Raw genomic sequence first — 257,122 nt, forward strand, 5'->3', positions numbered from 1 at the left:
AAGCCAACGTTACCACCTTCTGCAGCATGAAGATGATGCCTATTTTTAGCATTGCTTCCACTGGAGAAGCCCAAGAATCACCACCTGCCTCCTCCTGGCGCTCTGTCAAACGCCTTTCTCCCAGCAACCGAGTGGGAGGAAGAGACGGAATTAACCCACACACCTGCCTCCCGCGCAGCGAGGTTCCCAAGAACAAGGGAAACCACTCTCAAAGCCTTCAGCCAGGCTGAGGCCAGCGGCAGCTGCCAGCACTCCCTCGGTTTTAGCCTCCCGGCCCTCCGGCTGGCGGGCAGGGGCCGCTCCTCTCCTCACCTCACCTCACCTCACCGCCCCTCGCCTCACTTCACCTCAGCACCAACGGCCGCAGCCCACGCGCGGGAAGGCACCGGCGCGGCCTCGCGCCCCAGCCCGCCGGGCGCGGGCGCGCGCGCGCCCCGCCCCTCTCCCGCCCCTGCTCCTTTCGCCCCTTGCCGGGGAGCCCGGCGCCGCGCGCATGCGCGGTCCCGCAGCCCTCTACGCGCGCTGCCGGCTCGGTTCGCGCAGCGCCCGGCTGAGGAGGAGGCGACGCCGCCGGCACCTCGCCTCACCCTGCCGCCGGGACGGAGCTTACTCTGTAACTGCTTTCGCCTGCCTGCGGAGAGGCCGCACCACCAACCCGACCGAGAAATTGGCTCGCCTCCTGTTCCCCCGTGGGCGGGAGAGGGGGCCGGGGCCCTCCCCGCCCCCGGAGGGCTGAGGGGAGCTCTGTCCGCCCCACCGCGGAGGTGCTGAGGGAAAGCAGAGCCCCCTTCTTCCCCCCTCCCCGTGCCTCTTTTTCCACTGCAGGGAGAGACCTTCCTTCTCCTAACCCCTTCCCTGGCGGGGAGAGGAGGGGAGAGGGATCCCCCTGCCCTCACCCCTGTCAGGCTGGGCTCCCCTGCCCTTTGCTCCCCATCAAGCGGAGGGTGAGTCAGACGTCTCGCAGCCTGCAAGCAGGTGGGGACAGAAGCTGGCTCCTACCTCGAACGGAAAGGGTGGTCATTTTCCCTCCCTCTCCCGCTTTCTTTCTCCCCATAGGTGGTGGGGCTGGACCAGGGTGAACTCCTCCTTCGAGTCCTTCGGCCTGTGAAAGTCTCGCCATGGCTGTCGGTGGGGTCGGGACCTCGCTCCTGCTGATGGCCGGCATCATGGTAACGGTGGGGCTGTGCAGGAGATTAACCCGCCGCCGGCTGCGCTCCCACCAGCGCCTTTGCACTTTCCTTTTGGAGATGTTTAGCACCTTCCAGATTTGCGCCTGCACTAACGAGCTCTCCCTGCTCGGCAACGTGGAGCCGAAGCCGCATACTGCCCTCACTCTCACCTATGGTTTCACCGTCCTGCACGGCTTGACTCTGACTGGCAGCACATGCAATCCCTGTGGCACCTTGCAGGCAATGTGGGGCAGTGGGATATCGGTCAAGATGAGTGGACTCAAGATCACCGCTCAGTTTGTGGCCGCAGTGCTTGCCAGAGTGTTCATGCACTTTATCTGGAGCCTGGAGATGGCAGAGCCACATTTTGGAGCACTCTCACAGGGCTGCAGCAACCCCATGCAGACTACAGAGGTGCAGGCGTTCTGCATAGAACTGCTCTTTTCTGTCGTTTTCCAGCTGACCATCCTGCGAGTGGAAAGTGTTAATCCCAAATACAGAGTCCATTTGATTGCTCTTCTCATCACCATGCTCGTGTATGCAGGTTAGTCTTTTTTTTTCTCTGTTCCTGCAATAAAGTTGTAACGGAAGGGTTTTTTGACTTTCTTAAAAGTGCTGGGATGCAAAATTACTTTTCTTAGGTTACAAAAAATGCATCAAGGAAAGACTTTGGTCCTACATATGCAGAGTTCATTTGGAGTTTATGTAAAGTTTGCCTGGTTAGATTCCAGGCAGGTGTGGGGTTAAGAATGAAATGAGTTACAAATTTAAAATGATGTCAAATCTACAAGTAAATAGCGTTAAGAGTTTCACAGAGCACTGTTAAAATATCTCAGTGAAGGATCATTTCATAATCCACCTTTATATAGCGTGAGAGATTTCATACAATGTGCTCTGATTTCTAAGTGGCATTGCGAAAGAGCACCACTGTCTGCATCAGGAAAAAAATGCTGATTGTGCAATGGCAGGGTACAGACCGGTAATATGGAAGTTCTGCATTTAAATAATGCATAATTCATATCAGTGCAGTTTACTTAACTACATTAAATCCTTCAATCAGAAGCAGGAATGGTTATTTGTAGAATGCATGCAGAAATGATAAAATAATACCTCATGAAACCAAATGTAAAAAAAGAAAAAAAATAAGGTGCCTGTTGTATCATGGCACTTAGAAGAGTCTCCTGTCTCTGTAATGCCCTGTGTATCCGTGTCCTTGCCCCTGCCTGATTGTCACCTCCTGCTTCCCAGAGCTGGGATGCTGTCACCTGCACAGCCTCCCTGCACCAGCGGGGAGGAAGAGGTGAGGGGAGTCAGTCTGAACTTCTTTCTACTGACTGTTGATGCTCCCTGTTGTCCCCAGGGACGGTGCCAGAGTTATGTCACTTGTCACTTGAGGGCTGCCCTGCAGGGAGCAGGTTGTACTGGGAAGGAGGTTCTGTAGTTTGGGGTACAGGGAGGTGACAGAGAGATGGTTACGGAGCTCCTTGCTTGTGCTACAGCCCCCACCACAGAGGAAGTCATCCAGGAAATGATCAAATCCATTTATGAGAGAGGGAGATCATTCTTTTATCTGCAGGCATCTGGAATGTCATTGATTTCTTGTCCAAAAGGTTTAATTGTATTATGCTAACATAGCAGAATATAGTAGAATAAAATACAGTCTAATTTTCAGATGTATTAATGAAAAAAGCCTGACTCATTATGTTTAGCTGAAATTAGCTAATACCTGAAAGATTAAAAGAAGTCCGTGGAGAATTCTGAGAATTAACTTAGCAATTTGAACTACTTTCTAAAATTAATTTTTGAAGGCAGAGGCAAGGTGTCAATGCATTTTAGCACATTAAATATATTTCTGAATTGCTCAGTAAAAGTGTAGCCAAAGGTTATCCTACCTCTTCTACAAGCATAGAAAGCTGGATTCCTAATTCTTAACATTCCTTTCCTGCTTAGCAAGTAATCGTATGAAATAATACGTGTCACATTGCCTTTCTATTCGCTAGTTCATACAAAGAATTCATGCCCAGTGTCGTTGGCCAGGCTGGCCTGATATCTTTTTCTAGCAGGAGAAGGCTGTGTACCAAGTCCCCTTCCTTGTCAGAACCTTGGGTGTGTTACAACTATCCAGTGCAATCAATCTGCATGTACTTCTACGAAACACCAAATCTACTGCGCCCAGGCCTCTTTCCCATGCACAGTTTGTATTGTGTGCAGAACACCCTGTGCTACCTGGACATTTTTCTTTTCATTTCTTTTAATCTAGAATCAAGTCTACTGTAAAAACATATATGCATTCTGGGGAGCAGATCCTGAACCTAGTTTTATCCCCTACTTAGTGGAAAATCTAATTCTTTCTTGTTCAGTCTGCTCCAAGCTTCCTAAGGTTTGCACTCTTTGCTGTACACTCAGTTTCAAAAGGAAAGGTGAAAAGTGCTGTCCTCCCCCTGCAGTAGTCTTGAGCCCGGTGTTTACTGTGCACTCCTAAGATGTGGATTGAAGGTTCTTGAGGTAGAGGAAGGTGTAAAACCCAAGATTCCTATCACTGAGCTATTATACAACAAGTGTGGGAGCAGGCTGCTGCTATTAATTTCTTTCTGTGATGAAATCACAAGCTTGCACTGTAACAGACCTCTTTTTCAGTGGAAGGTTAGGTAGGTACATGTAGGACACCTTAGAGGTTCTCAAACCTTTCTTGCTGCCTCTTTCCCTCTGCCCAAATCTACACACAGACATTCCCCAGGATATCCTCCATTCTCCTGCCCCCTCCATTTTGAGGGCTGCTGATCAGGAGTCCCTTCCCACAGGCACTCAGCACATCCTCCTGACAGCACGCTAAGTAGCTGAGGCAATAGCGAAGGGCTGTAGGTGGCCACGACCTGTGTCTGGTGCATGTATACGACCCACAGTATATCCTGTGGGTCTCGTGGCATAGCCCTAGCCATGTCTATGCCACCTCCAGTTTGAGAAACGGTGCTTCGTACACGCAGCAGGAAGAGTGACTTCCAAATTAGGTGTTACGGGTAGTGGCCTCCAGCAGGCCATGTTCTTGTCTACAGGCTTTGAAGACAGGCAGATGCTTAACTGAGCTGGGCTGGATCATTCTCAGGAAATCTTCTGCACCTCTTCGTTAACTGTTTATAAGGAACTTGAGCGCTTCTTTAAGAGGAATGGATTTTTCTTGCTTACCCAGCACCAAAGGGCTAGGCAACCAGTGCAAATTTAGGCAAAGCAATGCTAATTTAGGCAAACTGGCAATATTCTTCCTTTTTCCTACAAAAATATCAAATAGTTTAGAATATTGTATGAATAATGATTTTTCAAACTTTAATTTGACAGATGCAGTGTTCTAGCTAGGAACTTAGAAATGTGCATTAAATTTACAAAATAAAATTCATGCTAATGATTTCTTTTTACACTTTGATTTTAAAAACCAAATCAATTGTGCCTTCAGGACCCATGTTTATTACAGTTATGAATGAATCAGAAATGTTAGAAAATACATCTCGTACATAGTATATCATATTTAATTCCATGAATTATGTTCTACTACGAGTTTGAAAGCTGTATCCTGTAAGAGGAATGATTGCTGTCTAAAAAGGGACGGTGAGAAGGAATATCTCTTATTCCAATTTGCTTTGGGTAAAATTTTGAAGGATAGCCATATTCCTATGGCTTACACCTGTCTATATGTATTGATACACATACAGGGCTCAAAAACATTAAATTGTATTTACACAGTTGACTAAGTGAAGTTGTTGGAAAAAATAAATGTTGATAGGTTACTGTTGTGTGTACCCCATAAAAGGTACACCATGCAATTTACTCTAACAAATAACATCAGATTATACAGTATTTTCAAAATTACAAGATGTTCCTTTAGGTTTTTTTCTACTTTTTCATAGTTAAAAACATTTTGATTTTTTTTTTACATTTAGTCTTACACAGACCAGATTTTTATAGTAGTACATACTGTACACAAAAGCTCCAATACTGCACTCACTCTGTTTCTCCTACTAAATAGGAGGAAAAAGAGAACATTATGTCTTTGCATATTAAGGGAATGATTCAGAAGCTAAGAATGTAGACCATATACATGTTGGGAAAGAATATTTTGGGATATTTCCTTTGGGAAAATATTTAATTAGGGGAAGAAAAAAATACACCTTTTGAGGGCTTTTGCATTTACAGGCTATATTACAATGAAGTCAGAATTGTATGAAATTGGTTAGATGAGCCTAACATATCAAGGCAGAAATGACATACCTATTTTTAATTCCGAGTTTCTTCCTACTTTTGGTTTTGCCTTTAGTAATTTCAAAAGTTAAAATTACTTTCTCACACATTGTGTGGAGCACACATTACTTCACCTTTTTAAGTTTTTATGTGTACAACATCAAAGATGTTACACTTCTTTTGCCATAAAATCATTTATCTTTTCTAGTACACAGACTGAGATGTTTAATAAATATTTTTAAATAAGATTATACTAGTGGCCCTGGTCTATGGTTGATATTCCAGTAGTTATTAGTAATGAATATTGAAGAAATACAGCAGTTAGAACTCTGTCTAATGTTTAATGTTCAGAAACAGCAACTGCATTCTGAGAGTGAAATTCTACTCTTAAATGTATGTTTGTGGATATAAAAGCAGAAGCAGTGAATTCGTAAACAAATTAAAGCAAAGTAAATTATTGTAGATGGCCTTCCTGGCAACAGTGGAAGCTGTTAATGTGTCAATGTGCAGAATAACAGACTGCACAGTAAATCTGAGTTGCTGTTGAGAACAAGTGTAAAACCAGAGTAAACTGAGTAGGTCAACAAAGATTAAAACCTTCCTGAACTGTAATAACGGTAAAAGAAATAATAAGGAGAACATAGAAAGAGAAATACAGAAGAAGAGAATGACAAAGACCTTACTAAAACTTTTGGGAAATGATTGCATGCTCATAACAAATGAGTATTACAGCAGCATGGTATTTGTACAAAGGATAAGTTCAAAGCTCATGCTGGCTTATCTCAGAAAATCAAAAATAAGCTTTAAGAAACTAAATAGACACAATTACATAATATTTTATGGCAATAGATTAATAGATAAAACAGATGTGGGGCAGTTAGTAACTAATAGTACAGAAATACAGATCATTTTACTGAGTAATGCTTTTTCTGCGGGATTGCAATGAGAGGAACAACATATGTCAGAATTAAAAACACTTACCTCCAGGTTCATCTGCAGTGCAATTACAGTTTAGTCCCCACAATGTAATGTGTTTGGATCTAGTTATTTAGAGAATGTTTAGGCAACTTCATTTACATCTGAAGTCAGAGGCAAGGAAAGATGCTTGGCTTCTTTGAGCTTCCTTTTTCAAGAAAGTGGAGTGGGGTTTGCTTTTATTTTCTTCAAATAACATATAGAATAATTGCGAATGCTTTTCCCCAAGTTATTATCATATGATAATCTTAGTGTTTTATAAATTGATATGATAATATTAGTGTTCTAATAAGAAAGCGTAGAGGTCAGTTTAGCAAGAACAGTGCTTGAAGTTTTTTCGATTATCTTGCATATGTGTTACATGCGACACAGGAATGTAATGAAAGCTCAGTGTTTGTTTACTAATATTTGTGTAGTTTCTCTCTCTTCTAAAAGCATGATACAGACTATTAGTAAAACAGCTTATAGTTTTATCAATAGAAACATTCAACATTAGCCAAACGCATCTCTTCAAAGAATACTTGCTAGAAAGAGATAAAGGAAGTTGTACCCTACACTTCAGATATTTTAAAGCATTTTAGAAAACAGTTAAACTGTTAACCATATCCTCGGGTAAATAACTTCAGAAGAGTTTATCTGTTCAAATGGTTTCTGCTAATTCATTTTATTGCAGGGTGTGTAGTAGTGTTTCTTGTAATATTGTGTATGTGCATTTCAATATGAATTTAAAATAAATATTAAGAAAGATGGTTTGATTTTACATTGTTTACATTTTATTGCAGGTGGAAATCTCACAGGAGCAATATTTAATCCAGCATTGGCTTTTTCATTACATGCAAATTGTTTCTATGACAAATTTTTGAGTTACTCACTAGTATATTGGATAGCACCATCCTTAGGTAAGTTCTTAATACTTTATGTATTTGAGAAAGTGTTATTTAGTACATGGTTCAAAAAATGGCTATTCTTTATTTGATAGCCTGCTCATTTTCTGTTTTAAATAAAATCCAGAAAATAGTCAATTATAACTTGCGTGTAGAAGTCATTCAGAATCATGGGTTTGTGTTGCAAATGTAAGCTACATATTTTAAACTTGTTTAATGCTCTATGTAGAGCACCTGTAACACTCTGTTTTGTGAATCAAGCATCTAATACTGAGTTTTAAACAACAGTTTTATTCGCAAAATAATATCTACTGTTTTGATGAGGAAACAACCATATTAGGTTATATAATTGTTTAGTTTAGATGTCATGTTCAAAGTCTAAGTACTTTTGGGATACTTTAAGCAAGATAATGTACCTATCAAAAAATCACAACAGCACAATTCTAAATGGAAGAAGGTTAGTGTTAGGGTTAACTAGTTAGTTATAAGCCAAAAGCTGTTTATTCTGGAGTGTGATCCTTTTGAAGCTGCCTGTTGTTTGGGACTTTATGCCTTGGTATTAAAATCCAGCCTGTTGGAGGAATGCTGCATATTCTCACACTGACCAAAGGCCCACTTGTAGATTCTAGCAGAATACTAAAAAGGAGAAGAGGCTACCTGAAAGTAAATATTAGCCTGATTAAGTTCAGAAAGAGAAACATATTGGTTAGCATGCAGTTTCTGTCTTGCTTTGTGACAGTATGCAAGAACATGGGGATGATTAATTAAAAAAACCAAAACTCACAGGTATTAGGACAAGTGCTTAAAATATACTTTCTAAATTATTACTATTATAATATCAAATCTTTTTTTATCTCCATAGCGTCTAAACTTTGCAGTTCCCATTCTATGTTTTTGCCCCAATCACTGTTGGAAAAAATCTGTTCTTAGTTTAAGAATAGGGAATATTAGTAACTAGATTTTTTCTACCTTAAAATACGGTTTTAATTTGGAAGCTATTGATTTTTAACTTCTAGCTGTGTGCAGATGAAAATGTTCCACGTAATACTTCATGCTGCTGATTGTTTACAGTTAGTCTCTACAAATCTTGAGCTTTCTGCTTAGAGGGTATATAAAGAAGCAGTCAACTAATCCCGAGTTCTTTCATGTCTGTTAATCCTATTAGAAGGTACAACAGTGGTATTGGAAAGAAGGTGGGCTGTGAAACACACTGAGGAAACATCTCAAAGGGCTCCAGTTATAACAAATGACTTCTTTTTCTTTGAGTCCATGTCCGTGCATGTTCTACTTACAGTGACTCTCAGTCAGTCAAAAATGGAGACAGAATTTTTAGTCAAACTAAAATTCACTTGAATATAATTTTGTTAAATTAGACACCCAAACAGGATGACTGAACAATAGAATAAGCTTGATAAAACCCCATGCACTGCTCCAGTTAGTAGCTAATGAAATGTCTTCAGCAAAGCTGGGTCCTAGCAGAACATACGATATTCCTTAGATTTCACGTTTAGCTTTATGGTGTATTAACTGATTTCAGCCTGATAGCCATTTTGAGATTGTCTGCGTTGTAAGTACTTGGGCTTTCATCTTTTGACAAGTGATCTAAAGAAACAGGAGGCAGAACACATTTCAGAAGAAACACCGTGTTCTACTTATTTAGCAAGATGCATCCTGCAGAGCTGCTTTGCAGAAAGCCTTCAGGTGATTTCATCTTGAGTAAGAAAATCAACAGATGTTAACACAAATGGAACCATGACTTGAGGAATTTCGAATGCGGTTAGGGAGTTGTCCTGGTTTCAGCTGGGATAGAGTTAATTTTCTTCTTAGTAGCTGGTACAGTGCTGTGTTTTGGATTTAGTGTGAGAATAACCTTGATAACATGCTGATGTGTTAGTTGTTGCTAAGTAGCGCTTATCCTAAGTTAAGGACTTTTCAGTTTCCCATGCTCTGCCAGCAAGCAGGTGTGCAAGAAGCTGGGAGGGAGCATGGCCAGGACAGCTGACCCGAACTAGCCAAAGGGCTATTCCATACCATGGAACGTCATGCCCAGTATATAAACTGGGGGGAGTTGGCCGGGAGGGGCGGATCACTGCTGGGGCATCGATCAGCGGGTGGTGAGCAATTGCATTGTGCATCACTGTTTTTTTTCCTTGAGGTTTTTTTTTTTTTTGTCCCCTATTCCTTTTTTTTGTTATATTCCTTTTCATTACAATTATTATTATTACACTTCATTATTATTATTGTTAGTATTATATTTTACTTTAGTTATTAAACCGTTCTTATCTCAACCCACTAGTTTTACCTTTTTTCCCTGATTCTCCTCCCCATTCCACTGGGAGTGGGGGGAGTGAGGGAGCGGCTGTGTGGTGCTTATATCTCAACTATTAGAAATAAGCATCCCTCTGCTGAAGAGAGAGGAGATAGAAGGTACACACCATGGGGTACCCTGTGGTCTTACCTGCATGAACACGGAGAGGATATGTTGAAGTGGGATGAAAACCTAGCTCAGTCCTAGATGCATGGGTACGTGAATTGCAAGGAAAAACAATCACAAATGAGGGTTCTTCCAGGAAAATTGCTGCTCCAGTCTCCGTGAGCTGTGTGCCAGACAGAGTGGAATGGCTGATCTTACTCCTGATCCTATGCGAAGGAATTCTAATCCATTTTTACAAAAAGTGAGCGGAGAATCCTATGACCAGGACTAGAGGGGCCCTGCCTCCAGCCAGGCGGAGAGAGACAACCGGATTTACTGGACTGTGTGGATCCGATGGCCTGGCACATCAGACCCACAGGAGTATAAGGCTCTAGTAGACACCGGTGCACGGTGTACCCTAATGCCATCAGGCTATAAAGGGGTAGAACCCATCTGTATTTCTGGGGTGACAGGGGGATCCCAACAGCTAACTGCATTGGAGGCTGAAATAAGCCTAACTGGGAATGAGTGGCAAAAACACCCCATTGTGACTGGCCCAGAGGCTCCATGCATCCTTGGCATAGATTATCTCAGGAGAGGGTATTTCGAGGACCCAAAGGGGTACCAGTGGGCCTTTGGTATAGCTGCCTTGGGGACGGAGGAAATTGAACAGTTGTCCACCTTGCCCGGTCTCTGTGAGGACCCTTCGGTTGCGGGGTTGCTGAGGGCTGAAGAACAACAGGTGCCAATCGCTACCACAACGGTGCACCAGCGGCAATATTGCGCCAACCGAGACTCCCTTATTCCCATCCATACCCTGATTCGTTGACTGGAGAGCCAAGGAGTGATCAGCAGGACTCGCTCACCTTTAAACAGCCCCACATTGGGTGCTAAAAAAGACTGTTGTGGTTTAACCCCAGCCAGCAACTAAGCACCACACAGCTGCTCCCTCAACCCTCCCGCTCCCAGTGGGATGGGGAGGACAATTGGGAAAAAAGGTAACAAAAAAACGGCCAACTCCCCCAGTTTATATACTGGGCATGACGTTCTGTGGTATGGAATAGCCCTTTGGCTAGTTCGGGTCAGCTGTCCTGGCCATGCTCCCTCCCAGCTTCTTGTACCCCTGCTTGCTGGCAGAGCATGGGAAACTGAAAAATCCTTACGTGCTACTTAGCAACAACTAACACATCAGCATGTTATCAAGGTTATTCTCACACTAAATCCAAAACACAGCACTGTACCAGCTACTAAGAAGAAAAATAACTCTATCCTAGCCAAAACCAGGACAGGAGTAATGTTACATTTCTGTGAAAATTCATAAACGGCAGTTTATCGTTAGTTAACATACAGAAAATACATACAGAATGTATTGAATGCTGTCTCTTAATTTATGAGGGAAAGGAACTCCAGACCAAGCAGTTGTAAAGATGTGAATACTTGGGACACATCACTTTTTGTGCAGTGTCACTACTGTAGCCAAACATTTTGTTACAGATCTCAGGTCTGTGGATCACCTGAAGGGCTGAGTAATCTATTGGTAATATAAATATCTCATTACAAAGCAAGGGAGCTTCATGGATACATACAGACCTTATCTTATAAACCAAGAGTTGTAAACAAATGTAACGTGTCTGAGGTGGAAGTATAGAGGAGATGATAGATTTGAAAACTGAACTGATGAATACAGGAGTGCACATCTACAAATCTAACATGAAATGAATTTTTTCTGACACTTTTTTAAAATAAGAAAATAACAGGAATAGAATTTTTTCTTCCAAAATTGGACCAAATGATGAGGCATCTAGGAAAATGACCTGTTATGATGATAATAAAATTCTTGTGAAAAGAACCTCTAAGCAGAATCATAAAAGTAGATGATAAGGGAAGGGATATTTTAAATTCAGTTGTAAAAATTACTTTCAGAATCTGTGTGTCAGCAGAAATACTGTTTCAGACTTCCTAGAAACTGGCAGAGTCATAGTGATATGCTAATTTGATAACTCACTTTTCCCAGCATCAGCATCTTAGATGGTTGAATTACTTTGTTGTTATTTTGGGGAATTCTTTTAGGAAGTCTGTTTGTTAGGTTTTTTTGTGATTTGCTGTAATAACTACCATATGCAGAACCATGGACTAGCATACCATGAAACTTCAAACTGCCTGTGTGAAGTGCAATATGATCTCATTTATGGGCACAGCAAATACCCATGAGGACAAGGAGACTGAGACCATTCAGTATATAACGGATACCCTGATCTAGCCATAAGCAAGTTCTTAACTGTCAACTTTAAAACAATTTGCTTAGAAAGGAGACTTAGAACAAGAGGAAAATTGATTATCACTTTAACAAGAGGAGGAGGAAGTGGAAGTTTTCTTTTAGGATAAACAAATCTACTGGTGGTTTATGGTTTTTCATGAATATAATCTTGGAACTGTAGTTAAGAACTCATTTTTCAAAATGGCTTCACTGATGTTTTGGTGAAGGTGATTCTCCAGTAGCATTAAACCAGCTAATTCCTGTAGTAAATATAGATGTCAGCAAGTGTTTATGACTTAGCATAGGCAGGCCTAAATTCTGCACTGTGAACACAGAAGCAGTAAGTAGCAGTGGAACAAAGATAGTTTCTGTTTTACTGCCAGAGGAATTCATGTTAGTTGTCCAGGCATGATTATACCATTAGTAATGATGGGGCCCGAGCTAATGCTTCTTTTTCAGTATCAGGGAGATGGCAGCTATGAATGGAAGAGTTGGTGACAAGATACTGGACATGAGGGCAATAAAATGGGATGTTCTTTCCTGGACAGGTGCCAGCTTAGCATCCTGCTGGATTTCTAACACTACAAAAACAGAATCAATGCCCACTTCTTTAGATCAGTTTTACCAGAAAGACTAGTACTGTTCCATAGAAGAAAATGGTTTTTTACCATCAGGACAGAAAATAAGTGCCACAAAAGCTGCTTAGCAGTAGACGTAAATGGAGGAGGTAAGCAAGGGAGAAGACTACAGGTGAAACTTTCACCTGTCTGCTCAGAGGAGAGGGTATTCAGAGGTTTCTATCGAGTTCAGTACACTTAAGCATGGAGCTTGGCAAAGAAACAAGAATTGCGAGTCCATGTGCAGTAAAGTGATCGGCATCTTGGGGACTTGGTAGCAAAGGAGGGTTTCAACAAACAACTAGCAGAAGTCTCCTGCTCCCAGACCCTGGTCCTCCTAGGGGTTTTCAGCTATGCAGACATCATCTGACAGAACAAAACTCCCATGCAGTGAGTGAATGCAATCCAGGAAGTTCCTAGAAAACTGTCACTAATCAATCAAGTCTAATTCAAATACTAAAGGGCCAGCGAGTGGTAATCTTGTACTTGACCTGCTTACAGAGAAGAACGAGCGGTGAATGCGGCCACTTGGGTTGTAGTCCTCACGAGAGTTCAGGGTCCAGAGGAAGACTGGGAAGGTAAATAGCAGGGCTGTTTGGACTTTGGACTTCAGGAGAACAAAATTCTACTTATTTAGGGAATTGCTAGGTCAGTAGTAATTCCCTCAGAAGTTGCCACAAACGGGACAAGTATCCCATGGAAAGGTGATTTTTCAAAAAAGCTTACTGAGAGCTCAGTAACACATTTTCACGTGCAGGAACAATCTGCTGTGTAGTTAGACTGGGAATTTTGACACAAAGCCTTTCCCTGCTGCCTAGACAAGAAGCTTCCCTATGAACAAAAGGAGAGCATGTAAGAAGTCGAAACAGGGACAGGCAGCAAAGGAGATGTATAAAAGCTTGGCACAGGCACTTGGGAACAAAATCAGGAAGGTCAAAGCTCAGCTGGAACTAAGACTCAGCTGGAATTAAGACTAGGGACATACAGAGTTACAAATATCATAATCACAAAAAAAGTCCAGAGAAAATGCAGGTCCGTTGGTGGATGGGTGAAACAACCTAGTGATGGATGACATGGAAAAGGCTGAGGTACTCCATGTCTTTTTTTTTCCCCTCATTCTTCCCAAGCAACATCTGCTCCCAAACCTCTGTGTAAAACAGTAAGGTTCTAGAAGGGAGGCAGTAAATAGTGAGGGAGCAACAGGGTAGGAACAACATAGAGAAGAAGCTTGATGAATGCAAATCCATTGGCTCTACCGGGATTCACCTAAAAATGCAGGTAGAGTTGGCCGATGTTACTGTTGTCCATCATTTATGAGAAGTTACAGCAGTTGGAGGAGGTTCCTGACAATTGGAAATGTGCTAATACTATGCCTGCTTTGGAGGAGGAGGAGGAGGAAGAGAAGCCAGGGAACTATAAGCTAGTTGGTCTCACCTCAGTCACTGAGAAGATGGTGGAGTTATCTAGTCTTGGAATCCATTTCCAACCATGTAAAAACCACAAAGGTAATCAGGAACAGTCAGCACAGATTTAGCCAGGGCAATCCATGCTTGACCAGCTTGATTGCCTTCCATGACAAAGTGAATATCTGTGGGAATGAGAGGGGAGCAGTGTATGTAGTATACCTCCACTTCAGTAAGGCTTTTGACACCATCTCCCACAGCATTCTTGGTTCAAAGTCAAAGAAGTAGGGGTCACACAAAAAGACTGTTAGATGGAATAAAAATTGGCCAAACCATTGACCTCAAAATGTAATAATCAATGGGTTGACATCTGGTTGATGGCCAATAACATGCCGAGTATCCTGGTGTCAGTACTGGAGTTGATATTTCTCAGTGTGTTCAACAGTGACCTGAACGTGAGCTTGTTACGACAGTTTGTTCTCTCTGCAAGTAAGACAAACCACAGGATTCAGAGAATTGGGGCCAGCAGACTATGGGGCATTATTCTCTCCCTCTACTCAATGCTTGTGAGCTGGCGTCTGGAACATGTCTGGTCTGGAGTCCCCCAGTTCAAGAGCAATGTGGAGAAAGTAGAGGGTCCAGTGGAGGACTACCAAGATGGTAAAGGGCCTGGAGTACCTGATCTGTGAGAGGAGGTTGAGGGAACAGGACTTGTTTTGGCTGACAAAGATGAGGTGAAAGGGTGTTTTAAGAGCAGTCAACCGTTATTTGAAGAGTAGTTAAAAGGATGAGGGAGATCAACTGTTCTCATTGGCAGACAATGTAACAGCGAGGCCACAACTTGTGGCGTGGGAGGTTCAGATTAGACTCCAGGAAAACCTTCGGGAGAAAGGTGCAGCAACATTGAAACAAGTTATCGGGAGAAGTGCTACAGTCTCCATCCGTGGAGGTTTTCAGGACTCAGCTAGACAAAGCCGCCCTGACCTATCTAGCATAGGCAATAGTCCTGCACTGAGTGGGAGACTGGACTAGAGAGAATCCCTTCCAATAAGCATTTTTGTGATCTAGGAAGCTTCATAAAATACAAGCTATGGGTGAGGAATGCTGTCAACCAGAATCCTCTTCATTTCTGAAGCAGAATATACCATTTTTTTCCAGGAGAAAAAAAAAAGGTCTTAATAAACTGTGTTTAGGTGCCCTTCTGTGGACTCAATGATCCTTATAGGTCCCTTCCAACTTGAGATATTCTATGATTCTACAGTTCTCCTGAAGAACCTACAATCTCTAACTTTACCATTTTTCAGCTTCAGAATAAACCCTAAACTAGAATGATCTTCAAGAAACCCCACTATCCTATACCCGCTTGCAGCACCTAAAACCGATGGGGTTATCAAAACAGACACTGCTAGCAAACTCAGCCTTATCCTGTCGGCTGAGGAATGGGGGTTTAGCTGCTGGTTCAATCATTTATACGTCCAGCTACAAAGGAAGGAGGCCTGATACAGCAACAGGAAGGTGCACATGTTGGATTCACCTGGTCAAACTGCTCTGCCTTTGGCTTGGCTTATAGGGATCAGAATTAAAACATTAAATATACAAAGAAAAACAAGATTATTAACTCATAAGGATCACTTGCATGGTCTGTTGAAGCTCTCTTTGTGAAAAAGATTGTGTTTGCAAAAAGTACTGACTGCCTCTAGCCCTTTTGGCAGAAAATTCCATTTTTCTCCAATCCTTGCTGTATTGCATGTTAGACACTCAAATACTTGAACATAATGTTTATTTTCAATGCCAGTACTGTGTCCTTCTCAAATACATTTAAATAAAGGTCCTTTCTGTAATTTCTCTTTTCAGGTACAGTGCTTGTGGCTTTTATATGGGATGAAATCCTTCCTCGGATATCCTGAGACATCAAATTCTGAAATCTAGCAGTACTACGTTAAAAAAAATACTTTCAACACCTGCAGACGTGAAGCTTTCAGAAAACTGTTGACATCAACTTCCACACCACCCTTCAGTTGTATTTTCAGATTTCATGTTTGAAATATTTGACTTACAACTTTGTATTCAAATACTTATTTTGTAATAGCATATTGGGATTTTGAGAATATCTGCCAACATTGTCAGTTAAGCCATATGAATGTGAAGGACTGTTAAAACATTGAAACTTTGTCACTTTAGCCATAAGTGCCATTTGCTGACCTTTATTACAACAGCATGCAAAACTAATTTTAGAGAAATACCCACTCCTTTCAAGGTTTGATTTTATTGGATTTCTTCCCATAGAAGGCACCTGCAAAAAAGGAGCTGAAGATTTCATTCTTACATTGACCTCATCATATTCCTACTTGCAATATACGTACCTCTGAGAGGAAGAAAGGCTACACTACTCCCTAGAAGAGTCTCCACAGCTCTATTCTAGAGGTACCCTACACCAAAATTAAAAGTCTTTAGGATCAGCATTGTTTTAATAATACCCGAGTGCAGGTAAGTAACCCCTTGCTTCCTTTCCAGAAGGCTCTGCCCCATCCTGTCCCACTATAGTCTGTTGAATGTTTATCTTGATTGGAAAGAGCAGTAATAAGGTACCATAAAATTCTGTAGACACACACATAAAAGGGCATTTTAGGCAAAAAACCCCCCTACTTTATCTGAGATTACTGCTGCCTCTTCACACAGTAAAATAGACAGAGTATATAGGGATGAATCATGTGGAACTTGATTTGTCCTTGATTTTATGTAACTCTTATCAGGTATTTTTCTTGAAATAAATGAATTTGCAATATAGGAGAATAAATAAAAGAGCTAAACCCACAGGAAAGCTACATACGCAAAGTGGCACAAACATGCCCATTATAGCCTCAGCTGAGAACACCACCATCGATAGGTACCATCCTCTGAAGTTCCGTTTCTAGCATGAGGTTTCTTCTTCTGGATGCATCTTAATTTTTATATATGCCAAAATATATTTTTCAAATTTAAGACTAAATTCAGTTTTCCACTTTATAGTTACTAGGTTTGAAAGGAGAAATGGTTAACAAGTCCTACAAAGATCTCAGTAGTAGGCCTCTCGACTCATTACCCAAGTCACCTTGCAGACCATATTCTAAGAGAAAGGGAGGGAATCAGACAGGTTTTTTTTTCCCACAGTAAAATTATGAACCAAGTCTTAAACAGCTACTGTTGTCAGCTATCTTTTTTGCAACAGTTCGGGAAGTAAATATTTTCATGTAATTTCTTATTGTTGCAATAAAATCTTTCCTCGTTTTAATTTTCCAAGGTACCTTTAAGATAATATTGCAAAATGAAATCAACTGTTTGAACATGCTTTTCATAGAAAAGAGTCTTATCCATGACCCTGTATTCAGTCATTAAAATAAAAAAGTAGCCTGCTAATGCACTGAAGAGAACTAGAACTGCTGGGTTATCATTCAGCAGCAGTTTGATACTAGTGTGAGTAGGCCTACTAAAGGAAACTTATCTTTGGTATAACTCTTCATGGCAAGGACTACACACCACCACACTGTGAGCCTGATAAAATGCGATCCTTTAGCTGATTTTACATTCATCCGCTTATTTATAACTCAGCCACAGAAACACGATGCATAAGACCTCTGAAAAACATACTTTTATACCATGTACTGCTTCTAAAATGGATGTTTTAGAACCTGTTACTTTCTTGCTTTACTGCTTTTTATCACTTTTACCTATTCTTAAAAAGATCCATCCCTTATATTTTTTTTCCTCCCTGGGACTTTGCCTTTACTGGTGTACTCAAGCCCAGTTTTTAGCCTCATTTCTTACGGAAATGAGCCTTACATGATGAACTGATTTGCATGTCTCCTTTGAGCCCATGGGGCCCACAGGGTAAAGGTCTGAAAAATAAACCTCAAAGAGCATAAAAACAGGCGGCCAGGGAAAAGAGAAAGCAGAGATACAAACCTACAGGCAGCCAGGAGTTGTTAGATTAGAGGCCTTACTTCCACGTCATTTTTGACAGCCTGCAAAAGCAAAGTCCATAAAGCAAAGAGGTCTGATCTGACTTCTGTACGTCTACATTGTTTATTTTGGCATAACATACAGTTTAAAAAAAATTGGAACAAATCCAGGTGATTAACAAGTAGTTGCTTTAGCTGTAGCCACTAGAAGTAGAATTAAAAAAAAAAAACAACCCACTAAGAAGTAGACATGCCTTAAATTGACTAAATTAAGGCAAAACAAAAGGAAAAAAACAAAAAGTAGAAAGAATGAAAAATATAACTTAGGAACTGACGAATTTAACTATTTTTGGTAGTGCAGACAAAAATTAGTATTTTACATTCAAAGTTATGAATGCTTATGAAGTATAAGTGTTCCCAGAACACTTACACATAGCTTAAATACAAAGTTTTATTGAAAATAAAACTTGTCAATCCACACAAGACACTTGTCAATGCTACCTTCAGGGCTCATCCAGGTTTGTTTCCGCCTGACCGAAATTAATCTTACTCCATTGATTTGAATGGAAGCATCATAAAATGTCTGCTCCTGGAGCTCTGCATCAATACAACATACATTCTCCTTTCTAGAGCTTCCTACTGCTCGGACATAGTGTGAGAGTATGGAGAGGACCTGCGTGTAGTCCAGCTGCCCTGTAGGTTAACTGTGCCCACCTGCCACGATATGTAACAGGCAGTCTGCAGTTTAATATGAGAAACAATAGAAAGACCACACTCCAAAAACTACGATATACACCAGAAAAAAAAAAAAAAAAAAAATCCAGAAGCTGTTTTAACCATGAACAGGGATTTAGAATTGTATGAGCTTTCTTTCCTAAACTACCGTGTTGGTGGAGTTTTAGTACTCCTTAGCTGTCCCGAAATCTCACCACATGAAGATTCTCCAAATCCCAGTGCAAAAATTAAAGCATCACTCTGTACCCTTCTTTGTTACTCTGTATCCTAACAAAAACATGCATGCATTTACATAAATATATATACATATGTGTATACAAAGGGGCTAGGAAAGACATTCTTGTAGAATGTCTTGTTGCATAACATGCTCAATACTTCATTTATTCAGCAACGTCAATAGTTCACAAGACCATTAAATCATCACTGATTTGACTGGCATTCCTAACGAATATTCAACAAAGAGTGGTTATAATTTTCACATACCTTGAAACCAAACCATATCCCAACATGCTAAGCAGGGCAGGACCACTCAATACGATTCCAAGAGTGTAAGGCTGGTAAAGAAAACTGTTCATATACCAACACAATAATATTGAAAAAAATTCACTAGTCAACTTCAAATCAAATGAAAACGGAAAAAGTTTAGTATCAGACTTTCATTTGTTTACTGGGGGGGAAAAAACCCTTGAATTTGCTGACATTGCCCCACAGCAAAACACCACGCAGAGAGCTGAAACAGTAAAAGCTCCAGTAGGACTAAGCTCTTAGCAATCTAAAGTCAGGTTCCTAAATGTGGGATGTGTCACAGACTAATTCTGTCTTACAGGTGCACTCTGCAAATATTCTGCCCTTTTATTTGCACATCCAGGTAAACGATGAAAATGGCTTCACTGGACTTTTTTGTTGTAGAAGAGAGCGCTAAAACTCAAGGGACGTCAGCTCAGAGTTGTCAGCCGCTTGCTGAAGTAAAGGACTGAGAACTGCAACACGGAGTTGGTTGTGAGATACAAAAATCTTAGTTTATTTAACAATCTTGTTAACATTTAATACAAAGACACAAAACAGTTCTCTTTTTCAGGACTTTACAGACATTACTCCATCTCCTCTACCACCCAAACTCTGCTCTCAGAGAAATGAAAAAGATAGCACTGAACTGATAAAGCCAGTTACTTGAGGGGCATTAAATTTAGCTTTGCTTTTAATCCTTGGCCGACCCTATTTCCTTTTAGTTGAACTTTGTAACATTTCTGTTTCCATTCTACTCCACCGACTCAATGAACAGGTACAAAAATATGGAAAATTCTAGGACAATCTAAAATTCTGTTCTACTTACAGTTTTATTTCTGAAGTCCTAGAATTCCTACAAAGGCTTCTTTGAAATGACCCCTGATTAGCCCCATTCAAGTGTTAGATGCAAGAGGTTTTATTGTTTTTTGTTGGTTTTGTTTTTTTTAAATAACCCCATAGTGGTCACAAATGTCAAACCCTGTTTTAAACATCTATAAAAGCATTTATAGACCTAGATGTCTAAGCTCAGGTCATTAAAAGAAAGGTTAACTCCCGATAGTCACTGCAATGCCTTCAGTTTTACAGCTTATTCTGGAAGTGCCACAAGAGGAATCTGAAAGATACAAGACACCAAGTTTACATAATTGGCATTAAAAGAAAAGCTTACTAATCTTTACAAAGTAGTAGCTATCTGTTGCTTGCAGTCACAGAGGACAGCACTTTACTGCAAGCCCGCTAATTTTCAGAAGGGCTGAGCATCTTTGCCTTTGGCAGCAGCTCTAAACTCAGGTCAGCTAAGGACAGCACACGCTTACAATCCGCAGTTGTACGCCTGTGTCCTGGCAGACCCCGCTGCACCGCCGCACACAGACACACCAGCTGCTTCGGAACAATTACTGCAACCTCGTGATGCGACAGACAAAACACCGCTTATTACACGACCAGTGGAAATGTCCCACATCAACTGTCAGCAAGTCTTCCAGGAGCTTCAGCGGGCAACTGTCGCATCTCATTTGGGTAACGAGCAGTAACATGCAACATGAGCGTCCCACAAGGGCATCGCTTTAGAGGCAGGGCAGCGCGTTGCTCTCTAAAGGATCGCCAACAAGATGTTCTTGTGGATCGTTTTTGCAGTTCAGAAAGTTAAAAGGGCCGAGCTGCTCCACAGAGTACCGAGAAGATCACGGCGTGCTCCCTCTCTGCCCCTACTTTCAGAGTGTAGAACCAAGCCACCCTTGTGCTCAAACTTGTTAGCAGCGTGATGAGCACAGACCGGCAAGAGCTGTTCTTGTCACTTTGCACCTTCAGTTGGTTATTGCTGCCGTACATCCTAGGTTTTTAAACTAACTTAAATTACATCACCGCAGTCAGGCTGGTGGTTACTTTATAAAGGCCCATCACACCCACAGCTCCCAAATGGCTACCTGGAGCGATGTCACTGCAACGCTTGATGCTGCGCGTGCAGATCACTTGATCTGCCCTGACAGGGATCAGCTCCTCAGCTCTGATCAGCGCAAGCAGAAGGACAGAAGGACTCCCTATCCAGTCAGCTCTCGCAGCATTAATCTCCCACAGCCACCTGCCGCACCGTGGAAGGCACGGAGTAAGCAGCAGGAAGAATTCCACTGACCAAAACTACTTCTTACAGGGTGTATTTTGCGCTTTGCTAGAAGATCAGTCACCACCACTTCCAGCAGCACTTTCAGGCTCCTTAGAGATCTGCTACCAGCCACAAAATCCCCTTAATCCTGCTGAAGTTTAAGCCAGGACAATAAGCATTCAAATTTGAATTTTCAACAGCATGATTTTTATTTTTTTTATTTTTTTTTAATAAACCATGGACCGGAATCATCATGGAGATCGAGTCATCAGAGCCAAGCTTTCCATTCACTAACTAAGAGGCACTTCATTTACAGCTGAAGAGTTTTCCCTAGTTTTAAAATGTGTCCTTTATCAAATAAGGTAACTGTCCAGTGGCGGGGCAACCAGTATCTTGACTTTTTTTGGAAGAACTCCTCTCCGTACTACAAAGTCTCTCCCAGGGTAGGAAAAGCAACTGAAGAGAAGTTTGAGCTCTTACACCAAATGATAAATACTAATTCAGCACCAGCGGCAGTGGTTGAGATCAGAAATCTCAGAAAAACAGAATTTCAGAAATTCAGAAACAAAGAAAAATAAGCAGCAGAGGAGGAAAGCAGATGCGCATCACCCCTCCGCAACAGCCTTTCTCGGGGACTGCAGCCTCTTTCTCAGTGACACTGTCATCCCTAACCAACTACTTCTGCCCCATTTCCATCTACTTTTTTCAGCATGTCATCTTCTTCTTTGTGGCCCCTTCCTCCCCTACCCCTTTCCTTTTTTTTCCCCCCGAGCTTTTGGCTGTCTGTCCCACAACTGTTTTCTCCGGCATTTCAAGTGGGATACTTCTGTGCTCACTTTAAGGCAAAAGCTGGCAGTCTCACTTCCAAGAGAGGCAGAACTGGGACAACGCACCACTGCTTGAGCAGCACGTGCAATCTGTGCACTAGCGAGCACTGCTGAAGCAGGGGTGGAATCACAACCACACCGTGCCTGTGCGTCTCCACAAACACAGTCCCAGAATCAGCTGCTCTTCCTCTCCCACCCAGCGCCAGCGAGGAAACGCTGGCAGATCTCGTAATGCCACTAAAGGGAGAAAAGCAGTACAGGTGATGATAGGCAAGAGGGCACACTGGCAAAACCACCTAAGCAGGGTGTTGTCGCTAAGTTGTGCACTTCTGACAACAATCCCATCCAGATTGCTCGGTAACTTTACCAGGAACTGTTCCTGCTCCGCTTACAGTGAAGGAAGAGATGGACTTGCAGCGCTGTGAAGTGTTCTGTCCCCTTGAAAGACCTGGGAAATCCTGCACAGTAAGGGCGAAACAATGGACACTAAGGGCGAAACAACGGACACTAAGGGCAGTAACTTCCCAGCAATGGCTCCAGCGATCATATATCAGCATCTAAGAGCCTTTGAGATCGGACAATTTCTAAATCTACTAAAGGGCTGACCTGTCTTCCAGACAGGCGCGTCCACACAGGTTACCCACGCAGCGTGACGATTTACGCCGACAGGCAATTTTGGACAGATCGTTGAACATCTTTCCATACTTGTGATAACTACAGCTACCTTTTCCTTCTCTAAATCACCATCATCCTGATATCACAAGATACTTCCTGTAGGAGATCTGGGATCATTTGCATTACACAAATTACAGAGATGGAAGGCCGTGCAGGACTGAAAAGCATAGGTGTTGGAAGACAGAACAACTTACAGCAGCATACGTCCTCCTCAGTGATCGACTTCTGCGTCTTCAAACTGCCCCGCAACTACTGGTGCTATGTCCACCTCCATCCCATCTGAAAAAACCAGCAAACACTAGGTAACGCTGCAGGCTCGCCAGCCCATGATGCTATCACATGGCAGAGAGCGAGGGCCCTCTGTTGACAAGAGACGGCCAGAACAGAAAACTCTTTTGCTGAACTTCTGAAAGCGGCCTAAGGAGACTGATGTGCTCACAAGTTTGTGGTTTTTGTTCCAGCTCTATCAGTCGGTCACTTAAAGACATCACTGCTTCCTACAACTTCATCTCACCCTATCTTATTGAAAGACTTAAATACCGGATTTAAACTATTTCATTTTTAAAATGAAGTTTCAGTGTAACAAATGGCATGATTCCTTTTAATAGCTTTAATTACGCTCTAACAGAAAGAGGCTGGATCCTGTTCTGAAACTACTCTCAGCCATCAAGTTGAAAAAAGGAACAACTGCTCGGTGCTACAATGTCAAAAAATAACAGAATTGTGAAACTGAGCAGCCCTGGGGATAGTAATAATTGTAGCACACCAAGAAGCAGTACCTTAGCAAATAAGATTAGGAAAGCAAATAAAACTGATGAAGATGGCTTTGAGACACGTGACATGCTTGCTGTTCAATTTATTTTAATTTTCAAAATTTGGGGATTCAGAAACCTGACAAAATTTTCAAATGAAGGGCACTGCTAACACACCAGTGTATCACCTAAGGTTATCTTTACATTATATAAATTTATTCAAAGTTGTGGAACAAAGAGAACCTATGAACGACTGACAAAACAAATAGATTAAAAAATCATCCATGTGGATGAGAACAGATTAGTTATTATTCTGTTGACTATTCTAGGCGAGCTGATAGCTAGAAATCCACAACAGCTGCATCATTTTTATCCTTCAAAAACATCAGGCCATACTAAAACACTGCGATTTATATCAAAAAAAGAAGCAATACTACTAAACTACTTCCCTGTTCTTCTCCCAGGTAATATATTGCTCCAGTGAAAACAGCATGCAGAAAAAGCAAACTCTGAGAGACTGGTTTTTTTCCCCAACAAAATGAAATGTTACTCCTTAAATACATGTTTGAATGATCAGTAGCATTAAGAGACAGCATCCTTCAGAAAAGCAGGTGTTTTGTTTTTTTTTTTTAAATCTGTTCCAGTGTATTTCAATAATTCTGAATTCACACTGAACTCTGTAAAGAGAATTATTAACTTTCAATTTAGGGTATTTAAAAAAAAACCAACAAAACTATTACCTGTTTAGAGTGGAAATTGCTTCCTAATCCCAGTGACTGACAAGTTTAATTTTTTTTTAATCCTAAATCAACTTCACCCTACCACTATTCCAGGAAATCATACCAGTAAGAATCAAGAATTCTTAACACAGTGGTCCTCATTCTTTAACACAGCAGCCCTCAATCCACAGCAGGCAACATGCTGCCGTAGGGCCACAGACATTTTTATAACCTGTAGTTGTGAACAAAGATGATACCGCTGTTGACGCACACAGCGCAGTAAGGCATCACCTACAGCATGATACTTGCTCAGTCCTGGTGTTTGTGGATTAGCCAGGCTGGAGAAGCACTGCTTTCATATATTCTTTAGTAAAACAGAAGCATTTCTTACCTTCAAACTCCCTTATCGAGTCTTCTGTTCTCACTCCAGCCATGTTGTACTGACTGCTGACAGACTGGGCTAACATGCCTTCTAACCTCTCCAGAGTGGCCTGACCTTCTGCAGTTAAATGCGACAATCCTTCTTCGTAAGTGTAAAAGGTCGGGATGTCACCTTGTTCTAGCTCTGCAAAAACAAGTTTACGTTTATCAGACCTACGTTTAGGAGCCTGCATCAAGCAGGGGTGGAAGAATAGGACAACAGCTAGGCAAGTTATGCTCAGATTAACTGACTGAGATTAAAAGGCTGCTTCCATCGGTTACAGAACATACATAGTGATGTGAATTGACCACACCACAGCATGGGCACTGAACTTGTGCTAGGACATCCACTGGGAACGGGAAAGGCTGATATTTGTGTCTTGGGGCTTTTGAGAATGAGAACAATGTTTTTGCTGAATTCCAGTGATTTGTGACAGCTAAACTACAGATTTTCTGCAGATTTCTGAGTTTTTATACTGCACCTGTGGCAAAAAGAATGTTTTGGCAAGATGAGTAATAAACAAGGAACTTCTAAACAGACCAAACCATTCTTATGACAGATACCAGGTATCCAAGTGCTGGCAGGTATTTCAAAAGAAACAACTGTTACAAACCGTGGGCCTCAACATCGTACTCCTCCCCTTCATAATCGTTGTCTGAATCTTCATCGTCTGGGTCTGGATGCAGAGCCTGGCATTCACACATCGCTGAAAACATGGCTTCCACTGTAGGAACACAAACGAACACAAACCTCCCTCGTTTCTCCACCAATACCCCACAACAACAGGCAAGAAATCCTGGACTGAGTCATCAGAGAGACTGAGAATATTCCTTTACCAGAACCACCACGGAATTCGTATTTGAAAACATCATCCAAGCAGCCAGCAGCCATGCAAGAAACAAATCAGGTTTCCTAGATCCAGCCTCGTGCTTTACCCTCATAACAGCACTTTTCCATTATTTCATTGATGATAAAGGCTTATCTCTGGACAATTCAGTCTGTGGTTACCCACTACAGGATTCCTTGCAGCATCTAATACATAAGATTCTTAAAACTTGGATCCAACTGTAAGCTCTGTGCCTGACGGGATACGACTGCTTTCCAGCAGTAGTGTCTGAACATTAGCATGTTCCTAAAGAAACTGTCGCTGACTCAAATATCACTGAATTTGTGATTAAAAAGATGATTCCCATACAAGTTCTCTGCAAATGTATATAGATAAGATTATCTGTATCATGTATTTATACTTAAAAGTCTCTATCTTAAGGCATTGGAATTTTCCTTGAGAAGCAGCTGCTTGAAATATTCTGGCTTCAAGCAAGATAAAACAATTTGCTTTGTTCTTTTCAGCACACAGAAATCAAGTAATTAGAGAAGGACACTAAAGGATCACGTCATTTACATCTCTATACCCCAGTGTCTTCCACATATAACCAGGACTTTAAGCTAAAACATGATTTCCCTCTTCACTTACAGGCTGATTTGTCGCTAGGTACAAATCTGAATTCCGCAATTGGTTCAACATCGTCATCACTGTCTTCCTCCTCCTCCCCTTCAGCCATGGGAGCTTCTTTTGTCTCCTCTTCTTTAGGAAATTGAAAGATTTAAGAGAAACATGTTTATTTTGTCCAAAAAAGTCACGTTTGTTTCAAGAACACACACGTAATCAAATCAGAAACCTGGACACAACCTGAGAGAGGCACAAACCAACCCATTCCCATCCGCATTACGGATACTTGAGGCCCTCTCACAGCACCTTGACAACACTTGCGAGGCACATGAAAACTTCTCTATTTATAATTTTAGGACTTTAGATTTCTGTAATGTTCACATGATGTATCCGTGTACGTCAGGAAAACTGCCCAATTCTTATTAAAAACAGTTGTGGTCAAAAACCCCACAATTCACAATTATTATAATTTACTTGCACAATGCTATATATGTATTTTTTGTATGAAATATGAATTTTGTGGATCCTTAACACTACTGTCATGAAATCAACTCACTTCCAGCATGGCCTCTCACAGAGGACTGTGACATTTACAGAAGATCTCCACTCAATTTCCGACATTCCTAGCCAGCCAGCAAGATGTCAGATGTAGAAAGCGCACCCAGAGCCAATGACAACTGCGGGCAAAACCGTGCTTCCTGACTTCTGTGCACTACATACATTAATAAGTAAACAACAATGTGACATTTTACTTTCCATAAATATAAAACCCACAAAGATGGTGGCTACAGTTCATCGCTTTGGGGCTGGGGACACTGCACTGACAGCCTCAAAAGTACATAATTATTTTCTACAGAAAAAGAGGAAGACAGCTAAGGCTGTTCCACTGAGAGTGGCTTTTATCACATACAAAACTGGCATCGCCAAGAATATTAAGAAGCCAAGAAGCTGCCAGCCAGCTGCCCCAAAAAATGAAGTGTCCAAGGAAGTTACTCAATCCTTTTCCAACTGACACCCGCAGGCACAGCTTGCTACTGCTGAGTCCAGCTCTTTGTTTTCAATGAAGTCAACCTCTGACTGCCTTTTTCTAAAAAAGGGGCGAGGATAAGGCACATACACACAGAGAGCACAACAAAAACTTTCAGAGGAAGAACAAAATGTACCCTGCCCAACTAAGAATGAAGACTCCTGCGGCCAAAGAAGTGGAGAGGTTTGCGTTTAACACTATTCAGCAGTTAAAATTGCAGGCCAGGGATAGACTTGAAAACTAAACAAATCTACTTGCTGTAGAAGATTTACTGTAGCCAGAGTTCATATATTAAAAAAAAAAACAACCCACCCACACAAAAAAACCCACAAAAAACAGTCTATTAAGGATTTATAGGTAAGAACTATCACAGGATATCCATATTTTCAAACAACATTATCAGAATGAATTAAAAGCTGGAAACAGTATCTTTCTTCAGACTAGGCTCAGTTTACTTCAAAATAAACACAGTTAAAGGAAAATGAGGAAGAACCACCAAGAGGTGTATGTACGTGTCCTCTTATTATTTGTAGTGATAGACTGTCAGAGAACGTTAGTAACATGAGAGAAGGAAATAAGGAAGAGTATTAATAGCTTAAAAACACCTCTACCTCCTCAGAGTCTTGTCAATACTTTCAGAATATCAACTATTTAAAGAAAAATTAAATGCCAGATTTTAACCTTTAACTGCAACAACTAGTAGGCATGAAGGGGAAAGGAGACCTGCTCAAGACTTAACATTTGTTACTCTTCGATTGAGACGGCAGTTTATGACACACTTAAAATATTAAAAGCTCTGCCAGAAGAAAAAAATTGATACATCAAACCCATAGAAAATCTGCATACAAACAATGAAACAGAAAGCTTGTTTTCTCTAGGTCAAAGCAAGAACGGTCAAACGTTGGTTTTGTGGGAAATGTACAAAGATCCATTAAGCCTGGTAACATGAGCTATTGTCTTTTTTTTTTTTTTTTAAGCAAGCTGTAGGAGAAAATGAATGAAAGCTTGCAGGCTAATGTGAAACAGCAGGAATTCATAAAGCCTGGAGAGGGTAGCAACGCTAACATAAATTCAATAAAGCAAAAAAGGTACCTAAGCTGGAATCACAGGCAGACTGCAGAGGAACTAAATTGTTTAAAATGAGTATAAGAGAGCAGAGAACTGATTTTCAGCGGCTCCAGCTGTACATAGTCACATGCTGAGGGCAGAACAGTACAGAAGTGACTCTAAACAAGGGCAAAGCTATACTTCTAAAATAACCATCCTTCAGGGAAATGAAAATGAAAATACAAGCTATCACTTGAATGAAGCATATAATTTTTAAAAACAAAATTTACTCTTTTTGAAGAAGAAATCATGACGCTCAGGACTGCGTGGGAACACTAAGCAACAGTCCGGGCATACCTTCGAATTTGGCATTCACCATGACGTACAAGTGCTCCCACGGGTAGGCGTTCAGGTCCCTGGAGACGGCATGTAAACTTATGGTGGGATAATCCAAGGAGAAGCCAACTCCGGAGTTTTCCAGCCAAGACAGACGACTAACAAGGAGGGGGGCAGAAAAAACCAAGAGACAAGTTAGAAACGAACAGAGGAATCTAAGGTACCCGACTCACGCCTGCAGAAAAGCAAACCAGCCCCAAAAAAGTGAGTAACTCTGGGAAAGGCGCTTACCCCACTCTCAGGTAATACACGGTCCTGGACCTGCCCTAACAGCACCTTACAACGGCATTAACTGATAGCTGAGGTAAAAGAAACCTTTTCTTAAAGAACGTGAAGCTGAGCACCCTAAACACATTTCAGCTTTATCACATTTGCACTAAACCCTGAATTTCCCTCCCTACCTCTTAATTTTCTCCTCCCTGTAGATATCTATCATCCCAAAGATAACTACAGAGGTTCCAGAGTGTGATTTATAACTCAAACTATTAAATGTTCTGTGGTTTTTCAAGATAAAGAGAACACTGAAAGGAAAGTCACTATTGTAATTTCTGGAAGATTATAGATCTGATATGGGTATAACCTGTATGTAGAAAAACAACCAGGCCTGTGATCAGCAAAGCTAACAAAGCCAGGTTACAGGTTTCTTTCCCCCCTCACAACTTCTGTGCTGTAACCTCTGCTTCCCGCCATTTTCGCTCTCATCCCTAACCACAGCAAGAAACAGCACAGGTTGTCGCCACTGGGCTGCTACTTCCTTCATATCAGAAAGATCAATGTCTTTCTACCAGCAAAGAAATCAAACTCAACCTAGTTTGGGGTGTCTGTGATCAATGAGGTCACACAGTGAACAGAAATAGAGAGGGGCAGAAAGCGAGACCTCCGCCACGTACAAAACTCAGCATTCAGAAGTTTTTGTGGAGGGACAAAACCAATGAAAAGGTCACAGAAGACTCCTCGCCTCGGGAAATCAGGCTGAGAGCAAGAGCTAGTGAAGTGGGAGCGAGGAATTTCTTTCCTAGCCTCGATCGGCCAGTTCTCAATGTCTAGAGCTGTTGATGTAGAGTCAGTACACGGATCCAAAGCCGCATTGTCCTCCCGGGTGCCCGGTTCTCCCACAGCACAGCACTCCTGCAAACGCCGGCGTTTTCTATTCATTACTAGCAAGCGACTCTGCTAAAAGCTCTGCGACGCGCTCGAAACATGTTGGGAGGAAGCTGGCAGACTTGTATGCGCCTCACACACAGATCTATTGAAAGCAAGTTACAAGGCAACTCAACATTATACGTGTCGAGAGCAGATACTGCGCAAACAGAAGCCCTTGTATCTGCAACCAAACAACTAAACAAAACAGTAACTGAAATTCCAGAGATTCCTCTCCAAGAGGAACGCAACATCACGAACAAGTTCAGGTAGGGCAAAAGCCCCTCAAATAATATTACCCATTTTATAAACACTTCGTAGTCTAAAGGCTTTAAAAGAAAATTCACTCCTCAGTGCACGTTTTGGATGTTGTTTTTGTTCTGACAATGCTCTTCTGCTGCAAAAATATATTATATTTAGAGTACTTTTCTATGGTTAAAGAAAATTACGTTTGCCTTAATCAACAAGCTGTCTTCTTGAACCGTACAATGCAGGGAGGATTTAAAGGAAACTATAAAGAGCTCAGATAACATCTTTTGAGAATAACCATACTGCTTTCTGCCTAGTAAGAACGTACAGCGTCCACGTGATTAGTGCGCCATGACAGACTTCACAGAACCACAGCAGTTAATAACAGCAGGAAACCAACAGCCCCGTCCGCTCCCCTGTCAACGGAAAAGAGGTGCCATGTTTTTAATGCACCGGCCGGCCGGGCTCCCCTGCTGTGCTGTTCCCTCTTGCGTTGTTTAAAACGCCATTTAGAGCAGGAATAGCAGGAACTCCCCTCAGGGTTTGCCCCTCACAGCCCTTTTTGAGGGCCTCCCCCACGCGACGGCCCCCCCTTATCTGAGTCCCCTACATCCACCTTCGGTCAGGTCCCCTCAGGGGAGACCCCCACAGTCACCTCAGGGGAGAGAGCCCCTCAGGGGAGGCCCCACACTCCCCCAGAGGAGAGCCCCCCGCCCCGGGACAGAGGCCCCCACACACGGGGCCCTCCCAGCTTGGTCTCCACCAGCCCCCAGGGAAGCCCCCCCACAAGTCGGCCCTCTCAAAATAACCCACACAGTCCCCTTAGGGAGGGCCCTCACAAGGCAGCCCCTCACACGACGGTCCCCCAGCCCCCTGAGGGCAGCCCCCGCACCGCGAGGCCTACGGGGGCCCCGAGAACCGTAACCCCACACACGCTCCGGTTCCGCCCCCCTCACCTCTCGGCGATGTAAAGCGTGCCGGCACCCAGGGTGCGCCCCGCCAGCACCGCCTCCGTGTCAGGCTGCTGGTGGCGAACGCCCTCGGCCGGCGGCGGGAACCGCTTGAGGAAACTCATGGCGCCGCCGCCGCCTCCCTCCTCCACCATCTCCTCCTCCTCCTCCTCCTCCTCCTCCGCGGCCGCCGGAAGCGGAACCGCCCCGACGGCCACCGGAAGCGGAACGCCTCACCCCTACTGGGCCTCTCTAGGCACGTCTCGATGGTGCGGGCGGGTGGCGCGTGCCCGCGCCGTCGCCGCCGCCATATTGGAGCCGTTCCCGCCCTGGGGGCGATCGTCGTCCGCCCCGGCCGGGCCTGAGGCGCGGGAGCGGCAACGGGTCCCGCGGCACCAGAGGGCACCACCGAAGGCTGTCGTTCTCCCTGAAGTAGTTTCCCCCTCATCATCGACCCGCAGGGGAGGGGATGGTGTTTCACCCCAAACCGTCCACGTTCCTGAGGGTGAGTTGTGGTGTATTTCTAGAGCAATGCGGTCTGTGTTCCAGGAGCATCTGTCTGGCAGTTTTTGAGTAAAATTTTCATTATCTGGAAAAGAGAAGCAAAGAGGAGCACTGAGGTGATCACTGACAGTATGGCCTGATGGCAGCTGATGAGTAACGTACATATTTTGGCCTGTAAATCTCTGTTGGACAGGTGACAAAGGGAAAAACAAACACAGCAGCTTTTCGGTGACCATTGTCAGATGCTGGAAACGGAATTTTGGGTGGATGGCCAGTACCCAGTGCCTGATAGATACACATGGAGAAGAAAAAGACAATCACAAGTACCTGAATTGCTTAAAGGATATCCACTTGGTTTCCCTCAGCAGTGATGAACTTGGGATCAGGAGCCCCGTGCTACTACAGTATGTACCTCATGAGCTGCCATCAGGGAGCTGGGGGTAGTCTTGGGACAGCGGATTGCAGCGACGGGAAGGCTGCCGTCCCCTCACGAGCACTGACCCTGCTTCTTCCCCTGGGTTTACACCATCTCTGCAGCAAGTTTCTCTTCTGACACGTGCTACTGCAGTGAGAAACAGGGATGACACCAGAACAGGGTGAGTAAATAAATGGTGGCATTCAGTCTGCACCAGTGAAGTACATCTCTGTCAGGGGATGCTCCTGGTAACTCCATCAGCGAGGCAGCATCACTGCAAACATCTCTTCTCCCTGACTTTTCAGGTTGGCAAATGCTCCTGCCATAGCAACATACTCACCAGGAGCCCATTCAGAGGTTGCCTTGTTGTCATGGTTTTTAATCTTCCCTTTCATCAGTTTGATTTTACTTTTAAGGAGTCATTTACGCACCTGTGTGCAAACCCAGGTTCTCACAAACACAAACCCATTATTAACAGAATTAGGTCTCCCATCTTTCCCTTCTCCGGACTTTCCTAGTTACAGTCTTGGATGGCTAAGCGCCAAAGCAGCACATTCTGGAAAAAGAAAAAGTGTGAAGAAACCAGGGGAACAAGAACATAACATGGTTCTTTTAGGCTGAGCTTTCTAAAATGTTTTGGAAAGCTCCTCAGCTATGCCTACCCATTTTGGATTCTAATTATGCAAATTATTATTCATACAAATAACCACCTTGACTGAAATCAAAGCAACTACTACAATGAAGTGGTATTTAAACACTGCTGGAATAGCTTGAAAAAACCGACAGGCAATAGGAGATGAGGAAAAGGAAGTTTCTCGACCATCTTCAAGTTTGCCACGGCAAGACACGTGCTCATCTGGAAACAAAAATTTACGATTCATCCATGAATACAGATCAGACTGCAGCAGCTGGTGGGAAGAGATGCAAATATATGGAAACACCCGTTCACCACACTTAGTGGTTAGAAATCAGTATTCCTGCTCATGTCCTAACATGGCTGTCCATATCAGCCATGGAGAGCCCTCACCACCTCTGTAGTTAACTGGAAATCACACAACTCCTTTAGGTTGTTTTAAATTAAAATTTCTGAGCGATTTAAGTTGAATTAAGCCACTGCAGTGGAGCAACACAGAGTTCATTTCTCCTCCTGCACACAAATGCGAATCTTTCTTGTGTCACATACCACTCTTCCAAAAGAAGACAGGAAAAAAGATGGTTTAAGCCCAGGCTGGGAAGTTGGTTTTGAGGCCGAGGCATTAGGGAGGAGGAAAAATCCACATCTTCCTCACTGACAAGATCCAGATACTTCATACCCCAGTACTGAGTGTTGCATCTAACAGAAGTTTAGAGTGGGTAGGCAGACATTTCCTGTAAGTTTATGAACGAAACAGAATGGCAGTATTTGAAAGCTCTTTTCCTCAGCTGCAAGAGCTTTAAAAAGTGAGTTAGGATCCACTCCCACACCCGATGCCTGAACGCTGGATGTCCAAGAGTGATTTTGTCAGCCAGGGCTGTGTTTAGAGGCAATGGAGAGCAGCAGGTACCTCACAGGGTTAAGAGTCATCTTAGGACAGGAGGTAGGACTCGCCACCCAAGGGAGCTTGTTTCTCTCCACTGACTACACAGCACTGCCTCCTGTAAGGTGGCCAGTTCAGACTTAAAACACCCAGAATCCGTCAAAAATGCAAATGTAAAATTTTGGCATTGCATTTGGAGCAAGAGGATGGATTTCACAGCAATTTCTCATCACTACAGGGACACGCAGTAGCTTGACTGTAACCACAGACACATTTAAAGAAAAAAGATTGACAAGCTTCAGTGATTCACACGGAGAGAAGCCACCCTTTTCTTCGATTCGGTTCTCTCTCCCTGACTTTTTCCTGTTAAAGTCCTAAAACATCATCGATGTCCACTGCCGTAGCCACGTGTCAGAACATCTACATCTTCAGTGCTTCTCTGCAGGCTTCATCCAGTGGTTTTACACGTCTCAGCCTAAATAAATGAACCTAGCTCCTCTCTCATTAGCACCACGTGGAAACCTCACGGATGTGTGCTGGAACAGCCTAGCTGGGTATGGTGCTGGCTGCAAGTATGACCCTTGCAAACAAATACTGGTAACAACCAGGCAGATTTTCTTCCTAGCTGTAAGAATTCACCACTACTTCAGCAATTATACAACTCCAACAGCAGACGAAATGGATGTTGTAGCATAAGGCAAGCACTGAACCCTGTTCAAGCTACTGTTTTTTTGTCAAGTGACTGCAACATCACTATGAAATTACATCTAAAAATTATGTAGAAGATGGAACACATGCAGAAAATCATCACGACTGCAAAAATAAATCCATCAGGTCTTCCCCACTGTCAGCCAGAGCTGGTGAAAGAAAGAAAAACTCTTGTCAATTGAGCTGCCATAACAAAATCAACATAAAACACGAGTTCTCCGTTCCTGTGGCAGGCAGCGTCACCATCAAGGGCTGGAACGATACGCAGCAGCCATTACTCTGCTTATTTTAAAAGTAAAAAAGAAATCCCTCCTGTATGTATACATGTGATGACCATTAAAAAGCACTTGTTTCTTCAATACACATTATACTTTGTACATCAAGTTATTTCAATTTTTTTATTATGACAATTTACATGTCATACTTATATGAAAGAAATGACAGTAGATATTATAACAAAAACATTATGAAAGAAAAGTTACACAATTAGGCCTAGAAGCTATAAAATGGCTTCAGGCCCAGCTTATACACAAAGAGTTCTGACCAGACTGTAGTGAGAGACAACGCTGAACAATTCATTAACAAAAATATTGGCACCAGCCTTAACATTTTTTTTTTTTTACTTCATTTACAAGGAATACAGTATTTAAACAGTTGTGTACTGCAAATCTAAAAACATTAGCTGTTAATAAACTGCAGTTAACCCTTTGAGCACTGAGGCCACCATGACTTCCATTTAAAAAAGTTTTAATGCATCATGTTTTACATGCACGTGATATTACTGGTGGGGGGGGAAAGACAGTGAAAGCACCACCCAATTTATGTGCAACAAGAATAACACTTCCAGTTTTTTCAACGTATCTCCCCCCCCTCCCACACACACGGTGTGTGTCCCCTCAGTCCTTTCCCTTTGATATTGTAGCAAGTCATGATTGAAGAGAGACTGAAAAACCAAGGTTCAGGACTCAAGAAACGCAAGGGTTAAACTCTACATAAAGAGCTCAGCTTGTGGAACTTTACCATGTTAACTCTTTAGAGAAAGAAAACAAAAATGAGGCCAACTGTGAATGAGACCATTTTTAAGGAACTCAAGGTTTCTTCGCAAACATATAAACAGCACACAGGAGTAAGACGAAACTGTATTTCATGTAAGTATATCTTAAATTTTAAGAGACCTATCTGGCAGGTTTGATCTAATTCTCACATAATATTGGAGGATAACCATTCTGCTAGCAAGTAACCTGTTCCGTGTTACTTGGGACATTGAATATACCCGATGTTTGTCTAACGTACAGGATCTGTGCCTATGTGAGAATCGTCGTGCATACCGAGAACGGTGATGTTACGCTTTTGAATCGGTCACATACCATCTCCTGGCTGCTGCAGGAGGGCTGTGAAACACAGGTAGGAACTAGCAACCACATTGGCATTAACAACAGATCATTTTAATGCGAGTTAGGGGGAGGAGTACCATTTTAATGAATATAGTATAGGAATAAGATACTGTACAAGATTTTAGAGTCCATATAACGAGTATGAAATGGAAAACTAAACAAGGCATATAGCTTTATGACTTGATTTCCTTTTCTACCACTAACTTGAGTAGCAGATTAGTATCTATTAAGGACTTTTAACTGCTCTAACTAACAAATGGTGCACTGGTAACTAGGCCTATCATATGTTTTAGTAGAAGGACTTTATCCCCGTGGAATCATTTAAGTCAAGTTCTGACAGACTAATCTAAGTTTAGTTGTGTGGGACACAGTAAGAGGAACAAACAACAAAGCAAACTGTGCGGACTCCGACCAACGTCCCCAGAGGCAAACATTGTCATAATACTCTATGGACTGATCCTAATTTTCTCCACATCCACATTGCGCTGATGGAACATTACCGATTCCCTCAAGGAAGGAGACCTCAAGTAGATTTTCCTGTTACTTTGAAGGTCAGGATGAGAAAAGGAGGATAATCGGGATGATTCTCCTAAATGGAGACCTTCCATTGGAAATACAGTCTTTAAAGGGCGAGTGAGAAGTAGTTTTCAGGCCTGTCCAAGACCTGTCTTGCAAATGGCATGGGTTTGCATACACATTTTTCCGTTCCACTTCCCTCCATCCATTCCCCATCTCCTGCTGTTACTTGAATGAGCATTCAAACAGCAGGAGAAAGCGACTCTGTCTGCACCTGGGGAACCAGTGAGACTGACTATACACAAAGTGCTGCAAAGTGCACAAAGTAAACCAACTGAACGAACAGAGCGACTCTATTGTTCAGTTCTCGTTAGTAACCTTTGGGGTTATACGTAGCAATAGTAGATATATTCGCAGACACGCATGCCTTCATTAAGCACGTGTCCCCTCTAACTGCTATACTGTCCCCTCTCCTGCTCCTCAGCTCAGGTGTGGGGTGCCAGCATTTACAAAATGATAGTCAAAAACCCAAGTTGTAGGACTTCCTTTTAATTGCAGTTAAATCTGGAGCCTTTACACCACATATTCAATTATAAAAACTTCTTATCTACTTTAGAGTGTTCTATTCTTTCCCCCAGAAGCTGTACACAATCTTTTTTTTTAAGTGTCATACTAAGCAATATACATCTTTTGCAATATACAAAATAAGTTAAATTACTCTGAAGCGCTGGGACAATCAATTCCCAAGCACATGTTTTTGCTGTTTGGAACTAGCTCAGTTAGTTATACCTAATCTAAAATAAGAGCTTGAAAGTGAAGCACGTTTTCAGAAGTGACTAGTAAACTTCGATACCCCAACTGCTGGGTGTCCAGCTTCAGAAATAAGTTTCAATTGATAAATATTTCTGAAGCCAGAGCTCTCTGCTAGGTCTCAGACTGGGTACTCAACTGTAAAGCACCAAAAACTAGTTATATAGAATTTTTCTTACACCAGTATATACTGGAAAAAAAATAAGGATCATTTCTGTTGGATTTTTTATTTTTTGCCTTCCAATGTTTTAAGTGAGATATAGTCCCTACCCCAGCTGTTAGGGAACGGGAGGAAAAAAAGACTACCAGGAAATGTGGGCTTGATCCTGCAAATCCTTACTTCAGACAACATCCTAAATGCTTCTATAGAAGTTTTAAACACTTAAGGAATTGCAGAATTGTGCTCCTTCACGTGAATTGCTGGAGTTTCCCCCACCATATTCAACACAAATTTTTTCAGAAAGTTACTGTTTTGGTTGAAGATATTTGATCTTTTTTATATATATATTTAAGGATTTTATATACCCAGTGAATCGGAAGCATACGTCAAATGTAAATACATATCTAGGGTGCGCCCTGCACATTATATCCATATTACAAGCCTGTGAATAGTAGTCACTGCACATGTACCAAAACCAATTTTCAAGGCCTATATATTGCCATTTTGAACTAGATGATACAAATCTCTTCATCAGACCAGTTCTGGGGGCTAGCATTATTGCCATAATTTATTTAAATTACTGTGTACAAAATGAATTAAAAAAGCAGGTGCCATAAAAATTCCTCATTTACTTTTCATAAGAGAAGTTTGTGAAAATATGTAATTTGAAACAATTATTTGAAAGTTTAGACCAGGCCTTCCTATTGAAGAGCATTGAAAACCAAGTTATAAGCACCTGAAAACAGAGGTATAAAATGGACACCCTGACAATGAACTATTAAAATTATTAAACAGTTGCAGCATCTGGATACCAATGTAGTTCAAATGGTAGATGCGAAGACAAATCAACAAGTGTACCACTACCATACAATTTTTCTTTTGTGAACATACAGTTTTTTTCCCCTTGAGGTTCTTTGAGTAAGGTCTCTCGCCAAGAGTTCAGACACAGCAATTAGAAAACAGAAGTGAACAGAAGACAAGTCCAACCAAGTCATTAGCTCCCGCTACATGAAGAGTAACTGAGACACTTTAATGCAAAGAAATCTTGAAGGTGACATACTTCATAAATAAGCAATTTAGTAAAAAGCATCTCTGTTTCTCTCAAGTGCTGTTAGGACAGAGCAATCTTTTCATTAAAAAAAAGATCAGGAAGATGCAGTAATTTTATAATGTAATTCAACATGTACGAAGTCAAACTATCAAAGAGTTGATTGTTCAGCACTGATCTTCCTACAAGATTTCAACACTAAGGGTTTTTGTGGTAGTTTGGTGATGTCATTTTCCATTTTTAAATCAAGGATATGCTCAGGTTAAGACTCAATAACTAGAAGACAGCAACTGCGGTGAAATCGAGCTCTTAATTCTACCACCCTTCTGGTTAGATTAACGCACCACATTCATTAATTACAGAGCAGATCTACTGTGCACTTTGTATCGCTGATAGTCACACGAGCTGCATGCAAGAACACAAATAGCCATCATTTATCTTAGTGACACAAAAAAAGTCCATTCCTCCACTCGATTTATAGGTTCTTCCCCTCACCAATGCTACTTAAACTGCACATAGAAATCAATTCACTTTCTTCCCAATCAGTTATACTCTGAAGAGTCTGCAGTTAAAAAAGACAAAGCTTTTAGTGACAAGCTGTGTGGCATAAACAAGAGTTTGTTGAATAAATGCTTTGTATGTTCAGCCAATAGCTGCTTGGTTCTTGTACTTTTAAATCCGTTATGTTAAAAAAATCCCTGGCCAGTTTTCACTCTGTTTCTCATATGGTTTGAGCTTTCTGTTAGTCCAAAGCCACACCTGAAGATCGCTATTCAAAGACATTTAACTTCTGATCTCACGATGAGTACAGAAGAGCTCAAGACTGTAAGGACACCAGGAGGACATTTCCACTCTGGAATCACATATACATACGGTAACAGCATGAACCCTGTGCGGCAGTCAGCTGGCCTCATGTCAGAAAATGTCATCTTTCCAAATAGGAGACTGTACATTTTCCACCAAGCAGGAAGCCTTAGAAATGAGAGAAATATGAGTTTGAAAATGTTAAGACTTTCTAGGGCATTTTTTGCAGTTTTTACTTGCAGAACATTCCCACTGGTCTAAGGGGGACCTGCGGATGAAGCTGTCTCAGGTACCAAAGGTGACTTCTTAGAAGACAGAAAAGTTGTTTTTGAAAAGTGACCTACAGAAAGTCAAACTTGGTAACAACTTGTCATTCCGCATTTTTAAAACGCGACACTCCTGATGTAAGCTTCAATGCTCCAATTCTGCTTCCTGGTCTCTCCTGCTTTTACATCACTCCCTAACTCAGTACTCGGGTTTTTTTCCTGGTTGGTATATTCGGTATTGCAACTCTTTTGTATTTTCCTACATTCACAATTACTTGCCCGCTAAGTATTTAACATTTGGGGTTGACTCTACAAGCAAGAATGTTTGCTACAGCACTGATCAGATACTAAAAGGCTCCATCAGGCAGCAAAAAAGATTATGGCACTGCCAAAACAAATGAGAAACCATCGGTTGCACAGTGCTGCTGCACGTGAATCGGACAGTTTGCACTGCAAGTATTAAAAATGCTCAGCAATTATTAACATTGAAAAGTGGAAGCCATATGTTCTTGCTTGTTTTAAAACACAAGTATATTAGAAATGTAGAAGCACTACATTTATGCATCACCTAAGCAAAGAAAAACACTGGAGTAGCTTAAAATGCTACGTATGCTTTTAAGAACATTCTAAACTTCTGTGGCTTTTCACTACCCTGTTTTAATATCTGCTTATGAAAACTGTTAATAGTTAACATCAGTAAGGTGGAAAAATATTTAATCTTTAATGGAATTAAGTTCTCATTTAGAAAGAGAGATTTCTCATTGTTTTAAATCACAAGCTTGCTTAGCACAGCAGAAAATGAGTGAGTTCCATCTTTTTGCATCTCTGCTGATTCTAGTTTTATAGCAGGATATGTGCACTGCTAGAACCCAAATGAGTAAGAGTCATGGAGTGGTTCTGATAGAACTCGTGGAGAAAGAGGTGGGGAAACAAAACCAAGACTTTCAAGGCCAGAAGGTAGGTAATTTTTGGATCTAGGTTTTCTAGAGAGGTATTTAGTAAAGGCCTAATGCCAGTTTTATTACAAGAAAACAGAAGTGCTTAATGACTGACTAGTAAATACAATATAATGGAAGGGAATCAGGTGGGGCAGGAAAGGAGAACTCACTCCTCGGTGGCAGCAGCAGTTTTGGTGCATCCATTGCCGGCAATGGACATAAACACCAGTCAAAAATCCAAATCTCGGAGCAAAAGGATTAATAGATGTGACCTTTTTGGATTTCAATGTTTGGCAGATCTGTTTGAGCTGTCTGTGTGCTACAACATGTACAAATGCTACAGCCTGCATCTTAATTCAGAGTAAAGAGAAAACTGAATGCTACCCAAAACAAATTTCAGCTCTGCTCTTTATGTGCCCCATGTTGTTGGTTTTTTTTTCTTTTGTTGTCTTTTTTTTTTTTCCCCCTTGAATAAAGCACATATCACTTCATGCCTACTCAAAAGTTGATGAGATGTCTTGGAGTCAAGCGTTTTCTCTCAGAAATACTGCCTTCTTGAAATCAGTTGGTCACATGACAATTATTAAAATGTATTTTAAGAAAATTCTAATGGCCAAAGGCCAACACTACATTCAAAACCTGCTAATACATCCAGGCAGATAAGTAAAATCAAAACAAAAACACACACAAACCCCAAACAGAAAACCTCCAAAAGGAAAACTGTTCCATTTGTTTACTTCAATTTGAAGTAGATATTAAGGACATGAATGGACCAGTCACGGTTTATTTGAAAATCCCTCAATCCTCTGATGCACTGTCATTCTGTGGTCAATGCCGTTTGTACAAACATATTTCATTCAGAGTACTCCAACAGATGGTGACACTCGAGTGGCCGGGCAGCTACCGCAGGGTTCTTTTGTCTGTAAAAGTTTGCTGCACGTCAAGATGCCATCCAACTTACAGACTCACTTCACATCGATACGTCCTCCCACTAGACACTGTGCATCGAAGACCATCTGATGAACTATGCATGAGATAGCTTTATAAATTCATGGCTAGCGTGTTTCGACTGTCAAAAACTTCATTACAGTACACTTTACTGTACAAACACTTTAAAGGATGTTTATTAGGAAAGTCTGCAAGTCATAATGGATAGTAGAGTTCTTGTTTATGGTACCTTCTTGGCCTCTAATAATTCTGTTTGCCTCCAGTATTAAAATCAAACTGCTTCCATGAAGGTGATTACTAAAATGAGCTATGGTATGTTAACCTACAACTCACAAAATGCGACAGTACAGACATTAATTTTTTTTTTAACTGTCTGTTAAGTTGTAATCTAAGTTGTGAACATTTAAATATAATATATATCTCATATGAAAAAGCTAAAGCACAAGTGCTTCTGCACCCCCACCCCCCCACCCCTTGAGCCAAACCCACCCCAGTTCCGGTTTGGGCCCTGACCGATTTGGAATGCTTTCTTAGGCCACCCATTTCCACAAATTTGTATGCACTCAGGAAATATAAAGTCAAAAATATACAAATCTCTTGTTGTTATAAGGTTTTTGTGAGTGAAATTACCCAGGACCATGGACTTGGAAGGAGAAGGGGGGGTAAGAGAGGGAATTTACAGCAATTCATCTTCAAAGTTCAAAACTGGTCACTTCACAGAAAGACTGCAGGACTGGTGAAATTCTTGCTTCTAAAAAGTGATACTGTAGTGGAGAATTTTCTAGGAAAAATAAAACAGCTTTTAATAACTGGCCCGCTGGTATGAGCTACCGTGGAATAAATTAGCACAAAAATGGAAGTCTTATAACTGTTCACTGTTACAGACGTAATCAACAAGGTCAGTCACTCTCAAAAGTTCATCTTCATCTTCCTCCGGCCCTACTGCTTCCTGCCCGCTCCCCGTCCCGTTGGGCGCCAGGCTGGCGCTGGCTGTGCTGTCCTTGGGGGCCTGGGTCTTCTCGCTTGGCTTGCCAATCAAGTTCTCAATGGTTTTACCGGGGCTCTGTCCGTTGGTGGAAGGCAAGTCCACCAGGCTGTAGTCCAAAGGGCTCTCTACTTTCCCTACGTTATCAAAGTCATCTTCGTCATCGCTTTCTATCCGGTAGCAGTGCTTCTTGGTGTTGTCTTGAGGAGCTTGTGGTGCTGGCAGCTTATTTGCAGGAGCGGGGTTTTCTGCGTCATCATTAGCATTTTCGCAGTTATCTTCGTCGTCTGTTTCGATTCGATTCAGCCGTTTGCGGACAGGCCTCCCTTCGTCTTCCTCATCCTCTCCTTCTTCCTCAGAGTAGTCGTCTGTACTTCGCCGACGTTTTCGAATCAATCGCTTTGACTCCTTTGTGGATTCATCATCTTCAGAGTTCTTGGATGTGTAGCTCTCTGGAATAAGCAGCAGACTTAAAGCCATTAGCAAATCTGAGTGCAACCGAAACAATTACACTTCTTTATTTTTCATCTTTCACATTCATTAAAAAGCCATCTCTCTCTCACCACACACATTTCCGTCTCCTTCCCCAGGTCCCCAACCATGTCAAAAGGCTTGCATTCTTTTTACTTTTTAAATAAACTGCTCAAGTAGCAAACACCAACAATTTGTTGATATTCTGTGTCCAATCTGAGGAGTACCAGAGGCTTTGGAGGCAGGCGTGTTCCCCCTTAAAAGTGATAACTGCATGCCGGGAATAACGCAGAACTGTATCCCTGATCTCACAGCACCTGCTTTACACCCTTCCAGAAACTGAGAGCCCAAATAATGGCTGCACTATCATAAAAAGATACATATACACATACACACACAACTGTACTATACCCCCGCCACCCCCAAATTATATACAACTTCTTCCAAAGCATATGAACACTGCCTAACCGTCACCTGAAGTGTGCTGCCCTTTAATGGGAGGCCTTTTTTTTGGCCAACTGGAATACTGCCTACACACTGACAGCCTTTACACTGACCTTTGATGGCTTAGGTGAGAAAAGACAGAGACTGAAATATCAAATGGCAAACACCATTTGCTGTCTCCTTGTGATTTCCATTAGAAACACGTGTGAATTGTCATTTTAAAGGGTGTTATTTAATGTAGGTTCAAATTGATAGAGACACTGTCAGAGTTCCTGTATTTTCAACATAATTACATTTCCAGTAACACTATTACATATTTCATAACACACTGTGGGAACTGTAGGAGAGTACTGGAATGGTACTAAATGGTGCTGATTTTAATATGCAAAAAGCCAGTACCAAAAATACCTGAGGAAATGGGATTTCATGGAGAAAAGACATCATCAATCAGGCACTGTTTAAAGTCACAAGTGCAGGCAGCAAAAAACTCAGCCACCGTATAGCAGATTCTTAGCAGAGAGCCTATACATCATGCTTCTGAGAACAGACTATTGAAGTTTAAGATCAAGTTTTCAAGCTACCATACAGTTGCATTACATACTTGTTTCCCTTCATTTAAGACGATCCTCTGACACTCTGTAAACTCAGGCCAGCACTTCCAAAACTTACCTACAAATCAGAGGCGCTCGGCCTGTCAAGCACGGCTGATTTTCTGAGGAAGCCTGGCATCCATTGCAACCCGTACCGCTCAGTGTCTCTGAAAGGCGAACCTAAGGTCTCGTAAGCTGGGCGCCCAGAATGCAAAGCACCCGAAGTCAGTGGTTGCCTTTGTAAAAGCTAATTTTACATCAAAATGCACGCCAGTCACTCATGGTGTGACTGACATTACTGAGAGCAGGCTTCCTCTGTACTTATCACAGCTCCTTCAAACAGGAGACTGAATGAGTCTTAACCACCAGCACAAATACAATCAGGAAACCAGAAGTAATACCCTTTCTCTTACAAAAGAGAATCCTTAAAGACTCGTGGGATGAAGCTTTGTGACCTCTTAACAGAAAAGTGGTGAAACAGTTACATTAGTGCCAGTTTTGGAATCCCAGCACTCCGTGCCAGACACAGTAAATTCAGACCTGAAAGGCAGGATTAGGGACGATGACTTTGAGAAGTGACTGTAACAGTGCATCATAAAGTACCAGTGGACTGTTTCAGAAGGAAACAGCTTCTGAGAAACATCAAGGAACTCTAGAAAGAAGATTCTCCAAAATCTCTGAATTATATACAGTTTTCTCTTCGTGCTAATGCTGACATATACCAGCTCCTGCAAACGGTGGACTGTTTATTTTACCTTCACTATCTGAAGTGGACAGCCTGCGTTTATGAACTCTTCTTAACTCCTTCCCATATCGGACACTTTTCTGTGAGCCATCACTTTCTGAATCTTCCTTATAATTAACTTGTCTCTTCTGATTCCGTCTTGATCTTCTCCTCCTAGTTTCCAGGTAATCGTCATCACTGTAATCTGTGTAATCACCACTCTCTGTACAGAAGAAAACAGTGACGTGTGTTATTCCATTAAAGCAAAACTGCACAATTTAGATAAGCTTTAGACCAGCACCAATAAAATCATGCCTTCTTCCAGCACAGGAGAATCTCAACCATCATGCCTCGTTACCCTGACATGTTCCAGGCTCATGCATCAGTCCCCCCATTCACTGCCAGCGTAGAATTGCTTGATTTTAAAATCTTCTCACAAACCCTTTTCCTGTCTCCCTCAAACTCCTCCAGAAGAAGGTTTCCCTCCATTGTTTTTGTTCCCTCGTCTCTACTGGTGCCAAAGATGCCTGCTCTACGATTCCTGACAGTTGAAACAACCTTACTGAATTGGAGTTGATGATGCACATTTCCACTGACACTGGAAAGTCCTTTCTGTTTTTAAAATTTAAATCAATTGTACTCTACTCGAACACTTTTAAGAATGGGTCGATGAAAAAACACTGACAAGATGAAACTCCAGGTAAGATCCGAGTTATAGAATTTAAATTAACAACAAACAGTCTCACCTGATCGTAAGTTCGCTTAAAACAGAAACTGTACAGAAGAAACTTACCATCATTCACAGTTCTTCCTGCGCCAGGCTACTGCAGCTAGTGTCTTTAAGAATTAAATTTATTTACATCAGCTGAAAATAGCCTTGAATCAACTTTAGCTGCTTTTTCACTGAGCTGTGCCAGAACAATTATCCCAAGATACATTTCTATACATGTCACATACTGTTCCTAAGTTAGCGATTAACATGAGTCACAGATCAAAGTGGCTTGCAGTAAAGATCCTCTTTACTTCCTAAAATATTAGAGAAAGAATCAGAGCAAGTCAACACGAACAACCACCTTCAGAAAGAAACTCCATCTCTGGAGACTGAAAGCAATGCCACTCGCAGGGTGCCTTATTTCCTTAGCTCAAAATAGGCTTAAAGCAGGATCCTGAGGAACAATAATGGGGGTAAAAGAGAGTTAAGACTATACTCTTAAGATGCATGTGGAATGATACTGGAATCAGCTGATTTTATCACAGATGTGTGTCCACCAGGAAACAAATAGTTGCTCCTGTGCATTATACAATAGATGAGCAATCTCTTTAGACTTCTGCCAGTATCCTCACTGATAACAGCTTCCGGTTAGTGCAGTGATGCATTCAGGACAGGGAGACAGCAACTATTTGAAGTGCATATAGCTATCTTCATCTGTCCATGCATGAACCCTCCTTTTGGAAACCAGTACTTCAAAGCAACTTACTTCAACGTGTTCATCATCTATATTCTAGAGAGACAGATAAAACACTGGAAAGGTAACACACACTGCAATAAGTTAACGCTCCAGTGTACGTAGTACCTTAAATTCACAATAAAAACAAGTAAAAACAAGTGCTTATATATCTGGCACTTTCTAGGACTGGGTCTCAAATGAAGCAGAAACAAGGAGGACAGTCTTCAGAGAGAGATGCTAATCATGAAAAGGTTTAAGTATTGCATAGGTCCTATTCTCACACTTCAAACTGTGCAAACGAACTGGTTGAAGGACAAGTAGAATAAAGTGAATTATTAGGTTCTCCTGTGATGCAAGAGTCTTCAGTTACTAAAGATCAAAAAGCATAATCATAGAAGAGAGAGATTCAAGGTGTTATCGTTTGCTTTCAAGTCTGCCAGAGAACACAGAATGCCGTACAACTGAAGGGATTTTTTCTTCCATACAAAGTGAGGGAAAATGTTTCTTTCAGAAGCTTTTTCAAAGGTATTCGGAAGGTCTTCAAGTAGCTATAAACAAGTACATTTTTGCCTCCATCCTTTCTCTTCCCTGCAATCATGTGCTAAACAGGAAGGTACGGGATAGCTGAAACTATCCACAAAGGTCACCTTTTGAATCATAGCACAAGCATTCATTTAAATACGTAATTACTTAAAATGCCAAGAACCTAGTACTCAGTACCAGTTTCCTGCAGAATATTCTCAGCAGAACAAGTAGCAAACTGCTTTACAGCAAAGATGACATCTGACTTGACTAAAGCAAGCAAACAAGTTAGTGTCAGTCGTGACAGGAAACTGAGACTTCCACTCTTCCTCTCTCCAGTACAGAATATTTAATAGATCTAAGACTTCTTATACTCACCAGATTCTCTGCTTGAATTGTCCTCAGAATCTTCATCTTCATCATCTTCAGAATATTTTTTCTTGACTGTTTTCCTTCGTAACCGCCTGCTTTGCCTCATGGGCCTGGAGAGGTGTCGCCTGGATATGCGGGCACAGAACTCTGAATCACTGTCTTCGTTTGAGGGTGGGTCATCTTCACTTTCATCCAGATTTTCTTCTGATATAACAAACTCATCCTGAGATCTGTTCAAAGAGAGACCACAGACAACAGAGATAGATATCGGAAACAAAGGATCAAAACAGTACTTGCATTTTACAATCAAGTGATATATGCAAAATAGGTCTTGTCTTACACAAAAAAATGCACAAATCTTACAGTAATAATGCGGAGCAAAGATCCAGAGAGAGCAAGCTGCCATCACTGACATTAGGTTTCAGTTGTATACTTGGGATATAGCTTTACAGTGCATTACACAGCAGATTAGAAGAGCAGGTGAATATAAACACTCCATCAAACTGAGACTGCAGGTGACATTTACATAGGACGGATTCTAGAGTGCTCATATAGTACACTGCAATGTGACATCTGCACAGCAGTAACTATGGATGAGCATCACCTGTGGAGGGAAAACACACACCCACCATGTTCTAGCAGAGACGACCTCCCCTTCAGGAACCAAGCACTGTCCTACGCAATTTCTGAGAATTAGAATATCGTGTCTTAACACAAAACTATTGCTCTCATGCAAAACATGCATCTCAAACTTATCGGCTTGTAACAGTCCCGTCATATCAAAAGTGAGCCAATGTTTTTTTAAAAACCGTTGAGCACTGAAGGTACACAGTCACTTGCATTTGGCCGCCAGCCGAATGTGAATTCCAGTATAACATCCAGAAGGCATTCAGCGGAGTTGAAAATGCATGAGCACACTTTAACAGATCAATGCACTATTAATTCTGTGAGATTTCCGCAAGCTACATTAATTGATTGGAAATTTCCAGCACATTTAGCTCAACTATTCAGGGTGCCACTGAAATGTCCTCAGCATGGTCACAGGTGAAAAAGCTCAAAATTTGCATCTATGCTGTGTAGATGATCCGTACACTTAGTAAATTGACTCAGTGACTGGTGTAAAGCTTTAAATGTTGATGGTAAAGAGCCTAGACCTCATGCTCCATTATGTTTCTTCATTGAGGCATAAAGGACGTCTAAAATTATCATTAAATTTTTTAACGTTAGGAATTCCCCAGACCAAATGATGAGAAATTCCAAAGAAAGAGAGTTTCAGTTAGCCAGAGCAATAGTCATTTAGTGTTTAAAGCTTCACATGACATGTATTTGTTTTCTACAGTATAAACCACTTTTTTGGCTGTTTTCAAACTCTGTCTCCTAGAGAGCAGGAGATAATATGCAAACCTGCGCGTCAAGTTCTGTAGGCTCTAAATGGGGACATTTTACTCTTCCAATTTCTAAATGACACTCAGGCCCAATAAAAATCCCACAAAATAGGACATGTTTTCAAAAGGAAACAACCAGCTTCATTTTAGCTACATCTTTGTTAAGGATTTCTGCTAGATAGTCACATCAGTCAGAGAACTGAGCCCGTCTGGCTCCTTCACTAACATAACCGTGTATAGAACGCCACAGTGTGCCCTCAAACATACCAGTAACATTTCCAGAACATGTTTTACTTAAAATACAGATTGGATGATTTCAGTGCATGGATCCGGAGTGCAGTTTTTCTAGACGTTCCCCTAGGCCAGGAGGACTTTTGCTGGCACTGTGCAGTGCTGTTCCAGCACTGGGCACATGCTCCTAACAGTCGTTTCAGGGGCACTACAGAGTCACAGAAGCCTGTAGCGGTCTGTGACTCGTGGTGGAAGTTAAATTGCAGACCTACCCATCACTGATCTTGAATTCATCCTCACTCTCTTCTTCATCCAGATTACTGTCGCTATCCAAGTCATTTAGTCGCCGTCGTTTCTTGCGTCGTGCTGCAGAAGCCCTTTGTGGTCGCTTGTTTTCTTTCCTTTCTTCCTCTAGGATCGTGGAAATGTCTTTTCCACGGTGACCTGTGATATTAGACATGTCTTTGCCTCTGCCAATGCCTGAATTCAGTGATAGAAAGGGGAAAAAAGAGCAAGTTTATTTTTTGTTTAACTTCATACATATCTTTCTTCCATGCCTCTAGCTTCAGTTTATTTTCTGTAAAGCAGAATATTTTTTTGTCATGCAAGACTCTGTCTGCAGTCTTGTTCCTGACACACACCGCCCCAGCTGTGGTCACTTGGAAATACCAAGGTCCACGCAGAAGACAGCGGCTAAGCGTCAGCTTTCTGATACTCAACCCCAACCCACATTATTACCAATGTTAGTGCCTTTTGAGTAGGGCAGATATCAGACAATACATTTTCTTCATAATGCTGAATATACGTCTTGGAAGATGAAGTGTTTTAGTTGCTGTTTGGCCAGGGAGTGGAGTTTCTGAAAAGCTGGTTTTACTGTTGAGACTTAGTTACGTTTATTATATGGGTCTTGTGTTACACACCCACAGACACCCAATTTTCAGATTGTCTGTATACATCCACCGAGCTTCTGAAAACTGGTGTCTTTATGGAGATGCCACAAGCCAAACAACTGAGGGCTAACGTTTCATGGCGGTTTTCTCCAGGCAAGTTAAGGTGATGCAGAAGCACAAATCCACCTACACCTCTTACATACTGTTGAAGATCTCTCTTTTGGTCCCCTATGTTGCCTTAACAGGCAACAAAGAACGTAATTTCACTTTATTCGTGTTCAACTGAGAAGTGCTTACAGATCTGGATTAATATTTTTAAGACGACTTTGTAGACCCAGTCTTTAGGGCGCCCAACTGCGGACCAATTTATAAGCCAAATTTTTACAAGGGACAAATGTCGATAGCACTAGCTGCCACTCCAATCTCAAATCCGAAACTTAGCAAATTAAGAGTTTTCTTGTCATGCTTATTCATTGCATTCATATATCAAAACATATACAGGCTGAATTTAACTATCAAGACGAAATACTTTTTGGCATCTTTTGGCAGCCTGGGATGGCCGTTCCCAAGGGAAATTATTTAGTTTGATTCCAAAAATACAGCAGTAAAAACTGTAAACTACAAAGTTTAAGGGAGAGGATTATATTTGTTGCTTCTCATTAAAATAAATTTGGTCTCAATCTTCTTATCACCCTTGCAGTGAAAAACAAATAACATCAGAAACATACCTCCTCCATCAGCCTCCTTGATATCATCTTCAATTGCCTCATCAATTGCCTCATCAAATTCATCAAACCTAAAAGTAACAGCTTTCATTTACCACTTTGAAGCGAACCCTAATGAAATTATATTATGAGAACATACCTCAAAATCTAAAACTGCTGTAAGAAATCACACTACACAGACAATGGGCTGGATATATAATAAAATAACAAAGATAATGGGCCAGATTAATGATAAAATAGCCATTTTTTAAAAGGTGTGTTTCTTTCTACTTGCTAGCAGATTATTTATCATTGCCTGGCTGTCCTACTATTGATTTATGTGAACAGAAAACCACTTTCATTTTACATGACATACCACTGAATTTAACTATATATAATTTGAAAGTTCTTTAAGGTGGTATCAGTGGCGTTTTTCACATGAAGTATTAGTCATTTTTTCCACACCTTTTATTAGATGACATACGCACTACCAATCTGCAAAACAGACTTTCTGAAAAGCATCTATTAAAGTCAAAGTAAAATTATTCATCTTGTCTAAATTTTCCTTGAAAACTTATTTCACGTAGCTTCTTTCTCCTTTTAAAGCTCACGGTAATTATACTTTACGGATCTGCAACATCCTAAGCTGAAGAGATAAAACATACTGTACACAGTTCTTTGTAATTATATACAAATAAGCTATAATGTAATGTTACATAACTAAATAGGACAAACAAAAGCAAAATATTTGAGTACGTTTGTCCTGCAGCAGTTTTCATAAAACTGCATAAATCTCTGCACACCGAGTAACTCATTTAAAGGGAACAGCAAATGGAGGAAAAAGGATCCAGTCCTTTTACACAGATGACTTCAGTTTGTTTCTTCAGTTACAAATTCAAATCCCGTAAAAAAGGATTGTTACTTGTATAACCAAATAGACGCCCTGAGATATAACATGCGAAAGTACAAATTTTATTAACTATACAGGAAAGACATCTTATTTAGATGCAAGTTTTTCTTCTCATTTTTAAACAATTAATTTTTTTTGGTGTTTTTGAGATACAAACAACTAACAGTTGGACAATACTGTCATTAAAGATTCGGTTTCTCAGTCATGAAAGAAAGATTACAGTTATATTTATCTTGGTCCTCCATAGTAACTTCCAGCAGAACAAGAAAAGAATAGATCTGATATTACTCTGTATTCCAGTAGTAAGCATAAAACACTTTCTCTTTAAAAATAAGGTGATGCATTTCTGGTTCTCTTTATATTCCCTAAGAACAACTGCATGTCATGTTCAAGGTAGCTTTACACAGCAAGGAAGTAACTCTGAAATTATTCCATCAATAGGATTAGTTCCACATTACTCAAACACTATTATCCCTCCACACCGCTAAAAAAAAAAAACACAACGCTTTAAAATGTGAGAAATCACTTAACGCTTTCAAATCACTGCTAACAAATAACCTGAGCTCAAACACGAGCTGACAGCTGCTTGTCCATCAGGTGTAATGGAACATAATTTCTGCTGCTGCTGCTTTATTCATAATGCAGATTTTTGCTAACCTGCTCACGAGAGGACTCAACAGATGACTCGGGTGATACAAAGGAATTACGTATCTTTAGGGAACCAGAATGCTACACAACACAGATTTGTCTGTAAGCGGAATAAGACGTTTAGCATTTGTTTTCCCCCGCCGAAGGAAAGCATACACAATTCTCAGTGACACTAGCGGGACTTCACTGCGGACATATAAATTTGAAGTGACACACTGACACGTGTAATATTTTCACCAGCTCAAAGTTACGTGTATGATGTAGTCTGTAAGAAAGACTCCATCATTTTGTATCAGAAGATTGATTTTTCCAGAACAACATTATATGAAACATTATTTCCAATAAAAATTATTGTCTTTGCACAACATGTATCCTGCTGAAGTCGTGCCAGATACCCTACAGGCAAGGTTTTTTTTTCTCCTGGTCAGATGCTGCCTGACCTGTCATGAACATAATAGCAAATCTATATAATCTTGCCTGTGGCATAATGTTCCTTACAGAAACACTTAATTTCCCAAAGCAGCAATGGCATTTTCATTAGCGTGGCTTCTGCTGTTAATTTAAAAAGTTACCGAAAATCAACAGCTAAGCAAGGTCAGACTGAGTTTTCTGAACAAGCTGGAAAACTCAGCGTATACAAACGCCATGCCTCTCCTCAACAGCAAAACCAGATTGACTATGGGTTTAATCATGGTTATTGCTGGAAGGTTTTGAAAGTTGTAATGTTCTAATTTTTCATGATAAAGGTCTACATAGAGCAAGTACAGGAAAGGTAATACTTTTTTTTTTTTTCTTTTTTCTTTCTACTCCTGATGCAGCTGGGACAAAAAACCACAAGCTCTCAGGCAACCACATTCTTCTCTAATCCCAAAAGGCAGCCTACTTGCCTGGTGGACTGAAGAGGTTACGGAGCATCTCAAGGTATTATTTAGAAAATAGTGTATAAAACACCTTGGTAATACACTGAGAACAAAAGATAATATTAAGGATCATGATGAATTTTGGAAACTTTAGTGACCTGTTCTACTTTCAGAATACAGAGAGTCTAAATATCTTGGAATTTTAATTTACTAATTACATTTTTATCACAATTTCTCTAAAGAGTTACGGACCATTCTTAGACGTACTGTCTCATAATTGCATTTTAAGTTTCATGCCCCTTTCACGTAAAGAAGCTGGGGGGGGGGGGGGGGGGCGGGGGGGCAGAGAGAGGAATTTAAGGCCTTTAGACACAAGCATAAGTCTCCGTTTCAACAGAAAGGAGAGGTATGATTCACCTGTTTTAACTTACTCCAGAAACTGGAGTAACACCAAAACCTTCTCCAGTATTCCTGAACAAAGTACCATACACATTTTATTTTTTTATGCATCATCCCTTCACTATACCACCTCATATGGTTTTACAAATATCAAGCATAACCAGTATTCAGAGGAAAGAACAAAGACACTTTAGTTGGGCCTCTCTTTTTAAATGTAAAAGTATGCATGAGAAGTGGTGGGTTGCTTGAGCAAGAAAACGACAGTATGACTTTTCTTTGTTTTACAAGCTATTTAAACAAGCTGCTGACCTGTAGCTTATGCACTTTCGGGTTCTGGTAGACCTCCTTTCAAGCAGCTTTGATTTTGGCTTTTTGGAATCTTTCTTCTTTTCTTCCTGACCTTCAGGTATTTCTGGCTCCTGTTCACATAAGACAGAAGTGTCAAAAAGCTTGATCTCCCCCTTTCCTCCACACTCATTATGACTAAACTCATACGATACAGATATTCATATGATCTAGAAAGCTCATATACCCAACACAACACATTTTGGCTTCTAATGTAATGACTTGTTACAGCAGAGTTCGCATGAACACTTGCACATATTGCCCTTACTGGCTACATAATTTCACAAATACAGAGTTTAAGGGTTCAGGCTGTTGTATCATTGTGTTTATACTACAACACTGAGACCACACCTCAGGTGATACTCCCAGGACTAGTAAATGCAGCCCCTGAACAAACTGTTGCTAGCATCTCTACATACTGAGCACAGGGACACCTTTACATGGTGCGGTTTCAATAATGTTCCACACAGGTTAATTTTATGATATTGTTTCCAAGTTATTAATTTAAAAAAGTCATCTGCCCCCAGGCTGAATTTTTCAAATATTTGCTCCCAGCCAGAGACTCTTTTGCAAGTTTTTAAAATCTGTTATCATTTTTCTGTTGTCCAGAGACAGGAGGAGAAAGTTGGCTTTATTACAGTCAGTTAGAGTGGAAAGTCTATGTTTAAAACAAACAAAAGTTTCATTTTAAACTCTCATGTAAGGAGCAGACTGTATAATTTCGGACGAAGGCATTTGGCTAAGACTTCAAGAGAATCACTTTAAAATGTATTTAAGAAGTGAGAAGAGGCTGTTCTCCACATGAATAAAAACATTTTTCCTCTTCTGTAAAGGGACACCATATAAAAGCATCTGTTAATAAAACACTAAATGTTTATAATTTTTAACCACATGTGACTTCAATATACATTTGTCGGAGGCAAATGTTATGCTTCTGATAGATACTACATATTCCCTCTGAATCATAAGCCAGAAACATTTGTTTCCATCAGTTCCAAAGGAAAGCTATGACAATTAGCTCAGACCTAGATAACTATACAACAGACACCAGAGTTAAATAAACTGAATCCCACCTTTATAAACTACAGAATGGTAGAGCACTCTACTCAAAACCCAACTGTAATGGCAGGGAGGTGATTCTGTGATCCTTCAGACAGAGGACTCTGTGTGGCCCCAGTTGGCTCTAATAAACACGATAAAGCTCCCTTGGTTTCTCTGCTAAATTCAGTCTAAAACAAAGGGTCTAGAATTATTTCTGACCTGCATATAGATTGATTTTTTCTTTCCAAGATGCTGTTAGCACTTCTAACACACCACTGAGAAACTTCTTCCCTGAGAAGTTTGGAAAAGAAAACAATAATACAACATAGACACAGTAACTTACCTGAGGTGGAATGATGTTCTCAATACTGATACCCACATACACCAATCGCTCTTTTCTTTAGGAGAGAAAAAATGAAAATAAGCTTACAGAAAGACTGCAGATATCTAAAACAATGCTGTAATTAGCACCGTTTGAAGCTCTTACTATCACTAGGCAGAAGCATCCCAAGAGGATGTTCCAACTGAAAACCGTTATTTTAGTTGGAATTCTGTGCTAAATCTCATATGATTACATTTTCCTGCATGCATAATGTAAGAGATTTCCAAAGAGTTCTGACAAACAGCAGTACTTGAAGATTGCGGGCACCAAAGAAATGATTGAATTGGGGTGTAAAAAGCAGTTAAAAAACAACTGAAAATAATAATGTTGTGATCAAGATTACACTGTCAGATCCATAACTACCACCAACCTTGGAGGCGCTGAAAGATAAAACAGGAATTCAAAATCATACTGAACTGGAAAAATTACGTAAAGACAGGATGCAAGCCAAAATGGACAAGTGCCAGATTTTAGACCCGGGCAGGAACAATCAACTCTAGAAGCACCAGGGAACAAATAACTGCCTACATAGCAATTCTTTGCCAGAGGAGAACAGCCTGAACAAAGATCAACAGAGTCAAGCTGCTGCGGAAACAACTATGACCACCGATGGATGTGCGAACAGGAGAGCAGCCTACAGGACAACGGAAGGAAGCCTGCCACGGTAGTCAGCCCTGTTCACACCTAGCTGGAGTACTTGGTGCCATCTGGGCACCACACATACTTCAAGAAAGATGTGATCCAGCTGAAGAGTTCAGAGCTAGCCAGTAGGCGTTACTGGAGGGCAGCAGACAGGCCCTGTTGAGAAAGGCTGAAAAAATAGGGTAGATTGGCCTAGAGAACACTAGACCAAAGATGGGAGAGAGAATAGTACTCAAATACAGGAAAGACTCTTGTAAGGAGAAGTAGGCTGTCCTCCTTGTCCACAGTACGTTACAGGATTAAATCAAAGTAAAATTCAGTTTAGACTTAGCTTGCCTCAACACTAGCATCCTGTATCATCTGAATTGCCCTGGGCACAAGTCTGGCTCCTGGCCTCTACTTGTGGCTCCTGAAGGACACAAGTCTCCCATAGGTCTTGTCGTTATCTGTCAGCCCCAACTAGAGATGTCCTGGATATCCTAGCACCTCGCAAACAGCACTGGGTGCTGATCTTCAGGGTACTGAGTTGAGCTTTCAAAAAAGCAGTCTTTCAGGAAGAACAGCCAGGTACTAAAACAGACAGAGGTGGGCAACCAAACTACCATCACCATAGGTCCCTACTAGCCTTTTTCTAGGAAAACAAGGGGTAATTTAAACAAATGAAGGTATCAAAGAAAGTTGCTGGCATTTATTGGGCTCTGCAAGGACTCTAAAAGCAAGCCACATCTCTACAGATTTTAAAATTATTGTTAAATAACAGTATTTTAGACCATACACTCTGAAGGACAATCCTGCAAGGGGGCAAGGTATGAACTAGACGTTTGCCAGCAGACCTCCAACTTCCAGGATCCAGTGGAACATCATTACGGTTGAAATGACATCATGCAAGAACCAATGCTAACCTCTTCCAGGCTTCTGAGCTCAAGAGTCTCAATCAACCAGAATCAGACTTCTGAAGTGACAGTGAGTGGTTGTAGGAGCACCTATCACATTACACTTGAGTCACAACAGGATGCATCATGTACACAAGTCATCTAGACCTGTACACAAACACCTGAGATACGTATTAATTTTAGATACGTTTACTTCATATGTGCATTATTTTTTGCAAATAGAGGCATCTATGTGTAAAAATTTTGTTTCCAATACTTTCATTAATTTCTAAAGAATCTAAGTAAATTTTAAAAGTCTTCTGACTAGCCTGCTGCACTATACATTTTTATCCAAATAACCTCCTGGAGAACTCTTTACTGAAAGGATCTAGCATAATATTCTTTTCTTAAATAACATGAACAAGCACGGTTCCTAAAGCAATACTGACAAAGAGTAAAAATGGATTTTAGGTTGTTTTACAGCCAAAAAGACCATGAACTTCAACAACTCAGTATCATTATGTCTAAATTGAAATTTCTGGCTGTGTATAAAAGTAATTGGTTTTGTCTCCTAATGTCAGTTCTCCAAATTGATAGATGAAAAGAACTCTTCATCCATCTGAGCACCAGGAGATTGGCTGGATGAGGAAGAATTTTGTCATACACTGTGCAAAATCACTATGCTCTTAAATATGAATTAAAATAGCATCTTAAGGCAAGGAATACAACTGCTAAAATGAGAAAGGAACTAGAAATGTAAACATTTTAGTATTCAGCAAGTGTCTTTGATAGTTTCCTCCACTTCTCACTTCTTGTAATGCAAAACATGACAAGACAAGAGAGATGAGAAAAATTCAGCTGTTTTTAAATTCAGCTGTTTAAAGATCTCTGAGGCTTCCGAGATCTGCTTTTCTTCTCCCTGGCTTGAGTACACACTGCTTAAGAAATGAGCAAATGAAACAAGCCAATCCTGCTGAAGTAAAGGTCTTAAAATGAAATGCAAAATGAAGTAGCAAATGCATTCCTTATTAGTATGTAGTGCACAGAAGCTCAACACTTTCACCAACAGTTTAAACATTTGAACCAACAGGTCTCTGACGGTAGGTGCAGATAAGCACTGACTGGTTATAAACTCTTCTCAGACAAATCCAGAAGACACTTTCTCTCATGTGAGCAGCTGCAAAAGTTGCTACAGGGAAGTCATGAAAGTGTGCATGAAAGGAAGTACTCCACCTGATTTGGCCTGGGAGAAGTAGCCAAATAGTCCCTAGAGGGATTTTCTATCAAGGAGTCTAAGAGTCTCTAACGTGAACTAAAAGGGCCATCCATAAAAGCTTTAATGTCCACTCCCTCTAGCTGGTGGTCGGACATGATTACAGAAGTTAGTGTGTAAGTGAGAAACCTGAAATTCAGCCAGGTTGTTGCAGTAGCACCTTGAATTCATGAACAGAAACAAACAAACAAAAAGGTGTGACACTGATCTATGTATTTGTAAGTCAACATGAAACCTGAAGTTTTCATTTAAAAAAAAGATAAAAATCTGTGACATAACACTTTGGGGATGCATAAGAATATAGCTGAGCAGCTGAATCAATTTCAGTCAGATACCTGAAAGCTAGAGAATAACTGCAAGAGCACGACAGTACCACTAGTTCAAAAAGCACAATAGTAACACTGGTTCAAAGAATCTATTAAGTGTGGGTGCCCACGATGAGACAGTTGGGTTTCTTCTCTTTGCCAAAAAGACAGACAACATGTACTGTGATTTTACAGAAACATTAAAATATTTCTGTGCCCCGAACAACCAACCTGCTATAACTTTTACACCAAGCTGTAATAAGGACTATAATTTCTTCTAGCATTATAATTCTTCAGCCAGCCTTTTTACCTTACAATTTGCTAAAATATACTGCCATTAAGTTGAAAGACTTCAATATTCAACTATTGTATCATGAAATCTTTTATAACCCAAGCTCATTTCTCTTTTTAAGAGACTTTAAAAAAACCCTAAAAAATAATTAAAAAAAAAAAATCAATCTTATGATATACAATATAAAACATTAGGTTCGCTTGGTATGAGGATCAGATTGCAAAACGGTTGTTAAACATCTGTTTCAGACACTGAAAACTGCTATAACATCAACTGTATGCTCTCCTGTAACTGTTAAAAGATCGTATTTTTATGCAACACTAGTGATTTCAAGAAAGCAAGACAGACTGGAAAAAGCTTGCATTCCATGGAACGTTTGCCAGCAGAATATTTACCAAAGTAGGTCCAAAATATTGTTCACTAGTAATGAGTCTTCCCACCATAAAGCAGACACAGTTCCTTTGTGTCCCATACTCCTGCACAGATGGAGGCTGTGTGTAAGCTGAGCTCACTCATAAAAATAGCCAATAGTTTCGTTCCCAAAGCTACAAATTCACTAGAATTGGCAAGCCATGGATAATTTTACCACTGTGTGATCTAGATCCACTCTGAGCAGAAGTAGCGCTGTTAGGAACAGTCGGTACCTGATCTGTCAGTATCATTGTTGCTGCTGCAACAGCAATAACAAACAGGAGATTTGAAAGAAGCTGAAAACAGACACGGATTGTGCTCCGCTCTTCCCAGCATCGAATCACTACATCCCATATGATATTACAGTACCTGCTACAAATATAAGCCTACTGAATTACTTTCTTTAAAAGGGTCTCACCTTCTGGTGAAATTTGGCTTTCAAGATACAATTCATACAAAGTTTTGTTTAATAATGCATACAGATGTTATTAAATTTTGCGAAGTACTCAATATATGTCCTAAAAGGTATAAATTATGCAGACTGTGTTCCATGTCCCTCATTTTCAGGTCTGAAAACTGTAGATGGGATGTTCCAAATATTAAGGATGTTGCTCATAAATGCAGTAAATTGGTTTGCATTTAGCCTTCGGTAATGGCCGGGGTGGACACAAAATTTCATTCAAAGTTGTAATTTAGCTGACCCACTGCACTATAGCAATTGCACTAATCTTGTAAATTCGGCAAAGTTTAACAGAATCTAAAGCAACAAGACTCAAAAATCACATTAATCTGGATGACCTTTGTAACAAAGTCAGGACTTAACCTTGCTTATAGCAGGAACTCTACACACGGCTGACAGTATTACTAAAACATGCAGCTGAACCAGTGCTGAAAACCATTTAACTACTGGTATAGGAAAGCCAAATTTGTGTTCAGGCACCTTAACCAAAGTTTAATACAAATGTATTTGCTTATCTTTTCCAATTATTGGACTTTTTCTCCCTTCTTGCAAGCTCTCCCAGCACTGCGCCACCAACAATCAATGGGAAGTCAAAACTGGTCTTACCAATTCCCAGCCTCATCACTACTTTCCTCCCCAGTCCCGTTATTTTAATGCTTGTTCAGTTATTACTACCCCTCTGCATAGCAGCTTGCTGTGAACGCAACCAAACAGTAGTACCTGCGTTCTGCACGCTCCTTCTTTTTTAAGACAACATCCAGATCTTGTAATTGTTCTTCTAATTTCTCACAGAGTAATTTCTAAGGGAATGAAACACAATATTAGTTTCTTTCATAACCAACTATTTTCACGTTGAACTAATGTTCAGACACTTCATTCACTATTTCTATATTTGTCTGGAAGAAGGGCGAGTGCCTTGCTACACTGGAGGCTCCTCTTTGATGAGCAAGGCTTTACAACAAAGACCGTCTTCCTAAAACACATGTGCTTCACCGTGAACTGCTTTAGAGATGTATCCTCCCAGTAATTGGCATTTACTGCAGGAAGCAATGTGCCTACAGCAAGTATTAAAGATGTTTAGAATAAATATACTTCTAAATTAGTACCACATTTTTGTTGGTATTTACAACTTTGCCTCAGAGAAACCTGAGGATTTCACAGACATACGTAATATACATACACAAAGCTGAGTGCGTACACACAGTGATACCCGTTTGTCACTTATCTTAATCTATGGAGAACACACATGTCTGTGGACACCGCAGTAAAAAGTAGAGAGACACTTCAGGATCATTTTCTTATCAAATGTTCCATATCTTAGAACACCACTTAATACTTGAGCCATATGTAAAATGACTTTTTATGGACAAATTATGCCTTATTCCATGTTAATGCCCTCATCATACTACTTCCAAGGATGATCTTCACGCTTTTACAAATCTGTCATTTTTCATATTAAAAATTACTAAACAGCAACAGAGCAAGGAGATGCTCTAACTATAAGCTGCAATCCCAAATTGTGTAAAGAAAACATCCTTACATATTCAGGATCGTCACCACTTAAAAATACTCCTCAGAAGACAACTAAAAATCAGTGCTCAATACAGCCATATCATGTCATGTCCAGCGGGGCTAGCTTTTTGCAGGGCAACAGCCCTTTTGGCAAAGAATTTTTCTAAAAGCAAGGAAGAGGTTTGGGATCAGGTAGATTATTCTGAAAATGTGCATAAATGGTTCCCCATGAATTTAACAAGAACAGCACCACACACTCTCTGGCTTATCCTCCCAAGTACCATCCCTGCAAATTTTGCTATTTTAGATGCACATGAAAAAACTGGACACAGGCACTGATTTTTTTTTTTGCCAGAAGCAGCTTCTAACCTTCAAAAAAGCGTTCATACTTGTCTATTACTTGACAAGGACAACTCTGGCTTTCCCAGCAGAGGCAAACTATACCGTGAGACTCATTAGAAATAGCAGCTTTCTCTAACCAGCTTCTGAGCAAATGTCTCTGAAGAAGGAACAGCACTTCAGAAACAGCTGCCTGCTTTGGCCACTGATCCATCCCTCGCTGCCTACTGCTTCCCCCTCCAGGATGACAACATGATGTTTCTTTTGGGAAAAATTAAGATTTTTAATACTGTGTTAGTCTTCAGGTAATTTAACCAAAGATGGGAGAAGACCAGTGTGGTTGGAGATTCCCATCTACACGTCAGCAACACACAGTCATTCATCACGAGCAGAAAAAAGAAAGGGAAAGGAAAACCACCTCACAAAACTCAGTGTTACTAATGGACAAGAGGGAAGATCAGCATCCCTACCATTCATCGCAGTCCGTTTTTTAACAGAAAAAAGATAAAAGAAAGAACTTGTTAAACTCCCAGCAAATCTCCACAACCACAAGCAAAGCTGAAAAAGAGAACAGTGAAGTCAAATAGGAACCATACATGCTGGCAAGGTGGGCAGAACCACTCTCCGTCAGGGATTATCATCAAAGGAGGGCGAAGGCAGGCTGTGTGGTATCCACTGTCACAAGAGTCACACAACAAAATCTGTGGAAACAAAATGAATCATGAGTATCTTTTGTCATTCACAACATGTAACAAGCTCCAGAACTATTTCCCCAGCCAACACAGAAGCGCTTTATAAATACTTTGGACTGTGCCAAAACCAAAAAAATCCTGTATCACTTATCACTAGATGTTTCTGGGGCCAGGGGTGGTTTTTATGGGGAAGTTCATGTATCACAGTTTTCCATTTCAACACCAGATTTCCTCTTATTATGTGTTCTCAGGCACTTAGTACTACTGGACTACATCGATTGTGTGCCCATAGTGTGGAATCTGGTAATGCTTTCCAGATCCCAGACTAAGTGGAAAGCTCCATCTGGACAAGATGTGGTGTGAACTGTTTTCCCTGTGCACTCACGTCCACACAAAGGAAACCTGGCCATTTCCTCAATCAGGATGATTTTTATGTCCGGGACAGCAGAGAAGACAAAGACTCTTAGGGGTATACAGAACTAGGCAACTGTTAGAGTTCATACTTAGCTGGGTAAAACTTGAGATATCCCTTTCCATTACAACTGAGGAACAAAGCTGGCATAAGCTGTGAGAGTATCTACTGGAATATTTATCTCTAACATCCTAAAGGTCGAACTTTGTCTCAACTATGCTAGGATATCTGTCACACACCTGAGAGTATGCTTATTTTGTGGATTCACAGTAGGACTGCCATTATGAGTTCCCAGATAAACAGAGGAATTCATGATGATATCTACCACTGATGAACGAGAACCCTAAACGTTAGAAATAGCAAAAGCCCACCATGCTCTTTCTGTATGGGGTTTTGCTGTACCCAGTCCTCGGGGTGATGCGCAGCTCTATCCAATGAGGATGACTATGTAGCTGTGACCATGTCACGAGACACAGGAAAGCATACATTGCACTGCTGGTTTGTTTTTTTTTTTAAATGTTGTCTCCTCTGTATTCATTGAGATTGCAGGCACAACCTCAAAGCCTTGCCCAGATTAATTCTCAGTGGGCTAAGTTGTGTTATACCTCATAAAAGACGACATTTCAGAGGTGGTTATCAGAAGAAATAACTTCCTTCCCTCCTTATTAAAGGTAAGCTCATCTACTGTCATGAGTTTACCACCTAAATCCTAGACAGTGTTCTCCTGCGTACAGCCACCCCAAAGGACGATGTGCCTTCAGACACCACCAAAGCCAATCCACCAAATCTGACACAACAGCCAACAGAAGCCTTCCCCAAAAGCCTACCAGCTCAGGGTGATTGGGAAGGCCACACTTCTTGCACGGCTCATCGTCATCAGCAGGTGCAGCTTCTTCTTCCTCCTCTTCTTCCTCTTCCTCCTCATCATCAGAGTTTTTTTCACTCTCTGAGTCCTCACTTTCTTCATTACTTGAGTATTTCCACCTGCCACGTGTTCGTGTACCCGTCCACCGAACTTTGCTTCTCTATGAGACATACCATTTCAAAGAGAAAACACAAAGCTCACAGAGTTTCTTCCCAGATCTTAAAAACTATTTGTCTCTACAGTGAAGTGATTCATTTCACTCAGAACAGCTGCAGTAAATTTACAACAGAGCATTTCAATGAATAGATTGTCTTTCAAAGAGCCTTAAAATGCAACAGGATAATAAAGGGAGAAAAATTTGTACCTACCTGCAGAAAGAAATTTTCAGATAAGATATAAAAGTAGGAAGACAAATTTGTCACTCAGCCCCTTTTTTCTATTTTGACAAGGTGAACTTGCTTGTGAACATGGTAAATTCTACATTTAAACTTTCTGACTTTTTGATGATAGCTTTCCTCAATCCAAAGAGGATCCTTCCCCCTCTCCCCCCCGCCCCGTACAGTTTATGTCTTTTATTTCACTTTAGGAAACACGTTTGCACTCTAACAAGTATATTAACTTAAGTATTTCTGGTGCTTTCCTCTAAGATGGGCATACTTTTCTGAAATAAAATCACTGCACCTTTTAAGTGCATAACTTACATCTAGGTCTTCTTTCACATTTATACTTTTCCATTATTTTTCTTAAGTGAAAAGTGATTCAGTTGATGCTTCTTTTTTGCTAATCAAAGGGGCATCTACCCCTTTCTGTCATATTTACCATCATATTTTGAATGACAAACAGATTTCGATTACAATTCTGAGTATTATTTTTTAATTAGGTAAGACTATTTTCTGCAACTAGGATATTTTATATTTAAAGTAACATACCAAACAGAAGAAACTTTTAGTCCCATTAGCTGACTTGTTTCTCATAGACATCGTTCTCTCACAACTCTTCCTGCCCACCCCCACCGCAGACATTGGAAAAGGAAAATAACTTTTCTAGTTTTTTCAACTCAAAACATTTTTTTGATTTTGACTAAACTACTCATTGACCTGAACAAGCTGAATAAACTAAAATGTACAAAATATTCTATTTCTCCCGCAGAATGGACTCGTACCAAAGCAGTATTTGTCATATTGGTAAACTTTGTTTCACATTCTTAACATTCATTTCTACCTCTCTACACATTTTACTGTTCACTAAACTTTAGTAGCAAATGTACTTTAAATCCATGATAGTATTAGTTTAAGTTTATGCTTCATCATATGTTATCATCATTTCAAAATCTATTTTTTAAAGACCCTTCTTTAAAAGAAAACAAATATAAAATAGCCTATTAAAGATTTGGGTATTTTTCATCTTGATGAAATGACAGAAGCTTATTAGTTTCAAACTTCTTCCTCGACCATATATATTTTAAAATCTCTCTGGAAAAGTAAGCATCTTTAGATCTTTCAAAAAAAGAGATCAAGTTAAAACGCCTACAGCAACAGTACTTCAAAATTAAAACTACTTGTAGGACTTACAATCACTATTACTTTCATTTATTTTCTTTTTTAATGAAAATCTTTAAATGAAAAATTCATTTTTCATTTCTTTATGTATATGACAGAATTTTTCAGTATAGAAGTTATCATTCACCGAAAAATCAACTGTTCATTTTATGAAGGTTATTCAACGTAGCAGTATGTGAAAGAAACTTGCTAAATAAGTGAATGTCTCGGTAAAACTACAAAATCGGTAAGAAAATGTGTAGCAGTGGAAGAATTAACAGGATTTCAAGTTGATATAAAGAGTGCACTTAAAAATACAGACTCTTTATTCCTTGTTTCTCTTTTGTACTCCATATCCAGAAAAAATGGAAGATAAATTACTAAAAGGTGTTTGTAATTACACAGACTTAGAAGCACACTATACATACGTATGTTTAACTTTTTGTGTCATATTTACCTGACATACTTTTAAGATCTATGCTGCATAAGCAAAAGTTTATCACGAAAAAAAGATACCTCCACCCAAAGTAAAATGTATACCCATATAGGAGAAAAGCTAAATTACATCATGAACTCACCACAACAATAACTTTAGCTTCACCTAGAAACAGAAGTCATAATATTTTTATTCTTCACCATTTGTTGGTTCCTTTTTGGCTTACGATCATCCTGACCAACCAGACACCAACAAGTATCCTTCTAGTAAATCCACAGGAGCTAGAAGTCTCCATTCAGCCACTCAGCCAGACTGACTCAGGTCTGATCATTTCAGTTTTTAGAAGAATTCACTCCGCTTGACTTGGTCTACTTAGTTTAGGTTAAGTGACAGATTTTATAAACTGGTAAGTCAACAGATATTAGCACTCTCTTAGGGGGTGTTTTTAAATTGGTTGAGTCCACTAACTGGATTGCAAAGCTAGTTTCTTGCAAAAGCTGACCAAAGGAACACAATCCTCAATATTCCTATGTAAGTGTATATTCTCCTTATAGATAAGACTGCGGGTATTCTTTATTCCCGGGTAATAAAACTGTATTACCTTGTTAACCTTAGAATTTGACTCCTTCTCTTGTTTTTTTGCATCTTCTTTTCGTTCTGGTTTTTGTGCTGCTGCAGGTTTCTCCTCTTCCTCTTCAGGTCGTTTTTTGTCAGGTTTCTGATCCCGAGTCTCCACAACTTTCGGCGTAGGCTTGGATATTCTTGGAGATCGCCTTAATGTGCGGCCAATGCTGACCTCTTCTGGCGGTGTTTCTGTCTTTCTCTTCCGACTGGAGATCCTGATTGTTAATTTAATCCCTTCTTTTTGTCTTTCAGAAGTTATTTCTTTATTATCTGTTGCACAGCTTTCTTCTTCAGAAACTAGCTTATATTTAAATTTGCTTTTAGGTACTGGAGATTCCTTTTTACTCTCTGAGGAGTCCTCTAGATTAGAAGCATGGGCATCACCTAATCTATCTGGCTCCGTCTTGGCAGCTTCTGGCTCTTCCTCTTGTTTTTCAGGGCTGGATCTTTCTTCTACATTGCTCTCCTCAGGTAGAGCCGTTTTACTATCAGAGCCCTCCTTTTCCAAAACAGGTTTCTCTAAAGTAACGGGAGAAGCAGATGCAGGGGGCATCTCAGCAGCTTTTGGAGAATCAGGTTTCTCCTCAGACTCACCTTTACTTTTCAAAGTCTCTTCGTCAGACAGTGCAAGCTTGGGCAGTTCTGCAGGAGCAGAAGCATTTGTGGACTTCTCTAGCTTCTCTAAACATTCTTTGGGTGGCGGTAGTCTGTCCTTTTTGATTTTCATGGCTAGTTTCTCTTCAGTTGTTTTGGCATTGTCTTCAGAGTTTGAAGACTCTTCCACTACCATTTCAGTAGTTGTGCTGTCAAGGGACTCTTTTTCCACAGGACTAGATTCCTCCTTTAAAGGCACTTTCTGATTAGAAACCTCAGAGACCACAGCCCCTATTTCTTTCACCACAGTTACTGCGTTTTTCTCAACCTCGCACGCTTTTATAATTTTACTAACAGAGTCTGATACCTTTAGGGACTCTGATACCTTTTCCCCACTTTTTCCATTTCTCTCTTTTAATGAGCTGCTGTCTTCCTTTGTGCTAGCAGAGTGTTCTGACTTATTATTTTGTATGACACTTGGGGTTATTTTTTCACAGCTAACCTCTCCATTTACTAGCACTTTCCCATCAGGACATAAAGCAGTAATCGTAGGTACTCTCTTAAAAGCTTCTTCTTCTGTTTTCCCTTCTTCCTTCAAGACATCCTTTGTTGGAGTGACACATTTACATAGGGGCCCCTTTATCGGACTGTCGTAGTCATCCGTCAGCTTGATCTCTCGCTTTTTAAGTGGTATTTTTGCCTGCTGGTCATTTTTAAGTTTCTCGCTTTCTTCCACAGATTTGTCCACAATTTCTTGGGGAGTTTTGACATTAACACAAAATTCTAACCTCTCTGGCTCATTAACTGCTATTTTGTCCGTACAAGTTTTTACTTCTTTTAAGTCTTTTGGTTCAATTTTGTTTTCCTTCACCTCTATTTTAACAGGCTTGACATTTTCTTTAAAGGAGTCACTCTCTTCTTTGACAGTTTGCTTTTCTTCATTGTATTCTGAAGGTTTCTCTAATTTTACTATTACTGGCAATTTTATAATTTCTTTTTCTTCCCCTTTGTCAATTTTCAGCGTATTTTCGTCTTCTTTGACCACAGGAAGAGGAAGGCTTTCCAATTCCATTGACTGTTCCTCCACCTCCTCTTTTTCTTCTTTGATTTTTAATTCATTTTCTGTTGACAGAGAAAAACAACTATGAAACAACCAGGGGACCTATAGGATTACAAAGAGCATCCATCAAAATAAAGGCATATCTAAAAAACCCAACAACCCAAAGTCCCCCGCAAATGAATCTTCTCTCATGGAATTATTAGGAGTCTGACTTATCTAATACTGTCATTAAATGAGTGGGTTGCCGATTTCTAGCTATAGAATCACAGTTCAGTTTAATTATATACCAAGATAAATGTAAATTTCAGAAGCTAGCAGCAGAATTCTAGATTCATCCTTCTTTATCCAGACATCTCAGCCCCTTCTTTAGTAGTACCACAGTACTTCCAGAGGATACATAAAACCTAAGTAGTGAGCGCAAAAAGCATCAACTTGATGTCTCACTTGAGTTTCTGAATTATTTCACAAACCAGAACATGGTGTAAGATTCCATGGTCTTCAAGTGAAATTCCCCATAGAAATCAGTCCCCTGTTTGTACACGTTTTTATTTCAAGACATACTTAACTATTGTATTTCAATAGTGCAGAGAAAACAGAAGACATTCAACATTATAGCTTATGGCAAAATTCATTTAGATTCTCTGGGCAATGACTACATCTCCTATGTACTATCAAAACACAAATAACAGACAATATTCTACATTCACTTCCTCTGCTGTGTCTAAAACAAGCACAGTGAGTAGTAGCATATCCCAGAAAAACCTGCAGAGCTTCAAGTACAGTTCCAGCATTCAGAAGAAACCATACATTTACTGTAACTATGTGCTTAAGCCTATTATTTATCATTACCACAGCCTCTTAATGTCTTTTTTTTTTTTTTTTGTACCATACTTTTTGAGTCAGCTAGGGATAGAACTAATTAGAAAAAGCAAATATAATAGCACTACATATACCATAACAGCATCTTCTACCATCTGGAAGATGTTACTGCAAGGGTGCTGTAACTCCAAACAAAAAGATGATTTTTTTTCTTCTACCTCACCCCTCTCCCTCCACGCTAGTGTAATTTTTTTCCAAGATGAGAGCTTCCCAAAGAGGTTAGAAATATATAGGGGAAAGTACATGACAGCTAACTTAGTTACATTAAAGAAAACAAGCATTTTAGAAAAGGGAGGAGTGGTGAGGAAGAATTCATACGTTTTATAATACTTTCAGGTACAAAGCATGTATCCAAATAAGCCTCAGCAATTAGCACAGCAGTGAAAGATGCATCTCTAAGGCACCAGAATCGCTAACATTTTGAAGGCTCAAGGCTGTTTTTTCACCCCTTCATAGAAGTGGTCCCCACTCTGAGCCCCTGTAACATAAAAGCTGCCTCTTTAAAGACATTTGTCTCTAACAGTGAGAATGAGATATTTTTTCTGTGTCCGAATTCTTCTGCCCTCCCTTCACTTCTTTCTGTCTAAACTTCGTTCAGCCATTTCTTCCCTTCACCTACTGCCTTCTCCCAAAAAAAGCAAGGATCACCAGAATCCCAAAACTTCTCTATACTGAAAATCAACAGTTGTTCTATAGTTTAACTTCCTGAACTGCTTGTAAAGCACTTTGTATATACAAAATGACTCAGTCGATGCACAAGTTGTCTTAACGCTATTCGAGTCAATCTGGCTAGTAAAAAAAAAAAAAAGTAAGCATTGGTTCAGTTTACCTCATTTTTGTATGAACTAATTTAATGCTATTTGGGAAGTGGCCAAAGCAAACAGGCATCAGGTCTTCCAATATGTTTCCACTGTACCTTAGAAGGGCTTTGAGTGTAGTCCTTGGACTAATAGGAAGAATTACTTAAGCTTCTCAACTGAAAGGCTCTAAGTAGTGCTCTGTGAATACACTGACTGCACTTAAATCACTGCACATGTAAATAATTTCATTATTCATTACATACATGGGACTAGTGCCGAGGAGTGATTTTGCATCAATACACAGCGTAACGCAAGCACTGACCCAGGTGAACATGCCATAGGATCTGGGGAATTATCTACAGTGGGGACATTCATTGAAGTATTTTCAAATGGCTCCTCCTGAATTCAGTGTAAAGTAAAATCATATCTGAAGTAGAGATCTCGATTAGATGATTTAAGCTGGCTCGACCAATTTTTAGTGAGACAAAGGCATAGATCAGTACTTGGAATTAATTACGCAGTGTCGGTAACCACGCAGGTTATGTTGTCACTTATGTGCACAGTTAGATATTGGAAATGCCTTAGACCGAAAGACAATTCTGTTGGTGTGTCACAATTTACTGCAGTTTCTACAGTAGTCTTTTAATGCTTCCACAACTACTCAAATTTTATCTACGTTTCATTTATTTCTTCTGTTCTACACTGTTTGTTGCAAAGAATGAGAATAAAATAGCAAGTCTTTCTCTTTGATACTCGAACCAAGACAGGCCTTGGCTAATTCCATATATCCAATTAACTTAAACAGATTTGAAGAAACACATACTAACACACTGGAATCCTTAAATCTTGTTTCTGATTGTGAAAATATTTTCCTGTATTTTAACAAAATGGTAGTACCAGGTAGTAACTGGGGTAAAATTACTTGGGATAACAAGCTTTTAGCTTTTCATAACCTGAGAAAAGATCAGATTCTTATAACGTAAAATACTTCAGGCTAACTGATACTTAGTGAAACCAATGCACAAACCAACAAGTCAGGCAAGTTATTAAAAACGTGCAATGACATGATAATAAGGAAGGAAAAAAGTAACAAAACCGTACAGTGGAGGCAGCTAAGGACCACTTCACTTCTAAGATATTTTAGCATTTTAAATTGTTTTAACTTCAGCTCATGTCTTCTTGAAAAATCATGTCGATTGTGAAACATTTGAGGAAATAACCTATATTTTTTGATTCAAACTCAAGAGCAAAAGTAAACAACACACCCCATACTGTATTGATTTCAATCATGGCATTGCACAAACAGATTTTTTGCTTTTTAAAATTTTAATGTTGCTAGAACAGGAAAAGTTTGGCAACAGTTCAATGCCCCACAAAAACATACAAAGATGAGCATTTACAATATTATACAAAATGTACAGCAAAAATAAAATTACTTAGAAAACAAATCTATACATAGCTCTCTTCTTATAAATAAACTCTTGAGCCTAAATATGTACTAAAATACTCCAAAAATATTTATCATTTCAAAGTATTCAATATTTCCTTGATTTACTTTGAACAGAAACATCTTTTGTGTTTGTTTGGGTTTTTTTAAAAGTCCTAATCTAACACGGTAACTTTTCATGAAGTTGAAAATTCTAACATTGCCACAGCACAACATGTAAAATTTGAGAAAAGAAGGCAGAAAACCTTGTGTAGATGCTTCTTCACCCTTTTTGGTGTCTTCATCTTCTATGCTTGGGCTTTCACGTGATGAATTCTCCTGCTGAGAATTGTTGTTTTTCAAGAGGGCAGGATCAATTTGCGCTTTCAAGAGCTCAAGGGTCTCGGCAAGCTCATTGCGGTTTCTAGATGACAGAAGAAAAAATATACTGTCTGATAAGCCACTCACTCACCCCAAAGGGATTCATAAAAAATAAACAAACACCATCTGCTTAAATGAACACTGCCCTGAAAACCTTACATACAAGCATAGCAAAATGCCTGTCCCAGCAGAGCGGCTGCAACTTTGCCGTCAGAAACCTTCCAATTTATCCACACCAAGATAAAATCACTTTTTTGGAAGGACCTTATCTATCTCGACTCAAGTCCGGTTGGGTCTGGATCCAAGCTGCAACTATGACTCTTTTATTCATTATCCTCTTACCAGTCCTCACTGATTTTTCTTTGCAATTTCTTTTTTCTCTCAGCAGAGAGGAAGTTGTAGTTTCTGCTCATGCACCAAAGGAGCAACCACATCATTCAAGTGAAATTTTCAAAAGCAATTAAGTAATTTAGATACTTTTTTGCAAGTACCCATCCTAAGCACATGTAGCAAACAATACAAAGTTATCCAGAAAACTCCAGCTACTCGAGTTATGATAGTGAGAAAATGTTCGTGCATCTCTATGCATGTGAATCTCAGTGCGCTGTAACTCCTTATTTAAACTGGACATCTAACTATAAAAAAATGGTACCTTAATGTATAATGAATTTGAGCGATGATTAAACAGAGTCATTGTTTTCATAATAGGCTAGAATAATAAGGCTCTCGCATTTCTTTTTTCAAAGTCAACGTTCAGCAATTTGTTTTGACCAGGTTTACAGAAAAAAAGGAAGCCTAGAAGTGCAACAAGCCTGAGATGTGGAATCTCACGGGTTTAAAACCGTTTCAGATTTTACAATGCATTACTGTGTTTTTCTGCTGTGAGTGTCAGAACTTTCCCAGCAGAACCCTGATTTCTTCCGCTTTTGGCATTGATCTCTGGGGTCTATAATGCATGAAGAGAGATAAACATCACTCAGCTCTTGATTGGTTTGTTTAGATACATTTACTTTATTCGCCCACAACAGCTGTCTAAATTTCACTGGTAGTAACGCTTATCATTTTATGGCCCGTTGATAGCAGTTTAAACAGTTTTGTATGACTCCCTTGGTTACTAAAGCTATGGATATGTAAATAAGCTGCAGATATAAAAAATAAAATTTAAAAACAGAAAAAAAAAATCATTTGACTTTTTTTTAATCTCTTTTTACATCTCTCTGTACTTTTTAAGTCAGAGTTGATTCTGGTGAGTCCAGTTGAAAATCCACTTGGAACTAAACAAATTAAAAAAAGGACGTTTACATGGAGATAAACTAAAAATGGATAACTAGTAGATATGAAACAAATTTCAAGCTAATTCTTTTTCCAGTAAGAAAGATCCCATATGCTTTGCATAGAGTAGGAAAGTGAAAAACAAAATATGTAACAAAAATCACAAAACCCCATAAATCTGAAGGTAAAATATCATCAAAATATTAACAGACCAATCTGCAGCAACTGAGACCCAGAGGCACCGAGTCACGTACAGATGTCAGTCTGCATCAACGTCACACACCTCCTCTTTACTGATCTATGAGCTGAATTCTACTCCAGAAGATTTTCTGTGCCTATTTGTATTGTCAACAGTTTTGTAGTTCCATGAAGTTAAAATTGCAATGTAATTCCCCCAAGAACAAAAGTGTCCACTTGTAGTGTTCTTAATAGAGCAGAAGTTAAAGAAGCAACAGTCCTCCTCCATTTCCTAAGGCATTTAGCTGGCCAGTGAGCAATATGGAGGCATCGTCCTCAAGCAAGCCTTCTCTTGGTACCCTTTCCATATATCCATTGTAGCTTGGGTAAGCAGAAAACAAATTACACGTTGGCTATTACCAACAAATCAGTGGGTTATTTCTGTCCGTGGTTTTTCACTAAAGCATACATGTGAAGGCAGAAAATCCCAATGTCACGAATCCTACTCTGTGAGAAACGGAGATGTATTGAAATACATTTCTGAGCCCCAGTCACAAATAGCTAAAACCCCCTACAAAATAAGAAAAAAGGGACAAAAAAAAAAAAAGGAATACCTAACAATGCACTTCCACGTGGATCCATCCTGGTCATCCTGTTCTTCTATGTACATCCTGACATTATGCTCTTGATCCAGCTGATACCAATACATCAGACCATCCTTGTCGCGACCAATGGGCTGAAGACGCATGGCATCGGCATCCTCCTCATTGATTATATTCTTGAACTTTAGATTGTCATCAAACTGACATTCACAGAGATACTGAAAAGATGAGATAGTAGAAAGGCTGTTAAATATCAAAATATAAACAGAAATAAGAAAATCAGCTCATTTCCTTTTGGTGCAATTCAGAACTTCTTTTTAGGCCTCTCTCTACTGGATCTGTGAGTTAGCTATAGCTATCAGTTTTTTTTCCAGACCGTGTTGTTTTTAAATGAGACACAAGTTTTTGTTTTTGATTTTTTTTTCCTGGCCAGCGTAGAAAGTTTATTTTTAATTTTTTTTTTTTTTTTTTTTTACATAGTACAAATGATCTCATTCTACAATAAAACACATACATAACTTGGAACCAACCCTGACAGTTTTCTCAAGACTTGAAAAGATAAAGTCCCATCTTTGCCTTTGGAATTCAGCAAGCTAATAAACATTTTAAAAAGCATACTGCACAGGCAAATAGCTACTGACAAAACAGTAAGTACAAAACAATTTTCATACAAAGTTTCATCAAAAGTGTGAAAAATATGCTAACAAAACATTACATTCAGTTTGAGCCCACCCCACTACAATGAATATTGTGTCTATTACAAGATCAGCTCTACATTTAATATATCTACTTATGGTTCAATCAAGCTAAATTTGCAAGATGTTTAAGTGAGTGAGAAAGCCAGATCTCCAAGATATTTAAGCGAGCGAAGAAAAAGTCATTTAGAAGCTTAGTTGATGAATGTGTACCTTCAGAATCCCCAGTTTGCATTCAACACTCATTTCTAGGTATCCTTTTTTTTCCATCTCCCAAGCCCAAGTGCTGTTGAATTCTTGGCATATCTGTCACAAACAAAATAATAAGATTGCTAGGGTCAGTGGATAAAAGCAACTTCAACTTTTATATTAATAGTACCTTACTGCAGTAACAATTATACGTGAACTCTTGAGGACAGCAGGTCAGAAAGCCTCACACAAAAATGAACAACTGAAACTGGGTTAGGTTGGCAAGCACTGGCAAGTCTCCATGGAAGAGTAGATCATCGAGGCCCTGATCACCACCAACTTCTCTAAACCTCTTAAATTAGGCAGCACAACTCTGAACTGGGAAGGTATTCTTGTCTTTGCTGTGCAAAATCTCCCATTTTTCTATTTCTGACTTGTCTATTTAGAACATAAATTCTCTCGAGTAGATGTGATTTCTTACTACGTGTCCTTACAGCACTTCGCACATAAGCTGCCAAGCTCTCTTGGGGCCCCCTAAGTCCTGCAACTGTACTGCAGATAACAAATGCAACCGATATTCGCTCCACGCTGTGGAATTATTATTCTTTAGAAAACATCTTGGGCTTCAAGCTGCTTGATAAATATTTTAAAATATTGTAAGTATAGCCAATTTCAATTTACTTAAAGCAAATAAATTCAATGACACCACTATGGGGAAAAAAAAACGAACATGAAAAAAAGTGGCAGTAGAGGATAAATAGATTGAATCAGCGGGACCTCCAATAATAACGGTGGAGAAGGAATTCCCTCTCCTCCTAAACAACTCAGACATGCTTAAGACAACTCTCATGAACAGAGAAGAGCTGCTTATCGAGGACACACGGTGGGATCTCCAGTCGGCGAGGCTATTCTAGTGGAAATAACCCATTAGAAGGAGGCGAAAGCTAATCACAGCTACTTCTCCAGTCGGGATTATTTTGAAGTGCCAGTGTTGAATCACGACTGTCCAAATTAGCACACGAGGTACTGCTGCCCATCAATCTGCAAGGAAGCAAAGCCCTGCTGAATGGACTCAATCAAAACAGTGTACTCTCCCAATCACCGAATTATTATTAAACACAAGATACAGTCACTAAGCTACTTAGAAACCTGTAAATCACATCTGAAAGCGGCTTTCTCTGGAAACAGCAGCAAAAATAACCCTAAATTTCACCCACCAGATGTACGGATCAGCTGATTCATGTTGTAAAACTCCACGTGGGCTACAACCAAGAAAGGGGCCGCTACCCCTCCTCTGTCCCCACGGCCGTGCTACCTACCCTCTGCTATCCCTAGTACTGACACCAGTTCTTAAGTGACCCAAGGGTAAGCCTGCAATTAGATCGGCTCAGCCACACCATAAATCATACTCTGACTTTAAACTATGACCTACAGAGAACAGTGAAGAGAGTGCTCTCTGGTCACAATGAATCCTGCTGGAGAGCAGTTCTTCCTGCTCCGAGGTTAAGGAACTTTACACGGATACTTCTCTGATGCAATGCCAAAGCTCACAGCGAGCGACAATCACTGCTCGCTCGCAAAACAAGGCTACTCTGCTTTCTCTCTTTCAACCGTGTAACGTGAAGAATGCTGGGAAACTGTATATCAAAACTCTTGCTAAGGGCATGTGCCAGTCGCTGTTCATTACTTACTCATTGAGTGTGAAAGCAATAATGAGAAGTTTCAGGTGCTGCGGAAGTGTACGATTGTCAAAGCAAAAGCTCAGAGACATCAGAGCTGATGAAGCATCTGTTCAAACCGAAATGACTACATTTTGACAATTAAAAACCAGATGATTGTGCTTTCTCCTGACAAGTACTGTCACAACCCTGAACTACAGATCTCATTGATTCAGGCTCCGCTGAAATGTTAGTCTCTGCCTTCATAGAGGGGACGTTTCACACCGATCAAAAACCTGCTGCTTGCGGGAGCAGCTGGCTTCTGCATGCTAAAGAGGGGTCAGCACCTTCCCACCCTGCAAAAGAGATGCTGAAACGTGTATCTCTCAAATATTTCCAAAGCAGCTACGATGGCATCCAACACTTACTATTACCATGCTCCAAATGTTCACTTTAAACAACGAAAACAGGAAGGTGAAAGACACAGCAGAGGAGTCTGCTTGGGTGGGACTACAGACACCTGAATTCTAACAATCAGAAAAGACAGTGTGTTCAGAACGTGCCGATTTCGGGGTTGAAGGTTCCAGACGGACCAGTCCAGAGAAATCTTATCTGTATAATAGCAGAAAATATGTTTGACAATAGTCAAGTAAAGCATTTTGCCAGGAGACAGTGCAATCTGAATTAACTCAACTACGCGTTTCTCAAAAAACGGCTAAGCTGGACAGTTCCTCTTAGTTGTTAAAACGTTTAGGACAAGCCATTTCTTTACCTTGGTCATACATGACCACATACGTTCCTTGTGCAGAGGAGAAAAGTCAGATTCCTGGAGCCCTATAGCCATTTTCTTCCAAAAAAGACTAGTGTGTACGCTGGTGAGCCAACTTGGGTGGTTCACCATCAGAAGAGGGAAGGGAAAGAGCTCTCAACTGCCACGCTCACTCCCTATCCCAAAAGACATTCATCTGTCAAAATATCAGCCACAGCTTGGAGACAATTTTTTATGATGCTCTTTATAAGCACAGCAGTCGAATAAAGCATATTTTATAAACAGTCGGTATATAAACAAAACAATAATATGTACAGGCATAAATATTAAGAGCATGTAAGTTTGAATGTCCTCCACTTAAAGTTTCCTCCTAAATAAGAAAACGGTCACATCTAGAATGTATCAAACCCTGTTTTATCAAAGCAACACAGTAGTTTCTAACAAAGGAAAAACAGGTCAACATTGCCTCTTAGAGTACGTCAATAATACGTCGAACAATACTGCAGGCATCTAGGAAGAATGCTCTCAATGGTTCCACACCTTTTCAGTTTTTCCTGGCTTTTGTGGCATTTCCCAATACTCTTCGTTGTTTTTCTAAATTAATTATACCCCTTTGAAATGGGGACAGTATTAGCATACCTCTCTAATTAGTTATATTCAAATTCCTTTGTTCTTCAAGGTTCCTTTGAACCACTGGCTAGAATAAGCTTCAAGTTAGCTCTGGAGACTGTTAAATGAAGTAGAATTTATTACCGCTTACTTGGTCTTAGCAGGGGCGTGTGGGAGGGTTTCCTTACCACTTTCCCATCCTTTCAATGCCTGCTGAAGGAAGATTTTCCAAACTACTCCCTCATAAACTTGTTTTATCCCTCTGCTTTCTGCTTACCACACAAGTGGTAAGCGGCTTCAGTGGGGTACATGAGTTAACTAGTCAGAGTTGGGTTTTCTCAGCTTGCTGCAATGGCTTTTCAGTATATTAAAGAATTTAACGCAATTCAGTAACCACAGTACTCGGTAATATACAAAGTACACAAAAGTTACATAAATTATTACATTATTATTTTAAAGCATCATCATAAATATTTTACAACTGGTGAAGAGGTTAGATTTAACCTAAGGCCCTTCAGCAGGTTATTTCCTGACATACTCCCAGTCCTAAAAACATCATCCTCTTAAGACTACACAAACCTCAAGAGAAATCTCTGTCTCTGTAAAGCTTATAGATGGCACTTAAGGGGGCAAACTGCAACTGGATTTGCCAAGTGCCATTACTTGTATCATTGCTATTACCATAATGCTGTATTTCTAAGTAAGATGCGATCATGGCTGTACGGACAATACCAAGACTACATTTTTGTGGATTAAAAGACACATGGAACAAATCCAGAGGGGAAATGGTAACCTAATAGTTTTGAATATCTGTATATTCTTATTTTCTGAAGCAGTGTAAATTCTTTAAACTGAAAACTATTTGCATGTAAGGTGCCAACAATGGCATAGCCACAATTAAAATACCAATACAGAATTATGTAAAACAATGGGATGCTATATTTTTACTGATGCATAACTACATTTTCATCTTAGCTGTGCCATTCTGAGCATGCAAATATAAATCACTACAATGCTTTCATTTATTATTAATACATGCTACAAGAACTCTGTACGGTTAGTCCCTGTATGAATACCAACCAAACACAGTAATTAAATCATATCCAGACAATTGATATACAAATGAATTGTTACTGTGTAAATCTCTCTGCTCAATTTAGCCCATTTGCAGGCTACTAAATCTCCTTCTTTGTTTAGGGTCTTAATGCTCAAAGAAGTATTTTACTACCAAGTATGAAGGTGTACGCCCTTTTACGTGCAGAAGATTCTATTTTCAGAGATTTTTTTACACAAGCCTAGGCAGACTGAAAGTTAAGCTGGGATCTTATGCAACTAAAGTCTGGGCACGCACATCGATGTTGGCCACAACACAGCCCAAGGCTCACTATAATTCATACCAGGGATTGCTGACACAACAGCTCATCATAACCGTATTCCAGCATTGCAGAATAATACAACACGCATATTGTACCTTGATCAAATATTTTTCCCATCTGTCTGCTGTGACAGACTTCCCAATCTTTCTCATCAGTTTCAAGTGAAGCTCCACCAATTCTTTTGGAACTGCAGTATTGAGAGAGAGAGAGAAAGAGAGAGAGAAAACAAAAAGTTATGAAGTCTGGTGCAAATATACTTCAATGCTAAACACTGATAACACTGAAACACTGTGACAAATTGAGAAATTTTAATAAAACATAGTAACTTAACGTCTGCTGAAGAGCAGCCCCGCAACTGAGAGATGGAGGAAGGTTAATTTAATCACATGGGTCTTTTTGTTTAGATTTACATTTACGATGGTCATTGCCCTTCCTGTGCCCTTCCTTAAACTCAAGGAAACGGACCTCAGTGATAAACACGTAAAAATTTCGGCAGCATTAAAACAACAACTGGACAGGAACTACGCCAGTCAAACACCTACAAAAATACTACGGCGAGCAGCACACCTGCAGCTGCCTCCAGAAACCCCAAAGCCATCCTGGAATATCGCTGAATCCAAACTATTTTTGGCTGGGTGTGTGGTATGGGAGAAATGTTCCAGAAACTTTGTCCTCACAGATGCAGCTTTGCTATATACTTACTCTCTTTTGTACTGGAGGGACAGAGAGGGACTCGAGATCTGGGGCTTGAGGGATGGAGGCCAGAACTGCTGCTGAGTACAGCTGCACCAGTGCCATCACAGAATCAAAGTTTTCCAACCAAATTTTACTTATCTCTTGGTGTACACTCCTCAGATACAACTTCAATATCTTGTCTTAGCTCACATCTGTGATTTATAAATCCGTCTGGCACCACCAAGTGGCAAATTTGCAGAACATCACTTTTATAAGCTAGTAGTATAACTTTTTAAAAATACGTAACTGATAATAATTAATGCCACTATACATGCCCAGTGACCTGAGCTTTCTCATTTGGAATTTGTTGAGAAAAACTTAAATAAATGAACCTTTCAAGTATTTTTGTTTCTCTACTATTTGCGTACAATTTTATTTTCTGAAAGCATTTTCATTACGCACACACACTTTAAAAGTTTAAAACCCAAGAACTTTTATGATCACAATTTATGACTATGGTTTTTCTGCATTACTTGACACAGGATAAACAGCTGGGACACCAAATGTGTTTGTTCTAAACTAGACGTTACTGAGATGCTATTTCTTTTACTGATCTATACAACATTTGAGTATGTGTGAATCTTTTCAATATTTAACGTGAATTCACCTAACTGATATTTGTCTTTCAATCAAATGCCTCTATTTCCAAGTGAACATAGTGAGTTGGTAAAATATCAGTTTGATGAAAATGCTTGTGTCATTTCAGAAGTAAATCATCGCTGCTCATTTGCAGCCAGAAATTTAATACACAAACTCCTTCAATAAATACATAAAGTACCAGCCTGGTACCCAAAAAGAGACCTCCTTTCAACGTGGATAATTCATAAGCAACTCTAAACTAGCTCTGACTTTTTCACTTTTATTCCATTTATATTATTTCCATTACCATTACATATTGAAGAAACCTAGCACATCTCCTCCTTGGTTTTCCTGAAAATGGATGCATTTCATAATTTTAAACTACCACACATTTTAAAAGGAACAAGATCAAAGGTCTTAACCCTGATAGGTGCCGAGCACTTGGCGCTAACAAAATTAAGCAAAGCCCTTTATACACATGAGCAATTCCATCAAAGTCAACTCATACAATTAAACCTCAGCTTGTGTTTGTGTGACATGGAACTGAGCCAGAGTATTCAAAATCTTGCTGGATCAAAGCTTTTTGTTCTGCATCTTTTTTTGTTTGTTTGTTTTTAATCAGATCTCTTTTTAATGGGTACATACTGATTGGAAGCCTAGTTTAAAGAAGCACGGGTGATTTGTTTTGAATAATCAAATCCCCAGTCACCACAAAAATCTTTGCTGGAGTGTCAGTCTTAGAAGACATGAAGAATGCTAAAAATTCCAAAATGGGAAAGTAATTTTGCACACCCTTGGTCAGCACTTGCTCTGATTTTTGTTAGTACCTATAGAAACCTCACTTCTTTTCTCAGATTCCAGCATTTCAGCTCTTGCATTACTAGGATCTTGATGATGTATCGATGTGGTTATTTTCACAAACTTCACAAAACATTTCAAATCCATTCTCTGTTTATTTATTACCCTTTTGAGATGTTTTTCAGGTATCATAACAATATTAATGACCGGATCTCTAGGCTGGCTTTTCGCCAATTCCCTAGTAAGCGCTTAGAGGAATCGCACACTATCCTCCTTGTTCTAAGGAACGAGGTGGGAGTTTCGGAGAAGAAAACTGATGTCCAGTTTGCAGGCAGAAACTAGGGAGTGTGTGCAGTACAGCCTGACCAGCCGGGGTGCCTGAACTACAGCAGAAGCCTATGGGACTGAGAAACAAACTCTGTATTGAAACCAAAGTAACTGTAAATAATATATGGATCACATGCAGCAATGTACACCTGACTTGCCCAGAAATACCAGCTCAGGGAGGGGTAGTAGGAAGGCTGAAGAGTGGCAGAAAATCCATCCCTTCCCAGACCACTTATTTGGCAAGAAGTGCACTAGTAAACAAGGCTAACATTTCAGTCGTCTCAGAAATGCATTGAACCTGCATAAAGTTAACTTACTTTTGTTCAGAATATAGACAGAATTCTTGACAAGAGTTCATTGAAGTGGGACATCAATAAGGATCATTTTTACAACGCTCTTCTAATCCTACTTGTAACATACCAAAGATAACAAACATGAGATGTAATTACTTTTGGGTTGTGATGTTGTTTGTTTTTTTTAAATAACAACAGTAGACTATCATCTCTTTTGTAAAATATCATCTCCATTCAAGTGGGACCGGCATCACTCATTTCAGGAACTCTTATAATAACCTAATAACGTTTTGCATTTTTTAAAATTTCACATAAGGGAAGGAACAATACATAGCATCTTTCTTGCCTAATAGCCATTCTGTGTAAGGTTTTGGCCAAAAAAGTGTGATGGAACATATAAAAAAAACCCTAAATCTGAATGACATTCTCAGACTTTTATGAAACTTTGATCTCTCTGGAAAGTAATACAGTAGCTCTCTAAAACCTTCATAGAATACACTTAAGTGGTGGAGAAAACACCAGGACTCTGTGCACAGGGCTAATAAAAATTGTACAGCACTATTTTAAAAGAAAAACTGGTTCAAAGAATCAAATATAATTAAACCACGGTGCCATCTGCTAGATATTCAAAAATACAGACTTTTCATAGGAAGAAGCCATGAGTCAGAGAGAATGAGTCACTGTATATACAATTATAGGGCTTCTGGTGGAGTTTAGCCAATTTGTTAAGTCCTGCACTTTCCTGGAGGGCAGGTTCTTGTCTGGGCCTCATACAATATCCTTTGAACACTATTCTATCTACTCCAGCATTTCAGGGAATGTCCCATACATCAGTCACACATTTCTAATAAATTTGTGAAAGACAGGAAGTTGAAATGGAAGAGAAAAAGTACGAACACGTGGAAACCCCATCATCGGGTTAGAAAAGCTGTAACTTTCAAACACCTGCATAACTGTGGATTAAAGACCTGGCTGTGGGTACCCATTAACACCTTCCCACATAACCATAACCCCATTTCACCTCTACTTATTTTCCCTGCCAAAATGAATACACTCACAGCTGAGCACTCACCTAAACAAAACTGAAGTAAAGGAGGAAAACAAAAAGTGTAGATGACAGACAAAGTCCTGGGTCTGGAGGGAGGACAGGGGGAACTTGTTATTTGGAAAATGATTACAAATAAAAAAGCTTTGTATGAGATCTGGAGTGCTGGACACAGAGGGAAAGATCAGAACCACGATGTATGCAGAGTCCCTGGTACTGATATGGACTGCAAAGCCTACGCCTCCTTTCCTCCTCCAGGGATAAGAGAAAAGCGTACTGAACCCCTCGTGCTGTGGGGACTTAGGGAGAAGGGAACAAGAAGTAACGTTTTGGGATGCAAAGGCTGCTGGCAGTTTTCATGCTTCACGAACACAAACAGGTCTTCCCAGTTACACTAGTAAAACCTTTTTCCATGATAACTTGTTTTGGCAAGTGGAAGAAAAGAAGTGACTCATAAGATAGACAGGGCAAATATTTCCATTAACAGTTTGCTCTTTTTCATCTTTCTCCCTTGACCAGAATTACCTCTGCACGCTATGACTTCGCTGTCAAATAAAACCACACTAAGCAGGTGGACAGCCGAGATCGACAGCATCGTTAATAATCTCCCACCTCCTCTTCTTTTCTACTAAGGGAAGCTAGCTCACAGTAACCTGTACAAAACCGATGTGCATTAGCTACTGGCACCCTGCGCAAAGAGTTTCACGGCAAGCAAATACAAGATAGCTTCCACCATGTTCAGCTCCCTCTGCTGTCAGTGCTGGAGGGAGATGAACTAGAAGCACATGCAAAGGCAAGAGCATCCACTCAGGCGCTTGATGAAGAGTTGCGAACTACACGGCAAATTTACCACTTAGCCCACCACACACTAACCATGCACTTAATTCCCTTTACAGACAAGCCCTTATGCATAAATTTGCCTAAAACCAGTCGGCTGCATCCCTTACGAAAGGTGCAAGAGTACCCAATAGACAAGTGACCACATTTCTAACATCTTTAATATTCTCCTCCATTTTTGTGTGCAAGTCTGAAGTCCCATGAGCGGTCTGAGGCAGCAAACACTTTGTCTTCTAGACTAGTTTCAACCAAAGGTTAAGTTCCTCATCTGGTTCATTAAATAGCTAGAGAAACACTTGGGAAAAGAAAGGGGATAGGATCTCCTTCAGCAGCAGCGCTAGTTTATGATAACATAAATATTCTTCTCTAGGAACTAACTTGTTTCTTATCTCAACTCTTCGCATAAGGAAAATGGGAAATCCCTATAGTTAGGATGTGTTATTAAGAAGTTTACAGACCATAAAGAAAAATGATGGCCTTAGTACAAACTTGGCATGATAAATAAATGGAAGGACAAAACCTTCAGTATGAACCAAGCAAGAAGTTACAGTGAACCTCTGACAAATAACTGTGATAATAAGGAGCCCCATATTCATGCAGCAAGCTTGGCATAAAAAAAAAAAAATTTGAAGCATTTGACCTCTGTAGTGTTTCCCAACATGAAAAAGCAGTAGTTCCTGTTCCAAAGGACAATCTAAAGATCTTATTTTCTAGCTGAGTCACTTGATGAGCATTATCATCCTACCAAGTTGTGTGCCCATGAAAAAAAAAAAAAAGGCAGCAGGAAAGAGGAAAAAATGTAACCGCTCTGCCTCCCGAGTGAATGAAAAGAGCAATTGAACGTTCTGTAATTAAACCGAAGATCAAAACAGAAAGAACAACTCACCAAGTAGCAGTTTTATATCCTGTTCCTAGAAAGATTTTGGCAGGCATTAAAAACAAACAAACCACGCTCACATTTAAATGACATTGTTATCCTACGAAAGTACTTTGAAATCTGGATGCTCAGCAGCTAGATCATTTTCATACAAATATCCAAGTACCTTTATATCTCTTATCTGTACAAATACCTATTACAAGACTCTCCGCTCGCCTGGACTACTCCGAGCACGTGTCACTAACCTTATTCAGCAAAGTTAAGATTTTCATCTTGCTGATAAACCCCCTCCCACCCATCCCCATGCAAGGATCCCAGCACACCGCCTCTCTCACTGTTGCTTGCGAATGAATTGTGACCAACGTGGACAGAGCTTTGAACTGGGACCAAAAAGCCTTTTCCACCTCCAGTTCTTTTAGGAAGTTGTGTCACCAACCTAACAGACCTGGCTATCAGAGTTGCATACTGACTTCACTGCATTAATCCTCGCTGCAACCGGCATGTGACCTTAAAATTCAGCTCTAATTTTAGCTACAAGATGATTTTCAAATATTCAGGATTTATCACCTGTCAAAATTGTTATTGAGGACCCTTCCCTCCCATTCTGTTTATTCTACCCTCTTCCACTGCCCACAAATCAATCTGATTATGCTTGTGCTCTCTAATGCCCACACTACCATCAGTCACCTTCTCGCTATACCCGAAACTGAGATTTAAAAAAAAAAAAAAAAAGTAATCATATGTATTGTTATCTGCATAACTCTTGAAGCTGGAGTTAAAGACTATACCGATCTAAACAAAATTCCTACGCAGAAGTTCAGCTGTTTTTCAGCAGCCCTTTCGCAGTTATAAGATGCTTTAATTTTTCACCTAAATTACAAGTCCTCTCTGTTTCATTCTCTGGCTATTAAGTTCCTAGCAATGTTGGGGTTTTTTAAGCTAATATATTAAGCAACAGCAGAAAGGTTAACAAAAGCAAGACTGATGTTAGAATAAAGCATAAAATTTAGGAAGAAAAGCATGCTGTACTGTGCACGAAAGAGAAATGGAGGTAGAAAAAGAAAAAAGGAAAATTACTTCGAAAACAATACAGGAAAAAAATAGCACATGATCTATTTCAGAAACTGGAAATAGCCCAGGAAAGGAGAGACAGCAAATAAAAGCCCAGTTTACTGCCTCAAAAAATGTACTGAATAAAAAATGGGCTCAAGTCCACAAACTCTGGACACATTAACAGCGAGTGAGAAAAATCAGGCTGTGGCGGCAATGTGAAAACAAGCAGACTGCACTGAAAAACAGGTACTGAAAACGTTTGAAATCGTAATAGATTGCCATTGTTCACGGTTAAATCACTTGCAGTGACCACATGGTGCATTTCAACTATTTAAAATCAAGAGCACTTGACTTGCTGATCCTTAATTCATGCATATGCAAGCACTTGACTCTCTGAAACTGCTGGGAGCACAGCCTATAAAAGCAAAAGACACGGCAGCACAAGTATCTTTCATTCTGGCTAGTAAAAATCAGGAAATAAGATCTTCTAAAATGACTCTGGGATTCTCTTGCCTGCTGAGGCATCTCAGTCTCCAATATAACCACGACTTTTTGACTACGAGCAGAAAATCCTCCTCATTTCCTTCCTTAGCACTGAACTGTGTCATTATAATTCTCAAATAAAGAGTAGGTACGACAAAGGTGAAAAGTAATCAGGAAGATTACACTTTAGTAGTGGACTCTGGAGTGCTTCACAGCTCCTCAGTGCAAATATGCACCCCCATGGCTTCCCAATACACTGGGTAAGTCCACTTCAGAGAGATTTTAGTAGCTTGGTTTTTTTCATTGGAAGAAGACCCAGGCAGGGAAGAGCTGCAGTGGATGGCATCAGCATGCCCAGTTCAGGCACTGGGAGCCAGCCTTTGGAGCATGTTGCAGAATACACTTACCCACACCACAGAGATGTAAGAAGATGTAAGGTGCCCTGTGCCTGTCTTGTTAGGCACCAAGGTGTCTCACAGAAAGCACAAGCAGAGTTAGGAGCCCTAGTAAAAAAAAGGCAGGTTGATCAGATGGGATTCTTCAATTCCACAATAGGAAATGCTAGAGAGGCACATATTCAGAAACACAACCCCTCTCTGGAAAGATCAGTAGCGAAACGAAGATTTATATCCAGATCTCTGTCTGGACTGAGGCATCTGCTGGCCATTACAGCAATGGAAGTTCACACTTACTGGAAAGGTTGTAAGCGAAAGAAGTTGAGATGGCAACGTTTACCTTTTGATCTAACACTAAGTAGTTACATAGCCATTCAAGAAATGGTAAAATTGAATTCAATGCCTTCACTCACTCTCAAAAGCTTCAAAATTACAGCTCCCACTCCTAGGAGGGTGGCCCAGCCACAAGGCAAGCAGCTAGAAAAGAAATGCAAGATTCAAGGGCCCAAAGAAGGGAGAAGAAAAGGAAGCGTGAGTCTAATTCCTGTGAAAAAGAAGCCTGAGCTTTAGTCCCTACTCCTGCCTCCCAGAATTTTTTAGGTATTTTGCCACAGAAAACTAGGGAAGGGCAGCAGCATAGCAGTAGGATTCATCTAAGCAAATGTAGATATTTACACCTGAGCTAGTTCCATATAATCCATTTGTAGCCCATGGAGAGAAAGACACTTTTAGGAAGAGTCAGCTCATCCAAAAGCAAACATCTGAGCTCTGCTAAATACATTCGGTGAGATTAATTCTGTTGTAGAGTGTCTGGCAAGTTTTTCCAGTGAAAACCAAGGTATGTAAGGTCTTGGGGGAAGGTCTCGGGGATACAGGCGTGTTACCGGTTACTGGGGGGTACATCTCATTCTTAAACCGTTACCTAAGCTCTTATGCTCCCCGTTAGACACAGAATGACCATTGCAGATCTGACCTTAGTTCATAAGGTTTATCCGTGCACAGACATTTCTGGCAGACAAAATCAATTCTCTAAGCATGGCAGCATTTAAATTCAAGTGAAAGAGCATATATCCTGTTATATTGAACTAAATTAAAGTATCCTCAGTGCAGTGAAGTAAGTGAAAAATCAAGATTAAATATATGAACGTAGAGTTGCATACATCAGTAGTTAAGAAGGCTTCAGCTCCCTTTAGCTTTATTCACCTAACAAATGTAACAAGCTTCTTTGAATGTGTTCTGTCAGAGGTTAAGTTCAATGCAAGTCCTTTTTTAGGTCATTAAATTAAAACAAGGACAAATTTAAATGCTTTTTAATTCCTTGCTTTGTTTAGTTACTAGAAACACCATTCCGGTGTCCATTTTGCTAAATTCCTCAGGTACTGTCTGAGAGTTTTCTTCAGCATTACCAGGAGAAGGATGTTGATTATACTATAGAATCACTTTCTCCTACATCTCTCACTTGAATAAAAAGGCAATGTTAAAAAATTCAGAGCAGGTTGAATAAAAATCACTTTTCTAAAACAAATTTCATTACCAAGGTTAGAGGTCATCACTCCTCAGTCTTCAGTGGGGAAAAAAACAAAACAGAAAGATTTATCCTTTTTCATATATCAGATGAGATCCACTACAAAGATATTTCTGCCCTTTTTCGGGTTCAACTTTAAAAATAGCGTGTTTTTCCTCTAGTCACTGGTGATCCAACCTGCACTTCAAGTAAGTCTCATTTATACTCTGGATTCACCATTTCATCTTTCACTTACACAACAATTTCAGTGAACGATATCAACAGGTGAATGTTTCTTGGCAGTTTCTTTGTAACTGTCAAATATCACAAACACCTTTTCTTGAAAACCTAGTCTTGCAAACTTAGGTGTCCCAATTGAAAAAAAAAAAAATATTTTTAGTTTACTGGACCCTAAAGAAGTACAAGAATGTGACCATGCTACAAAGATGCACATTTTATATTTTGCAGAACATTCAGCAGTGACTAACTTGCATAGAAAAATTGAATACTACTCAGTAAGCATTCGGTATTTTACAAACAGCAGCATTATGTGAGCATGAGTTTTCTTTATGGATCAGCATAAGCAAACTTCGAAGGTGAAGCCAACATGAGTCATTCTGCAATGCAGAACACCCTTCCCCATCAGTTGGAAATAAGTAACTGCATGTTTGTTCTGCTCTAAGGTAATACCAGTTCATTAATTTATCAGCAGTGCAAGTGAAAATCTAAAATATTTAAAAAAAATACCAGATATTCAGAAAGAGAAGCACCACATTTCAGAAACTTGGGCAAAAGAGTCATAAGAAAGCAACATTTCTAGCAGCTGACAAAGATTTCTGTGAAAGGCGGCAGTCACACAGCTGGATGAAAGTCATTCTGCAGATGAATTCATGATCACAAACCGAAAATTTTACAAGTTTAATCCAATTAGCACAGAATTTGAGGCTTCTTTTAAATGGTTTCACAGCTAGTAGCAACTTTCTCTCCATTATTTCTTAAGAAACCCACGAAGCAAGTGAGAATAGAAATTTAAGAAGCAAAACTGTCCAAGACAGCTGCCTGACAAAGTGCTAGTAGTGCATAAAAACACGGTGTGGTTTTTGACCAACTTTCTTAAGCTTAGGTCTAAAATAAAGATTTATTTAGACTTAAAGAAAAAGCAAACCACTTACGTCCTCTTGTGAGGATATCTGAATCTCACAAAGTGAGAATTCACAGAAGTTTCATTCCTTGAAACACCCAACTCTTAGGTATAAACTTCTATGAGCAAACTCATGTTTTGACCTGCTAACACTATTAAAATATCTACCCCCGTTAACATAATTCTTTTAATTGCAAGAAACGGTTATAACTTTGGGGCTGTTGCCGCTTCACAGGGGTAGCCAAGACTGTTAGCTTTGGGGTCGACATTATCTACTGTCTGTCTAGGCAGACTCAAAGCCACAGACCACTTTGCCAGACTGGCAGCGCTGTTACCGCTCCGTAACTCAGGCTCGGTTGCCGCCAGCCACCTTTTACACAACTTTTAATCTGAGCTAGAAAGAAAGATGACTGTAACAGCCTGAAGGGACGATGAGTTTCTAGCTACCATTTGCATATTGCCATCACTTAAAACTCATGTTTGAGATACAAACCCTTCAACCTAAACAACCATGCGCAGATGCTATCAGGATCGGGGAAGAGCCTGGCAGCTTGCGTTGCGGGCAGAAGGAAAGTGCCACAATTTAACGCACACCTGAATCTTCCCACCGAACCGGCTTCCCGAAAACGCAACAGTATCTGAAAAACAAAGCTCGTGACATCAGAAGATCCTTCCCTTCCTGTACGGCACAAAACAGGTCGAAAGAAGGGAGAACAAACCTTGGCAGTAGAAAATGTGTTTGTGCATCGCATTTGGAAAAGAAAATTATGAGCCACAGTGCGTATAATCCAGCACCCGATTTGACAGTGACCACCATCTGCTGTTTCAGAACATGGGTAACGAAAACCCACAGCACACATATGAAATCACCTGCCCCTAGGTTATATCTTTGAATCTTCTTTTTAGTTAGAGCCTGGCTTAACTTAGAAGCAAGAAACTTCATGTTCTTAGTTTTATTTTTAAATATTTTCACTACAACTCAATATTCATTAGTGTCTAAATCTTTTTGAGCCCTGGCTTCAGTAATAATTTGCAGCAATCAATTGTAATTACGGAACATGTGAAAGGCATTTAAATCTGAATTACGGTTAAATTTCATTCAATATACCATTTTTCTGTTTTTACAATATAAAAGGAATGCAAATCTCTAGGAGCCTTGCTTTGTATACTTTTAAAAATCTCCTCTGAAGTTAACAGTACCCTTTTTTAAAACTTTTTTTTTTTGCAGAAACTTTCATACAGTCCTCCTTAGTCTACTGATCTGTCTGCATTATCTTTCAAGATGGAGCTGCCACAGCTGAGCACTAAAATCAAGATGAAGGCAAACAAGCAATCGACAAAATGAGAGGTAGATACACATACCCAAAATAAAATATCCCCCAAGTTTTACATATGATTCTCAGCCCATTCTTCCTGCTAACTGGTATTTTGTTAATTTTTAAACTCCAGCTCCATGTTAATAGGGGTGCTTTCCTCTGACCTATCACGATACTACCTAGAATATTTTGTTGCACTAACAGCTACTTTTAAATATTCTGGGATGCATGTGTCATAAACATTTTCCCTTCTAATGCATACTTATAACTCTGTTTCATTTGCAGTTTTGTTGCCCATTCACAATACTATTTTATCCAGAGCAGCGTTTCCCCCTTAGGCCGGATTAGCCATCTTTCACCTTGATCTTTTTAAAAACGACTCATCTCCTTCCTGTTTCATTGGCAAACAAGATTAATTGCCCATGCCATTAAAAAAAAAGAAAAAAATTTAGGAATTCTACTTTATTTATACCACAGTGACAAAAAAAAAAAAAACACCCAACACCCAAAATCTCTTTTTCTAACCAACTTCCTGTTGGTTAATCAGTTTAAGGTTTATGATGATGCTTTCCCTCTCAACCGATGACCGCTTTGGGTGCTGACTCATGTTCAGTGGTTGACTTAGCTGGAATGGTTAAGTGATGCACTCCTCGATGTTTCTCTAACCCTCTGCCAAGGAGGGTTATGAGGGATGCACACAAAGCGAATCCACTCCTCAGCTAGCCCTAACTTAAAATCGACAGCATGAACACAGACCACTGGCAACATCAGTTTGCATTAACATGTTGGGCTGTAGGCTGCAATGCCTAAAAACATATTCCATGGCTCACCTGATTCCTCCAGCCACAAAGAATAATGTCAAAGAAAGGGCTGGGCATGAGAGTTACTATTTTGGTCGTATCAGGTAAGGTTGCTGTGGAATACAAGTCAACCACTTTAACCAGTGACCTCCTTCAAAGACTTTCCATCTATATGTAAGTATCTGTCAAGCATGATCCATCTATCTATGCCTCAAAACAACTATCCGTGCTTTCAAAAGAAAACAGAATATTCTTCTCTGGAGAATAACTAATACAACTATCAGAACTATGAAATTAAAATTTCATACAGTTTATCAAAACCAGATGTAAAAGCTCCTTGCTTTTGATTCCCTAAATCTTTGTTAGACTCTTTAAAATGTGCTAGTCACTCTATTTTCCACTTCTGTACTGTACTAAGAGTCTGTATATTTTTACCAGCTGTATTTCTAAACTTTTTCAGAAAGCCGAATGAGTATCTAATCCTGGCAACTCAGCATGCTTTCACATTATTAGCGTCTTCCAGTACATAATTTCCTAACATGTCAGTTTTATCATATTTCATCTTTATTGCCAGAAAGGCAGCATAACTAGAATAAAGATATCACAAATTAGCCTAATAATGACACCTTATGCAAAGCAGTTATTTAAGTTCTCAGCAATGTACTTATTTTAGTCATTGTATTGTAGCTAATGATTTTAAACACCCATGTTTCCTGGATTTTTTTCTTTTTACGTAAGACACTTCTCTGTCCATGTGCTCTTCAAATCCACCTTGGACTTTTTAGCTTCCTTCTTTCTACTGCCAGCTATGAGTACATTCTCCTCCTGGACTTCACCAGGGTTAGATTTCCACCTTTCAAACAATTTCTACTTGGCATAAAAACTTGGGCATTTAGCCCTTACGCTTATCTTCACCATCCTACTCCCGTTTGTCAGACAAACACACGCTGAGAGACCTCTACTAGCTTTGCAAGCATGCTCCATGTAGGACATAGTCAGCATTTTTATTCCTTGACTCATGACTAGTCCTTCTGGCCTCCCTTCTTATAAAGGTTAGGTCTTCCAAAAGCTCCCTTGTTATCGTATCAGTTTTTCTTACCTGCTGTTAATCTTTCTTAACCTTCATACAGGCTGCTAACGTGTTATTTAGCAGCTCAGCTAATACTGTCTGCTACAGAATTTGTCTAAGCTTAAATATACATTTCAAGGGATAGTTTTGCCACTTACTGGAAGTATCTTTTGCAAAGCAGGGCATTCACATGGCCACTTTAGGCCAGCTTAAGCTAGTTCCCTTTCAACTACCACCTCCAGGCAATACTGGGGTTTTTTGAGTGGGGTTTTTTGTTGTTGCATCCTGCCATGCAGCTCTCCACTTTGGATGCTTTCTTGCAATGTATTGTTGATAACTATAAGAATGCCACATTGCAGGCTCTGGGATCAAACTAAAATTTCCACACTTCTATCATCCACTAATTAATACGGCTTTTGTGAACCATCGCAGTTTGTTCTCGGGAGGAAACCATTATAATCCTGGCAGTCATTAATACTAAAAGGCAATGAACGTGCCCTGGCACTTGTGCTACTAGATAGCTGTAGATGAGCTGGAAAACAGCCAGAGCAGTACCACAGGGACACTGAGTGGAGTCGGAAATCAAGTGATTACTCGCACACAAACTTTAACAACCAACTTCATTCAGCATACTACTGGTTCAGGACTTTGCCAACCAGAACTGACCATTAGGATAGAAAAACAGTACAGCCTAAGACAACCAAAAAAGCCGCAGAGCTTCACACTGGTAAACACCATTTTCTTGGAAAAGGAGATTTGCAAGGCTGGGTCTGGTGAGGTACGACTTGCTTGTTATCCACTCTTCAAATATCAATCAAGCCTGTGAGTTCAAGGGTAAGCAGCGCTTTTCTCCAAGGTACTACAAGATCTAAATGATCATAATGGAAAGAAATAGAATACTAAAGCACAGCTGCTGAAACACAGGAATCTTTAGAAATAGGCCTTCCCTCACTTTGAGAAATTGTTTGTTTTCCCCAGACCATTACAGACATCAAGAGGGTCACAATTCCTACTGTAGTTCTGAGAAATTCTCTGCTGCTCAAGCTTTAAGAGCTTTGTTTGGCTCTTGGGGAAGAGCAATAACTGTATCAGGCTGACGGCAAACTGCATATATGACAGACTGACAAATGCTAGAGGCTACTAAGAAATACTTGTTAATGCTAAAATGTTTGTCGAGGTTTGTAGAACAACTGAAGCAAAGGAGAGTGCATTGATTTGGGGACAAGGGGGGAGAGGAGAAAGGGTAATGAAATAGGGTGGAAAGATCATCTTAGTGTCATGAACAGCCACAGACCTTGCTATTCCACAACTGGAACAAACTATGCTCTTAGTGCAAGGCTAGAGGAAACAAAAAAATATACAAGCCTTTGTATGAGTTTTATTATTTCTCAGTGATTTTAACATTTGGAACCAACCAGATGATTTTATTGACCTCCACAGCCAAAGCCATCAATGCGTTATTCTGCCCCAGCACCGGTGCCCAAGTAGGGAACGATGAAGAGAGCCTGCAGCGCAAGGGGAGAGTGCTCTGCACCGCGGCAGCCCGGGCAGGCAGCCTGGCAGCTGCCCCGCGATCGGATGGGTGATCTCTGCAGTGCACAGTGCAGTCCCGGTGCAGACTGTCTGCATCAGGAGATACTCCTGCAATGCAACTTCAGCGCTCTCGCCAGCCGTACACCTGCACTTCCTCCCAGAGGAGCACAGCAGAGGTTGCCCTGTGAGGATACGAGAGGACACTTGTCCCAACTATGGCAGACATACGTGAAGTCCTGAATATCTCCATCAATTCCAACTGCCATAAACCTGGAGGAACGCAGCTGTACCGCTAAGAAGTGTTGTATCGCCCCAAGAGAGATCTTGATGTTAAAATGGATACTTTCAAAGACAGCTAGCTTTGAGGCAGCAGTGAGCCGCATTATTCTTCAGCAGGATATTGATTCATCATCTTCCCATCATCTGCCCCTTCTTGCCAGTTCAGTCCTTCAGTAGCTCCTGTCCTCTGCTTCACACCACACAAAGGAAGTCTTTCTGCCGTTGCCTTCTGCCTCCAGTAGGATAATATTAACAAGTCACTAAGTAGGCTCTCTTCCCCCCCACCACCCCAAATCTACCAGGTTTCTGCCTGAGGGATGCAGTCTATCAGCTACTGAAGAGCACAGAAACACCACAAACAGTTACTCTGTTTTCATCTTCCTATCAACAATACTATGAGTTTTCCAGAAGTTCCCATGAGCTTCTCAGTTTTGTACAGGCCATAAACAAGGTAATCTAAATGTCAGCTTTGGGATGGGCTCAGAAGTGTGTACACCAGGCAGGGGGCACTAATAATTTCACACACGTATCTAACTGTTCTTACACTAGACGATATTAGCTTGAAGTAATTCCAATCATGAGAAAAAAGCTGCATTCACGGTAGGTGTAGAAAACTCAGGAAGCCCCCGAGCTACAAACATGGATGCAGGGAGAGTATTCCCAGAAACTCTTACAGCTTCTGCAGACCTCTGAAGTTGGCCGGGGCCAAGGACAAGGTACAGCACTGATGGATTGCTGGACAAAACATAACTTCCAGCATACATGGGATGATGGTGTCACACACAAGTCACTTTGATGTTTATAAAGTTCTCTGATACAGATATACCACAATGCAGCTTCTTTCAGTAAACATCATCTCACACCGGCCAGAAAAATTTCCACCAGCATTCCCGGATCTTACACACTTGTCCTGAAATACGCCTTAAGGCTGTGACTTGGAAGTAATACCAGAAGTTTTTCCTCCAGTTCTATACCATCCAAAGCATGCTGGAATTCAACAAAGCCGCCTACCAAGAGCGTACCGCCCTTCCTCAACGGAGGCACATGGTCCAACAGAACCTGCATAATCCCTAGGAGGGCTGAGCTTTGGCAGGGGGCCTCAGATGTCCTGCCATGGCTCATCTGTGCCTGGAGAGTGGCATCCCCAGTTCCTTTTTTCCATTCCACATGGCGCACTCTCATCCCTTTCAGATGGGCAGTGTTACTGGAAAGAGACCGAACTGTTTGTCTCCCCAGAAGTATAGTGTTTTCCTGTCTTCTACGTAGGATCATAAGATGATGTGGAGTCTAGTTAAAACTGGCATTGCCAGCCTAAATACAAGAGCATGCTCAGGTGAGCTGACATGCCAGCTCAACGCACATAAAGATGCGAAGTCTCACCGTGGAAAAACTAACAAAATATGAATAGTTAAAACAAAGATATGCATCCAAACTCTATTATGAGATAATTAATTCCAAGGTAAACTTAATTCACTTCTTAAATGAGTAACTGAAAAGCACATGTGGATAAGGCACACTGACCTTAAAGTCGTATTAACCTGAAGTGACTGAAGTGTAGACAAGAGGAGTTTATTCTGCATTAGAGACTTATTTGCCATGAAGTCGTTACAAGAACGATTACCCCTGCTACTTTCTCAGAGTTTAACCTTGTTATGCTGTTTGAGAATTTCAGCTCCAAGCCACTGGAGTCCACCTTCAACAACTCAGTTAATTTGATGGCTAGAAACATTAGAGGTGCAGAACTTCCATCATACTCAAAAATGAAACAAGCACAGAAGTAATACACCATGTTCTAAAGTTCACTAGATATGCTTTTATTCTCCAATAGTTCGTTGCTAAGTTAAAAATACTGCATTTTACTAACAGGTAGTGGATTAATGGCTTTGACATAAATGTTTTGGTTCAGTCCCTAGGTGCAGCAGGAAAGCAATGATCTACTTATATTCCACATATACACAATAAGTTCAGCCTGCGTTCAGGTGATAACTACTTGACTGATTCAGAACAGCAGTTAAATTTCTTACTCATAAAGGAAAGGGTGTGAAAAGATATGAACACTCAGACCTGCAGAGCAGATGAAAAGTGTTACCTCTGACTGGCTGATACAGCTTTATGGCAGAAGCAAGCCTGTAATATCAATATATCCACACACTTAATATGTTTAATGAAGAAGATTCAGCAATATATTGTGTGTGAAGAAACTCCACCCATCCAGCATTACAGACACTACCAAGATTAGATGTCAGAACTTGGTCGTTTACATAAGAGGACACGACATGAATTAATCTTTCTGCATTGAAACCAGTTAAAATTTAATAATTGATACTGTACTTGAAATTTGTTAAGTGAAATAGTGTTTGACAGTACTTCCGTATCACATTTATCATCTACTTTTAATACTAACCAATCTACTGGGGATATTATATGTTACTGCAACGTATCATGACTTTACCTAAGAGTCACATCAAACCCCATAACTGCTGATCAACAGTACACAAAAATGCTTGATATCAAAGATTAAATACAAGAAAAATCAATCACATTAACAGAACACTCTGCCTCACTACCCTCTTCATTAGGAACATACCTAATCTTGAGCTTGAAAGTCTGTCAAACTCCTCGTCATTAGATATGGTTGGCTTTTGCTTGCTATATTAAACAGCTACAAAGCTTCAGGTATGTTTCTCCCGTACAGATATTCAACAGCAGTTTAAGTCAACGTTAATTGTTAATTTCTTCAGAGAACGGTAAGAACCCTTAAGTTTAATGCCGTAAAGCTTTCCAGAGGTATTGGAATGACAATAAAAAAACCTGACATAACCCACTGAAACAAATTACTTCAGCATCCAAACTCATTTGAAAAGAGAAAAGATGGTAGGTGTCTAGAAGATTTAGAAAAAATACAGCAGCTTGCAAAACATAACTTACTGCTTTGAAGCATGGTAGCGCCAAAGACTACACATTTTTTTTTCAGTCCTACAATGTAGTATCAGGTATTCTCTACTGAAAAAAATTAAAGAAACTATAAATGGTTGGCACAGATTTTCCACAAGCTACCTGCCGTTAACCTCAGTTCTCATTATAAAGACAGAAAAGGGGAAGGGGAGAAAAGATCTACAAAAATGGACCTGCTACCAGGCATCTGCATCTCATCATGTCTGTCTTTGTACCACTTAAACCCAAGCCAACACGTGAAGAGTGGTTTTATTATCAAACTCCCAACAAACACAACACATTCAGGCTGTAATTAAGCGACAAACTTCTAGGCTGGGTCAATCCGTCAGGGTGATTGTCAAGAGTCAAAGGAGATAAAGAAGTTTGAGCTGCGATGAGGATATAGAAGAGTGCCTCAAGACTGGAAATCCACACACCAAAACACACTCGCTGTTTTCAAGACCACCTTTAGCACGATCATTACCGGCAAGATTTTGATGCAAGTTCGCTATTTTGCTGAAACAATATGCAAAGCATGTATACTTGTTACCATTTCAATCCAGAACAAATCAAACCCCATACTGCTAAGAAAAAGCTTGAAAAAATTGATGAGCTACCACAGCCTAACACACTTTGGAAGAAGCCATTCACCTCTGGGAGAGGTTCCCCCATTCACACACTAGGGAACCTGGCAAACCAGCAAGCGTTTTGCGTAGTCATGTGTAAAATTAGATCTCTGTTGTGCAAGCTAACTTTCTACTAATATTTTCATTCACAAGAGACCAAGTGCTTAATTAACATTTATACCGATTCTCAAGCTATTTACCGACACAAAGGAGGTGGTGATTTGATATCATGGTTCCTTAAACACAGCCCTAAATATAGATATAGTTCTTGCTCCCCTCTATCACGTATATTTACTATTTAAATTTGCAACTGCTCTTCTGTTGCCAGTAAAACTCTCAGGAAAAAAAGACAGCATATGTTTGTTAGAACAAGGAGAACAAGTATTGGTTTCCTGTGATGCTTTGTTCCAGTTTGCACAGTTTTGCCTTCGGAAGCAAGCAGAGGCAAAAGAGATACAGTACTGCGGCACACTGTAGGATGATCTGTATTGTTACCTTAGTTTTGCATCTAAAAATACAGTAATACGGGGGTAACGACATCTCCCGGCCCTCAGAAGTTCCAGTTAAAATCATATATTGGGTTGCTTTTTAATAAATCCTACAAGAAACAATTTACTTTTTGAGGCATATCAACTAGCAAATTGTGAGTTAACACTGTCACCATCTTGACAGACACTCAACTTTATTCTTTCCAAAGAAGTTTGTCATAATTGCAACCCCAGCCACAACACTGCACGTAAAGCAAGGATAACCATTCTCAAAGGGAAGATAATTTTTCTTCATAAAATAAAATCTTCACCAGATAACCACAGGTCTCATTACTTTGTTTGAATAGTTGCAACTTTCAAATGAACCACCAGCAGGAAAAGTTAAGCTATTTTATTGCACAACCTTCCTAAGAAGCAGACTATTTCCACGGCTACCAGTTTACCATTCAATAGCGACGGGGAAAATCAACACCATACATTCTTATTTTCCTATTCAAGCATTATTTACACTACCCACCAAATCCCAAAGAACATTTTAAATTGGTTTATGCATTTTAAGACAAGACCATACCTGTGTACACAAAGTTACAATATCTAACCCGCTACTAATATAGGTTAATTTGATATCTAAACTAGTCAGACCACTACGGAAAACTGTTCATACTCGAGCACTGCTGTCGTTACTATTTGCCTTGAAATTCTCAGGTAGGAGAGGTAATACGGCAAAGTTCAAGTGCTGTCTGAGCATTAACAAAAATCTAAAATCCCTCTAAGAAATATTTGATAGCTTTCTAGCTGTCAACATCTGCTCAGCATCCACACAGCATCCCTTCCTGTAAGGGAAGGTTATACCTTGTTTCCTCAATAATGAACAAGCTCTTTGTTCTAATTATTAACAGGAAAGAAAATATGGCTGTTATACAACTACTGAACAACATTCAAGCTTGAGCTCCTAGTTCTCCTTGAGGCTCCTAATAAAAAGGAAATAACTTCTACTGGCATCTTCCAAGATTAACTCTTCAGACAAGACAATATAGGCCATGTTTTAAAACAAACAAACAAACAAACAAACCAACCCCCAAAACACTTTTGAAACTGCTGAGCATCAAAACAGTGTTAAAGGTAATCAACAAAAACCCCAAACTACTGATTCTCTTCCTTGATTGCAAAATGAATATGGAGAGGAGTTCCAAACAGCCGTTACCTGGCAGTTGAGATTTAAAACTTGGTCCAGATTCTAAGAAGTTCAGAAAAAAACCACTTCAAGGTTTTGTAGCTATTTGCTTAGATTTTGTTATGTATTACTGTCAATGCAAATCCACTGTTAAGCAATGCTGGTATCAGAAGTGAAACTAACTGTATATAACTGAAATCAAAATCCCTTTTGCTATCCAAGGAAAACTACATACAGTTGGTAAATAACACATGTTCAGAAAAAAAAGGACCCCTTCAGTTTCCAATCAATGTTTAGCAACTTTATGACTGGTACCCTTAAAAACACCACTTTGAAGTAAAAATCAGGTAAAGAAATCTAGTCACTCCAACTGTTTTTCCAAAGCACACAACATACCAGGTAACAGCTACTGGCACCACAAATCAAGCCCAACGAGTTGGCTGTATCAAAGGAAAAGAAAACCCCTGTCACACAAGTTATCGCACAAAGCGTCAAGAACCACCCAAGTTTGTTTTTCACACCTCCACACTTTCTTTCTTAGAGATGACAAAATGCAAGCAAATACATCATCTACACCAGACACAAGCAAAAAACCCAACTAATTTAGAGATTACATTTTCAGAAGCTAAAACTGCTCCCATCTGGGGGGGGGGGGGGGGGGGGGGGCTGTTCTAAAGCAGTGAAAATAACCTGTCCCCTGCCAAACAGGAAGGGCAATACAGACAAAAGTTTAAAAATTTGGCAAGTACTAAATCAACCCATAACGCAAACTCCACAATGCAAGTAATTTGAAAGCTTTTTAGAAAAGGGTTATGCAGTAATCATTGTCCTATTGATAAACCCCCCCGTCATGCAATTAAAGTCATCAGGAATTTTATTTTATCAAACGCATATACTTAAAACACAGGTCACTATCTCATCCCTTCATTTTAATTTATTCTGCAGTTTGCACAAGAATATTACTCTTACACACCCACTTACGTTGTGTCACACAGTGAAAGTATTAGTTTTCTTTACAGACATCACTTTAAAAGGAACATTTTCATTAAAAATTCAAACTTTTAAGTGTGTCGGTGGTTTTTATGAGTAAGTTTTGCAACAGTTTAACAAAAACAACGCATTTTCTAATGAGTCCTTTATATAACATGAGAGGTACAGGAGTGCTGGGGAACTGAATATAAATAGCTATTTTCATGAAAATTAACCCTGTTTTTAGAAGTTAGCAGATCTCACCTGTCTCTTTCATATTGATTAGGCACCGGACAACATGAGGAGACAATACATTAATCTTATTTCATTATATTTCAGCAGCAGCTGTTGTGAACTCACTGATAGGACGTCTGCACTTTGCAAAAAGCAACTTCCTTTATATGAGGAAGTACCTACACGCCGATTTAATCGAAAACCCCCACATACAGGGTGGGTTTGGTGGGGAAGGAGGCGAGAGTGAGTGCCTTTTGGGGGAAAAGCAGGGACTGTCGGACCAAAAGCAGCCCTGAGCTGGGCTTCTCCAGCAGCAGGAAGTTTCTATGGGGCCTTGCCGAGCATGCGCCGTGAGTTCCATGGTCTCCCTATGTGGCAAGAGTGCAGAGGCAACAACCAAACCAGTAACAGAGACAAGAGACCAAGAGCAACAAGCACCTTCCCCTCTATATTCCTACCGCCGCCTCCACACAGCCCTCCCCAGGCTGCTCTCTTGGCCCGGGCCCTCCCACAGCCACCGCACGGAGCAGGAATTAGAGAGTCTGGCAACCAAATCTGCTACTGGAGAGAGAGGAGAGGAGGAGCAGCTTGAAAGAAAACAGTGGAGTGCATAACCCATCCCTCCACCTCGCACAGCTCAGGTGACGGTGGGGAAGGAGCAAGCAGTGAGCTTATTCTTCCCCCCCCCCCCCCCCCAACTACAAGAGGGGACGAGGGGGAGGAGAAGAGAGGGATGGAGATGGCACACAATGGCTGTCTGTGTTTGTGGGGAGGAGATGGCCTACAACAGCAGCCGCGGGGAGGGCTCAGGGCTTCTCTGTCGCCCCCCCCCCCATTTCCTCACCCCACATATACAGAGAGAAAAGGAGGGGGGGGTGAAAGAGGGTCAGGACATCGCCTTGTGTGTGTGTGTCCCCTTCTTGCTTCAGGGGAGAAGCAAAAACGGGCACATACATGGGGGGGGGGGGGGGCAGCGAAGCGCCCCCCAAGCTGGGGGGAGGGGAGGAGACGGAAGAGACCCGCTACCAGCGCCAGGCTGAACAAAAATAGTTATATCAGCTTATCCTCCTTTCTGCAGCAGTCCCACCCGCACAGAGCTCGGGAACAAACCCAGAGACACGGCGGGGGGGGTGGGGGGGTCACAGCCGGCACTGAGGGGGGGGGGGGAGGACGGGAGGGGCGGGGGAGGTCCCTCACCTTCTTCCCGTGCTCCACTGTGAGGGGAAGCAACTCCCCCCCCACACACACATACAAACAGCTGCTTCCCCCCCTTAAAAAAAAAGAAGGGCCGTGCTGAGGGGGGAGAGGGCTCCCCTCCCCCCGGAGCGCCGCTCCGGGAATCCCAGGCCCCTCCTCTCCCTCAGCGCGCTCCTCCCCCGGGCCGGGAGGAGGCGGGGGGGGAATAGCCCCGGCCCCCCCCTCCGCCCCCCGCACCGCGGCCCCCCCTCAGCCGGCCGTACGGGGAAAGGGCGGCGGGGGCGGAGGGGGGGGGGGGGGGGGGGGGGGGAGGAGGTATCCGGGCCGCTCACCCTGGTCTCCGGGCTCCTGCGGCGGCTGCAGGACGCGCTCCAGCTCGGGGAAGGGCAGCTCGGGCAGGTCCAGCAAGGCCCCGTAGCGCTCGAGGAAGGAGCAGACGACGGCGAAGTTAGGCCACGAGCCCGGGCAGCACGGGCCTGCCGGAGGAGGGGGAGGCGGAGATGGAGCCGGAGGAGCCGCCGCCGCCATCTTGGACCTGAGGATGGAGAAGGAGCTGGGGAGGGGGGGAGGGGGCAGGGGGAGGGAGGGGGCGCTGCCGAGCCGCGCCGCCACTATCCCACAATGCAACGGCGCGACGGGGAAGAGGAGGGGAGGGGAGCGGGGGGCGGCAGCTAGAGCGGCGCCAGGCGACTCCCCTCCGCCTCGTGCGGCGAGGGGAATGAAAACAAGGCGGAGCGGCGGTTGGGCGGGGCGGGGCAATTTATGACGGGGCGGGAGAGGCCGCCGGGCTGGCCAATCGAAACGGGCGGGGGGGCGGGGCCGGCAGGTAGCGTTGGCCAATGAGGGGGCAGCGGGCGTTCCCTCCCCCCCTGCCCCTCCGCGGGATAGGTGGAGGTTGCGCCCGACGGGGCAGGGGTCGCGCGCGTGGCGGTGAGTGCGGGCGCATAACGGTCGTAACGGACCACCTCAGCGTGAGGGGAGGGAAGAGAAGGGGAGGAGAGGGCGGCTCGGCGCCGCTCCGCTCCGCTCGGCTCCCGGTCCCGCGGACGGGGAGGCGCTCCACAGAGCGGACTGCTTCCCGCCCGGCGGGGGAAGAGAGAGGCGTGAGGCGGCGAGGCCTTGGGCCGCGTCACGGAAGGCCTTGTTTCGGGGGGGGGGGTGGGGGGGTGGGGGTTCAAGAGCTGCGCCGCCCGCCGCCTGCATCCAGGCTCCTGCCTCCCCCTGCGTGCTTGCGGTTGTACCCCCCCACCCCCCCGGTGCTTCTCTCGGTTCTCTGTCCTTTCCTCCTTCCCCCCCCCGCCTTGTTCTCAAAATGCGGTTCTCCCCCTTCTCCTCTTACCAGCACCCCACCCGCCGCGACCTCCCCCTTCATCAGGCTCCTCAGCAAAATTAGATTACCGAGTTCCCGAAAAATGTTTTCCTCGTTCTTAAACTTGACATCTGCCCCCTCCTTACCCAGTTCATTTAAACTTAGCCTGGCCTTCCTACTTGCCTTTCTGCTGCCACGCAAACCCAATACAAATCCTGACCTGCTTTTCTAGCTGCTGTATCACTTCTGAAATCACATCGGCTGCAGGGAAGTCGCCCACCTTCACCTGTTGACCCTGTTCCCAGGCAGCGCTGGAGAACTGCGTTGCCTTTTGATACCTCACAGGAGTTGTTCTGCCTGAAACTTAACAGACGCTGATTTACTCTCACCTTTATCCTCTTTGATCTCAGGTTGCGCCTTGGATTTTATGAAACATTCTTTCCTTCCGCAGTCTCAATAAAATATTCTCCGGTGCACTGCTCTCGTTCACCTTTTTTATTCTGTTTGTTGCTGGTGGGTGCTACTCTGAAACAACGTTTACCTTCACAGAAGGCAGGTGTGCTGGCAATTTTAAAATCCACCCGCTTGCCCGACTGCACTTCAACGTCAAGTTTCTTCCGTTTCATTTTCTCAGCTGTTTTTTTCTTCTGCCATCCTTAGCCACTGCTTCATTTCTTTCTTTTAGTATAGTCTCCTTGCATAAACTTGTATTTTGCTTTCTTTTAAGCTCTTCTGCTTCCTTTATTTCTGGTCTTTTTAAACTCTTATAACTTTGCTTATAGATTCCTGAACCATTTCTCCTCCTCGTCTCTTTGTGTTTGCACTACTGCGATGTACAGAAACTGCTATTTTAGGTTATACTCGTGAGTTGTGTAGTTCATGGTCTCTTTTGATCTTAAGTGGTACTGTGTATTTTGGTACTGTACATTTGTCATAGTGAATAATTAAAAAATCAACTCATTTGTTGGGGAAATATTTTTCTACTCCTTGCTGATTGGTGACTGGACCGTGCCCTGCATCAAGAATGTCCAGAGTTCCTGTTAAAAAGTTCATTCTTGCTCCAATTTAAGATTCTCTTATTAATTCAAATGACCTGACCTTACTGATATTCTCTGGCAGTATTATGGGAAATAGTTTTAGATTACAAATTTTTATTTATGGCTTTTAAGTTTTGTTTCTTCATTTCTGCTATTTACTATTTTTGTGCTGTTTGGAAAAGAGAGTATGGAACCCTTGCTCTCCCATTTGCAGTTTGTGCCTGTTTGTTCGCACAGTCCTCTCCTTGTCATACTCTTTGGATTGGGAAATCTGATATTCCTAATTATTTTATTGTTCATTCATCTCTGTCTAACCTCCAGGTCTAATTCTGCCATTTCCCTTCAAAACTAGCACAGGCAAAAAATATTTTCATTCTTCAGAGCCGGGTTCTGGGTGGTTTATTCAGACTTCATGCTTTGGTTCATGGGTGATTTCATTCTGTTGGGACCACTGCTGGTTATTTCTTTTGCTATGATCTCCCTTCAAGCAGATTTTTGGAAAAATAGTCTTACAGACCTTTGTTGGAATCCATTGCATTGCAGATGTGTAATGAGAGAATCTAGAATATATGAATCCAAGCAAGTTTCACTCCCCTGTAGCTGCTTGCCTGGCTTCCTGTTTGGCAGGGCACATGTGCCACTAACTTCACAAAGGAGCAAGAAAGCAAAGAATCGCCCTGCTATTCTGTGGAAGAAGCACCTCTGGCAGGCTCAGTCCTGTGCTGAATCCAAAGTAACGCAGTTTTTACTTCATGCGACGTTTGAAGTGGGACACTGAGATGTGCTCCTGGCAACCCAAGAAGAGCAAGTCCTCCCTGGCTGTACTGTGGTTTGCTGTAGCACGTGCAACACGGGAAGGGAGTCCAAAGATTGGTAATCCAAATCAGTCCAATCTGGTAATCCAAAGTTTCCTCTTTTGCGAGAGCTCCTTCTTTAGTCTGTGCCACCAGGGTTCCTATGGTTGATTTTTTTTTTTTTTTTCCCTGGTGAATTTGAACAATTAAAAAGTAAAAGATGAGAAACTGCGTATTTGAAAGGATCTGCCACTGAGGTTTTCTGGATCAGCCAGGAGCAGAGCTCTTTTTACTGCAGAAACAACCAGTTTTCTTCATAATGCGGATTTCAGACCATCTTCCTTCTGAACTGGAAGGGCAGAAAGGTGACTCTACCCTTGAGACATGTCAGTTGACTGCCATGCTCGTCTAACCCATTTCCAGGCTATCACCGTGTGATTCCTCTCTTGTTGTCTGCTGCCAGAATCACACCAGCAATCAGACTGCAGTAACGTGAAGGACTGTGAAGAGGGCGTAAGCTTTCGTGGTGCGGCGAGGCGGTACTTTCTGAGGCAGAGTCTCTCCCCTACTGATGCCCAGCTCTGATTGGGATAGCAGATCTAAAAATTACTGCGGTTAATACCAAAAAGCGGTTGGTCTATAGCAGCGCTGATAAGGCCTCAGCAGGAGCACTCTGTCTAGTTGTAGGCAACAGACATCAAAGAAAGATGCATACCAGTTGTTGGCTGCCAGGGGAAAAAAAAAAGGAGAAAATAAGCAGAGATTTAGAAAACATGACTGAAGGGCAGTGAAGCTTGTTTAATCTAAAAGGAGGGAAAAAAGACTTAAGTCCTCAGGAAAACAAAAGATGGTGGAAAAGGCAAAGATTTAGCTGTTCTCCTTGTCCACAACAGAAAGGATTAGAAATAATGGGTTCAAGTTGAAACGATGAAGATTGAGGTCAAACATTAGGAAAGATATTATTTGGGCGTTTAACTGTCCTGAGATGTTACATAGGGAGACTTGGCCTCCGTAAGGAGTGACTAGGGAAAGAAGGCTTGACCCCTTTAGGTCTCTGAAAGTCTTGTTTGCTATAGCAATATGGTAATGGCATTGTTTTGGTTCATGGCTTTTCCATTGGGTTTGTTTGTTTGGCACTTTTTTTAACCTCATTTACCGCTTTAAATTAATAAAGCGGCCAAAGAAACAGTGTGTCTCTCAGATATTTTAGGAAATTATTATCATCTTCATTGTACATTTTAGGGAGAAGATTAAAACCCAGATGTGAGAGGATATTCTGGGACCTGATCCCTGTTGATGGTTTTAAAAGTTGAGCACCCAATACTTGTACAGATATAGCATGTAAAATGATTTACCCAAAATCCTGCACAAAATCCCCAAGAGGACTGGTAATTCACCAGATCTGCTGATCCTCAGTTCAATTCTGTTGTCACAAAATCACATGGAGAAAGCCTGTAATAGCGTTTCCTTCCTAGCTCCTTGGGGCAAGGACAGAATTTTCTGTTTTGGTTAATGTGCTGCATATGTTAGCCTGACGTTATGTATTAAATATCCTTTTTCCAGACTTTGGTTCAACTTTGTGATGTCTTCCCCTGAAATTGCTTCCCTTTCTTGGGGTCAGATGAAGGTGAAAGGCTGCTCTACAACATATAAGGACTGCAAAGTATGGCCGGGAGGAAGCCGAACCTGGGACTGGCGAGAAACTGGGACTAATGTAAGTTTGCTGTTTACTATCCATCCTGCATTTTAAACGGGACCCTGAGAATGGTCCAGAGAACAGTTGTTAAAAGTTCCAGCAAGAAATTCAGCAACCTGCCTTTTGGTTTCATCTAACCGTTAGACTTCTCCTGGGAAGAACTGAGTCTATGTTTCAGAAGTGACTGCACGGAGAGGTCAGAGGGCTGCAGAGACACAATGTCCTGCAGGTGACAGGGTGTAGCAACTGTTGCCACCAGTCCTCGCAGCTACCCTGATCAGACTGCTCTCGCACACCTTAGAGCTCTCAAACAGCATTCTGCGTTTATTAAGAGTGCAATTGTCACAAGATGCTGGTAACAACCTCTTTTCAGACTGTGTAAACAAAAGTTGTCTTGAGCGGGATAGGAAAAAAATTTGTGGAAAGTGAAAAGAAATTGACAGTAACTGACCTTATGTGCTTAGGAGACAACAATGCTTGTGGTTTAGTTTATATCCTTTTCCTCAGGGTCCCTTGTACTTATTTCAGAGGAAAAATATGCAGATACAGTGTCATATGCACTAGTTTTTCCGTGAAAAGCTCACAGTGTGGCTAACCACACAATGACTTCTCTTGGTAGCCATGTACTAAGTGCTTGCCCTCACAATTTGTAAACTTTATCTGTAAATGCTATCAGAATTGTATAAAACTACATGGAATAGTATTGACATTCCAGATTTAGAAGCAGCACAATGTCTATTGCATTAGGAACTCCATGATAATTCTTCCTGTATTAGGGCTTGCACTAGGCTAGCTGTATTGGCTAGAAAAGAAAATCCATACTTTCTAAGCAAAAGCACAAAAGAACTACGTACTGATCAGGTCTTAGACCCAGCACCTGCAGCTGTATCTGCGCAGAGGATACAGCTCTGTTGAATTCATTTTGACTCAACTGAAGGGCAGAACCTTTGGTTGTGGAACTTCATCTGTAATCTTTGGGGGAACAGAACTTTTTAAGCTGTCAGAGTTCAGTTTATACAGAGTATATAACACCAAGAGAAAGGTAGTGCTGTCATGCAAAGATGTCTGTATGTTGCAGAGAGAAAGATAGCTGTGTATGTAACCTTTTTAAATGCATTTCATTTATGGACTGATTATAAAAAAAATGAAGTTTTCACTGGCTGTTCGGAGAGTTGAGTTGTGTGGTGAGAGTTGCTTTTTGTTTGTTTGACAATATTGTTTTCCTGGTTTATATGCATATATGACCAGAGAAGCAGAACACATATAGTAGCTGAAAAGTTCCTGACTAGTTCCCAGCTCAATCACATTTTGATACTCATTCCGACCACTTGAAAACTTTGGTTTCAAATTGTAGCCACCTACTAACATTTAGGAGGCCATGCTTTCCTTTTAAAGTTTCTAACAAGGGATCTCTTCAGGTGACAGATAAAGCTTTAAGTCCGTAAAAGTCCTTAAAGGAGTTCTCCAACTGAAACAAGAAAAACGAGTTTATGTTAAATTAAAATCAGAGGAGAAAAAAAAAAAGTTGGGTTATTTGGAGAGGTGGGTTTTCTGGCATCCTTTTTATATCATCAGGAAGTAAAAAAATACCTATTTAGGTTTTGCCTTATAATAGGTCACTTGTAAAGCTCCTGCTGTAGGTCAGTTCTATCCCCCTTGCAGCTATGAGGAGTTAGGTGATTTGGCTTAAAAATGAATAGCAAGCGACAAATGTGAGAATAGAACTAAGCTTTTCTAGACTGCATCTCCAACTCTAGGAGAAGTATAAAAAAGTTAATCCGATCAGCACTGGCAATAGTAGGATTCACCAGATGCATTTTCTGCACTTTTCTTCACGGTAGGCTACAGTGTGCCTCCTTTCTTTGAGCATGTTTTTCCTGGGGGTAGGTGGAGCTGAAGTTTGGGAAACGAGTGGTGCTGGTCATGTCCCACACTCTAGTTGGAAATAAATTGCTTCCTTTCCTTCTCTGCTATCAGACTGCTGTCTAGTACGTAATTCTTTCATCGGGAAAATTGTATAACTGGCTCTGCAAGGTTCTGTGACTAAGCACTAATAGTTCTTATGACCTTAACCCTTGGGGATGAAAGGCGGCCTCCCTGGCTGGCTGCATTTCAGTGCCGTCTGCTAATGGGAGAAAAGAAGTAGGAATCCTGAAAGGAAGGCCCTAGAGCAAAACAGGCAAGAAATTCCACTGCCCTTCCTCTTTCCCTCCAGCTGTCAAATCAGCAACGATACAGTTATTCCGTCATGTTACATGTTTCCTTTAATGAGACTAGTTTCCTACAACATGTGTGGAAGCCCCCCGGATCAGTGTGTCTTGTGTAACCGAAGAAAATCCTTTTGTTCCATGGCTTTAATGTCTCAGGAGTACGTATCGTATGACAGCAAACCTTCCCCAGCAATCTAATTATTGTAATTGCAGTAAAACATACCAGTTCTTTTTGTCTAAGTTTTGAGTCTACTTTAAAAAAAAAAAAACAAAGGAAAAGCATTACCTATTCTGTCATAAACATGTACTTGCAATAATTTGGTCTGAGAAAGCTCTGCATATTGAAGTGACCTCTGAACCAAGTTCAGATTGGACATTAGGAAAAGGCTCTTCACTGAGAGGGTGGTCAGTCACTGGAACAGGCTCCCCAAGGAAGTGGTCACGGCACCAAGCCTGTCAGAGTTCAAGGAGCGTCTGGAAGATGCTCTTAGTCATATGGTTTATTTTTAGATAGTCCTGCAAGGAGCAGGGAGTTCAGTGATCCTTATGGGTCCCTTCCAACTTGAGATATTCTATGATTCTATGAACTTGGTGAACCATCTCTGTTGCTGAAATTCCAGATAACCAGCCAGACTAAACACTTTCTTGAGGGATAAGTTTAATCCACTCATTGGAAGTGGCACTCTACCATGGAAGGTTTCCCTCACCTGCAACTTCAGGAGCTCACGTGTTTGTTTCGGCTTGAAAAGTCTTGCTTGCTCTGTTCTGCAAGCTGAGGCATTGACAGGGCTGAGAAGAGAACTCCGACACCTTGTGTGAGGCTGCCACATCAGCTTCTGAAGACTTGGGCAGGGGAAGAAGAATAGGAGAGGACCCAAGGATGTCAAAGGGAAAAGCTCACTAGCTAATGGAACAACAGAAGGCAATTGTTAACCTGGTGCTTTGACCTTAATTCATTGAAAGAATGTAGTATTTTCTGGAAGTATAGGGGATAAACCATGCAAATAACATTCTCCAGAAGTTCACCATGGCATTTACGTACTTCAAGTGAGAAACTCATCTCAGTCCTATAAAAGAACTTAAGAATCCTACCAAAAAAAAAGGGGTGGGGGGGTGGAAGAATAGTATTTATGGTTTAAAAAAAACGCACACCAAAGAGGGGCCAAATTCTAGCCACAGGCTGTACAGTATCTTACTCTTGGCCATATAGAGATACATAGAAATTGAATCCCGGAGGAGAATTAGCGTGACATCATAATGTTTTATATTAACATTATAGGTGTGTTTGTGGATTCATATGTTTAAAGCGTACTAGTAGTAAACGGGTGTACTTCTTTAAAAACTCAATCAACATGCTGTTAAAGCTCTTTTTTTCTTTGAGGAGTTTGGTTTCAAATATTCCTTTCTAAAAATTAAGAATAGTGCAGAAATTGAAACTGTTAACTGAAATGAAGCTAGCCGATATGTTTCAGTCCTCTCTGGTTAATGAGATTTGCAAAGTAAACAAGAAGAGAATTTAATAATTTTAATTATTTGAGGAGCTCTTTGTAATTAAAGGGAGTAAACTTTGGCTTGCCACAGTCTTTATTACGAAAAGATTTTGTTCATTTGAAAACAAACAGCAATATGTTACAATTTATAGATTTCACTTTAACTTTTAATATTTATAAAATGCTAGTTTTTAGACATAAATGTTTTAGAAATGTGTAATGCATCTTTTTATTTTTAACTGTTTAATAAAGAACTATAATATTGCCATCAATCGATTATCTATCATCCTTCATCTGCATATAAAATACTTTTTTTAATTACCAATGTTATCTACCATGTGTATGCAGAAAAGAGGGTTGTGTGACGTTTTGGTACTGCTAATTTACCCTGCTGCTCTGTGGACGGTTTCAAAACATACAGACGAAGCTTGCCCGGTTGATGCTGTCAGTACACAGACTATTCTTTTCCTCCCCTGACACTTAGCATTCTCCAGGAGTGCAACCAGCTGACCTTGAAGAAGTTGTCAAGAAGGGTGTTAAAACTCTGGTGATTGGTCGTGGCATGAGCGAGGCTTTGCAGGTAGGTTTTTGTTCCGTGAGAAACATAAACTAGAACTGTTTGTTTTCCCTCTCCCTCTGATTGGGGGGGGGGGGGAAAAATCTGTGATGCTTTACTAAGAGGGAAAAAATTCAGGATGCTGAATTAGCATGACTGAGCTCCTGCCAGGAATCCCTCTCTTCCTGAAAGAAACATCCTTTGAGCTCCTCTGTATTAGCGTCAATGTCAGGCAGTAAACAGGTTTACGTTCCGCTACAGGAGCAATTTAAACAAGGAGAATTTTTTACAATGTCGTTAGTCCCCCCCTCTTAGAATAGATTATGAACTAGCTCTCTAGCCTGCTGTAAATACTTTGATAATTAGGCATTTTTGTTACTAATGTTGGCAGGGTGTCATTTCAGCAGATAAACTAACTACAGAAAGCTCAGAAGTGCTGAGCTTTACTTATGAGAAGCAATTCTTCAGCTTTTTGGTGAGGCGAGTAACACCTTATTTAGATTAATTACCTTTAGCTCCACTTCTATTTATTTTTGTAAGAAAGGGCTGCATTTTAAACTGTGTTAAGGAGAAATGGGAGGTGTGTATATAAAAGTAGCTTTATTGAAGAGACAAAAACTTAAATCAATTTTAGAAATATCTGAGCATACTATCAGCTTGGCTACTATTAGTTACTTAAGTGCATCTACTAACAAATGGCATCAGTACCTGTTACAGTGTGAGGGGAAAAGAATCTAATACTTGCTCTTCCCATTTCCTTTTCTCTTCTGAGGTTCCACCATCTACTGTGGACTATCTGAAGAAAAACGGGATTGATGTGTTGGTCTTGCAAACAGAGAAGGCTGTGGAAGAGTACAATGCCCTGGCTGCTCAGGGTGTCAAAGTGGGGGAGTCTTCCATTCAACCTGCTGAAGCGTTACAGCTCATTCCGCCTTCCTTGACCGCGGCCAAATCACGGACACACCTCTCCGCTGAATCAAATTACAGTCAACAGAGTGTGGGCTTACGTGCCAAGGCATTTGTGCGCTGACAATCTAAAATGCAAGGACAGTTTATTAGTTCAGGATTTAAACAAACTTGAGTGCTTACAAAAGGGGGCTGTTGATGAAATCATTTAATTACAGAACCGTTTCCATACATTCTTGAGACTGACCTAATCTTCCTCTGAAGACTGGCCATATTCTAGTTACTTAACTTCTCACCTGTTGGCTAAATTAAGATACTAGGTTTTGAATACTTTTATTAGGAAATGGCCCGAAATTGCATTATTGGCTATTGGAATGTAGCCATAAGATAGCTGATGTGTACAATCAAGTGGTAGATACGAAGCGGTGGTAAAGAAGCACTTTACCTCCACTGTATAAAGAAGTTAAAAATAAAATAAATTAAAAAGCGAACCCAGAACATAGAAATTTGCCTCCTACTGGCGACTTCAGTCAGGGTATTGGCTATGCAGATCTGTTTGTGATAATTCAAGAACATGGCATAATTTAGCACTTTAAAATTTTACATTGAACCTGAAAAAAGGAAAAAAAGATGTCTACAGGGAATAAACATAAAATCTGGGCCTTAAAGAATTTCCTATTAATTGTGAATTGTGAGGACTGAGTTGTGCGATACGTATCTATTCAAAAGTCCCTACGTGCTTAAAATCGTCAGAAGGATTTGTCACAAAACTAGAGTTTGCAACGTAAAAGGTTGATCTTTAGGAAGTCAGCCTAAATTGCTGCTAGCAAGCTGGGGATGGACGTGAGAATTCTCACTGGTCATCGTTATCTGATGATTTAAACATTGTGCCAACAAGCATATTGCACTGAAAATTTGAAAAGTTCTCGTAGTTGCTGTTCTTGGTGGGCTTCTATTAATATTACCAGTTACAACTTACGTACTGTAGATTTTTTTTTTTTTTTCCCCACCAGGCTCACTAATTCTTGATCTGTGCGTATTAATGAAAGTACAAAGATGACACTATAAAAGCCCTGAGGCACTCAGAGCTATCCAAGTAGTAGCGGAGAGGCTTAGACTGGTATGAGAACGCAACGACTTTCCCAAGAGCCAAGAACAACCCTTCACAAAATACTATGTTCCTTTTCTGTTTATTTGCTCTAGTAATCATTTAAAACCTTTTATCTGATAAAATACAGTGTGGTGTAAAAGCAAAGGGAAAATGAGTACTTGAAAGTTTTATCTTGCAATCTCCTAATTAGAGCAACGTTTTCTATTAGTGTAGCTATATTTGAGGCAACATCTTATCTAAACCAGCAAGAACTGCCTTTCCAGCTTCATCTGTGTCCTCTGACACGGCAGCCGGTATAACGCTCGTCGTAACTGCTATGACACTTTTCTGAATAACTTGCATGGTGTGAAGTAGAAGGTGAACCACTGACCCAGAAGACTGTAGTCATCCCAAGGGAATGCCAGTAGAACCAGTTCCTACTAATCCGCAGTGTGTGAAGACTTTCTGCATTAAATGTCGTTATCTTATAGCGGAGGTGGTTTGTCTCTCTTGATCACAGTCATACATTTGCGTTATTTCATGAGCTTTTGGGCCTTACGGTGGCCTTAAATAGGAAGAGGCTTTGTAAGGCTTTTTACTGAGAGGACAATTCCAGTTTTTTAAGTACTGCAGCATGCGCGTTGTTAAGACAGTTGCGAGAAGTTGAGCAAACACCCAATCTTTCACCTCCAGGGTTTTTGTTTTCCTTTTTTTTTTTTTTTCCTATTTTCATATTAATGTAGCACATTAATGATGAAGCCGCATACAACAAAACCGCTCAGCCCCGGGTCCTGCATTTGAGAAAAATACTGTGGGCTCCTCGCACTGATGCTACGTGTTTTGTCCTCCCGAACGGCCTGGGAAGGAGCACAGCCGGTTGAGCATTGCCAGGTGACTTTCAGAGGTGCGCCCTACCCGGCTTTGTGCTGCAGCCTCTTAATTGTCCCTTTCCTTTGGCAACCGGTAGGATATAGAAGAGTCCACTTCTGAAACGGGGAGCTGCAGCATGCAAAGAAAGGGATTTCTCTTTTTAAAGCTAAACTGCTAAGTTTCGCTACCGTCAGTACAAAACTTCGGTGTCGACAAGGAGATTATCTGCTGCAGGTCTTTTCCGTCCGTATCTTCTATTACTGCTCTCGTCACAGCTTCCTGAGTCAGCTTTGTCAGTTCCGACAAAAGCCTCCGCTCCACTTGGGCTGCTCCAGTCGCTGAAAGCCCAATTTCCTTCTTGGTGCCTGAAATTGCTTTGCTACATGGTGGAAACAGCTGGGACTGATTCATCAAAAAAAATTCAACCGGAGCTCAAAATGGTATCTTTATTAAATCGCTGCTTTCAGTTAGAGCCGTAAATAATTTGTTAAAATTACGGGCTCGTCGCCCAAATCATGGGAATGCGCTTTTGTAGGGCAGGGATTTCGCACATACACCGCTTCTCCGCCTCCCACCAGGAAAACAATCTCGCAGTAGGCAGCGAGCTCCCACCCTGACGCTCTCATTAAGGCAGAGCCGCGGCTGGGCTGGGTGCCAGGAAGATTCCACCCCAGCTGCTCCGCCGCCGAGCGGGGTCGGTCCCCGGCCCTTATCTTTGTGAAGCAGCACACGCGAGCTGGCAGCCAGGAGAGACTGGCCGTAAAAAGGCTCACAGACGCAGCGAACGCAACGCGACCAGCATTTTGAAGGGACATCAGGCAGCATTTGTGCAAAGCCTAGCATCGGTGAGCCTTCAAACTTTATTTTGAAGTCCCACTAATATTGCATTAGCAAACTGCAAACTAAAAAAGCCTGCTCCCCCATTCCTAGTGCCTGCTACTAAGAATAAACTGGAAGACGCGAGTGAAATAAGATGAAAATAGTGATTGTATCTCTGCCTTGGTCAAAAGATCCAAGAACTCAGACAAGTGAGACAGGAATCCAGAGGAAACCCATCTCCGTGAGCTGGAACCCAAGATGATGTCATATGGTCCTGATTTAAATGCGTGCCCTGTTCTTTTGTCTTCCCAAGAACTTGCCTTGTACTTTTTGCAGTGAGTGTACCCGCCCACGGGTTTTCTGTACTTTTTAAAAGAAGATACGTGAAAGCCACACCAGGTTTGAGTTAAGATCTCATAAGCTTCAACTTTGTTCCAAATACATTTATGCATTGTTTTAAGAGTTCTTGACTTGATAATTGCAGTATTTACTTGCAAAGTTCTAAGAATTGGCCTGATGAATTTCAATGGACGTCAGCAATCTGATTATGACTTTCCCATTAAAAGCAGTCAGAGCTAGGCTCCCTCACCCCAGATGCCATGTATAAATAAATCAGAAAAAACCAGTGAACACGACAACACATTTTCAAACCACCGAGCTACGCTCCTTTCATGTGAGTTCAGCCTTTCCCTCTCTCTGCCAGATTCTTGACCCTCTTCCCTTATGCCTAACTAGGAGGTAGAATGTGGAGGTGAGCGAGGGGTGTTTGAACATGGTTAGTTTTTAGCAATTTATTTGCCCTTCCTTCTGGATTGCTCAATCTCCCTGTGGCTGCAGCTCTGTACTGACACCGCGTTCCTCCACTTGCAGACCTCGGAGAGAACAGAATCTCCCCGTACTCGGGTGATTGTGATCTGAAGTCCTCTGTTCCCTCTTCAACAGAGATGAAAGATGCCAGTTAGCTTTGTGCGTGAGTACAGCCCTTTGTTTGTCTTTTCATTCTGAGAGCAGTCATCTTTTAGGCTATTGCAGTGCAGAAGTCCAACACTTAAGTCAAAATTAAAGGACAACAGGTGAATGGGTAGAGATGCTTCTGAGACGACACAAAGCCCTGGACCTCCCCAAAGAGCATGAACGCCAGTATTTTTGAGAGCAGAAAAGCCTAAATGTCTCAAACCTGAGAGTGGGAGGAAAAAGTCAACATCTAGATTTAAACAACTACGACAACAATCTCAGAATACTTACCTTTTATACAAATTGCCTTTCAGATCTCCTGTGTGTTGGAACATGGTGTGAAAATGCATTTAAAAGAGAAAGTAAGCTAAAATAAATTGGAGATCAAGGTAAGCAGTTTAAAAAAAAAACAACCAAAAGCAAAGACATATTCAATAAGAAGGGAAAGGGTAGAGAATAACAGCAAGAGAGCGGTAGTGTACTGTACAAAAGACCTGCTACAACATCATGTATTTATAAGGGATGATTTACCAGGGCCTGTAGTGACAGGACAAGGGGCAACGGCTTTAAACTGAAAGAGGGTAGATTTAGATTAGATGTAAGGAAGACATTCTTTACTGTGAGGGTGGTGAGGCACTGGCACAGGTTGCCCAGAGAAGTTGTGGGTGCCCCATCCCTGGAAGTGTTCAGGGCCAGGTTGGATGGGGCTTTGAGCAACCTGGTCTAGTGGAAGGTGTCCCTGCCCATGGCAGGGGGGTTGGAACTGGATGATCTTTAAGGTCCCTTCCAACCCAAACCTCTGCCTGATTCTATCTTTACAAGTCTGCTTACGCACATAGCAGGGAACTCAAAGGTAAATTTGAATCTTGGAAAGAGTATGGTATTAAGGAAACAGCATTTGACATTGAATTTTAAGATCATTGATGTTACAGAACACTTTTTTTTCAGTTCAGCTAAAATGATGAATTAGTCATCCGCTTGAAGAGATGAAACCAATTTTCAAGTGGTTTTAGGCATCTTGAAATTACAGATGAAGAACTTTTCTATAGCCCTTCAGCATTTGATTCTCAGTTGGTGGTAATACAGAAAGCGAGTGATCTTTGCCTAGTATGTGATATGAAAGGAGCTCAAGCACAGCACAAGGGGACCAAATAGTAGAAATTTGTTCCAGTGCTCAGAAGAAGAGAGAAAGATGCCAAGAATTTGATACTGAAAGTGGAAAAAAAAAAAAAAAAAAAATTATGCCCAGAATGGAGTAGCTGTTTGGTCATGTGTCACCTGGGAACAAATGATAAATCATAACTCAAATACTGATATCCGCAGAGCAGCCAAACTACCCTGAGGAAAGGCAGAGTTTATGCCAGACAGCTGGTTAATGCCGAGACCTGGAGGGTTTATCTCCAGGCCCGGGAGGAGCTCGAAAGCTCCGCTGTGCTGCCCATCGATATTGCGCTGCGCTGAGAGAGAAGGGCGGCATTCGGGACCGAACAGGCGCTCCCTCGGCCCCTGGTCTCTGCTCTGCCTAGCAGAGCATCGGTCGTGGCCTGGAGCATATGGGCACCATTTACATTAGAAGTCTTTATCGGGATGACAAACTGCAGAAATACTGGTAAAGTGTAAAATTGAGAGAGGAAAGGGGAAAAAAAAAAAAAGAAGTCTGTAATGAGCTAGCTCAGCTCATCAAGCATCTGCCCGGACACAGCTTCATAATAAGAGATGTACAGCAACCCCTGTCCCCTGGGAACTGAACTGAGGATGCCAAAGAGGAGTCAGATGGTAACGACTGAGGTGTTAGATGGGCAGGAGGTTTTCAAAGCAGTGCTTAAAGGTGAAATACAGCAAAACAGTTTGTAAGAGCAGTGGCACAAAGAAAGGATATTTAATTCAAGAATACCTAAAGCAGCTGAATAGTTTTGTGGTTATGAGTCTTTGGACCACAACATGTCAGTGCTAAAAAATTAAAGCAAAATCACAAAAAACTTGCACTAATCTCTTACTAGCCTAGGACCATGCAGGCATGCGTGTTCACTCATATAATAAAGAAGAAACAGATTAGCATGAGTTTTCCAATTTTATTGTAGGAAAGCACATAAGGGGTTATTATTTACACTAATCTCTGTACAACTAGAAAGTATTTCTTCACTGCTTTGTTTACTTGCTAAAAATACACCTTTTTTTTTTTTTACCAATTGATTTATGAACACAGGTAACATTTGGCTGCTGCACTATAAAGTTTCACACATTAAGTGCTAGAAAACCCTACCAAAGGATTGCTACCAATCATAGGAGGTTCCTCAGTCCGCTAAAGCCTTGCACATGGCAGCGATGCACGGACACACTTCCCAACAGGAATGCCAGAAGGATCGTGTTTTTAAGTAAGTTCTTGTCCCCCCGTATGCCCAGCTCACCTCCTCAGGGGAACACTGACAAGCTGCCTGACTGCTGCTTAATTGAGAGCATGTTTGGCTACTTCAGCTGATCAGAAAGACTTTGACAGCCAAAACTGCTGCTGAACTGAAAAACTACACAGATTTTCTCATCTCAGTAAGATTGGTTCAGGCCAAGATCACTACACAGAAACAGATTCTGTAAAACTTAGTGGGACGGGGTTAGTAATTTTCCAACCCATAGTATCTAATCGCATTGTTCCTAAAGACATACGAATGTGCAACAGGAGAGTTGGATTACAATTCGGAGATTAATATGTTTGACTCCATTTTATGTAAACAAACAAAAGCAGCAACATACTGTTTTGTTGCTGTAACTCAATTAAACTCCGTGTCCTGCTAACTGAAGTTCTGCCGCTTGCACCACAGGTTCCTCCTCCCCCCGCGCCACAACGTGAACAACCTGTGCCCTCCCCAAAACTCTACAAGCTTCAGTACAGCTGTACAGGATGTAAAACAGCTCAGGATTTAGCCTACGGCAATTGGCAATTTCACTTTTGAGCTGCAGTTCCTACACAAGAACAGCAGCACTTTGGAATTTTTTTTTTTTTTTAAACTCAGAATTTAGGTACCAATGCACAAATACAAGTTTTAGACCTAAAAAAAAAAAAACCCCAACAAACCCCCACAAAAAACCTGAACTCCTTAGCTTAATTTCAGAGTACTGTAAAAATAACATTGATTTATGCGCCTAAGCATTTACATAGTAAATACCTTAGTAAATACATAGCAGAAAACCTAGAGGCCTTGAAGAGAAACTTTTGGTAAGTAAAAACTGAAGATACAGCCCAGTGAAATCGCTGCTGGAATGGTGATTGAGAACTGTCTGGATTTTGTTGATTCAATATAGAAACACCTCCATTTTCTTGAAACTACTCTTAAACCAGCTGAGTAATTCCTGTATTGGTCTATCTGCTTCTTACCAGAGGAGACCAATTGTTCTTCAGCAGCTTTATTTCCATGGCTGACTTTTTTTTTTTTTACGCAAGTACAAAACTGTTTCGGTTTGGTTCACTCTCTTGGAACACTGGATATTGTTTTCATGTAACCCGACAAGCCCATAAATATATTTCTTTTAGCGACAGACTTCACCGCCTGGCAGGTTTGGGCATTATATAAACTTTGACAGGTTTGCTGAAGGGTATGGTCCCCTCTATGCCGTTTTCAGATTGCGGGAGAGCCTCCAAGCTCTCGCTCCAGGTAGATTTAGGAATTTTAGCAGATGCCTTGCTCCGGTTGGAATTGTAAGCCAGCAGCAACCGCACTTCAATCTGACACGGCTCTGCAGAGAAAAAAAAACAGAACAACCCCAAAATGACTGTCACCACACAGTGAACAACCAATACTGAAGGAAATTTTCTCTCACGTATGCTGGGTTAAGTACAGAGCCATTCTGGGCTGACCAGAATCCAGTCTGGTGTTTGAAAAATACAACTTTGTCATTACATTCAGCACAGTAGAACTAAGCACCGTTATAGGTGTCCCCCTCCTCCTTTGTCATAGCTTAAAAAGAGAATCCCATGACTAACTTAAAAATAGCAAATTGCAAAAATAACTGTTAAAAGTAACTCCAACCAAATAATAATAAAATCATAAAAGACCATAGAACTAGAAGGTCTTGCTACCTATATTTTTATGGCAGGATCAAGTAAATCCAGATGACGTCTGATAAGACTCGCAGCAGAGATTACTTGAAGATTCTCTTCTCTTGGAGGTTTTTACAGTGCAAGACAGCCTTTTCCCCTCCTTCACCATCTCAGCAGCTAGACAGAGATTCCTAATCCTGCCCATAAGGCAATGTCACTTTGTTCTTCTCCCAGTGGTCATAACAAAAATGGGCTTTCGGTCTACATAGTACGACTGAGCAGCATGCTGGCCTACAGCCCCATCAAAATGTTCCTTTCTAGACTGAAAAACATGATTCCTTTAGGACTTTTGCTTATGGACTTATAATGGTTTTGGCTGGGATAAAGTTAATTTTCCTTCACAGTAGCTCTCATGGTGCTATGTTTTGGATTTGTGACCAAAACGGCGTTGATGACACAGGGATGTTTTATCTATTGCTGAACGGTGCGATACCCACGAGTTTTCTCACTTTTACCCTTTTGATTCTCTTCCCCATCCCACCGGGGAGGGAGCGAGCACCGGGTGGGGCGTGGGGCTTAACTGCATACCAGGGCGAACCCACCACAGGACCACATTACTGAAACCTAAATGAAATTTTAAGATGCGATGCCCAGAACTGCAGTGGTGCTCCAGCTGAGACGTCATCAACCAGACAGAACACAAGAAATAACCTTTTTCCACAGTTATCCCACAGTTCAGCCAACACCTCCCTGAGACTCACCTTTTCGCCATACCGTCAACCCTTCTTTTATTTGTAGCTCGCAGTCACCTCTATCGCTTCTGCTATACACCTGTCAGTTAATCCCTGCTTTGTATTTGGGCGTTCTCCTTCCTAAGCACGCGCTTTTTACTGGCCTTCAGTAAGTTTCACTGTCTTGAATTAAGGCAATCGTGCCATTTTGAATTCCGACCCCGTTCCCTGAACCCCTCCCCACGTTTTATACGCCTAAGTGCCAATGTCAAAGTTAATAGTTAAAATAATGGCTAGGGCAGACCCCAGAACAGAATCCCTTAGGGCTGTACTTAAAATGCCCTTCCAGTGAATGCTGCAGAAGCAGAAATAAGGACTTGATTCAGCTCCCTCTGGTACAGGATGAACCTTTAAATCCAGATACTTCCAGTCATAGAAGCAATACCATTTTTTCTTCTCCAAAAAATACCAAGGATAGGAGGATGAACCAGTACACCAGGGAAGTGCTATATCAGAAGGAGTACGGGAACGAACATGGCAATAAACAAAACTCTGTTGGTCAAAAAAAAATTTTCTGCTCAGAAAAAAGCCCACGTTTGAATAAACATGAAGGGATTAAAAGAAAACAGGACAAAGGGAGCTGCGAACAAATACTCTCAGCTTTTGTTGTTTGAAGCCCACGAGCCAATTACTGAAGCCCTTCCACGGGGAAGCGTGAATGCCAACTGAGACTGAACGTGAACGTTGCAGTCGCACATTTCATCAGAGCTAAAGGGTGGGTTTTTAGGGCATTATAAGGGTGAAAGTTTAATCAGCAGTGAAATTATACTGTTGAGTACACACAGTTCCAAAGGTTCTCTGCCCTGCTCCAATACCCGTCAGATCTAAAACAATGAATTATGAGTCAGTTTACCATGACTCCTTGCCTTTACATTAGGCTGCAGGCCTGACTCCTACAACTGATCTTGCTCTGCACAGAAACAGGTGACCTCACCTTGAATATGTGCTCCCGTGTAAAGGCTCCCAGTGCCGGAAGACTGCATGTGCAGCCCCCAGCGCGTAGCGAGCACCTTCCCTCCCATGACGGCAGCCCCTCTGGTCGCCTACGCAGCAGTAGTGCCCTGTCAACCAGGGAGACGGAACTGCTCAAAGGCTGCGAGAACAGAAATCTGAGCAATGCTAAGGGTAGCATCAACAACAGCTGTAGACTCCAGGATCCTCAAAGCCCCCGAGACTCGGGGGGGGTACGTCTTACGTGCAGGAGACTGGGATCAAGCAAGACACACTCCTATCTTAGAAAAGTGCAGCGACACAATCGCATGAACTTGCATTATTAACGTTACCTGTCCACGCTGTGTGTGAGAGGTAAACCTGAGTTATCAGTCTGTGTCTTCCAGGACCAGGATTTCGAAAGTCAGCCGGTTTAGGATGGATTATTTGTGCTTGTCCATCTGGATACAATACCTATAGCAGAAAAAAACCCAGGAAACAACTGACTGACAACCGGACTGGGGATTTGCACAGTGTGTGCTATGTTGGTGTTTTCTGTTTGAGTTCGGAAGGCAAGAAGGTGTGCTGTATCTTGGAGCCAGCAGTCCAGTTGCCCTAGATTTAACAGCCACACACCGGCCATTCAGGCCCACAGCACAGGTGGAAAAAAATACATCAACATCAGCTTCTTCCAGAGGTTTTGATTTCTTTGTTATGCAGTGCACTTGCGTATTTTACTTGGCATCGTATCACACCTATCTCCTCAGCTGCATTTGAAACTAGTGCTTCAGCAGTAGGAAGAAAGTTAAGTTGTTGTGCTGGTTTTGGCTGGGGTAGAGTTACTTTTCTTCAGAGTAGCTGGTGTGAGACTACATTTTGGATTTGTGCTGGAAACAGTGTTGATAATTCAGGGATGTTTCTGTTACTGCTGAGCAGCGCTTACACAGAGTCAAGGCCTTTGCTGCTCCTCACCCCACCCCACCAGCGAGGAGGCTGGGGGTGCACGAGGAGTTGGGAGGGGACACAGCCGGGACAGCTGACCCCAACTGACCAAAGGGATATTCCATACCATATGACGTCATGCTCAGCATATATAAAGCTGGGGGAAGAAGAAGGAAGGGGGGGATGTTGGGAGTGATGGCGTTTGTCTTCCCAAGTCACCGTTACGCGTGATGGAGCCCTGCTTTCCTGAAGATGGCTGAACACCTGCCTGCCCATGGGAAGGAGTGAATGAATTCCTTGTCTTGCTTTGCTTGTGTGCGCAGCTTTTGCTTTCCCTGTTAAACTGTCTTTATCTCAGCCCACGAGTTTTCTCACTTTTACCCTTCCGATTCTCTGCCCCATCCCACTGGGGGAGGCGTGAGCGAGCGGCTGCGTGGGGCTTAGTTGCCAGCCGGAGTTAAACCATGACAGTTGTAAATACGAAGAGCCAAGAGCCTGCATATTTCTGTACCGTTCAGAACAGCTGCTTTTGCTCCTCTTTCTCCCGCTATACAAGCTGGAAGTCCACCACCATTTATTTGTGCTCATGTCCATAACGTGCCCACTGCATGTGAAAGCACTGTGTGGAGCACAGAATGGCATCAAAGTGCTCAAAGCAAACTCTCAGGAACCGTACGCAAGTCAACGCAGCGCACTGTATACAAGCCAGTTTCCAAATGTGTGGTTAACACACAGAAATCCAACATTGTCAATAATAAAGTGTACAATTATTTGCAATTTAGAAGTATTGACATTCTTCAACAAACTCCCCGTAAGACGCAATCTTGTTTGCATTTATGTCAAGAGACTGCTTACCTGAACTTTAACGGTTCCTTGGGGATCCTGCACATGTTCCAGAGTTGCATCAACATCCAGTGCCACTACCAACCCCGATGTAAACCTCAGAGGATTATCAGATTCACCGGTAGGCTCAATGATATTTGCAGTAGCTCTATGGAGCTATTAGGGGCAAAGAGGTTGGCAAAAATAAGGTGGGGGGAGGAGGAGGAAAGAAAAAGAGACGATCATTACTGCTCTTAATGGAGACATTGTGCATGAACTTTGGATTCTTTCAGATACTGCCAGGAATTATGAAGTCTTCTGTATTTTTAGCAGTAGTCCTGAGGACGCTAGGTAAGAAGGAGAAAGCCTTTGAAGAAATAACACTTGTGACTGATCAAAAACCTGAATTCTAAAAGCTTCATGGTGTATAAGGAACTAGTCAGATGCTAAGACAGTCTGCAAGGATGTTGCATTTTAATTCTCTGTGTTACTGACCTGCTCTGGAAGAGGAAGGTGGAGGAAGGTACTTTGTCGCAGTGTTGTCTGAAGAATCTTGACCACTTCCGAAGGCTTGGATGTCACGAGTCTGGGCATTAAGTCCAGCAATTTATCTACAAAACTGCCTTGCATATGTGGGAGCTCAGAGATGAAACATCTGTGTTAAGAATAAATTAAAAATCAAATACTTTTTTCAACATTTTCAACAGTATTGTTATTTTCAGCCAAGCTACTTAATCCTTATACTTAGTTATAATGACAGAATTAGATAGGTAGATTCTCCTTCTGATGCACGTCTCATACAGAAGATAAAGACGATTTTGGCTAGTTATGTTGGGACCATACCTTGTGCTCAAACTGACAACATCAAGGGCTATGCAGATCTCATTTCTTACGTCCTTCATCAATACAGAGCCCAGTGGGCAAAGGAATCTAGGTTCACAAAAAAGGAGCTAGAAGCGTTGAGGTGCCCGTCAACAACACATCAATGAGAACCACATACTGTAGGGATTTGTCCGCTCGGATTGCATGTGCAGCTGTGATGCTACTTTGATAGTAAGAGCGCTAATTAAATGAGACTACAGACAATTCCAGTATTCTGCATTCCATCCTGATGTCTCAACAAAGAAACACAGCTGGATGAAAGAGCCATTCCTACTATAGCTGCCTTGCAAACTTTTGAAATTGGTGCTTCTCAGGGAAGACATGCCTATGCCGGATTCTCTATGCTGTGCACTTTCATCTGGCTAACTAAATAGCTGACTCATTACAGGATCTAACATACCCACACACCCAACACGAGAGTTGTCTGACCTTCCGCTGCAGCAAAGTTTCCAGAATGGTTCTCCTCTACCAATATTTATGAAAGTATTACTTATTACATCTGAGGAGTGAAATTTTAATAGTAAACTACAATCCGTTGGGGCAGGGCCGGGGGGGGAGAAGCTAGTTCTAGAGGTCAAGAACAGAGACTAGAATCCATTTGACAGTTTGGGACAACAGCCTCTCACAAGAAGAGCATTTGACATTTCTTATTCTTTATACAGAAGTAAAACTGGACTACTACCCTACAGCCCTGCATGCGGAAGATGGTTCAAGAGACTGAGTCATCGGTGGCTTATCTGTTATTATCGGCAACGTTCCTGCGGTGTTTAGCAAGACAGTTTTGTAAGCCTAGTAAATATTCGTGCAATTTGGTGAAAAAAATGCACCATTTCTGTAGGTGAACAGCCTCTTGAACAACAGGCTCTCCTCCCCGCTTATCAAATCTGGTGTTGCACTGTATCTTCTTCACCTGCAGTTGACTCTACGAAGCCTGGACAGGAATACCGGACATGCCCAAACCAGCTTCAGGTCCTAAAGATCTAGAAGCGAGATTTTTTTCAGGATCCTGGGTGGTGCTCTACAGGAGCTCATAATCCATAAGCGGAAGCCTCTACCACCAGCTTGGCAAGGGTGGAGAAAAATCACACTCTCCTCTGTACGTGCTAAGAGGGCTACGCAGGAATACACATCCTTGTGTTCCTATGACTGCCACTACACAGACAACAAGTTTCAACTACTCTGTCATGGGACGCAGCTAAAATGTGGCACGCTGAGGCTGCAAAACCTAGACACGGGAATTTTACGTATCCGAGCATTTACAGGTGACCTTAGAGCTAACTGACAAGATCCACCATCATCCAGACTCCCTTTGTGGAATTCATCACTGTCCACAGGAGTTACACTCCTGAGAAAAAGCAATGAGTTTTGCTGATCCGGAGACTCAGTGTGAAGAAAAGATACAAAGCAAACGAACAGTTCTAGTCCTTAGCTACCAAATAAGCACAACTACATTTGGCTCCCTTTTCTCATCACTTAACCAGCCACAACTGCCAAGAACATGGACCACAAATAAATGGGAATTTAGTCAGAACTGGAGACGGAATTCTGCTCAGCCAACTCCGGATGTCTATGTCTCTGGGCTAGCTATCCAATTGCCTTCTGAGTCAACAGAAAACACCTGGGCATCCCTAACCTGACCTATTTTAAACATTTAGATTAGGATAAGATGAAAGAAGCACCTCTCCAGTGAGAGGAGAGCTGGGTGAGTGCTTCAGAAGCAGTGGTCTACCAAGCAGATGTCAACACCTGGGCGAGATGGCTCCCGCCTTGAGCATGCAGACAGTTCACTCACTCTCTCATTTACAATTTAGAAATTTATGATAAAGGAAAGGGAAATTCCCTTTTTTGTCATACTCCCAGGAAAGCTCTTCCATTGATCCCGCATTTAGAAGGGAGTTCACTTCTTGCTTTATCATTATCTCACGATAGCAGTCCCCGATGTAGGACAGCAACAGGGGAAGGGAGATGTGAAGAGATGAAAAACAAACGGAGTATTCCCTGATGGCAATGGTGGGGGGGACTTTCTAACGTAAAGTGAAGAAGCAACGGAGTTTCTCACCTCTGAAAGGAATCCACTTCCTGTAGGAATTTTTCACACATCCCAAAAAGGGGTTCCACTCTGTGATGAAGATAACATTCCTTGTTTTAGTTTTAAATAAAGAAAACTGGCTCTACGGCTATAAGCATTTAGGTGTTTTGGAATCCAGTTCAAGCTCCTAAAAACTAAAAGATCTTACAATGTTAAGGCCAGAAAGGTGTTCCTCACAAGAGAAAAAATAAAAATTAATTGCCATCTTCCTCCCCACATCTATAACCCCCTCCCACAAAAAAATCATTTGCATAAGGCACTAATTAAGGTCCCAAAGCCAGTGCTAGAAAATATTAACTTTCCACCTATAAAACAGGAGGTTAAGAGGCAAATATATGATGGACCTCTACAGCAACACAGGGAATTGATGGCAACAAACTCGGAACAAAAGTAAACAAATTTGGATACTAACCACCTTGCTCTAACTCCACCAAATGAAGTTCTGATTCTACAACCATCCAAACCCGTGTGTAACTGCATTGACCTCAGCAGCCAAAATGACCCACACAGAGCCTCTCGTGTTACCTAAGCCATGTATACGCATGAGCATTTTGTATCTGACTCAAACATTAGTTGCAGATCATCAAAGACAATTCTTTTCTGATGCTAAAAACTCAGCAATACTTAATGAAGCAAACACGATTAGTGCGTTCTTTGACTTCTCCTCATTTGAATAGGTCCCAAATATCAACTCTAAGACACACTCTGCAACATTTTTAACCTATTTATATGTTCACAGCTGAGAGAACTCAACCCCCAAAACATGTCTTCCTAATAATTTTGTCGTCTACTTTCGTATTGTGTCACCATACAGCTACACCAAAGGCAAAAGAAAGCTCTTCATTCTGAATTAGTTTAGCAAATGGTTACTGGCACGCCGTGATGTTTTATGTGTCTAATTTATCCTTGCTGGTTTTTTTTAAACAAAGCTTGAGGAAACTAAGCTTACAGTTAACCCTAAAGATCCTTTTCCCAGGTCATCCTTACCCTCTAGTGGTACGCGCAGTCACTATAAGCTGTAACGCCTTCGCTTGCAGTCTCATGTGGTGAATAATGACCACTTGCCTACTTTCCACTCCGCTGTACATGAACTCCATTTTATAAGTTTCTTCCAAGATCTGTCAGACAGACACCACAGGGGTAACAAACCATCAGACTTGGTTAAACTCTTGCACAAGCATGATCACAAGATTCTGGTATTTTCCCTCATACCGAGGAACACATTAATCCACGAGTCTCATTCTTTTGGTGAAATTCTTCATGGCATGAAGTGGCACCGAATACTAAAATGTTATCTTGGCTATACTAAAGAAACCATTCATGAAACTTGGCCTAAAATCAAGCACTCCCTCCATCGGCAGCCTATCTTTCGACATCGCATTTTAAATTTCTAGGGGCAGAGTGCTCACCGACTCCCACCGCCTACTCTGGAACACAAAATGAGAGCAGCACAACAGAGCAACCTCAGTGGTCCTGCTCAGGTTTACATTTTTGGAGCTAGATTTGACAAGTTCCCTTGAAAACAACTTTAAATTCAACAATGCTTCACGCACTGCCGCTGAAGATGGGAACTATCACAAGATAAGCATCATTCTGGGTTATTTTAGAAACATGGTTAAAAGCTTAGACGGGACATTGCACAGTTTTACTCATCGTACTTTATCTGTCGAATAGATGGGCTTAAGTAGACAAGGAAGTGCTCAAATTAATACAGCTGAGTTCAGTATGACTGTATAGAAGCCAAGAACTTGCAAGTTATTTAATAGGAAATATTCCCTCACCTTGCATTGACGGGAAATGATCTACATTCACAATCACAACAGATAAAACTTCCCAGGGGGTTCACAAGCTACTGAGAAGGGCACCCAAGACAGACAGTTCAATTAGAGAAGATTTAAAAAGCTGATAGGCTTTTGTTTCTACTCATCCCTGAGGACAGCTGTCAACAGCATAGAAGGTTTTGATGCACAGCAGTACCTGCCTCTTATTACATCTTAATTAACTGAAGACTCAAAATGTCAGCATAGTTTCCCAGCAGATCCATGAAACTTGCTTTTACTCTAGATTTGTTTCCGGATTATTTAATAGCTTGCTTTCTCCTTTACCTTTTCTTAGGGCTTAGCTTCAGTTTTTCCAGGATCAGATCATTTATACATCACAGAATCAGAATAACTCAGGTTGGATGGGACCTCTGGAGGTCATCTACCCTGGTCCCCTGCTCAGAGCAGGTCTAATTAGATCCAGTTACTCAGGGCCACATCAAATTGCGAACACTTCCAAGGACGGAGATTCCCCTCACCTCTCTGGGCAACCTGTTACAGTATTTAGCCACCCTTATGATAAATTTTCCCCCCTTATATCTAAGCAGAATTTCTCAAATTCCAACTTGGGTCCATTGTCTCTTCTCCAGAGCAGCCTGGCTCCACCTCATCTATATCCTACAACGAGGCAGTGGTAGACAGCAGTAAATCCACCCTGAAGCCTTCTCTTCTCCAGGCTGAACAAGCCCAGTTCCCTCAGCCTCTCCTTGCAGGGAATGTGCTCCAGCCCCTGACCGCCTTGGTGGCCCTCTGCTGCACTTGCCCCAGTTTCTCAGCATCTTCCTTCTACTGGGGAGCCCAAAACACAACACAGCCCTCCAGATGTGATCTCCCCAGAGCTGAAGAAAGGGGAAGGACCACTTCCCCAATCCTGATGGCTACGCTCTTGCTAAGACAGCCCAGGATGCACTTGGCCTTCTTTACTGCCTCATGTTCAACGCGTTGTCCCCCAGGAGCCCCACGCTGAACATCACAAGGTTCCTGACATCCCAGTCCCCCAGCCTGCCCAGACCAGCCTGAACAGCAGCCACGCCCTCCTCCAGCGTTATCAACTGGCTCCTCAATTTGGAGGAGCCTCATCACCCACTTATTCAGCCAGAAACCTGCCACTTTGGTGAAAAGGAAACAAGAAGAGACTGCATCAAAGGCTTTTTGGTCAAAGTCAGAGAGGTACAACATCCACTGCCCTCCTCTTGTTCACAGCACCAGTCCCCTCATCATAGAGAACAACGATGTTGGTCAGGCGTGATTTGCCCTCGGGAAAAGCATTTTGGCCGTTCCCAATCACCTTGTTGACCTTCACTTGTTTAGAAACGGCTTTTAAGAGGATTTGGTCCATAACCTTCCCCAGCAATGAGGCGAGGCCAAGCAGCCCACTTATTTCTGGATCTTCTTTCTTGCTCTTCTGGAAGATGGGTGCGATGTTTGCCTTTTTACAGTTGTCATGAACCTCTCCCACTCGCCACTCATCTTTTGAAGATGAGAGAAACTACTCCACTTTGGGGAACTAAGATTTACTCGGACAGACTACGGCAGTGGCAAGTCAGAAGCATCTTATTGTTGCACGGCCAAGGAAGGGCTCATATCCGAGGCCTTGCCTCCACGCAGACCCAGATGCTTCTACCTCACCTGTTTGGCTGCAGCAGATGCTAACGCGTTCTGTTTCAGGTACAGAGGAGCTGCCACGTTCCACAGTTTCTCCTGCAAGGCCTACAGAAGAAAACCATGAAATGACGATAAATACCCAGTTCAGTCTAAACATTATAACGCTGCGCTAGATGGGCTTGGGAGCAGGGAAGCTGCTCTGTCTCTCAGCTGTACACACCAACAGGTTGGTTGAAAAAGCAGGCCAAAGTTTTCTCTTGTGCTTTTAAATACAACACGGGGAACCAAGGCCTACAAAATACGTATTGTTCTATAAATACACAGAGATATCTATACAACTATAGAATATAAAACAGAAGTTGAGAATAATACTAACAAAGGTATGAATTAGAGACTGGCTGAGCCGAACTCTTCCGTACTTTTTAAGGAGAACTTTATGCAGAATGAAGTCACTTATTAGAAAAACAATAGCCCACTGCTTTATCACCTCCCTGAGGCCAAGACCAGGGCAATCTCAGATTGCAGGCAAAAAGTGGAAACAATAACAGCTGTCCCCAGAAACACACCTACACAGTTGTATTTCTGAACTTTCCTGTTGACAGTCTCCGCCCCACCAAAGATCCTGGAGTTACTAAGAATACTGAGTGTAAATCAGCTACTGATATTTGTATCAAAAAAACCCAAACCAAACAAACAAGAAAACCAACAAAACACCCAACCACACCCTATTTGATTTTTGATTTATGTTTAAAAAAATTAAGAAAGCTTGACTGGATGATTTATATCACTGCCTCCTTTTTGAAGCTGCCTGTCCTTAGATACAGCTACACACAAAGCTGGCTGTAGCCAAAGCTCAAGAACATACAGACTATATCCTTCAACTAGGCTGGCCCCAGAATCCCAGTTAAGTACCCCTAAAATCACAAGGTATGTAAAGCCTTTAAAGGTCTGAAACCTTTTGAGCCTCGAGAGGCTGGGAAAGGAAGATACCTTTTTCCCCCAACAGTTTCTTTCTGTTGGGGAAAGAAGCAATTGGAAAGAAATCTACTGAAAAGGGCTGCTCTGACATTCGGGTTCTCTCTGCCATATCAGAATGTCTAATTGTATGATATTACAAGTTTTTTTCATTTCAGCCACATTACTGACTCCTCTGCATCACTGATGTATTGACTGTTTTACAGCTCGAGCCAAGAATGGCTGGTGCAGCTTTTACCCCCTTCTCCCGAACAGAGCACTCCTCTTTGCCAGATACACAAACCATCTGGTTCACTCCAGACCCCGGAGAAGGGCAACAAAGCCACCTCCAAATGCTGGTCCTCTGCCTGGATAGCACATTTCGCTTTGGCAAAAGTTCTGGATTTAGCTAGGATTACACTGAACTGTAACACCGCTCATCTACAATACCTTCTTTGGGTGATAAATGTATTCCAAGGATTTGAGGGCTGCCATGAGATATGCCAACTGGCAGCTACGCATTTAGCAAAGAAACTGAAATCCCTTCTTGTATTTACATAACAAAGCTTTTATTGAGTCTCTTCTGGAAACCTGTTTGTTGCTTGCTTTAGTTCTTGCTTTACATGTGTATAAGTTACATTCAAACACCTAAAGAATGCCAGGAGACTAACTTAAATACTACTGCCAGCTTATAGCTTGAGAAGTGAAGCAAAACATTAGTTCCTGTTTACAGGAAGAAGCTGACTTTGAAAAGGGTTGCTGCCATGGTGTCAAAGTAACCACTTCATCTGCTAATACCAAACATATAGATCATTTCAGCACCGTGAAAGTAAGCATGACTGATATTTTGCTCAAGCAAGTCTAAAGAATTCCTTTGGCATTGGTGCCAAAAAAGCCGTCTACAAAACATTGTCTATAAAAACTCCACTTATAGCAGCAGTTTAGCAAAAAGCATTCCAGTGGCCACTAGCAGAGAAAAGTTACTCTCGTAACATAAAAGGGTACAGAGTAGTTGCCTCCATTATGATTTCGGTCAGAAAATAAGCTCTGCATTGGCAAAATGCACATGAACCAACATAAGCCCTAGGTACAGCAGAGATCTGCACTGGCGTGCTCGTTGGCAAAGTTACTGCATAAATTATTTGCCACAGAAGGGAAGCAGGAATATCAGAAATCCATGGAACCTGCGCTTTCATCGTACATCAGTCTTCAGCACGAACATCAAAACATGAAAGTGCACCAGTGTGATGGACTGTTTTGAAGAACAGCCCAAAAAAGACAGATGAAGCCAAACCTTGATGAGGAGCAGCTGACACTGAAGGTAAGTTGCGGTGAAATCTGCCATCCCTGCCAGTTCTGACTGCAGTTCTCCAAGCCTCTGAAGATCGCTGAAGCATGTAGAAAAAAAAAAACAAACAAAAACATTGAGACAGCAAGCAGGTTAATCTAACTGCACTCAGAACGCAGCAACAGCAACGATGAAGCCAACTATTCCTGCATCTTGCTTTTTCTTATCCTTAGAATAAGGACCAGGAACAATAGCAAAACATGCACTACAAAACAGTTTGCACTTTGGGACTTGGCACCTCCGTTCTTCCCGGAGGCTGACACGAGCACAGCGGTGGAAGCAGTAAGTCTGTCAACCCACATTACTCTGCAGCCCTATGGGAACCATACAGCGTAGCAGTTCCAGATTTAACTTAAAACACTCCAGACTTCCACAGCAGCTAACGACCCATTTATGTTACACTGCTGGGAAATCTAACTATTCATGTTGGCTAGCAAAGGTTGTTTGGAACACGTCAGGCTCACGCAACCAAGCATATTTGAAATATAGCTGCCTTTTTAAACCAAGCTGAAATCTGATGTACTGATATTTGCCCAACTAGCTGTTGTGTGTTGTCTGGTATAAGTATTTCTGGTAAATCATACAGCAATAGCAGTAGCTTTTAACTTGACAGAAAAAAAACGACAGTTAATGGAACCCGAAAAGGCTTTAGTTCTCTACTCTTAGACATGTTTTAAAATCAAAAGTGTGTATTAAGAAAACAAAGCTCATTTTTTGTTACAGATCTCAAAATAGGTTGCATGACGGGGATTCAACACATCTCTGTTGTTCTCTGCATTTTGCTTTGATCCAAAGTGTACTGAAATTGTCACTCTACTTCCATGTTTCTTACTGGAACTTATTAAAAAGAATATTTTTTCTTCAGATGACCCTTTCCTTTTGTTTATTTTAGATTTATCTTTGCATTGATGATGCAATTCTGAAGCTTTGGCTCTGCCAAACCAGAAGGCTGCTGAGCGCTGAGACATTAAAAAAAAAAAAAAATCCATGAGATATCTGTATAATTTACAGCCAAAGAAAATCTCTCCTAAGCAGAGGGGCTGTGCCTTCCTTAAATGCAACAACAGCACAGCCAGCCTGAGCCTTACATAGTGCCTCCATTTCGTCTTTTCCCAGAGAGCAGAGAGAAGAAGAGACTCCTGGGTGCTTAATTCCCGTGTCAGATTTAATGCATCACAACACACTAACGGGGAACAGGATGTCATCTCTCAGCTAACAGCTAGGCAGATATTCCATTTCCCAGTCTTCTACAGTTCCCAATTCCACTAATTCTATTTCCCTACAAATCTTAAACAGATTTCAACATCCCTGCAAGACAAAAAAAATTCCTGTTTTATAGATGGAGAAACCAAACCACAAAGACCGATTTGCTAAAAAGCCTGTCTTGCAGTTTCAGCTGCGGAGCCTGGGGGAAGAGCGTCAGTCTTGAGCGTGGTTAGGAATGTAAGTCCCAAGTAGACACCAGCTCCACGAGGTCTGCGTTACTTCCTCCGATGGCAACAATGATAAAGGAGGAGGGAGTTATAGCCCACCACAGAATCCACTGCTGCGAGCCTCTTCTATCCCTTTCCTCTCAGCAACCAAATTGTCGGTGCAGGAAACTCTTGCCCTCTGCAAAATAACCTTTAACACTTTTTTTGGTTTTGTCTTAAATCCTCCCTTCTCTTCAGGGTGGAAAACAGCAGCTGGCTTCGTACAGCTCCTGGGTGGTGATCCCAGCAGGAAAAAAGCCAAGCCAGTAATTTCCATCAACTCCAAAGCATTACTGTCCTTTACTGCATACAAGTTACGCATGCAGCCGTCTCTGACGTGATTCCTACACTCAAAATTGAAAACGTTCACAGCCTGCGAGGTTTCCAGACCTTCACCGTGCCTATAAGATTCTGGATGCTCTGCCAAGAGATTACATGTTTCAAGCGTTGAGTGCATTAAATGCTTTGAGACTAAGTTTTAAGCTGCGCATAGTAGCTTCAAAAGAGCTGAAGACAAACCATACAGTTTTCACAGCTGGGTTGTCAGGGAGGAGCACACTGTTTATTTGTCACTGTAGGTGGGTGCGAAAGCGATTTACAGGTACGCAGACAGAAAAGGCAGCTATTTTGGGGGAAGGAAAAGAATAAAGCTTTTTGGAATTCCATATTCCAAACAAAGCATTTTAGATTGTTTTCCCAACTCTCAAAATAAGGTTCTTTTCCTCTTTCCAAGTAGAGGAATCACAATGAAGCACTTTAAGTGTTTCGTTTGTGTAAATCAGTCTAGAGATGAAATGGAAGATGCAGCATAAAAGCCACATTCAGAAGCCATCCTGTACACCCTTATCTATACAACAGCAGACAGCAACACGCAATAATATTGTCTATTCCAGAAAAATCTCTGATTTTCAAACTGATCATGAATGCCAAAGTCCTTCATAAGTGGGACTGGTGATAAGAACCCAACAAAGCACCAGAAGCAGGTCCTCTCCTGCTGACTGAAAGGCCACAGGACCTGGAAATTAGAAAAAGCAAAGGGGACAACCTCTTTCTTCCCACAAAAATGAAACAAACAACCCTGCGCACACACATTAAAAATAATATGATCAAAATGAGGGACTCATACAGGGACAGAGAACTAAGAACGACACACAAGGCTGTCATCCATAAAAACTGAAAGTGTATTTTACCATAAGTGAACAGTCCAAGAAGAGCACCCTTACCCGACTCTTACCATGCTCCGAAAAGATGTTCCCCTAAAACACACACTGATTATTCAGCGAGGCAGAGCCAGAGCTGGGACCATCAGTTTTGTTTCAAACAGGCCGTGAATACCTTTTTATCACGCTCTCTAGAAGAAGTCTCAGGCTAAGTGCTCGACGGCAAAGTACAAGACTGATATTCAGAAGCAAAGCGCCTGCTTCAGAGAAACTGGGAATTCTAACCAATCTTCCCACGAACAGGTCAGCTTGCAGTCTTACCGGATGGTAAATTCCAGCAGCTCCTGTATGCCCTGGGGGTCGAGGTGCTGAAGGTTGTAAACCCTCTCCAGGCTCTGATGCAAGAACTGCTGAGAAGGATCTTCATGTGGTGTAATACTGGGAGAGACAGGGGAGGACACCAGCTTTCTACCTGGCAACTAAGCACGAAGAAACACATGCAAACAAAAAAAAGAGAGAAAAGTCTAACACAGGTAACAACACTGGAAAATGCTGCCACATTATTTAACAACTACCAACTGAGAGCTCCAATTCATTTCTCAAATGCAAAATTTGTATCAAGGCTTTCAAGCCTGCATCTTTGCTAGTTAATACTCTCCATTTTATAATCCTCTTGCAGCTAGAGATCCTCAGGTTAAACTTCAACATCCCTTTGAGGGAAACACCTTCCTTATCTATTAACTATGACGCTGTGAAGTCAAGGGAAGTCCAAGACCACAGAAACCGCAATTCATTTTATGACCTGTAATAACACTTATGACCAACTTCAGTCCCCCCTGTACTTACATGCAGGAAAAACATGCTTCAAAGCAGCAGGGAACACATCTCACCCACGGGTAAACCATTTAGGTAGGACACAAGGCAAATGTTGGAAGATCTACAGAGGCTAAGCTCCCTTTCCCCACACAGTCAGAGCTGCTGAAAGCTCCCAGGAATCCTGCCCTCCCAGTATTCTTTCCTAACCAGCAAACCATGTGCTGTTCTCACTTGAGAGCAAAAATGTTATTATTCTCCCCAAAATATTACAAAATCCATATTGTAACAATTTAATATTTGGCTCTCCTCACTTAATGTACATTTCAATATTCATTCTCTTAGTGCTTGGGAGAAAAAACTTCTAGGATCGAAGTGTTGCACACTGACAGACATGGAAGAGACGAGCAATATTCATAACAGAGTGGCAAAGTGCAAACCAAATTGGTTCAACTTACTCTTAACGGAGGGACCAGATGAGAGAGACTGTCCCGAAGATAGGCGTAATGTCTGAATGTATGATCAGAGAACAGGGCAGGCATTGTTGGGCAACTTTTAGCAGCGTTAAAAATCAGAACCAGAACAGCAATGTCTATTGAAATGGATTGTTAAAGAAAAATAAACAACAGCAAGAAGAGCTCCTTGGGGATGGCAAGTTAAAAGAACAACAACTCAACAACCCTTTCTTTGCTGGAGATTGTTTAGGAAGTTCTTTACAGTTGGAGAATGCTGAACAAAACCCAAAGAGGCAGCTGTCTGAGCAGACGACAACAAAGTACAAAGCACAAACGTTACTGGATGAGCCATATTGGAGGAAAGATGTTACTGCCAACGTGGGATGGCTCAGAGACGACACAAAGGATAGGAGCCAGGGATTATAAATGCAGAACATGCTCATTAGGTGGAGTTTCACTCTTCCTCAAAGCTTACACTGTGCTTACCAGCGTGGTACCCAAACACCATCTAAAATTAAACATTTACCTCTGAGTCTTTGAAAATTGCTGCATTTCCTATGATGCCCTGAAAAATATCCCTCTTACACAGACTTAAAACAAACCACAGAATCAAACACGGGAAGATGATTCTGGAATAGAAAAAACATTTTCACAGTCTGAGAGCCCGGGAAATACAGAGGGCAGCCAAAGGCTTTAATCAGTTAGCCCAAAGGCTGGGGCACTCACCTGCAACAGGGCTGACCCCAAGCGTAAGATCTCTCTAACAGGAGAGCGTGAAAAGGATCCCAGTGCAAAGGTTATGATCGTCTGGGAACTCGCGGGCACGGGGAAGAAGTAGGTTCAGCCATAGAAGGGACTGAACCCACCAGTCTCTCACCTCGTGAAAAACCTTCTGCATCCACGGGCTGCCAAGCATAAAGGTTTCCACTTGACAAACCAATTTCTCCTCTTTACCTAAAATCCTTTCCAAATTTTCAGCTGAAGCTAGTCAACTAACCTGATTCAAATTTGCTAAGTGCTTTCAATCAAACAAAACCATGTTTTTAATTAACAGTTTACACTGGAAACATACCATTCAGGTCTACCTTGTAGTTTCTGGCTCCCAGGCCTGTCTTCACATAATTTATCTCCATGAAATTTGGTGGCAAGTTACCTCCAGAACATTCTCTAAAATAATATTCTTTTGTTCAGGGCAGGAAGGTGCACTGAGCTAAATAACAGCTTTCTCCCCCCTGCAATGTTCCTTCAATTCTCAACTTATAGGACAAATTTACTCAAATTATTACTCAGCTATCTGATTAGGGATTAATCTTTCTCTCCACCTGATTCTAGCCCTTTTCAATTCTCACAAGCTATTTATTTAATCTGTATAGAAGTTCTAGCTCATGGCCTGTGACTGGTGAGAGAAATAAGGAGTAGCTTCACAGAGGAAGAGAGTTGTTCCAGTCTAACGTCTCTCAGCATGCATCAGAAATAACATTACATTCTGCAATTGCACAGAAGGGAAGGAGAATGAACAATGGAAAAAACGGTATTTCGTGTTTCCAAGGCATCTTCTATTGTTAAGGATAATGGTATAACAATAACAGTTTGTATTCTAAAGCACTAGAAGTGCTAACATTAATATAAGGATTTCTGATTTTGAGTTATTTCAAAAAGATGCTAAATTTATAGCATTATGGGGATTCAGCCACTGCTGCACTAAGAGACGGTACTGTTCTACGCACTGCACAACAGTAAGGGCAGGAGAAGTTTTACCTAAAAACAAAACAGACAAGGAAAACCACTCTTCTTATTTAAAAGCTAAAGTATCTTCAAAATTAGTGCAAACTAGATGAATGTTTTCACATCAAAGGACTCATCTGCAAAGCCTAAACCTTGACAAATTGCTTGATAAACAGATTATTCATCACAGCATAAAAAAAGGCCAATTACATCACACTGGTATTTATGAAGACAGTTCTAGATAACAATTAGTCCATCACCTGCTGAGTAAGAAAACTAAGTGGCAAAGGGATTCAGAAATAGCTACGGGACTGTCTCCTACAGTTTGAAGTGGTTTAACAAATGTGAGTATCAGGAAGACAGGAATAAAATTTATTACAGTCAAAAAGATCAATTGGCTTCATTAAAAAGATACAGGCTGGGTCATCCATGTCTGGTTCTGGAGTGTCAAAGAATGGATGTGTGCTCAGCAGCTCTGGGACTAACGGAAGCACCAAAGTGGGATGCCTGCTTCCCAAGAACTTCAAGCATCTGAAAATACACAGATTGAAATATTTCTTAGTAAACCTGGACATTGCAAAATACAACCTTTTAAAGCATTATTACTTTATGTTGCAGCAGCACTTTGAGGCGCTGGTCAGCAGCAAAATCCTACTGTCCAAACCTATGTGCAAACTCATGGCAAGACTGTCTCTTCCAGGCTGAGTATTTGCATTAATGTTTGATAGGACCCAAGAAAACTGAGAGGAGAGCTGGAAAAAACAAGTAGTAATAAAAATTGTTTACTTAAACTGTCCAAGAAATACTTAACACCTGGAGCTATACAACCCAAGAAAAGCTTTCATACTAAACGCTAACAAATGAGTGTATTTTTTTCTTTAGAAATAAAGGAGTGAGGAGGTAAAAACCCAACCAAGTAACAAAACCCAAAAACCCCAAACTCCACCAAACTCCAAGAACAATGTAAGAGTACACTGGAAGACAAAGCAGACTAAAATAAGTGTTTCCAATAATACTCAAGAATTCCATCTCAAACCATGTGTCCTGGAGCATCACGTCCTTTGTTGCCTCCATTAAACAACCAAAAAACCCCACACAAATGTTCATTATTTTTGCTCAGACAGAAAAAGTCCCTCTGACAGCACAATGCCACGTAGCCAATCCACTTGTCACGACTGATATAATCAACTGCTGGTAAATATTACTATTTAATGCAGTGTCAAGTAAACACAGAACATTAGTTGCATAGAAGAGATGAGGTTTTCAACTGAAGGTTGAATTCATCTTTTCTGGGAATGCTTTGAGTGCTTATAATACAGGGCTATTTCCAGGAGCGGTCATCAGTTCTGGATTCCCGCTACGAGTATCGACAAGCAAGAACACCACAGAGTTTCTACATCAGTCATGAATACGTACAGTGCTTAGTATAGCCGCTCTTCCAAATATTTACAGAACAACAGGACTGTATACCTGCAATACCTGTTACCTCCTTAGCTAGCTCAATATTTGCCTAACGCCTCAATTACTAAAACAAATAGGAAAACAAGTAGACACGCAAGGACACTGAACACACTTACTTCCATATGGATTCTCTGTCTGTGGGATACTTAGTTAGGTTTTTCAGCAGCTCCACCAGTGCAAGATGGATGCCTTCTTTAGTTGAGACATTGGTGCAACACAACAGTTCATGAAGCGCTTCCCGAATGTCCCTTGAAGAATCCTAACAAAAAAAAAACAAACAAAAAAACCAACCCAGACACCTTTGAGTGCTGAGAGAGAAGACGTGCCTGCATACACATTTACTTTAAAGGCAGCAGTTCCTGTTCCTTGGCTGAATTACTACCAGAAGCATCTGAAAAACAGCGCACGTTTCTAGTTATCTAAGCACAGATGAAGTGACAGACCAGGCAACTGCTGCAGGGTCTCCTGCTGGTCTCATCCACCCATGTGCTTCACGTACTGGAATGAATGGGAACTGCTTCACCACTGACCTTCTCAAGCAAAGCAAGAATACCATGTGGTTTGGGTGATGTTGTACCCTTAGGCATAGGCGATAACAGAAAAGGAAAGTGCTGGGTAACTCAGCAAAACAATCACCAAAGATTGTTTTATCATCTTCGGAGAAGCCTTGTATCATTCAACAGCTGAAACTCAATTCCACAAGCCTTTAACCCGGTCACCAGCCCCCAGAGGGTTTGTGTAGGCGTTGAGGACATGTCAATGGCTGGACAGACTAGATTAACAGTGGTCATCTATAGGATGAAGGAACTTGACCTAACTACGGGTTTATAGATGGACAATAAAAAAAACCCCAAAACACACTTACAAGTTCAGTCAGGAACCTTGTTATGATCGTATGGGATCCCTAATGTACCGCTTTTAAAGTCACATTGCACCCATTTTATTTTTTAGGCCAGGGTGACGTTGTACAGAGGAGCTTACGCAATCTCCAAGCAGTATTTTTAGAAGTGCTGTGGCTGAACTCCAGCTTAATTAATTACATTCCCTCTGCCGAAAACCACCTTGCCATTCCATATCAATGTATTATACTTCCTTGCTATCAGCATTTGTGCGGCACTGCGGGACAGAATGTGAAAATTTGACAGGATACAAGAACTGGATGTGTTTCAATGGTGGATTTTTTTTTTTTTTTTTTAAATTATAATTTGCTAAGTATCAACAGCTCATTCATCACTGTCTTACACAAAAGAAGAAAGAGCAGTCCTCTTGTAAAGGCTCTTAAATGATGGCCAACACACACAAATGATCAAAGGAGAAAAGCACAGCAGGGCTGCTGAGCCGTTCCTTATTTTGGTGGTGGAAGGCAGTGTAAAAGAGAAGACGTACTCTAAAGACTGGAATGAAACGATAAAATACTCCAGGTGAGCTGCACAGACCACTGGAAGGGCAGTACAGAGACAAGCGAGGCAGAAGACTACGAAGGTGCAGAGAGGAGCACAACTCAACAGCAACTGAGATTGGGGATAACAGGGAAAGCAGAATCCAAAGCCTGGTCAGAAAAGCAAGGAGTCTCTGGTAGAGTTATTCAGATAAAGTTCAAGCAGCAGGGTGGAAACAGAAGTTACCCCTGCACCCAACTGTTCCGTATTTACACTCTCGGAACAAATTTAGGCATCAAAGTTAATGCCATTTTTCCATATCCTTTATTTTGGTACTGGAAGATGGATTTTACAGAAAGCAAGCAAGCACCTTTCAGAATCAGACAAACCCATTAAAATGTTAATAATTCTCACACTTCAGCTATCCTAATACCTGATAATAATTACGACAATATAAACCATAATTCATGTATGATTTATCATACGTTAAGTCAGCACAGAAGCGTAAGACAGAACCCCAGTCTAACCAGGACATTTTTATACCTTGATGCACAGGTCCCCAGCTTGAATAAATGTAAAGCAACTACATAAAAATGTGAGGCACCTAAAACTCATTGCTGCATTTGCAAATTCAGATCATATTCCACAGCATTTGTTACAGACTGATAAAATAGGTTGGTTAGTTAGTTTGCTTCTTCCTGGGGCACAACTGAAAGAAGCCACTGTTGCCCTGGGTCAAGCAAACAGCAGATGAAAAGATAGAAATAGCAGAATTGCAGCACCGCCCGAGGCAGGGAGACTACCCAGAAGCAGCAGAAGCTTGCCTACCATGTGTAGCAGAATTAAAAATCCCACACCTCAAGGGCTATAACTCAGCAAATAAACCAAGTCTGAGTGGAAGCAGTTTGGGACAGCATTGTTCATACAGGCGAAATCTCTTCCCCTTCCCGGATCAAAGCCGTCAACCAGGAACAGCGGCTGACTCATGCTGTTCCCTGGATCCTGGCTGAGCACTGACTGGTTGGGAAAGGCCAAATCTATACCGCAGAGCATGCTAACAAACCCTCTGAACAGTCAGAAGAGAGATCTCAGGCCCGTGCCCTGTCTCTGCTTGGTGAGCGAAGGTGTAGCCAAAGCAGCTGAACAAAGGGAACAGAAAGAAAATGAAGTTGTATTCAACATGAAGTGGTGCAGAGTGCTGGACCACAAAACAAGACAGAAAGAAACACACGAGACAACAGCACAGTGAGTAATGGAAGAGTTTTTGTCTGAAATTCATCCATTTCAAAAGTATTCTGTTGTCCTGGAGATTACAAGCTACTAGACCTTAGGAGCCTTTGGGGGTGTTCAAAGAAGAGGAAAAAAAACAACAAAAAAGGTGGACTGCTTCAGCTCAGAGGAAGGGGCTGATTAGCATTATATAATTATAACACCTCAAAGAAAGTAGGAATGCAAGTTTTTCCCCCTTAGGAACTTCTTACCTCCAAGACAGCTAACACAGTATCCAGCTGGTCTTCCCGCAGCGTGATATTGTTGGAAATTTTTCTCATTGTGTGTATTGACTGCAATCTCACCTCCTCAATTTCATCATTAAACATGTCAACCAAAAAATCCAGGCATTTCTCCGCAAAAGAAGGTGAGGACTGAGCCAACATACAGAGGGCTTCAACTGCAGCGATCCGAACCTCTATTAAAAGAGAGGGAGGGAATTAACTGTAAGTGCTGTTTAAAAGGACATACCACCCAACAGCCAGGCCTCATATTATTCAAGGACTGGGCTAAGGACAGGAGATGCTAAGGGAACACTGAGGATGATGAAGACAAAGCAAGGACCCATGCCATTGGGGACCTTTTCACAGGCAAGTCTTCAAACCAGAAGCCTCACCTCTAATACAGCACATGCTGCTGTCGTAAGCATCTGCAAGAGGGACTTGCAGGTGAAAAACAGGTCTCCTGCCCAGCAATAAAAACTACGTATTTCATAGCGTGTTTTGCAAGTGTAGCTATAACCGTGGTATCTTAGGCAAACTAATTTAGATAATTAAACTCTGCTTGTTTTAGTCTTCCTGACATTTTAATTGCTCGGAGCACTCGCTGCATTTTTAACTTGCTATGTAGCACTTTATGAATTGCTGAAAAGCCCTAGAGTATCAGCATTTTGGCAGTAAACAGAATGAAGTGCCTCTGCTTCGTGACTTTGGATTCCTCAAAAGAAAGGAAAAAGGTGCCACCTAATTATTAATATGACTCAGAATTTAAGCAAAAAAGCATTAAAAGGTGTCCAGAGTGTATTCATACTGTAAAACATCGCAGGAATTTGAAGAATACCCAAATATAACAAGCTTAAGTGGAGATGAGATTCTCTTCCCTGCAGCCATCCTCGCTAGCTTCCGTAACATTTATGTGCTGGGATCATAAAAATAAGAATTAATCTGATGTCTTGCAAACATTATTGTTTTAAACATACTTTTCTTTTTCATTCAAATTAGCTCATCTTGAAAAAATTTACTTAAACTCATGTGTAGCTTTTAGGCCTATTGTTCTCAAAGAACATATTTGATTCCTGATGATTCTGATTAAGTAAAAAAATGCAAACACAGCGAGACCCCTGCTTATTCAGTAACAAAGCTTTTGTCACAACTACGAGTCTCCGCGGTCATTAAGACCAAGGTATTAGAGAAGAAAAACACTTTGCCAATATTGCTTTCATAAGCTGACAGACTAATTCAGATTTAAGTTGCAACATGGAATTCAAGAAATGAAGCAGCGCTCCAAGTAAGGAAGAAGAGAGCTCAGCAGTATTTCAAAATGCTGCAGGGGAGGGAGAGTTCTACATTATTTAAAGAGCTGTGTATATTCCACATCTGTCCATTTTATCAGCACTCCCCAACAGCACCATACTGCCACAAGACCTACGCGCAAGAAACTGGAGAACGTGTTTCACGGGTCAATGGACTGAGCCAGTGAAAAATTTTTTACTGTTAGTCAAGAAAAAAAAAAAGAAGTTGCATTTTCAATCTTCAGGGAGAGTTTAGCTATTAGGAAAACATGCTTTTATTTGCAGGAGTCATGGAACAATAAACCAACTTTTACAACACAATCTACAGCGATATTTTTGTTATGGTGGTTTTGTACTCTCTAATTTAGCCTCGTCCTTCCAGTAACATTAAGAGCAAATTCAGGAATAATATTCAGAGCTCAGCATTTTCATGGTTCTATGCAAATACCAGCCGTTCTCAACAGCTTTAAGCAATATAAATCTTCACTTTACCCACAGGGAAGCTGGGCTGGAAAGGGTAGCACACAGACTTTCCTGAGGCCGTCAGCATGGTCAATGCTAAAGCCAAACCTAGGAGCTCAGGAATGCCCGTGTTCCAGTTTGACACTCCTAATTCACCCTGCTTAGAAGGCCAGATCAGATATAATCTGCTGGAAAGAGACTACGGCCTCCAAATCCATCACAGCAAGACCTCAAGAGACCAAAAGAATAGCACCGTGGAACAGGTAAATGTGATCTTAGAACATAGGTATTTCCATTAAAGAAAAAGAATTATCAGTAACATTGCTAAAGATGTAAGCAAGAGCTCACCTGAAATTTAAGTACCTGAAAACATACAGATCTAGTCACCAGTTTTCAAGAATAACGCAGTCCAGCTGGCCAAGAGGAAAGCTTTTATAGCAGCAGAGACTAAAAGGAGCCTAGCCTGTTTAGCCCCTTGCAAAATGAGAGCTGTCTAAAAATGAGAGCTGTCTCTTAATTCATTAGGGAAGCCAGTCCCCGAGAAAAGCAACAACTATTTCATCTGAAACCTACCACTGGCTAAGAACAAACGGGTATAAATTGGCTATGGATAAAATTGGGTTGGAAATTAGAAGAAGAAAACTTCTGCTTGTTGGAGCTGGTGGATTCTGAAGTATTTTGAAAAATACGTGGGTTTGTCTCCACTAGTTCTAACCTATGTCAGGATGGAAGCTGCTATGTTTACAAAATGAATGATTACTGGACTCCATGGACTCAGGTTCCTTGTAGTGCCATGTTTTAAACAACAAGTTCTATAAATTTCGATTTTCCTTCCTGCAGAGAAAACACCAATTTCAAACAGCAACTAATGTTGCCAATTTAGAGCCACATGCAACTGTTAAATTTAAGTCAACAACAACAAAAAAATCCCAGTGGGTTTCCACGTAACATAAGCCACCACTTCTTACCAGATATTTTACTAAAACTTTACCGTTTATAGGAAGCTCTGTTTTTGGCTACTCAATGGAACATTTCTATCCAAAATTCTGTGCAACACTGTAGCATCTTTGAAACAACTGCCATATCAGAGATCGCAATGGAATAAAAACCCACCACCCTGAAGCCCATGATTTGTTAAAAAAACCCAAACACAACAGCCAAGTGATCTATTTTGACCAAAAAAAAAAAAAAAACCCAAACCAAAAACCAAAGCTTATTAGCCAGCACACATCTCCTCCTTTAGTCATTCCATAATAAGTTAACACTTACCATACATCTCATCTTCCAGGCCATGAACAAACGCCCCACAAGCTCCTGATTCAATTAAGTTTACAGCGCCTGTATCGATTTCTTCTTTGGGAGCATCATCTCCCCACTTTCTGCCACTTGAAAACTCCCCAGAGCTGTAGAGTTCTTTGGCTCGTTCATGCGCAGTGCGCTTCCTCTGTCCAAACAAGTTTTTCAGTTACAACCATGGTAAACTTTAAAGGTGACGAACAAAATATTAAATGGCTTTATTGGATTTGAAAATAGATGTAGCTAGAGGCTTAGACATTGACAGACACACGCAAATGCTAAGAGAAGCAAACAGTACCTTCTCTTCTATGAATATTTCTAATTGCCAGTAACTCTTTGTACTTTTGATGTTGGGAAAGGATAATAACTAAAACATTTTAATTAATATATTCTTAGACATCCATTATAAGAACGGCCAAACTGAGTCAGAGCAAAGGCCCGTCTAGTTGAGTATCCAATAACTGATCTGCAAAAACAGATGCTATCACTTTGCAGTTCAACTTGTTAAACTGCAATTAAATACTTCAATGACTATCAATACTACACAGAGTTCAGCAATGTGTAAAATGCGATATTCATTCAGCATGCTTGCTAGTCCATCTCCTTTCCCCCCGCACTGTAAAGAAAGCTGTGCAGCACTTTAACAGCCTTTACAAAGCAGTCCACAAAAACCAGCAGCTGTAGCTTCATCATTCTTTTGTAGACAGAAAAACTGAATGTAATACCTCGAGCGAGTTGCTTAAGGAAGGAATTTTACTGAAAAAGTTTTGCTCGTAGGGCTCAGGAGTCCCAGCCTTTAGCTACTCACGTCTCTTGAAATGTCTAGGTCTACTGGTCAGATCTTGCAGGATGTGTCCATAAGCTTGCTCCTAAAACTAGGATGCAATCTTTCCGTACACAATAAATAAAGCTTTTAGCCAAAAGACTGTCAGAACACAAACATTTACCTCTCATCTGCAAAACCTGAACAGCCTAGAGCTGTTTATTACACGCTTGGCTAATGAAATCTAAAACTAGCAATTGCTTCATTGACTTTAATCTAAAAGAAAACCTGCCATCATCAATTAACTCTCAGCAGCCCTGAGGCACGGACATGGTAAACAAACACACTCAACATTAACATACCTCTTGTGCAATTTTAGTACACCACACAGTAAAAACAAACCCAAATATTTACATACCCTCAGATCTGACATGAGCTTCTTGTCAAGGGTCTGCTCTAAGAAATGGGAGCTAACTTGTTGCATAGAACCCTAAAGAAAAAGAAAAAAAAATGAAAAGGAAGAAACAGGATTATTCTAAATTACACCATATAATTTCCTGACTTATCCCAACACGGTGTCCAATCTTATCCACTCATTCTAATAGCTTTATACAATGCTTGACGCTACCGTATGTCAGAGCCTAAAGAAGTTTACTTAAGACAGTCAGAACATCTTATTTTCCCACTGAGGTTAATACAGTCTTTCTTGAGCTCAGCTGGTTTACATGTCCTGTGCTGGAGAAGTAGGGGGAGGGAATTACGACAAGTATTTGTTTTTTTTCTTGGATACCCAACCCTCTACTCTCAAAGAAAGAATCACTGCATAGTTCAGCTGAGAAATTTTTGGGTTTCCTCAACCTCTCTCATTTCTTTCTTCTCAGAATTTTGGTAGAAATTTACCTATATGGTTTTTAAACATCCTCCCATTTCTTTTCAAATTGTGCTGGTTTTGGCTGGAATAGAGTTAATTTTCTTCAGAGTAGCTAGTATGGGACTACGTTTCGGATTTGTGCTGGAAACAGTGTTGATAATTCAGGGATGTTTCTGTTACTGCTGAGCAGCGCTTACACAGAGTCAAGGCCTTTGCTGCTCCTCACCCCACCCCACCAGCGAGGAGGCTGGGGGGGCACGAGGAGTTGGGAGGGGACACAGCCGGGACAGCTGACCCCAACTGACCCAAGGGATATTCCATACCATAGGACGTCATGCTCAGCATATATAAAGCTGGGGGAAGAAGAAGGAAGGGGGGGACGTTGGGAGTGATGGCGTTTGTCTTCCCAAGTCACCGTTACGCATGATGGAGCCCTGCTTTCCTGGAGATGGCTGAACGCCTGCCTGCCGATGGGAAGTGGTGAATGAATTCCTTGTTTTGCTTTGCTTGTGTGCACGGCTTTTGCTTTCCCTATTAAACTGTCTTTATCTCAACCCACGAGTTTTGTCACTTTTACCCTTCCGATTCTCTCCCCCATCCCATGAGGGGGAGTGAGGGAGCAGCTGTGTGGGGCTTAGTTGCCGGCTGGGGTTAAACCACGACAGTCCTTTTTGGCACCAAATGCGGGGCTCGAAGGGTTCGAGATAACAACAGATTTCATTGCAATGTGCTAGATCAAATTTATAGCTGTCATTGCTGTTTAGCTATTAATTGGCAGGCTCCTGTGCTTGCCATAGGGCTTGCTTGCCTCACTGCATATTAGAGTCCAGTGCTCGTTAGTGGCTGCTTTTTGCTTTCGCTGCTCACTGAACTGCCGCACTGCTGTCATCTGACTCTGCTGTGCCTGGGAACGTTCTGATAACAGCAATGGCGATGCACCTGGGCTGGCAGATGGCCAGGGCATCGCTGCTGCTTCTGTGCTGCTGTACTGGACAGGCTGGAACTCCAGTGTGAACTCGAGGCGAAGGGACTGTGACCTGTGGATGAGTCCACACAGGAGCAGGACACCCCAACGCATCTGTGGCTGTGAATAAGTCCACACCAGAGCAGGTACATCTCGAAGCATCTGTGGCCGTGGTTATGTCTGTGCCACAACAAGTATACCTCTGAAGGGATTGTGGCCCAAGGATAAGTCCATGCTGGAGAAGGTACACCTCAAAGCATTTGTGGCTGTGCACGAGGTCATGCTGGAGCACCTCAAAGCATGTGGCCATGGATAAGCCCACGACAGAGCAGGTACACCCCTGGAGGGACTGCAGCCATGGGTAAGGCCACATTGGAGCAGGTTTACATCTGAAGGGACTGTGGCTGTGGGTAAGGCCACGCTGGAGCAGGTGGCAAATGCTCTGTGGGGGCGGCTGCAGCAATGGAAGCAGACCAGCTGGCAGCGCAGAGTTAAACCCATCTGGGCTGCTGAATTATTGCAAGATATTGCTGCTCGGGTAGACAACCTGGTTGTAAAAGTACGTCACGTAGATGCTCGCATACCCAAGAGTCATGCCACTGAAGAACATCAAAACAATGAGCATGTGGACCAGGCTGCTAGAATTGAAGTAGCTTGGGTGTATCTGGCTTGGGAACATCAGGGTGAGCTATTTATAGCTCGATGGGCCCATGACACATCAGGACATTCAGGAAGGGATGTAACATACAAACGGGCTCGTGATCGAGGCGGGGACTTGACTATTGATGCCATTGCACAGGTTATCCATGAATGTCAAACGTGTGCCATAATCAAACAAGCTAAGCGGCTAAAGCCTTTTTGGTATAGAGGATGATGGCTGAAATATCAATATGGGGAAGCCTGGCAGATTGATTATATACCACAAACCCACCATGGCAAGCACCATGTGCTTACAATGGTGGAAGCGACTACTGGATGGTTGGAAACATACCCCGTACCCCATGCCACTGCCTGGAATACTATCTTGGGCCTTGAAAAGCAAGTTTTATGGTGACACAGCAGCCCTGACAGAATTGAACCAGACAACAGGACTCACTTCCGAAAGAACCTCATAGACACCTGGGAGAAGGAGCATGGCATTGTCTGGGTATATCACATCCCCTATCACGCACCAGCCTCCAGGAAAATTGAACGATACAATGGACTGTTAAAAACTACACTGACAGCAATGGGTGTTGAAACATTCAAGCATTGGGATACACATTTAGCAGAAGCCACTTGGCTTGTTAACACTAAAGGATCTGCCAGTCAACCTGGCCCTGCCTAGTCAAAACCCCTGCGCACTGTGGAAGGGGATAAGATCCCCGTAATACATGTAAGGAACTTGTTGGGAAAAACAGTCTGGGTTATTCCTTCCTCAGGAAAGGGTAAAACTATTCGTGGGATTGCTTTTGCTCAAGGACCTGGGTCCACTTGGTGGGTAACGCAGAAGGATGTGGGAGTCCAATGTGCACCTCAAGGGGATTTAATCCTGGCTGAAAATGATCCATGATTTGAGTTGCACGTTAGGGGAATTACTATAGCAGGAACCCCTTGTTGCTAGCCAGGCTAGGAGCAAGGGGAGGAGTTCATTGCAATGTCAAACCCTATGACCTGGCCCAAAGGGACCAGGGGTGGAGATTGTAATGGAAACACCTTTAAATTGTTGTAACCCATGATTTGAGTTGCATGTTATAGGAATTACTATAGCAGGAACCACTTGAACCAATGGAGGACAAGCCCTACAAGAAGCAGTGCAAGTGCAGCAGTGACCCGACCTGAGCTGGCTTTGGTGCCCAGTAACTCCACACAACACACCACCTCTCCTGTCCTGAGTGACCACCATAACAGATGGAGCCCAAAATCATGGACTAAATGAACTCAGTGGACATTTTGTGGACATTTCTGGACATTTTATGGACATTTTACAAGGATGGTCCATAGACTAAGGGAACAATATCTGTATACTATATTGTGTTGGGTTTGTGTGGCAGGGGGTTTGTGTACTAGGGGTGGGACTACACAAACAAATATATGTGAAGAGTAAAGTAACATAAGATGAACTATTCTCAGCTAGAGAACAAAAGAATGCAACTTACCAATAACTTAGCAGCTTGTACTCTAACAACCCAGGAACCATCGCTAACCATATGACAAATTTTTCCAAACGCATCATCAACCAAGCGAATTTCTTCATTAGATGAAGGAATCGGGACGATGCTAACATAGAGAAACATGAATCAGTTTGCTGATCTTACACCACGCTGGATGGCATCAAGAAAGAAACAACTATGCTGAATTCCTACGGATGTGCAACAAATACCAGGAACCAGAACTTCATCTGGGTCAGTGCATTCTTAGCAGGTATCAGCAATTTGTACGCATCAGTTTTCTAACAGCGACTCCTGAGACTTACTACCACAAAACTCTCAGGCTTAGGATGATTATGCTGCCAATACTTTGAGTCGCTTTGCATACAGTACATACCTTTCAGGGTAAAGTTGACTGAGGACCCAAATTAGCTGAACTGCAGCACTGCGCACTTGCTCATAATCATCTGCCAACAGCTTGCAGGCCTGAAAGAAGATTCACAGTCCAATATACCTGAAACATCTCCACCTGAGCTGTCATTCACTTCCCACAGTGGATTTAGGATCCTTAGCATAAATCAGTTAGGACAGATTAAAAATCAGGATGAATTCAGTCTTCCCTTCTGCTCCCCAGTATTTCCAAGTTTGATCGGGCAGACTAGTCCTAATGAAGTCAATCAGGCACATGCTGTAAAACTCCAGAATCGCCTGTACTATGCAGGGAGCACAAAATGCGAATCTGTAATAGAACTAATTTGATACAGGCTTCAGCTGCACAACCTTACTGACATAACAAATACAGGCTTCACGTGTACTCTCCAATGAACGAGGGTTTCAGACTTCAAGATTGGCAGATGATAGTAATAATTACATAATGCCTTGCCCTTCCCATGATTATCTCCCCCCATAAACAATATATATCAAAGCATATGCTTTAGTGCGTTTAAGCACAACGGATGCAAAACAGATTCTTATTTCCACTGTCATAGGACAATAAGGAATATAGGCAACCTAAGTGCAAAATACTCCACCTCTGTTCAGTGCCCTCCTCCTCTCAAAGCACATTGTCACAGAATCTAAAAAGCAAGATATGCAAACAAATACAAAATAAATACAAATTAATACAAGGTTTTACCTGACTGTAAATAGCCTGCTGTAATTTTAATCCTCTTTCATGAAGCTGCAGCTACAGAAAAAAAAAAAAACCAAACACAAGAAGGTATAATTATAGGTTTAAGTGACACAGACTAAGTTTTCACCGCTGTTTTTTCTGCTTTGAGTAAACTTAGTTGCTTGCATTTCTTGATTGCTGCTATAATTAAAATATTTCATTATCTTGGCCATAAGTATTTTAAGTAATAATCTTGACTTCAGTATAATTTTTTTTAAAATCACAGCCATTCATACTTTGATTGACTAGGAAAATACAATTTATATGAATATGCTGTCTGTCCATTCTCCCAACCTTCAAACAATTGTTTAGTATTGGCCACATTCAACCACAATTAAAACAGATATAGGAATCTTCAAAATAATTAGTTTACTACCATTCCTGAAACATGGACTCAAAAGTAGCATTGCCAATGAATTTTCATGCCCTGTAAATCTTTCAATTACCGACCCAGAGGAACAGCAAAAACTGTCCTACTAAACATTGTTCCTATTTGGAATACGGTAGTATCATGAACCTGACTTATAAACAAAGGGATAATATCTGGTTGAATATAGTCAACAAGAAACACTTGCTTTTCTCTATCCACTTCTTCAAAGTACAACAAGCCAGCGATGAAATTAAAGAAAAAAGCCAAACACAGTAGCAAGGAAAACTATGATCAGGAACCCTAAAAGTGGTTAGTGACCTTGAACTCATTCAGGATGTTTCCATGCTTCAGACAACAGAAAGATGGTTGTCTTGGTGCTGTAATTACAAATTCAAGGTCATAAATCTTGCTATGGATTTGGTTGAATACCATCGTAAAAGGCACTCAAACAACTTCAAAAAAAATTGTACCAGCAAAAATCAGAATGGAATGAAAATGAAGGATGAGTGCAACCTCCAGCAGAGGGAGATCCCAGGCAGATTCAAATGCAATCTGATCTCCTCAGATGCATCCTGCTTCTTTCTTTGGAGTTTAATATCATTAATTCAAATATCCTTAATTCAAATACCCTTGTTGACCATCACGTTAGATGGGATGTTGTTATAAACTTTAAGGGTAACAGAGAAACTTCTGTATACTCATATACTCACAAGCAAGTCACATTAAGCAAAATTTTCAAGTGAACTGTCTTTGCTTGCATTTCTGCAAGGCTAAAAACTTCCTTAAACGCTCCAGCCCGCATGAAAACCAGTAAACCTCATAAACAGTTAGAGAGTGCTAATGAACATGACCATGGGGCAAAACATAAATGCTGTTTAAAAAACAAACAAACAAAATTCTTTCTGGACTTAACACACAGGTTTCCTGTCATAAGCAGCTTTCTATTGCATGTTGGAGTACTAGCGGCTTATTGTAATTCTGGTAACCAATGCTAAATCAAGAAATACAGATTTGTCCCTAAAAGAAAGAGCCTACATACGCTCAAAAAAGTCAACAAATTGAAAAGCTTCTTCAGCTACAGCTGAAACAGAAATTATTATGAATCACTAAAATGCCCTTTGAGATCTCTCATATTTCAAGACCTAGCTTATTTTCCCAGGTAATGTTGATATGCTAAATGGACTTTTACTGCGTTAATTAAATAATCTCTAACCCAAACCTCTTTGGATTAGTTTGCAGCCCCCTACCAGCTTCCTTATACAACCCCAAACAGTTTATTCCACTCTACCAGCAACACTTACCATGGCTTTTATAGCTGCAGTCCTAACACGAGGGTCCTGGTCATTAAAATGGTCTCCTATTATCTTCTGGACATCTTTGGCAGCCTGGCTTTCAACTTCTTTTGCAACACCTTTTTCTACTGGTCCAAGACAGCCAATTAACTGAAGACACTTATTTCTTACACCATGGGAAGAATCTGTCAGATGCTATGGAATGGAAGAAAAGAACAAACGTAACTGGATTCTTACTGTTCTTTCACCTGTTCGAAACAACTAATCATATTAAGAATCCTAGCAGTTAAAAAAATGTTAATATTGTAACAGTTTGTTAAGAAAAATTAAAATAATTTAAACACTGACTGCATTTTTTTTTTCCTGTGGCACTGATAAAAGTTTCCTGCCCCAGGGAGGCCGCCTTACCTTGCAGGCTACCTCTACCAGTCTCATCCTGACAGACGGATTCTCTGTGAGTTTTGTGCCGATCACCAACAGGGTGTCCAGCAGCTGAGCAAGAACTTGGTGAGACTCTGCAAAACAAAACAGTGAAAGGCTACGTACCTCTTTACTGAGCTCCTCACCAGCTACAGAATCACAGACTCATCCAGGTTGGAAGGTCCTCCTGAAACCTTCTCCTTTCAAGGCCAGAACAAGCCCAGCTCCCTCAGCTTCTCCTTGCACATCATGTACTCCAGCCCCCAACCACCTCAGTGGCCCTCTGCTGAACTCACTCAACCTTACCAGCACTTATCTGGCACTGGGGAGCCCAAAACTGGATGCAATATTCCATATGTGGTCTAATCAGCGCTGAGTAAAGGGGAATAATCTCTTCCCTTGACCTGCTGGCTACAGCACTGTTGATACAGCCCAGTACGCAGTGAGCCTTCACTGCTCGCTCATGTTTAGCCTACTGTTCACCTGGACCACCACCACACTCTTACCTCTAAGTTGGAGAGATATGGGCCTAACGGATAGACGGTCCGGTGGTTAAGGAACTGGCTGGACATCCACGTCCAAAGAGTTACAGTCAATGGCTCAGTGTCCAAGTGGAAACCAGTAATGAGTGGTGTCCCTCAAGGGTCCGTACTGGCACCAATAATATCTTCATCAATGACACGGACAGCGGGATTGAGTGCACCCTCAGCAAGTTTGCAGATGACACCAAGTTGACTGGTGCGGTTAACACGCTGGAGGGAAGGGATGCCATCCAGAGGGACCTGGACAAGCTCGAGAAGCGGGCCTGTGCAAACCTCATGAAGTTCAACAAGGCCACGTGCAAGGTCCTGCACACGGGTCGGGGCAACTCCCATTACCAGTAAAGGCTGGGGGATGAAGGGATTGAGAGCAGCCCTGCAGAGAAGGACTTGGGGATACTGGTGGGTGAAAAATTGGACGTGAGCTGGCAATGTGCGCTTGCAGCCCAGAAAGCCAACCGTACCCTGGGCTGCATCAAAAGAAGCGTGGCCATCAAGTCCAGGGAGGTGATTCTGCCCCTCTACTCCGCTCTCATGAGACCCCACCTGCAGTACTGCGTCTAGTACTGGGGGGCCCCCAGCACAGGAAAGACATGGACCTGTTAGAGCGGGTCCAGAGGAGGGCCGTGAAAATAATCAGAGGGCTGGAACACTTCTCCTATGAGGACAGGCTGAGAGAGTTGGGGTTGTTCAGCCTGGAGAAGAGAAGGCTCTGGGAATGCTTTATTGCAGCCTTTCGATACATAAAAGGGGCTTATAAGAAAGGTGGGAAGAGACTTTTTACAAAGCCCTGTAGTGACAGGACAATGGTTTTAAACTGAAAAAGCGTAGGTTTAGGTTGGACATAAGGATGAAATTTTCTACTCTGTGGGTGGTGAGACACTGGCACAGGTTGCCCAGAGAAGTTGTGGATGCCCCATCATTGGAAGTGTTCAAGGCCAGGCTGGATGGGGCTTTGAGCAACCTGATCTAGTGGAAGGTGTCCCTGCCCATGGCAGGGGGGTTGGAACTAGATGATCTTTAAGGTCCCTTCCAACCCAAACCATTCTTTGACTTTATAAATGACATTAAAACAAAATCAAACTGCATCAAGTAAAGCACATACAAACTGTGAATATAACATAGAAAATAAAAATGGACTTTAATGAAGCCACAAACAGGACAACCTATACTTTCCTATCACAAATCCAATGCTAACAAACTAATGCCTTCTCGCATTAGCTCTGATGAGTGGGCCCACAGCATGGTAAGAAAAATACTCCAAAGAAGGTTCCACTTTAAGCAAGACCGTCCTCCAAAACAGAGCACTTCAGAAGCAACAGCTCTCACACGGAGATGCAAAAGCAAACTTTGCACTCCCTTAAAACAAAGGTATACAGCAGGCAGGTCTGAGGAACATTTTTCTCCTCCTCAGAACATGGTATTGTCTGTCATCATTCACAAAATAAATACTCAGAGCAACAATTCCCAGTTATATGCTTCTGATGTAAGGGCCTTGCCACTGTCCTAAATGCTTGGACATCGTGATTCTGCCTCGATCTCAAGCATCACCTGAAAAGCGAAACTTACTCTCATTTTGAAGCGTGTTAATGGCATCATCCATAATGCAGTCTGGGGAAAATCCTGCAGTCTTCGATAACAAGCCCAGCAAGGAAGCGATCTTCAATCTTACAGAGGCATCATTCTCCTGGAAGGAAACGACAGACATCCTCATTCATTTTCCTGTTTGAAGAGCATAAAACACTACACACAGGCAGGACCCATATATAATTCAGCACAAGGGTCTGAATTTTACTGTCAGGCTACTTCCTCCTCCATATGTCCACAGCACACCCCACAGAAAATTAACCATACTAGAATGTTTACACGGCAGTTTCCAGTATACTTCAAAATGGTTCTTTTACTCATAATTCCTCAAAATTACCTTCATACTCTTTGAAAATCTAAAGTTTAAATAAATCAGATTTTCAAGATGCCGGAAAATTCAGTGTTGATAATGTTAGTATCTTTGCAAGTTTTTAACTAATAAATGGGAGGATTTTAGGAGATGAACTGACACTGATGGTCTCTTGACCTCTGCTAAGCAGCAAGGTCTGTGGACTACAGAAAACAACTGTTTCTCTTAAGGGTGGGGAGGAATCCTGCCAATCTGACAGCAAAAAAAGAAAGAAACCCAACACAGCAAGGTAAAAAAAAAAAAAAAAAAAAAAAAAAAATAGAAGCATATGTTAGCTGCATACATCTACTCATTTAAGCAACAGCAAAAGCTGTCACAGGTGATAATTACATAAGCAAGCTTCATAAATTAGTATTCATTTTAAATTCATTTCAAAAGTTCATGCATTTCAAAGAGTTATTTTGAGTCTTCTACAGACTCGTGCACACAAGACCTCTGGTCGTAACTGGAAGCTCTCTCTTTCATCGCATTGCCAAGGATATCCAATACAGGGTAGAAAGACAAAAAGAAGTCTGGATTTCATACTTAGATCTTACCAAGCAATTGTGCAATGCTGAACACAGAGGTGCGGAAATATTACAATTACAAATATTACATCTTTCAACAGGTGCAGAAACATTACAGTTACAACGTTTACATCTTTCAATAGTGTTTAGGAGAGACTTCAGTGTCACACCCCCCCTCCCAAGTGACAAATGCGATACCCAGGAGAGTCATCTCTTTCTTAACTGAGCTGAGAAGCTTTTTCTCTTTTCAGGGTCGAAATCATGTGCTTGAACAACGGTTACTGTCATTGGACTACTTACATCAACGGTAGGATGCATGGATTTCCACAGTATTGTGGTGTTTACTCTCCCTTACTCACGTTCTTTTAATAAAAGGACAACCCTCTCCATGAGTACAGAAGAAATCAATGATTTCAAAAAGGACACTTATAAAGGCACTTTTAATAGCCTTATGAATAACGTCTGCAATGTTATTATCGAGTTACAAGCAGCCTCCCACCCCAGACGGCATTTTCTCCCTCCTTCTAATGGCTCGTGAGCAGGAAATTAGAGAAAGTTATCCTTTTAGTTTGCAGGTCTGATGGCTGTCTCCACAACCAAAACACCAGTGACTGAAGGTGCCTCTAACCCCTCATCCCAGTCACCCTCAGGAATCAGGATGGGACTTTCCGGATCGCCTCAGGCCACTGTTTGAGGACACATCGTCGCTGACAGCAACACCAACTTACATTATCCTGTCCCCCTGGCTTCCCCCCCCACATCGCAACCTGCCCCCCCGCTCAGCTGTGTTGATTCAACCGTCAGCAGGGCCATGGGAACTATGGGTGAAAAACAGAGAAAAAAAGGAAGCCAGATTATTTTTCTGATCCATTTCAGAGGCTATCAGGACTGTTTGGGGACTGTCCTATCATAATATAAAGGCATGAAGGAGCAGGAAGCTGCAGCACCACCTTAAACGAAACAATGTCACTACAAATACATCATCACAAAACTTCCATCGCAGTTACAGCTTTCAGGGTTAGGTTTCTGAAAGATCACATCAAGTGCAAGTTTTCTGGAGACACTAAGAAACCAGTTCTTCAGAAAATCTTGTCCTTAAGTAAAATAACGTCAGCTAGAGGACTGCTTTTTAAAAGCTGGTTTCTGTAACAGGCTGTGCACCTGAAAATGTGACCTCATCTGTAGATTTAAGAGTCTCTCTTCTAATATAGGCTACAACACAAACTTCAAACACAAATAACCTGCGTTATATGATCAGGAACGACAGTTTCCTTCACAGAAGAACAAATAGGTTAGGTTCTTTAAGTTGTACACTCTTTTGAGTGGGGACTAGTCCAATGACGAAAATAAGTTCCCATCAAAAAAACCCATAAAACAGTCTCAACACACAAGCCAAAGCAGGTAAAGTACAGAAACAGATAAAAAGCAGCTTAGAGTTTTAGTGTAAGTTCAAAGCAAAACTGACTCAATTGTAAAAAGACAGACAGAATAGCACAAGGACATTTATGAGAAATGTTTCAGCCTACAGCGCAGCTTTGTCAGACACAATAAAGTTCTGCTTTATCAAGTGAAGGATCAATATCTGGATACTATGAAGCATATATTACTTCTGTTATTTATTTGTTACTCTGCTGTTCAGATTTTGTTGAAAAGTTTTTCAGAAGCGTCATTTTAAAAGTGCTTTGTTCGCAGCATGAGCAATAGCTAAAAAGTTTCTCCACTGCTAGAGGAAATTAAGAGCAAGGTAAGGAAACATCAGTCAGGAAGGCTTTAGATAAAGCTGAGTCGGCTTTGGACAGCTGGGTTCCCTGGAAAACTTCTTGTCATGTCTTTTGTCCCTTGTTACATTAATTTAAGACTAACCACGCAGGCTATCTGCAGGGATAAGGTAGTCACATCCCTGTCACAGGCTCCTGAAACCATCAGCAAAGGGACCAAGTAACATGATCAGAAACCACCTGGGTAAAGGACTACAGCCACTCGCTCTCCTCACTGAGGGATTCCAACAGCCCAGGCTGTTGGCAACTGTCAGCAACACAGGAGCCTGGGACTCCCTAATCCACATCCAACTCCAAGAAAACAAGACCAGAAGGAGGATTCTGGAAGCACGCCTGGCTCCCAGGTTCAGCACCTTGTAATAATGCTCCAGCAGGATCCTGACAACCCCTTCCACACTCTCCACTTCCACGGGCTTCCTGGCAAACTGGAGCAGGTACTGCAAGGCGTCTGCAGGCGAGGTGGCTTTGCACAGGTCGACATGGAGCGCCGCTGACTTGCTAGGCTTGGTCAGCCGCAGCTTCTTAGCGGACAGGTCCTCGTGCTGCTGCTGCAGGCAGAGAGACAGGGTTCAGAAACACAGAGCAAATCCTGACCCGCTCCTTCCCAGAGTGAACACTGTCGCAGCACCATGCCCAAGGAAGCTCCCATGCCCCAGAGCAGTCACTGGCCTCTCCATGAACTATCCTGAGAAGGAACACATTCCCAGCTCTCTGGGGCACCTCCCATTCTGCCCAGCTAGCCACCATCCCCGGGAAACACTGCTCCCCCCCCGCCCCAACTTGCCGCAAATCCTGCCCCTTCCAACCCCAGACAACCCCCCCCCTCCCCGAGCAAACACGGCTTCTCCCACACACACCCCCAGCCTACAGCAGCTCCCTCCCACCCGAGAAACTCACTGCCGCCCCCCTATCCCGGGCTGGGGGAAGCCGCGTCCTCCAACCCCCGGCACTCGCGGCCCTCCCCAGGTAGCTCCCTCCCCGCTCTCAGGGGAGCACTCTCCCCGTCCCGCACACACCCTGAGGCAGCCCCCTTCCCTCCAGGCAGCTCCGGCCTCCCTAAACCCGCGGCCAACCCCTCCCGCTCCTCCCCAGCCCCTCACGGGCCGCCCCGGCCCGGAGGCCCCCGCCTCAAGGCGGCGGGCACCCCTGCGCTAGGCCTCGGGCTAGGCCGGCGGCTTTTCCCACAGCTCCGCCTCACTCGCCGGCGCCACCCGCCGCACGGCAGAGCTCGGAGCTGCTCCCCCCGTCCCCTCAGACCCGGCCCGGTGGCGGTGCGTTACCTGGACCACCTTGGTGAACTCCTCGTACACCCGCTTCTTCAGGTGCGCCGCCATGCCGCCGCCTGGCCCTCCGCGGCCGCCGTACGCGCAACCCGGAAGAGAAACCAAAGAGTCGCCCGCAAGGAGGCGGCAGAAGGAACGTCCTCTCTTCCCAGCTGGAGGTCGCGCTCTATGGTCAGGCGGCCGGGCCCCGGAGGGGGCGGCCTCCCGTTGCCATGGGAACGCGGGCCTGACATGGCGGCTGTCGTCTGGCGCGCCCCGCAGCCAGGCCGCGCCAGGGGGTCAGCCCTGTCAGCCCCGCTCAGTTTTCCCCCAAAATACCCGCCAGTTTCGTTACTATTTGATGTTAGACCATATAAACACCAAAATATAAATAACATGGCTTGGCGTTTGCAGGCAAGCTTGCATTAGACACACATGAAAGCTTAGCATGGCCTTTAAAAATGTCTCCTTTGAAGAGAGGGGAAGGAGGCCCCGGCACGGAGGAGCCCCCTGACAGACCTATGTCTAGTTAGGTGACAGGAGACACAGGCAGCAGTTACGTCTGTGACGCTGCGTGGCTAGAGGTAGCCAGGGGTGGCCACAGTTTGGCTGCATCTTGCGGACAAGGCGATTTGGGAAGGGGCTGAAGGGTCCGAAGGAGGGCCATGGAGATGATCAAAGGTCTGGAGAACCTGCCCTGCGAGGAAAGATTGAAGGAGCTGGGTCTCTTCTCCCTGGGGGGACCTCAGCGCAGCGTTCCCTGTACTTAAAGGGCGTCCACAAAGAGGATGGTGGCTCTCTTTTCACAAGGAGCCATGTGGAGAGGACAAGGGGCAATGGCTAAAAGTTGCAGCGGGAGAGGTTTCTTCTCAATATAAGAAAGACATTTTTTACAGTGAGAACCATCGTTCACTGGAACAGCCTCCCCAGGGACGTGGTGGAGTCCGCATCGCTGGGGGTTTTCAAGACGTGACGGGACAGGGTGCTTGATAATCTCAGCCAGGCTCCCTTTCCCACCAGAGGTTGGACCAGATGATCCTTTGATCATCTTGCCTTCAAGCCTGGGCTGTTCTGTAAGACCATCCCTGATAAAACTATTGAAGTTTCTCATGACAGCAGTCCTGTAGTCTTAGGAGGTTGGTTGGTTTGAGGCTTTAACTACCCTATAATATTTTTTTAATCCTAATACCTAATTTCAATATCTGCTTTATTGTGACTTAAGCCAGTTACCCCTTCTTCCACCCTTAGTACATACAAAGAGTAACTGATCTCCTCCTTAAAGCAGCCTTCTGTCTATTTGAAGGCTGCCTCGGGTTCTCTTCTTCTAGGCTAAGCACCACCGACCGCTTGGTTATGATAGATACGATCATAGACCCTATTTTCTAAACTTTTTTGCCTTCTGAGACACTGATTGTATCAGTTCTTAACGAGGTTATGAATGCGAGAGGTCTCGAAGAGTGCCCTCACACCTACAGCAGAACTGCCCTGAGGTTGGTGGTGTGACTCCCAACTTTCACTGGGGGGAAACCTGTGATAGGATGAGCACATCTGAAACCAAGCTTAACAGGAATGATTCAAATCCATTAGCATAAAGATAAAACTTCAGGTCTTCAGAATTTGGGGATTTGGGGGGGGGAGATGTCAGTAAATAAAGCACTTCTGTATCATTCAAAGAGCTTTTAAAAGTTATTTATTTTAACATCCCAGAGATTATTGTCCTTAACTGGAAGAAATCCATGTTCTGAGAAATAAAGGAAATATGATAGTAATCAAATTAGCCATTATGATTTTCAGAGTGATTAAAACCAAGCTAACAGCCATCTCCAGTATAAAAATAAACTTTCGAATACTAAGATTTTTAAAACAATGTAGGACCCAACTCGTGGTCTATAAAGGAGAATTTGCACTGAGGTCCCAGACTGTCACTTCAGTAGCGCTTGCTTCCCGTCAAATCACGGTGGGTTTTCCCTATTCTTCCAGAAGCTTATATATTTAGAAATAGTATCGTAATAATAATGACTATCATAAGAAAAAGATTAAAGTAGTGTGGCCTGAGAGAGGAGTGCGTGTCCTTAGATTATAAACTCCTCAGATCAGGGAAGGTATTTTTACCTTTTGTTGATCCTGGACCATAGCTGAGGTTCTCTGTCTTTCCTTCAGAATAAATAATAAATAATGGTAATAAATACGTTGGCTAGAGAGTAGGCTGTCTACTGGAGGAACAAGAGGAGAGTGGGGGTCACTGAAATCCTTCCTTTTAACCTAGGTTCTGGTAAGGAAAACAGTGAGAAAAAGAGCTTTTGCCTTCTTGTTAGGGATCCAAATTTAATTTGAGCATGTGTTAATGCAGCTGTCAGTGTTTCCATCGGGAATTGTGCCTTATGTGACCTGTTCCCGTTTCACTGAGAGTCCAACTCCACATGTCCATGAGACGTATTTGGGATTATTCATTTCTCTTAGGTTGAGTGAGGTTGGCTCGACCCTGAGATCTGGCTCTCTGAACTTATCTAATAGTCAGCAACACTGAAAGAGTAAAATTCCTCCTTTTCCTGATACCTTTTAAATGGTACAGTTATCCCCTAAAGCCCAAGTAAACAGTGGCTCTTAAGTGCTCTTTAATTTGGCAAACGACCAAAGGAGATCCTTTCGTTGGCCCATGCGTTTCTTCCTGTCCCTCTGGCAGTCCATGGCTTAATCTCCATGGCCCAAGTTAATTTGTTTTAATAATTGCTTTCTTCCGTTCCCCACCGATGGTGGCACTTTGCTACCACCAGGTGAACAGGAACTTGTAGAAGAAGTCATGCGATTTGAAGCGAAAACCTTTTTCGGCAACATGGGGCTGAAAGGATATCTTGTACCCTTTGGCTTCAACATCCATTTGAATGCAGTCCAGCAGATCAGAAATACTTGGTGCTGCCTTCCAGGGGCCAAACTTCACCACGGATTTTTTATCCATGTCCAAGCTGTTCAAGGCATCCTGACACCTGGCCGCGTCCTCCTCCGTTCTGACCACGCACACGATGACGCTGGAGCGGCGGGATGCGACCGCTTCCGCCCTCGCGATGCGGATCATCAGTTCGATGTTCTCACTGTAGCTGGGCACGCGGGCCAGAAACTGCTTCCTCGCCACGAGCTCCCCAAAGATCTGCGGGGAGTCCTCTAGCTGCTTGATTAGAGGTTCGATGTCGTAGAACAACGCCTCCTTGTAGACGTCCTGGACGCACTGGGTGGGCACTTGGTTACTACGCAGGTACTCCAAGATGTATTTGAAGTAGGTGCCTGGCCTGTCAATGAAGAACCTCCCTTCGGAGTCAGTCCTGAGTTTGGGCTGGCCGGTGAACATCTCTGCCAGCTTGGAGCCAGGGTGTTTCTTTAAGGTGCTCAGCGTTGTCGTGTACATCTCCCCGCCGACATTTAACTCCACGATTGGTGACAACTGCAAGTATCACAAGGGGACAAAAAGCCACGTGCGTTACCCGTCTGAGGCTGTCAACAAGCAAGTGTCAAGGAAAAGGAAAAAAAAAAGGTGATTGTGGCTGGAAATTGGAATGACGGTGTGAAGAGCGGTATGAGCTCCCATCTCTTGGGGGACAGATGGGAACATCCACCCCATTTATTGCTAAAAGCAGATGCAGGATGTTTATACAGCCCTCATAACCAGAGCAGCAGAGACTTGGACATTTCTAAATGGCGAAGTCCTCACCACATCTTTGGGATGTAGGAAAGTGTCGTTTTGCCAGTGGGGAAGAGGGACGAGAAGTACCCTGCCCAGGGAAGCTGTCAGCAACTACAGGATTCGACGTCGATCTCCTAAGTCCCACGCAAGCATTGTCCGTGCTGGCCCCTGTCCTTCCAGCAAGAGTGACCTGAGCTCTCACCCTCCCCATGCGCGGAGGGACAAGGATAGAGCTCAAAGCTGTGCAACTCCATTCTTCTCACCCGAGCTGGTGTTTTCTCTTCAAAGGAGGAACTAAAGCTCTTTGAAACTTTAGAAATGGGTGGAATTGGCTTCCACTCGTCTGGGAGTTTAGTTACAAATACTGAAGTAAGGCACAAAAATCCAGCATGTCAGAGGTGGAGGACAGAGGCTGTTTAGCAAAGCACTTTAAAAATGTATGATAGCTTTAGCTAGGAAGTAAAGGAAATAATTCATGCAACTGACATGGATTTAAGAAGGAAGAATGTAAAGGTTGGATTTTCATTTGGATTTATTTTATTTCACCGTGCATTAACACCACTGCTACCTGAAACACATTGGAGGCGGCCTGAATGCCTGGAAAGCAGGACCTGGTGTCCAGTCTGACCTTCCTGATGGTTCTGTGCTGAAGAGTTTTAACAGCCTCCCTTTGCACTCGGTCATTTTTTATACTACTCAGTAGAGGAAAAGGAGAGGGAAGAAAGGAGGCAGTTATTTTCCCTCCTGCCGTCACTGCTGTAATGCAAGTCACATGCCTGGCCAGGACCACACCTGCCATTGGGAAGGCGTGAGTCAATAAACAGCCCTTTTTTTCCAGCAGCTCACCTGCTCTTTCTTGGAGCCGATCACGCAAGGATCTGCTTCAGTGCCGCTAGTCACATGCCTCAAGTGAAGCGTGTACTTAAGTGCTTAGCTGGACCCCACGGGTACAGACCCACGGGATGACGTGAGCTGATCTCACAGCTCCCACCAAGAGGAGGGGGAGCTCCTGCTGCCCTCTCCCCTTTCCATCCTGTACCTACCTACGTGTTTCTGTTGCTCACCGCGTGCCAGCTCTGCTTCTCCTTCATCTTATTGAGCCGAGGCTCACAGAGGATTTAACAAGCACCAGAGCTGGCAAAAGGAAGGGACTAGGAACAGACAACCCGGAGCGCGGGGAGACCTTCCCTTTAAACAGCAGCAAGCTATCAGATTTAGCAGAAATTTGCTCAAAGCCTAGGCAAGTCAGGGAAACAACAGAAGATTCAGGCCAAAGACCCAAGAATATTGCTTTGCCCTAGTGTGGGTGGCTTCATCTAGAGAGCAATCATTTGCACTAGGGCCAAGGAGACGTAAAAAATTATTCTGTCTGAGACTATCTGGTGATTTCCACCCACTGAAGAACATAGCCCAAAGCTGTGTCTTTAATAAAGCCTCTCAGTTAGGAAATTTGCCATTAGCGCAAGTGATAACAACAGCTTTCCCCAGCAGGGATCATTTGATAGGAGGGTCTTGTGCTTTTGAGCCTTTGCTCCTTTTTCAGATGGCAGATCAGATGTTTCGTGCTGTTTGTCACTCATACAAATGGATAACATGTTCTTCATTAATACAGTAGCCCAACTAACCTTATGTTCTCAGATCTTGATAAACGGTTTTGGCCTCGGACCGAACTGGTTCCCAGCGGACTGGGAGTACTGGCACCAGCTAATTCCCAGCTCTGTAATTAGCCAGCGAGGTGACACTTAGGAAAGTCATTCCACCTATCTGTGCCCCAGGTTATTAATCTGCAAAACAGTTGCCTCCTCGGGGAAGCATTTTGCAACCTACACCTGAAAAGTGCAACACAAGAAGGTTGGGTTTTTTAAAGACAGAGAGATCTGGGGGAGAGGCTGCACAGCTACGACGGAGAAGACAAACTGGTTAGCAATAGACTGAGGGCAGAGGAGAGGAAAAGGAAAACATCATCTGATCTCGTCACTGATTTCTGCTTAGTAATGTGCTGCTTGTCTGAGATTGCCATTAATTTTCCTTACAGCTAGAAAAACGACTGCTCCCACCTGGTGATTCTGCATGTCTACAACACAGGGCAGCTTTTGCATTGTTAGAGACTCTAAGAACTGTTGAAAACCCCCAAAACTCACAACAGGCTTTTATTTAAGGATCTGACCAACTAAAGTTCATATTAAATTAATTGCATCTCTTGTCAAAGGAGAAAAAGAACCACTCTGGTTATTTGCTGTTGCCAGATCTTGTATGCCTGCGAGGGACACGGCCCTTCTGTAAGCAAACTCATGCAAACAGGTCGGAGCCAGACACAGCTTTTTACCTAGAGTCCTCTTCTTGGTCACGTATCTGGCAAGCCCGGGTGTCTTCGAAATAGCAGATGGGGGTAAAAAAACCCCTCTAATGTAGCCCAAAGGGGATGCCTTGATCCCACAGGAGGGAACTGTGCCCCGGAGCCCATACCTTACTCACCGTATGCAGGCTACCGGTGACCTGCTTCCCAAGGGGCTTGTGCTCCGACGAAATGCTCATCTCCCCCGGCAGCTGACGGCTCAGCAGTGTAGGAAAACCTGCTGCTCAGTGCTCGGGTCCTGCCCCACGCTCAGGATGGCTCCCCGCCGTGCTCCCGTCCTCTTTCACTTAGTTTTTCTTCGTTGGGTCAGTTTTTTTCCAAGCTCCCAGCCCAGCCGCTGCGCCGGAGGCTCCAGTTTGCTCCAGGCACAGCCCTGGTACCGGTTGCAGGTGTAGGGAGCGGGGAGGGAACCGCCTGAAAGCGGAACTATTTGCTCATTAGTTTTCTGGCAACCAGCAAGGTGCAGGGTGGACTTGGGCTGGCTGCCAGCGCGCACCTCCTGTAATACTATCTGTGCGGTGACTAAAAGCCAAATAATCCTTTCCAAAGGAGGCCCAGTGCCCAGAGCACCTCTGAGGAGCCCCACAGCCTGTGCCTGCGTGACCGCCTCTGCCTCGCTCTCCTGGTTTCAGCTAGGACAGGGTTAATTTTCTTCCTAGTAGCAGGTACAGTGCTGTGGTTTGGATTTAGTAGGAAAATAATGTTGATAACACACTGATGTTTTTAGTTGTAGCTAAGTAGTGTTTATACTAAGTCAAGGATTTTTCAGCTTCTCGTGCCCAGCCAGCAAGAAGGCTGGAGGGGCACAAGAAGCTGGGAGGGGACACAGCCAGGACAGCTGACCCAAACTGGCCAAAGGGCTATTCCATACCATATGACATCATGCCCAGTATATAAACTGGGGGAGCTGGCTGGGAGGGGGGATCACGGCTCGGGAACTAACTGGGCATCGGTCGGTGAGTGGTGAGCAATTGCATTGTGCACCACTTGCTTTGTATAGTTTAATTCTTTTAGTATTGCTATTGTCATATTATTATTATCATTATCATTGTTTTTCATTCCTTTCTGTCCTATTAAACTGTCTTTATCTCAACTCACGAGGTTTTTTTCCCTGATTCTCTCCCCCATCCCAGGGGTGAGGGGGCAGTGAGCGAGCGGCTGCGTGGTGCTTAGCTGCCGGCTGGGGTTAAACCACGACACTCGCGAACCGGTTGTATCGAAACCAGTAAACGTTTTCACAGCTTTTTGGTCTCCGTGTGCTGCTGTTTTAACACACAGTTTATCCCAAACCGTCTCATTGATCCTATTTGTCATACCCATCGATGACAGATCAGGGTGATTACAGTCTGTCCAAGGTGGTGGTATTTTCTTCCCTGCCAATACAATCTCTGGGCACTGAGTAATTTGCGCAAGGTAAATAAAACCAAACCTGAATCTCTGCTTGAGCCTGAACTATTCTTTTCAATTGGTCATAAATATTTGATTAGTATCTTTGCATGACATTGTTTTCTAATATCCTGTATCCACCAAATATCGAAAGCGGAGAGCACCACAGATTTAGTGGTAGAGGGACTGTTTCTCGCAGCACTGAAACACTCACAAGGATGTCTGTGTTCATTTTTTAAATGCAGGGGATCGAATCAGAGTGAGCCTCAATAACCTCTCCAGATCTAGACCACAGGCCTGCAGAGTCTCCTTGGTTTTATTCTAGGTGTTTCTGAGTGCGCTGTTGCTTTCAAATTTGTTTTCAGGCCACTCGTCACTTCTGAGTCCTTATTCCATTATGGTGGCAAAATTGCCGTGGACATGATTGTCCAGAGGTGTAAGTTAATGTTTGTAACGAGAGACAATACCTTTTATTAGATCAGCTGATATAGATGGATAAAAACATCCATGCTTTAGGGCACACGAGGCTTTCTCAGGTCTGTCAGCTTCTGTTTCAGCTTGCTTGGGTTTTTTTTCCATTTTTTTCCAGTTTTCTAGTTTCTGTTGGTCTAATAAAAGGTTTCATCTCCTCTACTAACCTTGCCTCATTCTCTTTCATTTCAAGCTGCTTCCTGATACTATCAGTCAAAGGGAAAATCTCAGACAAATACAGCGCTTCCTAAAAATCTTCCTGGGAGAGATTTTAATGATGAAAAACGACAGCGTGGTATATAAGGAAACCATTTGCACAAAATCTGCATTGCGCTCATGGACACCAGCTTTGCTGGTTTTGCATCCTCCAGGGAATTTGCTGGATCTGTGTCCTCCCAGAAGACAGCATCGATCTGACCAGAAGCTTGAGGCATGGAGCAAAAAGTGTTACAATTTGCACTGATTCACTCACCTTGAGAATAAAGCCAGGCCTCACCCAAGGCTCCATCGAAGCCGGACCCAGATTCTGTTGAATGCTTTGTGCATTTGGGTGAACCTCTCATCGACCCCAACTTACATTTTGCTTCTGCTGCTCTAAAGCATCCTGAGGGATCCTCAGTAATAACCTCTGTCTGAGTTCTCTCTGCTGCTTCGAATAGAAGGGCTTGAATTTTCCCTTTGCCAGACCAGAAGAATTAATAGTGCTGGATACACTAGTGAGGTCTGCTTGGGAGCCCAGGTTTTGTAACCTGTAATAAATTTTAAAAAATCAGTGCTTATTGGAAAACAGGGAGAGCTGGAAGATCTGCATCTTCTGTGCCTTTGATTCCTGCAAATCCCGTTCTTTGGGCTGGCTCACGTAGGTGCTTCAGAAAATATCCTGGATATAACTGACAGAGGTGGAGTTCACCTCCGGCACGTCTTTGATGCTGGAGGTGATAACCTTTCCTTCTGCAGCTGCAGAACTGGATAGACGGGCAAACCGTCACCTCTCTGCTCCCACAAGCTTTGCGCTAGGGAAGGGTGAAGAGCAGCAGAAGAGGTTCCTTTGTTCGAAAGCTCATCTGGAAGGTTTCCCCAAACCAGAATCAAGGGTGGCTGATGGGGTTTGAGGCCAAACCTTCAATGCCGCAGTGCAGATCCTTACCACTTCAGCAAAAGGACTAGTTGTTAGCTGACATCCACAACTCTTTTCTACTGCTAGGCCAACCACAGCTGGTCCTTCAGTCTGATGAACATACTGGTCTGGTTCCCCCACTCTTTTACTCCTTTTTTATATCTTGGCCATTTTTGCTGGCACATTATGGGACAAAGAATCAGCCTGAAAGTCTGTGAAGTATTTTGGCGGGAAGTCACCATGTATGTGAAAAGTCTGGTTGTTATTATTTGTGCTTCTTCTGGGACTTTTTAATCCCACCAACTGCGTGACTTGCTTTAAGATGGCATTTTCCAGTCCTGCTATACAAATTACTCCCAGTTGGATGGGTTTTTTTCCCCTTTCAATAAGGATTTGATTTAAACTACCAAATTCATTGGATCTCAAAAGAGGCCTTAGGAAGAACTTCTCACAGCCCAAGCCATTGGCATATCGCTGCCTGCCCATGGGGATTTGGTGCCTTTTTTTCAGGTGGTCACACCAGAGGTGTCATCCTGGATTACTAGGACCAGGCATCTGACCTGTTCGGTATCACAGCTTTGCTGGGCAGGCATCCGACTCTGCATCAAAGCCCTCTGTGCCTGCACTAAGTGGAAACAGTCGCTCTTGCAGTTTGTCAGTCCTCCTTTTACCCCACGGTCAAAGGCGTGCTGAGGAAACCAGTGGGTGGGGGAGCAGCCCGTGAAAGGCAGAAGTGGGATCAGGGTTTTGGAGAGGACCGGAGGAGGCAGCTCCGACAAGGCTCTCAGCAGTCCATGCTGCTGGTAACAGCTAGCTGAGGCTGGTTTGAATTTCATTCTTCCCTTGAGAAGGAAGTAAAAAGCCAAGACCGTGAAAGTCTCCATAGCCTCGGGCGACCAGGGGCCTGGGATTCCCACAACTAGCAGCTCCATTGTAGCTGCTGCTCCACACCCCCTGGAGAGGTCTTGGCCACGGCTGTGCTGTTTCAGGGAGGTTAGCGGGGTTTCTCCCTTTGGGGAATGGGATTTGATTTGTATTAACCTGGAATTTCCACCCAGGATCTCTGCTGGGCTTTATGTTTGTTACCAGTTGGCCTGGATCCCTGAAATCCTTCATCCTTTGGGCCTTTTAAAGCTGCGTCTGATGTACTGATGGTCTGCTGGGGATCCACCTGCTTGCTGTCGAGCAGAGAAAGAGAGCTCTGAGGATGTTTGCAGAGGAGATCAAGCAGGATCAGCAAGGTCCTGTCCTCGAAGGGGAGGCTGCTGAGACCTATTGGAGAGGCCAGCTGCCCAAATGGGTCACGGAGCCATGAGGAGATCAAGGAAGAAGAACTGGTTAGATGTTCTTCATTCCTCTCCCGACTCCTCAAGCACAGAGATGCTTCAAGCCTCCTGCCTGTTCTGCTCGGGGTGGCCACTGGCCCTGACATTTCTTTTGTAGACACTTCAAAAGTAGATTTCCCTCTGCCCACATCTTTTTTTAACAGAAGAGGGATATCTCCAAGACTGTAAGCTCTTTCAGGCAGGGACCATCCTTTCACTGTCTTTGCGTAAAGGATTAGCCTGTGCCTGGACCTTGTATGAGCAACCCCAGTATGAATCATAAGAATAATCATAGTAATGCTGAGAACTTTGTGTCTGCCAAAGAATGAATTACTTGACAATGGCTTTGTGGGGAATAAATATGTGTTTTTTGAAAGTTGTATAAATATGTACATAACAATGAGCTGGAACATCTCTCTGCTGGTACACACACCAGTTTGGAAAATAGTATTATCCATAGAAGTATTTTTAACAGATTTCCTTAACACATTGAATTGGCAGCTTCTGTTTAAGAGAATTAGATCAACAACTTTCAGATTTGGGTTTTATGCCCTAGTACAAGTAAATACACTAAATCCAAGGGAAAAAAAAGAATTACATGTTTAGAACAGGAAGGGAAGTGAGAAGTTCGGATGTGGGGAAGCAGCTGGGAGCAGCTCCTGTTCGCCTTTCCCTTCTTGTTCCCTCTTCTCCAGTATCAAAGTTTCTTGAGGGGATAAAGCCCTTTTGCTCTGGACCATTTGCCTGGAACATGGAGGTGACAATCCATAGCTGATCTCCACCCTTCGTGGTCTATTACAGCCACTTAGCATTGTCACTGCTGGGAGTGATGATAAATTGATGGAAAGGGCACCTAAAGAAGCTGATTCCCAGGACCCATCTGCTCCAGGGCATCTCCGTGGAGGAGATTCCTGTGGAAAGCTAGGGAATGAGCCAGGTTATTTTAAATAGCGGTGGATGGGTTAGCAAAGAGGACAGGCAACAAACTTGGTGCGGCCCTTCTGAACTCTCATGTGGATAGTATTCACTCCAGCTGGGACTTGGCAGGGCATCCCAATCTCTGTCCTGCAGTTTGCCGAGGGATGCACCAAGACAAGCCAGGTCCCTTGCGAAGGTCACAGCAAAAACAGGGTTTTTTTGTCTTTCGAAGCACATTCGCTGACTCCTGCAAATTGCCAGGTTGCTCTGGTGACGTGTGGCCAGGCTGCGCAACGTGTGAAGCATCTCTTTGTCACTGGTCACGAACACTTGGGATCGAAGGGCTCACTGTCCTCACACCAGCTCTCACTGGCACCACTCCGTCTGCGCCCTGCACGGCCAGATCCTGAGGATTTGTTCCCAGTGGAGCCAGCGGTGCCCAGCAAGTGGGAGACCCACACGTGGGCAAACTTCTAGCATAGCGGGGCGAAGCATGATATGGCTGAAAAGCAAAACCATCGGTAGTTTGCTTTAACTCTGCTCAGGAATTGCGCCGGTGCGGCTGGGCTGGTGGCTCTGCAGTCCAGGAGCCACTCCTAAATCAAACAGCCAAGCGCTGTGCAAACACCATCGGCATTTCTACCCGCTGCCTTCCAGCCGTTTATCAGCTCCACCCACCTTCACGGACCTGGGGAATGCATGGCTAGTAGCTTGTATCGAGATCTGAGCTGGTTTTGGACAGGCCCCAGGACACGATCAAAAGCCAAGGGAGCAAAATGCCTCCTGGCCAAGCAGGTGCATGCGCCGTCCCCGGTGGATGAATGGAGGGAGGCATCCTCGGGATACAGACTTAACCACTTATATTGCCATCAGTTAAAACAACCCAACAGGCCCATCAGTGTCCACATTCCTGAGAAACCACATTAATCTCCTGATCCTCATGCCCATTGACTTCTTTCCCATGTTTATATCACGTTCAGCTTAGGTTGTAGGCTTTCCTGGAGCAAGAAGCCAAACTAGATACAACAGTGCTCTCTTCTTGCCCGTCTTTATCTCCTCACGTGCTTTCCCTTCCTGAGCTCTTCCCCAACTCTTGACATGCCACATGGAAGGTGTGGGCCAGAGCTGAGCGTATGGGTGCCACTATTCGCAGGTCCCTATCACGCAGCAGTCTTATTGAAGGTGTTGGCATGGGTCCATTCAATTGGTCGTTCCATCTTGAGGGACACTGGGTTGTCTCCAGTCCAAGTTCAGGCTGAAGCTGTCAGTCTAGCCAGAAGAAGGATGATCTGCAGAAAAGAGGATTATTTCAATATGTAGTCTATAAAGGATGGCGGCCCAGCCAGTGGGTTTATGCCTGGTCTTGTTGCTGAGGCTACAACTTGCTTCTCCCAAGCTGGTGGTAGGAGGGGAGAGGCTGGGCTAGTCATGGAAAAGCAAGGCTGAGAGATCAGACCATTTGCTGCCAGCTAGAAGCACAGAAATAAGGAGGGAAAGAGAAGACAGACTTTGGCTGTCTATCTCTGGGACCCTGTGAGACCAAGGCTTCGATCAAGAGGAAATCCTTGGGCATCTGCTGTGGAAATAAGCTGCTGGGGAGCTAGAGAAAGGATCTACACTTTTGGGCCTCCCTCTGGGTAGTGGTGGCAGATATCCCTGTCCCCTGGTGAGATGCTCCTGCCAGTGTTGTGGAGCTTCAAAGTGCTGCTGAGCGATCAGGGCCCCACTAAAGGGGTTAACATGAACGTGAACCCATGACCAAGGCGTGGAGCTGCCTACAGGTGATGGGAAGAAACAGGGGAACCATCTGCAGAACATTTGCTCATTTTAGACTGAGACTTTTAGAGCTGATGAGTCTCTGATTTCAGTCTGAAGGATGTTCTTTCACTCTTGTGGTACGGCAGATTCAGAGAGCACGTGCAGCAACACATGCAACACAACTGGAGCCTGCAGCCCGTGGCATGGTTGCAATCCTCCTCTCACCACAGACGCTCAGAGATATCCAGTTTCTTTAATCAAAAGTGCAAAGCTGATGGAGGACCAGTGTTTGTTCGGCCAAAGCAGCGCTATTTCAACAGCTGAATTTGTTTACAGTGGCCTGAAGAGGCAAGGGGACACCTCCTTCTAATGCCCAGCTTAGTAGGACTTCCCCAGCTGGTGTGCCTGGGAGGGAAGGAGTCACCTGGAGGTGAGACCCAGCCTGTGCTGAGGGCTCCAACCCCACTGTGAAGGGCTTGCAGCCCCTGCCCACCCACCCAGCGAGGGCTTTGCCCCTGCTCTCTCCACAGCTCACAGGGATCGAAGGCGAGTGAAGCCCTGCCTTCCTACTCACCCCAGCTGAGCATCCCCACCTCCTCCTCTGCCCCCGGCTCTGGAGGGTGCCACGGCCCAGCAGGGAGGAGGCAGAATTGCCCCCCTGGTGTTGCTGGGGCTGTCGGGGATTACGGCAGGTTGTCCCCAGGGCTGTGTGTGGTGGACATGGTGCTGGGTCTGAAGGGCTGGATGAGTGTGGGCCGAGGGAAGGGATGTACAGGTAACGATTGGGTTGGGGAGCTGAGAAGTTGGGGGTCCAGGAGAGGAGGGGATTTTGGGGAAGGGAAGGAAGGATACTGGGGAGCAGATTGGGATCCCAGCACAGGACGATGGCAGGATTACACCAAGTTTTTGCAAGGTGTGAGAGCCGGAAGGCTGGGGAAACATCCATCCCAACGCAAACCCAATTCTCACTCCCCACCGGAGAAACCCAGCTCACCTCCCTGCACTGGAGCATGGCCTCGGTGGCCAAGGTCCCCTCATCATCATGGGCTGGGGGACAGTAGCTATACGGAAGCAACAGCTGATTGGAAACACAGGACACAGTTACACAAGGCTTTGCGTTTCATTTACATTATCAAAGAGACTGGTTGGGGGGGGTTAGGCACACGCAGGGAAAAGTATCGCTTCAAAGTTACAGATGCCTTCTACAAAGCAGTAACACAAAACACTCATTTCTGCCCCGCAGAAATCCCCCTGGGACAGGGGTGAAACGAAGCAGCAAGGTTGCCGGCAGGATCGGCCGCAGGGCGAGTCGGATGGTACAGGCAGCGCCCGGCGGGCAGACGGCCAAGCTCTGCGCTGCTCACGAAGGACATTCCTCGGTGGGACTTGGCGCAGGAGAAAAAGTGCTGCTGGGCTGCGGACAACAGATCACCCTGTGGGGATGACAAACACGATTTGGCCAGGACGTCCTCATCCTTGGCTGGGTTTCCTCCAAAACAAGGGTTAACATTGTAAAGTCCCTGTTAATGCTCCCTGTTGTTGCTGTCACCTTTCTACGCTCTCCATTTCACTACAAGGACCTTGGCCATGAGCCCCATCTCTGGTGGGGCACAGGGATGAAAGTCCCACCAGCACAGAGAATGGGTTTGCTTTCCAGGCTAGGGGAAGATTGAAGTGTCTAAGCTGTTTGCAGGTGGCATGTCAAATTTAGACATTTGGAGATCTGAAAGTGCCGAATTGCTCCCTAAAAATGACTCTGTTGTGTTTTCCATCAGAGAAAAAAGAGAAACAGGTGGAGCACCAGTGTCTGGCAGCTCCTGGAGTCCAGAGCTCAGGGTCCTCCAACCACCAAGCCCTTTTGTCCCTGGGATCTTTTGTGTCTGCCCAGCAGCAGCCAGACATTGCCTGTGCTGCAAGCTGGGGAGTCTTGGGGACAACGTGGAGCTCACAAAGTGGCCTTTGTTCAGTGACACAGCTTGCACCAGTGGGCAGTTGAGAAAGACAAACCCAGGAGGATGTATCTGTTGAGCAATGAAGTGCAGACTCGTAACTCCTGGGATTTGGGGGTGTGATGCAAACATTGGAAAGCCACTCAGCTGATAGGGCAAGAGGACAAAGTATGTTACCCCTCAGCCAGCTCCTCCTGGGCACTGCATCTCCCCAAGCTCTTACCTCAGAGGCTGGGGGTGCAGACTCAAGAGCTGGACTGATTTTCACTCAGGTTGATCTGCTCCAGGATCTGGCTGTACCTCCGGGTGAGAGCTTTGGTGGTTTTGGTGAGGTCTGTTAGAACTTGCTGCAAGCCGTTGACATGATGGGAGAGGCGCTCTTCCAGATTGCTGTCTGCACCCTCATCTAAGGCTGTATTGGCATCGGTGCCAGTCGGGCTCTGGTCAGTGACGGACGCCAGGCCTCTCTCCACCACGGGCTTGATGGCCTTGAGGAGCTGGTAGCGCTCGTAGAGGTCCGCGTGGCCGCCCGCAACCGGGGCCGCCCCCTCCTGCTGCGGGAAGACCCCTCGGAGCAGGCTGGGGAACATCACCTCCTGCTCCATCTTCTGGGTGGCCAAGAAGTACTGCTCCATGGCTCCAAACCCACAGCTCCGGCAGCGCTGGGCAGGGCTCTTCTAGGGGTGCCGCCTGCTCCCCGTCCCCGCCGAGGGCTTTTTATGCGGTCATGTCCCTCCTCTGCTGTCCTCTGCTGTCCTCTCCTGCCAGCCCTGGGCCAGGCTGGATGGCTGTGGGGCCAGGCTTGGCTCCAGCCTAACTAGGGCTCGGCCACGCCGTGTCCCTGGCTCTGTGCAATCTCTCCTGGCCCAGCCTCCCCGCGGCCTTCGGCCGAGCTGGCTGGGGGTCCTGCTGCGTGCCCACACCGGGAGCGGGGCGGCGAGGACGGGAGGTGCCTGGGGCCTCTCCCGTCCTGTCCCATCCTGTCCCCACCATCCCCACTGCTCCCAGATCCCCAGGAGAGTGGGTCTGGCACTTGCCCCCAGGTGTGGGAAGGCTGCAGGCAACGCCATGGGAAAGCTGCCTTGATTTGGGCAGTTTTGAGGAAGGGGGAAGGAGAGCGAGTGACGGGTTTAACCAGCGAGGGGGAGTCCCCTGGGAGCCCTGCCCGGCCACCCACCTTCTTCAGGGCGGGTCTGGGGGGTCTCACGCAGCCCACCCTTGGCAAGTGGCCTCGATAACAACCCCTGCTAAAAGAAGGTGGCGATAATGAACGGGTGATCCTTGTCTGAAGGGTGTTTGCCCAAAAGGGGTTATGTTAAAGAGGAAGATGACCATCAGCTGGATTTCATAGTGACCAGGGAATTACGAAAGGGACTTTTAAAATCAAGAAGGTGTCAGCCTGAAAGGAATCGTCACCACTCCCAGCACGAGGGAAAGACCTTGGCGGGGCAATGGCAGGAACCAAAGCCTGTTGGACACTGCCGAACGCAGCCCTGCTGGCATCACGGGCTCTGCCCGGGCCTGGCCGAGAATCCTCCCCATCAGATGCCACGAGCAGCCTGCAGCCAGCTCCTGGGCTGACAGCACGGGGGGCACCAGGCAGGGACGGAGCCAGAGTCAGCGCTGGAGAGGCTGGAAGGCCCCTCTGGAGACGATCTAGTCCAACCCCTGCTCAAGCAGGGCCAGCGACGGGACCGTGTCCGGTTGGGTTTTGGATCTCTGCAAGGGTGGAGACTCCGCCACCTCTCTGGGCAGCCTGTGGCAGTGTCTGACCACCCTCAGTTTTAGGGAAGAAAAAAAAAAGATGTTTTTCTTATGTTCAGGTGGGATTTCCTGCCTTCCAGTTTGCGCCCATCGGCTCTTGTCCTGTCACTGGCCACCACCGGGAAGAGCCTGGCTCCACCTTCTCCACACCCCCCGTTAGGTCTTTATACACATGGATGAGATACCTCCGAGCCTTCTCTTCTCCAGGCTCAGCAGTCCCAGCTCAAGCAGCCTCTCTCTCCCCAGATGGAAAAGGCTGCAGTCCTTTCACCACTTCCATGGCCCTTTGCTGGACTCTCTCCAGTATGTCCATGTCTCTCTTGTACTGGGGAGCCCAGACGTGGACCCAGCACCTGGATGGGGTTGTGCGGTTAGGACGTCTTGGGACTGGGTAGAGGAGGGTATTTGGAATTTGTTGTCTAGGTACCATTTTGGGTCAAAACTGTGCTTTCTCCCTTGTCTTCCTGATGCTGAGCCTGTGTGCCCAGGTCACTGCTTTCTGGTTCGTTAGATGTCGGTCAGCAGATATAAATAAACGGCTGCAATCCTGGCTTGCTTCAGCCATGTGAATGGAAAAGTTTATCTCCCCGTGGCGGCTGGCAACAGTGCCGCTGCCCCGGGAGCCTTTCCAGGGCAGCGCAGAGCCAGCATGCCCCTGCCACGCCGCAGAGGGCCTGATCTGCCCCCGCTGCCCTCGTCCTGCCAGTGCCCGGCGCCGGCTTTGTCAAGGACAAAGACCTTTTCTGTGATCATCTCGTGTCTCTTATCAGCCATGTGCAACAGCGGTGGCCAGCAGCAGGGCACCGTCGGGGCTGGACGCATCCCCGGGGGCAGCGTGATGCAACGCCCTGCAATCGGAGCAGCCGACGTTTCCCGTGCAGCAGCGGGGTCGGGGCCGGCTGGCCGGACAGCGGCTCGCAGAGAGGGACCTGGGGGCCCTGGGGCATTGCAAGTGGCCCGTAAGTCGTCAGCGTGTCCTTCCAGCCGTCCCACGTGACAGACCTTTTCTGGGAACGTCTTGCCTCGCTAACTGGTCGTGTTCAACAGCGATGGTGAGCGCTTCCCCGGATGTCCCACTACGATCCTTGCCCGGGGCACCACCAGGCTGTCCGGCTGCCGAGCACAGAGCCCGAGCCAAAAGGCATTGCCGGAGGTGACCGCAGGCCTTCCTCGCTGTGACCACCGTCTTCTCCAGGTGACATAAGTCCCATCCCTGAGCTCCAGCCAGGTAGACCACCAGAGCGATGTCACCTCCTCTGTGGTCCTCACCTCACAGGGAACCAACATCCCTCCATTCCTCACGGTTCAGCGGAGGCAGAGGAGCTCCAAAGGCGGTTTGGAGTCCCCATGTCCATCTTCCAGCTCCACTTCTCCCATTGCGTGAACCCTCACGCCCCAACTTGAGGCGGCATTGCAACGGGGACAGCTTAGGTGTCTCCCAGTATCCCCCTCGTGTTTCACTGCTTCCGGATAAGACGGAAGGCTGCAACGTGGCCAGGGCTGAGGAGGGACACGGAGGGCAGATCTGCTCTGAAGTCCTCAGGCTGGCTTTGGGTAGTTGTGCTTGCCCACGTTTTGGGGAACGTGGGGCTCGGCAGCCGCTTTCCTAGATGCCGTGGTTGCCCTTCCCAGAAACTGAGCGATTCGGGGGGCTTTTGGCCCAGAGCCAGGGTGAGCGCTGGGTCCCGTCTGCCCAAAGCTGGGCTGAACACCGTGGGACCCCCCACCTCCACTGGGCAGCCGCTGGCCGTCGGCCCTGCGAGGACACACGAGCGACGTCTCCCGGAGCAGTGCGGATGCAGTGCAGAGCGGGGTTGGTGCCGAGCCCCCGGGAGGTGCCACGGTCTCCTCAGGTCTCTGTGGCTGCAGAGCCGGCGTTTGGGAAAGCCTCCCCCAGCCCCCGTCCTCGGGGGGAGCGCGTCCTCAGCCACGGCTCAGGAAGGGGGAAAATGCCACCACACGCGTGTCCCTGAGGGTCCCCGTGTCGTCCCTGGCACCTCCTGCTGTCAGACCCCCCCATGCCTCTGCCTCCCCTGACACCACCAGGACTGTCCTTGTCCTTGCTCAAGCCCACCCAGAACCCTTTCAGGTGTGGGGCACTGCTGGATCCGGCCCCCAGCTGCCCCCTCCAGAGCCCCTGTCCCCACGCCTCCCGGCTGCTTGGCCACGGGTGCCTGGGGACCATGTCCCCACTGCCTGCAAACAGGGAGGACGAGCCGAAGCCGACGTGGTCTTGACAGCCGGGAGGAAAGTCCTGAAGAGGCGAGAGGAGATGGGAGTCTCCATCATAACCCAAACCTGGACGCGGGGCTGGGGTCCCGGGAGCGGTTGCTTTCCAGAGGAGCTGACACCTGCAGCTCCGCTGGCCCTCGGGGACGGTCCCCAGGCTCAGCCCTGCTTGGAGCAGCTCCGGGGCAGAAACCCTGATGGGCAGGAGAAAGGCGTGGGGAGCTTTGGGGCCCGGGGCAGCACCAGCAGTGGTGGGACACCCCCGGGGAGAGCTTGGAAGAGAACCCTGAGCGTGGTGACTGTGTTGTGCGTGGGCTGATGTCTCCCTCCCTCCCTTCTGGGTGCGCAGCAGCGGGGCTCAGTGTCCGTCTCTCCGTTGCATGTCTCGGCTGTGCGGTCGGCAGATTCTCACCCTTTTGGGCGCAGAAAACAGGCACCAGCTTTTGCTGGTGTTGCAGTCGACATAAGGAAGAAATTTTTCAGGATGAGGGTGGTGAGACACAGGGACAGGTTGCCCAGGGAAGTTGTGGATGCCCTAGGGTTGGACAGGGCTTTGAGGTAGCTGATCTAGTGGAAGATGTCCCTGCACACAGCAGGGGTTGGACTAGACGATATTGGAAGGTCCCTTCCAACCCAAACCATGCCGTGACTCTGTGATTCTTTGTCCCTTCAAATTCCCCACCATTGCACTGGGAAGTCCCCTCCCAACAGAGCCCGTGTCCCCCTGCCCCACGCTGGGGCACTCCCTGAGGGCTCCAGCCAGGGGAAAGCACCACACCGACCACGGTCTGCAGGACTCGTTTTATTAGCAAAGAGTGGGGAAAAGGCCCCTTGGAGTCCAGGTACCAGCTGGAAAAGGGCTCGGCAGTTGCAGGGCACCGTCGGACGTCGGGGCCACCACACAACGCCGCCACCCTCGTGCCGCTCTTTGAAAATAAAGAGGAGGACACGAGCCTGCGCCTCTTCCGATGGGCCTCCCAGCACGACCAGATGCTTCTTCCTATGAGGATAAGGCACCATCCGGTTCTCCGGTGGTCGCAGCCATCGCCGGCGTGCGGTGCCAGCGCTGGGAGATCCGCTGCCGCGGTGCGGGGAGGGCGAGCGGGGCTGGGGAAAAGCCCGCGATGGTCAGCGATGGGGACGTCCTCTCCTTCGTGCCACCAGCACTCATCCTGCAATGGCAGCTGTCCTTAACCCCAAAGGCCACCCCAGGGAGAAACGTGGTCCACCAGCCCCGGGTCCACAGACCCTGAACCCCCAACGTCTCTGCACAGAGGGACGGGATGAGTCCCCTCCTTGGGCACGGAGACGGAAATCTGCCAGCATTTGAGGGGACAGCCCCCATTTCAAGGCACTTCCCAGCAGCTCCCCACCCCTGCAGGGTGGGGGACCTCTCCGGGGACGTGGGCCACCCCTTGCCCCGGTGCCCCTGGGCTCTGCGTCCCCCCAGCTCTTACCGGGTGGCCGGGGCAGGGTCACCAGCTGGGCTGGCCCTCGCTGGGGCTGATCTGCTCCAGGATCTGGCTGTACCGCCGGGTGAGGGCGTTGGTGTCCCTGGTGAGGTGGGTGAGGACCTGCTGCAAGCCGGCCAGGTGGTGGGACAGGCGCTCCTCCAGCTGGGCATCCATGGCGTCGTTGTCGTCTGAGGACGTGTCGGTGTTGGCGTCGGTGCCGGTCGGGCTCTGGTCGGTGACGGAGGCCAGGCCTCTCTCCACCACGGGCTTGATGGCCTTGAGGAGCTGGTAGCGCTCGTAGAGGTCCGTGGGGCCGCCCGCAGCCGGGGCCGCCCCCTGCTGCTGCGGGAAGACCCCTCGGAGCAGGCTGGGGAACATCACCTCCTGCTCCATCTTCTGGGTGGCCAAGAAGTACTGCTCCATGGCCCCAAAGCCACAGCTCCGGCAGCGCTGGGCAGGGCTCTTCTAGGGGTGCCGCCTGCTCCCCGTCCCCGCCGAGGGCTTTTTATGCGGTGCTGGGGCACGTCCCTCCTCTGCTGTCCTCTGCCGTCCTCTCCTGCCAGCCCCAGGCCACGCTGGACGGTCGTGGGGCCAGGCTTGGCTCCGGCCCAGCTGGGGCTCGGTCACGCCGTGTCCCTGGCTCTGTGCAATCTCTCCTGGCCCAGCCTCCCCGCGGCCTTCGGCCGAGCTGGCCGGGGGTCCCGCCGCGTGCCCACACCGGGACCCTGGGGCCTCTCCCGTCCTGTCCCGTCCCAGCCCCTCGACATCACCGCTTCTGGGGCACCGGCAGAGCGGGGCCAGCTCCTGCCCCCCGGTGCGGGCAGCGGTGCTGCCGGGGGGACCGTCACCTCTTCCCCCCCTCCTTGCTGCCATGCGCTCGGGACGTGAACCCTCCGGGGACACTGAGCAAGCCCTGTCCGCAACTGCTGGCCTGGAGGTGGCGGCAGCCGCCGGTGTGGAAGATCTCACTGGGGATGCGCTGCTGCATCTGGTCCCACGGGGAGTGCTGGGGACACGGGATGGGGATGGGGATGGGACCAAATGCCGCGACGGAAAACTCCCGCAGCTGCGGCACGGAGCCATCGCTGCCCACGGGGGAGCAGAGACGGTGCCACCACCAGCCCCACTGCCCCGTCCTCGGGCAGAGGCCACGACTGGGGCAACGGCCAGCACTGCCCATTCCCGCGTGTCCCTGCGGTCTGTGGCAATCGGGGAAGATTGTTCTATTTGGGGAAAGGCCACGGGGTCCCTCGTCCCTTTTGCAACCCTTGGTGGTGGCCGCTCTCCCATCCCCCTCCACACGTCCCAGGCAGGTGCCCACGCTGCTGCCTGTCCTCTGCCCCCCTGACCTGTCCCCTCCGCCCCTCCTGTCCCTTCCACGGTGTCCCCAGCGTTTCTGGGTGTCCTGCTGCGTGGCCCAGCACTGCTCCGAGGCGGGCAGGTGCTGCTGGCCCCATGCTCTTGGGGCGTCTGGGCCACCATGGAGCTTCCTGGAGGTGCGTGGACGTCCTAGTGTCCCCCCAGGGTGGGCACGGTGGGCTGCGTTCACCCTGAGGCTGGAGCTTCACCGTGAGGTTCATGGAGGACACGGTGGTCTGCAGCCACTAGTGACAGGCGTCAGCCTCTGCCGGGAGACGTCCTTCCCCCTGGGGACACGTGGGCAGGTGTCACCCCAGGCAGCCCCTGGCAGGGGGCTCGATGCCACGACTCCCCGCGACAGGAGTTCCCTCCCCAGGCATGGTCTCAGCCCGTGGGGACATCTCTGACCCAGCACCTCCACCTCTCCCCGGGGCAGCCGGGCTGGGGACAGCCGGGGACAGGGCTGTGCTCAGCGCCCCGGGGCTGTGGCACCTCAGTCCTCCTGCCCCTTGGTGGTGCCACCCGGGGGATGTGACAGCAGGAGGTCACATCTGGGGGATGTGGGAGTCAGTGGGACCGCAGTGCTACACCGAGGTGTGTGTGTTCTGCTGGCCCCGTACAGGCACCAGCCGGAGCTTGGCCACGTTGTGGGTCTGGGCCACTGAGGAGCTGCTGGGATGTGCATGGACACTGCAGGGCTCTGGGGGCAGAGGGACCTAGGGGACACTCTGCCCCCCTGCTCCCTTGTTTCGGCTTTGGCATCATTATCCCGAGCTGACACAGCACTCGGGGCAGCGGGCCATGGGGTTATGGGGCCTCTGCAGCCCCAGGTTGCTCCCCAGATCCCCACCCTTGGGACATGAATCATTCCCAAACCTTCCCCCTGCCTCCAGGAACCCCATCAGCCAAAACCAGGCCCCCCACATCCCACTGGGAGAGGCTGAGGGGGAGCCGCCACAGCCAGCAGCGATGGCAGGAGCAGGGGGAAAGGGGCTGGGGCTGGAGCCCGGCACAGCCACCGTGGGGCTGTGGCATGGCTGGGGCTGGGCTGCGCCGAAACGGGGCACCCAGCCCCGGGTGGGGGCCCGTGAGAGGCTGCTCAGGGACACTGAGGCCCTGGGAGGTGCAATGAGATCCATGGGTCTCTGTGGCCGCAGATAGAGTGTTTGTGCAAGCCTCCCTCTGACCTGCCATCCTCCTGGGGAGCCAGTCCCTACCCATGGCTCATAGGGGGGAAGATGTCACCACACATGTGCCCCCAAGTGTCCCCGTGTCGTCCCTAGCACCTCCTGCTGTCACATCCCCCCGGTGGCACCACCAAGGGGCAGGGGGGCTGAGGTGCCACAGCCCTGGGGTGCTGAGCACAGCCCTGTCCCCGGCTGTCCCCAGCCCGGCTGCGCCGGGGAGAGGTGGAAGTGCTGGGTCAGAGATGTCCCCATGGGCTGAGACCATGTCTGGGGAGGGAACTTCTGTCGCGGGGAGTCGTGGCATCGAGCCCCCTCCCAGGGGCTGCCTGGGGTGACACCTGCCCACGTGTCCCCAGGGGGAAGGACGTCTCCCGGCAGAGGCTGACGCCTGTCACTAGTGGCTGCAGACCACCGTGTCCTCCATGAACCTCACGGTGAAGCTCCAGCCTCAGGGTGAATGCAGCCCACCGTGCCCACCCTGGGGGGACACTAGGACGTCCACGCACCTCCAAGAAGCTCCATGGTGGCCCAGACGCCCCAAGAGCATGGGGCCAGCAGCACCTGCCCGCCTCGGAGCAGTGCTGGGCCACGCAGCAGGACACCCAGAAACGCTGGGGACACCGTGGAAGGGACAGGAGGGGCGGAGGGGACAGGTCAGGGGGGCAGAGGACAGGCAGCAGCGTGGGCACCTGCCTGGGACATGTGGAGGGGGATGGGAGAGCGGCCACCACCGAGGGTTGCAAAAGGGACGAGGGACCCCGTGGCCTTTCCCCAAATAGAACAATCTTCCCCGATTGCCACAGACCGCAGGGACACGCGGGAATGGGCAGTGCTGGCCGTTGCCCCAGTCGTGGCCTCTGCCCCAGGACGGGGCAGTGGGGCTGGTGGTGGCACCGTCTCTGCTCCCCCGTGGGCAGCGACGGCTCCGTGCCGCAGCTGCTGGACTTTTCCGTCGTGGCATTTGGTCCCATCCCCATCCCCATCCCGTGTCCCCAGCACTCCCCGTGGGACCAGATGCAGCAGCGCATCCCCAGTGAGATCTCCCACACCGGCGGCTGCCGCCACCTCCAGGCCAGCAGTTGTGGACAGGGCTTGCTCAACGTCCCCGGAGGGTTCACGTCCCGAGCGCGTGGCAGCAAGGAGGGGGGGAGAGGTGACGGTCCCCCCCGGCAGCACCGCTGCCCGCACCGGGGGGCAGGAGCTGGCCCCGCTCTGCCGGTGCCACAGAAGCGGTGATGTCGAGGGGCTGGGACGGGACAGGACGGGAGAGGCCCCAGGGTCCCGGCGTGGGCACGCGGCGGGACCCCCGGCCAGCTCGGCCGAAGGCCGCGGGGAGGCTGGGCCAGGAGAGATTGCACAGAGCCAGGGACACGGCGTGACCGAGCCCCAGCTGGGCCGGAGCCAAGCCTGGCCCCACGACCGTCCAGCGTGGCCTGGGGCTGGCAGGAGAGGACAGCAGAGGACAGCAGAGGAGGGACGTGCCCCAGCACCGCATAAAAAGCCCTCGGCGGGGACGGGGAGCAGGCGGCACCCCTAGAAGAGCCCTGCCCAGCGCTGCCGGAGCTGTGGCTTTGGGGCCATGGAGCAGTACTTCTTGGCCACCCAGAAGATGGAGCAGGAGGTGATGTTCCCCAGCCTGCTCCGAGGGGTCTTCCCACAGCAGGAGGGGGCGGCCCCGGTTGCGGGCGGCCCCACGGACCTCTACGAGCGCTACCAGCTCCTCAAGGCCATCAAGCCCGTGGTGGAGAGAGGCCTGGCCTCCGTCACCGACCAGAGCCCGACCGGCACCGACGCCAACACCGACACGTCCTCGGACGACAACGACGCCATGGATGCCCAGCTGGAGGAGCGCCTGTCCCACCACCTGGCCGGCTTGCAGCAGGTCCTCACCCACCTCACCAGGGACACCAACGCCCTCACCCGGCGGTACAGCCAGATCCTGGAGCAGATCAGCCCCAGCGAGGGCCAGCCCAGCTGGTGACCCTGCCCCGGCCACCCGGTAAGAGCTGGGGGGACGCGGAGCCCAGGGGCACCGGGGCAAGGGGTGGCCCACGTCCCCGGAGAGGTCCCCCACCCTGCAGGGGTGGGGAGCTGCTGGGAAGTGCCTTGAAATGGGGGCTGTCCCCTCAAATGCTGGCAGATTTCCGTCTCCGTGCCCAAGGAGGGGACTCATCCCGTCCCTCTGTGCAGAGACGTTGGGGGTTCAGGGTCTGTGGACCCGGGGCTGGTGGACCACGTTTCTCCCTGGGGTGGCCTTTGGGGTTAAGGACAGCTGCCATTGCAGGATGAGTGCTGGTGGCACGAAGGAGAGGACGTCCCCATCGCTGACCATCGCGGGCTTTTCCCCAGCCCCGCTCGCCCTCCCCGCACCGCGGCAGCGGATCTCCCAGCGCTGGCACCGCACGCCGGCGATGGCTGCGACCACCGGAGAACCGGATGGTGCCTTATCCTCATAGGAAGAAGCATCTGGTCGTGCTGGGAGGCCCATCGGAAGAGGCGCAGGCTCGTGTCCTCCTCTTTATTTTCAAAGAGCGGCACGAGGGTGGCGGCGTTGTGTGGTGGCCCCGACGTCCGACGGTGCCCTGCAACTGCCGAGCCCTTTTCCAGCTGGTACCTGGACTCCAAGGGGCGTTTTCCCCACTCTTTGCTAATAAAACGAGTCCTGCAGACCGTGGTCGGTGTGGTGCTTTCCCCTGGCTGGAGCCCTCAGGGAGTGCCCCAGCGTGGGGCAGGGGGACACGGGCACTGTTGGGAGGGACTTCCCAGTGCAATGGTGGGGAATTTGAAGGGACAAAGAATCACAGAGTCACGGCATGGTTTGGGTTGGAAGGGACCTTCCAATATCGTCTAGTCCAACCCCTGCTGTGTGCAGGGACATCTTCCACTAGATCAGCTACCTCAAAGCCCTGTCCAACCCTAGGGCATCCACAACTTCCCTGGGCAACCTGTCCCTGTGTCTCACCACCCTCATCCTGAAAAATTTCTTCCTTATGTCGACTGCAACACCAGCAAAAGCTGGTGCCTGTTTTCTGCGCCCAAAAGGGTGAGAATCTGCCGACCGCACAGCCGAGACATGCAACGGAGAGACGGACACTGAGCCCCGCTGCTGCGCACCCAGAAGGGAGGGAGGGAGACATCAGCCCACGCACAACACAGTCACCACGCTCAGGGTTCTCTTCCAAGCTCTCCCCGGGGGTGTCCCACCACTGCTGGTGCTGCCCCGGGCCCCAAAGCTCCCCACGCCTTTCTCCTGCCCATCAGGGTTTCTGCCCCGGAGCTGCTCCAAGCAGGGCTGAGCCTGGGGACCGTCCCCGAGGGCCAGCGGAGCTGCAGGTGTCAGCTCCTCTGGAAAGCAACCGCTCCCGGGACCCCAGCCCCGCGTCCAGGTTTGGGTTATGATGGAGACTCCCATCTCCTCTCGCCTCTTCAGGACTTTCCTCCCGGCTGTCAAGACCACGTCGGCTTCGGCTCGTCCTCCCTGTTTGCAGGCAGTGGGGACATGGTCCCCAGGCACCCGTGGCCAAGCAGCCGGGAGGCGTGGGGACAGGGGCTCTGGAGGGGGCAGCTGGGGGCCGGATCCAGCAGTGCCCCACACCTGAAAGGGTTCTGGGTGGGCTTGAGCAAGGACAAGGACAGTCCCGGTGGTGTCCGGGGAGGCAGAGGCTTGGGGGGGTCTGACAGCAGGAGGTGCCAGGGACGACACGGGGACCCTCAGGGACACGCGTGTGGTGGCATTTTCCCCCTTCCTGAGCCGTGGCTGAGGACGCGCTCCCCACGAGGACGGGGGCTGGGGGGAGGCTTTCCCAAACGCCGGCTCTGCAGCCACAGAGACCTGAGGAGACCGTGGCACCTCCCGGGGGCTCGGCACCAACCCCGCTCTGCACTGCATCCGCACTGCTCCGGGAGACGTCGCTCGTGTGTCCTCGCAGGGCCGACGGCCAGCGGCTGCCCAGTGGAGGTGGGGGGGTCCCACGGTGTTCAGCCCAGCTTTGGGCAGACGGGACCCAGCGCTCACCCTGGCTCTGGGCCAAAAGCCCCCCGAATCGCTCAGTTTCTGGGAAGGGCAACCATGGCATCTAGGAAAGCGGCTGCCGAGCCCCACGTTCCCCAAAACGTGGGCAAGCACAACTACCCAAAGCCAGCCTGAGGACTTCAGAGCAGATCTGCCCTCCGTGTCCCTCCTCAGCCCTGGCCACGTTGCAGCCTTCCGTCTTATCCAGAAGCAGTGAAACACGAGGGGGATACTGGGAGACACCTAAGCTGTCCCCGTTGCAATGCCGCCTCAAGTTGGGGCGTGAGGGTTCACGCAATGGGAGAAGTGGAGCTGGAAGATGGACATGGGGACTCCAAACCGCCTTTGGAGCTCCTCTGCCTCCGCTGAACCGTGAGGAATGGAGGGACGTCGGTTCCCTGTGAGGTGAGGACCACGGAGGAGGTGATTGCCCTCTGGTGGTCTACCTGGCTGGAGCTCAGGGATGGGACTTATGTCACCTGGAGAAGACGGTGGTCACAGCGAGGAAGGCCTGCGGTCACCTCCATCAATGCCTTTTGGCTCGGGCTCTGCGCTCAGCAGCTGGAGAGGCTGGTGGTGCCCCAGGCAAGGATCGTAGTGGGACATCCGGGGAAGCGCTCACCATCGCTGTTGAACACGACCAGTTAGCGAGGCAAGACGTTCCCAGAAAAGGTCTGTCACGTGGGACGGCTGGAAGGACACGCTGACGACTTACGGGCCACTTGCAATGCCCCAGGGCCCCCAGGTCCCTCTCTGCGAGCCGCTGTCCGGCCAGCCGGCCCCGACCCCGCTGCTGCACGGGAAACGTCGGCTGCTCCGATTGCAGGGCGTTGCATCACGCTGCCCCCGGGGACGCGTCGAGCCCCGACGGTGCCCTGCTGCTGGCCACCGCTGTTGCACATGGCTGATAAGAGACATGAGATGATCACAGAAAAGGTCTTTGTCCTTGACAAAGCCAGCGCCGGGCCCTGGCAGGACGAGGGCAGCGGGGGCAGATCAGGCCCTCTCTGGCGTGGCAGGGGCATGCTGGCTCTGCGCTGCCCTGGAAAGGCTCCCGGGGCAGCGGCACTGTTGCCAGCCGCCACGGGGAAATAAACTTTTCCATTCACATGGCTGAAGCAAGCCAGGATTGCAGCCGTTTATTTATATCTGCTGACCGACATCTAATGAACCAGAAAGCAGTGACCTGGGCACACAGGCTCAGCATCAGGAAGACAAGGGAGAAAGCACAGTTTTGACCCAAAATGGTACCTAGACAACAAATTCCAAATACCCTCCTCTACCCAGTCCCAAGACATCCTAACCGCACAACCCCATCCAGGTGCTGGGTCCACGTCTGGGCTCCCCAGTACAAGAGAGACATGGACATACCGGAGAGAGTGCAGCAAAGGGCCATGGAAGTGGTGAAAGGACTGCAGCCTTTTCCATCTGGGGAGAGAGAGGCTGCTTGAGCTGGGACTGCTGAGCCTGGAGAAGAGAAGGCTCGGAGGTATCTCATCCATGTCTATAAAGACCTAACGGGGGGTGTGGAGAAGGTGGAGCCAGGCTCTTCCCGGTGGCGCCCAGTGACAGGACAAGAGCCGATGGGCGCAAACTGGAAGGCAGGAAATCCCACCTGAACATAAGAAAAACATCTTTTTTTTTTCTTCCCTAAAACTGAGGGTGGTCAGACACTGCCACAGGCTGCCCAGAGAGGTGGCGGAGTCTCCACCCTTGCAGAGATCCAAAACCCAACCGGACACGGTCCTGTCGCTGGCCCTGCTTGAGCAGGGGTTGGACTAGATCGTCTCCAGAGGGGCCTTCCAGCCTCTCCAGCGCTGACTCTGGCTCCGTCCCTGCCTGGTGCCCCCCGTGCTGTCAGCCCAGGAGCTGGCTGCAGGCTGCTCGTGGCATCTGATGGGGAGGATTCTCGGCCAGGCCCGGGCAGAGCCCGTGATGCCAGCAGGGCTGCATTCGGCAGTGTCCAACAGGCTTTGGTTCCTGCCATTGCCCCGCCAAGGTTTTTCCCTCGTGCTGGGAGTGGTGACGATTCCTTTCAGGCTGACACCTTCTTGATTTTAAAAGTCCCTTTCGTAATTCCCTGGTCACTATGAAATCCAGCTGATGCTCATCTTCCTCTTTAACATAACCCCTTTTGGGCAAACACCCTTCAGACAAGGATCACCCGTTCATTATCGCCACCTTCTTTTAGCAGGGGTTGTTATCGAGGCCACTTGCCAAGGGTGGGCTGCGTGAGACCCCCCAGACCCGCCCTGAAGAAGGTGGGTGGCCGGGCAGGGCTCCCAGGGGACTCCCCCTCGCTGGTTAAACCCGTCACTCGCTCTCCTTCCCCCTTCCTCAAAACTGCCCAGATCAAGGCAGGCTTCACTGCAGGATGGAGATCTCCGACCATAAACCTTAAATATCTCTTGGGGTCTCAGGCGGTAGTGCTCGTCCTCCGGTGTGCCGTAGCTCTGGCCACAGCAGAGCTCTCCAGGACACCCAGTGCTGCTCAGGACCCCGGGGACAGAGGTCCCAGGGCTGTGGTGACCCCCATCTCCACCTGCTGTCAGCCCTGCCCGTGTCATGCCTGTGGGTCCCCTCCGCAGAGGGCCCCACGGGATGTACCCGGGGGGGGTGTTTGCTGCTCCCCGTTGGTGTTTTGAGGGTCCAGCACCACAACGGACGGAGGTTTCCCGTGGTGCTGCCTGCAGCCTGCCCACGCCAGGCAGGGGAGATCTAAAACCCAAGAGGACACGGAGCTGAGCAAACCTGCTTGAGCAGAGTTGTAATTCCCTGGTCACTATTTAATCCAGGTGATGGCCATCTTCTTCTTTAACCTAACCAGCTTTGGGCAGGGACATCTGCCACCAGGATCAGGGTGTTCAAAGCCCCGTCCAACCCGACCTTAAACACTTCAAGGGATCCACAACTTCTCCGGGCGACGCGTCCCAGCATCTCACCACCCTCATTGTAAAGAATTTCTTCCTTATTTCAACAGCAACGGCAGCAAAAGCCAGTCGCTGTTGTCTGGGCAGAAAAAGGCGTGGATCTGCTGAACGCACAGCCCCAGACGTGTGGCGCGTTCAGGGGGACGCTCGTCCCTGTCCCTCTAGCAGAGAGGGGGGCCCACAAGGGACGGGCACAGAGCGAGGTGAGCCAGTGGCCACAGCAGTGGCTGCAAACGGAGCTCCGCCGGCGCGACCGCTTTTACCAGCGGATCCAAGGAGCTCTGAAGTTCTGCTGAAACATCACCTGGGAGCAGAATCAGACCCTGGCGACGAGGCAAGGAGAGGGACCCAACCGTCCCACACCTCGGCGCGGCACCCGGCTGGAAGCAGGGGTGAGGCAACGGCACCCAGAGCACAGCGAGAGGCTTCCCCGGAGGAGAGGCGCTCGAGAAAGTGCTTTGGGACGCTGCACAGAGCGGAAAGTCGCACCGAGCGCAGACGGGGAACGCGGCAGCGCAGGAGGAAGCCAGGGCAGACGCTGAAAACCAGCGTAGGAGATTGGTAATTCGATAAAAAAAAAAACATTCACAACTGGAGTAGCCTCAACTGGAAGCGCTTCGAGCTCCAGAGGTGCCGAGCACCCTGCAGTGAAACTCAGACGAGCTGCAGATCCTCAGCGCGTCCGGAATACGTTTGGGTTCAGTATGTGGATTCGGGAGCCAACAACCAAGTGAGAAAGGTTGGATCCTGATCCCCAGCAAAGAAAAAACAACATGAGAATGCAAAATATAGAGAGGGAATTAATTAGGGAGAGTATCTATTTTCACTAGCGGGACAGAATTAACTTCACAGCGAGACTTTGGCTACAGTGTCTAGAGGGGCTGGTCCAGAGCATGCTCAAGGGTTAGGAGAAATGCCACCGAGAAATAAAAAGGAGGAATTTACATACCTACTTTCTGGGTTTTTTTATAAGATCTATACTGCACGAACAATCTTCCATTTTCACAATTAAAATAACATAACTGAAAAAGGGGTGAACCAAAGTTGTTATCCTATTACAAATATCAGTCACCTACACATCAATACACCATAATGGAATAGAAGAACAAATAATTAAACGCTGAGTATTTAATCATAGCTTTTATTACATGAAAGCGAGACAATGGTTCATTTTCCAAGCCATGGACGGTTGAACGGTTAGAGCCAGCCCGCCGAAGTTCTCGGTACGGAATTAGCTCAGCAGATGCATCCTGCGACACGTCACCGCTGGAGAAATCCTCAGCGAACCGGGTAGAAATCCTCCAAAAGCTCTCCTATTTTTCTCTTTTCTACCAAAGGCAATGGGCAGAGTTGCGAAAACCTAATCAGCATTTGAGATGGATTCTGAAGATTTTTAATATTAAGTCTTAAGGTTAACAAAGCCACCAAAATCTGCTTTTTGCTACCAACGGCGAACTATTAGCTTGCTGCATAAACTAAACACTTATCTTCTTTTCCATACGGCTCTCCACAGATCCCTGTGAAGAGATCTCGATATTAACAGTTCTTTACTTCTACATATTCCTTCCAACACGGGACGATGCGGATCGCAATCCAACAGCCAGAGTCACCTAACTGTATTTTATTAGAAAATAGACAATTTTCACCAAAATTTGCCATTGCATTGCTGGGCTTAGTGACTGCATTTAGTAAAAGGCTGTTCTTCGCCAAGGCTCTCGGGCAGCAAGAGCCAACGGTGCTTCAGGTTTTCTGACATTTCTATTTATTCTTTTTTCACCTGCTCTGCTTATTTTCTGAATATTCATCGCACCGTTTTTAAATTGACATGCACTGCAATTTTACAAGAATAAACAGTAAAATCGTGATTTTACAAGAATAAAACCTGTCATTTCTAATTTTCATTACTTTATTTCTCCTTCACTGGCACAATTTTGGTCTATTCTTTTTTTTTTTTTTTTTGGCTCTGCCATTTTTATATTAAAATAAGCTTTTAGGAGGAAGAGTTGGTCATCAAGGCAGCTGACCGGCTCAACAAAAATATCTATTTTCATATCATAAAATCCTTAAGACTGTTGCAATTTAGATTGTGAATAAACAGGAAAGAGTTAGCAGTCAGTACAACTTGCTAGAAAAGAAGAGATGCTGCAAGCAGCCCAGCAACATCTTTACATACGTTAGCACTTATTAACCGGTACATTATGGCAGGCTGAGGTTTTTTTTTAAAATACCAACTTATACTACCTGCTGCCTTAAAGTCTTCCGGGTGCTGCCTGACGTACTCAAACAACTCTCTGTCCAGTTTGGCATGTATGTACTCCGTACGTTTAGCAAGGTAATAGCCAACAAACCAGCCCACGGTAGTGAACAGGATCTGGCGGTGAACGCCTGCAGCAGAAGGAGGAATGTCCCTCTGTCTCAGCCCATCTCCTGGCCCCAGGCGGGGCCCCCCGCTTTCCCCAGCCCCCCAAACACTTTGGCCCCACATGCCCCAGCTCCTCTCTCCCCACTTCGCCCCCGTGGTTGACCCCCCCAGGTCCCTACAGCACCCTCACCTACAGACCTCCCGTGGCCCCTGCCAGCCACCCAGAGAGGCCCCCCCTTTCCGCAGGGCTCGCTCCCCTTCCCGCCCCCCCATATCCCTCAGAGAGTCACCCCAAATCCCCTCCACCCCCATACGATGCCCCTCTCCCAGCCCCCTCCGATTACCTCCAATCTGCCCCCTGCTAACAGATCCTTCGCCTCAAGGCTCCCTCCCATTCACTCCTGCCCCTACAACCCTCACAGAGTCACCCCAAATCCCACGGAGCACCCCTTTCCCCCCTCAGCCCTTCCAGCCCCTCATCTCAGGGCCCCCTCCCCTTCCCCCTGCCCCTATATCCCTCACAGTCACCCCAAATGCCACATAGCCCCTTCCCCAGCCCCCCCCAATCCCCTCTGCCTCCCCATCCCCTCACCTCAGGGCTGCCTCCCCTTCCCCCTGCCCCTATATCCCTCACAGTCACCCCAAATCCCAAATACCCGCTTCCCAACCCCCTCTAAGCCCCCCAGCCCCTCTCCTCAGGGTCCCCTCCCCTTCACTCCCACCCCTATATCCCTCACAGTCACCCCAAATCCCAGATACTCCCCCACTCCCCTCTAACCCCCCCAGCCCCTCACTCCAGGGCTCTCCCTTTCCCCCTGCCCCTAATCCCTCAGTCACCCCAAATCCCACATACCCCCTTCCCCAGCGCCCCCCCCCCCAATCCCCTCTGCCTCCCCATCCCTTCACCTCAGGGCTGTCACCTCTTCCCCCCACCCCTACATCCCTCAGAGTGACCCCAAATCCCACATACCCCCTTCCCCAGCCCCCTCACCTCAGGGCTCCCCCCCACCCCCGGCCCCTCACCTCAGGGCTCCCCCCCATTCCCTCCCCTCAGCCCCGCCGCACCGGCTCGGATGACGGGGCGGTGGTTGAAGCCGTTGTCCAGCAGTGCCGCCAGCCAGCCAGCCAGCCCCAGCCAGACCGAGCCCTTGTTAACGAGGGGGGGCGGCGGCAGCGACCGCGACTCGTCCGGGAGGAACACCATGGCGGCCGTCCCGCCGAAGGTGACCGGGCGGAGCGGTACGGCGGAGCGCTCCCTCCGCCGCGCCCGCCGCCGCGCACTCGGGTTCCGCCGCTCTTCCCCGCTTTTAGTTATTTTACCAAAAAAAACCCCAAAAACCCAAAAAACCCCAAACCCCCAGCTCACAAACCGACCCTCTCCCCCAAGATCTGGCGGCTTTACCGGGGATCGGGTGGGGGGTTCCCGCAGTCCTGAGCCCTCTGGGTGAAGCGACTCAGCCCCACTGCCTGTGCAGCGCCAGGGAAGCCAGTCTGTAATTAAATTAGGGTTTTAAATTAAAGCCTAAAATCAAAACCAATTCCTTTTCAGAGCTCTTCCTGCCAGCAGATTAAAGACTAAGACCTACAGTGCTGTTGGTTTTTCTTTTTTAATTAATATAAAAATCACATTAAACCAGTTGCAACAGTACCAGGATTGACATAACCGTTAAAAAACCCACATTTGAACACAAATCAGGACACAGGTCCTAAAGGATTCCCAGCCTCTTTCCTAAAAATTTATTATTTAGCTTTTCGCCGCACAGGAGGAGGTTGGGCTGTCACCACTCCTTAGCGGGAGGTGCCGAAGTTGAGGCAGGAGTCCTTGGAGGATTTCAGCTCGACTTGGCAAAGGCGCTGCTGGAGAAGAGCACGGAGAAGAGCATGGAGAGGGGTTTTTTCGGGATATTACCATTCCCCTACGCAGGACGGCACCTATAGATGGATAAACGCAAGCATTGTGGATGCCTGACCCTGCCCAGAGCTTTGAGGCTCAGACCGAAGGTCGAATACGGGTGGAAGCAGCACCGAGGCACTGCCAGCAGTCACAGCAGCTAAAAAGAACGTGGCAAAGTAGCTGATGGAGTAGGAAAAGCAGAAACTATGAGAAAGTAATGAAAACTGAAGTGAAAAAGTCTGAAAATGAGCTTGCTGGCTGTGAAAAGTTTAAGTGTTCAAGCTGTTTGGTTACACAAATGGCCACAGTGACTCCTCCACTATCCACCCACTGTCTTAACCAGAGCCACGCTCTATTTTAACATCCAAAATATTCAAAGAACACAAAGAGCGTAACCATCCCACGGGCTGTCCCCTCTGAAGGGGGTCACGTTCTTCAACTAACATGGAAGAAAGTTCAAGAACTGCTGGGGGGGATACAAAAATAAAATCCCTCCCCTCTCCCCTTGCAGTTTCACGTGTCAGCGCTGGGCTCCAAACCAGACCCCAATTTCTAGAGCAAAAATCTTTTAAGGATGGTTACATGGGGTTTAAAAAAAAAAAAAAAAAAGTACAACGAAGAACTGCGTCGAGCTGTAGGCAACTGTCATCTCTAAGGATACATGACTCTGCAGAGGCAGAACATGACATACCTCTTCCTCAGTTTACTAGAGGAACTGCGGACACTTGGTCTTTTGTCGGGGTTGCAGACTTTTACCTGAATTGCAAATAAATATGATTATCCAGCCACATTGTCCGATACGTTTAATGGTGTTAAAAAAATTCCTCATTTCAGAAGCACGCCTCAATTTGGTAATCTGGTCTACAAAAATAAGTATTAGAAGAGCATTAAAACGTCTTTGCAAAGACTGTCTGAAAGAAGGAGATCAAAGGGACATGGACTTATTAAGCAACTAACGTAAAGCTTCAGATTTGGGTGTTCAAGAGTTTCACAAAGCACCTCAGGAGAAGTTTCCAGCTAGACACTTGTGTGAGTGTCCCTCAAAAAGTAGGGCTTAGACGCGAGATAAAAAAGCCACAAGAAATGCTCAAACCAAAAAATACCAAGTTTTTAATTTACATGTTCCACAGAAAGCAGTTACAACGCTCTCTTCTACACAGCAATGATCCCTTGTAATTTGCCACAGCGATTTTTATTCAAGTACAAACAGTAATGGGAAAGCCGGGCCAGGTTTTCCTTGGGACAGAAGCCTGAACCTCGTTAAGCTTCACAGTTTATCCGCGGCAAGTGGCATCTCACCGCGCCCCATGTTATTGTGACGAGCGCTTCTGATCAGAGGTATCCTCGTTGGGCAGTACAGAAGCGTTGGAAGAAAAACTCCCCTCGTGGCGATGGTACACGTATGCTGTGGCTTAGCAAGAGCTGTATGTCCTTGTGACAGCCCCTCACCGTGCCGGATAATCCCCTCAAAGGGATAACCTGGGACTGGTCCCAACACTGCGGCTTTACTCGGCCTTTTGTCTAAGAGAAATTCTCTCAGTCAAGACAGAGACGTAGAGTTTCAGCCAAGCGTACGTGACGCCCAGAGCACAGTATACGGAGGTCAGCAACAGAGGGACAAAAGGAAAGTGCGGTTTCCAGGGGGTCAGAGGAAATATAATCTCACAGAAGATTTCCAAAGGCACTAGTTGGACGAGGTAGATTGTTTCAAGCCAGTTAAGGAGAGGCCTCTCTCTCCTGTCAGAGGAATAAAAAAAAAAAAAGATAGTGTTAAAATACATGATGTTAACTAAAAATAACTATTCTGTTTTTCAGCTATCACTGGTGACCAGTGCAAAGAATATCCCCCCCTTAGTTCACAGTAAGGCTTTAAATAACAATTTAAAGAGTTTCAGTAGGAAAAAACCCAGTGTGATAAAGAGTACAGCTAATCTCCTCATGTGGCTTTTACACCAAGTTCCAAGATGCCTTGGAATCTAAGTAGAAATCTCATCAGCTGCTCTGCTTCATCTCACATCACTTCAGTGAACAACTGAACAGAGATCTTCATACACACACTTGTTCCACCAAAGCTGTTCTGTGTCCAAGGACTGGAAATGTCGGATTTATCTTAACCTCTTCCCCCTTCCCCCAAGCTTTCCGTAGGATGTACTACGAGCCAATCTCTCTTGCAAAGGACATTGGTGGTAGGGTTTTGACTGCAGGCAATTTACAGGGGAATTCATGTTCTTCTGGAAGGAATTTGTTTTGGAAAGTTAGGAACAAGAAACTTGCAAAAGCTCCATCTCTAGACAGAAACTAAGCTCCTGCAGAGGTTTTTAGTTAGAGCTCTTGAGACAGAATGATTGAATTCCGGAATACTAAGGGGGGAAAAAAGAGCAGTCTGGTTGAAAGAGGATCACCTACAAAAAGCAGGCGACTGAAGTACTGAATACAGGCTTCTAGCATTTCCGACATCCTTCATTACAGCTTGGTTTTGCCATGAAAAGTTTGGGAAATAGGAAAGTGGAGACTACAGGGGTTATGAGGACAAGCGCTATCTTTGGTCAAGTGCGTAAGAGATCAACTGTCTGTAAAACTACACAGGATGATTTGGGCAATTATATGTTCTGAGAACCAAGTGTTTGCAGGAGATTTGTTGACAAGTTACAGCTTGTAAAAGTATGTTATTTATAACCTGTCCCTTCCACACATTAAAATACTAAGTACTACTGCAAAAAAAAAAATCACAGTAGTATTTATAACTGCTGGCACAGATAAACAATCTCCAGGTAAGTCACTGCAAAAAGTGCTCCAATACTGAATTAAATCCTCACCAGCTACAGCATTACAACTTTGTGCTTTAACAGCGCATCAAGCAGGTGGGGATTTACAGCCTGCGGGGACTAACTGGGTAGCTGTCGCAATTCAAACATAACAAGGATGTGCTATAATAATCCTAACTTAAGCCTTGCCTCCTGAGAAGAGAACAGAGGCAGCAGCATCTTTGGACTAGTAACACTTCAATTTGATACTTCAGCATCAGTTTTCTGTGCTGTTTGCCCCTTATGACAACACTGTGCCCAGTGACAGAAGAAATGGTTTTGTTCCTGGCATTGGGAACAAATTTGTTTAATTACCTGAACAGTGATTTCAACGAAGAGAAGCTATAAACAGTAAACAGCAGCATAAGCAGTATTTTAATCGGAAGTTCTGCAATACAAGGAACATAACGTACTTTTAAAATTAATTATAAAAACCTTTTGCCATATAAATTGCAGTACCTTTAAATCCTACTAGTCACACTTGCATTGTCCAACTTAATTATTTTCTCCAAACAGAACTAAATGTTTTATTGCTTAGGACACCTAAAAATAAGCATAGATATTTACTAAAGCAAATGCCAAGCATTTGCAATATACTTACTGCAATTATCTATAAACATACTGAACACACTAATTATAATTACAATTTATGATAGCACTGCAAATAATATTTTCCTATTCAAAAGAAATCAGAAACCCCTGGGAAGCTTAAAACAAAAGTGACAGCCAAATCAATGCTATCTAGTTCTAGGTTGCACACTAGATAAAAAATTAAGTAATAGAGAAGGCAGAGGAAGTTTCTAATTTCTCAAGGCAGGAGCTTTGCTATTGCAAATAAGCAGCATTATCAGACCAAGAGAGTGCGAGTGCCTGGATTTGAACTCTCCCAGAAGGACGACAATCAATACAGTGTTATAGTGTTGTCGTAGCTATGATGGCGTAGGGTTTAAACGAAGCAAAGAGACCCTTGATTAATTGAAAGGGGAGGAAGGAAGGAAGGAACGAACAGCTTTTGGTCACAGAGACAAATCTGTCCCTATACGTACTGATTTAACTGATGCTGCTGCATGATTTTTTAGTTTAAGCACATTACTGAGAGCATGAAGTAGCAGTCAGCTGGAAAAATCAGCTGGAAAACAGCCTGCCAGGTTTGTGGTTTCAAATAGTCTTTATCACTTTCGCTTCACATGGTTATGTTAGACATGGGGAAGTTTCTAGAACTGTGGCAGAATGAGGGATAACAAATATTGACTATGCCAATTTCCCATATCTATTTCAACTTACAGCCTACATCTCTTCCACAGCTTTTTAAACCAATGTTTCTTTTCACTAGTTGGAGAGTTTGTATTTACGGCAACAGGCTGACATACAGCCTCCTGCAACTTTCAACTTATTACATAAAATAATCCAAGCCCATTACCTGCACATCACCTCTGGAAAAAGCCCCAAAGCAGTAAGATGAAAGCACAGAAAGAAGGAAAACACTTTACCTGGCGGCGTGAACAACAATGGAAAAAGTGAGAAATGCCCTGTAGTTGTCAGAATCAAGTAGATGCCAGCATCCTTCGCTCTCTGAACAGACAACAAGCTAAAAATGACAAGAATGTTATGCTTTTGTCTTTTAGCAAAGAAACTTAATTTCAGCAAAACGCTACACAATTCACTAGAGACCGAAGAACAGGTCAGAGTTTCATAGTACCCTAGTCCCTCCAAACACTGGGCCTGTGATGAAGCCTCCTGCTTCCAAACCACGTGGCCTCAGAGGTAAAAACACAGGAGAAAAAATCAGCCAGGAAACCCTCCCCCAGAAAACCACACACCCACTGGACACAAACATCCGAACAGCCTGGGGTTTTCTACAAATGGTCTTTTTCCTTCACCAGCTGGCTGCCAACGTTGTCATCCCTGCTTCGTCTCCTTCCTTTTGTTTTCCCAGTACTAATTCCCTCCCTCCCACAATTCTCACTTCAAGAGTTTAAACATCACTAAATCTTTCAACAAGGGAAATACAGTTTGTAGCAATACTGGTCAGGCAGCTTATGAACTATAGCCTCACTTCTACTCCAAGCAGGCATAAAGTCTTTTGGTAGACACTGCATATTGTTCTTGTTAAGCATAGTGCAGAAGGTCCCTTTCCTCAGTTGGCTCCTGAACAACCTACACAGCATTTTAAATACGAACCACAGCACTCACCAAGGCTTGAACTGCCCGGCAGCTAAAAGACTACAATATTTTTACATCTGTCCCTGCCAGAGCAGATCTCTAAACTTAACTATTCAGAGAGAAAAAGAACTAAATCAACTACAAATGCTTGCCAAGCTTGAGTATGACAGCAGTATCAAATGCTTCAAGCCAGGCAAGCCAATTAATTTTTCTCTTTAAAAGGCAAAGCCACAAGACACGCAACAAATAGGTCTTGGACTTTACGGGTGCAATGAAAATACTGCACAAATGCAGTAACAACAGCGGGGGAAACAAAAGGCTGAGAAAGCAGCCTGCTTTCGTCCATCATGTCACATAAGTGAAAGGTTTTATCAAGCCTGCTCCCAAGCTGTCACTAAGAAAAGGAGGCTTCAAGGGGAAGCTCAATGAATTCTTTCAAGAGCTGTGGGTCCACATGCAGCCTAAAGTCTGAACCCCATTCTTTCATAAGCATGGTTTGTTTTGGGTTTTGGGAGGGGTTTTTTTGCATTATTCTAACAGCAATCAAGCACCTGAATCAAAACACAGAGATTTTCTGTGTACTATGCATCTTAATACAACTCAGCATTCAAAGAGACACAAAAGAGTGTATGTAGTGGGAAGGCCTGTGTGTCAGACTCCTAAACTGATCGCTTAATCATCCCAACACCATACGCTTTTGTTCTTCCCATCGTCTGTAAGTTAGTACAAAGCTTTGCTGTGCCCCACAGAGCTGATACGGGAATCGGCTACTACCAGTAAAGCTCTGCTAAAAGCTTCTGTCAATGCAAACTATTGTAAAGTATAAGCCAGGGTTAGTATGTCATAAAAGATACTGTTTGTTTAACACCACACCAGTTTCCTACATATGCTATACTAGCATCAGCACATTCTATTGCAAAGGCAGCCACATTTTATTGTGCCTGAAATTAATTTACTTGAAGTGCACTAAAACTTTACAGCTTAAGGCATTCTATAAACATGTTCATTTTCTGAAATACACTGAAAACAAGGCGATCCTCTTTGAGGATTCCTCAACAAGCGGCTGCAGGTTCAGTTTGGCCAACTACTACGTACAAAATTCACTTACCTTAAAGGCAGAATAGCAAGGAGTATTGCTTTTTCGTGCACGTGCCAGCCAAACATGAAGGAGCTCAACGCACAAAGAACAAGGCACTGCAGAAAGCCTCTGGGCCCTTGAGGTTTAAACCAAAGACAGAAAACAGAGGGCTAGAAACAACAGGCAAAAACAGGACTTCAGTGAAAAGTTTGGCAATCCTGAACACAAGCCATTGTCCAATGAGATTTTTTTCAATGTTAATAAACACCATTGCATCCTGGTTGTGCTTTTGTGGCACAAGCATTATATAGCACTGGAGGAATCGTATCTATCTGGATGTAGGAGTAGAGCTCTAAGGACTTCATCAGTATAACAGGAGGGAAAAGGTAGACTGAAAGACGACAGCCAACTCCCTGTTATTTGTGTTGCAAGGTCTCTGAATCTAAGCCACTCAACTCATTTTATCGAAGTTACTACATAAAGGTGTTGAAACAAAGATTTCCAGTTAAAAGCTAGTTGCTCATTAGAGTGAAGAAGACTCTGTATCCAGGTAATTACTTATTGAACCTTCAATTCTTTGCTTGTCACCCGAAGAACATTACGCTTACCTGTAGCTCATGCTGTAGGGAACACCGTAAGCTGCCCAAACAGTTCCATCAGTATCTCTACTCACATCCTAGTTCAACTGACTTTTATCACAAAAGGTTACTACTAGCTTAGCATGCAGAGTGGTTTTGATCCAAGATTGCTTTTAATCTCTTAACTGTTCTAGAGCTGACACAGGCCATAATTTTAGCCACACTTGAAGAAAGTAATATTGTATATCAAGAAAGATATTAATTCCACATTTCTCCTAATAATTGTTTTTATTTTTGTTTTTAAAGAAAACTTATTTGCTGCCCTGGAATGAAAATTCATGTGAAGTGCATGCTAATCAAATAAAATCTACGGGGGACAAAACACATCAAGTTTCCAAAAAATATTATTTGTTCTTACCAATATAGATATGAAAGTACAGATTAACGTTGCCAGTGGAGTCACAGAAGGGAGGACAGTATGCTGAAATTCTTGAACCAGCCCTCCTGTCATTGAGGCTTTAGGAATTTTTGTGGGATCAAGAAAATTACACTTTAAACCTAAAAACAAAACATAAAAAAGCACAAACTGATAAATGTTAATGAAGAAAATGAAGTAGCTGAACTAAATACATGGCCAAGTCTTTTCTTTTTTGAAAGGCTAGCAGAGAGGAATGATTGATTTCTGACCTACTGCTGGAAACCTATCAAGCACTGGATTAGGTAGACAATCAGGTGATTTAAGGCAATCTGAAAATGTAATTTATTACCTGCATTTCAAATGAGGAAGGAAGACTAAAATCCAGAGAGCTCTATCTGCATTTAGGCACCATATAGTAAGATTAGCATACTGTACCAAAAATTGTTAGTGCTTTATCCATGGCATTGTACAAAGCCCAGAAGTTAGGGGCCCAATAAGCATGGCAGAGGCCTCTCTTGAAAGGAAAAAGTCGTGAAATGACTTGAGGCAGCTGTCCCTACAGAAAACAAAAAAGAAGAAAGAAATGGCCTCTTGAGATGAGGCATGGTTTATATTTTTATAACACAATTTTCTAACAGTTCAGGGGAATAACAGGTGAAAAAGGGGTTATTACCAATACTATGAAGGGGCCCAATGAAAGAGCAGAAACAAGACAGACAATCAATCCCAGAAGAGTTACATGAAGCAAGCTGAAACTTCTCCACTTCAGCGATCCATCTACAAGAAGATTATGAAAACAGTTACTGTTACAAGTGGAGAGGGAGACAAAACATTCCACACTAATAGCGAATTGCTAGCACCTATCTAAAAGAAGCACATAGCCTTTTACGTTAATACATTCAGCTGCTTCCTTCAAGAGTTAGTTTGCATTTACTTTTTCCACATTGCATCTCCTCCATTATACAAACTTTCAGTATTTTCTCTTTCAAGAGAAGCACCTTCTCTGTTAATGTGAGGAATATCAAGCATGTTTTTCAGTGCTAAGAAGTGGAGAGCAACGCAAAGGATGACTTTGAAATAGGTTCTGATACTATCTAATTGTTTCATATCCAGAATAATTCTTATGGCTTCAAACTGCCATCTGCAGTTTGTTCATGTTGGTTTTTCTTAATAAAGAACTCCCTAGAAACATGAATTTTACATAAATAAATAAATTTCAAAGATCTTTAAAGATCTTACCAACTCTGCTACCCAAGCAGAATTTTCATTTGACCCACAGCCATTTCATTCCAATGGTATCTGCATGTCTTGAGTCTTCCCCAGACCCCACTAATTAACACAATCCCCCAAAAGTGAGCGAGGAAAAACCCATCCTACCTGCGTTATTTGCAGTAAAACAATAGGATCGCAGCAAGTAAATGCCATATGCTGGGGCCACATACATGTAGATGTGTTTGAAATGCAGAAGAACAGCAAAAAGAAGAGCGCCCTCCAAGTATCTTTTCTAAAGGAAAAACAAAACAAAACCCAAGCTTTTCCACTTGTTCTCCCTTTGTACTAACTTTTAATAGTCCTCTATTGTACTCCTAAGGTGACAGAACATTTATCATAGGCATAAAAACAAACGAGTATTTACTTCAAATTACAAACTCAGTAGTGCTATGCACAACAGGTATGGAGGAGGAAACCACATTGCCACATGATACTTGGAAAACTGGGATAGGCCTCACCTCCCCACAGATTCAGAGGTACGTTTTCTAAGGACTGGTGACTTAGAAGAAGGGAAGATGGCAGGAAACCATGCCATGTTGCTGAGGTGTAACACAGGATTTAGAGCTCTCATAGGGAACTGCAATGCTGCAGCATCAGCAAGCTATTAGGGTGAGTTTCAAGTACTCCTCTTGCCCTCAAACTAAACAAAGAATTAGACATCCAGCTTCGCACCCCTCAACTTCGAGCTGCTCTCAATACCTTCAATATGAGCAGCTCAATAAAGCTAATTAATGCACCTAAAATACATACGGCGACACACAAAAGAGCCACTCAAGTTTACCTGGCATAGTCGGGCAACAGAAAGAAGCATCAGCCCAAACAGAAAGCCGTTGTACTGGAAGTGAATATCTGACCTTGAGTCAAGAAAGGAATAAAGCAAGCTTTCTCTACTATTATCAGTCTTCTGGTGAAGACCCAAACTTATAAACAATAAATTCAAATTAAAACGGAACTTAATCAAGAAAGTAACCTTAAATTAACTCCATATAGACATGAAATCATTACTTAACCATACCCATAAGCACAGACACAAAATCTACTAATACTAGTACATCATGTTGATGAAACGAAGCATAACAATCTGACCACATATATATCATGGAATTTATATAAGCCAAAACAAATAAAAGGTCAATTCTCCACTTTTTGAATTTTTAAATATTAGTTTCTGCCTTGCATTGGTTAATGGAAGGAGACGGCAGCCCTCACTTACCACCTACCACCTGTAAGCAGGCAACTGAAACAAGGACTGGGACAGACAAAACTAGTTCTTCCTATAAAAGAATTACTGTTGTTTTCCCCCTTCTGTTCCCTCCTCAGCTAGATCAATGCACATTATGTCAAGACTGATTCACAATAATTGGACTTTCTAGAGTTATTTTTATATCCTCTTTAAAAAACCTTGCTAATTCTCACATAACATTAACCAATTGAATACAGTCTGAACATAAAGCACTTGTAAGATTTTCCTTGTCATAGGACAAACTTAGAACCACACCCAGAAAAAAGAGGTTCCCTGCTAATACTTCTGTAGGCAGGCGGAGGAAGAGCAGCCAGCAGGAACAGGCACGCTGCTGCCAGACTCATCCTCCTGCAGTTCTGGCAAATCAGACCAAAAACTGAACAATTTCCACTTTGCCAAATAATAATTCTAATGAAAACATGAAGTTACTCAACTAACCCCAGAAACACAAACAGTAGTGTTACTTGCTGTGATAGTAATAATAATATTCATGGCTTTGTACCACATGCTGTAACAGGTTGTTAAAAAAAACCCAAAAAACAAAATACAAACAACCCGCAAAGGTTTGAAAGGATACGATCCACAATTAACAACCCAAAATTCCACAAGAGCAGAACGGCAAGAATAAATGTTGGTTTTTCCAGGATATCCTTTGCAGCTCGTTTTCCATTTACACATCTGCAGCACCTGAACAAGAGTAGAAGAAACAGAAGTCTTAATTGAAACAGCCAACAAAAATGTTGTTGCTTTTAGGAGTTGAGAAGTGCACTTAACCTGAAGAAAACTATTTTATTAGGATGGAAGGCAATGATAAAATTCTTGCTAAATTCATCAAGAGAAGACAGTGTCATGAATAAAGCTTAGTAAAAAAAGGATTTTAAATTTCAATAGCTGTAGTATGTTCCAAATGCTAAAGCTTATGTTAAGTAACTTAGTTTCAGGTTCAAGTCTCACCTTCAGTAATAACCCTATAGTTGTCATAACCTGTTTGCTTCTCATGAATGAACAACGTATTGCTACATCTGGAGACAATGTACCAAGTTGTATTTAAGACCCTCAGTTGGCCATTAACCTCTTCCTGGCTCCCCCCCAATATTATGAGCTATTTCTGTTGGTTAAAAACATCTTATTACTTCTCAGTGTGAAGCCATATGGTCCATATTGTTTTTGAAGGTAAGGTTAGATCAGATTAAAAAGTTTTGGATGATTTGTGTTGAAATACTATTAGTACAGCCATTTTAAGAAAGCCAGCTCATTCGTACATGTTTGAGTGAAAACAATAAAAAGAAAAAAGGTCACAATGCAAAGCTAGCCCGTTTCAAAGAAAGAAAGTAAATAAAGGAGCTTAGGTAGCGCTCCAATACAACAGAGAACTTTCTACCAAGATTTTGAGCAGATAGAATAAAATGAGGGAAGACTGTTACAGGCAAATCGTTAAGGTAGGCAACATATTTCTCAAAAAATCTCCCCCCCACACTCCTTAGGTGTAAGATAAACACTTCTTCACAAAGTCAGGGCACACTGAAAACATACAATCTTAATATTGTTAAATTAGACTTGGAATAATCAGTTCATCATCAAGAATACCAAAAACACTGGAGCGGCTTCGCCTATTTGATGATACTGGCATTTTGTCACAGGTTTCCTTTATAATTCTACTCTACAAGAACAGCATAATAAGAAAAGTAACAGGAAGAGTTGAGTGCATGCAAGCTGTCCTGCAACTCCTACAAAATGAACCCAGAAACAGAAACAAAACACCTATAACATGTGAAACAGCAGCTAATGTTTGAATGCGTACAAATCTGATCACATGTACAGCAATAGCATCTCCAAGAACAGATTATCTTGTGTTTAGCAGCATGTTCCAAATTTGTCCTTGAACAGGTTAAAGCACCTTTGATATTTCCATGCATTTACAAGCTTATGTGTATGAATAATTATTTGTTGTTACTCCAGAAAAAGCCCATATATTAAAGACGACCCACTGTCCCTAAAATTAGAACATTAAGACTTACTCACGAACTGCATATATGAAAAGGATATCTGTAAAGATGACAGAAAATCTTTGGAAGAAGATGGTTGCACGACTGGTGTAATTTAGATTTTCGATAACCAACATCTTGGGGTCAAAGTACTTGGCAACGTGCGAAAGCGCATATTCAAACCAGGCAAAAAATGGTGGATAATCCAGGGTCCATTCTGAAGTTGCCTAAAGACAAAAATAAGATTAGTTTAACACAATGCATGCTGTTTACAGTCCTTCAGGTACAGTTCATCACAGCAAATCAGCTGATATATTTTATCTCAGTAGCCTCTATTTAACAGAAACTACTTCACAATAAAGTAGCCAGCTGTATGGTGCTGAGCATGATTAGAGCTATTCTGCAGTACTGGTAGAGGGAAGGGACGTCTCGATTAATAGAAAGAGATTAAACAACATTTTGTGTATCTGCACCTAACCAATATATAACTGTCTGTTCTTTATATATCAACTTACAGTATATAGGGCCAATATTAAAAAATCTCAATAAAATAGCTCACAGTGAATATTGGTCTACATTAGAGGAATCACCAGCACAGTCAGCCTTGTTACAGTCTCAAAATTATTTTTACTCATTAGTCAACAAGTCTTAATTTTAATAAGACCTTACCAAGATCAAATAGTATTATCTGATCTTTTCCCATATGGACCGTTATTATGCCCTGACCAACAATTAACTCCTTAGCTGTGGAAACAGGAGAGGAGGACGAGAGCAGGTTGGGATGGGGTACATTTGTCAGCATGCGTGTTCCCAAATGCTTGTCTTATGCTGCTGAAAGGCATCCTGTGCTTTGGCACTGGGATCACACTGGCATCTGCAGGAATTTGTTTTACAGTATTGGATCAGCCTGTCAGAAAGTTCTGAGCTGCACTAATCATTTACTCCTGGATACCAAGTTCCCAGACACTTATGTGGAGGAATACTACAGACTATGATATTTACCTCAGAACTCAACGAGATATTGTGAGATATAGATTAAAACCCAATTGTGTAGGCTGAGTGTATCATCAACTTAAAGGTGATTCATCTAGATTAAAATCGATGCATGCTAGTAGCGCACCAGCTGAGGCTCAAAACTTTAATATAGTGATTGATTTCATAATGTATACACCCATTTATACGATTCATTCTTTATCATGATAACTGTGTATCATTAATGACAAGAGCAAAGAGAGCAGCAATTTAAGACTACCATGCAACTTGCTCCTGTGTTACACAGCCTTTCTAATAACCCGTGTGCCTTAACTGTCTTTTCTATTTTGCCTTCATAAGTACTAGCAGCTTCCCCAAGCAATTCTCGTTTTTTAACTAAATGCTACACAGGGCCAACAAATCGTGACTGGTATGTTTCTGAACCACTGCTATACAGCTGCTATACATCAGTATCCATGACATATACTTTCTGCGTATAAAAGGCTTTCTCCTCTAGCATTCACATAGGCTGACATACCCAAGATGCCTATAATTTATACACAGCTAAAAAACCCCAAACACATACTTACTTCATAGTACCACTGAGAGAGGGGTAAGTTGTGAGTGATGGCAAGCCAATTCCTATGTACTTCAAAATCTGTGGAATAACTGCAGAAGGTTTATATTAAGAGTCACATACTTAAAGGAAAAGCATTTCAGAGCACACCACCACAGGCAGATAAGAAGGAAGCCTACACTGATCAGCTCTAGGGCAGCTTCCAAGACTTTGATCAAGTAACTCAAACAGTAACAAAGATGCTGCATGAACTCTGTGCCAAGGACATATACAGGTGACTATAGGACAAGAACTATTTATAGCTCGGCCTTTTCTGACATTTAATGCCAAAATTCCAGGTTCTGACTGACTTTTTAATAGCAATTCGATTCCCCCCCCCCAAGAAAAAAAGCTACAGTGCCTTTTAAAGTCAAAAAGCGTTAATGTTTTAAAGCCGCCCCCGCTCCTCCGAACAACAGCCAGGCAGAATCGGCTGTAAGCGCCTTCAAACACAAAAGCAAAGCTATTTCACACCGCCGAGAGGACGAGGAGGCAGCACCACCCCACCCCTCACAAGCATCCGAAGGGAAGAAGGACCTTCAGGACATCAGGGCCCCCTCAGGAACCGCGGCACCACGCCGGCCCGCCGCCCCCTCCCCACCCCCGGCCACCCTGAGGGGCAGTGGAAGCCAAACCGCCGCCCCGGGGGGCTGACAGGCCGTGCCGGTCCCCCCCCACCCCCCGGGAAGCTCCTTACTACGCGGGGATGAGGAGGCACTTGAGGAAGGACACGCCGAGCGCCAGGGCGCGGAACCAGCTCCGGCCGCCCGCCGCCATGGCACGCCCCGCGCTGACAGAACGATCACGCATGCGCTGTAGCCAGCGGCGGCTGCGGCGGCCCGCCGGCACTGTTTAAAGCGCAGGGCCCCGCCCACGGCGGCGGGTGCGCATGCGCTGCGCTGCCCACCCGGTGGCCGCCGCTTCGGGCGCAGCACTGCGCATGCGCGAACGTGGGTAAGGGCGGGGGGGATGCTCTTCGTGGGGCTTGGATGGAGTGGGAGTCGGGGGTTTGGGGTTCAGGAGTGGGGTGGGGTGGTGTGGGACCAGGTATGGAGCTGGGTGGTGTTGGGCCTAGGTGATGTGAGATTGGGTGGTGCGGGACCAGCAGTGGGGTTGGGTGGCTGTGGGACCAGGTATGGAGTTGGGTGGTGTTGGGCCTGAGTGATGTGGGGTTGGGTGGTGTGGGACCGGCAGTGGGGTTGGGCGGTTGGTGATTCTGGGTGTTGTGGGGTTAGGTGGCTGTGGGACCATGTATGGATTTAGGTGGTGTCGGGCCTGGGTGATGTGGAATTGGGTTGGGTGGTCTGGGGCCGCTGCGAGGCTGTACTTGCAGCAGCCTGGGCTTGGGCTGCTCCTGGTGGTCAGCATCGCAGTGAGGAGGGGACAGGCTATGGTGCCAGTTCCGTGTTCATCGTTACCGGTCTCACACAGGGTTGGCATCACCTGAGCGCAGTCCCAACTCCATCCCTTCATGCTCCTTCTCTGTATTTACTAGAGCTGAGAAATGCTGTTCCTACAGGGCTCAACATCAGCCATTGCTTCTTCCAGAAGACTCCCCTGTCCTTGGGATCTGGTTAAAGAGATGGAGGGCTCTGGCTCACCCTGGATCTGGGTCATCTAGGATCTCTCTCTGGATGCTCCTTTGCATCCCCTCTGTGATGTTGGGCAGTGTGCTGAGAGGAGCCCACCATGCTGCTTGCCATCAGCACAGGCTTAACCATGGTGATTCGGGACAGAGACCAGTGTCCCCCCACATGCCCAGAAACATGGTGTCTGTGGGTGAGTTAATGTTGGGTGAAGAGCATGGGGGAATTTATGGCAGCTCTCATGCCGACAGCTGCCTGGCATTGGCAGAAGCCACTTCAAATTACACCAGCTTAGCTCTGCTCCAGGGAGGTGCCATCTCTAACTAGTGTCACTGGGGTCTGAGTCAGCTTCCAGGTATAATGTGCTCTTTCAGAGGAACAAGCTCAATTTTTTAATACCTGGAAGAAATCGCCAGCCTGGAGGGTGGATGCATGCAAGGCTGATGCCTTTTCACTTCCTTAGAGCAAACCTTCATCTATCTAAGAATAGTACCTTGTAGGGGCTGCATGAAATCATATAGATAATATGTTAAACTTATTTTTTCCTGTACAGCAGCAATGTATTATGGTTTGTTCAAACTTGGGGACTAGAGACAAGTTCAACAGCGGTAAAGCATTAGGGTTTAAGAAGGGTTTTCACTGGAGAAGTGAATCCTCGGTTTATAAATGTTTGAAATTTAAATGAACTAATGCATTTAAAAGGGTTTCGATTACTTAGGAAGGCTTGTTCATCCAAGTTTTCTACAACTGCACTAATTTTTGGGGAGCTTCCTATAATTCTCAGCCGTGGAGACGTCTACATAAGCATTGCAATGATGCACTGTGTAAAATCCTTAGAGAGAAGAAAAGCTACAGATTCAGCAAACATCGCTGCATGCTTTTTTCTCAAGAAATGTATGTCAGGCAGAGCATCTCCTGCTTCATTCACATTTTATTTACTGTTTCCTGAAATACATATTAGTAACAGTTCACAAAAGAGTTACAGGCAGAGAAATGCAACCAGATTTGTAAATGTAATAGCCCTACAGGCTCTCTATGAAAGGGGTAAGAAATAAAAACCATCTTTTGACACTTTCCAAATAGTATTCATTCAAAAGCATGGCTTTTAGTGAATCAGGGACCAAATACTGATCAACGGGTAAATCCTACAGTTAGGAGTAGGAGCAAGAAAATAAGAGGGAGGGGAATGGCAAGAGGAGGAAGAGAAAAGGAATTATTCCATACAGCCCTCCCCTACAGCTCCTTTTTTTCTGAATTCATAGGGAAACCATCCCTCGTGTTATTCCCAAGTGAATCTGAGAGCATGATCTGCATATTTATGCTCGATCCAGCCCTTCTCGCACAGAATATCTGCACGACTGCCTGTACTAATTCACATATGAGATTTTTACTGGGAGGGCCACGTATTAGCACTGCTTGTACCTGGCGTGTTTGTGTCTGTCAGTGTGTGGATACGGGAGTCATTACAGAATGGCAGTTAAATATTTCAAAATATATTGAAATTCTGAGCAGTGACACCAAATTCAAAGGGATGGGGGGAAAATGAAACTCCCCAAAGGAGTCTTCGTCATAACTTCTCCATTTATCTGTGAAGTATCAGAAGATCCTAGATTTATTTTCCACAGTCTATGGCTGAAGGCAATATTTATCACTCCCTTCAACCTTATATATGGACCCCACTAGCCGTTCCTAGAGTGGGAATAAATCTGATTGATTGCAGGTATTTACTGCCAGTGAACTCAAGCAGCAATCTATACTCAGCAACCCAGTTAAAATATGGTAACTACAGCAGCGCATATGTTTGGTGATTTAAAGCACATGCAAATCGAAGCAAAGCTGTCTGCTCCTGACAAGTTACTAGCATAACTCTTGGCATGACCAATATTTAAGTTGCATAATAGGAGATTAAAACTGGCAAGGACCAGTGAGTCATTCCAATCGCAGCCTCCTTCTGTAGCAAAATCTTTGTCTCCATTGTTATCTTGCTGGTTTTTTTTTCCTGAACACATCAAGATTTATTATTCTCTCCCTTCTAAATCCTGGATTTCTTGCTAACATGTGAATTCTTTCAGGTCTAACTTTTTACACGTATTTCATTTCCCTACCATCGCCTGCAGCAACAAACCCTCCTCCCACCAACTCCTACCAACCCTTAACAGCTGCATGAACCAAAGATGTCTTAATATTTATGTATGGTTTCAGTCCCTTCATTATAACTGGACGTTGTTAGATATTTAAGAGCTATCAACCCTAAAAACACATGGAGATATCCATGAGTGATTCATTCTGGACTCCACTAAGATGCTTCATCATAATCTTTTTGTCATATAAGAAATCCCACTGTGCTATGCACATGCCCATATCTGAAAATGCCATTAGACTACAGCTAATAACTTGTTTATCATCTGTCCTAAGTCTGGTATTTTTCTGCTCTAACACTATTGATCGCTCTATTCAGTGGCTCTCTCAGCATGTAGGCCATTTAAAAAATAAAGTGCAGGACTGACTTAGCCTCATTTTGTACATGAAGGTGTTGAGGGAGACAGGCATATGGCAGAATCAGAACAGGAGTTATGCACCGAGATGTGGAAGAAAGAACCCTTCAAACTTTAAGGGAAAAAACCTCACTAGATCCTTTCCTTGTTCTCAGGCCCTTCCAGGAAAAAAATTAGTTTGTTCTGAGAGTGAATATTACACTCAACAGTGAAATAATTTTTAGATGTTACTGCTAATAAATGCCAAGTGGTTTTCATGACTAGCGATGGGGTTGTGGTGTACTTAATATGGCTTTGTGCATGTTCACTTTTCTTTAATTCAGGAACTCCTGAGAAGGAGAATCATCAGTGCTGCTGACTGGTAAACAAAAGCAAGTTACACCTCTAGGGCTCAGGAAAAGAAGGTAAACAAAAGCCGGCTATCTAGATAAAAAGCGAACAAATGCTTCGGAGAGAGAACACTCCTATAAACAGTCATTATAACGTAACTCACAGACTGCAAAATTAGGGAGCAGCTATAAATTTAGCTTAGTGTGTAGTCTGAAATAGCAACTGTGTTTATATAACATATGTTTGACTGCAATCGCAAGTGATTCACGTACCACTTATTTCACATACTCGATTAGCATGCAGAACAACTGTGGCATTATAAATAGCATCTCATGCTTAAACATGTTTATTCTGCTTAGCAATTTAGAGGTATCTCGAGTTTTTCTATTCCTCCCAAAGCCTGTCTTCACTCATGTCTTTCTACTTGTTGGAAATTTTGCATCTCTCTGCATATTAATAAATGACAGAGATTTGTGGCCAGCCGTACCTTTGCCTGATTTAGTTACATAAGCACAGATAAATGTGTATTCAAGTAGTCCATCTTTTGCATGATAGACTGATGGGTTAAAGCACTCCAGGAGAAGACCTGGCTTCAGTTCTCTCCTCAGCCTGTGGGGACTGAAACCCATATTTCCATGTCAGCAGAATTACCCCAGTTACTGTTTAGGCCAGGTTGGGGCACTCTTCATTTCTTGTTTAGACTTTTAAGAAACTGTGGAACTACTTTTAGTGTGGGCACTGCTACTGTCCGAAGAAAAGAAAAGGGGGTGGGAGCAAAGGGGAGGAGTAAATGCTCTAGATTAAGCTATGCATAGTGCTTTTATGGACTCCTCTTACTTGCCTTTCACCAGAAAATGCACTAATGATTCAGCTCTCCCAGGGAATATTTTTATTTTGCTGAAACAGAATGGAGCAGTACTGATCCAGAGCTCTAAAGGCTGTAGATCATACTTTTTCCCCTCTTCCAAGTGAGATTTAAGCCCACTGCTCTTACCTTTGGATAAACTCAAGCTGACAAGAAACATATTACTACAGATAAGTATTATTTTAGTCCTGACATACAAGAACTTGTGTTACAGATAATTTAAAATCTACTCTCAAGGGCATGGGTTAAAAAAAAATACTGTCAACAGTCCCGAAAAGCTCTGTTACCATAAATTCAGCAAAGGCATTTCTGTTTCAAGGCATAGATTGGATGAAAGAGGGTTCATGTATGGTATTTTACAGATCATAATCGTATTACCTGCATAGATCATCACTGTGAATGTCCAACTGGCTGGCAAACTCATGTCAGAAATAAGATTCACACAGGAGTTGCTTTGCTTTGTCAGTGGCATGCAGCAACCCCTGGAACAATTACTCCCGCTTTATAATTCAGGACAGGGATGGGGGAAAAAAAAGAGTTCTTCCTAATGCAACCGAAAGTAGAAGAATATGGTGACTCAAGCTGGCATTTGGCCACCAAATCCTTTTCACAATGCTCCAAATTCACAAAACTTGCCAGGTTTAATGGTTCTGAGGGCTTCACGCCCAGTCAGTGCTTCCTAACAACATGGTCCTACGTATATCATGCTGGTTTAGCACCAAGTCAGACAGGGGCAGTGGTTTATAACAGGCTGCCAATAGCTGCAGAATGTGCATTTTTACCGTCAGCATGCTGATTTGTGTTGTTCATGCAGTTACAGCTTGGGACAGTAGAAATATATTTATCTCACTGTCTTTTACAACAGTAACAAAATGCTTCTTTATGCTTGTTCACAGGTCAGCTTAATGTAACGACAGACTAGTTACTTTGGGAAACAAGAACATGAGCAATACTGAGCTTTGCAGCCCCGTGCTAAGAATTTTTGGAAACACTAAAATGTTATTGCATTTTCCCTTCTATCTTATTAGAGATAACACAAAATGTTCCAGAGGGTCTCTGATGCACACGTAGCAATCTGGTTAGGGAAAGACAGCTAAGATACTTTTGAACATTTTAAATAGCTGAGAAGGAACCACCTTGAATATGGCACAAATGATGTTCAGAGCTAACATGCAGCTAGTGGATTATGATCTTCATTATAGCACAGACTGGGTGTGCTATACCATTGTCATCACCTCTGGTTTCCCACTGCCTTCCCTCCGACAATCTGACACTGAAGCCAAGCAAGCGGGTAAAATGCTAGCTTAGTGACCTGACCATTTCACAATGACGTAAAAAAAAATGGCTCAATGTACCGGGCTAGGAAAAGTGACCCTCTGTTTTTTTAATGAAAAATACTAGGCGTAACCTGATGGAAATGTTGTCTTTTCAGATGGAATCCATCCTACTCGGAGAGCATCCTATGCACTCCAGGCACTGCTGAAGGGAGACGTGCCCAAAAGAAGGCCGTGTCCAGGCAGAAGAGGCTCAAACGTTTAGAAGATATTTGGGGGCCTCTGCCCCCAAATCTGTCTCCACCTCAGAAAGTTTCAGCAGCATCCTCCAGACAAATAAAACACTGTAAGAGAAAGAAAAGAACTAGTTGTCTTGGATCCCTTTGGAATGTAAAAGTAAAGGTTTAAGAGCATCCAAAGCAAAGTTCCCCCACCAGCCACAATCTTCTCAGTTTGTAAGAACACCATTCTCACTGCTATGGCTTCCTTGGTCATTCCCCGTGCCAGTCACGTCATTCAAACACGGCTTCCCTGAAAGCGGAACAGAGCAGGGGCTTCCTCACAGGGTTCAGAAAAAAACCCAAGCCAGCTTCAGATGGTGACAGAAATCCTTTGTTGAACCCAAAGAGACAGGATCCCGTACTCATTTGCAGTTTGCACCATCCTTCACAGCTATATTGAGTGCGTGCATGTGGGGAGGCTTCTTCTCTGCGGATCCAACCAAGCTTCTTGGATGCTTTGCACAAGTGATATGGCAAGACATGGAATATGTGCCCTCAGGGCTACCTGCTGCACTGCAGCTCCATGGCATCTTTCACCACATCTGTTCTCCAGATACCTTCCAAACCTTGATTACCGAACCCTCACATCCCCTTGCAATATAGGGTAAGGATCACTCCCATTTTCCAGCTGGAAAATGTAGGAAGGACAGAAGTTAAGTGATTTTCCCCACAATTGTACAGCAGGTCAGAGGTGGAGGCAGAGGCAGAACCAATCCTTAATTCAGGCGCTAGACAATATTCCTTCCGTCTAGAATATGGACATATTCTGAAAGGTCGTATTGGTAAATACATTAAAGGAAAATCATCTCCTTGTTAGTGACTCTTAATCCAGATAAGCATGATTCTGAATTAGGCTGTAAGTGTGTTTTAAAGGGAAACACTTAACCTGTGTTATCTCCATGCTGGCACCATAATAAACAGCCATTCCTACTTGTACCGAATTAGGCGAATAATCTTATAATTCATGAAATCTGAAGTATGTGGATGAGAAGAATCTATGCAGAAACCATCACTCATGGCTATTTTTAGCACTTCTTCCACAAACACCTGGAAACTATTGATTTGCTTATTATCTGGCACCACCCAGAGTCTCTTTAAGTTCTGCCTGGTGTACTCTTCTTCAGGAAGGCCTTCCACACTTGCAACCCAATCTAAGGTCAGATGGTTGGGGTCCTGCAGGTAGCTAGATATTGAAGAGAGGTTTCCGTTGAAGCAATAGTAAAGTTTGGAACCGAGAAGCTTCAGGAACAGACATGACGTGGAGAAGATATGAGCGCTGAACACTTCCATGTTGGAGGAAGACAGGCTGTAGATCTGGGGTGCTTCTCGGACGGTGAAGTGAACAGTCTGGGTCTTCTGATCAAGGGTGATGTTGAGCATGGCATTTTTCTCCGCTTTAGAAAGCTCCACCTCCTTCTCCTGCAAGGCCTCAATCAGTGGCTGAATTTGATAAAAATCTACCTCCCGTCGAAGTAAGCCCATTTCCTGAAAGTCTTCAGGGAGGTCCAAGTGAGAAGTTCGTAAGAAGTTCAGGATATAGCGGAAGATTTTGCCATCTCTGTCAATAAAGCAGTTGCCTTGGCTGTCCTTCTTGGTTGGGATCTTCCCACTAAACATGGCCCCCAGCATGGAGTCTGGAAAGCTAGTCAGGGTGGACAGAGAGGTGGTATAGAGTTTTCCTCCAACATTGAGCGTGATGGGTTCTGACATGATGGAAAAGTCACGATGCTGGGACTAATTCTAAAACAAAAAAAGAAAAAAAATAATCCAACACCACACATTTAGTTGCATTTACCTGTTGGAAAGGTTAAACTAGAGAGATGGAGTCCTAAATATGTAAGGGTACCTACATGGCAAGAATTCATCATAGCAATTGGAAGTGGGGAATTACTTTTGGAGGTTGTATCTTGAGATGTTTTTTCTCCCAACAGACTTGAACAGGACTTTGTTTAGTTCAGTTTAGTGCTAGAAATCACGAGTCTTCCAAAACTTTACAATCATGCTAAAAGTGAAATCTCTCCCACAGATGCCTACAGCGGAACGACTGCTGACTTCAAAGCAAGAGTTGTGTTGTGGGCTCCCATCTCCCTCGCAAACACAGAATTTAGAGGGGAAAAAAAGGACAGGACTAGAACTGGACGCATCCCAACATCTTCCATGGCATCTGAAGATACAATGAAAGCAACAAAGCTGTTGCAGCAGAATCCCCTGACACACATTTGAGTGCAGCCAGCCTAGCAGGGAGCCAGCAAGCAGTGCTGCCGTAAGCACGCGACAGTCTGCGGTTCCATTCAGTAAAAAAAACCACCAGGCTTTCTCCTTCCAACATGCTTTACCTTAGAAAACATTTCCTAATTAATTGGGGCCATATCCCAATTGACGTAGTTTCCACACAGCTCCTCTGCAATCAGCTGAGATGAACGGAGGATGCGATTTTATGATGCAGTTAAGCATCACTGCCTCTGGAAGGGACATACCTCCCTTCGCCCTCCACCATACCTTCCTCCTCCCTTATGCCAGCTCTGGCACTCCTCTGACCGCACAGTGAGCCAGTTTAGGGAGAAAAACCATCATTTTCTATTCAAGATATGTTTCTGCTACATCTTGGAACCAGATGAATGCCAGGGCTGGTGCAAGGGAAGAGGAAGGAGCTATGTAGCCCTTTCCATTGCAGATCAGCTCAGCTGCCTTGAAAAGGTGGGCCCTCATTCCTGCTAGCTGAGGACCTGCAAATCTGTTTTTCCTTGTTTGCTTGTTGACTTAATTGTTGACTTAATCAGCAGAAAACCCATCAGTGTTTGCTTGCAGAGGCAGGAGGTAGCTCTTGCTGTAGTGACTATGGTCATTCAACAGAAAGCCGCCAAACAGCTCTCTTAAAATTAAACTTAAGTGCAGGCATTTTCCTAACTAGTCATGGAATAATCATAGACACTACGACACTATTATCAGCTCTGGAGTCACAGCAAAATACAGATAGGAAGAACATAATCCTGTGCTGGAATATCAATTCTTTTATGGCTGCTAAAACCCAAATAATAGTGTTAATGGCACCCTAAACCAAATACGCCTCTAGATAGCAAGCACATTTTGCTATGAAAAACTTGCCCGACCTAAGGCAGCTAATGAACAGGTCAAAGCAGAATCTGTATTTCACTTCTAGTTTAAGGCTAACATTCCACTCTGTTCTTTAGCCCGCTTTAGCCCTTAGCACACAGTGTATATCTCACTGCACAATAATTTATGGAAAGAAGCAGATCCCTCAATCCACTGAGTGCTTTGCCTGTGTATCCCTTAGTTCCACGTATCCAACAAAATTGGCAAATAAAGACGCATGCGTAGACCAACACAACGCCCCGTCTACACCCATGACCGAAGGCAATCCTCGTGACTAACCTCAGCCAAATATACCCTACAAAAAACTATTTGTTCCAGTGCTAAACTCCCCTTAGCACTGTAGTCTCAGCATACTTCCCACTCTTGAAGACCTCCACCCAATTTAGAGTCAAGAGCTGTTTAAAACTGATCATATAGAGGCTTCAACTGGTATAATTCTGTAGTACAAGTGGCTGCCGTGTATTTTTTCCCCTAAGGGCTTGCAATATGTCTGTAAAAGCATTGCTACAAGCACAATCTGACATTCACAAAAACAGCCTAAAATGGATTTTAGTTTTTTTCAAGTTTCACCAAACAGAAGCTTTCCCTACATCTCCCTGCAAATAACACAGCCTGCAGAAGCAGGACTGACAGTGACCCCACAGGCCATGTCCGTTGCTTCCCATCTCTGCTACCTCTCCGGCTGCTTTAGAGTAAACAACCCAAATTTTTCTGTTCCTTCTTCATAGGTCATGTTTTCAGATTTTTGAGCCCAAGCCTACTTATCTACACCACGGGAGTAGTTTTCTCATGTTCTCTGCCAGCCTTAGCCAGATGCAGAGTGAGATGTTTCCCTTGATGTGTGTGTGACAGGCTTCACTTGGCAGAGCCCGTTGTCAAGAGTCACGACCTAAAGACCACCGGATGGTCCAAAGATACAGATTTTCATTTCAAACTCAACATCCACCCTAGGTTTATTCTGATCCAAAGACTCACCGCCTATGTAAGTTGAGTGAGAGGCAAATGTCTCAGTCCAATCTTAAAAAATGTCCAATGTTAAAATATCTTGTAACTGGTTTCTTTATCAGCAGTCTCAAAAGGGAGGCTGCCAACAAAATATGGCAGTAACATGAGCTCTTCGAAGCTGAAGACCACATCTACGCTGCCAGCAACAGCATTAGAAATTTGACCAACCTTTAGCTCCGGCGTTGGACGAATTGTGGGTGTAGTAGCACAGAGCTCGGCAGACACGGCGTTACCCCCTCCCCGTGTGGGCTCGGCTCCTCTCCCACCTCTGGATGCTGCTCAGACACGTGCCCTGACCAGCTTATTCTACTTATGGCTATTTTGCAGTCTACAGGCCCATACAGGCTGGATTTCAGTCTCCCAGGACACCAGCTTGCTTTTATTTTGGACCTCCGCACTGCCCCCGCACTGGATTAAATTTCAAACGTTTAATGATGCAAACCTCTGGCCCATGGGTAAGGCTGCAGGATGACCATTCCACAGCTGTCATTCATAAACTGGAATCAACATATGACAAGGTAATAATCTGCTTTTGCCTAATTCATCCCATTACTTGCAGGTTTATATCTTCATAGTGTGAAGATGAATCTGACAGTCTGGCAACGTCAGAAGACCTAAAACTGCAGCACAAATGAGCGCGCATACGTCTACTGGATTCATCATCAACCTGGACTTAATGCATTGACCAACCAATGTACTTGGCAGTAACTGGGGAAAGTCAGTCAATCTTTGCTGCTTTTTTCTTATAAACTTGTTTTTCATAAACTTGTAAAACTTAAAATTAAATGGGTTGTCAGTTTTCTCTCTTTGCTCATCCAACCAGCATTTGCAGTCCCTACCCCGGTTTATCAGGCCTGGGTGCTTTGCTAATGCAATACAAAAGTTCTCCAAGAATGCAGCACGGAAATCTCTTCTGCTTGGTGGCATTTCCGCAAAGAGGAGGTACCAAGAGAACATCTGATCTTGCACTTGGGTGGCTATAACCTGCAGTCACCAAGGACAAGTACAAATTGGGTTACGGTTCTTGGAAGCAGAGAATTACAGTAAAGCCTTTTGCGTAGCTGCTCCCCAAGTAGCACTTAAAATTCATTCAAGTTAGATCAGCTAGAGATCTAATTTGAGAGTTGAAGATGCAGATTTGGCCAAAGAGCACAGCATTTATTTTGTGCTTTTAGAATGACTTGAATTTAAATACATCTTTCTTTTTAAAACAGATGTATTTAATATCACGGGGAAAAAAATCTACGGTTGATTTCAAGTCATAATCTTTTCAAGTGATGTAAATTGAGAGAAACCAGCCGTGGTGAACTTTTTGGAAAAGTCAAACTCCTGAATAGAAGCTGCTGTCTAAGCATCTGAGCATTTCAACCGACCAGCGCTTGTAAATTTTAACTTGGGTTTTACTCACAGGAGCATCCTCAACAGATGCATAGAGAAGAATTCTGTAACGACCTTCTACCCCATGAGTTTAGTTCAGCAAATAATTGGTTCGAACCTGGGAGAGTGATGGAGGTTGACACAGCAGGAAGGTATGAAAGAGCGTGCGAAATAACAAAATCTACCTGTTTTCACTTATCGATGCCTTCACGTATTCAGAACCATCAGCTCCGTTCCTTCATTATCATAACACTTCCTTTGCTTAATCATTGTGAATGTAGAACAGCTTTGGATAAGCTTATTTCCCCTCTTATGTATTCATCACATTTAAGAGTGCTTTAATTAGCTAATAAATAAAATTCTGTATAGGTAATTTAACTGAGTGCCTCTTTCACTCAACTTGGCAAAAACCCACAAGTGTAAAAGTAATCATCAAAAAAAAAAGCATCAGTCACTATTTGCCAACATAAATAAAATGTAAAGAAATCGCACAAATATTACTACGTATTTAACCACTCTGAAAAATGAGTACAGCTGTAGTCTATCCTTTTTATCCAAAAAAATGCAGTTTAATGGAAAGTCTAAAGTTATAAATATGTTTATATGGTTTTCAAAGAGACATGGATCTTTCCTTAAGATCTCTCTCTCTCTCTCTCCAATTTTTAACAGGATTTTTCTGGTTACTTATTCAGATAAAAAATGATAACTTAGATCATTCCAGTTAAAAATAATCTACCCTGAAACAGCAAGTTTATGAAACGCCAAAGAGATATGGTATGCCTTGTTCTGTTTAACAGTCTCATTGAAGATCTGAAGAAAACTCTCTCTGCATTAACAAAATAAAGCTAATACTAGTTAGCTGAAGCTATAAATTCCAGCAGGGCAGAGAAAAGGTACTAAACAGATCAGAAAACAAAACAAGAAGTTTTTATTTGGGAAAATGTGTAGCAATGCCTTGATTTCCCTAACAAGTAAACCCTAATACAAGTATTTCTTGGGAAAATATTGCTTAGGAAAAGCAGCAGTAATCAATTGCAAACACAGATTTCACTTTACAAATGGCAGGGAAGGAAAAGGAATCAATTCTTTGGGATTTGAGAGGCAACGTCTAAGATGGGGTTAACAGGCTGATCCTAGTGTCATTCGGAGGATCTCATTAATGAAATTAATTCAACACAGAGCAGCAAAGCAAGAGCGATCTGTAATTTGGTAGGAGTGGATCACGATGAGTTGTTAGGGTTTCCAAAGTCCATGCCACAGGCTGCTTATGGCCTCTGAAGCCTTTACGTGTGGCATTAAAGGCATTAAAAGTTGTAGCATCCCCTGAAACATGAGTTAATGGACGCTGTGACAGCAACAGGATCTTTTGCAGCCAGATGTAGTGATACGTGGCCATTTACACAGTCGTTGCCCCTGGTTTTAATTTGATACATAAGGTATTGCACTGCTGGTTGATTTTATAGTGTAGCCTTCAATAGCTCACTAATAAAACATCCCTCCATGACCAAGACTTTGGAAACCTGTATTTAGGACAGTGAAATATGTGCAGCTTCGTTAAGAAATAGTTGAGGAGTAACAATGAACTGCAAAATACACACACAGCAAAAAAAGAAGGAGATTAATTATTTAGGCTGGCAGAATGAAGGATGCCTAAGTGGCAATAAAATTAAAGCAAGCCGGGGACCATTTCTGCTAAGCATCAGGAAGAGCAGCCAGACTAAAAACCTCTCTGGCTTTTTGAGTATTGCCCAAGAGAGCTGGTGAAAGCCACATCAGCTGGATAAATGTTACGAGAGACAGATCAGGTAATGCATTATAGGAAGTAACTCTGCATTGGGAGGGGCAGGATTGATTTCAGCTAAAAAGGAGGTATGAAAAAAGAAGTATCTGGGCACCTGGATGGCAGCTGGAGACTTTAAATGTGGTTCGGCAGGAGAAGATGGTTGTTCGCAGGATGGGGCTCCAGTCTGCTTCGTTAGAGCGCATTAATGGCAAACACATAATCAGGCAAAGATACTTCTTTCTGCACAACGCTCGTTCTGCTTTGGGTTTTGCCCCAGATTCCCCACACTCGGCACGTATCGCTTTCCTCCATCGCGGCTTACCGAAACCCGCGTTTTGGTTTGAGGTAAAAATTCCGGTTTCCACGAAACACCCGAGTCCTGAGAAAAAAATACTCATGAAATTGTGAACTCCAGATCTGGGCACACCCAGCCCCATAGCACTTGCTGTGACTGTACCTGCAGGCCAGTTTTAGGCCTCGTGCCTTCCCAAGGGAACGATTTCGCAGAGGAAATCCAGACCCCCAGCTATGAGTTTCTGCCCCACTGTGTTACGGGGACTGCAGACGAGGCAGTTTGAAGCCTGGAAGTCACCCCATGAAAGACAGGAGAAAAATAGTAATAACAGAACAACAAAGGGATCGCAGAAATGAAATAAAAACTATCTAGGGGATAAAAAAAAAAAGATAAAACACTCAGTTCACCACTTATCTAGCCAGCTGCAGCCAGCAGGCATCAAGTGAGAGCTGGGTCTAAGGAAGGATTTGGGACAAAATCTGTCGCAAGGACGGATTCACCCTCCCTTCATGTACCCCAGATGCACACTTATTTATCTCAGCTCATCTTCAGCTACAGAAGGTTAAACATTTGCAATATGGTTTCTACACCTATATGCTTATTTATAGTAAACTTGGAGAGGAAAACTCATGTTTTCCCATCGCTGCAGGACACACCCACCTAATTTTGGACACTCATTTAATATCATCCTCTCCAATAAATATAGTGCAGCACTTAGAGGCTTAAAATTCAGTCGGTGAAGCAGAGCGTGGTGTGTCTGCCAGAAGCAATATATCCCGAAATGCAGCGCCAGGGAGCAGGGGGAAGCGGCTGCTTTTTGTTTAGAGACCGCTGTGGTGCCTCTGGAAATTTCCAGCCGACGTTTGGGGAAAGGCGGCTCACCCCTGAGGCTGGCACAGGGGACATGGGTGACGAGCGCCGGGAGGGGACTCAAACTCCCAGCAGGCACATGGCAGGAAACGACGGCTCACCCTTCCCTTCTCGCTGTAAGACAGGATCGGTATCGATCTGCCGGCGACAGACACGCTGACTATCCACCTTCGGAGAGCAGCTGCTTAGCCGTCAGTTATTTATATTTATTTATATTTAATTTTCTAACCCTGCTTCGTTAGACGCAGAAACGCTCCTCTGCCAACGGGACGCACGAACAACGGGAAAGCGTGAACGGGAGTTTCATAACATCCCTGGTTTGTTGTGGGTGCCATGCTGTGTGTTCATCCCTTCCCGGACCTGCACCTTGATGCCCTTGAGCATTTTCTGGGCTGGTTGCTTAGGGATGCAGGTGAATGCAAAAGGCTGCATGTCCGGGTCTCTGCAGACGCTGAATTTAAGTAATAAAGAGAAGAAGGTAGGGCGACAGGGGTAGGGAAATAGAGCTGGTGCCCAGTTAGTAAGAGGAAGGAGCGATATAAAACAAAGGTCAGGTTCCTCCTGAGAAAAGAGGAATGAAAGCAGTGGTGCAAGGCGGGGAGGAGGAGAACGAAATGAAGGTGAACTGCTACTGAAGGAGAACGGCAGAAGACAAGATGGAGGGGGAGAGGGAGTGCCGAGCCAGAGAGATGTGGCTGCAGCGAGGTTCGGAGAATAAAAGCCAGAGTGCTGCGGTGCTCGGCGCTCTCCTGGCCTGACCTCCGACACCCGTGGGCTCAGGGGCTGCTGTGTGGGCAACGCAGACTGCCAGGAGGGCACTGCCACCAGCTGCCAGGAGGGAGCCTGTTCGGGGTCTCATGGCAGTGGGAGCATCACTTTTCCTTCCAAGCAGCTGATGTAACCCTTTGTACTGTCCAATACACCAATTTAATGCCAGCCCCGGCAAAGGGTTTCACTGATTTCTAATGTCCTGTCCAAGCATCCACACGGGTATCACTTGGCACCCTTGGAGTATCTTCCAGATACTCTTCTTTCTTTCCTGGACCACTTCATCCGCACACGTGGTAGACCACCACCTGCATACTGCTTGATGCACGCACAGGATGGTTCAGCAATCCAGCTTCCACCCCATCTCCCACTGACACCGTCACTTCCAGGGCACCCCTGCAATTAGAGGGCGGCTAATCGCCAGCACGGATGCAGCTGCACGCTAGCGAAAAGCACGCAGAAATAACACTGACAAGGTAGGTGCCATCCAGAATTAGACCCTCCGCAGGGTACGGCTCATGCACGTCGCCCAGCCGGCCCCATGCCGCCGTCCGGGGCTGGCTGCAGCTCGGCTGGATGCAGAGCCAGCCTCGGCTGTGGGAATACAGGGCTTGGATTTGCTAAACCGCTGTAAATCCTTTCATTTTGGAGATGTTTCATTGAAAACGGGGGGGGGGGGGGGGGGATGCAAAGTTGGCAGAGTGGCGCTGAACCCTACCCTGTTAAGAGGAACCATAGGTACGGCTCCTCCCTACGTAGCCAAGCGTTCACACTATTAAATTAGCTTAAAATACTAAAAATATAACCCAAAATCCCCCCAGCGGGGGGGATCACCATTCCTTCCCGCATCTCCCAGCGTTTCTCCGCGGAGCAGCAGCGCCGGTCCCCGCTCCCCGTGCCTCAGTTTCTCCACCTCGGCGGGGGGGGGGGGCGGATTTACGATGGGGTGACCCTGCCCTTCCCACCTCCCCCAAGCCGGGCGGATCCCCCTCCCATCCCCATCGCGGTACCCACCTGCGCCCCCTCCAGCCGCCGAGCCCCGTCGCTCGCCGGGCGCCGCGGGAGGAGGAGGAGGAGGAGGCGGCGGCGGCGGCGGGAGGAGGAAGCGGGGGGCGCGGCACGGCTCGGCCCGGCCCGGCCGCGCTGGGATTTGTAGTTCTCCGCCGTCCTCGGCCCTGCCCCGGTGCTGCCCGCAGGACTGCGGCTCGCAGCCGGCCACGCCGCAGCCTTACGGGCCCCGGTCCGGCCCGGCCCCCGGCGGGAGGTAACGCGGGGTAGGTGGGGAGGGAGGGAAGGGGGTGTCGGAGGAGGGCGGTCGGGGGTTGGGGTGCTCGGAGGGAGGGGTGCGAGGGGAAGGGGGGCTTGGGGAGGGATGCGGGAGGGGTGGTCTGGGGTGGGGATGCAGGGGGGATGCTCAGGGGAAGGGATGCAGGAGGGTTAGTCGGGGAAGGGGGTGCGGGAGGGATGCTCGGGGGAGGGATGCAGGAGGGGTGCTCGGGGGTCGGGCTGCTCGGAGGGAGGGATGCTCAGGGATCGGGCTGCGGGAGGGAAGTCTCGGGGAAAGGGGTGCGGGAGGGATGCTCAAAGGGAGGGATGCTCGAGGGAAGAGATGCAGGAGGGATGCTCGGGGGTCGAGATGTTCAGGGGTTGGGATGCTCGGGGTTGGGATGCTTGGGGGTCGGGATGCTGGAGGGATGCTCGGAGGAAGGGGTGCAGTATGGATGCTCAGAGGGAGGAATGCTCAGCGGTCGGGATGCAGGAGGTGCTTCAGGGGTCGGGATGCAGGAGGCATCCTCAGGATCGCAATGCAGGAGGGATGTTCAGGGGTTGGGATGCAGGAGGGAGCTGGGAGTAGGGGGTGCTTGGGGGTCAGGATGCAGTCGAGGTTCTCAGGAACTGGGATGGTCAGAGGGAGGGATGCTCGGGAAGGGGTGCAGGAGGGATGCTTGGGAGGAATACTCAGAGGGATGCTTGGGGGTTGGGATGTAGAAGAGGGCTTGGAAGGAGGTATGCAGGAGAGATGGCTGGAGTAAGGGCTGCTCGGAGGGTCAAGATGCAGGAAGGATGCTCAAGGGAGGGGTGCTTGGAGGGAGGGGTTCAGGAGAGAGGCCCAGGATTCGGGATTCCCATAGAGATGCTCAAAGAGAGGGATGCTCTGTGGTCAGGATGCAGGAGGGAACCCTGGAGAAGGGGTGCTCGAGGATTTGGGTGTTTGGGGGTCAGGCTACAGGGGGATGCTTGGAGGGAGAGATACAGGAGCAACATTGGCAAGTGGGTGTGTGTGCATTCCCCCGGTGCCTGCAGGGCTTTGCAAACCTGTTTACAAGGCAGCATCTTGTTAAGAGAAACTGGCCAAGATGGGTTCAGGTTTTCCCCAGGGAAGCTGACCTGGAGAGAGACACCCAGGGATGTTTCCATCCCATAGGGAGCCAAAAGACCCTAAAAGTGAAGGTCAAATTCAGAGCAGTCCAGATCCAAACCCCTTTCATGTTAAATCTGCCCTGGCTTGGACTTTGCAGGTGTTACCAAAGGGTAAAAGCAGATGTCGGAATATTTGCCACTTCCGTGAGGTTTTCAAAATGCTTTAGGAACTCAGCTATACCCTGCTGTGTTTGTATCATGGGACTCACATCAGAGGAATTTCACCTGCATGCCAGGGGGTTCGAAATGCCTTGGAGATCTTTGTGATGGAGTCCGTAAAGTTTGCCACGGTCTCACTTCACCGTCCTGGTTTCTGGATTGGCTGATGCAAAGCCAAATATGTTGGGGGCTGGAGGGAAACTGAGGTCTCAAATGAGTGTCGTATCCCAGTTTTCCTGAAGGCACCACCAAAAAATTGGAGATCTCTGTATCTCCAAGCAGTGAGGCAGCGTCTGATGAATCCCAGCCAGCGGCGGCAGGGTCGGCCCTCAGTCCGGTATGCTTTGGTGAACAGGACATGGTTTTTCCTTGGGTTATATCCAGGGGTTTAATTTCTATACACAGACAAAAGCAGACAGAAATCCGAAGAGAGAAGAGTGATGTTAATGCTATAAATACCTCCAAGAAAACAACCAGCTTTCCGGAGTAGATGTATTTACAGTCTCCAGGGATGGCAATAGAAAGGACATTGGTCTGAAGGTCAGTGCAGGATCCGGGTGCTTCTAGTATAAAGCCCCATGGAAGCAGGGTAGCACAGCCCCAGCTAAGAGCTCTGGCTGAGGAGGAGAGCAGAAGGCTTTTGGGGGAAGAAAAGGAAGATATCTTCATCTGGGGGATGTGAGGAGGAGTGACCATCCCGGGAAAAACTTACCTAGTGTGGGCAGGACAAAGCTTTTGGGCATCCAACGCCAAATATATTCAGAAAATTAAAAAGCAACTGGGGTGGGTTATTTTTGTCTGTGGTTGGTGCTGGGCTTAGCCATAGAGCCAGTGGTTTGTCACTGCTGGTCTAGTGGTTAGAGCAAGTCCTGCCTTCTGTGCCTTTCTCTGCTGCTGGTTTTTAAGACAACGGGAGAAAGGAATGTAATTCCTTGTGCCTTGCTTTCTGCATCCATACGAGGATGGCTGATAATATGCTAGTGATGGTTTTGAGACGCTTTATTAGAAAAGGATACCAATAGATATTAGAGATGCGTGTATGTAGCTGTTGACTGGAGGGGAGGAACGGAGCTGGGAGGAGGAGTCTGGAGAAAGAGAGGATGAAATGTTAGGGCCCTGGGCTTTATTTGGTATTATTCTGCTGATCGCTTTGACATCCAGCCAAAGCCTTTTTTTTATGCAATGACTGAGTGCCTAACAGCAAAAAACACAGAGCAAGAGGAGAGACTGGTGGATTTGTGGGCACCAAAGGGATCAAAGAAGCAGCACTAGAGAAATAAGAGAGCAGGGTAGCTAAGATAGATGGGTTCAGGTAGGGCAGTCAGCCCAGCACTGTTGTCCATGAATTGAGGCCATGGTCAATCACGTGAAGATGGCTGATAGAATTGTATGGTGTGGTCAAACATATTTATAATGTTTTAGGGGAAAAAGGAATGATGAAATACATGGTACTGCAGAAGAAAGGAAAAGGGTCTGCAGTGGTCTGCGGATTTAAAGCATCAACAGATTTTAGTAAAGGCACGGACTACTAGATGGTAAATTTAGGCTGATTGCAAATAGATGTCTTTTGGTTAGTTACTTTTTAGGGACCCCTTAGAAAAGTGTGCAGCCACAGGAGAGAAACTCACTGTTCCCAAGATAGAGCTCCTGATGTACAGCAAAGCCACGCAAAATGCCAACGGCCCAGTTGGGTGACGATGCTCAAATAAATCTTTACTCTCTGGAGAGGACAGAAAGCTGCTGAGCCGGGTGGAAGGTCCTGCAGAGCGTGGGGACAACCTCCTGCTCTGAATTTGCTACCGCCTGTGGCTGAAGGGGAATCTCCATCAGTGCTGCACTAAAGGGTGGTTCTGATTCAGTGCAACAGGGGACAGGAAAGCATGAAGAGCCTTGCCAGCGAAAAGTAATTAGCTCTAGTGAGTAGGAGACACACAACACAAGTACAATCTGTCACTGGAAAGCAGTTTGGGACAGGAAGCGAAGAATATGTGATCTCCTTGAAAAGAGAAGGTGAATTTAGAAAGGCAGATTATAATTACGTGCAAAAAAACTGGCCAGGCTTCTGTGCTGGCAATTTTTCCCTGTTATGACTGCAGATGGGTAGAGTCTCACTTCTGTTTCTAAAGGGGTATTTAACTGGATTTTTCTGCAGTTATTAGCTCTGAGTTTCTGCCCAGATCTCATAAAAATGGACCTAATCCTCTGCTCTGCCGTGGCACTTTACTGAGTGCAACTCGGATAGCAGGTGAAGCGAGCAAAGTAAGGTGGAGCATTGTCGTTGATATATTTGCAGGTCTGGAGAGGTTTGGCTGCTGGCTCTGCCACAACCTATTGCATCTCCTTGAGCAAATGGTTTGATCTGGATGTGCCTCAATATTTCATATTGCTACAACAGTGTGAATGATATCTGCCGTGTCGCTTAAGTGAGATAGATATTCTCTTGTGTATATTCCTACAGATACAGTTTGTAGGCCAGTGGGCTCTATTTCAGTTGAAGCCTCCAGGCATTATTACGGTGCAAATAATATATAAGGGAGGCTGAGGCTTTAGAGAACAGTGGAGTAGCTGGATGTGAAATAATTAAGAAAGAAGTAAAGAGAGAAGCAGCAATTGTGTCGTTGAGAGGACTCGAGATAGAAACCACAGCATTAAGTCGCTGTGAGTGCTTGACGTATACACGGAAGATCATTGAATTGGAATCACATCACTTACATTAATGAAGGTTATTTAGTCAGAAAAATGAGATCTCATCTAAATGAAGAGTATAACCAGATGTGTAAATTATGCTAGATCATGGGGAAGCAGAAGTAGGAGGTACAGTAGCATGGATGGGGGCCCAGCAGTGGCCTTTGTTCGATGATTTCCGACTCTGTAGGGAAATTGCAATTTCCTCCTAGTTATTTAGAGGGCTTTTTAGCCTTTTAGAAAAAAAGTCTTAGGGAAGTGATAAGAATGACTGTCTGTGACTGTCTGATACCTGCTGGTCAGGCTGTGTCTATTGGATGTGGTAATGATGAGTTGCAGGCTGTGGTTTCCCCTCCTTGGCTGGAGGAACAGGCAGGTACTTCGGACAAAAAAAAATTCCCTTTGCCTATGAATTAAGGGGACATTTGTTCCCTGCAAAAAAATCTTTAGGACACAATTACTTTGATGTTCCTGGAAAACAGACCTAGAGGGGTGTGTGACAACAGGGGCTGATCCTTTTAAGAAGTTGTATACCAAGTCATGGCAAATTTTGTAGAAATTTTAGAGAATACAGTGTTTTTTGTGCAGTATTTCGTGCGCTAGCAAGGCACTGTGTGCGCTCCCTTCCACCCTGCAGCAGCTCAGCATGCTGCAGGATTGAGCCCTAATTGCCTAGCTGCCTGGAGGATGCAGCAAGAATAACAGTAATGTCTTGGCTGACATAAAAGAAACCATTTCAGCAGGAGTTAAGGACAATAAAAGGTAAGTCTCGTTTCTGTACTTCCAGACCTCCAGAGAATTCAGGGAAGTAGATCATGATTTCTTCTTTGTAAGAAGCAAATCACTTTATCAGTCTATGTTTGGATGGTGGGATTTTTTTCCTCCTTTAGTGGTATTTATCAAACTATATATGAAGCCGTTGTAGGAAATGTGCTGAATTTATTACCAAGATTTCCTAAAGGTAAGGTACATCTCAGATCTATGTTTTCAGAGCTTTGTAAGATCTGGGGTGGGGAAACTGATACTGCATTCCGCAAAAAAAAAACTAAGGAGCTTTTACTGGAAATCTGCCGCTGGCAGGGATAGGGGAATTAATTGATTTAGAAGTAATTGGTTAGCCTTCAATTGAAATGAATCCTAATTAAAGAAAAAACACAGGCAGAAGAGAAATATAAGGACATGTCTGAACAGTACAGATTATGAAGATTAGACCCAAGCAAAGCCCAAGGTGACTTTTCATCATGAGGTGGGGCTTGGGGGTTTTTTTTGCAGTTTACTCGATTTGGAGAGTGAAGCTAAGCTGGTCGATGCTGCTCTTTTCTTAAATTCCTTTTCTCTCTCTGATTTCTAGAGCATGGTTGGGTATCTGTCCTTGCAGGGACACGTCTCATGGTCAGCAACACCTGTTGCAAATGTTGATGAAATGCTTCATTTTGTTTGTGACTTTAGATGGAATTTAAGTCTGGAGCCAGGGCTGCTTTCTCTTACATCGCCCTTTTTATTTTGAGGGGGCATGGGAGAAAGCGCTGTGGACCCTGGTGTGTATTTGTGAATGCAGTGTGTGGTACCTAATGCCATCAACACTCGTTGATCTGCCAGGTGGAACGGAGAGTGTCTTCAGGACAGTTTTGTAGGCCTGAGCATCTACATGACAAGGATAAGATAGGAAGATATCTCTCCCTCTTCCAAAGCACATCTCCCTCTCTAGCACATCTTCAAAAAATCAAGAAGAATTATCTGAGAACCTAGTTTTGCCAGCCTGCCTTCGGTTCTTGGGATGATTGTAGAGCACATCCTCTTGGAAACTGTGTCTCAGCACATGAAGTAGGAGGTGACTGGGAATGACCAGCATTCATTTACCAAGGGTAAATCATGCTTGACCTACGTGATGGCCTTCAAGGATGGACTGGTAGATCTGTGCATTAGGGGAGAGTAGTGGATGTCGTCTTCTTTGACTTCAGTAAGGCTTTTGAGATAATGTCCCGCAGCATCCTTGTATCAAAGATACAAGAGAAACTGCAGCCTAGATGGGTGTACTGCTAATTGGGTAGGAAACTGGCTGGAACTATCCTGGGACCTTTCCTTTTTGATATTTTTATCAACAACCTGGAGGCAGAGATGAAATTCACCTCATCAAATTTGTGAGTGACAACAAACTTGGGGGAATAGTCAATACGCTTGAGGGCAGGGCTGCCATACAGGAGGACCAGGAAAGGCTGGGGCTGACAAGAACCTCGTGGAATTCAACAAGGACAAAGGCAAAGTCCTGCACTTGGGATGGACTCACTTGGGATGGATTCACCCGGCATGGATTCACCTGGGATGGACTAACCCAGCATGGACTCATCCAGGATGGACTAACCCCTTGCGCTGGTGAAGGCTGGGGACTGACTGATAGCAGCCCCCCAGCGCCTACAAGGAGGTTATTCAGGAGATGGAGCCAGGCTTTTCACAGCAGTGCATGGCAGGAGAATGAGAAAAAACCAGACATAAATTGAAACAAGAGTTTCCAACTGGAAATAAAGAAAACCTTCCCACTATGAGCTAATTAGGCACTGGGGCAGGTTGCCCACGATGGTTGTATGATCTCCATCCTGGGACGTTTTCAAGACCTAAATGGCAAAGCCCTGAGCAGCTTGGTTTGATTTCAGCTTTGTGCAGGGGTTGGACTGGAGACCTCCCAAGGTCCCTTCCCTCCTGAGTCTGTGATTTTACCCATGTTGCTCCTGCCAGTCGTTCACCAGGGGAGCCAAACAGTTTTGCCATTTCATGGGATTTTTTCTTTTTCACTGCAAAGCTCATATTGTGTACTTTCTGTTTTATGTGAGCTGCATAACAGATGGGAACCTCAAAGTGGCTCTTCAGATTAATAATAATTAACTTTGACCTTCTACAGCATCCTCCTGTGCTCCAGGAACTTGATTCTCTTTACAAGCAGGAATAAGCCAATCCTCCCAACTTTTCCGTGAGTTGTTATTGCCAGTGAGGAAGATGAAGTGCAGAAAGGTTGTCCCCTTCAGGAGCACTCATTATAGAAGCCTGATTATCTGACTATTTAGTCTCTTTATTTCAGTATTAAACAGAGGAGAGCCAGGGACCAGCTCTCCAAGGCAGCATTCAGCTGCCCAGCAATGAAACTGTCCTTCCCTCTCCTGCAGTTCCCTGGGTTATTTATGACACACTTCCAATTTCTACAACAAATGAGACAGTGATCTTACAGACAACAGTCTCCTTCACTGCAAACCCTGATTCATTCTCCAGGCAGGTCCTGGGGGAAAAAAAAGTTAATATGAGATCCTTTAAATAATATCTTTCTGAAAGCATCTGGAGCTGTGCTGGGGTTGAATTAGCCATCTTCATTCCTAACCTTCGACATGTGAATGATCTTTTAGTGTAGAATGCTCTTTTAGTGCAGTTTTAAGACTGTAATATTTATTATTACATATTGCAAAGCAGCTTGAATGTTGTTTTAATGTAGTTCTAAGATTGTAATATATATTATGAATGTCTCCTTCTTAGGGGCTCCCTGGCTAGCATCCTCCATCCTGGCTTCGTCTGGCCCACACCCAGGGAGCGGCTTGGTGTGCCCTGATGATACACAACAGAAACACGGGCTTGTTTGTCCCCTCCTGCTGACACGAGGGTAGTTAGAGGGGTGTAGGTGGGACTGTGTTATCTAAAGCCCAACCTTGTACTGTAAAGTCCTTCATTGGTGAGGAGAGCATCGACCCTCCACCACAAGGTCAACTCAGGTTGTTCTCCCCGCGTGTCTTTGAGGTCCTAATGTCAGTAAGAGACATTACGACATTTCCTGATGAGGAAGACGGTTTGCCTTTACAGTCCTTAGATACTCTCCATTGGGACTTGTTTGTCTATTGACTATGGAGGGAGTTTGTTTCAGCCTTGTCCTCATGGCACTATGTCAGACGAGACCTTGTTGCACTCCAGGCAGCGAGGCTGGGGTGACCCATCCTCACGTCCCCTTCTGTGATCAGCCTGAGAAAGATCCAAGCCCTTTCAGGAGCTGCAAGTTTATCTCAAAATTCAGACAGCAGTAGACTCCGCATTGAAAATTTGCGTGAAGTTTGGCAACGCTAAAGTAGCTAAAAGCCCAGTCATACAGGGGACAGCAGTGGGCAACCATCACCCCCGAGATGGGCAGCGAGGCCACCCAACACCGTGTACACCAGCGAGCTGCAGACTGCGGTGATTTATGGGGTTAGGTCTAAAAGGTCTGTAGCCATTTTTTGACCATCCTGCCTGTGTGGTGTTTCCACACCGCTGTGCCAGGCTCAGCATGGATTGCTCCAGGGAAGTAACCACGTAACGGTGAGACACAACCAGTGAACACTGTAGATCCTCCTGTCTCCTCCTGGTCCCTTATCTATGTACCAGATGTTCAGGGTGTCAGGGCTCAGGCTGCGAAGCTGCAGAGAGGAGGTGAAGGGGGTACCAGCTTGACTGCAGGTCTGTGCCAGTCTCTGTATGGCCAAGGTGACCACTGAGCTACAGCTAGGACAACTGCTCCTCCTGATTTCTGGTCTGTCTGCAAGCCCCATCTGCTCTCCAGGTTGGCTTTTAGCCTTTGCTGTCACTGTGGTACTTTCTGTTTGAGGTGAAAAGGCATTACCTGTGGGCTTTTATTCTCTCCTCTTGCCTTGTTCTCATTTGTTACTGGTTTAATGCAGGCTGATCCCTTAAGAGTCCTGCTTATGTCTTCTATCCTGTGAAAACAATGCGATGAGGAGCTGTGTTGGGTTTGTGTGGTGGGGAAGGGGCTACAGGGGTGGCTCCTGTCAGAAGCTGCCAGAAGCTTCCCTGGCTCCAAGTCGGACCTGCCGCTGGCCAAGGCTGAGCCCATCAGTGATGGTGGTAGTGCCTCTGGGATAGCATAGTTAAGAAGGGGAAAGATTGCTAAATTGGAGCTGCAGCAGAGAGAGGAGTGGGATGTGAGAGAAACAGCCATGCAGACACTGAGGTCAGTGAAGAAGGAGGGGGAGGAGGTGCTCCAGGCGCTGGAGCAGAGATTCCCTGCAGCCCGTGGGGAAGACCATGGTGAGGCAGGCTGTCCCGTGGCAGCCCACGGAGGTCCACGGTGGAGCAGATATCCACCTGCAGCCCGTGGAGGACCCCACGCCGGAGCAGGGGGATGCCCGAAGGAGGCTGTGGCCCCATGGGAAGCCTGTGCTGGAGCAGGCTCCTGGCAGGACCTGTGGCCCCGTGGAGAGAGGAGCCCAGGCTGGAGCAGGTTTGCTGGCAGGGCTTGTGACCCCGCGGGGGACCCACGCTGGAGCAGTCTGTTCCTGAAGGACTGCACCCCATGGAAGGGACCCACGCTGGAGCAGTTCGTGAAGAACTGCAGCCCGTGGGAAGGACTCACGTTGGAGAATTTCGTGGAGGACTGTCTCCCGTGGGAGGGACCCCACGCTGGAGCAGGGGCAGAGTGTGAGGAGTCCTCCCCCTGAGGAGGAAGGAGCAGCAGAAACAACGTGTGATGAACTGACCCAAACCCCCATTCCCTGTCCCCCTGCGCCGCTCGGGGGGAGGAGGTAGAGAAAATTGGGAGTTAAGCCCGAGAAGAAGGGAGGGGTGGGGGGAAGGGGTTTTTAAGATTTGGTTTTATTTCTCATTATCCTACTCTGATTTGACTGGTAATAAATTATCTTTTTCCCCAAGTCGAGTCTGTTTTGCCCATGACGGTAATTCCTGAGTGATCTCCCGGTCCTTATCTCGACCCACAAGCCTTTCATTATATTTTCTCTCCCCTGTCCAGCTGAGAAGGGGGAGTGACAGAGCAGCTTTGGTGGGCACCTGGCATCCAGCCAGCGTCAACCCACCAGAATGTATCAATCATGGTTTTTTTCATCCCGTGAGATTGTGGGGGAAGCAATGATGGGAAGAAGTGATGTTTGGTGGAGTGGGAAGGCTTCCCAGCCAAGCAGCTGTGAGCCAGAGCTTGAGGTTTGTATCTGGCATGGGTTTTCCTTCTCCACCAGCAAGCAGCTGTCTACAAGGAGAGAAGATACTCTCTGGCTCAGATACAGGCTTACTCCAGGGACGGGATGGTCCTTGGATGGCATCCTCTGAGGTCCCTTCTGGATGTCATCTGTGAGAACCATACTTGGGGTACATGCCACCTACACGTATATTTTTCATTAATATAACACTACCCACTTGAAAAGCTTCAAATGCTTTCCAAGTGCTAACGAAGGAAGTTTCAATCAACCCCACTAGGAATTGCTGCGTGTTGTCCTCATTTCACAGATTAGAAAACTGAGGAACAGAAAGGTGGTGATTGTTCTGGTCAGACACACATGAGCGTGGATGGATCTGTCCTGCCTTGATCCCTCATTTAGGTAACGAAGATGATACATACCCTCCTTCTCCCTCCCCAAGGACCCTTTCAGGCTATAGCCAGGAAGGGACGTTCTCCAAATATGTATTTGTGCAGTGCATCGCACCGGGGGGACCTACTGTGGGTGAGCCTATATATAGTCCCTGTAATAACTTTTAAGAAATCCTGGCTGTCTAATTTTATCACTCTGTAACGGGGTTTCTTGTGCAGTAGTGCATCCAACACCTGGTTATAAATGTTGTTCTGAGCTCTTCCAAGGAAATCCTTAGGGTTTTTTTTAAGCGCTCTCTCCTGTAACGCTTTATTGCTGGTGAATTTGGGCCGTGACGAATGGGAAACTTTGCCTGACTCTGCAGTTTCTCTCCCCTCTCGCTTCGGTCCTGCATACAAATGCGGCAGGTCCCTGGGGAGCAGCCAAGACTGCACCACTCAGCCGGAGTGGCTGGCAGCACGGCGTAAATGTCAAACGTACACCCCTGCTATTGCACACAGAGGCTGCAATCCCATCTCTGCTTCCCAGGGCTTTTCTCTCCTTCCCTGAATGGGAATAAAATCATCGGGAGCATCTTTGCCTCTTGAGGACACCTGAGCCAGCAGACACCAGTGGAAGACCTTGGCTCCCCTAATTCCCCACTCAGCCCCTCCATGGGTCTGTGGCAGGCTGTCTCCAGCGGGGACTGGGTTTTGTGAAACGTGGGGCACCATCTTGAGTTGCTGAACCCATCGAGGAGAGGGAGCTCATCCATCCCTAGGGTCAAGTGTAAGACTGTAGTTGGTTGTTTACAAGACAAAAATGCTCAAATGTGTGATTAATCTGAAGAAGTTCTGTATTTTTGTGTATTCATTCAGGCTTTAGTCTCAGTCAAACATCACCAGAGTGGAAACTTCTGAATGCCACCATGAAAAGTGCACAATGATCATCTTCATAGTGGTCCTAGACAGCTCTCAAGCTTTGCTTCTTTGACATCCCTTGCCAGCCTGAGCTTGAAAGCTCAGCAGACCCTGCTTGAACTATCTACTGCTTTGTTCCTCTCTTTCAGCAGCTGAGAGCAGAGATGGATAAGATACTGGAGGCTGTGGTGATGTCCTCATACCCCAACAACGTGAAGCAAGGGCTTGTGAGGCGCGTCATTGAGGCAGCGAAGCAGCCCATGGACAGCGAGCAATGCTGGTCCATGCTGGAGCTCTCTACCAAGCTTTATCTCACAGGGGACACCAAGTATAAAAGAGAGATCGGGAAAGAGGTTTTGGAGGTCTATGGCCACTACCACCCGGAGGAATTTGAGGAGTTCTTCAATGTCCGCTTCCTGCTGAGTCTCCTCCAGGAAGGCTATGGACCTCTGGGGAAGAGAAGCCATTATGTACTTGATTATATCCAATTAGGACTGCAGTTCGTCTTGGAAAGCCCGTCAGCAAACAGCATCTTCAGCTTATTGAGGATCGAGGTGCTCCGGAAAGTCTGCGAGAGGCCCAGCCCCAAGCAGTGTGCGAAGATCAGCAAACTCTTAACCCAACATCCTCAGTGCATTCCCACGGGCAAACACCAGGTCTTGTTTTGTCAGCAGCTGATCCGGTGCATCGGGCAGTTCCAGTGCATCTCCGAGGGGGAAGAGGACATCATGGAGTTTTTGGAGCAGGTGAACAAAGTGAGCGGTTTGCTGCAGAGGATCTGGAGGACTCAGACCTCAGCCATCCTGCCCTCTTTGAAGGAGCTGTTCACTATCATTTCTTCAACAGGTAATTAAAAAAAAAAAAAAAAAAAAAAAAGGCTGGGAATGTAAATGTTGGCTCTGATGAAGTCAAATTTGATTAGTTTTGACATCTTGCATGGTTCTCATCCAGTCCAGAAATGCAGCCATAGCTGAAATATAATAAACAAGCGTCCCTAAAAGTTACCCAGGGCTTTAAACTAGGAAAACAATATCCCCTGAAACTACACAGAGCCTGTTCACAGAAGTTGTTAACTGGGTTGACATTTTTGCAGCACAAGTTTGTGTGTTCAGCACTTTCCAGCATCAGCTGGGCTTAATGGAAAGCACCTTATCTGCAGCTGGTTAGAGTGGGACTTTAAAGTGTTTAGAAATGTCACTCTCTTACAGCTGACTTGATGGGATCCCACAGCTTGCTCCTTACCAGAAACTAGGGACAAACCTAAGGAGTTATTTCTCACTGATCTAGAGGTAGGAAGCCCTACTGTCTCTCTGGAGGGTGGGACAGAAGATATTTATCCAGCTTCTGGGGCCTTTAGGTTATTGCAGAGGGTCTCAGAAGATTTTTGGAGGTACCAGTGCCAGGAAAGGCTGGACTCTCTGCCTTTTGCAGGTGGGGTCCTGCTTCAGCTATTCCTAAGCCCACGAGGAGGTGGGTTTTTCAGTGCCCTCTGTATGAAAGCCTCATCCTTTGGAAGGTGCTCCAGGCAGGCAAATCTGCAGTTGCATCCCATTGCAATTATTTGCAGTACTTAGTATAAAGAGAGCAAGCAGAGGGAATTTGGGACCCAGGGTTGGCCCAAGAATGTTCTTGTACCTGTGATCTCTTCCTCCCTTTGGGCTGTGTATGGCTTCATGCAACAGCCCATCTCCTATGACCCATCCTCATTATGTGCTACACTGGGATTTGGGGAATTGTCCTCCTAGCGCAGCTAAGTGCGGACTCCACATTGCTCATTTACACCAGCTGACTATCCGCTCTATTTACGTAGGCAGAAATGATTTGGCTTTTAGAGACGAGAAATGACCTCATGTGCCTGGTTTTCCCAGCGACTAACATCTTCATTGCTGGCGCTCATCCATGTCTTGCAGAGGAGCAGGAAGCGCCATCCAACGCCTTGGCCAGTGTGGTCCAGTTTGTCCCTCTGGAGCTCATGGATGGTGTCATAAGAAACCTAACCAATGATGACAGCATCACTGATGTGCAAATGATGACAGCCATCAGCAGGTAGGAGAAGCTGCATTAGTGAACGTCATTCTCAGTTCGGAGAAAAACCTGCCCCAAAGCTGCACTCAGTTCCTTTGTGTGGTTTTGTCTCAACCAGTTTGACTGGTGCTGTCTAGTGAGGAGTGTGTGGGGAAAAAGGGAATTTCTAGATCCTTCCTTCCAGCCCCAAGGGCCTAGAGAACTAGAATAAAGACTTTTTATTTATTAAATTATTATTATTATTTTATTTTATTTGGTTGATATTTCTTTTTTCTCAGAAATAAGTAGCGTTATGGGATGCCCAACATAAGATATCTTGAAGAGTTTTGATTTTTTTCCAGAAGCTGTTGAGGGCCTTTTCTTCACAAAAATCGCCTTTACAGAATTTCATGTTGATCCCCGTCTCCCTTCAGAAGGACATCATCCTAAATCACCAGTCACAGCTAAAAATCTTGGAGAGGGAGGTATGCCCAACTGTTTCAATGATCCCACTTCGATCTTTGTCAGATGAATGTGGTGCTGATGGTCTGGATCTTGGTGCCGTACAATGTTTATCCTTGACCTCTGTGCAGGCAGAGTCAATGGAGACGTCAAGGCATGATGAAGAGTAGTGGGTGAAATAATACCTGACATGCTAGACCTGGTCTTTGCAGAACCAGTGCCCTCTTTGGCATCACCAGATCTTCCTTGAACACTTGTGTCCAAGTCCTAGAGCTCCTCTATGCTCCAGTGCCTCGCTCCAGACTTGCTTAGGAGTATCTTCAACCCGTGCTTGCCTTAGAGGTTTCCATTTAAATGGGTGACGTTCACATGCAGTAGCACACGCACTTAACTCAAGTGAGCTGCTGTGACTTGATCTTGATGGAAACATCTCTTTTCCTCTTCTTGTTACAGGATTTATGTCCCCCCAATAAGGTTACATGACAGAAACACACATCATTCCTGATGGGAACTTTATGTATGCAGAAAGGGGTTGCTTCTTTTTGACTTGCTGGGGAAGGTCATGGTTTTCCCAGAGTCCAGAGCAACCCAAGACAAAAGATTAAGTTATCAGTTCAGTTCTTAACCCTCTTCTCCATCTTTTTCTCCTTCTGGGAACCTGCTGCTGCGAGCTCCAGGCAATAAATCCTCTAAGAGCGCCAGTGTCTAAATATAGAGATTGCAAAATCAATTGCATCATTCCTTAAAACATTCTTTGTCACGCAGAAGGATGAGTAAATGATTACTCAGAATTAGCCAAACATTAAGCAGAGCCTTCAAAATGTAATTAAGATCACTTAGGAGAAATGCGGAAGTTTTGGCGGCGTGTTTACAGCAGACGGGTGCTCCAGAAAATTTCACGACCGTTGGCCTTCCGATGAGTGTGTGCTCCATGCCTAGAAAAGCAAAGAAAAATGTACGCGTTGAAAAGATCTTTCAGCTTAGGATCCCTGACAAACTGGTTGCATACAGAAGTCTCTTCCTCCAAAGTTTAGGTTTGGGAGTCAGTAGCAGGGGAATAAACTGGACGTGGGGTGGAGCTCCTGATCAAGCGTTTAAAGAACAAAGAGTGGTAAAAAAAAGCAAGCCTGGCACCTGCTGGTATAAGTGTACACCACAATCTCTTTTAGAGAGTTTCTTTTGGAGTTTGTCTCTTTTCAGATAAACTCTATTAATGTGCATCCATGACTTCAGAAGTACTCACTGATTTTTTTTTTTTTCATTTTTTTTTTTTCGTGGGTGTGTATCTGTTTCAAAGAGCCCAGGTCCAGATGAAGAAGGCATCTGCTGTCACACAGCAATGCAGGCACTCGCTACCTCTGGAAATCAGGATCTGAACTTTTAAAAGTTTTGCATACCAAATCAATGGCTCCTTTGGAAAATTAGGGCCCTGGCTTCCAAAACAGTTGTGGATCTTGCATTGTGGAAAGTGCAATGTGAATTTAAAATGTAATTTCTTCCTGCTGTAGCAATGCAGGCAGGCAGCAGGCAGGACTGTAACTTAGCTGCTAGTGCTGGTAAAAAATAGCTTCAAGCGGACAAAGTTATTTTATGCCTGTGTAAGAGAAGATAGGGTGAAGAGGGACCTTTGGATCTCTGGATCCATCTCCCTGCTTGATAGGCGTTGACATTACAGACCCCTTTCATGAATGTTCAACTACACTCCTCAAAGCAGGAAGGGCTTTTGCTCCCACTGCTCTTCTTTCATAGCTGTTCCACCCTTGGGTTGCTTTAATGGTTCGAATCTCTCTTCTAACAGCCAGCCTATATGTATTTCTGGCCATCTTACAGTTCATTTGATCTTATGCCAACATAAATAGCTGAAATAGCTCTTTTCCCTCCCTGGTGTTTATTCCTTCAATGTATGCAGGCAGAGCAGTCCCTTCCCATCTCTGCTTTCCTGTGGCTGTGCTAAACAAGCCAGGTTATTTTAAGCTTTTCTTGCAGGAAATGTTCTTCATTTCCCTGACCTCCTTAACAGGCTTTTGCAACACCGGCTCCCACTTCAGTTCATTGGTCTTGGACATGGATGGTGACATTTGTGCACCATGTTCCAGGTGCGGTTCATCATGGCCTTAGACAACAGCTTGAGAGGTCATTGTTTTGCCATAGAAAATACCTTTTCTTCTGCACCACAGCATGGTGCTGGTCTTTTCCATGGCTACTGTTACACTGGGAACTCGTAGTCACCTGGTGTCTGGCTGGTCATCTTCAAGCAGATGAGTTACCGTCACGTAGCATCCATTTCTTGTGCCTTGCATGCATTTTGAATCAATACATTTCCTCCCAGTTCTACATGTCTAATCATCGGGGTCTTCCTCATGATACCTTGATCCTCCTCTTGTGTTGGTGATGCCTCCCAGCTTTGCATCGTCACAAATTCCACAGCCACGTTCGGGATGTTTGTGCTAACATCATTAGATCCTGAAGAACGTTGCTTGTAACCGCCTTTCAGATAGCCAGTCAGATACGATCTGCTTCTGTCCTTTGACTAGAAATTCATATATCCTGACAAACCTGACTTTGGCACCTATGGTAACCCCCTGTGGCACACTATCCCTTCTTCCCAGTCATCCCCTCATTGCCTGTCTTCATTGTAGGAACTGTCTTCCTGTTCTTCCCACATAAAGCACCATGCCAAAGTTAAGAGAATCATTAAAACTCACCAGAGATGAATTTTACATGATGGAAATCACAAACTCCTCTTGTTTGGAGTTCATGAGCTCTTCATGTTTCACTTTCATATCAGCTGTTGTTGCTCTTGTTTCCATTCTCAAATCTTTTATCTGCCTCCTCTTTGCCACCCTGATCAATTCCTTCCTCTCACTGAAAATGGAGGCGGAGGACATGTTTAGTTTAGAAGTCACATGTAGAGGCCATATCATATTTTTAATCACCATCACATCCTCCAAACACAGTGATTGCGTGGCTTTCCTTATTCTCCTCTGATGCAAACGTCTGCAGAAGCTTTTCTGGTATTTGCTTCATTATCCAGCCTGGCTTAACTTTTGGTATTTCTCAACATCCCAACATATTCTGCTCTTCAGGCTTTCTTTACTGGCTAGACTTTTATTTTTCCAGTTCCTTGTAGACTTCACTTATTCCTGCTCTTTCTTTGTCTTGTGGTGGTTAGTTATCTGTGTTCCCTTCATGTATTTTGCATGAGATACAGGCTGATAAGCAAATGGGACTGATTGGGTAAGATAGCTGGACTGAGGTGGGAGACTGAAGATCTGGGATATCTTCAAATCAAAGGTACTGAAATGATTAGCAAAGTTTGACTCTTGGAGATCCCAAGCCTTAGTTACTTCCCATTTTTGTTTAACATTAAATTTAAAGAGAAACAATGTGTCATCACTTAGTCTGAGGTTATTTTTTTATGAGTGACTTCTGTAAAGTACTTATTGCTTGCAGAAACATGACAACATGTTGGTTGAGTGGCTATAGATGAAATTTGTTAGCTGTGACATTCAGGAATATCTGGCTTCTATTAGGGTTACCAGTATTTTTTTTTTAAATGTGTTTCTGGCAATCAATGTTTCCCACACAGAGAATTAAAAGATCTGAATCTGAGTGGTTTTCCCTTACCAGTAACAATGCAGAGATCATACCAGTATCACTTGTTTTCTGACAGCAACAATGCAGAGACCTCGATCAACACCTCACGCAGGTGGTATATAGAGCTCCATACCAGCGTTAAAAACTTGAACTCAAGTTGACTGAAGTTAGTGGAAGAAATCCCCACTTTCTTCTGTGGCCTTGGGTCTGGTCCTCTGATGAACCACAGCGTGATGATATCATTGGGGTAATTCCACTTCAGGCTCTGTTGTGCTTTGAATAACATGTGAAATGGCTTATGAAGAGCCCGTCTCTTACTTGGTCATCCCACTGACTAGACACAAATTTGAAGGAGGTTTACCCCAGAGCGGAGCTTGGCTTTCACAATATGTGCATTAAATTTACCTTAAGAGTTTGTATTTCATTTCAGGATGATCGACTGGGTGTCCTGGCCCCTGGGAAAGAACATAGACAAGTGGATCATTGCTCTACTGAAGGGTTTGGCCGCGGTGAAAAAGTTCAGCATCTTGATTGAAGTTACTCTTTCGAAAATTGAAAAGGTCAGTGGGCTCTTTTAGACATGAATGTGAACAACGGACTTCTTGCACCTGAGTTATTTTCTTGCCTTTCAACGGAATGAGGATGAGATGTGACTTGAGATGTATAGAAAAGAGTATGCTGTCCCAAGGGGTTTTGAAGGGACCGTTGTGTCCCCTGCACCCTCTGCAAATGCTGCATTGCTGTGTATGGGGTGGTGGGCTGATACTATTTTTGCAGCTAGGAATGATGTTCTCCAGAACCTGCAGTTCTTTAGGTCTTGGTATGCAGAGGTACTGATATCTTAAAGTTTATGAAATAAAAGAAGCCAAGGATTTTCAAGCCAACCAAACACTTTGCTTCCCAAACTATGGAGCTCTTGTAAAACCTGCCTTTGGGAACGTGACGTGCTCTCCTTCAGCTGTGCCTGGATCAGTGCTGGTTGGCAGAGGCAAAATACATACCAGAGAGCATATTAACAGTCCGCACAGTCACAGGTGAGTTTTAAAGCCTGAGCCCTGGCCTTAGTTCATTTACTAGTGTGGGTAAAGCCCCCACTGCCATTGCCATTACCTGTTTCGGCAGTGAGTACTTGCTACGCTCTGAAAACCGTGTGACCAAGCGCTGAAATTCGTCACCACTTCAAAAACATATTCCATGCTGCGCTCCTGCTGTTCCCTCCTTCATATAACGGGGAAAACACCTGGCTGAGCCTCCAGTGGAAGTCACCATAGAAGTTATCAAGACCATAATTATCAGTATTGGAACATTATCAATGACTGCATTTGTCCCTGTGATCCCTCACATGCATTGAGCAGTGGGAGAGTAGCCAAGCATCTCTGGCTTTTCTTTATCATTCCCTTTGTTGTTAATGCGTAGGAAAGGGAGACAGCCCTTAAAATAACATGCGATTTTTGGAAACTCTCAGAAGTATGATCTGAAAGGGGTAGAGGGCATTGTCAGCTTACACCATTTTCTGTAAAGCAGGATAAATATCATTACTTAGCCTTTGAAAAAGGCCTTTGCTTTCTATCTCTTTGCCCGAAAGTGATAAAGTTCCAAATATCACAATAAAACAGAAGAGGCACATTTTAGAAAATCCGGCATCCCTCTGTGCTTGCACGGCCTCGTCCATCAGGAGGTACGGAGATGCAGCAGTGTTACAGAGGTCTGCACCTCACTGTGCCAGGCATGGCACAAGCCTGAAAGAGTGAGAATAACCCACATGGTATTTTTAGGATGCCCTGAGGCCATGCTCTGGACAGGAGATGACTCTGGAGACCTGGCTGCAGGCTGCTTGCTTCAACATCCAGCATGGAGTAGGAAAAGACCAGCAGCCGTGGTAGATGCCCAGTGCCTCTCTTTCCTGCTGGCCCCTTCTCCTGCGTGTTGCAGTGCCATCCTGCCTTCTCATTTGCTTTTTTTCTCCCCCACCAGGTCTTCTCCAAGTTGCTGTACCCCATCGTGAGAGAGGGGGCTTTGTCCGTCCTGCAGTACATGCTGCTGAGCTTCCAGCACTCCCACGAGGCATTTCACTTGGTAAGGCTGCGGCCGGCACTTGGATGAGGGCATTGCCCTGAGTGTAACCATGCCGTGGGGCAACACAGGTGGGAGGGAAACTAAGGTGCTAAGATATTGGGGAATATTTCCCTCATCTGCTTGATTTCACCGAGTAATGTGAACCCAACCCTGTCCATCCACTTGTAGCCTGTCCTGGCAGCTGCAGGTAGCCTCTGGTAGCCTCTCCTGCAGCCCAAACAGCTTTTTGGGCACCATGGAGCTGGTGTTGAGACTCAGAGGCAAGTCCTGAGCCTAAAAGGAGTTGGTTGCCACAGACAGAGCAACCCCCCTATGTCAGAGAGCAAGGTGCAGAGGAGAAGTGAGGCTTTGCTTTCTCCTCTGATGGTTCCTCCCATTTCTCTTGAGACTTAGCAGCTGGATGGCTGATCTCCAGGGATAAATCAGTATAAAGCTGGTTGGGTCTTGGCCCTTCCAGATTTGAAATGCGTGCAATGTGTGCATGCTCCACCTTTTTTCTTCAGTGCTCTACCAGCTGGAGGAGTGATCTCTATGGGCAAGTGCATCCCCATGGTCCTCTCTCAACTTCAAAGCCCACCAGCTGAGGATGGAGTTAATGCAGATATATTGGATGGCCGGTCAAGCCACACTGAGGGTCGCATCAGCAGTGGCTGTAGTGCTCTTGCAGTCGTTTTAACCTGGTGTTTGCCAGCCCTGCAGGTGGAAGAGGAGGTTCTCTTCTTCCCTGCTCTTGCTCTTAGACCGCTTGCTTCTCCCGATCACTCTCCCTTGTGCTGAGCCATTTGTACGGCCGTGTGCTGAACTGCATTGTAAAAGGAGCCCAGGTGAAACCTAACCTAGCAGAAACTCCTGATGGTCAGCATTGCCCAGCTTGGTCTGGGTCTGGGCCAGCCACAAACCTGCACTTTTGCATTTGCCTGGAGAAGGAAAGGGGAGGAAGTGGAGGGGTGGCCTGGGGCAGGAAGGTGAGCGGGGCTACGCTGACCCAGGCTGGCTTAGGATGTCGTTTCATGGGCAGGTTTAGAAGATACAGCCCCGTATTTGTTCCCACCCTTTCAGCTGAGGTGTGGTAGATGTTGCCACTCTGGCTTTGGGATGCGTTAGGTGAAGCCTTTGCATTGAGAGCATCTCGGAGGGCTCATGCAGTGGAGGACAGGGAATATGTTCTTAAACAGCCCTTGCTGTTTCCTAAGCAGGTGCCTGACTGTCCATTGGACTCAATGTGGGCCCCATCCCACATGTGACTTCAAATTGTCACCAACATGTGGCACCCATTACCATTTCTTGAAGTGATGGGTCATCTTTCAAAGCATTGCACAGCATCAGTGCAATAAGACTTGAAGACTGGATCGGAACATTTCCACTTCATGAATTCTCCACTGTTAAAAGCAAAAACCACTTTTAGCAGCATTTGAATCTCCTCTTTTCATTTCCACAGTGATATTTTATATTTTATTTTGCTGTTGACACTAAGGCACGGCTCTGCTTCTCACTGGCATTGCCCCTGAAATGCTGTAATTAAAAAGCAAGGCTGAAGGCAAAGGCATGCTTGCAGTGATTGAACTGATAAAAGCAGTAATGGAAAATTACTCCTATTAATGTTTGATTTTATACTTTTTCATTAAAGCCCTTACATTTAGCTTTTCACTTAAAGTTCACAGAATAAACAGATAAGGCTGGAAAAAAGCAAAGCTAGCCAACATTTTCAACTGATGTTTTTTCATTCCTCAGCTGGAGACACTTTAAATGTGCCTGAATTTCTTGAGAAACTCTTCGGTTTCTAAAAATAGGGTCATTCCAACGGATTGTCTTCAGTTGGGCGTCCAAATTTTGAAACACTCCAAAAGCTGTCGGTTGCTCTTGGCTTGAAGTTTCCATCTGCAGCCCAGCGAGCATAAATTTCCTCCCCTATTTTTAAGAAACAGGGCACAAACCTGTCTTCCTTCTTATCTTTTTGTGTTTGCCCTGGCACTTTGCAGGGTTTTGAGAATTGTTCCCATCACAGCTTGGCAAAATATTGATGTATAAAATGGTACTGGGATTTATTTGCTTCCCCAACAAAACTTTCCTGTTGGAAAGAAAATAGCTAAAATCTCCAACATTTTGAGGAGAAAGAAAGAGAGAGAGAGAGAGAACGAAGAGAGGAAGATGAAGGGAGGAAGAGAGGACTAGGAAATGGCTGGACTGGGGATCCTGAGACTCTACTCCAGGATTGTTCTGGGGTAAAAATATATAAATATGAAAAAGGTTGCGTAAGTGCTCAGGGTCACTCTAGCACATCTGCAGGGTTGGAAATAGGTTATTAATCTCCCTCTGTGGAGTCAGCAGAGGGTGCCCGTGAGCAACGTATCATTTGTGTTTGCATCTGCTTGTTCATTTTTAAATTTTCTCGATGAAAGCAAAATAACAAATGTGCTGTTTATGTGCCTGTCGCCACCCATCCGACCATACCAATTCCAGTTTAGTTTATACAGTATAAAATAAAATATAGCACACCAGAGAACACTTCTTGTAGGCTAACTCATCTGTCTTAGGTTTGAATCCCTGCACTTGGCAGTCAGCATATAACGCTCCTTTCCACCGTGGGTGTGTGATTTAGTAGAGATTGACCTGCACAAAGAATGGTAAACGCAGCACGGCAAAGCACAAGCACAAACCTGCAGGTGTCGTGCAACATGAAACCCTCCAAGGTCTATAGCATTTGCACTACTAAAGTCAACAGAAGAGTTGCTGTTGAGTTCATAGGGTGAAGGATGAAGTCCAGAATGGGACTGAAGTCAACTCCTGTTGACTGTCCTTTCTGCCTGGGGGTGAATTTCATTCCCCTGCATGTGTGTTAAAGCTCTGCGAGTAATTGGAGCCATTTTTGATGTAGTGAATTTTCCTTTTCCAGCTGCTCCCTCACATCCCCAGGCTTGTGGCCTCTCTGAAGAAGGAGGACTCCAACTCTGCCACCAGCTGCCTGGAGCAGCTGGCTGAGCTCATCCACTGCATGTTCTTCCGCTTCTCAGGATTTCCAGATCTCTACGAACCAGTCCTAGAAGCGGTTAAAGTAAGACACGCACCTCTCAACCATTTTTCTGTTTTCCATATGGAAATGGCATCTTAGTTTGCAGCCTAGTGCAGAGGGACTCTCCTACTGGTAGGGATGTCGTAACCTAACACCTCAAATTGTGGTAGAAGAAAGGGTTTAAAATTCTGAGATTGAGCCCCACGTAGGCAAGTTGAGGGAAGATACTTCTCTTATGGTGGGCCTGCAGAAATCCTGATCATGCCTGTGGGTTTTAGCTATAACTTTAATCTTGAATGCCTCTAAAGGACTAATACCTGCAGCTAAACACTTCCTTGCATGGATGCACGTTCATGCAAAGAGCAGGGGAAATGAGTTGCGTGAACACCTCTAGCAGAGGAGTTTTGCAGTTGCGCGTTACTAATTCTTCACGTGGAAAGTTAACGATTCATAACACAGATCTCTCTTTCCAAGGCTCTTCCTATTCCAAATGAAGACCGGATTAAACATCTCTTGGGACAAAATGCTTGGACCTCCCAGAAGAACGAGCTGGCCTGCTTCTACCCACGCCTGGCGTCCAAATCGGAAACGGGAAAGATCGGGTTAATTAACTTGGGAAACACCTGCTACATGAACAGCATCATACAGTCTCTTTTCATGGCTTCGGAGTGAGTTTTTGCTCCCTTGCTCCCACTCAAGACTGCTCCAGGGGTTGCTCATCGCGCTGGCGTTGCGCGTCCCACACTCATTTTCCATCCTATTGTTTGCATCTCTGCTTTGCTTTTGCAGCTTTCGGCATTCGGTGTTGAATTTAACTGAGGGCAACTCCCAGCCCCTGATGACAAAGCTCCAGTGGCTCTTTGCGTTTTTGGAGCACAGTCAGGTAATTATTTCATGTTCTAGTTATTTGTTTGGACTGTCGGCTGCGGAAAGGCTCGTCTCCAAGTTGCTTCCTGCCGACTCCAACGTGTTGATAAGGAGCTGTGGATCTTGGTGGGTTTTTATAATGGGACAAATTTTGTTTATACGAAAGAGGCTAATTTTGGGGGTGGAGGAGGCAAGCTCCTATCACCCATGAAAGTGAGCTGTGTTCACACCAGGCTGCCTTTCTTCAGCCTGTGGTCTTCCTGGGTTAGACTGATGTAATAACTAATAGTTTTGACAATGAAGTCCATTTGGTAATAGTTTACATATGTGGCCAGCTGAAAAGCCTGTTGGTATAAAGCAGAGGGTTTTGTTTCTTGCTATGCAGCAAGGAAGAAGACTGGAGCAGCTCGCTTGTCCCCTTGCTTCACAGCAAAGCACAAGCAATTGATGAAAATTACCTTAAAAGTGGTTTTGTTAAAAGAATAATAATAAGAAAAACCCCTTAGATCCCAGATGCTTTGAATCCTCTGTATGTGAGGGAAAGTAAAATAAAAATAACACCCTTAAATTAATTATGAATGCTTTCTTGAGAAACATGAACTTTAAAATGAGTGACTCCTGGAGATACAGCTAGGTCATATCTAGCTCCTCTCTTGAAAATATATCCTTCTGTCCCTAGAAAGACATGATTTTGAAAGTCCAGTGAGTTTTCCCTTGCTGTGAACCCAGTCATCTGGGCTGCTTTGTTTTCCAAGCCTTGACTGACAGAGCTGGCTTGTTGCATTGTGGTATTATGTCATTACAGATGACTTTTGGGGGAAAAATATAGACAGCCTGTTAAACTTAATATTTGGTCATAGAAGAGTCTAGTTTTTGATGACAGGTTAGGGTATCTGTGATCTGTGATGAGCAAATACAGAAGCATATTTGCTTGTTATGTAGTTTATGGTTAATAGTTTCCTTGTAATTTCCTAATAGCCTTCTAGTTATTTTTCTTCTTCGCACTGTTCATAAAGTCACTTCTTTGCCAAAGATGGGTCTTTTTCCATGTTAATTAGACAGCAGCTTCCTAATGGCAGCGATTACATTATCCGGTAACGCAGATTACCTGCCTGCAGTGATCAGAATGACAAGTGGAATTTTAGTGGATTTTTTGCTTTGTTTTTTTTTTTTATGAAAGGATTTGGTGAGAGAGATCCTGATCAGATTAAATGGAGCATCAAATTAAATTCAGGCTGAATTAAGTAGAAGTCTCTGAGTCAGGCCAATAAACTATTTTAAAACTGAAGGAAGAAATAAACATGTGGATATTTTACAGAAGTATATGTAAAATAATGGCTGAAATTCATCCTTACCATCCTGGCTCGCAGCAAACCAAGAAAGTCTTCCTGTGCACTGGGATTAGCCTTTGTAGGGGAAAAAAAGGGGACCTTATCAGGCACACAAGTGTACCCTGCTCCCAGTGAAGCAGCCAGAAAGACCCTCCTCTTCCCTCTCCATCCCCCTATGTGAAGTGAGAACCAAATCCCTTCGATTAAATGCGCTTCTTCTGTGTTGCTGCCAGCGACCTGCCATCTCACCCGAGAGTTTCCTCTCTGCCTCCTGGCCACCCTGGTTCACCCCCGGCGCTCAGCAGGACTGCTCCGAGTATCTCAAGTACTTGCTGGACCGGTATGTGGCAAGCGCCATGATTTCGGAGCCCGGTGACAACAGCATCCCTAGACCCGATGTAATGTTTAATGCTGACCCACATGCAAATGGGGCAAGTGGCTGAAACCCACAGGAGTTAGGAGAGTGGAGGCTTGGGGTGAAAGATGGTGAGACCAGTCTGGGGCTCCTTGATAAAACCTTGTTTGGGCTGGCTTAGGGGTAAGGTCAGAACTTAGTTCAGCTTGAAAATTTCTGCCTTTGCTCTGAAGGCAAAGGGAATTGTACCAAGTTTAGAGATTTGCCTGACAAGCCACTCAGCCTCCTCTGTAAAATGTTGATTTTTTGCCTTTTTCTTACCTAGAAATCCCCAATCTCTGGTGTTCCAGTGACCCCTCTAGAAGTGGGGGGTCAATGGCACATGGAGACCTCAGGTTCCCAAATCCTGCCCAACTCTCCCCTACCTTCCTCCCACAGCACCAGCCCCCTGGGCACAGGCAGGTTAACCTGGATTAACCCCTTGGAGTGAAGAATAGAAACCCTACTTTAGAAACTACCTCTTGGTGTTGTATTGGTGCATAACGCAGCCTTTTTTCCCCCTGCCAGATTACACGAAGAAGAAAAAACCGGAAAAAGGATCTACCAGAAACTCAAGGAATCCAGCTTGATGTCTCAGGCGGTGGAGCATCATTACTTAAACAAGACATTGATTGAGAAGATGTTTGGGGGTAAAATGATGACAAAGATCCGCTGCTTGAAGTGTCTGAATGTCTCCTCCCGAGAAGAAGCCTTCACAGACCTGTCCCTGGCTTTTCCCCCACCAGACAGGCATGCACGTGGGAGCACGTCTGTTTTACCGGTGGAAGAAATCGGCCCACAGTTTATTGAGCCTCCTGAAAACCCAAGCCAGCTTACGGGGTCTCCTTGGATCCAGAGGAAGGCCCCCATGGCCGGAGATCCTGCAGCCCCACTGATGCCGGTGGAAACGTTGGGTTTCCAGGATCCGGGAGAAGCAGCAAATCCCTTAAGTGGCAATGCTGTTGGCGTGGATGCAGCCAAAGACCCTGCCTCGGCTTTTGGGGAGCAGGCATGTGCTCCCAAGGACTCCAGATCTGTCCCAGACTTAATCAACTATTTTCTGTCCCCGGAGAGACTGACAGCAGAGAATAAATACCACTGTGAGAAATGCGCATCTTTGCAGGATGCCGAGAAGGTGGCGGAGCTGACGGAGGGTCCACACTACCTCATCCTCACGCTGCTGAGGTTCTCCTTCGACCCGCGGACTATGAAGAGGAAGAAGATCTTGGACAACGTCTCCATTCCTGTGGTGCTCAAGCTGCCCATCCTTGTCACCCCAGAGGAAACCGAGGAGGTTTGCCGGCGTGGGAAGGACAGGGCTGCCCCGGGAAGTGGCTTCATGTCTGTTGTGTATGACCTCTGCAGTGTGGTGGTGCATTCAGGCATCTCCTCCGAGAGTGGCCACTACTACTGCTACTCCAGGGAGTGCACCGACGCTGTCCCCCATGGGCAGCCCCGGGATGGGGTGCCGAAACTGGCCTCCGACAAGCAGTTGGACTTTGAAATCCAGTGGTACCTCTTCAATGACACCAGAGTTTCCTTCTCCTCCTTCGAATCAGTCAGCAACGTCACGTCTTTCTTCCCCAAGGACACTGCCTACGTCCTCTTCTACAGGCAGCGGCCAGGCAGGCAGAGCTGCCTGCTGCACGAGGCTCTGGCTGAGGCCGGCCGCCTGCACGGCGAACCCTCCCTCCATAAGGACTTGATGGAAGCCATTTCCAAAGATAACATCCTCTACTTGCAGGTAACTCCCGCTGCCGTGCACAGCAGGGTGCGATCCTGCAGCTGCCCGGCTCATGGGCCACGTTCCCACCCATCCGGGCAGCAGCAGGGTCGCATCCTGCAGATAAATCCGCGCGTGCGGATACCCGCCCGCTCCCTGAAGCCAAGTCCCTTTTCCTTTTTAGCACCTAGGTGTAAACAGGTTGCAGTTTCCCAATGAAATTGCGTGTTGAGGTTGGTGCAACACACCTCATGGCTGTGCTCCGGGTTGACTTGCTGTTGCCCGCCCCAGGCAGCTCTGCCTGAAATTTTCTCCTCAGTGCCTGGGAAAGATGGGTGAGCTGGGAATACAAACTGGAACAGATTTCATTCAACTGGAGTTCACTGCTTTCCAAACAGCAGTGTCCCATAAAACATGAGCACCACCCAGGGGAATTTGAGGGGTCCCTCCTCTCCCAGAGGTGACATGGAAGGGCTGGTTTTTGATCGCTGGAGAGATGCAATGCTTTGCTGCATCCCTCCCACCAAGCTCTAGAGATGAGCACATGGCCTTCTCACCCCGGTTTAATTTGGAGGAGGCTCCCAGAGGCAACCAAACAGGCTCCCGGCTCCCTGGGGAAGGTGGGAGCATCCCCCCACCCAAGTCGTTTAGCCACAAATATCCTTGTGTTATTTCTCCCCCTTCCTTCTCCCAGGAGCAGGAAAAAGAAGCGAGGAACAGAGCCGCCTACATTTCCGCCTTGCCGAAATCCCCGCTGTGGTGGAGAGACTTTGACAGGGACAAGGATGATGACAGCTCGTCAGGGGGCTGCAGCCCGGCAGCGGGCGGGGGCGGATCCGGCTCCTTTCATGGACTTGTCTTCTAGCCAACGGGTTAAACCAGATAGTCAATGTCCACGGGGCCAACCCGAAGCCAGAGGCTTCTCTTCCTCACCTTGGTGACAGCGAGCATCTTGGAGGAGGATTTGGGGAACATTTCAATGGAAAAGGACTCAGGGGCTGATTTGGAGGCGCCCGGAGGGTCCCACCGCTTCCTATGCACTTGGTCTTCACGCCTTAATGTAACTAAGCTAACGTGGAGATGAGCAGCTGCCAACAGCTCAGAGAAGTGCCCTTTTGCTTCAGCATAGCTGTGTCTTGCCTGCTGTGAGCCATGCCACCAGCCTGGGGTGGGGACGGGGACAGGGATGGGGATGAAGACGGACCCAGGGGGGCCCCAGGGATGGAGATTTCCCATGCATATCCAGTCTGCAGCCCTTCCTGTGGCGCTGAGTTGGTTTTGGGGGCACCTCTGCTTGGTTGTTGGTTTTTTTAAATGTGGTTTTGAGAACCCACCTTGACACACCTCTAAAGGCAGAAAAAGGCTGAAAAGGCTGAAAAATGCCGAGCGGCTAACGTGGCAACGCTGATCTGGTGGGGCGGTGAGCTTGCAAGCCTGCTTGGTCACAGCAAGCAGTGGCTGGTCAACCAGAGGGGTTTTATGCAGCATTGCAAAGCACCCAAAAGAGACTGAAGGGCACAAAGCCCTCCAGCCAAGAGAGACTGTCCTGGTCCAGTCGGGGTTTTTTGGGCTCCAGCGAAGCCCCATTGTGTTACTGGTGACCTCTGGATGCTGTTAGTGTACACGGCAGGCCCAGACACACAGCTGTTTTTCCAGACGTGTCTTTAGGACTCAGTTAGCCTCTTTCTGCTGCTGTCATCTCATGGCTTTCTGGGCTGGATCTGCCCTTTAAAACTTGGGCTTTCCTTTGGGATACCTTGAACTGAGCGGCAAATGACAGAGCCCCGCTAAACCCACAAGCTACTTTTTAAAAATGCTGATTTGCAAGGAGAGTAGCCCAACCAGATATATTATATCAACCCAATATAAATACATACTATGTAAACCAATGTATTATAGAAATCAGTAGTGGGACAGGGGCTGATTTTGGTGGCAGGAGGCCAACTCAAGGCCGGGGCAGCGCGTCTGCAGGACCACGGCTCCCTCCCATGTCCCTCCCCAGCCGTTGTCCCTGCCTGCTGCTCCCTCACGCCTGTAGTAGAGATTTCTCTAGCTCAAGTGGCAGAGACTTGTGCCTTAGGTCCTAGGTGCAGGGCCTAATCCTGACCGTGGGGTATTGGGGTGGGAATATTGTGTTGCCGTGGAGGAATAGGCAAAGCACAGACATTGCTACGGATAATGCGAGCAGAAAGTCTGCTAGAGAGGACACTTGGGATCAAATCTCTGGTGTATACTATTGTATTCTTTTATTGCTTTTCCTATATATAAATAAAGGAAATTAATTAATTCAACATGGAGGCTTAGTGTCTTATTGCAATACTCATAGCTATCGGGCTGATGGGTCAAAAAAGAGATGGGGAAGCTGATGGGAGATGAGCATTCAACCTCACGGATGCAGGACAACCCTGCAGAGTGGCGGCTTGGAAGAGGGGAGCAGGCCGAGGTGGGATGGGGACTCCCAGCTCAGAGCTGGGTGCCTTCCGAATGCAGATCACAATCCTATTAGTGGGGTTTTGTGGATGAGCAGTGGAGCGTGTTCGTTGTATTTAAGTCTGCTAGACTTAAAGTGGTGCTAAGAGGAAATAAATACGGACCCAAAGCTGAAGTTATACAAAAAGTACAGTGTTTCCTGGCATTATTAATAGACTTTTATGAACCTCCTGTCCAAAGAGGTTGCAGAAAGCTTTCATGTTGCTGTCGTGCCAGCTCCTTGCGTTGTGCTGGAGTGTCACCTGGAGGCATTTTCTGGGCCACGTGCTGGAAGGTGCTTTTGCAGGAGACTGTCTCTGCCTTGATGAGATCCTAATCTAAATAATCAAGGCAGATAATCAACCCAATGTGGAAAATGGAGAGGCTGTATCATAGCTACGCTCTTCCCTGAATATGTCTTGTTTTTTCCTCAAGATTTTCTGAGACGAGCAGAGGCAAACTGCACACAGTGCTCAGCACGGATGGCAGCCTGGACAGTTTCAACCGTGTAATGAGGTGGTCTGGTTTAGTCCCTCTTCATTTCCTATAATTCTTAGCATTGGACTTCCGTTTTGGACTCAGCCCTGAGCCTCTGTTTTCACAGCATTATCTACAGGTGCTCCACGATCCTCTCCTCAAAATAATTACTATATATATGTATATAGTATAAATATGTATTTATATCCATAATATAACATAATATAATAAACACCTATATATACAATTATCAGATAAATACACGTAAGGTATGAGTAATATACTAAATATTTAATATACACTGAAGTTTGCAAGAATATACTTTATTAATACTATTTATTATTATTATTATTACTAATACTGTCAATATACCATACATTATAATATTATAACTATACTATACTATTAGTAGTATACTATAATATATTATGAGTATTACTAATACACTGTTAATATTATAGAATCATAGAACCATAGAATGGTTTGGGTTGGAAGGGTTCTTTAAAGATCATCTAGTCCAACCCCCCTGCCATGGGCAGGGACACCTTCCACCTTCAGGTTGCTCAAAGCCCCATCCAACCTGGCCTTCAACACTTCCAATGATGGGGCATCCACAGCTTCTCTGGGCAACCGATGCCAGTGTTTCACCACCATCGTTGTAAAAAATGTCTTCCTTTTATGCCCAATCTAAACTTACCCTCTTTCAGTTTAAAACTGTTGCCCCTTGTCCTGTCCCTACAGGCCTTGGTAAAAAGTCTCTCTCCGTCTTTCTTATAAGCCCCCTTTAAGTACTGAAAGGCCACAATAAGGTCTTCCTGGAGCCTTCTCTTCTCCAGGATGAACAACCCCAACTATCTCAGCCTTTCTCCGCAGGAGAGGTGTTCCAGCCCTCTGACCATTTTCGTGGCCCTCCTCTGGACCTGCTCCAACAGATCCATGTCTTTCTTGTTCTGGGGACCCTAGAGCTGGATGCAGTACTCCAGGTGGGATCTCACCAGAGTGGACCAGAGAGGGAGAATCACCTCCCTCAACCTGCTGGCCACGCTTCTTTTGATGCAGCCCAGGATATGGTGGGCTTTCTGGGCTGCAAGCGCACATTGTTGGCTAATGTCCAGTTATTCATCCACCAGTATTCCCAAATCCCTCTCCGCAGGGCTGCTCTCAATCCCTTCATCCCCCAGCCTGTATTGATACTGGGGATTCCCCCAACCCAGGTGCAGGACCTTGAACTTGGCCTTGTTGAACTTCATGAGATTCACATGTACCCACTCCTCAAGCCTGTCAGGGTCCCTCTGGATGGCATCCCTTCTCTCTAGAGTATCAACCACACCACTCAGCTTAGCATCATCTGCTAATTTGCTGAGGGTGCACTCAATCCCACTGTCTATGTCATTGATGAAGATATTAAATAGTATTGGTGCCAGTACGGACCCTTGAGGGACACCACTCATTACTGATTTCCACTTGGACACCGAGCCGTTGACTGTAACTCTTTCGACATGGCCATCCAGCCAATTCCGTATCCGTCTAATGGTCTGTCCATCAAACCCATATCTCTCCAATTTAGCGGTAAGAATGTTATGGGGGACTGTATCAAAGGCCTTATAGAAGTCTAGTATAGCATTAGTATAGCATGTTACTATCTATGCTATACCAATTATAGTATATACTATATTAATATTAGTGTTAGTAGTAACAGTAATATTTGTATATGGTATATTGGTAAAGTATATACTATAGTATATACGATAGTATGGCCCGTAGTGTCACACATGCCTCTGGCCGAGGAGAGCCCGCAGCAGAGTCCTCAGCTCCAGGTTCAGGATCGCAGATGTGCTGCAGATGTGAGGTGATGCTACTCCTGTCTAAAAAAGGAGGTTACAGGGGCTGTGCTGTAGGGACGTGTCTTTCCCCAAGTGTCTGTTTTATTTGATGTAGATACAAGTGTCTTGAAGGCGGGGTTTGAACTTTTAACTCTGGGGAAAAAGATTTGTTCCTGTACTTAGGTTTTATGGGTGATTTTGTGTCCTGAGCTGGGGCTCACAGGTGCCAAGCTGCTGATGGGGGAGGAAGGCAGCATTTGTCCTCACCCTGCACACACCAAAGTGTATCCCTGGAGCAGATATATAGTATGAAATTCACTTTAGCAGCTGAAAAACACACGGTTTGGGTTCTGGTTTCAGGAAAAACCCTAACTGCATCCTAAAGGTCCTCATTGCACAGACAGGACACCTGAAGCTGTAGGAGATACTTGGCGACATGCTGGGAAGATGCTCTGAAAGCTTTAAAGGTGCTTCATAATTCAACTTGATCCGGTCATTAATCTCCTCTTTCTCTCTCCACTCTGAATCCATGCTGGGAGTCACCAGTGAGAGATGTCTTTTTATTATAATTCTTTTATTTTCCCGTTGCTTTCCCGCTGCATATACAGTACTTAAAAATGAGATCACCTTCATGTCAGGCATGTACCATGTTTATTAACAGCAAAAAAAGTATTATCTAGGCTTCACTCAAGACCGATTTACAGGATAAATAATTGTTTCAAATTACTTAAAAAAACCAAACAACAAAACCCCAAAGAATAAATTAATAACTTAAGTGATTAGCTGTCCACAGTGATTTGAAAACTTAATAACCATTCATTCAAACAGTGACACCACAAGAAGACACGTACTGTACAGTTTGCCACAGATTACTCTTGTCCTTCCTTCTACAAACGGAAAAAAAAAAATTAAAAATACTCCCCTTTAAGAACAGTCATAGGCTTTGAAACACACAAAACATCCCTGCGAATCGGCTGCCGACGCAACGGCTTCAAAACCGGGGCTCCGACCCCGCCTCGCAGCAGGTTAAGAAACAAATGGAGAAAACTACCCTAATTTGGCTGGGTCCATTCCCACGCAACGATGCCCAAAGTCACCTGTTGACTTCACCAAGGGCTGGGTTGAGTGGGATGTAACTACTCTAAAGGTTTGGTCCTAACCCTACAGGATTCATTGGCGGGCTTCCCGTGGAGCCCAGGGTCCTGCTCCCTTCCCCTCTCTGCTACGTGCTTCAGCCACCACGTCCAAAGGGCTCTCGAACAAAACGTGGTATTTTCAGGGTCAGTGTGGCAGCAGAACACTGAAACTGTGCAAATGGCTTTTCCTCCACCCTCCTCGCTCAGCAGAAAATCCTGCCAAGTTTTTTTCCACCTTGGTAATTAAGGATGAGGGGTTTTTAATGAGTTTTGCAGAGCGGGATGTGCAGTGTTGTGTGTGATGCTGGGCATGAAAACGGCGTAGCACCACACGCTGCCCAGCCGTTGCATGCAGACTCAGAACAGCTCTTTGCATTATTAGATGTCAATTAATTACACCTCACAATGCATTTGTGAGGTCGGGAAATAAGTACTAAAAATCTTCATTTTACAAGCCAGAGAAAAAGCAGGATACCGAGTTCAAATGAACCCCCTCGTCCCACCTGAAGATAAAGTGTGGTGTCACCCAAAGAACGACCATAAAAATGATGGTTTCTTATCTCCTGGTCTTGGGGCAAACCTCTCCCATGTAGTCAACCCACTGGCCTACAAATGAACCCGTTATATGTTAGCAATGGGCTGCATCAAAAATTAAGAGCCTGCTGATCGGAAGCAAGTCCATTGAGAAGCTCTTTTAGCTCAAGAGATGGAGCCATGTGGCACAGCTTCTGCTCCAGATGTTGCTGGCTGGTGTTAAAATTTGGACACCATGTGCCAGGACCGGCTGCCTGTGGGTTGGTGGAGGCCAGCTATTTGGCGACACCTTGCTACATATCAACTTTTCTCAAGAGCAGCCACTGAACTAGCAACCTGATTAACAGTACAACTCCAGGAGTTGTGAACAAGGAGATAAAATTGCGACTACAAGGATGAGACATCAAGGACAAGCTGATGGCGGGATGAACTGCTCCAGGCCAAGGAGAAATCATGACCAGAAGGTGCATGTCTCTACCTGCAAGAGCCTCATTAACAGTTGCAAGGTCATTGTGTACCTGTGGGCAGGTTGGTGCTTTCTGGGTAGAGAAGAGAGGCACATGGACTCACCAGGGGCCCTAAACTGGTTTATTGGCCCTTGTGATTTGATGCTGGACTGGTCCCTCTGATTTTCTTGACAGCTCTTTGATGGCCATGCGTGTCCTCTGGCTGGGGTTGGGGTTAGGCTCTGCTCTTCGCCCTTCCCGTTACACGCAGGGCTTCTCCATAGGCACAGCCCCACTGCACCCATCTCATCCAGACAGCATCCCTCCAATGGGACACACAGTGGTGAGTGTGAACTTTTACATGGAATAGCAACATCATCAGGTGGGAAAACATCTACACAATGCAAGCATGACTTGAGAAAACCATCCTCTTACTCGCCTCCTAGGCCAGGAAGATCAGATAGGACCCAGGAGCTATTTAAACATCTCCCTACCAAAGTCCACCACCACATAAGACCTAGGCATGGCTCTACCCCTCCCAAGGAGCCATGCTCAATGGGTGGCCAAAGTGAGCCAACTCTCCCCGGTATGCTCAAGGGACTGGGACGCCAGGGTGTAGGGGCTGGCATGGGGCTGCAGAGAGCTCTGGGTCAATGTCTATCCTAACAAATTTACAGGTTCAAGCTGTCCCCCAGTTGCTCGAACTGTGTGTCCATGTCCTGGATGACTTGGTCTGGGTCAGCCAGCCCTCTCCCAGGTGCAAGGGATGGCCCCAGTGTGCATTATGTCCCCTTGCTGGGCGGTATGGCCTTAGGGGTTGAGCTGTGCCTTGCCACTTGGCTTCAGGGCCAGAGAAGAGGCCCTGGCCCTGTTTCAGATGCTATAGGGCTCTAGGCAATACCTTCGGCCCCTTCCTTCACATGGAGGAGTCTCTGCTCAGCCCCAGCAGCACAGGGTCTCAGGGTAAACTGGGGAGAAGAGATGTCTCTAGTCCCACCCCCTGCTCCAAGCAGGGTCAGCTATGGGATTGATCTGGCCTGGTCTTGAAAAGCTGCAAGGATGGAGGTGGCACCTCGCAGGACAACCCTGTGAAGCCATGGCACTGCTGCCCCATGACCAGCTCATGGGAGCCCCAGAGTACAGTGTCTCCCAGCATGTCTGGGTCCCCACTACATTTCTGGTAGGGCTGCTTCTGCCCAGTTCAGAGGTGGGTGCATGGACCAGGGCTCCCTGAAAGCCAGAGCGCCAAGGCATGACATTGTCGGGCAGGATGACGCCCTCGAGAGTGAAGTGCCCTGGGTAAGTCCCAAGAGTGGTGGGAGCTCCCCTCTCACCAGTGCATGGCTTTTACTGAGCAAAACCCCACTCCACAACCCACAAATCTTCTCTGTATAGCTGACTCGAGACTCATGCCAAAGGAGCACATGGTGAGGACCAAGACTCAAATCTTGCTGGCAAGCTCCCCTGCCTTCTCTCCTCCCAATCTCATGTTCCCCCATATATGACCCTCGTCAGTGGCTGGTGGCCCTGGGTCCAAATTCATCCCAGTTAGCCCCCAGTCAGCCCAAGCCTTAGCTACCTTTTGGTTCCGGCTCCAGATTTGGCTCTGTCTGCCAGACACTCAGCTTTGCCCTGGCACAATCTGCACTCACACATATTTTCTTTCTCCAACTTGAGACTAAGCCTAAGCCTGGCATCCATTTAGAGCTGGAAATGCATTTCCCACCAAACACTCAAACGTCAGTTCAGAGCAAATCAGCTCCAAGGCAGCTCACACATCTCACCAGACAGTGGAACCATGAGCAGCAGTCACACACTCATAGCAAGGAATACACACTTCTGGAGACTTCTGCCTTTAAAACTAC

The 257,122-nt window shown here is 44.5% G+C and overlaps 12 protein-coding genes and 1 long non-coding RNA gene across 19 annotated transcripts; 5 read left to right on the forward strand and 8 right to left on the reverse strand.

Annotated features, from left to right (window-relative positions):
- Positions 1–1,118: 1,118 nt before the first annotated feature.
- On the forward strand, positions 1,119–15,949 carry AQP11 (aquaporin 11). Its single transcript, XM_050914862.1, has 3 exons — positions 1,119–1,713; positions 7,157–7,273; positions 15,803–15,949. The coding sequence occupies exons 1-3, from the start codon at positions 1,119–1,121 to the stop codon at positions 15,853–15,855; spliced, it is 765 nt and encodes a 254-aa protein (XP_050770819.1). The 3' UTR covers positions 15,856–15,949.
- Positions 15,950–19,614: 3,665 nt separating this feature from the next.
- On the reverse strand, positions 19,615–31,037 carry CLNS1A (chloride nucleotide-sensitive channel 1A). 2 transcript variants are annotated; one of them, XM_050911622.1, is made up of 7 exons: positions 30,889–31,037; positions 28,505–28,641; positions 26,098–26,205; positions 25,237–25,347; positions 24,594–24,767; positions 22,926–23,010; positions 19,615–20,242 (listed from the first exon to the last, which is right to left on the reverse strand). In XM_050911622.1, the coding sequence occupies exons 1-6, from the start codon at positions 31,035–31,037 to the stop codon at positions 22,943–22,945; spliced, it is 747 nt and encodes a 248-aa protein (XP_050767579.1). In that variant the 3' UTR covers positions 19,615–20,242; positions 22,926–22,942. The 2 variants fall into 2 exon arrangements, with proteins under 2 accessions (XP_050767579.1, XP_050767587.1); XM_050911630.1 differs by having other exon boundaries at positions 26,098–26,208; positions 30,889–31,007.
- A 10,352-nt stretch (positions 31,038–41,389) lies between these two features.
- On the reverse strand, positions 41,390–100,665 carry RSF1 (remodeling and spacing factor 1). 4 transcript variants are annotated; one of them, XM_050898222.1, is made up of 18 exons: positions 100,436–100,665; positions 99,349–99,356; positions 77,517–77,608; positions 73,034–73,126; positions 72,138–72,343; positions 69,960–70,117; positions 64,912–66,650; positions 64,465–64,475; positions 62,299–62,494; positions 60,964–61,068; positions 59,237–59,316; positions 54,223–54,277; positions 52,803–52,912; positions 49,701–49,768; positions 48,355–48,562; positions 46,473–46,696; positions 44,156–44,347; positions 41,390–42,347 (listed from the first exon to the last, which is right to left on the reverse strand). In XM_050898222.1, the coding sequence occupies exons 1-18, from the start codon at positions 100,633–100,635 to the stop codon at positions 41,773–41,775; spliced, it is 4,320 nt and encodes a 1,439-aa protein (XP_050754179.1). In that variant the 5' UTR covers positions 100,636–100,665; the 3' UTR covers positions 41,390–41,772. The 4 variants fall into 4 exon arrangements, 3 of the variants coding, with proteins under 3 accessions (XP_050754179.1, XP_050754171.1, XP_050754187.1); XM_050898214.1 differs by lacking the exons at positions 64,465–64,475; positions 99,349–99,356 and having other exon boundaries at positions 62,299–62,496; positions 100,440–100,665; XR_007766557.1 differs by lacking the exons at positions 64,465–64,475; positions 99,349–99,356 and having other exon boundaries at positions 42,293–42,347; positions 43,480–44,347; positions 62,299–62,496; positions 100,440–100,665.
- Positions 100,666–101,005: 340 nt separating this feature from the next.
- Positions 101,006–111,424, forward strand: AAMDC (adipogenesis associated Mth938 domain containing). 2 transcript variants are annotated; one of them, XM_050898274.1, is made up of 4 exons: positions 101,006–101,037; positions 104,811–104,961; positions 109,128–109,223; positions 109,972–111,424. In XM_050898274.1, exons 2-4 carry the CDS (start codon positions 104,830–104,832, stop codon positions 110,227–110,229), a joined length of 486 nt encoding a protein of 161 aa, XP_050754231.1. In that variant the 5' UTR covers positions 101,006–101,037; positions 104,811–104,829; the 3' UTR covers positions 110,230–111,424. The 2 variants fall into 2 exon arrangements, with proteins under 2 accessions (XP_050754231.1, XP_050754224.1); XM_050898267.1 differs by lacking the exon at positions 101,006–101,037 and adding an exon at positions 103,413–103,760.
- A 4,430-nt stretch (positions 111,425–115,854) lies between these two features.
- INTS4 (integrator complex subunit 4) lies at positions 115,855–157,150 on the reverse strand. 2 transcript variants are annotated; one of them, XM_050898253.1, is made up of 23 exons: positions 157,097–157,150; positions 156,170–156,361; positions 153,145–153,262; positions 151,025–151,131; positions 150,626–150,811; positions 148,919–148,969; positions 148,181–148,269; positions 147,793–147,913; positions 144,238–144,309; positions 143,030–143,204; positions 140,001–140,206; positions 137,257–137,399; positions 136,095–136,210; positions 133,958–134,091; positions 133,008–133,165; positions 130,001–130,094; positions 127,777–127,857; positions 125,315–125,445; positions 124,298–124,357; positions 121,852–122,011; positions 121,390–121,533; positions 119,946–120,066; positions 115,855–117,567 (listed from the first exon to the last, which is right to left on the reverse strand). In XM_050898253.1, the coding sequence occupies exons 1-23, from the start codon at positions 157,148–157,150 to the stop codon at positions 117,374–117,376; spliced, it is 2,907 nt and encodes a 968-aa protein (XP_050754210.1). In that variant the 3' UTR covers positions 115,855–117,373. The 2 variants fall into 2 exon arrangements, with proteins under 2 accessions (XP_050754210.1, XP_050754202.1); XM_050898245.1 differs by having other exon boundaries at positions 156,170–156,364.
- Positions 157,151–159,842: 2,692 nt separating this feature from the next.
- On the reverse strand, positions 159,843–163,289 carry KCTD14 (potassium channel tetramerization domain containing 14). Its single transcript, XM_050915303.1, has 2 exons — positions 163,230–163,289; positions 159,843–160,514 (listed from the first exon to the last, which is right to left on the reverse strand). Exons 1-2 carry the CDS (start codon positions 163,287–163,289, stop codon positions 159,843–159,845), a joined length of 732 nt encoding a protein of 243 aa, XP_050771260.1.
- A 13,534-nt stretch (positions 163,290–176,823) lies between these two features.
- LOC127027206 (thyroid hormone-inducible hepatic protein-like) lies at positions 176,824–177,904 on the reverse strand. Its single transcript, XM_050912798.1, has 2 exons — positions 177,485–177,904; positions 176,824–177,199 (listed from the first exon to the last, which is right to left on the reverse strand). Exon 1 carries the CDS (start codon positions 177,902–177,904, stop codon positions 177,503–177,505), a length of 402 nt encoding a protein of 133 aa, XP_050768755.1. The 3' UTR covers positions 176,824–177,199; positions 177,485–177,502.
- A 3,702-nt stretch (positions 177,905–181,606) lies between these two features.
- On the forward strand, positions 181,607–182,681 carry LOC127027575 (thyroid hormone-inducible hepatic protein-like). The gene is made up of 2 exons (XM_050913362.1): positions 181,607–182,026; positions 182,312–182,681. The coding sequence occupies exon 1, from the start codon at positions 181,607–181,609 to the stop codon at positions 182,006–182,008; it is 402 nt and encodes a 133-aa protein (XP_050769319.1). The 3' UTR covers positions 182,009–182,026; positions 182,312–182,681.
- Positions 182,682–188,094: 5,413 nt separating this feature from the next.
- On the reverse strand, positions 188,095–190,538 carry NDUFC2 (NADH:ubiquinone oxidoreductase subunit C2). Its single transcript, XM_050909465.1, has 3 exons — positions 190,397–190,538; positions 189,211–189,354; positions 188,095–188,297 (listed from the first exon to the last, which is right to left on the reverse strand). The coding sequence occupies exons 1-3, from the start codon at positions 190,533–190,535 to the stop codon at positions 188,248–188,250; spliced, it is 333 nt and encodes a 110-aa protein (XP_050765422.1). The 5' UTR covers positions 190,536–190,538; the 3' UTR covers positions 188,095–188,247.
- Positions 190,539–192,312: 1,774 nt separating this feature from the next.
- On the reverse strand, positions 192,313–205,143 carry ALG8 (ALG8 alpha-1,3-glucosyltransferase). Its single transcript, XM_050904920.1, has 13 exons — positions 205,052–205,143; positions 204,329–204,407; positions 202,800–202,993; positions 201,359–201,468; positions 200,320–200,387; positions 199,644–199,770; positions 198,940–199,043; positions 198,702–198,822; positions 198,267–198,406; positions 197,301–197,440; positions 195,520–195,617; positions 194,345–194,417; positions 192,313–192,962 (listed from the first exon to the last, which is right to left on the reverse strand). Exons 1-13 carry the CDS (start codon positions 205,129–205,131, stop codon positions 192,731–192,733), a joined length of 1,566 nt encoding a protein of 521 aa, XP_050760877.1. The 5' UTR covers positions 205,132–205,143; the 3' UTR covers positions 192,313–192,730.
- Positions 205,144–206,091: 948 nt separating this feature from the next.
- On the forward strand, positions 206,092–211,241 carry LOC127025186 (uncharacterized). Its single transcript, XR_007767629.1, has 3 exons — positions 206,092–206,133; positions 208,759–208,839; positions 211,063–211,241. It is a non-coding gene; the product is annotated as an uncharacterized LOC127025186 (long non-coding RNA).
- An 854-nt stretch (positions 211,242–212,095) lies between these two features.
- Positions 212,096–212,895, reverse strand: KCTD21 (potassium channel tetramerization domain containing 21). The gene has a single exon (XM_050915141.1). The coding sequence runs from the start codon at positions 212,893–212,895 to the stop codon at positions 212,113–212,115; it is 783 nt and encodes a 260-aa protein (XP_050771098.1). The 3' UTR covers positions 212,096–212,112.
- Positions 212,896–233,072: 20,177 nt separating this feature from the next.
- On the forward strand, positions 233,073–249,237 carry USP35 (ubiquitin specific peptidase 35). The gene is made up of 10 exons (XM_050913785.1): positions 233,073–233,754; positions 234,819–234,954; positions 239,402–239,531; positions 240,946–241,047; positions 243,941–244,099; positions 244,532–244,725; positions 244,847–244,940; positions 246,489–246,595; positions 247,178–248,393; positions 249,067–249,237. Exons 1-10 carry the CDS (start codon positions 233,073–233,075, stop codon positions 249,235–249,237), a joined length of 2,991 nt encoding a protein of 996 aa, XP_050769742.1.
- The last annotated feature ends 7,885 nt before the right edge of the window (positions 249,238–257,122 follow it).

The sequence above is a fragment of the Gymnogyps californianus genome, chromosome 1, assembly GCF_018139145.2.
Source record: "Gymnogyps californianus isolate 813 chromosome 1, ASM1813914v2, whole genome shotgun sequence".
Taxonomy (NCBI): domain Eukaryota; kingdom Metazoa; phylum Chordata; class Aves; order Accipitriformes; family Cathartidae; genus Gymnogyps; species Gymnogyps californianus.

Coding starts and splice junctions, on each gene's coding strand:
- AQP11 (XM_050914862.1), top strand. CDS start 1,119: ATGGCTGTCGGTGGGGTCGGGACCTCGCTCCTGCTGATGGCCGGCATC. Junction 1,714..7,156: donor CACCATGCTCGTGTATGCAG/GTTAGTCTTTTT, acceptor ATTTTATTGCAG/GTGGAAATCTCACAGGAGCA. Junction 7,274..15,802: donor TTGGATAGCACCATCCTTAG/GTAAGTTCTTAA, acceptor TTCTCTTTTCAG/GTACAGTGCTTGTGGCTTTT.
- CLNS1A (XM_050911622.1), bottom strand. CDS start 31,037: ATGGTGGAGGAGGGAGGCGGCGGCGGCGCCATGAGTTTCCTCAAGCGG. Junction 28,642..30,888: donor ACGCTTTACATCGCCGAGAG/GTGAGGGGGGCG, acceptor CCTCCTTGTTAG/TCGTCTGTCTTGGCTGGAAA. Junction 23,011..24,593: donor CTCGATAAGGGAGTTTGAAG/GTAAGAAATGCT, acceptor TGGTTTTTTCAG/ATGGGATGGAGGTGGACATA.
- RSF1 (XM_050898222.1), bottom strand. CDS start 100,635: ATGGCGGCGGCGGCTCCTCCGGCTCCATCTCCGCCTCCCCCTCCTCCG. Junction 72,344..73,033: donor GCAAACTGGGGATTCTGAAG/GTACACATTCAT, acceptor TCATCTTTTCAG/TATCTCTGTGAATGTCAGTT. Junction 44,348..46,472: donor CAATTCAAGCAGAGAATCTG/GTGAGTATAAGA, acceptor TCTTCTGTACAG/AGAGTGGTGATTACACAGAT.
- AAMDC (XM_050898274.1), top strand. CDS start 104,830: ATGTCTTCCCCTGAAATTGCTTCCCTTTCTTGGGGTCAGATGAAGGTG. Junction 104,962..109,127: donor GGCGAGAAACTGGGACTAAT/GTAAGTTTGCTG, acceptor CCTGACACTTAG/CATTCTCCAGGAGTGCAACC. Junction 109,224..109,971: donor GCATGAGCGAGGCTTTGCAG/GTAGGTTTTTGT, acceptor TTCTCTTCTGAG/GTTCCACCATCTACTGTGGA.
- INTS4 (XM_050898245.1), bottom strand. CDS start 157,150: ATGGCGGCGCACCTGAAGAAGCGGGTGTACGAGGAGTTCACCAAGGTG. Junction 148,270..148,918: donor AGCAGGCTATTTACAGTCAG/GTAAAACCTTGT, acceptor ATCTTCTTTCAG/GCCTGCAAGCTGTTGGCAGA. Junction 127,858..130,000: donor GTCAGCTGCTCCTCATCAAG/GTTTGGCTTCAT, acceptor TTTCTTCTGTAG/GCCTTGCAGGAGAAACTGTG.
- KCTD14 (XM_050915303.1), bottom strand. CDS start 163,289: ATGAGCATTTCGTCGGAGCACAAGCCCCTTGGGAAGCAGGTCACCGGT. Junction 160,515..163,229: donor TCACCGGTAGCCTGCATACG/GTGAGTAAGGTA, acceptor TGATACTTGCAG/TTGTCACCAATCGTGGAGTT.
- LOC127027206 (XM_050912798.1), bottom strand. CDS start 177,904: ATGGAGCAGTACTTCTTGGCCACCCAGAAGATGGAGCAGGAGGTGATG.
- LOC127027575 (XM_050913362.1), top strand. CDS start 181,607: ATGGAGCAGTACTTCTTGGCCACCCAGAAGATGGAGCAGGAGGTGATG.
- NDUFC2 (XM_050909465.1), bottom strand. CDS start 190,535: ATGGTGTTCCTCCCGGACGAGTCGCGGTCGCTGCCGCCGCCCCCCCTC. Junction 189,355..190,396: donor CCGCCCCGTCATCCGAGCCG/GTGCGGCGGGGC, acceptor CTTCTGCTGCAG/GCGTTCACCGCCAGATCCTG. Junction 188,298..189,210: donor GGAAGACTTTAAGGCAGCAG/GTAGTATAAGTT, acceptor TGCCTTTGGTAG/AAAAGAGAAAAATAGGAGAG.
- ALG8 (XM_050904920.1), bottom strand. CDS start 205,131: ATGGCGGCGGGCGGCCGGAGCTGGTTCCGCGCCCTGGCGCTCGGCGTG. Junction 204,408..205,051: donor TGCCTCCTCATCCCCGCGTA/GTAAGGAGCTTC, acceptor AACCTTCTGCAG/TTATTCCACAGATTTTGAAG. Junction 197,441..198,266: donor GTACTTTCATATCTATATTG/GTAAGAACAAAT, acceptor TGTTGTTTCTAG/CCCTCTGTTTTCTGTCTTTG.
- KCTD21 (XM_050915141.1), bottom strand. CDS start 212,895: ATGTCAGAACCCATCACGCTCAATGTTGGAGGAAAACTCTATACCACC.
- USP35 (XM_050913785.1), top strand. CDS start 233,073: ATGGATAAGATACTGGAGGCTGTGGTGATGTCCTCATACCCCAACAAC. Junction 244,100..244,531: donor CAGTCCTAGAAGCGGTTAAA/GTAAGACACGCA, acceptor TCTCTTTCCAAG/GCTCTTCCTATTCCAAATGA. Junction 246,596..247,177: donor CTCAAGTACTTGCTGGACCG/GTATGTGGCAAG, acceptor TCCCCCTGCCAG/ATTACACGAAGAAGAAAAAA.